This window comes from Heloderma suspectum, chromosome 4, assembly GCF_057233095.1.
Source record: "Heloderma suspectum isolate Gila_16-S chromosome 4, 16-S_ref, whole genome shotgun sequence".
NCBI lineage: Eukaryota > Metazoa > Chordata > Lepidosauria > Squamata > Helodermatidae > Heloderma > Heloderma suspectum.
Genome location: NC_139461.1, coordinates 48845570 through 49133927, shown reverse-complemented (window position 1 = coordinate 49133927; position 288358 = coordinate 48845570). Strand labels below are relative to the sequence as shown.

At 43.7% G+C, this 288358-nt stretch overlaps 3 protein-coding genes across 11 annotated transcripts in view; all 3 read left to right on the top strand.

Moving 5' to 3' along the window:
- The window catches only part of LOC146346813 (carbonic anhydrase 13-like), a 22755-nt gene extending 4990 nt beyond the window's left edge, over nt 1–17765 (top strand). For both annotated transcript variants that reach the window (XM_084849212.1, XM_084849213.1), the window contains exons 2-7: nt 2385–2582; nt 5682–5800; nt 9167–9262; nt 10975–11037; nt 14003–14158; nt 15647–17765. In XM_084849212.1, the coding sequence (XP_084705338.1) occupies nt 2385–2582; nt 5682–5800; nt 9167–9262; nt 10975–11037; nt 14003–14158; nt 15647–15760 (746 nt within the window). In that variant the 3' untranslated portion in view covers nt 15761–17765. The remainder of the gene's footprint in view (nt 1–2384; nt 2583–5681; nt 5801–9166; nt 9263–10974; nt 11038–14002; nt 14159–15646) is intronic.
- A 76600-nt stretch (nt 17766–94365) lies between these two features.
- Nucleotides 94366–128663, top strand: CA3 (carbonic anhydrase 3). Its single transcript, XM_084849211.1, has 7 exons — nt 94366–94769; nt 96501–96698; nt 113380–113498; nt 115028–115120; nt 116921–116986; nt 119037–119192; nt 126922–128663. The coding sequence occupies exons 1-7, from the start codon at nt 94733–94735 to the stop codon at nt 127039–127041; spliced, it is 789 nt and encodes a 262-aa protein (XP_084705337.1). The 5' UTR covers nt 94366–94732; the 3' UTR covers nt 127042–128663.
- Nucleotides 128664–151682: 23019 nt separating this feature from the next.
- Nucleotides 151683–272405, top strand: LOC146346811 (carbonic anhydrase 2-like). 8 transcript variants are annotated; one of them, XM_084849203.1, is made up of 9 exons: nt 151686–152116; nt 156830–157027; nt 169052–169170; nt 170694–170786; nt 172413–172475; nt 174209–174364; nt 178633–178732; nt 246329–246475; nt 270147–272405. In XM_084849203.1, exons 1-9 carry the CDS (start codon nt 152089–152091, stop codon nt 270173–270175), a joined length of 933 nt encoding a protein of 310 aa, XP_084705329.1. In that variant the 5' UTR covers nt 151686–152088; the 3' UTR covers nt 270176–272405. The 8 variants fall into 8 exon arrangements, with proteins under 8 accessions (XP_084705328.1, XP_084705329.1, XP_084705330.1 ...); XM_084849202.1 differs by lacking the exons at nt 246329–246475; nt 270147–272405 and adding an exon at nt 181865–185548 and having other exon boundaries at nt 151683–152116; XM_084849204.1 differs by lacking the exons at nt 246329–246475; nt 270147–272405 and adding an exon at nt 235957–236093 and having other exon boundaries at nt 151695–152116.
- The last annotated feature ends 15953 nt before the right edge of the window (nt 272406–288358 follow it).

Here is a 288358-nt window from a genome sequence, read left to right as displayed (position 1 = left end):
TCCTTGCTTTTATTTCAGTCTCCTACCACAAATTGAGATATGTGATGTTTTGGTAGTCAAGTGTTGTGGGGGGGGCAGGCATGGAGGGAAGGAACACTTTGGCGCTAGAACCCAAAGCAGTGATTAAGCTACAACAAAGGTCCCTTCCAATCTGTGGTGAATCAGTTATATGGAGGGATCTTGGGACTGTATTGGTGTCTTGTTTCACACACTGGTGGATCAGTTAGAAATCGACAGGCAGAGATCTCCAGAATGCTGTTTAAAATCTTTGTAAATTTCTAAGGAATGGGAAGCTAGTGCAATGGTAGCAGAGGAGATATAAACTTAGGGCAAGCCCTGAGTTTTAGCAAAAACATTTGTGAAGCAGGGGTGGACAGCTTGTGGCCCACCAGATGTTTTGGCCTACAACTCCCATCATCCCTCATGGGCTATGTTGGCTAGGGCAGATGGGCATTGTAGGTAAAAACATCTGGAGGGCCGCAAGTTACCCACTTCTGACATAAAAAGATGGAACTTCAAAGGAAAATTGTAGCCTAATGAAGAATTCTTCATACAAAAAAGGAAGAGGAGTGCCTTTTTTCTTATAAAGCTAGAATTGCTTTTAGCTAACCTTTCTTACCTTCTCAGCTGGTATTTCTGTCAGTTAGTTGTTTATTTTATGTGTTAGTGTGCATGGCTGAAAAAATATGTGCTGGTCACCAAAGCATCTAAAAATGTTGTGCTAGTGACTAAGGATATATATCTGTGGTTTCACATTTTTCCTTTCCTCCAATGAATTGTAGTTTTATGAGATAGGGTAAGGATGTTTAACATAAAGATTCTTAATACCTTCACCGAACTGCAGTTCCTAGGATTCTTTAAAGAGAACTATGACAGCTAAAATGGTATAAAATTGATATAAATTTAAAGTGTCAATATGCTGAGAATACAGATTCTTTTTTCTGTTCCTGCTCAAGGGCTGGCATCTGTAAGCGTTGATACTTGCTCCTAAAAATTAGATTCTAGCCTGGGGGATATGTTTACAGCCCTGTCATTCTACATTTGCAAACATTTAAGAGTGCAATCCTATGCATGTTCAGACAGAAAAAAAAAACTTGCTGGGAGTTGTAGGACTTTTTTCTGTCTAACATGCATGGGATTGCACCCTAAACGAATTAACACCAGCAAATGAGGGAGGGACCAAGGCCTGGTCTACACATGTCCCAGAATGAAGTGGCTCAGAGATATGAGGTAGTACAATGGACTGTGCTACTTCAGACTGCAGGTGCGGGGTGGTGGTGGTCATGTTTTTGAATATTTTCATATGTGGAAAACCTCTGCAAGTCGAAAACACACACATCAGGGAGAGAGCTGGGCTAGAACGTTTCTCTCCAATGTACCAACTTTTACTTGCGGGAAGTGTTTTACATTGAGTGTCTTCTTTTTTAATGGTATCTCACACACCTATAGTCTGAAGTGGTGCAGTCTGTTCTACCACTTCATTCCTACCTTGTTCAAATGCACGGGTAGACTAGACCTGAGTCATCTTCTGCGAAAGCCAGATATCCTTCACTTTATGTCATGACAATGCCTGTATCAAAACTGGGGCTGCTATCTGGACCCCAGATGAGGTGGATCCCATTCTGACTGAGCGCCACCATAAAACTAAACCTAGTGGCTGCTGTCAAGCAGCAGCTTGTGGGTACCCCACTGCTGGGGTCTGAATCAACACATTATTTGGTGTGTTAGAGGCATATACCTCAGCCCAGTATGGGGAAGGGTCATAGCTCAGTGGTGGAGCACATACTTTGTGTGCAGAAGGTCCCAGGTTCAATCCGGGACACATCTACAGCTGCGTTTGGGAAGGACCCCTTTCTGAAACCTTTGAGAGCAGCTGCCAATCAGTTTTGACAATACTGAGTTAGACCAATGGCCCAGCTCAGTATAAGGCAGCTTCTTATGTTCCTATGACACTGAACTAGAATGAAGCATTTTAGGTGTGTGGATTACACATTGAACAGCTGGTGGGTGAATGTTCTCTGAATCTATTGCATGTGTGTTAATTTCAGGTGCCTGCTGCATTCCTAATGACCAGAATGCCTGGAAGTAGGCAGAAAATGACCAACCCTAGTGTTCTAACCCGCATCCTTGGGTATTTAATTCATTAGAATTAAGAATTATTTATATAGAAAGCTGTCTTGTAGCTCATCAAAGACAACTGGGTGGTGTACTTTCCACCCCTTTAAATCCAAACATTTTTAATAATCTGAATAATATTTTTATAAGAAAAATAAGAAAATCCAGGTAGGTCCTTGTGATTATTTTCTCATATGATAATTCCTTCGTTTCTCTGACTGTACAGAATGTATTTTAATGAGCAACCTTTCTACTGCAATGCATTCTAGGACCTTCTCACTGGAAGGAAGTTTTCCCCATTGCTAATGGAGACCGTCAATCTCCCATTGATATCCAAACTCAAGAGACCAAATATGACCCCACTCTGCGTCCTCTCTGCCCTAACTATGATCCTGCCTCTGCTAAAGTCATCCTCAACAATGGACACTCCACCAGTGTGGAATTTGATGACACTGAAAATAAATCAGGTTTGTGGCATGACAGACTTAATTCTGCTTCACTGCACTCTTTTGTTGAGGACAATTTTCAGTCATAACCTGAGATGACATTGCATTATATGAATTGTAACACTACCAGTCTCCAGAGAAAAAGTCTTTTTAACTTGTCTTTGATATGTCACCATTTCAGCTGATATTACTCATACAGATCTCTGTTGCTGCGATTCCATCTCACCCCTTGCAAGACAGTTCAACTGTTGCCCCAACCCCTGTTTAAATGGCATTAAATTAACTTGTCAAACACAGCTTTCTCTCACTCTTCGGCATAATTGGAGTGTTTGTTTCTCATAGTAAGTCTGATTTCATGTGAATGATTCAAATTTCTTGCTTCCCTTTTGTCTGTAGCCAATAAGCTCATTTTCCCAAATTCAGACAATTAAGGGGGAAAATGAAACAGTAAGTCAAGTGATTACCTGTGAATCTTCCCGCCCACACACACACACACACACACACACAGATTCCTAATGACCAAGGTTTCATTCAGTTTCAGAGATTGTTGTGTTTAGTGGGGGAAAGTTTCCATATTTCAAAAAATCATCCTTTTCATAGCAGATGGACAAACCTGTTCATACAGAAAATTCTGCTGAAATTATTAGAGGAGAAAAGAAACACATACATACAAGCAGAAAACATAAGAACTGCCTTGCGGACTCAGACCCAAAGTTCCACATAGTCCAGCACTCATCAGCTGAGGTCAACTAGATGTCCCAGAGAAGCTCAGGCCTAAACTACATATTACTGCAGGGGTGCACAAATCCAACTCCTGCCCAAGAGTGTTTCAGAGGCCTGGCATCTATTTTGATCAGATAAAACCAACGCTCTTCCCAGAAACCTCAGTTCTCAAACCATCCAGGAATCCTGGCTTCTAGCCCATCTCGCTTGCTACTCTCTTGTTGAAGGATCCTGAGTCTGACATCCTACACTGTGACCTGGATCATTCTCAAGAAAAAAAGCGGGGGGGGGGGGTAGAAACGGGCTCTGTGGTTTCTGCCATAGAAGTCCCATTCCTAGAGTGTCCTAGGAAGCAGGGAGGAGCCCTGCAGTACAGCTGCTTAGGATGTTCCAGTGACACTGTAGGAACAAGGCTTCTGTGGCATGAATCATAGAGCCCATTCCTAGAGCATTTGTCCTGTATTCCCGGGGGGGGGCGGGTCTAGGGTCCACCAGACAGGGCCTTGGGCCACATTTTTGCCACTCCTGTGTTACAGGGATGTGGAGGCATGTGGCTGCTGCTGACCCATATTCTCCCTGGCAATGTGTAATTGAAAAAAAAAAAAGAACAAACATGTGTTGTGATGTCATTGTACTAGCATTTCCCCACCTAACGATGAAGCAGAGCGGGAAGCAGTGAAACAGAAGCTACATCTTAGCATTTCTTTCCAGCTATGAGTTACTGAGGGGACACAAGTTGGTAGTGCTTGTATATCTCCCTGTAATACTTAGCTTGGGCCTCACAAGCAGGGCATGATGGTGATTTGCCATCCCACAACATTTGCAGTCTTCAACATTTGGCAGTCAGAGAGATACAGCTGTAAACACTGACGCTTTAGTCTTAGCTGCCATGGCTAGTAGATACTGCAGGCAGGGCCCTCCACAAAATGTTGTAGTGTTGAGTGCTTCTGTTTAGGGTTCCAGCCAGCCACTTGCTTTTCCAGGATACTCCATACCATTGCCCCTCCCCTCCCCCAGCATTCTACTCCTCCCTCACCCCTTCATTGGGTTGTTTAGGGTCCTTCCCCTTAGGGTTTTTCCTCTTTGGCGGGGGGGGGGGTACTTCTGCATATCTTGGGTTCCCAGGAATGCTGACACCTGCCTTTGTGTGGATGATACTGTTTGATTACATAAGGATTCAGATAACAAGTTCACTCTTAGTATATAGAATTGATATATCTTCCATGCATTTCTCATCCTTTTGAAAAGCCAGCTTTGATAGGGACCATCACAACATCCTCTGAAAATAAATTTTATGATGTATGATGAAATACTTTGGTATGTCTAGATTTTAGTACCAATAATTTTCCCTGGGTGTATCTGATTGTTAGTGTGTTAAGAGATAAATGATTTCTCTCTGTTCACACACTCTCTTTTCACGATTTATAATTTTCTAAGCATCAAATATGTCCTTCCCCACCCTGATCCATCCACCATGCAGTAGCGATTCAGCCTGCTTGCTGCCTTTTAGGTCTTGCAGCAGTGACATAATACTCCTGCAGTGTAAGCAAAACACCATTGAATTATTGTTGCACCATGGCCTATACTTAACAGCTGTTGCAGTTGTATCTTACCCTCAGGCAGCCTCCCATCCAGACACTGGATGTGTGAGGAATAAGACAAGCTTTTCCAGTCTTCTTAATGCTTTGTTTTCATGCAGTAAAGTCATTTGTGTTTTGGGGCCCAAAACAGATGTGAAACCAGAGGATCTGAGATCTGAATATCCCAACTTTTTTTAAGCCTTTAAAGCAGGAGCTAGGTTTCCAGTTTTCATTGGAGGAGTGGCCCTGGGGAAGGGCAGGTTAAACTGTTCCCCCTGCAACATTTTCCAGATCTAAATTGCTCTCCCCACTCATGTTGTCTGTATATTTTTTCCCCTTCAGTGGAGCTAATAGCAGCTTCAGAAGTAGGGATTTAGGAACAGAAAGCTGCCTTATACTGAATCGGACCATTGGTCCATCTAGCCTAGTGTTGTTGACACTGGCTGGCAGCAGCTGTCCAGGGTTTCAGGCAAGAGCTTTTCCAGCCCTACCTGGAGATGCCAGGGATTGAACCAAGGACATTCTGCATGAAAAGCATGTGCTCTACCACTGAGATACAGCCCCTCCCAAAGGTGCCGTTTGCTGGATTTAGATCCAGAAAACTGTGAGGAAAGGGTTAAACCACTCCAGTGCCACTGCTCTGGTCAAAATCGGAGCTCCCAGCAACTGCCATAAAGTTGGGTGATCCCATCACGATTCTCCCACATCCTGTTTGTTTAGGCCCTCAGGTAGTACAAGGAAATGGTCAAATCAATGTTGATTTTTCCAATTGTTCACAGCAACCTAATAATGCTACTCTACGTTTGTCTATTTATAGTGCTGAGTGGGGGCCCACTCACTGGAAATTATAGGCTGCGGCAAATTCACTTCCATTGGGGGCCCAGTGATGACATTGGCTCTGAGCATGCAGTGGATGGAACGAAATTCGCAGCAGAGGTAAAGCACTCCACTGAACTGTAGAGAAGCAGTTGTGATCGACTTTGGCTCCATCCCTAACGCCATCGTTTGACAAACAGACCTGTTTTTAAATAGACCTGTGATTACAGCAACAAAACTATTACTCATTTACAGTTGCTAATCTCATTATGATTCACTAGCATTGGGGGGGGAAAAGTGCTAGTTGGATTAATTTGGTGATGTGTGATCTTGTGCCAACGCAGAATTTATTTGGTCAGGATCAGACAGGAGGAATGTAACCGTCTATGATGAGCTTGAATATTCAGAATGATTGAGTGGTTTGAATTTGTCTTTCTATATGGTAGGTTTAGAACTTAAAACTAACTTGGCCTGGACATTTCCATTTTGTCTTACACCCTGATTGTAGGCATACTTGCTTGGTAGTAAGTCCTGTGGGTTTCAGTGGGCTCACTTCCAATTAAATGTGCTTAGAATTGCAGCATTGGTTTTCCTGCTATCTCTGCCTTCAGCTGTTTCTGGCAACTGTGGTAGGTTCTGTGGTACACTCAACTATGTTTACCAACTGCCTTTGATTTCTGTGTACTGCACATTTAAGTTTCTAGCAATTATGCTGCCTGAAGAGGCCTGCATCGCACATTACACAGCAGATATATTTCCACTGTTTGCCACATGTTGGTGAGTACTGTGATGTTTGAAGGAAGATACATTTCAGCAAGCACACAAGGACTTACCTGGGGAGCTGCACTATGCCCTGGCTTCCGAGTCCATGTCCGGTGCATGTCTGTGGATGCTCATCTTCCTTTAAAATGTCCTAGTGGTCATTGGCTGGACATGCAGCAAAACACAGGAAATATCTGCTGCCTAAAGTGTGGCAGCCCTGAGATGGTTAGCTGTTTTGTATGTTTATTGCCGAATGCCACAGAATACAAAAGCACACAATGTTACATGTATTATTTCTTCCTTGGGAATTAATTTTGTTTGAAAATGATAGTCACTTAGATTTCTGTACACAAGCAGGGGAAATCCAACTAATATTCTAACGGAGAGGAAGGGCTATAAAACAACAGGGCATGATCCAATCCACTGTAGATGCAGCATTTGAGTCCGGAAGATTCCCTTTGGCTCAGCAGATTCCTCCTTTTGCTGCTTACGCAGATGCATTCAATAGAAAGGACTGTTGGGGTGAATGGAAGATTTGTGTATGCCATCCATACCCCTATCTATATGTACCTCCCACATCCAGAGCGGGGTATAAGAGGTACATACAGATCTCAAGTTCGCCTTACATTTCCTCAGATTACCTGTGTGCGCATGAACAGTGGGAAGAAAGTGGGGATCTATTGAGCCCAGGGGAATTCTCCACGCATAGGCACCGTGTTTTGTGCTTTACATGTTGTGCAATACATGTGATAGAGACAGAGATTTTCCTGAGTAAAAAGGGAGACAATAAAAATCTTCAGTAGATATTTCTATATTGTCCAGAATTCAGGGGGAAAAGCAATTATTTCATGTGCTTCTTGATTTATTGGTATAGATCAATATACATCACGATCCAGACAATAAGTATAATCTGATGCACATATTGTAATTTATGTGCATTGGCTGCCCTTTTATCTTGTATCTGCTTCTTTCATTGGAATGAATGAGGAAGCACATCCAGGTAAGGGAGCTTCAGGTACACATTGGAACTTTGTCACCATAAGCATACTTTTTCTATTCTCTGATCATTTGTTTCAACGTTATTTCAGTGTTGAAACGAAATGTCAAAAATTCTAGCTTAAGTTTGCAGAAGCCCCATTCACAGATTAACATTTCAGAATATTCCTTCCCCTGTCCTTAAGAAGTGTAAATGGTTTCCAGTTCACTAACAGTTAAGAGGGAATTTTTTTCAGTGTCTTATTATTTCTGAAATGGAAAAGGGTTCTGAAATTAGAAGCGATTCTGAAATGGAAGTCCGTGCTTGACAGCATTGTAATACAAGTGCTGAAGACTGACGGAAGCAATGTCCTTAGTAAAATAAAGAGAGGTGGGGAAAATGTTGAGTGGCTAAAACTAGTGGGGAAAAATCAGTTTGGGGGGAAATGACCATTTGCAGTGTTTAAAGACTTATGTTTTCCACAGGAACCAGGTGAGATGGAATATAACGAATTAATAAGAGGTGCTTAGAAAACAATATGTTCCAAAACAAATGTATAGCTGGAAAAAATATAAGTTCCATCTAAGAAACCAAATGGAAGGAGACAGACAATATCTAGGAATTTTTAGTCAGTCTAAAAAGGTTTCCCACTGCTGCTTATAAACATCTTCAAGAATCCACTAGAAAAACCCTTCAGATTTTGGAAAAAGGTCCCTAGAATTGAGAGAGAGAGAGAGAGAGAGAGAGAGAGCACCAGGCTGACCTTTTAGGTGGAGAGACATCCGAAGGATCAGTGAGTAGGTGGCAGTTTTCAGTGTTTAGTTCCACAAAGAAAAAGGCTCTTTGGCTCAAGAATGCACCTCTGCCAAACTGGCACATGCAAGAAGAAAGAGCTGCTCTGCGATCAAAGAAGACAACACGTTTCCCCTGGCAGATGATCTCAACAGGCCAATGGATCCCAGGTCCCATTAACCTGGGACAGCCTATCCTCTGGACCCAGGTGCCTCCGATTGGATGATGAAGATGATGATGCATAAAAGAAACAGGCCTTAAAAGAGTTCTCCAACAAGCTGTGGTGCAGGAGCGGTGGTAAGACAAGATACATACATCCTTTAAAAGAGAAGTCACAAGCCATTGGGATTGGGCCTCCCCCACAGTGTTTCACATTTTACTCGTGTCCTTTTCTTGTTTGTTGTTTTCCATTAATCTACAATAAAAACCATTCCTGCCGAAAGCATTTGTTTCCTTTCTGTAACACTGATAATATTCTAAAAGTCACACAGTCCAGCTTTTAAATGAAAGTATAAAGTATGAGTGTTAATAGCGAGCGATTTAGTGAACTGAGCAGTCAGAATTCATATCTCTTACTCAGAATAATGCTTTGCACTTACGTAGCGGCTTTCCTGCAAGGGCCTTTTAAGCCCGCAATCCAGCGTCTCTATCTGAGGATTCCTGTCGAGGGGAAAACGTGGGTGGGGACCTGGCCTAGTGGGAGGGGCTGGCATGCGAGCGTGCCAAAGGCGGTTTCGTTATTTTTGTAAACTGGGCCAATGCTAGGACTGGCTAGAACGGATCTTCAGAACTTTGGACCAACGAGCATGGAGCTTCCAAAGGACTACATAATCAAGATGGCTTTGGGCTACTTGTAAAACAATTAAACTAGCCCCAAATACTCCATCAGATGTTACAGAGAGTTGTCTGACTTCAGTAAAATGATGACTGATAGTACTTGTTTTCTTGCCTTTCAGCTTCACGTGGTCCATTGGAACGCAGACAAGTATGCCACCTTTGTGGAGGCTGCTCGGCAGGCAGATGGCTTAGCGGTCATGGCTGTTTTCTTAGAGGTGAGGCGGGTGTGTGTCTGTTTTCCCAATGTTTAAAACAAAGGTGGGAAGCTATGGACCAGACCGCGGGTGACGCTAAGTTATGTGAATCTTTTAAAAAATACAAAGAGGAGGTTATCGTCTGTCGGCTCCTGTCAGCTGACCGCACCTAGCGGCAATAAATCACCAGCTGATAACAGGGCTGTAAACCTGTCCAAGGCTGGGAAGCGAAAAGGCGGCTTGTAGCAAGGGATGTTTTACCTGGGCAGTGAGTCCAAAGCGTCAAGGCAAAGAGATGTCCGTTATCCGATCCGGGGTCCAGAACACACGAGGAAACAGGAGCATGGCAGTGCACAACGGCTGAGGCTGACAACTGGCGTGTAACACGACGTTGCTTCTTCAGCGGTCTCGCCCCAGCCTGCCAACCCCTTTTAATGGCCACGACTTGAGGCAGCTGTATCAAATCAGTCCTCCTGCCTCTGAGAGCCTCTCTGTCTTAAACGGACAGAGGCTCTCCTACGCTGCTTCTGGACATTCAGCTGCCTTCGTTCTGTGGGGGTCAGTGGCATTTTGCCCCCCGAATCCTCTGGGGAGACTGCAACTGGGCCTGGAGCCTCCATAGTGGGTGAGGGGGCTCGGGCCCCTTCTGTGCTGGTCCCTTCCCCTGGGTCTGGAGCCTGCTCTTCCCCTTCATTCTCAAGAGGAGTCCGAGGGAGGCATGACATATTCAGACGTAACCATACTTTATTGCAGTGAGTCTGCTCTAAGTCTGGATCTAACCCAGCAGCTGGGGCGGGAGGGGGGACGATCATTAGGATTGGAACCATGGGGAAGAGAGTTGACTTTCCTCTTGCGCTGCAGTCTGTTTGGCACTGGAAGGAAGCTTCCTTTGGCATCAATGGAAGCTTTCTCTCCTGAAGCTAATGGCAGCTTGTGGGGTCCCCACAACTACAATTAAAAAAGAAAGATTCCTACAACTTTAGTTGGCGTGTTAGCACCACTTGTAGTTTGGCCCGATATAATTTGGCCCTACGAGAAGCTTCAGGTATCAAAAAGGAACTGAAAGGTTAGCCAAAACATTAGCAAAATCATTCCTATTTTTCTTAAAACAACCCCCCGCAAAGCCCCTATGGAATGTTCTAGCACAGCCTTCCCCAACCTGGTGCCCTCCACATGTGTTGGACTACAACTCCCATCATTCCCAGCCAGTACATCATGAAGTTGGGGAAGGCTGTTTTAGCACATTCGTAGTTCATGCAGCATTTGAAAGACAAAGGATTATTTTTCTAGTGAGAGAAAAACAGCAGAGTTCAGTATACCTTAGGAAACACCTTCTCTTGCACATGCCCCTGCATTCTCCAAGAACCTCCAGGGAGACTCTTCATGACAGTTTTCCATTCTGAAGTAAAATCTGCAGGAACTCAAGAGCAGGGCCTTCTTAGTGGTGATCCTCAGTGGACAATTATGTAATAGCCTGCCCTAAAAGGCTCACTTGCTAACAATAACTTCATATACTTTCCAGAATATTTTCCTAGTCATCCTAAAATTGTAAACTCTAGTATTTTTGCCTATATCTGATTATTATTTTAAAGTTGTTATGTTTTTTAAACCTTCAACCTGCTTTGAGCATTTTGATGAGAAAGAAGTTAATACATTTCAACAATAAATGAAATAAATTTTAAAATCTGTAAGATTCCCAAGCAAAGCCAATAATTTGGCTTTTGTATTTACAGGTGGGTGAATGCAATTCACAGCTGAAGAAAATCACAGACCATTTGGATGCCATTAAAGTCAGGGTAAGGTCATTCTGTACTGAGTGTTCTCCACAACCCAGGACATTCCCATGGGTCTGTAAGTGATTTCCTGTTCTTCGTAACAGGAGGCAGACCTGGGTGTGTCCTTGGCCCCCAAAGAACTGCATCCTCCTTGAATGAATGGGACACACATGCAGGGAAGACCTGTGTGTTCAGCTGCACACCAATGGGCCTGTGAACTAGGATGCTATATCTGCGTATTGAATTCCCCCCCCCCACTGCCTTAACACTCTGTTTTGATAAACATCCAAAAATTCAAGTCCGTATTATCATGAATGCTACTATCTTGAATCTCTTGGCTGACCCCATAGAACTTTGGAGTTGCAAGGCACCCTGGAGGTCATTCAGTCCAGCCTCCTGCTCAGTGCAGGACCTGGCAACTGCAGCAATCCTGACAGATGTCCCACATTCCTTCTTTTAAACTTCCCCTTTCCAATAACATGGGACTTGGGCTGTAGACCGTGGGGTGATTGGCACTTCAGACACTTGTATGTTAACCACAATAGTTTATTGGTAAATTAAAGCAAGCAAATTACACTAAAGGTATTTATGCAATAGAGCTGAGTGATACAAAAGGCCATAAGAGAAACGAAAGCTGCAAAATGCAAGTTCCTTTACTCTAGCTGTACTTAGATTTCTCCGTCTGCTTCTTCCTGCAGGAGACTTTTCCAGGCTGCTTCTTCCTGCTCCCTCTTCAGGCTGTGGTCGGTCTCTCTCTCTCTCTCTCTCTCTCTCTCTCTCTTTCTGTGTGTGTGTGTGTGTGTGTGTGTGTGTCACTGGCTCCCTCTCCCTTTTTATCCCCTCCTTCCCCAAAACCAAAAGTACTTTTTCAGACCTGGAGAAATGAAACCTAACTCAGGAAAATGAAACTTAACTGGGGAAATGAAACTACTCTTCTCAGGGTTACCCCCTCCCAACAGAAAAACCTAGGCCTCTAGGTATGATCTTTTTATCTTTCCTTGCCTCTGTAGGCCTCAAACCTTCACAGATGGCCATCCAGCCTCTACTTAAACATCTCCTGTGAAGGAGAGTCCATCTAAGGCAGTCTGTACCACAATCAGCTTGTACCATTAGGAAGTTTCTCCTAATGCTTAGGTGAAATCTGCTTCTTTGCAATGTCTCTCCATTGTTCCAGTGCTGTCCTCTGGAGCAACCGAGAACAAGTCTGCTCTATCTTCTGCACGACAGCCCTTGAGATATTTGAATACCATTATCGTGTCTTCTTTTAATCTTCTCCTTTCTCCTGCAGTCTAAACACACTCAGCTATGTCAACTGTTCCTCATAGGTCTTTGTTTCCATGGCCCACACCATCCAGGTCACCCTTCTCTGGATGCACTCTCTGTAAGTGAATATGTGCAAAAAGGAAATTGACAAATAGTGGAGTCTGGGGAAAGGGGTGAAATAAATAGCATTATCACCTCACCAGACCCTGTGAAAAAGTAAGCAAAAGGCAATGTATCATCGGGCTCTATTGCTTTCCTCTCCAAAGCTCCCTCCTCTTGTAAGTCTATCCAAAGCGAACTCTCTGAAAGTGGTTTAGTGTTGTGATGGAAAGGCACCGTGAGACTGCGGTGCTCTCTCGCATCCCAAGGAAACTAAGCCTGGTTGCTTGGGGAAGTCGGGAGTGCATAATGCTTGTGTTAGGAGTGAGTTTGTGTTTTCTTGGAAGAAAAACTGAGCTGGGGTGCTTGAGCCAAGATGAAGCAAATGACAAAACCCTTGAAAGAAATTAGAGCAGCAGTTTACATGGGACAGTAGTATTATTGTGGATGAGGGCTTGGAAAAGATGAGAGCCTTCTTTGTTCAGCTGCTGTAAGGCTCAACACTGCCCCCACCCAAAACAGCTTCAGAGCACTCTGTCAAGGGTGGCTGGGGAGGTCCCTGAGGCAGATGAAAGGCTTCTGAGCTCGGATTACGGTGTTTTGGAGCCAGTAGCTGAGAATCAAGAGGCTTTGGAAACCTAGGGAGCCTGCCAGTGGTGGGGAGGGTGAAATGCTCTCGGAATGGGGAAGATTCCCAGGGAAGAATGGACAAGAGATGGAGCTGGAGAAAGTGCGACCCACATTGGGAGTGAGAGTGTGGAAGGGAGATGAGCTGCAGCCATTGGTGAGGAATTTACATAAGATTTCTTCAACCTGTCTGCACCCCTGGAAGAGAAAGTGGAGGAGGAGAAAAAAAGCTGGAAGTGGCAAACCTTCTTGAGGCAGGAAGCCTGTCTTGACTGGAACATCTTATAAAAAACTTATAACACCAGTTTAAAGGGATTGCACTGGCTGCCAATATGCTTCAGGTCAGAATTCAAGGTTTTGGTGCTGACATTTAAAGCCCTAAATGGCTTGGGACCTCGATATTTGAGAGAGCGCCTCTCCCTATATAAGCCTGCCTGAGAACTGAGATCTGTTGGAGGGGCCCTTCTCTGTGTCCCACCAGTGCGAGACATACACTATGGTGGGACGTGGGAGAGAGCTTTTTCTCCTGTGGCACCACAGTTGTGGAATGCCCTCCCCTTGGAGGCCCGGTTGGCACAGACATTGGTCTCATTTGGGCGCCAAGTAAAACATGGCTTTTTACTAAAGCCTTTGAGAGATAAATGCATTCCCTTAAGTAGCACACTGTTTTAACTGTTTTATTGTTTTAGATTTTAATTGGTATTAGCTTGTTTAATGGTTTAATATGTTTTAGCTGTTTAAATTATTTATTGTTTTATACTGTTTAAATTGATTTTATCTGTACGTCGCCCTGAGATCTTAATGATACAGGGCGGGATACAAATGTTTTAAATAAATAAATAAAATATCTTTATTCTGATTGAAGAAAAAGTCAACAGAAGAAATTGCTGGCATCACTAGTAGCAATAAGGTAAATGGGAGACAGAAGGTCTGGCAGTGTTTGCTAATTTTCTTTCTTTCTTTCTTTCTTTCTTTCTTCCTTTCTTTCTTTCTTTAGGGTAAACAGCGTAGGTTCACCAACTTTGATCCTTCCTGTTTGCTCCCTCATTCTCTGGACTACTGGACTTACCTTGGCTCTCTCACAGTTCCTCCTCTTCTTGAAAGTGTCATCTGGATCATACTGAGAGAGCCTATAAGTGTTTGCTCTGAACAGGTATGTTTTGCCTTTGTCTTGTCAAATAATAGAATCCTAGAGTTGAAGGGTCCTTTGGAGATCATTTAGCCCAACCCCCTTCCTGTGCTTTCACATTCTAAATCTGTTTTTAGACAGATGCCCAAAAGAATGTTTGCAATCTATTATATTCTGACACTGGGAGAATACACCTACCAGCTGTAGAGGTCCAGCAATTTGTACAGATTCAGTGCATTTTAAAGTTGCAGAGCAGGTTTAGAACAATGTATAACTTCAGGCTGATCTTTGCAAATGTTATAATATAATCAATATTTCATGCCAGCACAGTGGCCATTATTATGAGCCACAGTGCGGTGCATCCTTAGAAGCTCCAGTGCATCTCTGTGTGCTCAGCACACAGAGACTCATTGTGCGCATGCATGCACGGACACCTGACGCATGTGTGCAAACACACCAGTGAGGTCTGGGCTCCTGTATCAGGCAGAGGGCAGATCTTGCCCTGAGTGCAGTTGGGACTGTTGTCATGGTTTGCTTGTCCCAGTAGGATTGAATGGCAACCCTCATATATATGGGGGGAAAGGAAAATCCACCCTGGGAAAATGAAGGGCAGTATAAAAATACTTACTAATTTTTAAAGAAAAGGTATACTTGAGGGTACCATCATTGTGACAGCTAAACCTGCTCTCTGCCACTGATGATCCCAGCCATTGAAAATCAAACCTACACAGCACCATCCTTTAACTTTACTTGAGTTCTTCCAAGGAATTTAAGGCTGCATACATAGTTCCACCCCCACCCCATACCCATTTCATAGGTTTTTGGAAAGCAGCTCTTACATAGGCAAAATATGTTTGTAATACATTCCTTGTTTACTCCTGTTAAAAACATTAAAACAAAACAATGGGGTGATTATTATTACCTGTTCAATGAATGGGCGTGGTTGTGAGCTCTGTGTATGGGTAGAAACAGTGAATGCATCGTGCATGCAGTTCTCTTTTGCAATGTTTACGATGTATTATGTGGGGAGCGGGGGCTTCTTCACTGGAAGGAGGTGTAATGAATGTGTTCTGTTGCCCTCAAGATGTTATTGCCATTACATGCACAGTGGGATTACATATGGGATTGTCACTGTGGAGACTGTGCGAGTAGATGTGCACAGAAAGCTATTCCCTCACTGATCAGCTATTCCCTCACTGATAGAGCATCTCACCAGTACAGGTGTTCTATAGGCACATGGCAGTACACAGAAGATCCTAGATTGGGACAATGCCTTAGAGCATGGATGGGGAAGATGTTGCTGGACTTCAGTTCCCATCATCCCCATTTAACATGACCAGTGGTCAGGGATGATGGGAGTTGTAGCTCGACAACATCTGCTGTGCCACAGTTTCTCCACCACAGCCTGGAAGAAAACAAATTACCTGCATGCACATTCCCTTACAGTGGACAGTGGGTTTTGCCATTGATGTCTGGTTTCTCTGCTGAATTTCGTACCTTTCTCATCTGCAGCTGGCTAAATTTCGCAACCTCCTCTGTACTGGTGAGGGAGAAGCTGCCTTCTGCATGCTGAAGAACTTCAGACCGCCACAGCCTTTAAGGGGCCGGGAAGTGAGAAGAAATTAACAGGGAGAAAAAGGAAGCAATTCACAGCAATAGCTCACCCTATTTAGGAAGCAAAACACAATTTAATGCATTACCTTATTCTTTTAAAAATAGGATAATTCTTATTAGCAAATGATCCAGCCAATGTTAAGCATTTTGAAGTCATAAGAATTTTGATGAGAGGTTTAAGCACATGCTTAGCTCTCCCACTAGGTCTTAAAATGCTTAAGGTTTCCTGGATTGTGCCCCTGATTTTTAATAGGTAAGTTAATATTTTTGCTCAGCTATTTGCTTCAGTTATTTGAATTAATAGATACTGTTTTGTCGCTGTTTAACTATGGTAGATAAGAACTCATTACTGAATATGAAGAATAGAACTGATATGATTAGGAATGATTGTATTGTATTGTGATAGATTAGGATACAGTCAGTTATAGCAGAATAAGAGTTGTTCAGAGTTGTAGTGAATGAGCCAATGCTGTGTTTTGTGGCCTGAATAAGTTTCACACCTTACGTGAATGCACTTTAATGTGTTAGGTAGGGTGGCACTATCTTATCTAGATTGGACAGATATCAGTTAACAATGTTTTAGGTATGGGATGGCCTATCTCAGAGCAGAGGATTAGATGATCCATTTCAGTCCCTTTCAACTTGTCTAGGATTCCAACCAACTTCCTGCAAAGGATCCTGGGAACTGTAGTTCTGTAAAGAGTACTTGCTCAAAAATGACAACTCTGAGCATACTTTGGAGGAAACCATAGCACTTAACCAAATCAAGCCAATTTAAATGTGTAGTATAGATATATTGGGATACTACAGTTGGGAACCGCAAATTCCTTTTAAGCCTATCATTCCAAATGTTAACTGCAGGTCCCGCCACCCTCCCCACCACCAGTTGGAAGGAAAATAGGCAAGCTTTTTCCTAACTTCTTTGCAAAGAGGCCATATCTAGATAGTAGGTGTGATTTAAGTGTGATTTAGGTAGCAAGATAGTTAAGAATCTTCGCCTTCCCTCAAAGACTGCCTTTCCCCCAGAATTTCTGAAGACATTTCTTTTGCTTCAGCACCTTAAAGTGGAATCAGAACATTTTGGGGGGAAAGAACCTTGAAGGAGCTGTAGAAGTCATAGCTGCAGTTTACAGGTGGAAATTGTCCAGCTGTTCTGGAGAGAAAGCAAGAATTGGGTCTCATTTAAAAAAAACACAACAACCCACAAAAGAAACCCTAGAGAATTGAGGCCCAGTTACACATGGCAGGGAGATGTGCAGATGCTACTGACCAGAGTCACCCTGACAATGAGTGGGGGCGGGGGGAGTGTGACATTAGTATTAGCATTTTCTTACCCTCTGTAACCAACAGCCAGTGAAGAGGCAGTGTGTGTCGGGGGCGGGGAAGAGGTGTGTGGAGATAGATAACGTTTTCACAAGTTTTTTTTTCAGCTTATCTTTATTGGAGGAGACATGGCTTCAAAATGCCCACATGTATCCACCCTAAGGTATAGTTTGGATTGAGACTAGGCCTCACAGATAGGTATATGTACATTAAGCTAAATGGTATAAAGCAGGGATAGGCAACCTGGTATGTTCCAGATGTTTTGCACAACAATTCCCATAATTCCTGACACTGGCCATGCTGGTTTCACCGTGTGGGAGTTGTAGTCGAAAACATCTGGAGGCCTTCAGGTTGACTATCTCTGGTATAAAGGATGAGAGAGAGAGAGAGACTGACGATGTGAATGATGGTGGCATATTTCCTTTTTTTTTCTTTTTTAAACCCTGAGTTGTACCTAATACTTTTATGTTATCTGAATAGCTGCATAAAGAAGGCACTGTAAAGGGTTCTAAAGAAGTTATTTGTGTCAGGGCAGGAAGCAGTGAGGCTCAGATTATTGATTTATGTTTTCATGTTAGAATTGAAAAAAGCCCCCAAAAGATATATTCTAATTTATTAGCAATAAATTGAGTTTGTTCTGCAACTTTACATTTATGAATTACATCAAATAAAAGCAAGTGATACAAATGTTTTATATTTTCTGCATAGCCTTTTAATTTATTTTTTACATAGGAACACATAGGAAGCTGCTTTATACTAAGGTCAGACCCTTGGTCCATCTAGCCCAGTACTGTTGACACTGACTAGCAGTGGCTCTCCCAGGTTTCAGGCAGGAGGTTTTCCAGCCCTAACTGGAAATGCTGGGGATTGAACTTGGGATATTCAGCATGCAAAACGGGTGCTCTTCCACTGAGCTGTGTCCCCTCCCTACTTTGCATATGTGGGCAGACAGGCTTCTTGCCCTCCGTTTGGGCATTTTTGCTTTCCAATGGCATATTGGAATCGGGGGTTTTATTGTGCAGTAAATGGAAACAAGTTGAGATTGGGTCCAGTTATAAGAAACCAACACCGTGGTCATCCTATAACACATTTCCTTGGAAGTAAGTTCCATTAAAGCTAATGGGATTTACTACCAAGTAAATATTTAATGACTGAATTTTCACAGCACATTCATATGCATGTCCACTTGGAAGTCAGTCGCTTTGATTTCAGTTGGCCTTGCTCCCAGGTAAGTATGTGTAGATTGCAGCCTTAACTGTAGTAACTAGAGACAAGCTGGTTTTTAAGGCTGACTGTGCCAGCAAACAAGGTTGAACCACACTAACTACTATATTTACAAATCAAGAACTTGGGTCTGCACATTAGCAATACTGATCTGCTGATACAGACAGATACTCTGGTGAAAATGTTTAATGTTGGAGTGTCATATGTTGTCTGCTTAGCTGCTGAGATATATTGCAGCTGGTGTTCTTGAAGAGGACATATTGTGTGTGTGTGTATGTGCAGGCCAAGGGATCTGTGACTGTGGCACATGGGTGTATATTGGTTATGTGCTCCCCGAGCAGTGAGAATTTCCATGGGTAGTACTGACCTGGGTTTGTTTTTTGATGGAGGACAGATCACTGGACACTTATTGGCGTTTTTCCTTGCCTTTCTGGACCACTTATCTGTAATCTCCAAAACACAAGATGACACACTCAGCCACTGACCATTAAGGAACATTAAACAGTCAAACTGTGTTTTGACAAAACACTAGCATCTTGCAGCTTAAAGCTGTTACTGCCAGTAACTAGCCTTATGAGACAAGCATTTCAACCTTTTAGAATGGAGGGGGGGAGGACTGCACAAAAGCCGGGAAACCACAAAATGTTTGAGGGGAAGGGGCGTGGCCTTCTGGGAGACCCCACAGGGCCAGATAGGGTTCCAGGTAGGCTAGACTTGGCTCCTGGACCTGAGGTTCTCCACCCCTGCCTTAGGGCACAGAAGAGGAGGGAGCAATTGAAACCACTCTATTCCATCACTCCTCTTGCACAGTTTTATAATGGCACCATCCTAATGAAAGAAGTAGATGTATGCAAGCATATTAGCATCTCATGTTAAAATCATCCTTCATACCATGATCACTTCATTTTGCAAAATGGAGGATATGTATTGAGCTGCTTCACATGAGGCTAAAATCCTGCACCCTTACCAGGACTTCCGCTTCCGGATTTCTTGCAGGATTAAGATTGCCTCCTTTACATGTCGTGTTTTTCTGGGGATTTTCTTTCTGGGCAAGTTCTATATGTTTCATTATACAGCCACTAGACCACTACAATAGAGTGGGATCCTGGAAATTCACTGGAAATTTATCACACTTTAGAGCTGAATAGGATCTTTCACTGGGTTTTCTCATTGAGAATAACCCCACTATAATGGCCAGAAAGCATGGGAGGGGCCTTGGAGGTTGGTGACGTCATGTGAAGGACTCGCAAAAAACTGTGAGTGACCAATCATGAGCGTTCAATAAAAGCCTTGTGTTAGAGTAACACAACATCCTATTTCAGTGACTTTGCAGTTCTCTTCTGTATTAAGAAATCAGTAAAATAGACAACTCAAGCACATGAACTCACCCACCCTTGATTTATATTGTGTACCAGTCTCCAACAAACCTGGTGCCCTCCAGATGTGTTGGACTACAATTCCCATCATCCCCAGGCTGGCTGGCATGATAGGAGGTTGGAAAGGGCTGTTCTGTACTAATATGACATATACTCAATTCACTGCATTCAAAAAAAACTGCAGATAAACATTTGTTTTGTGACTAAGGAATCAGACATTCCTTCTCCAAGTGCTTCATGTTTGTTTCATATGATTTCACTTTGATGGCAAGAAAACTTTCTGTTTGTTTAATGCACTTAGCTTGAGGATGAATATCTCCTTGGCTATTTTGTTCACAACTTTGCAAGTGAATACATATGTAGGATAAGCCATACCAATTGCTGAACAAGACACTGACAAAAAACAAACCACCCACAATGTATCAGTAATGCAGGTAGATACCTATTTAGGAACGGGAAGCTAACTAACTAACATAGTGAAACTAACATTTCAGCGAGACACAATGACAATTAGAATTGCAGTCAAAAACCAAATACCAGCCATGATGCTGAACTCAATAGGATTAAGTATGCTTTACACTATGCTAGATTGTAGTCTTTGGCTCAGTCTGAATAGAACAAGACATCTGAATTGAGTCAAAGATTATAATCCAACGCAGAGTTGAAGCATATTGAGTTCAGCATCGTGGCTAGTCTTTGGCTCAATTCAGACATGCCAATGGGCCTGAAGACTCTTCCACTCCACCTTCCTCTTCCCGTCTCATATGCTGATTCCCACACCCATTTCTGGGTTCCCTCTAACTGGTTTGCCACAATGTCTGAATCTGGCAAAGAGTAGTTCGCACTGACCTCCAAACCACAATTTGAAACAGAACTGACTTTGCAAACCATGGCATAGAGGTTAATGTGGTTGCTTCATTTAGACATCACAGCAGATGGTGGTTAATGGGAACTCAGAAGAAGACAATAGGATTGAGCACGACAGTGTGGAAAAGGAGGAAGCATGTAAACCCATGCCACATCCTTAATCCTCCAAACTATGGTTTGGAGGATTCGAAAGTGAAATTTGAACTTAGCTGTCATGATTCCTTGATCAGTACAAATGTACACCACCAATGAATTCTTATCATTCCGTGTTTTGGTCTGTCTTTTGCATCAGGCCCCCAAACCTTATGCTAGAAGTTTGATATGTTTTCCCTTGAAAATTCAAATTCTGTATGCAGCATAAACTAAATGAAATATACAAACATTTGCTTTTTTGCATTTACACGCTCATTTTCCTGAACCAGGCACAAGAAAACATTTAATTAATGGGAAAAATAAAACAACAGATTCTGAGGCAAAAATAATATTGTAGAAAATGTGCACTCTGCTGCTGAAGCAGGCATTTCCTTTTAGCTTCCTCCAACCAGGAGGTGTCAGTACAAGCAAAGTAATGTGCAACATATATGGGTTGGGAAACTGGGAATGGGTTATCATGACGTGAAGCCATTAAGATGATTTTAAGATGATCAGTGACTTGGGACTTCAAAATGATTACAAAATAGACATGGGCAATTAAAATCTGACAACATACTTGACTCCTTTATAGAGGCAACAACAAACCTTTCTCTCCCCTGCCCCCCACCCCCCATGCTAAAGAACTATATAGGTCTCTTCTACGAGTCGTCTTTTCCAAATTGTTGAACCCAAAGCAGCTTTTGGAGTCTTAATCATAAAGAAACAATCCAATGCACACTTTTGTGGGAATAAGTCCCAATTTAACACAGTGGGACTCACTGTTCCTGAGTAAGCATACATAGGATTGTACTGTAAGACTATCTCAGTGCACTGGATAAAATAGGATGTAGAAGAGCATTTTGGAAAACCCAGCCCCATTGATGGGCATTGAGGAAACTTTCCTAATCAATCATCTGTAAGAATACATCCCTAATTTTAAGGCTAGCACCAGCCTGGGCACACAATTAATGGCACAATTCTGCACTTTAAACTCTTCACTGGATTTTTCATATTATGGACATCATTACAAAGGACAGATGGATGGGTGAGCCTCTGTTTGAACAGGTTCAACAGTCTTGGAAGGGGTACTATTGTCATGGTCTTGGTTTGTCCCTGGAATAATTTGGTCCTGAGTGCATGTTTGTTTGTTTGTTTTACAGGCATCTGGTTTGAAGTTGTTGTCATAAAGCTTTTAGAGTGCAACTCACCCACAAGATACTCTGAGCTCCTAGGGTTGGGTTAGATAAAGAGAATCAAGATATAGCTTAGGAGAGTGGTGATGGACTGAGAAATGTGGTAGGACATGTGGTTGAGGGATGGGATGGTCAAAGATATAATAGAGAAGTGGTTGATGACTGATAATCATTAACATTTGATAATAACAACTATGGGTCATATGCCTGCAGAAAAATATCTGCAGCATCGGCTCAGACCAATCAAAGTGTAGGCAATGCCAGATGGTCAAAAACAGAGATTGCAGCAACCTGCTACAGCTTCATAAGAACGTTAAGAAGAGCCATGCTGGATCAGACCAAGGGTCCATCTTCCATTAATACCACCATGTATGTGTGGGAGAGTAGCCATCCTAGTGCATGAGTGTGCAGCAGACTGAAACAATGGTTCAGATAAAGCAGTGAACTTTGCTGTTTTTCAAGCAGGAGCTACTTTAGTTCCAGGTCACCTGGGAGGCCTTTCCTTGGCTGAGGGGGACGGGACCCTCCCCCCTCCCCCCTCTCCAGTTAAGCAACAGTGCTGTAGATTAAACTCAGCTGGAGGCCTTTTCAGGCCTCTCCTCCCTACCCCCTCCACTTTGTTCAAGCAGGGTCTCATCAGTCACCAAGTCACCAGGCAGGCAAATTCAAACAGGCCCACATGGTCTTTGGACTGAGATGGATCTTTTTCTCATTACCGGGAGAGCTTTATTCAGTGCCGCAAAATCTCCCAGAACAGGACCACATTGCACTTCCTCCCAGGCTTTCCATTTCCCCTCTACCTCCAACACCTACCACTGCAGCTAGCTGATCACATTGCTCTTTGTCTCTTCCCCAACCACAGTTAATTGGCTGCTTGTTCCCACGTTCTCCTCCCCACACATGCTGATGAGCGTCAGGTCTCCTGATTCCCCACTCCTGAAGCCTCCTCCGGTAGCCCAGATCACAGGAGCCAGGCCACCACTAAGGCAAACAAAGCAAAGTTAGAGAGCCCCTGCTGACAGTGAGCAGCTAAAGAGAGAGCAAGAGTGTGGGTGTGATCAATTGAGTCAGTGAGCCACACTTGGATCATCTCTACACCAGCCTAAAATCCCACATTTAAAACGGGGCTTCTGCTTCAGTTTTAAATGCAGGATCACCACAGACTCCCTTTATATGTGCTTCCTCCCCCCGCCTTTTCCCCCTCCTTTTCCCCGTTATCTGAGTCTTCCATGTGTTTATTATACAGCCACTGTGGTCCAGCTCCTCTTATTGACGGTTTTCCTCTTTTCACAAGGGAACTCAAGCAGAACTCAAGTGCTGTAATTTGACAGCTCATTGTCTCCATTCTTCTAAAAAATGGAATACAGGTCATTTAGGGTGCAATCCTATGGCTGCTGGTCAATGGTTAGATGGCCATAGGATTGGTCAGTTCCTGGAGAACCGCCCGCCATGCCTTCCCACGCTGCATCGTAGGCAGCACGGATCAGCCCTGCACTCTGTGCTCGGAAGAGCATAGAGATGGCAGAGAATTCCACCATGGATCACGGTGAGGCCGAATGCCAGTGCATTCAGCCCCCCGAACTCTGTGGCGGGATGGCCTGCCGCCCCCCCGCGGATCTCCCCCGGGACGAGACTCACCTGGGGCGGATCTTCCGGGCGGCAGCTGCGGCGGCTGGTCTTCCGACTGGCTGCTGCCGCCGCCACCATTTCCAGTCTTGTTAAAAAAAAAAAAAAAAAAAAACATGACGTGATAGGCTACGTAAATCTTTACGTAGCCTATCATGGCTGGGTGGGTTAAAAAAACCCACAAAACCGCATATGCAAATGGCGGCGGCTACGGCCACCGCCATTTGTGTTCCTTATTTTTGCCCTCTTAATCTACATAAATATCTATGTAGACTATGACGGCGAAAATAAAGGGGAACGCAAATAGCGTAGCGGGTGCTATTTGCGTCCCTTTTTGATTCCCTGTTTTAGGCTACGTAAATCTTTATATAGATTAAGAGGGCAAAAATAAGGAACGCAAATGGCGGCGGCTGTAGCCGCCGCCATTTGCATACACGGGTTTTGTTGTTGTTTTTTACCCAGAGCCCTCCGCAGCCGGAAATCCAGCTGCGGATGGCTCTGGCCTGGCTGGGCCTGGCCGGCTGCTCCACAGAGCTGCCGCGGAGCACAGCCGGCCGCGGAGGATTCCGGGGGGGAGGAACGGAGTACCTCCCCCCCGGCGAGGATTCCAGGGGGAGGGACGGAACGCCTCCCCCCCACCATCAACATAATCCGTGAAAGGTAAGTGACTTTCGTACATCCCTAGAAGAGCAGCATGGAGCGGGGAAAATGGGGCGTTCCTGGGAGCGGGCCAGGGTGGAGACGTTGGAAGTGCTGGTATGACACTTCCTATATGTCATCCGGCCTCCCCACCCCATGCTCCGAGGCCCTGCAGCTAGATAGCCAAAATCTGCTGTCTAGCCATGACTGCAGGGCAGCTGGAGCGCAGAAGAGATGCGCTCCTCACCACTCCTCTTGCCCTGCAGTGGTCACCTCCGAGTTCGGAGGCAGACATCTTCCCCCACAGGACTGCTCTCACTGTGCAGGAGACGCCCTGGAGGTTGACGACGTCATCTAAGGGACCCGCAGACTTCCCTGAGTAACCAATCTCAATAGCAGGATAAAAGCTCCATGTGAAGAAGCCCTTGCCGTGAATGGGAGCCACCAGGGGCCCTCAGGCTTGTTGTGAAGAGCATTGGGATCTAGTGTCTGAAAGCACTTTCAAACACAACGCTTTTTCGAAAGACCATTCACTCATTTACAATGAACAGTATGAGAAAGAGAGCCAAGCCCATCTTTGAAATGTGTTGGCAGCCTAAAGCCAACAGACAACCATGTCCTTTCACCACAACTGTGATTGCTTCATTGCCATATATTCTAGCAGCAACATCCAGCCGTAATGGTCCCAATGTGGAATCAGCACTTCTCCTCACGAGAGGTCAGGTGACTCCTCTTTTACCATCTGCCCAGCAGAAGCATGGCAGGCTTTTAATAGTGTTGGCCATTCTCAACTTCTCTGAGCTGTAAGAAGTTCCCTCTTTGGAGATTTGCTTCCATTGGATGAAATAGTATTAGAGACTTAAGGTATCATTGTAATATTTGCTTTATTTATAAATATAAAAGCCAAACATAAGTGGAGGCAAACAGGCACTCCTACAAGGCAGAAGATTCTCAAAGAGCTATTTGGACAGCCCCCCCTTTCCCCACAGCTGCCCCCCCCCATTAGAATCCAGCTACCTCCAACTAGAAACTCACTGGCAGCATCCTAAATGGAGCCCATGTGCTCATCTTCCCTTCCTCCTGTAATGGGAGGGGCTTAACTGATTACTTCCTGATTAAATCAGATCATTGTGCATCATTGTATCCAAACTGGCAAACTATGGTTAGAGCAGGAGTGAAGCACCTCATACCTGTGGGCCAAATCCAGCCCTCCAGGGATTCCAATTTGGCCCTCTGAGGTTCCCCAGAAGGCCACAACCCCTTTTCCCCAACCACCAATTTTTTGGTGGTTTCCCAGTTTTTGTGCAGCTTCTTCCCCATTCTAAAAAGTTGAAATCTATCTCCTAAGGCTTAGCTGCTAGCAGTAAGAGCTTTAAGCTAAAATATGCAGGTATGTTTGGTTTTTTGGCCCTTACTCTTTTGCCTTCATCCCCACCCACCACTGGAAGGTGGCTCCCAAAAGCTTTTCTGAAATGGAATTTGGCCTTCAGGCTGAAAGAAGTTCAGCTGCTCTGGATTAGAGCAATCCCTCCAAACCAGCACTACAAATCCCCATTGTAGCTTGCAAACTCTGTTTAAAGGGAGCACGCATGGTGCTTGTTCAAGATCCTCCAAACCATGGTTCGGAAGATCAGCCTCTGTCTCTCTCACTCACTGACTCTTCTGGAAACTATGAACGAATCTCTCTCTTTCTCTCTCTCTCAATCTCTCTCTCTCTCTCTCTCTCTCCCTTCATGTCAGCTAGTAGTCTATAATAATACATGTGGTATGGAGCTAGGCTGCCTGCCAGATGACATTTCCAGACAGCAGCACCCGCTGTGGTGTTGCAGTACGGAGGCCCCTGGTGTTGTATGAACATTGGCTTTCCTTGCAAAAATGATCTCACACAGTCTTTCTAAAAGATCTGAGTAAGGGCCAAACTATGTGTGATGTTGGTAGATCTGAGTTTTTAAATGCAGGTCTATGCTAATCATACGTAAGCAGGGAGGTGTGTATAGCCACCTTGTGTCCCAGTACTGGGGAAAAGGTGGGGTATAAATATAACAACAACAGCAACAACATAATTTAAAGCAAAAAAGGGGTGCATGGGCACTGGTTCCCTCACCCAGTAACAGAACCTGGATGAGAGGCAAATGATCTTGGTGGATGGATTGCTGGAAGGGGGGGAGGGTGAAGTGGTGGGTGGGGAATGGTTAACCACCCCCCACCTGCACACCTTTTTTGCACTTTCATCTCTTACCCACACACTCACCCCCACTGATTTTATGAGGGGAATATTTCTGTTCAGCTGTGTTCATTCTTGGTTTTTTGCTTTTGCCTTTTTTCTGTTGCTATGTAAGTTGATGTTTGGGGCAAACATGCAAGGAGCTCAAAATTGTTTCTGGAAAAACGGTTCTCTATGCCATATGTCAAACCACTTTTGAAAATCACTAGAATTTTAAAAAGCAAGTTTGTTACAGGGCTATGCTGTTCAGACAACAAAGTCAAATCTGAAACACACCTAATGTAGTACTTTGGAATTTGCCCATAGTGTGGAACAGACATTACCTCAGGAAAAGCTTAATAAATGTGTTATTCTTTAAGGTGCCACAAGACTTTTTGTTGTTCTCTCTCTCTCTGTGTGTGTGTGTGTGTGTGTGTAATTGAATAATACTTATCCTGTCCCCAAATAGTTTTCAGAAGTACACTATTTTCTATTGATCTACATTGCATTGGACTTGATGTCACACTAACCCAGGGAGCATGGTTAACATGCTAACCAAGGGACCCACTCACTTTGGGTCAGTGTTAGCTTAACCAACCTCACAGGGTTGTTGTGAGGAAGGATAAAATGCAAGGAGGGGAGAACCATGTATATCACCCTGAGCAACTTGGAGGAAGAGCTGAGTAACAATGTATTTGCATTAACCAATGTAAAACAATTATCTTTATCACTGCTAGGAAAAGAAACATGCTTATAAAATTGTCACACTTGTGCCTCTCAGATCAGATTCTGCAGGTTTGTTATGTGCTATGGCAGGAATTTGAAAGACTCATATGACAAGATGAGGACATGCCTGGAGATGATCAGCAAGTACAAGCTCCATTGTCATGAACTGGAGTTGCACAAGAACACATCCCCTTATTGTTTTAGTGGGGCTTGTGCAAAAAAAATTATCCTGTGGGTTACATCCATAAGCTGGAACAGATGATCCCAGTGGACTAGACAGGAAACTGAAATTTGTAAAAGCGTAGCAATTCTTTGCCATTTCTTCTCCTAAAGATAAAGGGCATCATTTTTATGCCTGCCAACCTGAGTATAGTTGACATGGGAGGTCTTTTCATTACGAAGCACCACCTGTGACAATATTTTTTCCACATGTAATAGTTGCTCTGAGAGCACACATTAAGGAATACAGTGGAGTATATGCCTTGTGTATAACTGAAGCAAGTGCCACACAGCAAACACATAATATTACAGGTGCAGGAGAATTAGGAGATGGCTTCTGTCTCTTCCTCTCAGGTAAACACATATGCACCTGCACAGCTGTTATGCAGCTGCACACCTCTGGTTCCTACGGATCCGTTCAAAATGGATCCTATAGAGATTGCCTGGTCACTTGAGCTCTGTTGTCATGTGAAAATTCTAAGTTGTTGAATCTTTCCTGAGAACACTGCAAGCATATGTGGATCTACAGATACATTATGTAGAGAGATACAGGAGCAGAACCCATAGAATCTGACAATATTGTTGGAAGAATATTATTTTCACGCATTCATTGAGAAACAGTGGAGCATCATTTGGAAATAGCTATGCACATCTGATGACTAGAGGACTGGAGACCTCAATATGATTGAAGTCTCACAGGGCAAGTCCTTTTGCACAACACATTGTCCAATGTCAGTACCACATTCACTGCTATAGACATAGATGATTTAGAAGCTAACTAAATTAAAGGGGGTCATGAGCATGTTTGGAATAGTTCAAAGGGAAGTTGGAACAAGAGGGAAATAATTTGGTTTAGAAAGAAGCTTCAGCACTAAGGGTCTTTCAGCCATTAAGGGATTGGTAACGTTACACATTGCCAATATCACAGCAACAGGAGACATGGTGGTACGTGCAAGTTCATGATGTAGCAAACTTTGAGAAATCAGCCAGGAACACTGAGTTCCAGACCCCTATTTTTCTTTTCTGCAACAGTATCCAGTATATGCAGTAAACATAGTGCAGCACTGTTCCACCTGATACTGTGAGGGGCCTCCACCCTTGTCTGTGTGCCAAAGTTGAACAGCTTTGTCACCACTGTAATGTCCTAGTCAATTTGAGGGGTTTGCAGTAAAGGGGTTGCTCTGAGCTCCATTGTCCACATGTAATGACCACATTGGTATAGGTCTCCAGTTTGGGTTTCAAAAAGCAGATGAAAAAGTACGTCATTCTTATGACAGCATAGATTTTTTTTAGCAATGAGAACAATCCCTAGACAGGATACATATTTAACTCAAATGAGTGGCCCTGTGCCTGGAAAATGTTGCACTGATTTAGTTTGATGACATGACTGATTATTAGTCAATCATATAATAATCATTCACTTCTAATGTGCAAAGTACTTTGCAATCTTTTATCTTGTTTACTGAGAACCCTGTGAAATAGGCCATGAAAACCCCAAACCTCCCTGAAATGTACAATTCTGTGCCAAGCAAATCCATCCTTACCTCTAAGATTCTAAAGCCAAGATTCTAAACTCCAAATATGCCTTTATTCAAATGAAAGTTACAATTAATGTGTTTCCATTTTTTTTTCTAATTAGGTTTGGTTATAACAGAGGGTCTCTTTAGGTGTGTGCAAAGGCTGATACTGCATGTACTGCAATTTCTCTCCCCTCTTCCTGCCAGCCTAGCTCCCTGTGTCGTGCTGGAAACTGCTTTCAAAAGTTTAAAAAGTAGCTTGCTAAGTAATGTTTAGGTGAAACGAACTCCTTTTAACCTATTGTGATCATTCCAGAACGTACCATCCTTGCAAAAATTTTGACAATATCAAATTCAGAACGTAATCACTTCACATTCATTGAAAGACAATCTTGATAACAAATAAAATGAAGTAGATTACAATTGTTGTTGTTCAGTCGTTCAGTCGTGTCCGACTCTTCGTGACCCCATGGACCATAGCACGCCAGGCCTTCCTGTCCTGCGCTCTCTCCCGGAGCGTGCTGAAGTTCATATTCATTGCATCCGTGATGCTATCTAGCCATTTCATCCTCTGCCGTCCCCTTCTCCTTTTGCCTTCAGTCTTTCCCAGCATCAGGGTCTTTTCCAGGGAGTTTTCTCTTCGCATTAGGTGGCAACAATATTGGAGCTTCAGCTTCATTATCTGTCCTTCCAATGAGCACTCAGGGTTGATTTCCTTTAGGATGGACTGATTTGACCTCCTTGCAGTCCAGGGGACTCGTAAGAGTCTTCTCCAGCACCACAGTTCGAAAGCATCAATTCTTCGGCGCTCAGCCTTCCTTATAGTCCAGCTCTCACAGCCATACATTACTACTGGGAAAACCATAGCTTTGATTAGACGGACCTTTGTCGGCAAGGTGATGTCTCTGCTTCTTACTATGCTGTCTAGGTTGGCCATAGCTTTCCTCCCAAGGAGCAAGCGTCTTTTAATTTCATGGCTACAGTCACCGTCTGCGATGATCTTGGAGCCCAAGAAAGTAAAATCTGTCACTGCTTCCATTTCTTCCCCTTCTATATGCCAGGAAGTGATGGGGCCAGATGCCATGATCTTCGTTTTTTTAATGTTGAGTTTCAAACCAGCTTTTGCACTCTCCTCTTTCACCCTCAACAAGAGGCTCTTCGCTTTCTGCCATTAGGGTGGTATCGTCTGCATATCGGAGGTTGTTGATAATTCTCCCAGCAATCTTAATTCCGACCTCTGATTCATCCAACCCAGCATTTCTCATGATGTACTCTGCATATAAGTTAAATAAGCAGGGTGACAATATGCAGCCTTGTCGTACTCCTTTCCCAATTTTGAACCAATCGGTTGTTCCATCTCTGGTTCTTACTGTTGCTTCTTGACCCTCGTACAGGTTTCTCAGGAGACAGGTAAGGTGGTCTGGTACTCCCATCACTTTAAGAATATGCCACAGTTTGTTGTGATCCACACAATCAAAGGCTTTAGCGTAGTCAATGAAGCAGAAATAGACGTTTTTCTGGAATTCTCTTGCTTTCTCCATGATGCAGCGAATGTTGGCGATTTGATCTAACAGTGTGGCCACTGTTGAGTGTTCCAGATTTGTTGGCATATTGAATGCAGCACTTTAACAGCATCATCTTTTAGGATTTTAAATAGCTCGGCTGGAATACTGTCATCTCCGCTAGCTTTGTTGTTACTAATGCTTCCTAAGGCCCACTTGACTTCACTCTCGAGGATGTCTGGCTCAAGTTCAGTGACCGCACTATCATGGCTATCAGGGACATTCAGATCTTTCCTGTATAGTTCTTCTGTGTATTCTTGCCACCTCTTCTTAATCTCATCTGCTTCTGTTAGGTCCCTGCCTTCTTTGTCCTTTATCATGCCCATCTTTGCACAAAACGTTCCCTTGAGATCTCCAATTTTCTTGAAGAGATCTCTAGTCTTTCCCATTCTGTTGTTTTCCTCGATTTCTTTGCATTGTTCATTTAAGAAGGCCTTCTTGTCTCTCCTTGCTATTCTCTGGAACTCTGCATTCAGTTGGGTATATCTTCCCCTTTCTCCCTTGCTTTTCGCTTCCCTTCTTTCCTCAGCTACTTGTAAAGCCTCATCAGACAGCCACTTGGCTTTCTTGCATTTCTTTTTCTTTGGGATGGATTTCGTTGCTGCCTCCTGAACAATGTTACGGACCTCCGTCCATAGTTCCTCAGGCACTCTGTCTATCAGGTCTAATCCCTGAAATCTATTCCTCACCTCCACTGTATATTCAGAAGGGATATGATTTAGGTCATACCTGAACGGTTTAGTGGTTTTCCCGACGTTCTTCAATTTAAGCCGAAATTTTGCAAGAAGCAGCTCATGATCTGAGCCACAGTCAGCTCCAGGTCTTGTTTTTACTGACTGTATGGAGGTTCTCCATCTTTGGCTGCAAAGGACATAATCAATCTGATTTCGATATTGACCATCTGGTGACGTCCATGTGTAGAGTCGCCTCTTGTGCTGTTGGAAAAGAGTGTTTGCTATGATGAGCATGTTCTCTTGGCAAAACTCTATTAGCTTTTGTCCTGCTTCATTTTGTACATCAAGGCCATGCCTGCCTGTTATCCCGGTGATTTCTTGACTTCCTACTTTAGCATTCCAATCCCCTATGATGAAGAGGACATCTTTTTTTGGTGTTAGTTCTAGAAGGTGTTGTAGGTCTTCATAGAACCGATCAACCTCAGCTTCTTCGGCCTCAGTGGTTGGGGCATAGACTTGAATTACTGTGATGTGGAATGGTTTGCCTTGGATTCGTACTGAGATCATTCTATCATTTTTAAGATTGTACCCCAGTACTGCTTTTCCCACCCTTTTGTTGACTATGAGTGCTACTCCATTTCTTCTAAGGGATTCTTGCCCACAATAGTAGATATGATGGTCACCTGAATTAAATTCGCCCATGCCTGTCCATTTTAGTTCGCTGATTCCCAAGATGTCGATGTTCAATCTTGCCATCTCATGTTTGACCACCTCCAGCTTACCTTGATTCATTGATCTGACATTCCAGGTTCCTAAACAATATTGTTCTTTACAGCATCGGATTTTCTTTTCACCACCAGACACATCCACAGCTGAGTGTCCTTTCGGGTTTGGCCCAGCCACTTCACTCTTTCTGGCGCTACTTGGAAATACCCTCTGCTCTTCCCCAGTAGCATATTGGACACCTTCTGACCTGAGGGGCTCATCTTCCGGCGTCATATCTTTTAGCCTTGTGATACCTTCCATGGGGTTTTCTTGGCAAGAATACTGGAGTGGGTTGCCATTTCCTTCTCCAGTGGACCACATTTTGTCAGAACTCTCTGCCATGACCTGTCCGTCTTGGGTGGCCCTGCACGGCATAGCTTATGGCTTCACTGAGTTACGCAAGCCCCTTCGCCACAACAAGGCAGTGATCCATGAAGGGGTAGATTACAATGGACATATGCTAAAAAAAATTCTAACATGGATTGATACTCAATCAATAAATATCTAATAAGCAATAAATATCAAATTTAGCTGTCATCAAATAGTTATAGTGAGTAATAAGCTGTCTAAGGCAGTCTAACAAATAAGAGTCCTTGCTGCCACTAGGACTTCAGCAAGTGAGCTTTTTGCAAGTTGTCCAAAGCGTAATAGCTATGGAGTCTGAAGTGTCTTCTTGATCCACGTTCTGCTTCTTTCCCCATGTTGCTGACAGCAATAGTCATGATTTATTAGGAGGAAAATTGTCCCAGTCTGCTCTCATATTTCCTCTGCAGCATGTTTATGTAGGCTTATTTATGTAGGCAAGTAATTAGATGATCTGCCCAGCTGTAAATATATAGGTAAAACAGCTGAGCAGCATTATCTGAGTTTATTCAAAAATAAATGCCTGTAAATGCAGGGCTTTACACAGATGTAACAGGAGATAAATCTAATAAGTCTAAAAAGGAGGTCAGGTGCAGATAGTTTAGCAATGACATGGGGTTGCTTGTTTCAAGTTACAGGCATGGAAAGTGTTGCTGCTGCTGGTCTTCAAATGTCATTAGTGCCCTATGTTCCTTCCAGGTTCTGCATTGTCTGAACATGCTTGCAATGTGAGATCCATTCATGTACATTTCATGAGTTTGGGTTTTGTTTGTTTGTTTGCTTTTTGCTCAGTTTTGAAATGCACTGAGCGCCTCTCACTCCTACTGAAACCCAAAGAAACTGAGAGCACTCAGGGTCTTGTAAGATCAGCTCTTCTACCATCAGTGGTCATGACCTCTGTAATGCTAAGTTGAAGTGGGGCGGGGTGGGTGGGTTTCTGTTGCTTTGGCAGCTTTATTGTAGTAATAGATAGCCCCTTAAGGTTTCCGTCATACCATATTGTGCTGACATTTAGTGAAGCATGCAAGTTCATTTGTTCAATGGGTCTATTCTTTTAATAGGCTTGACAGCAGATACTTTTGTAATCCACCTTGCTGTGATTTTTTTTTTTTTAACTTCACGAAAGTCATTATGGCATTATTATGCAGAGAGGGATAGGGCATTCTCCTTCTATATTCCCTAGCAAGATCAACATAGCATTTTCCACAGCAATGCAAGAGCACTGGATATGTTCAGGTTCTGTTCTGTGACAGACACGTCTCCAGAATTGTCCTAGATATTTCCACTTTCTCACCTGGTTTGAAGTGCTTGGTTAAAAAAAAAAAATTAAAAAAATCACTGTCCAGCTGCCAATCAAATGTCAATGACCCCTAACAACATATTTTATTTTCCAGACCTCCTGCTGAGTAGTTGACTCCTTTAAACTGTCCTTAGAAAAAAGGGCATTTTAGACTCCACTGCTGTAATGCGATTCTTCAGAAGGAATGCTCTCCTCTGGCTCCTCTGTTCTGGCCTGCCTCGTAGGACCATCAGCGTTGACCCTGACTCTTGAAGATGCTCGTATATCTCTCATGCCATTCTCTAAAGCAGGAACTGTCATCACTGCAGCGATCCGGGCCCCTTGAGGTGCTCTTTGGTGGCGCCCTTGACTCACTGTGCTTGACACTAAAGCAGCTTGACAGCATGTTAGTAGACAAAGTGATTTTGCCCCTGAAATAGAGTAAGAACATATCCCTTAAAGTCTAATCTCAACAATTTCAGGAATGTTTTTAAAGACTGCATTTTATACTTGTGCATGACTCTGTCGTTTATGGTTTTTCTTTAAAAGACAAAACTTGGTGGCAGAAAACCATTGCAGACCTTCTCTGTTATGCATATCTATATGGGCAGCTTTTATGCTCTGATACCTAACTTGAAGATTAGGTACATGAATTATCAACAAGCTGCACTTGTGCTTGCCTAGAATTCAGTCAGCTCCGTATTTCATTGGATTCACTGTTTCAAAGCTGAGTCTCTTTCCAGAGAATGCTAAGGCAAATGTCTACTGGGAGCTGCTACAAACCTGTAAATCTTCCATGTATTTGGGTTTTCCTATATTGTACAGAATGACAAAAACCTTTGGGTCATATTTCCAGAAGCCAGGCAAATATATTTTACCTGGGGGAAAAATGGAATAGGACCTTTTACTAGAGATCACTATAATTCTAGCTATTATAGGACAATTATGTATGCTGGACAATTATATACATTAACACTTTTGTTCATAATATATTAAGAAACATGGCATATGAATGCTTAATGCCCAACAGACCATAGATTCCAATGCATTTGAGCTATTCTTCATGACTTAGTGAACCCATCCTACTGCCCAATACTGACAATTTTTAGTTCTCACATTTATAGCATGACTGCATTTGAATCCAGAACATTGATAGAGCAGGTGTGGCTCTTTCTATAGCCTGGGAACATATTAAGAAAACTATCACTTCCATAGCTTTAGAATTATATCTTTATTAATGGGCCAGTTCATACAACCACATTGGGCTCATGGTAGCCACTTGAAATCTCTGTACTGATTACCTAGTGGTTTGGAGAGCAGCCACAGGGAAGCACACCCATGCTACTTGAACAATGAATGAAACAGGCCCCCAAAGACAAGAAAGATGGCGTATCTTTGAGGGATGCACTTTTGTGTACTACAACATATACTTAGATGCATGAAATAGACTGAGATAGTGCCAGCTCCAGGTTTTGAGGGCCCTTAGGCAACACCCCCTCAATGGGCCCCCTCCCTCAGTGAGTCTACCTTCTCACCACCATTGTCATCAGCTGCTATTGCTCCTCATCTTCTTTCTCATCATTGCTGCCACTTGCTTGCTTGACAGCCAGAGAGCCAGGGAGCTAATAGGCTGTGGTGTCTACTGCTCCTCCTTTTCACCACCACCATTGTCTGGGACAGAGGAAGAGGCAGGTGAATAAGCAGGTTGGAATGGTGAAGAGGAGGAGCAACTCCAGGGAGCTCTTGTCGGTAGGCCTTGGCAGGGACCCAACCATGCCAACCATTGATAGAAACATAGAATCATAGAATAGTAGGGTTGGAAGGTGCCTACAAGGCCATCGAGTCCAACCCCCTGCTCAGTGTAGGAATCCAAGTCAGAGCATCCCTGACAGATGGCTGTCCAGCCTCGTCTTGAATGCCTCCAGCATGGGAGAGCCCACCACCTCCCTAGGGAATTGGTTCCATTGTTGTATTGCTCTCACAGTCAGGACGTTTTTCCTGATGTTCAGCCAGAATCTGGCTTCCTGTAACTTGAGCCCATTATTCCGTGTCCTGCACTCTGGGATGATCGAGAAGAGATACTGGCCTTCCTCTCTGTGACAACTTTTCAAGTACTTGAAGAGCGCGATCATATCTTCCCTCAGTCTTCTCTTCTCAAGGCTAAACATGCCCAGCTCTTTCAGTCTCTCTTCATAGGGCTTTGTTTCCAGGCCCTCAATCCAAGGATGATGCCATCCTTGGATTGAGAACATGCATAGGCATATGTTTGAAAACCAAGTTAATAAAAAAGACCAATAGCTGGTGTCTGAATAAAAAATCCAAAGTCTACAGTTGGGCATTACCTCTATTAGGGTCAACCCAAATGCCACAAAATATTGTGCAAGTTCTTCAGTTCTTCAGAAAAAAGCAGGGGATGGGGGAAGAACAGAAATGTCCAAAAATGAGGCCAGATGTTGTGGCCATAAGGTCTGTAGGTTAGATCCAGTCTGGAGATTGCAGACTGAATTAATTTAGTAACTGGTAGGTGTTGCAGATTATAACTAGCATTGTGGAACAAAGACGCAATGGCTGATTCCCATTTCTGAAAACATAAAGGGTGGCTGTAACTCAGATCTGCCTCTTGCTCTGAGCAAAACACATGTTCCTCGGTAGAGAGAGCAGACGTAAAGAGAAACATGGCTGTATTTAGCAAAGCTGAAGATTAATTTTAGGTGGCACGCTAGGTGAAAAAAAAAAAAGAAGTCAATTGAAGCCAGATTGTGTAGGGATGGGTGAGTATTTAGTTTTAGTTTTGATAAGAATTTACTAAAATTTACTAAGTTCTCCAAAATCAGGTCAAAAAGAACTTGATATTAAAAATTCAAATGTGGGAGAAACTGAAACTGACAGATTCGTTCATCCTGGCTCAGGGCTTTAAAATGTTCCGTTCTTAAAAGTATGGTTTTGAATCCCTGTGAATTCAACCATGTTTGTGGTTCTAAATTGGGGTGGTTGTTTCTTTTTTCTTCTTCTTCTAATGGGCTCCTTGTTTTTAAAAGCTCCATGGCAAGCAGGTACTTTATGGTCCATACTGGGAATAAATGTACTGGGAATAGATTCAATAGAATTAATTTGTCTGGTGCAGATGGGTGAGAATTTTATTTCAGTTTGTTTTTTATAAGAACTTCACAACGTTCGTATTTGGGAAAGAACTCAAGATTTAAAGAATTCAAATGCATGAGAAAGTAAAACTGACAGATTCACCCATCCCTAAAATCATGCAATATTACCTAGTCCTGTAGCTGCCAAGATCTGATAGCCAGACTTTGCCCTGCTCCTCCAACCACTAGCCAAGTACAGGCGTTTCCCCCTCCCTGTGGGAGCTCTTCCTGTTCCTTATTTACTAGGACGGGAGTACAGATACAGTTCATGGGCTTTACTTCCCCTTCCCCTTACTGTCCTACCTGCCTGGTTGCGACAAATACAACAACCAATCACCCTATGTAAAACGTAACTAACAATCTCACTAACAACCTAAAAAGGTTACCCCAAAGAAGGTGAAAAGCTTGCCCATGCCCAGCCAATCTGGGCAGCATGAAAAAATTCCTTTTTGGCCCCTTGTACAAGTGACCTGCAATAAACCTGACGTGTATGTGTGTGTGTGTGCGTGTGTGCATGTGTGTGTGTCAAACGTATGACTTGCTGTCCAAAAATTGAGGTTGGGAGGCTTGGGGAGAGGCCTTTTATTACTTCATATCAAGTCTTGACTGGAAATCTTGTAATGGTCGAAATCCCAGCCAACACAAGATCTCTCCCTCCTGTTTGTCTTGTCATGACCAGGCCCCTCTGGCCATAATGAGACTGGCTCCAAAGAGGCCACAAGTGCCACAACTTGGCAGGGGAGGGGGCAGAGGGGGGCTGGTGGTATTCTGGTTCTCAAGTTAATGAAAAGACTGAATTAGAGTTATTTTCCTCTTCCTGCCTCCATCTCCTTGCTTCCCAGCAGTACTGGTTTGGCCCCTAACAGGGCCAGCCCAAGACATTTTGCCACCTGAGGTGAAGGACAAGATGGTGCCCCATCCCTGGTTCCACATCCAGAAGCTGCCTGGACTGGCTTTTGATTCTTACTTCAACACTGGTGATGGAACAGCACCCTTCACTGTACTTGAAGGCAGCCAGCAAGCTTGGGGGTACAGGGCAGGCAGAGCATAACACACACAGAGCTCTGTGCTCCACTACGTCCCTGTCATTCCCTGTTCGCTAGCATCTGCCACCTCGGATGGCTGCTTCTCTCTGCTTAATGGTAGGGCTGGTCCTGGTCCCTAGATATGTGCCACACTATGAGTGCACATGACTCTTTTCCTGTCAGGCTGTCACTGAAAACAGGAAGCAGAATTTGGACATTCTAGGCAGAGGTAGAATCTGAGCAACTGGGAGTCACCTTTGTTGTCTCTGGACAGGCAGTGAGGGTGATCAAAGGTGACCAGAATCTGTCTGAGTGGAAACAGGTGGCTGCTAACCACTGGAAGTCCTATCCAAAGCCTCTCTGGATGGATTCTGAGCAAGCAATTTTTCTTTCTTTCACTTAAAAAATAATAAATGGTTGAGTACCAGCATTCTCAAGAAGTCACACCAACAACTGTGCTAGAAAACAAGGTCCTGTTTTGCATACAGGTATTGCACAGAAACAGAAGCAGGTGCAGGCCTGTTCTTGTTATCTTTGTCTGGGGTCAGCTCTGCTTCCCTCCTGCCTTCCTTGGCTCTAAAAATGAATGCAGATTGTCACTCCTCACCTCTCCCCCACCTCCATACATTAGGTCAGCGGTGCAGAACCTCTGCCTATGAGCCTACTCCGGCCTCCCCAATCTGACCTATGGAGCCTCCCAGGGTTTTTCTAGGGGGTGGAGCTTTGCCTCCAAGCCCTGCCCCTTGGAGGAATCCCCCCACTTGAGGCATCCCCTCTGTTATCTCCAATCTGAGATTGGAGATAACAGTGGGATTCCCCTGCACGCCTACAATTCAGGTGAATCATTTGCTTAGTTTTGTTTTTCTAAGTGCCTGCATGATGATCAGCACAAATTTTTCATCTGTGCTTAAAAATATGCCTCAAGAAGGAGGAAAGTGGCATAATGAATGACATGTAGGCCAACTAATCAGTACTGTGCACAGCCCTGTTCTGAGAAGAAGGAAGTGAAATTACATGAGGACTGGCCAATCAGTGCTGTGCAAAGCTGGCTTCTGTTGTAAATGTAAACCATAACAGAGGTTTCCTCTGAGCTCCTTCTAGAAGAGAAGATGGTATATGTCTCTAAAAGAGGTGGATGAACTTCCACTGTGGGCTCACCGCTGAAACTATGTTCCACAGTATGTACTGTAGCTGACTCTTAACTTAGGGTTAGCCCAACACAGGGCCAAACTAGATGCTATATGTTAAATGCCTCTGATTTTAATGGCCTTTTAAAAAATAGTATCATCTGGGGTGGGGAGAGAGAGTTATCTTATGAAACCTCTATTTGCATTGGGAGGAAATTCCCCCATTGGTGCCAATAGGGGATTTCCTCCCAATGTGTATATCAGTTCCAGAGGAAGGATTTTCTTTGGAACTGAAGCAGGGGAGGAAAGGGTTTAATTCACCCTCCATGCCAATAATTATCACATACACCCACCTGATGGTATTTGATTTTTTTTAAAACCCCTCTAGTGGTTAAGACGCTGAACTGCAGACTGGAAGGTCGGCAGGTCAGCAGTTTGAGACCCGAGTGCTGCGTGACGGAGTGAGCTCCCATCTTCAGTCCCAGCTTCTGCCAACCTAGCAGTTTGAAAGCAAGAAATTGCAAATAGATGAATAGGTACCGCCTTGGCAGGAAAGGTAACAGCATTCCGTGCACCTCGGTGTTCAGTCATGCCGGCCACATGACCACGGAAGTGTCTTCGGACAGTGCTGGCTCTTCGGCTTAGAAACGGGGATGAGCACCGTACCCTAGAGTCGGACACGACTGGTTGGGGACACCTTTACCTTCTTTTTTTATGTTAAAAGCACAGTGTGTTTAACTCTACATCTAGTTTGGTCCTAATTAACACTCACTGCCAGGTCCCATTCATTTCAGTGGGATTTGCATGGAAAAACTTCCCAGCCCTTATATAGGCCAAGCCTATCTGTCTCCCACTCTGCCTCCATTAATGGCACCCAAAATCTAGTTAGACCCCTCACCTGCCTCATGTTTGGAGGTCGAGGACACCTCTGCTTCAACTTCTAGTAGAGAGTTTTAGGGCACTGTATTGTGGTGGAACATGGCTGACAAAAACTTTGTACATAATGTTAGGAGAGAGTCTCATACTTTAGACTATGCTGTACAAATGTGATCACAAATCCAGCATGGGGCAATGATGCAAATGAAATGTCTGTGGCGGTATCTACAGTTGGTGACATCCAGAGACATCTGCACAGAACTGATACAACATGCAGTTTAGCCAGCTGGAGCAACAAGTAGTAATAACAAGATAGTATGTCCCAGGTTGTGTTTTTGCAAGTCAAGATGACAGAGAGATCTTAAGTGTAACCCCCCCCCTTTTTTTTTACAAGTACAAGCAAGTGTTTGCACTATATCTGCAATATCTGGTTTTCAGAGAAAGTTAGGGCAATGAAACACTTAGGCCAGGAATAGGCAAACTTGTGTCCTACAGATGTTTTGAACTTTAATCAGCCCCAGCCAGCATGGCCAATGGTCAGGGATTTTATGAGTTGTAGGCCAAGCCATCTGGAGGGCCACACCTTGCCCAATGCTGTTATACAATGTTATACAACAGTGGTCACAACAAGTTCTTCACCTGCAGTTCTTCACCCATTCCCAGCTTCACACATTATCTTGAACTAATACAGGCCAAATGTTGAATCCACTGTCAGTCTTGTCATCTTCCCCTCCTCTGATTCAGGTGGGCAGTCTGCTTTAAATAATAACAATGATGATAATAATAAACTAATAATACTAATTCTGCAGAACATGTACATATATTTCTTTATGTATTCAAACATCACCGTGATTTCTTTTTTAAAAATGAGCAGCAAACATTTTAAAAGTAATTACATGACTACTCAGGTGAGTGGCAACATCAGAGGTGCTAGCCAATCAACATTCTCTACAGCCAGTTTTTCAGAGCTCTTCTCAGGAAAGGAAAAGGTACATTTTTAATGTGGTGAGGGTGTTTGCAACATAGTGCCAATGCTCTGAAGATCCTATGTCTGTTTTCATCCTCTTCACCCTTGTTTGCTATTTTTCTCTTTTTCAGATAAACTCTGTATTAACTGTACACTTTAAAATGATGCACGTTGGGGCAAAAAAATCCCAGATTCAAGTATAACCTGATGAGATCTGAGCTAGTGGTGACCAATCAAGAAATAGATCTTGGGGTTGTGGTGGAGAGCTTGATGTCAACCCTGTGTGCAGCTGCTGTAAAAACAGGCAAACTCATAGAAAAGGAATTGAGAATAAAACTGCCAACGTCGTACTGCCTTTATACAAGTTTATGGTGAGACCACACTTGGAATACTCTGTACAGTTCTGGTCACCACACCTAAAAAAATATATTGTAGAGCTGGAAAAAGTGCAGAAAAGGGCAACTGAAATTATCAAGGGGCTGGAGCATCTCACCTATGAGAGAAGGTTACAACAGCTGGGATTGTTTAGCCTGGAAAAAAAGGAGAGTAAAGGGAGACATGATAGAGGTCTACAAAATTATGTATGGTGTGGAGAAGGTGGATAGGGAGACATTTTTCTCCCTCTCTCAAAATACTAGAACCCAATGTGGTCATTCCATGAAGCTGATTGCTGGGAGATTCAGGACAGATAAAAAGAAAGCACTTCTTCACATAGGGCATAGTTAAACTATGGAATTCGCTACCACAAGATGTAGTGATGGCCACCAATTTGGATAGCTTTAAAAGGGGGTTAGACAAATTCCTGGAGGAAAAGGCTATCAATGGCTACTAGTCCAGATGGCTATGTGCTATCTCCAGTACCAGAGACAGTGAGCCTACATACACCAGTTGCTGGGGAATGTGGGTGGGAGGGTGCTGTTGCTCTTGTGTCCTGCTTATGGGTTTCCTGTCGACAGCTTGTTGGCCACTGTGTGAACAGAATGTTGGACTGCATTGAGCAGGGGGTTGGACGCGATGGCCTTGTAGACCCCTTCCACCCCTACTATTCTATGATTGGATGGGTCCTTGGTCTGATCCAGCAGGGCTCTTCTTATGTTCTTAACAAAGTTAAGAGCTTTTCATACAGGCTAGGATTAAAGAAGGGAAGGTAGACCAGCTACTGCAAATACAAGATAACCATGATGGCCTGATAGGCTCAAAAAATGCTTGCTAAGAAACATTTCTGCTCTAATAGGATTTAGATCAACATAATATTAAGAAATTACATAATTAAGAGCAAAATAATTTGAGCTAGATCACTTGTAATTCTTTAATAAACAAATACAAATACATGTTTAGGAATAATAGCCAAGAGAAACATAAATCTTATCCTAACAGACAGATGCAAAGGGGATATAATTTATGTCTCCATGAGTGATTTCCTCCGAGCTGGCTGCGTTTGGAGGTCATTAGGGATACATGATGTTGTGGCCATCCAGCAGCAACCCTGGAGTTTATCAGGGAAAACTGGATTTCTTGAAACTGCTTAAAGTACAATTCCTTTCCTTAAGTAGGGTTCTCCATGGTATAGTTGCTGTGTGCCCTAACCCCCACAGTTACCTTGGGTATGCTAGCTCTGCCCAAGGGTGTGCCTTTCACTGTGACCCCAGTCAAGGGGTGTTTCCTGTCCCTGTGTTTCCCAGCACAAACCAAGTAGTGCCTACTCAGAAGTAACTCCCATTGTGGTCAATGAGGCTTGTCCCCTGAATGCACACTTCAGAATTTACAGAAATCCCCCTCAATTGAAATAGCACATTTTAAAGCACTAATTCCCTAAAGGCTGTAAAGCACTTTCCCCAAGCTGCAATTCTCCGTTGTTTGGTTTATTGCTGTTAGGAAGTAACTAATCTTCACCTTCGACCCTGCACTGCATCAGGTAAGAAAGGGGGCTGGTTTCCCATCCCTTTGTTTCTCAGCACAAACTTTCTATGCAGAAGTAACTCCCATTGTGGCCAATGAGGCTTGTTCCCAAAATGCACACTGAGATTCCCATGAATTGAAATAACACATTTAGAGAGCCTTGATGTCAACGCGTCGATGGATCACAGCGGGGCAGCTAGAACACGGTGTTTTGGAAAGGATTGTTTATTTAAAGAAGTAAGCGGGGCAGGGGGAGAGAGAGAAGGAGATTGTTCCTGTCCCCCCTGTGTTTCCCAACACAAACCAATTAGTGTCTACTCAAAAGTAACTCCCATTGTGGTCAATGAGGCTTGTCCCCTGAATGCAGGGGAGCCTGTCTTATTCTCAAAGGAGAAAGCAGGGAGAGCCTGGACAGGGGTGGGTGGGGAACCTCTCTTATTGCTTGAGCAGCCCCTGCCAGTCAGATGATGTTCACTCCAACCCCCCCCCCCCACTACCTGGAAGTATGTTCTGTGAAGCAACTTTTACTGGTCTGATACAGTTGCTCGTAGAGCCCTGCGTGGAGCAAAGCCGGCTGCTTGAAAAATCCAGGTAAGCCACCATTGGCTTCTCCTTTTGTCTCCTTCCGTTGTCGTGGAGACACTGAAAAGCATGTTACAGTATCTTTTGCTGTATCAGATAACTGATGGCAATTCTCTGGCTATGAAAAATATTTGCTCAGTGTGAGTGAGCATGGCACTGGCTCAGTAAAAAGATCTTGGTGGTACAACCAGCCTTAAGAGAAATGACCTTTCACTGTTTTGTCTGTCAGCCTTCTAAGTAATCCTAGAACCCCCCCCTTAATGCCATGAACTAACTATGACCGACGGGACAACTGGCCCATCTGCTCAGATGTAAAATGACTGCTTCATATTCTCCTTTGAGGCATCCTTTGCATGCTTTGCACTCGGAGATATTTTTGTTTGAATCCTGATCCAGACATCTGAGAAAACAGTAGCATCCATAGATCTTCCCTTCCTCCCCAAGAAGAGGGTGATGATCAGCAAACAGGGGAAGGGTTGTCTGCATTGACTCTCTGGATCAGGCCCCAAACATTCCATTCTTGGCTGGGGGGGGCTGGATGGGGAGCATTTTCTGCACCAGCAGTAACATTCTGTACGTGTGGTAAATGAAATTTGTATGCGGAACATAGGAAGCTGCCTTATACAAAGTCAGACTGTTTGTCCATAGGGTGGCCACACGCATGGCCAGAAAGAGGAAATTCATCTCCAAAAAAGAAGGGGATAAAAGAGGACACAAAGTTGCATAAAATGTGCACATGCTAATGTATATGTATAGATGCAGATTACAAATAATTACTATAATTTAAATAGAAATACAACGCATCCTACCATAGTGACCAGGTGTCCTGTATGTCTGCTCAGTTAACTCTCCAGCTGCTAACTGTGGATCAGCAACTTCAAGGCCTGTGCTGTTCCTTCTTATGGTTTTTAAAACGAAACTGGACTTGCACCGGACAGTCCTTCAAATAGGGGATGCTTTTAACTACAGGACTGTCCTCTCATGGCTCTTCAAATGGAGGACTGGCTACTTTAAAGTAGGACACATGGCCACCCTGGTTGTCCAACTGGTCCAGAGTTATCTACTCTGACGGACAGTAGCTGTCCAGGATCTCAGGGAAGAATCTTTCCCAGACTTGCTGCTTCATTCTTCTCATTAGTGATAATAGGCATTGAACCTAGGAGCATCTGTATACAAAGCATGTGTTTTGCCATTAAACTATGCTCCCTCCCCATGGGAACTGCTTTCTGTGTGCAAATCACCATGTGCTGGATGTCCATACAATCAAATTCCATTTTTGTACTGTAGAGGAACAAAACTTTATATGTTGGTGCCGGTGGTTCCAAAAAGCCATCTTTTATCCTGGCCTTCATACATACTAGATAAAAGAGCTGGTCTCAACTTACCACCATTGCCCCCTGCATGATCAGGGTGCTAAATCACAGGAGGTGTCTACGCATGTAGAGCAGGTTTCCTTCTACAGATGTGGCCCCTCAATCATGGATGCCAAGGAGGGGTGGGACCAGTGGGGGTGGGATCCAGTGCAGTGTAGCAGCTAGAGTGTTGGACTGGGACTCAGAAGACCTGGGTTCAAGTCCCCACTCAGCCACGAAGCTTGCTGGGTGACTTTGAGCCAGTCACTGACTCTCAGTATAACCTACCCCACAGGGTTGCTGTGAGAATAAAATGGAGAGGAGGGGGACCATGTAAGCCACCTTAGGTTCCTTGCAAGAGGGAAAAAGGTGCAATTTAAATGTAAAACATCATCATAAATAAATGCGACAACAGGCTTGAGGGGTCCCCCTCATACAATTGTTCCCTTCATACAATTTAATTATGTGAGGGAGAACACCCAAAGAAAAAAGCCACACTTTTTTCTGACTTTTCTAATGGCAGTTGTGAGGTAAACATCACCTCAAACACAATGACTTTCAGTTGACTTAATTCACACATTCAGCCACCAGTCATCAAGTGTACAGTAAGTTGCTCTAGAGTAAACTCCTGATGTACATATATGTGTGAACTGGCCTATTGTTTGCCTGATTACTATGTTTGTTGTTGGAAAAGCTCTCACACCTCACACTTGCTGTGTAAACCCATATTTTCCCATTTAGGGATTATCATAGTGTCAGATCGGATATTTCCTTAACGATAGTGTAGGTGAATGGAGTGTCCATCAAATAAAGATGGCTTAGATGGGGTAGTTCAGCTGCTGCTCCAATTCAGTATGTGTTAAACCATGGTATTAAGAGTACAAGCACTGCCAGCATAACTCTGCTGGCACAAGTGTTTGAGGTATTTAATAACTGTCAAATTGCTCACAAGTAAAGACAATTTAAAGAAAAATGGTCTCCCAGTGGACCTACACTACTGAAATTTTCTGATTTCCTCAGTAGTATCATCTCCTCATGGTGAGGGAAATGTGGCAGGAGTGGAAAAATGAAGATGGGCCCTACCATTCGGCAGAGTGAGGCAGCAGATACTAAGGACATAGGAACAGTGTCAAGGTGCTGGAGGGCAGAGCTGTGTGCGCCATGCAACTTGCTTTGTATGCCTGAACTAGCCTGCTGCCCTCAGGCATGGTGCTGGACACTGTTTGTCTCCAGGGTTGAAGTAATATTCAATTGCCAGCCCGACCAGCTTTTGTACATGGGATAGGGAGAGGAGCCATCTTGTCCTTTGCCTCAGGCAGCAAAATGTCTTGGCCAGCCCTGCTCCTAATCCTGCCTCCACCAGTAGAATCTCAGGAACAAAGTATCATGTGAACATACCTAATGTGTACCCTTGCAAGAGGAAAAAAGGTGGGATATAAATGTAAATCATCATCATCAAAAATAAATGCAACAACACGCTTGAAGGGTCCCCCTCATACAATTGTTCCCTTCATACAATTTAATCATGTGAGGGAGAACACCCAAAGAGAGCTATAAGTCACATTTTTCTGACTTTTCTAATGGCAGTTGTGAGGTAAACATCACCTCAGACACAATGACTCTCAGTTGACTCAGTTCACACATTCAGCTGCCAGTCATCAAGTGCACAGTAATATGCTGTCGAGTAATCTCCTGATGTGCATATATGTGTGAACAGGCCTATTGTTTGCCACTATATGCTTCGTTGTTGTTGTTCAGTCGTTCAGTCGTGTCCGACTCTTCGTGACCCCATGGACCACAGCACGCCAGGCCTTCCTGTCCTGCGCTCTCTCCCGGAGCGTGCTCAAGTTCATATCCATTGCATCGGTGATGCTATCTAGCCATCTCATCCTCTGCCGTCCCCTTCTCCTTTTGCCTTCAGTCTTTCCCAGCATCAGGGTCTTTTCCAAAGAGTTTCTCTTCGCATTAGGTGGCCAAAATATTTGAGCATCAGCTTCAATATGCATCATTACCCTGAAGGCTTGATTATTAATAATAACTAATTATTAATAATTACTAATAATGGCTTGATTATTGACAATACAGAAGTAACATTGATTTGTTTCATTTATCACATCTTTATTCTGCTCTTCCTTCAAGAAGCTCAAAAAGCATACTTGGAAGTATCCTATTTTATCCACATATCAACCCTGTGAGGTAGTTTAGGGTGAGACTTTATGACTGGTTCAAGGACAGCCAGGAAGCTTCGTGGCTGACTGGCAATTTGAACCCGACTCTCTGGTCCAAATGCAACATTCTATCCACTACTCCAGTCAAATTTGGATTGGTTAAGAATCCAAATGCTGCAAAATACAATGAGAAGCTTTTCTGGTGTAACCTAGTGGTGAAGAAAAGACTGAACAGGAAAGAACTGAATCTTGCTTTTACTACGAACCTACTAGGTAGCTTTAGGCAAGCCACTCTCTCTCAGTCTCAAACCCCCAGATGCAACATGTGGGTAATATTACTGATCTACCGTACTGTTGTAAGGATTACAACAAGATAATATATATGAAGCACTTTGAATATCAAAAGTGCTGTAAACATGGTAAATATTAAAATGTATTGGTCAGGATAACAAAGAATCAGTTTTAATTATTCTCAGCTGTTAGCTTTTGATTAAAGGTAGATTCAGACAGAATAGCAAACTATCACATTTGATAGAAATATATGAACAGCCATGATAAGCAAAGGCTCTCCCAAGAACTTTAAAACAAAGCACTAAATTAAATAAGAAGTGGGTTCCTTCCTGGCACAATTTCAGTAGTAGGTACTGCCCTCTGCTGCCTACTGGGAGAAATGAAATCTAGCTGAAATTGAAACATTTCTTTCATCTCAAGTTCCTCAGACATATATTAAAGACAAGCCATTCAGATAATTAAGAAATACATAAGCAGAGTTTTAAAAGGTTTTTATTAGTGTGCCTGCCCAAATTGTATAGCTGACCATGTATGTTATGTCTTTTCTTAATTGCAGCATTTTGTTGTTGTTGTTGTTCAGTCGTTCAGTTGTGTCAGTTGTAATTTAGGGGGCATTTGCAACAGTACTAGCCACTGCAGGATTTATGGTAGGAAGCACCACTATTCAAGGTTTGTTTCAATGTGTCCCATGTAAATTGTTTCCTAGACCATTGTAAATGAGCCGTTTAAACTTTAAAGAGCTGCAAAGAGTAGTTTACACCTGGTCCTGCACCCGCCTGGCACCCATTTTGGTAGCATACTCAAGCTTTGTGCAAAAAGTGGTGTCAATCCTAATTCCTTCTGTGATAGCCTGATGTTCCTGGTTTGGCTGCTGATTCTGGTGAGGGTGCAGTTGATTGCTATGTGGCTTGGCAGGTCATGCAGCCTGTTCCTATGCATGTTTACTACAGCATGTTCCACCTAGTTCAGTGGGACTTACAGGTAAGTGGGCAAAGGATTGCAGCATAGGCTGGTGTAAAGATGCCAGTGTCTTCAATTATATTTCATTGATCTCGCTCCTCTTCTTGCCGCTTTTAGTCTTTTCATGGAGGAAACTGAAGCAGAACACAACGGGGTAATTTGATAGCTCATGATCTGCGATCTATTTAAAAATGGAACAAAGGGCATTTAGTGCAGGAGATGCCTTGGAACACGATTGTTGAATTACCTACCCAATCTGGGTCTTTTAAAAGGAGAGATAATCAATTAAACTATGTGAATTGAGGAACTGGGTAGGTAATACAGCCATACAGCAGCACGGTGATCCAGAGCCATGTATCCATTCATGCATGTGCACACATCACACATTCTGCATTCACACACATGGCTTCAGAGAAGGACTGCTTAATTGCTTTTTATTTTAAGTGGGATGTTTTGGCAGCCTACTAGAAACTGTATGAATAGCAGGTCCAAGCTGCTGCAAAGTGAAACTATCCCATCCAAATCAAGGCATCTGGTACCTTTATGCATAGTTGCTGGATGTTCTGTGGATCATCTCTGTGTGTGAGTGTATATGCATGCATGTGTGTGAGAGAGGATGTGACCAGATTTGTTCATTCCAATTCATTGTTGATTCTAGTAGTATTTATTTATTGTCTCAAATTTATCTATTCCTGAACCCAGGAATATTGTGACTAAGGGCTAAATTCTATGCATGTTTAGGCAGAAAAAAGTCCTACAGTTCCCAGCATGCCCCAGCCAGCATGGCTGCCTGGACAGATGTTGGGAGTTGTAGGATGTTTTTTCTGTCTGAAGGTGCATAGGATTGCACTTTGAAGGAGTGAATTTTTCTGGCAGTGAGGTAATACTGAAGCATGGGTAGCCCCCACTGTTTTCTTTGTCACTGGGTCTCACTTAAAATGAAATAGCTTTCCACTTGGCAGCAATAATCCAGGAAACACCATTTGGCAACAAACAAAAATAGCTGCTTGGATTGTAGGTAGTCGGTGGAAACCCTGTTGCCATTTATTAAATCAGTGCTGCCAATTGTAGCAGACAATCAAACTCCCAGTCTGCTTATAGCCAAATTGAAATACTTTTGCATTCTCTTTACCCTTTTCGCAAAGGTAGCTATGACACAAAGAATAACAGCCTTCATACCAGGATGATGGAATTCATGGATTACAAAAGAAACAGAGTTAGGGACGTATGAAGCTGCCTTCTATTGAGACAGACCATCAGTCCGCCTAGCCCAGTATGGCTTATGCTGACTGGTGGCAGCGGCTCTTCAGGGTTTCAGGCAGGAGTTTTTTGATCCTTACCTGCAGATGCTGGGGATTGAACCTGGCCTTCTGCACGCAAAGCAGCTGCTCTACCACTGAGCTCTGGCCCCTCCCACATTTGAGCTTTCTGCTAAGAGTGTCTGTGACAGAATATGGTTTCAGAAATATTTTTACATTCCTCCCTTTTAAAAAGACATTCTTTCCCATTTCTCTAACCTAGAGCTTTGATGTGAATCAAAGATGATCTATGCCTGGGAGAAGTGCAAGCTAACTTCCTTTATTCCCCTCCTCCCGCTCCTCACCAGCCTGCATCCTGTTGCTGCGCAGGAGGAAGCAATGCAGGGCTCTCCGGGGTCCTGAAACCAGTTCGTGGTCACAAGACCCACCTGGTTTGGGTGCCCCATACACAGCAAAGTGGATTGCCTTCTGCTCTTTCCTGACCACTGGCATGAGTCCTGGTAAATACAAAACTTCTGGTAGGTTCTGCAGAATAACTGGGAAGGTTTCTGGGATTTCCCCAGAACTGACTGACATATTTCCCTGCACTGTGAGATTTGGGCTGTCTTTACATGAGGCATTTGTAGTGCATTTGTGAGTGGCCACCCATGGAAGTTTGCAAGTCATTTACATGACACTGTCAACCTCCAGGGCACGTCCAGCGGTTTTTGAACTTTATCTCGCAAAAAAAACAACCACCCTGAGATAATGAACTATTTAAATGTAAATCTGCTTTAATGGCTGTGTGTAAATGTGTGGTTCCCCTATAACCACAGCCTGGGAAGAAGAAGCCATTGGGTGAAGCAAGAAAATCACAATTGCCCTCTGCCCTGACTTCCACCAGCATGTCTGCCTGTTGACCTGAGCTGGTAGGAGAGTTTTCTTGGCTGGCCTAGAAGAGGCTCAAAGCGAGCACAGAGCTGGCCAGGGGAGGGAGAAGAAGACAGTGACACCCCCCCCCGTAAATAGCTGACAGCAACAAAGCTCCCCTGTGCACTGCTTTGCAGAGAGGAAGTACAAGCAAGGGAGAGATACTTGAATCCCTTGGGAGACCCACTGATTCACCACTCGCTCCCCGCCCCAAGGCTGCAGAGAACTCGCATGTGTAAAGAGCTGATCTTTAACTCACTTAGAATGCAGGAACAAAAGCCCCGGTAAATTGTGTAAAAAGTCTCATGTGGTGAACCTCTAGGTCTTATTTCCTCTAGATGAGTGCATTCAGTTATCAGTGCTGTGTTGAATGTGGTTGCAGTGCTGTGTTGTTGAATGTGGCTGTGTGTGCATTACAGGAACCTATTTGATATTCCCTGTGAATGAAGTGATCTAAGAAATGACACATCTTCCCCACCATGCTCACTCACACCATTTTTCAGAAGGTTGTTGCCGTAACTTTATTGCAGGAAATAGTTGCTTCCAATGTGCACTTATACATGTGACTGGGAGCATCAGATTCATGGGCTATCAATTGTTATTAGCTGTGACAGCTAAATAGAATTAAGTGTTTTGAGACACAGGCCTCAGAGTAACTGATGCTATGGACAGGGCCAGCCCTTCCATTAGACAGAGTGAGGCAACTGCCTCAGGTGGCAGATGCTGTGGGGGCAGCAGTGGCAGCCATTTTGTGACAGCATCCATGATACCTCCTCAAAATGTCAAATGTGCCCAGTGGCCCAAAAGATTTGGAGACCCATTGCCTAACTTGATGTAAGGCAATTTTCTGTGTTCCTATGAGCTTCCAGAAACATCTGCCTGGCTGACATTGGAAGCAGAAATGGTTGACTGCTAGAGAGAGGGTGCTCTGATCCCACCTATTTCATATACTCACTATGCATAACAAAACCTGTGGAGAGTTCAAAGTCACTTTTAGTTCTCTTTTCTCCTTTTCTGACAAGACTGCACGGATTTCTGACATCCAGTGTTCTTCTGCCACAAGGGGGTGCTAATAATTCAATATTCAAATGTCTCATGCCATTTGTAAAACCATTAGTGCAACTATGACATTGAAATGGGGATGTTGTTTGTATTCATTTAACTCAGAGTACGTGAACCAGATCTGGCGCTTGCCTGCTACATAACTGAAAGCCAGTAGTGCTCTTCATTCGATGACAGTGAATGTGCAGATGGGAGAGCAGGATCGCAAGCCCCACCTCCCAACCTTCACACATTCACTACCAGACAGCCTGCACGCTCCCTACTTGAGTACAAGCTATATGCAGCCTGGGACTTTACAGGGTCTATGGAACATGTGGAGGGAGGCCGTGCTAGGTTCCATGATCCTGCTTCCCTGACATATCCATTATACCAGTCTTATCTAACCCAGTGCCCTCCAGATGTCTTGAACTACGACTCACGTCATTCCTAGCCAGCGTGGCCAATGCTGGGATAACAACAGGGATCATCTTCATCTTTACAACCACCTTGTGGAGCTTGGAAGAGGGACCATAGATCAGTGGTAGAGCTTATTTGTCAGAAGAACTGATGCATTTAGTTATTTATTCTTTTGGATTTACTCTGGATCAACTGCTGTGGTGGAAGTGGACTTGCCCACCCTCTCCTTCCCACGGCAGCCCCTCCAGCCCCCTGAAAATGCTACACAGAGAATCAGGAGACCCTGTTGAATGGTTTCCTATGGTGGGGTAGGGTGGGGGAATCCCCCAAAATCAGATGGAAGGCATATCTACACTAGTTAATCTGCCACTTTACTGAGGCTTCTGTTTGCAGATTCTTTGCAAGATTAAGATCAGCAACTCTACACATGCTTTTTTCCAGGGTTTTTCTTCCTCTTCCTTTCCTTATGTTCCATTACACAAGCACTAGGTGGCACTGTGGTATAGCAGAATTGCACAATTACACTAGGCTTTATCCTGCCATTCACAAATAATACCAGATTTTCCTTGTTAGGAAAAAATCCACTAAAATGGTTGCAAAGTTTGGGAGAGGCCCTGGAGGATAACGATGACCTGTAAAGGACCCTGCAAACTACTATAAGTGAGGAATCATGAGTACACAATAAATGCCTTGTGTAGAAAAGCTCAGAGAGATTTTCTGCAAGCAGAGCCCTTCCTCTCAGGAAAGGTCACTTCCTCTCACAGATGGCAGATCTTGGATCCAAACCTTTAGTTCTCAGGGCGACATAAAATCAAACCACAAATAAAATCCAAGATCCACATAAAAACAGCAACAGCATAATAAACAGCATAACAGCAATTCAATTCAACAATTACAAGCAGCAGAGCCTAAAACAGACAGTTGAAGAAGAACTAAATCAAAGAGAAAACTACTTAAAAACACAACAGGAGGCAGCCACCTTGCTGAAGCTAAGCAGGTCTGGGTCTGGTCAGTGCTTGGAGGGGAGACTACCTGGGAACCACATGTAGCCACCTTGAGTTCCACAATGGAAGAAAGGTAGGATATAAATGTAATAAATAAATAAAATAAAAGGCCTGAGAAATAAAAAGGTCTTTGCCTGGTGCCAAAAGGGGCCAGGCAGAATTCGGGGGGGGGGTGGATTCCATAATTGGGGGCTACTACTGAAAAGGCCTGCTCCTGAAGAGTGACCTACCATACCATGACATGAAAGGGGACTCTGAGCAGGTTCTCTTGTGATGACCTCACAGCTTTATTTATTAAATGTATTTATTAAATATCTTAATCGCCCATCTGGCCGGCCACTCGGCCACTCTGGGCGATGTACATTAAGACAACAGTTTAAAACAATAAAATTCCACATTAAAACATCATATTTCTAAAAATACCCTAACCCACCCCAAATGCCTGCCTGAACAACCACGTTTTTAATGTGTGGCGGAATAGGAATATAGTTTACGTATTTAAAGAGCGCTTTGAAATAACGTGTGTGTTTAAGGAGATTCCCAAAATGGTGTGGGCATGGTGGAGGAGCTCTTTCACTTGTCACTAATAACATCACATCACATCACAGGGAATACAATACAGGCCAATTCCTCCCATTTAAACAGGGAAGCAAAAAGCGTGTGAAAGAAAACAAAGGGCTCCAGATTTAAGCTGGATCAATTGCAATGAGAGAAATGGACTTCCTTGCCCCCTCCTTCCCATGGCAGCCTCAGAGTTACACAGTGCCCTGACAATAGGCCCTTCCAACTTTGGGAAGTCATTCAGTTCCAGAGCATGACCAGCATTTTCATCATCTGGGCTCTTGCTTGGAGTTCTGTGTGCTGAGGAAGGAAATGGAGAACAGAGCACGTAGCTAAGAAAAATTTCCTCCCTAATCATGTGTCTAGTTAATTCCCTCTCCCCTTGTTAGCATGTAGGATGGACTTAGAAAAGCTCAAGGAGATGAAGAATCAATTCCTCACTTGTGCCCACACTTCACTCACTTTCGCTTTGGCATCCTGGCAGGGACTGACAAACTGACAGCCACGCAACTAGTCACAGAAGAAGCTCCATATGTCTTCCAATTGTGATTAACAGCAACCATGTTCATAACAATTGTGTCAGTTACATGCGCTTAAACACATTCAGACTGAAATCCTAAGCACATGAATTTCACGTGTGCATGTAAAGGTAATACATTAATCGAAGAAATGCATGCTTGAATGGATGTGTGACTTTCACAGGAGCATTGGCTCTGGCTCCCCGTCACAGTGGGATTCATGTATTTCCATGCAACGTGTGAAACACTCTTTGGTAATAGTGCATCTTCTTACATGATGGCATATTCACACAAAAAGTTCACTATAATTGAAAAGGATGGGAGGAAAATTGCCTGGTGATGCTTTTGTCCCATAAAGATAAATGTAACATTTGGCATGTCATTTCTCTTGAAGTCAGCAAAACCTATTCACCAGTAAATAGACAGAAATTATAAATGTTATAATTTATAGTTATCAATCAAAATAAGAAATGCTTATAAATCAAGCCACTCTGCAGGTATCAGTTACATGGATTGACAATATTAGCAAAATAGTTGTTGGCTGGAGTTTTTAAATGTGCCAGAGCTTTAAGATTGGTGATACTTTTATGTATCACAGCAGAAGTGTTTTCTCTCACATTTAATTCTGTGAGTTCTTTTGGTACATATATTCCTTCATTTGTTGTGTGCTCAAGATGTGATAATCCAGTTTGGAATCTCATAAAATTTACTGGGATGTCCTTTAGGAAATTTGAGACAATCATAAGCCCATTTGCCTTGAGTAAAGGCAAATATGTAAAGGCACTCTGTTTTTAAAAATAATATTTTTAATATAGTTTTTTATTTCTTTAATCTTTTAATCATTTTATCTTTAATTGTTCACTGCTCCGGAATCTGTTTAGATATGGAGTGGTATATAAATGCTGCAAACAAACAAATAAATAAACAAATAATATAAATAACATGAAGGTGGTTCCAAGATGGTTCTCTTTAAACATGGTGTTAAAGGGTCTTAAAACTCACTGGAGCTTCATGTATTTATAGAATTACTTACTAAAATGTAGAAAATGATATTTCAAACCCAAAAGAGAACACTGAATACAAAACAATATGAAAATGTGCCAAACTGTATGGGCCAGTTCGCACAACACGGCTGATTCATCAAGGGTTACTTAACCCATGATGAACTGTAGCCATGTGCCGTGTATGTGTGGGCACCATTTTGAATATGGAACACACAATCGGGGGACTGGGGGTTGTGCTGTGTCGTGCAAACCTGGCCATCATGTGTTATTCGAGGGTTACACAACCCACACAGAATCCTACTGCCAATAGACCTGGCTGTGTCATGCAAACAAAGTCTGTTTGAATTCAAATATTTCTGAAATAACTGTCCAATCAGTTGCAGTTATAGGATTGCATTAGCATTCCAATTACATTCATGCAAGTGTAATATTTTAAGATTAATGTCTGACATCCATCCACATGTTCTCAATGGATTGCTATGTTTTTTCATAGTGTTACTTATTAAGAAGCTTATGAGTATTAGGATTCACATATTACTAGTGAAAGATCCATTTTGCTGGCACTGAAAATAATCCATGAATAAAAGGCATGGTGGCTTTCTCATTGTTTGCAGTATGGGTGATTAACACTTCTTTTTATTATCTGTAAAATAGTCAGGATTTAAGTTATGGGGGCTTCACACATGCCAAATCCCTATGCAGAAGTCACTTTCATGCAGGAATTTGCACTAATCTTCCCACGTAGGTTGTCAGGCATACTTCAGTGTGTGTGTGTGACCAAGAGAGAGAAAGAGAGATGTACATCTGTTCAACTTTACATTGCCAGCACATATAGACAAAGCAAAATGTTTCCCTTCTCCCATATCTGCTGTTTAATTTCTATTTATAAAAACTACCATAAATAATACTAGAGAGGAAGGAGAAGATTATTTATTTATTTATTCATGACATTTAGATGCCACCCCACAACCCAAGTTCTCTGGACAGCTTTCCATTAAAAATGCTAAAATACAACGTAAGCACAAAAATATAAAAACAGAATAACATCAAGGATGAGAAAATAAATCAATAACATCAGTCACAGGAGACGTTCACAAGCAGGTCTTGGAAATTTCATAAGTAAAATTAGAACAAATAGTTATACTTTGGGATCTGGATATCTCATCCCTTTGAGTGATAGAAAACTATTGGGAAGAAAAGAGGCTTCTCATAATTAAATTACCCCTGTTGTTAGTGTCTCATGTCTCTGTGATATTATAGAAATTACAGCCTTCTATTTTAGTCAGATAAGTAGGGCGATAAGGAACAAGATGGAAGAAAATAAAAGGGAAATGAAGGTGGGATCCAAGAAGGGGTAAGTTTTTTGTGTGTTGATTGGGCAAGGAATCAGAGAATTGCTATTTTGGTTCAATATTTTTGCAATTAAAGCACACCAAAAATGCAATGCAAGGTACACCTTTATGTTCAGATCAAAGTACATATGTGCAGAACTTGCTTAACTAAGCAATTAAGCAACATGTGAGAGTCATGATAACGTCTGTGGAGGTTTCTGAAACTAGGAAAGCCTCAGTATTTAGGTCAGTGCCAGCTCCAGGTTTTTGAGGGCCCTTGGGCAAGGCACCTTCAATGGGCACCCTTTCTGAGTAAGTCTACCTTCTCACCAGCTACTGTTGCTCCTTATCCTCTTTCTCATCATTGCTACCAGTTGCTTGCTTGACAGGCAGAGAGGCAGTGAGCAAGTAGACAGTGGCATCTGCTGCTCCTCCTCACCACCACCATTGTCTGGGCGAGAGTGAGAGGCAGTTGAACAAGCAGGTTGCAATGGTGAAGAAGTGAAGCAACTCCAGAGGTTTCTTGTCAGTGGGCCTTTGCTGTGGTATGGGCCCTTGGCAAGTGCCCAACCATGCCTACTTTGATGCCAGCCCTGATTTAGGTGCAGATATACATATAATCCTTGGTGAAAAGAATTTGAAAGGGGTCTGGAGGTAAGTGCTTAAACTGTAGACTTGAGTAATCTAGGTACATGTTAACTGATGCTAGGTGATCTTGTGGGTGGACAGTTAGGAGAATTAGTGCAGATCAAGGAAAGGTAATGTGGAATATGGGGGTATTACCATCCAGGTTTCTTTCTCTCATTGCCTCCCATTGTTATGATCATATACACTCTCTCTCAAGCCTTTGGCTCTGCTGAGTTTCACATTTACCATTTCATAAATACTTAAATGAAATGCACCATATAATTAATTTCCCTTCTGGCTTGTAAGGAGAATCGAGGTCGGTACCACCAAAGAATGCAAATCCAAATCTATTTTCAAAGGGGCCATGGAGCCTTTCTAGCAGGGTTACCAGTTCTGTCCTACTGAGGAGAGAAAAGTTCTCCTCTGGGCACTCTCGTTTTGCAGGAGAGAAGAGGAAGTCCAAGTTCTTCATTCTCCAGTGCTTTCAGAACCCAAGAACTGTGTGCCATTTGCTCTTGGGACCTCTAGTTTGCCAACTTTTCTTCTGTGGGAATTTAATTTCTCTTTTTAAAAAAGATCTACTTTGAGAAAAGGGCATCAGCAAAGCATAGTTTTTTTTAGGAGAACAGAACTGTGTGGGTGGCTATCAGCAGCTACAGCACCTCTGAATTTATGGCTGAACAAATGCCACTGGTCCAGGGATAGAGGCATGCAAGTTGTTGACTGGTTGCCCAACAATGTGCGTAAGTTCTATAATTGAAACAATGAGTTCATGCAGTTGTAGGAAAAGGTACAAGGCTATAAGTTCAGACAGAATACCTTCCATGCTTGAGGTCTTAGAGAACTCCAAAGCTTTTGCTGAATAGATAGTTAAAAGCCATGAAGGGTTTGAGAGCACGGCAGCCTTCTTGTGGGTACGGCTCCTCTGTATTCTGGGTTCTCGTTAGATGCGGAATTTTATGGGTTCTATCACATTGCAGCAAGCTCCCAGAATTTCCTTTTAAAAATTCCAGTATATAACATGGTTTCCTGTCCACGCATGTGGGCAGAGGAGGTTGTGGTGCAGCAAACTTGCCTTTTAGTTCCTCCCGCCGCCACCTCTTTCCCTCACCCTCCACCACCATTTCCCTCCTCCCTCTTATGTCTTCCTCTGTGGACAGGCAGACAGGTGACTCTATCCACCTACACAAACGTCTTTTTAAAAAAAAGTGGGGGGAGAAAGTCCATAAGGATGTTATTGTGGATGTTTGCAATTACATTTTGTTGCGGGTGTGCTTTGTCACTGCTGGTAAATAGAGATCAAAGAGAATGCCCATCAAATGTTAGGCTTTAAAACTAGATAAACTGGACAGCCAGCAAGAACAGACATAGAGGCTGACCAATAAAAGACTATCAGCATGGATTGAAGGTGACTGCCGGTAAAATAAATGTACTTGCACAGTCTGGCAATTGAGATGAATGTACAGTTAGGCGCTGCATGTACAGAGCAGCTATTTCATGCATGCAGATCTACACAGTATTTTAATGCATATTGAAGGGGAGGCAGGGAGGGACCTCACTGAGCTAGGAGCATATTAACAGGCAGGGAGGGACCTCACTGAGCTAGGAGCATATTAACTGGTGCTGGATGTAACTATAAAGTCAAGGAAATTAGTGGTGATCAAGAGAGAGATGGATCACTATCTGCCTTTACAAATGGCCACAAATCCACAACCTCTGGATTCAGATGCAAAGGAGAACCCTCCTCCTTTCTTCTATTAAAATGCTTAAGTTTATGTACACTCTAGTAATGGAAAACAACTTAGCTACTGGCCAATGCTCATGCTGACTGGGGATAATGGGAGTTGTAGACCAACACATCTGGAGGGCACCATGATGGGGAAGGCTGGACTAGATGGAAAGGAAAGCATCTGCCACCTATGGCACTGAGAAAATGTGGGAACTTTAAATTAGGGACAAGATTTTAGCCCAACTTAAGGGGGCATGTAACTTCCATAATGTGCAGCAGACCATCACCCAGTTTGCATGTCACAACTAACTATGAGTTAAACAAGTTAGGGCCATGCTGGAGCAAGTGAGTGCACTATCTCCTGTGCATGTGTCATTCCTCTTTTACATCTGACTTTATAAACACTCAGCCATGGTTTGTTGTTGGGTTAAAACTCTGGGTTGTTTAACCCTAAACAACTTGGAGCATCTCTACACCAGCCTAAAATCCTGCATTTAAAATGGGCTTTCTGCTTCCGTTTTAAATGCAGGATCACAACAGACTCCCTTTACTTCCTCCCCACCCTTTCCCCACTCCTTTCCCCCCTTATCTGAGTCTTCCATATGATTCATTATACAGCTGCTAGATGGCGCTGTGGTCTAGCTCCTCTTAGGGCATCTCTTCTCTACACCAGCCTAAAATCCTGCATTTAAAACGGGGCTTTCTGCTTCCATTTTAAATGCAGGATCATGATGACTCCCTTTTTCACGTGCTTCCTTTCCCCACCCCCTTCCCCCTCCTTCTCCCTGTATCTGAGTCTTCCATTATCTTTCACTGATCTCGCTCCTCTTCTTGCCGCTTCTACTCTTTTCACAGAGGAAACTGAAGTGGAACATAACGGGGTAATTTCATAGCTTATTATCTGGAATCTATTTAAAAACAGAACAAAGGGCATTTAGTGCAGGTGACGCCTGGAATGATCACAGCGTCATGTAAAGAGCCCACAAACTTCCATGAAGGAGCAATCTCAATAAAGATAAAAGATCATAGAATCATAGAATAGTAGGGTTGGAAGGGGCCTACAAGGCCATCGAGTCCAACCCCCTGCTCAATGCAGAAATCCAAGTCAGAGCATCCCTGACAGATGGCTGTCCAGCCTCGTCTTGAAGGCCTCCAGTGTGGGAGAGCCCACCACCTCCCCAGGTAATTGGTTCCATTGTCGTATTGTGAAGGAGCTCTTATTGCGGCTTTTCCTTTTCCATGGAGGGAACTCAAATGGAACTCAAACATTGTAATTTGATAGGTCATTATCTCCGATCTTTAAAAAAATGGATTAAAGGTCATTTAGTGCAGGAGACACCCTGGAGGTTGACAATGTCATCTAAAGGACCTGCAAACTTCCCTGAGTAACCAATCTCAATAGCAGGATAAAAGCTCCATGTGAAGAAGCCCTCAGAGCTGGGTTCAGATGTCACGACAACAACCCAGGAACTGGGCATTCCTGAGTTGTTTACAAAGCTGGATGTAAAGCAGAAGCGACCGACATGTGGGAGGCAGCTCACTCACCCCTGCTGTACCCTAACCCTGGCCATGGGCAGAACAATTCATGAATTGCCATTGCATATGAACACAGGTCAGTATGGTGTTACAGCACTGTTATCAAGTTATTCATATGTAGTTCCCTTGTTGCAGTAAGTTCTCCAAAATATGCCTGGAAATAAGTTTTCCGCCCGCACTGCCTTGTTTTGTTTTTTGTAATTATCATTGTTCTCTTTGCATTCCATCTCCTTTGAACCACACTCCTTTCCAACCCTCACCTCAACCCTTGCACAACCATGTGTGTGTATGCCTGCCCATTTTAGGATAACACTTCAAGCATCTGATGAGGTGGACTCTGGTCCGCAAAAGCTTATGCCATATTTGTTTTCATTAGGTGCCACAAGACTCAGCTCCAGGGCAAGCTCTCCTGCCGCCTGAGGCAAAACAGCACATGTGCCATCACTGTGCCATGCCCCCCACCTCCTTCCCCTTCCCACCACTGTATCCCCCTTCCTTTTACCATACCGAACCCTCCATCCCTTCCCCTTCCAGTGTTGTTCTCCTTCCCCTTATCACTGCTGCATCCCACCTCCTTCCCCTTCCCTTTGCAGCATTGGACCCCCTACTCCTTCCCCCTGCCACATTGCACCCCCACTCCTTCCCCTTACCACATCACGCCCCCTCTTCAGCGAGCTGGCCAGGCCATAATGCCTATCTCTGAGGGGGGTCCTTCCTCAGAGCCAGGCATGGGAGGCAAGCACACGGGAGGGCTCTACAGACGATTTCCTTGGACACCCCTCCCACAATGCTTGTCTCTGAGGAATGACCCCCTTTGGCCAGCTTTCTGATGAGTCATGCCCACTGGTTCCTCAGCTGACATGGCTCTCCAGAGTGTGGCTGCTCCAGAGAGCCCTGCCAGCCGCTCTCTTGCTGTGGCGCCTGCTGGAAGCAGCAGCAGACTGTCTTAGTGAGGTGGTGGTGGTGGTGCAATTCACCCCACCTCATGGGAGGGCAGCCCTGACAAGACTCTTTGTTGTTTTTGACATAACAGACCGACATGGTTACCCCTCTGAAAACAAGGGATCACTACTACCTTACCTAGACATCTAGGCAATGAGGATGAACTTATTTCTCCGACCATTCAAAATGAGGACACATGAAGTCCTTGCATTGCTCTCTGTCTGAATCGTAGACAGAGGAGGAGAAATAGCTCCATTGCCAAGGCAGCTGGGCAGATGCTCCCTATCACACTCATTGTTCTGGCAAGCCATAAAGCTACCAGGACAGCATGGCAGAACTGGAAGCATCTCCCCAGTTGTCTCAGCAATAGGTTGAAGTGTTTCCTCCCCTCCCTTTCACACCTTATAAGAAGGTCTCTTTTTTATGGGGTTTTTCACAGAGCTTAGCTCTATATTTCAGCTGTGCTCTAATTTTTTTTTTTTACCATTATTCATTTTAAGTCAGCCTTTTATTTCTTTTATCTTGAAGCTAATGTGCATAAGAGCCTCGTGTGGCGCAGAGTGGTAGGTGGCAGTATTGCAACTGAAACTCTCCCCACGACCTGAGTTCGATCCCAGCAGAAGCCGGGTCTCAGGTAGCCGGCTCAGGTCGATCCTTCCAAGGTCAGTAAAATGAGTACCCAGCTTGCTGGGGGAAAGGTAGTCACGACTGGGGAAGGCAATGGCAAACCACTCCGCTACAGTCTGCCAGGAAAACGACAGCGCAAGCAGCGTCCCTCTAGGGGTCAGTAATGACCCGGTGCTTGCACAGGAGGAACCATTCCTTTTCTAATGTGCATATATTTAAACTATACTTTTGGATATAGATATAGAGATAGAGATAGAGATATAGACATATATTCCAGTGATTTAACTTAATGGTTCACAGATCCATGTGAAACTCCATACAGCAGTTTCTGTGAAGAAACTCTTTTGTATTGCAGAGGGTTCTGGGGAGTGTTCTAAAGGCCAAAACAGACATTATTTTAGGCACTTTTTTTTTTTTGCTGTATCAATAAATATTTGGTGAATTAAGAGATTTCCCTTTATTTCTGCATAGATGCCACCATCAGTGCTATTGTATCCAACTCTTTATCAATGGACTTCGTTTCCTTCTGATCTGACCTCACCTAACTGTTTTGGTTGTGAGGTGGCAAATGTTCCAGAAAAGCAAATATTCCGGTCAGAACGTAGCGTTCAAGGTCAACATGAGACAAAAAAGCTGTACCTTGGTAGAGAAGAGATGCCATGCCAGTCTTCTGGAATGTCAAAGCAGACACGTCTAGGGTTATAAAAGCAAACAGCTTAGGTCAGTTTGTCATTCTTGGATTATTTTGAGCCAGACTGTGCCAGAGTGTATAAAAGCAGATAGCTCATCTCAGATTTTCATTCTTGAATTGAGATTTGGATTTCAATACACATGTCATGCAAATGAATACCTATGACAAGTCACCTACTTACGGGGATTAGTTACTTTCAGTATATCAGATCTGGAAGCTGTGCCTTAAATAGATGAAAGATTTGTGTTGTATAAACCCTTCATGTATTAACTGATTGCCTAAGTCCATGACCACGGATGGATAGCTGCTCTTTTGTAATGGTATTTTCTACAAGATCTCAGTGTGAAAAATAACCTTGTTTTGTGTCCTTGCAGTCTGTGCTCAACAAACTCTGCAAGGTTTTCATTCAAATGTTCATAATTGTAATCCCAGCTGTACAGCTCTGCACATGGCTGAAGGACGGTAATTGTATAATGTGACTGAGAAATGATTTTACAAGCAAGCTGTTGTGTACTGTACTGATGAGAGCCTATTGCTATATACCATATGTCTGCCAAATGAGGGGATGCTCCTGGTGGTTCTGCATGGACCTATGGCCTGACTGGAGTCCACCTTTAGAAGAGTCTTCAGTGTGGTGGCCCCCTTTCTATGGAACTCCCTTCCTCTGGAGGTCAGGCAGGCACCAACACTGTATTGTTCCTGTTGCCTCCTGAAAATGTTTTTAGCTCAGGAGGCTTCCTTGACTGACCAGCCATGGCTTTTATTGGAATTCTGTTTTTAAAAAACATTTTAACATGGGGTTTTATTCTTTTATCTTATCTTTGTATCTTTTATTGTTCACTGCTTCGGAATCTGTCTAGATGTGGAGTGGTATATACATGTTGTTAAATAAATAAATAAATAAATAAATGTAGCAGCTTCGTAAAACATTTCTGTTGTGCTAAATTTAAAACAAGAAAATGGCAGGTAAGTGGTCAGATCTCTGCATTAAAAAGACAACAATATTTGCTTCCCCATTTTGCTATTTTAGCTTTGGCAGCTCTTCCAACAGATCTGGCTCTTGGGGGCGGGGGAAAGGTTCCATCCGTACCTCTCATGCTTTCCATATCATGGCATGCATCACAGTGAAGTGAAAGGCATATGACAGTCTGGCTTGTTGGCTGTAACATACCACCAAGACTTTGGCATCCCTCAATCAAAACCCCAGTGTGACATGCCTTCGAATGTACCGAGAGGCATGTTACATGTCAAATGCCATCAAATGTTGGACTCCTTCTCGTATTTATGGAATCAGCTCCTACTGTTAACACCCTCATGTCTTGAAGGGTCATGAAAATCACAAGTTCTTTCATATTTATGTGACTACCATTTCTTATTTCTGCAGAGGCAACAGGCAAGAATTTGCAGCCATGGCCTGTGCAGCCATGTTCATAAAACAATGCTTAATTGATTAATCCATTCAATTAATTAATTAAAATGTTTTGAGTAAAGAAAACATGCCTCTAATCAGGCAACAGATTTTGTAAAAAAAAATGCTTATGTTATTTTAGTACAGGAATATACAAAAACAGTGGGTGGCAGGCACCTGTCTTAGAAGAGGTGTGCTCTGTTCCAGCTATCCCCAAACTGGTGCCCTCAAGATGTGTTGGAGTGCAGCTCCCATGCATCCCAGCAAGCTGTCTAACACATCTGGAGGCCACCAGCATGGAGAAGGCTGCATTCTCATAGAGCTTCCTTACATGAAGCAAAAGTCCCACACCCTTACTGGGGCTTCATCTTCTGGAGTCTTCACAGGATTATGATCAGCACAATACACAAGCTTCCCTGCCTTTTTGAGGGGCCCGTTTCCTGTGTGGGCAACTTCCATACGTTTCATTTATACTGCCAGTAGATGGTGCTGTGATATTCTGGAAATACAGCCCCTCTTTGATTTTATTTATTTATTTATTTATTACATTTCTATACTGCCCCATAGCCGAAGCTCTCTGGGTGATTTACAGACGTTAAAACATTAAATACAATCTAAAAAGTTTAAAAGCCATTTACTTAAAAAGCACACAGACAATATACACAAACAACATATAACTAAAAACAACTTTGATCTGTCAGTCATAACTAAAGACACATCCAGGACCAATTAAAACTCATCCTGTGCCGCCAAATGCCTGGGGAAAGAGATAGGTCTTAACCTGGCACTGAAAAGATAATAATGTTGCCGCCAGGTGGACCTTATCAGGGAGCTTGTTCCACAGATGGGGGGCCACCACTGAGAAGACCCTCTCCCTCATTTCTGCCTTCTGAGCTTCACTTGGAGGAGGCACTCGGAGCAGGACCTTAGATGCTGGACATAGTATACGGGTAGGTTCATTTTGGGAGAGGTGTGCCATCAGGTATTGTGGTCCCAAGCCATGTAGGGCTTTACAGTTTAAAATTACCACCTTGAATTGAGCTTGGAAGCATATAGGCAGCCAGTGCAAGCAGGCCAGAGTCAGTCTTATATGTTCAGACCTTCTGGTCCCCATTATCAACCTGGCCGCTGCGTTTTGCACGAGCTGCAGCTTCCGAACCATCTTCAGAGGTGGTTCATTGAACCGTCATCAGTGCCCCACATAGAGTGCATTTCAGTAATCTAACCTGGAGGTGAGATTGATGGTGGTTTATATATATATATTACTGCATTTTCAGTGAGCTAAAAAATGGTGGAATAAAGCTGAAAAACAATGGGAGAGGCACCGGAGGTTGACAACATCACGAAAAGGATCCACAAACCTCAGTGAATGACCCACCATGAGCGCATGATAAAAGCCTGGTGTGAAGAGACCTTTGCACACAGGATGGAATGCCTCTTCTAAGAGGGTGGCTGCTACGGCAGATGTGCGTGCATCACCCCCAAAACAAGTACGTTTTTGTCTTCAGGAGTCTTGTTTTATTCACACGCAAATTTATGCAAGTCAATCAATTAATTATTTGGCTGAATTATGATTACATTATTAAGATTTCTTTAATCAGATGATAATGCTAAAAATTACAAGTTTTTCAAGTTGAACTAAAATGGACATAATCTTATACTGCATCAGACCATTGGTCCATCTAGCTCTGCATTGCCTCTAGACTGAATGGCAATGGCTCTCCAAGGTTTCAGGCAGGGAATTTTCTGGAGGTGTCAGGGATTCAACCTGGGACCTTCTACATGGAAAGCATGCACTCTACCACTGAGCTGTGGCCCTTAGCCTTGCCTTGCCATAAGGGGCTTCTTCACTGGTATACAACATACTGCTAGCCAATGAAAAAACTCCTGCCTTCTTTAGTGGAAGTGCCCTGTGCCCATGCTCCATATTTCATTGGCTGAGTCACTCAACGGCAGGGGTGCACTATCTATGGGCAGCATGTGCGCTCCCAAGCCCTTAAGTGCACCCCTCCCACATGGAGCTAGCATCCTCTCCACCCCTTCCCCCATCAAGGAAAGAACTATCTGTGGGGTGTGTGTGTGTGTGTGCGTGTGTGCGCGCGCACGTGTGTGCGCGCATGGGTGTGCATCCTGCAAGCCCTGAGCCAGCATCACTTGCAGTCCTCGGGGCCAAGTCGTGTACTCTTGCTCAAAGGCTACTTTATCTACTCATACTTTATGTCCAGCAGGGCAATGCATTTTATTCCAGCCATACTCAACTGCTGTGATATCTCTCTTGAACTTTTTACAATGGGTGTTTATTTCCTCCTGGATTAAAACGTGCTACTCTAATTTACTCTAGGGGACTGACCCAGTATAGTACCATTTCATGATCAGGAGGGACAGCGATAAGGGTACTATGTGCTGAATGCGTTTGTTTTGCTCTTCTGACTAGTCCCACATACTTAAATATGGCAAGGTGCAAATTTAAGTGAGGTTAAAGCGTTCTCTCGCTTCCCCTACACACATCTCTCCAGGAAAGCCTTTCACCTGGCTTTAAACCCACTAGAAAGCATTTTTCATCTATGCAATGATAATTAGAGCTGGCTCTTGTACTTGCATCTTTCATTGAAATGACAGCTGTACAAAATCCCTTTTTGGATGAGCAGTTGAGGCCACATTTAGATGTTGTGCTACAGTTTTGCAATTTGTTTCTGATAGACTAATTCCATGGTTTTCAGACTGTGTTCCAGGGATGTCTGGGGTTCCTTGGAAGCTAATCAGGGGTTCTCCAATGAGGTGGACAAGATTCCCCAGCAAATTGCTTTTCCACCGTTACTCATCTCCCCCTATAATGCACAGCCACGGAATGGTGTTGGTTGTGTTCTAGGATGCACTTGCAGTGGGGAATGTACACCCCTGCAAGTGGCCAGCATGCAGTTTACATTCCCCTAGGAATTCATTCTACAGCCTAGAACATGCCCCAGGATATTTTAATTTATAGCATACAGGACTTCCTCAGCAGACATACAGGGGAAACTACTATGAATTTAATACAAAATCATGCTGATTGCAAGAACTGATATATCAAATATAGTATAATGCCTCTTTGGATGACTGTCAACAGAGGAGCAATATATCAACAAGACTGCTCTGTTACCAAGCCAGGTTCAGTTGAAAATGGTGCATGAAGTGGTGAGTGATGCTATCCTGCTTCTTCTCAGGTGGACATATGGAGCCTGGCCTAACCATCCCATTTCCATTTTTCTCCCACTTCAGGCAGTGACTGAAACAAATCACCATTCCACTCTCACCACACAAATGTCCATGTTTGGACAATCATATCTTGACTTAATAAACCGAGATATGAACATACATCTCTGCCCATGTATGCAGGCCCTTCTCTCCTCCCTTCACAGTGCACCTGAAGGAAATGCAGAAGACTCCAATTAACCATGGTTTCTCCATTTAAATGAAGCAGGAAACAACTATTACCAGTGTTGGAACAAGCTGGGATTTTAAAACATGGTTTGAAGTTGGTTTAAGATCCTGGCTTATTCTGATGCTGCTTCCAGGTTCAGGCAAAATGAGAAACCAGGGTAAACTGGATATTTCTGCATTTCATTCAGGCATGTCACAAAGGGAGAAGAAGCTGCAAATGTGGGCAAGAGGCTCATTCATATCTCAGTTTATGAAGCTGAGATATGGTCCAAACCATCCAAGGAAAGGTTCCTAGAGAGGTTTGGTTGGCTCCCTTCTATTTAAGCTTCATACAATATATTGAGACCCTTTTATTTCATCTGGCTTTTAATGAGGATTGAGTTTTCTTTTGTCTCTTTCTGCTGTTGAATAGTTTTATGGTGTATTGGTTTTACTATGGACTGAATCCAGGCTTGCTTGCTTGCTTGTTTATTTATTTATTTTAATTGCCCATCTGGCTGGTCATATTTAGAGTAGACTTATTGCAATCAATGGAAACTTAACTTAGCCATGACTAGAGATGTGAAGACCCAGAAAAGAACCCCAGAAAAATTTGGGGGAAAAACTTTTTTTCTGTGTGTTTTTTTCAAGAACTGTTTTTGTTTTTTCCCAAAAAAATAATGGAAAAATGGAACAGTTTTGGATTATGAAATATTTTCTTTTAGAATTGAAGACAAAGTATTTATATATTGTTACCCAGCCTTTACTCCCCCCAGAAAGGTTTCTAAAAACTATGTAATAAGAACACTTTGATAGAAAGACTAGAGATGTAAAATGTCTGGAAATAATGAAGCCATGGGGAAAAATATTTTTTAAATCCTCTCTGTAAGATTCCCAGCATAGTTTGTTCTTTCATTACTTATTAAAATTATTGATCTAAATATTTTACTGATAGACATTTACGCCCAGTTTCCCAACATGAGTAGAGTCACCACTGTGCAATCTTGACAGTAAATGCACATTCTTGACAGCTTGGGTTTTGTTCTATAGAGTCCTGTGTTTCTGATGCTCTAGTAGTCATTTAATGGAGTTGTAATCTATTCAGACAATAATTACAAATTTACTGAGTTTACTTTTAAAAGTCTATATATATAACGATAATGTTATGAGCAAACTAAAACAAAATAACTTTAGGAACAGAAAGGCTGCTTTATGCTAAGGCAGCCCTCCCCAACCTGGAGCCCTCCAGATGTTTTGGACCACAGTGCCCAGCATTTCTGACCATTAGCCATGCTGCTTGAGGCTGATGGGAGCTGAAGTCCAAAATATCTGGAGGGCACCAGGTTGGCAAAGGCAGTCTTAAAGCAACAACATGACTTTAGATCTGTAAAGAGAGCAAAATATATATATATATATATTGCATATTTTTCTATTTTTCCAAAATTTCTCATTTTTCCACCCCACTCCCCCTGGAAAAAATGGCTTTTTCTCCATGGCTTCCAAATTTCTGGAAATGTTACATCTCTAGCCATGACTAAGTTCAGTCCCATTGATTTCAATGAGTCTACTCTAAGTATGACTAAGTCTGGATCTAACTATAGATATAGGCAGATTAGAAATAGATACTGATTTTAATGTATATTTATGGTTTGTTGTAAGCTGCTTTGAAGGCCCCCTTTTAGACCAGAAAATGGTATGGGTATGTATAATCAGATAAGACTCTTCTCCTGCCCCTTGCCGGGTGTCAGTCGGGCTGCAGTGTACTGTAACGCTTCCCACTCTGGGCCAAAACAGACCTTATTTTAAATCTGTATCTAGCAGCTACATCTCCCCCACCCTTTTTACTCTAGAGCAGAAGCTGGGGTCTGATCCAGATCAGGCCCATAGCAGGGAGGGAAAGGGTTAATGCCCCCACATACTAGAGCCTCAATCTGGATTGAGGACCCTGCACCTACTCTAGAGTAAAAATGGGGTGGGAGGAGACGTAGCTGCTAGATACGGATCTAAAGTAATGTCTGCTTTCATCCTCTGATGGGCCCTGGACTAGGTGTACCTCTGCTGTACTAGACATGTTGCGATGTGTCTGGCTATTCCTGCTAAACCAAGACTGTTCTGTACCTACAAGCATTTAGTGTTCCACTGTGTCCCAAGCCCCCACATATGCGCTGCTGATCCTGCTGAAAACAGTATGCCAGGTGGAGGAAAGGATTCATTAAGCAACATTTGCAGTGACTGTATGTTGATCTAAAGAACATGAATAGAATGAAAATGTATGCTAGCACCATTCTGCAAAGTGTGAGGGACTTTTTATGGTGGGACATTTCATTCATTAATGTATTTAACATCTCACCTTTCTGCCCCAATTGGCACTCGAGGAGGCTAATGAGAATAAAATACAGGTTAAAAACAGAACCTTAATTGAAACATACCATAAAAACATATGAATAAAAATGCAATTAAAAGCACAACGACAAGCTCAACTTTCTGGCCTTTTGAGCGTAGTTACAAAAATGTGTTAGGGAGGGGGTCACTAGGGACGAATGCCATCAGCCTTGGAGCTACTTTGGGTGTGTGAAGGGGCTCATGCTGCCTTTGGCATTATACCCTTTATAGAATCATAGAATAGTAGGGTTGGAAGGGGCCTACAAGGCCATCGAGTCCAACCCCCTGCTCAATGCAGGAATCCAAGTCAGAGCATCCCTGACAGATGGCTGTCCAGCCTGGTCTTGAAGGCCTCCAGTGTGGGAGAGCCCACCACCTCCCCAGGTAATTTAATAAAGACATCTGCCCAGGGGAAGGGCTTTCCATTTGCCTCTCTTGGTGCTGTGCTGCCAAGAGGCAGAGTGGCCACGAGGATGAGGATGAGGGTGCTCTTTCTTGGCTCAGGGCGTGAGACCCTGGTGAAAGGAGGGTCTCCCTCTGGCTTGGATCCAACAGTGTCCTTCCACCAGTGGAACAGAAACTGCTGATGGAAAGGATTTCCCCTTCCCCTCCCAATCCTCCAAATTCTTTGGAGGATTGGGAGACTCTCCAGAGCAGATGGGGCGGGGGTAGGCAGCTGCGGCAGGGAGGAGAGAACGGGGATGCCCCATCCTGTGAGCCGAAGTTCGCTCACAGGCCTCTGTGGCTGTAGGATAGGCTGCCTGAAGTCATTTTGTTTTAACTTTTCCTCATTTTCTACTAGTTTGATGTGGGTGAGGTATTTTATTATTAAGTCTCTTAGTACAAACTGTTGAATGAAATGCTTCACATGAGTCTATTGTTGATATTTTTAGCTATTGTTAGATATCTATTGGTATGTTTTATGCCCATTTAAATTTTCGGTATATTTTAAATGAAGTGTAATGGCTGAATTGTTAATGTCATATCATAATGTATTATAATTATGGATAATGTATTGTCTTTTCTGTGAACTTGCTTTGAGCACAATGCCTTTGTGGAAAATGTGGTATACAAATAAATTGACTATGACCATGACTATGCAAATACTTGCACAAGAGCGTTCTCAAGTGTTCACAAATTAATAAGTGCTGTGTGAACTCTTGCACAACTATAGAAGGTTGCACAACTTCTACAGAGGTTACACAAGCTCTATAGAAGCTCTTGCACAAGTGAAAGAACCGCTTTGGATTACGTTTAATTGTTCTCGTGCAACACTCTACCGCAACATGCAAAAACAGCTCCTCTGCAAGTAGAAAGGCACTTTTGGATCCAACCCTATGAGAACTGTGAACAAATCATAACAGGTTGGATGTAGACTTCGACACACTTACAGTAGGCCTATTGAAATCAATGGGACTTACATCAGTCATGTTGATTTCAATGGGATTCCTCTAAGCATGGATAAGTCTGGATCCAATGCAGCATAATCTAATTATTTCAAATGATGCTGACTCTTCCTACAGAGGAAGGGGCCATATCTGAAGGATTAACATGAGTGATAAAAATGTCTTTAAACTGGAATAAGTGTCAGTCTAATCCGCATGGATGCTCTAATACACAGACACACTACTGGTGAACATATAATAAAGTACAGTAACATATTCTTTGTCTGAGGTCAGTGCTTTTCTCAACCAAGAAGAGATGTTTTGTCCTTACTAATTTTTATATGACATCACTTGATTATTGTCTCATTTAGACACAAAAAGGTTTATAAAGCATTGACAGAAGCACATACTTCTAGCTGACCAACCTTAGGTTACCTTTCTAGCCATTTCTTTGTTGAGCACACACCTCTCTTTGGAACTCTCATTAGTAATATGAGAAGCATATCTAATTTCAATGCTTAGATTTAAGCACCATGTCCCTTATATGTGTCCAAAGGCAATGCAGGCTTCCAGCTTTGATGTGCTGGCCAACAACATTCTTCTCTCTTATTCTGTTGCTATTGTTCATAAATAGGAATTTGTACAAAGTTGATGTAAGCTTCTTCAGACACCTTGTCTTTTGAACATCAGGAAAATTGGCTATGCATTTATGGTGTGGTAATTTTAACCAAAGAGAAGACATAAATAAATGACATGCATTTGATAAGCTGACTTTTATGCTGACTTGGCTGAAGTAGGTTTTAACTGATGGGTGCTGCTTATTTCTTTTTTATTGGCGTGTTTTTAATTATTTTAATTTTTTTTTCTTTTATGTTATTAGAATTGTGTGTTTTATCTTGGATTTTACTGTTGGTCACCTTCAGCACTATTTGTAGTGGAAAGGTGGGATATAAATTTAAGAAATAAATAGAATGATAATAAATAATTGGTTTGTTCAGTGTAATGGAAATTGGAAAAGAAACTGCCCCTTGGAATCAGTATCCCAGTGGAACATGTATCTAAAATATTTATTTTAAGCTGCAGTTCTCTAACCACAGACATTGGTGAGACTACTCCAGATTTCATTCATTTATATTTGAAATGTAAAATCCATTTTCTAATTTAAAACATGTTGACAGCAATTCAAAGGAGCTGGGGATACAAACATATACCATTGTCCCCCTAGCCCCTGTCAGCACTTAAAATAATAAGTGAAAAGCGTGAAAAGTGACAAGAAGAGGAGAGAGATCAATGAAAGATATGGGAGACTCAGATACCTAGAGAAGGAGGGCAGAAAGGAAGCGCATGTAAAAGGAGTCTGTGGTAATCCTGCATTTAAAATGGAAGCAGAATGCCCAGTTTTAAATGCAGGATTTTAGGCTGGTATAGAGATGCCCTAAATCAGGGTCTGAATCTTCCCTGCTAGTATGTCTTCTAGTAAAGTGCTCACTAGGACAGGCCATAGCTCAGTGGTAGAGCACATGTTTTGCATGCGGAAGGTCCCAGGTTCGATCCCCAGTATCTCTAGGTAGAGCTGGAAAACGTCCTGCCTGAAACCCTGGACAGCTGCTGCCAGCCAGTGTCAACAACACTAGGCTAGATGCGGAAGGTCCCAGGTTCGATCCCCAGTATCTCTAGGTAGAGCTGGAAAATGTCCTGCCTGAAACCCTGGACAGCTGCTGCCAGCCAGTGTCAACAACACTAGGCTAGATGCGGAAGGTCCCAGGTTCGATCCCCAGTATCTCTAGGTAGAGCTGGAAAACGTCCTGCCTGAAACCCTGGAGAGCCGCTGCCAGTCAGTGTCGACAATACTAGGCTAGATGAACCAATGGTCTGACTAACTATAAGGCAGCTTCCTGTGTTCCTCTGCACCTAAGCCTAAGGCTCAGAGGAAGCACTGTACCTGTTATTCCAGTGCTGGGACCTGGCTCCATCACAGTAGCAAAGAAGCAGTAGCCATCAGCCTTGTTGCTTCAGTAAGGGGATTTTCCAGAGTGGGTAGAAGGGAACAGGGTCACTGCAGACCCTTTGTGTCCTGTCCAAATGGCACTACACTGATGCCAACTACCTGTTCCTGGACTCCTAGTGCAATCTTGCAACTGCAACTGCTGGGAGCTACGGCAAAATGAAAGAAGGAGAGAGACTATGAGCGCGTGTGCGCGCGCATGTGTGTGTGTGTGTGTGTGTGTGTGAGAGAGAGAGAGAGAGAAACCGACTGTAGGGTAGCACTGGCCCTGCCCACTTTTGGCTCCAGCCTCACCTACTGCTGGCATGGTCTCCCATGAGGGAATGCAGCCCTTGGGTTGAAAAAGCTTCCACACTCCTGCTTTAGAACACAGAGTGTAGGGAAGCTGCGTTATCCCAAATCAGTCCATCTAGCTCAGTACTGACTACACACGGACTGGGGGGGCTCTCTGCAGTTTCAGATGAGACTCTTTCCAAGCCTTACCTGGAAATGCCAAGGAGTGAACCTGGGACCTTTTGCATCCAAAGCATGTGCACTGCCAGTGCACTGTAGCTCTTCCCCTTTTCCAACCTAAGTGTCATAGCCCCAGCCTCAAGGCGTAGCCAAGGCTCAGAGATGGAGGAGAATGAGCTGGCTGGGTCCAGTCTCTACACTGCTGGCTGAGGAACAGAACCAGGTTCCGGATACTGAATCTGAGGCTGATAGTTGTGATTCTGCAGACCACAAGCCGCAGATGCCTTCCCCTGAGCCTGATTTGCCGAAGGAGCCAAGCACATCCCACTGCCCAGTGCCGGTCCAACTGTGCAGGGAGAACATCAGGTGAGAAGACACAGAGAGGAGGAGAGTCTACCTTTCTCAGCGGTTAGAGAGGTAGAGTCTAGGAGGGATAGAGAAGTGATCTGGACCAGTGGTGCAGGCCTGTGGGCCTAATCCAGCCAAGGCCCAAATCAAGCATACCTGGGGTCCCAATCTGGACCTCCATGGTTCCCCAGAGGCCACACCAATTTCTCCTGACTGCCATTGGTTTGGTGGTTTCCCGGCTTGTGTGTATGCGTTTCCCCCATTCTAAAAGATTGAAATGCCTCTCTTAAGATGTAATTACTGGCAGTAAGCTTTATAACAACAACAACAACAACTTTTCTATACCACCCCATAGCCAAAGCTCTCTGGGCGGCTGACAGAAGTTAAAACATTAAATACAATATAAAAAGTTTAAAAGCCATTTACATAAAAGCACACAGACAATATACACAAACAACATATAACTAAAAACAATTTTTAACTGTCAGTCATAACTAAAGACACATCCAGGACTGATTAAAACTCATCATGTGTTGCCAAATGCCTGGGAAAAGAGATTGGCCTTAACCCAGTGCCAAAAAGATAATAATGTTGGCGCCAGGCAGACCTCATCAGGGAGCTCATTCCACAAATGGGGAGCCACCACTGAGAAGGCCGTCTCCCTCATTGTTGCCTTCTGAGCTTCTCTTGGAGGAGGCACTCAGAGGAGAACCTTAGATGCTGAACGTAGCATACAGGTAGGTTCATTTCGGGACCTAAAGCTAACACGTGCTGGAATTTCCAGTACATTGGGCCTATCCCCTTGGCCTTTCCCCCTGTTTTGCCTTCAGCCCCACCCACCACTGGAATACAGACCCTGAGAAACTGAATTCAGCCTGCAGGCTGAAAGAGGTTCGACACCCCTGATCTGGATGGAGGGACATTTAAGGCTTCAGTCAACCTCCAGCTCCTATTGGAGCAAGCCCTGCACCTGGAGCTATCTGAGGTGCTGAAACAGCCTGTCTTGTTGGCTTGATTTAGTGGGTTCTTGCCAAGGACAGATCACAACAGTATTCAGTGTACACCATTTGGCATGTTACAAAATGCCAAAGAAAACTGGGCTGGGCAAATATGTTTTGGCATGTTCGGGGAAGCATGCAGTGGCGCTCCTCCTGACCCTCCACCTCCAATGGGTCTGGCAAATTTAATCCTTCCATTCCACATGCCCTGTAAACCACACTGCTTCCTTCTGAAGTCACGAGCTCATCCCCTCCTTTGCATGTCTGTCCGAGAGTTCCACGTCTGTTTGGGTTGCTGCTGCTTCCCCACTGATGCCACAACGAATTTCTGGAGCATAGCTTCCCTCCCTTGTGCTCTGTAACTGGTTTCTTACACATTACTGGCTCCTTCCTTGCCTGCCTACAACACTGGGTTTTGAATAATTTTTTCATCTGCAATAGGAAGAACACAGGCCAAGTCAGGCCTCTGCTCCATCTGGCTCAGTACTGTCTACACCAGTGATCTCTACTGTTTTTCCAGCAGGAGCCACTTTGGCTCCAGGCCTTGCCACGGAGGCCTTTCCTGGACAGTGGGGACCCTCTCATCTCCCCCCACCTGGGCAAGTGGTGATCCTGTGCCCTTCACCTGGCTGAAGGCCTTTTCGGGGCCCTCCTCCCCATTCCCCTCCATGTCATCCAAGCAAGGCCTCATTAGTCAGTCACCAAGCAGGCAAATTCTGGAAGGCTCATTCTTGGCCTTTGGATTGGGATGGATGTTGGTCTCATCACTGAGAGAGGGCCCCGCCCTATTCAGTGCTACCTAATCTCCAACACAAGTCCACACTGCTCTCTCTCTCTTGCCTGTACGTTCGAGTTCCTCTCCACCTTCGGTACATACATAGTGCGCCATTGCAGCCAGCCAATCACATTGCTCTTTGCCTCTTGGGCTCCTCCACGCTTAATTGCCTGATTGCTCCTCTGTTCTCCTCTCCCAACCCTCAAGATACCTTAAGCTGAGTAGCAGGTCTCCTGACTCTCCACCCTGAAGCTTCCTCTGGTAGCCCAGATCACAGCAGTCAGCCCACCACTAAAGGAAACCAGGTAAAGGTAGAGAGCCCATGCTGAGAGTGAGCAGCTACTGCGAAGAGAGAGCGAGAGAGAGAGAGAGTGAGCGAGAGAGAGAGAGAGAGAGAATTGGACTTGGGGTGACTGGGAGCCATCAGTGGCCCTTGGGCCTTGCAGTGAAGAACCCTGGCCCACACTTCCTGGCAGCAGCTATCCGGGGTTTCAGACAGCAGCCTTTCCCTGGGAATGCCAGGGATTGAACCTGGGTCCTTTTTGTGCAAAACATGTGCTCTGCCACTGAGCTATGACCCTTCCCATACTAGAAAGATGGCAAAATTAGTAAGGAAACTGTTTGCCATCTACCTCTGCAGCACAACAGCTTCTCTCTGCAACGTGGTACTTTAGGCTGCCGCCAAAGGTCTTCTACATCTTCTCTGGTGGTCTTATCTGATCCTCATTCTCTGATAATTCATCTTAGACTATACAGTTCAAGGTCAGCAGAGGCAGAAGGTTGTATGATGGCAGGAATGATTGCCAATCTTCTGGAATTTCAGAGCAGACACGCCTTGAGTTTATAAAAGCAAACAGCTTAGGTCAGATTTTCATTCCTGGATTATTCTGAGCCAGACTGTGCCAGAGTTCATAAAAGCAGATCGTTCAGCTCAGACTCTTGTTCTTGAAACAGGTTTTAGACTTATCTGTGCCTGCTGTGCAACTGAACGTTGATGACAAAAGCCATGTAGTGGGTGAAATAATTGTGTCTTGTGGGTACATTGATTTCACTGAATTCTGAAGTACAATGTAATGTTATGTACATTATTCAATGTAATGAAGTGCAGAAATGCATTTTTAATTCCTTGGTAACAAGTGCCTTGCTTTTTAAACATTGATTCCTGGGACTGGGGCTTCTGCACATGTTACTTTTTCCCCCTAAGGTGTACTCCTTCAATTTGTATAAAAATGAAAAGAACAAAAGTGATGAGTACACGTTTGAAAATGCCTATATCATATAGGTACACCTGTGATGAGAGCTGGGATTGGCTGTGTATTCCTGTTGAATGTATACTCGGTGATAAGTGTGGTGTAGTGGAAGCTCACTGGGTGACTTTGGGCCAGTCACAGACTCTCAGCCCAACCCACCTCACAGGGTTGTTGTTATGAGGATAAAATGGAGAGGAGGAGGATAATGTAAGCTGCCTTGGGTTCCTTGCAAGAGGAAAAAAGTCGGGATATAAATGCAATAATAAATAAATAATCCTTTGTGTGTTTTTGTTGTGATGTTGTGATATGGCCCTGAGATGTGCTGGCTGAAAGGCACCAGACAGAAGTTTTACACAGCAGTCACTGTTTCAGATTTTACTGCTGCTGGCAATCCTGCTCGTTTGAAATCTGCTTGTTTGTACCAGCACATATTATCATAGAGTTTGGTACAGTTCCTACAGGTTGCATCCAATATTAGTCCTACTTTGAGGAGACCCACTGAGTTGATTGGGACTTAAGTTTGACTAACATTGGATACAACCCAAACTATCTTATCGGTGTCAAGTGTGCTGAATCAGCCTGCCTGGAACACCAAAACCCCCGTGTTCACTAGCTGTCCTTGGGATGCATCCAATATTAGCCCTACTCAAAGTAGACCCATTGAATTGAATGGGACTTAAGTTGGACTAACATTGGATACAACCCAAATTATCTTGTGCATGTCACGTGTGCTGGATCAGCCTGCCTGGAACGCCTAAACCCCTGTGTTCACTAGCAGTCTTTTAATGTACATGCTTCTAAATCTAGAAATACAACCTGTTTGTACAAGTGCCCATGTACCAATGTGTGTAGTATTATACAGCATCTCCCTGCAACATCCCACGAACATGTATCTGCTGCTGCAAAATGTGTGAATGGCCTCATTATCCAACCTGGTCTCTTGTGTTCCTCTCCTGCTGCCATTAAGGTTGTAACCCTAAACATACCTACCTGGCAATAAGCCTCATTGCACATAAGAGGATGCACTCCCTCAAGTAAATATATATAGGACTGGGCTGTTAATCACATTTCCCTGCATGTGGCTCAGCTGAGCATTCTTGCCGTCCCACGCTCCTTGCATTAGCATAAAGGCATTTCGGGTGACTGGCAGTGCCATGTTTCAAGCTACCTCCCCATTGTCTGCCTCCATCTGTCTCCTGCAACCACAAGACAAATGGAAAGGACAGCTGTCCCCAAGTATGGGACAATACCAGGAGTGGCCCCTGCTGCTCGATGAGCGATGCAGAGAAGTCGTTAACAAGCAGCTGCCACTCTGCGGACGTCAAGTAGTCCAGAGAGCAGGCGGGGGGCACGATGTGTCAGTGGCTCTTGACGATGGCCCAAGCCATGTTGCAGCCAGATCAAAGAACTCTTGCCACTCTGCAGCCGTGACATTAGACGTCATTAGAGGTCATAACACTGCTATAGATGCTGATCCTTTGATTTGACTTTGGAAATGAATGATCAAGTGATGCTTCCTCCCATACTCAAATAAAACAAATAAACATCCTTTCACTGTCATCAGAAAGACTTGCAGATCACTTGCCTATAAAATACCTTAGCTTTTATCCAGGAGTTCTGAGGAGCGTGTTCTTCCACCCTGACTGAATTTCTTAACCATGTACGGTCAGGAAAGTGAGCACAGGAGAAGGTTCCATCTCAAATTCTTCTCAACACTTTCCCCAAAGTCACTGCAAGTGCCAAGTTTAGTTCCACCTGACGTAGATTCACACACCGGTCTATTTTAAAGTCACAGGTTTCAGCCTGATCCACATACTACAATAGGACTAGATGGCTTCGCTCCATCGAAATATTCTGCCTAAACTAATTTGCAGATACAAAACAAGCCATAATTTGAATTTGTATTTAAAAAAAGGGTTATTTGCTTATTCATTAAGAGTATTTATAGGCCACCCCATAACAAAGTCCTCAGGTCAGGTCACAAGAAGGAATAAAACAACTTAAAACTCAATAACCATAAAAAGGACAATGACAGTATAATGCAGCACAAAAACACAACTCACAGAGAGTAAAAACAGGTTAAAGCTAAAAGGCCTGAGAAAATAAAAAGGTATTTGTCTGGTGTCAAAATTATACCAAGTGCCTGGCAAGCCTCTCTGGGAAGGGCATTTCACAGCCAGGGCACCACCACTGAAAAGGTCCTCTCTTCCATTGCCATCTGTCACACCTCACTGGGCAGGGGCCTGACAGAAGAGCTTCCAAAGAACTCAAAATCTCCATGGTTTTATATAATAACCAATTTTGAATTGTTTCCTATGGCCAACATGGCTGTTTTTGTATGACAAAGATCTCAAGGTCAAGAAGATCACTATGCTCAGTGGTAGAGCACATGTTTTGCATGCAGAAGGTCCCAGGTTCAACCCCTGATATCTCAAGGTAATTGGGTGGCCATGTGTCCTTTTTGAGAGAACAGTCCTCTATTTGAAGGCTGCCAGAGGACTATCCTCTATTTGTGGGGTGCCACAGGGTTCCATCCTCTCCCGATGCTATTTAACATCTATGTGAAGCTGCTAGGGGCTATCATCAGGAGGTTTGGGGTGCGGTGTCATCAATATGCGGATGACACACAGCTCTGCCTCTCATTCAAATCTTCACCAAGGTTGGCTGTAGAATCCCTGTCCAAATGTCTGGAGACGGTGAGTGGCTGGATGGGGAGGAATAAGCTGAAGCTGAACCCTGACAAGACCGAAGTACTTTTGGTGGGAGACAAGAGGAGGCTGGGAGATGTTGACCTGGTGTTGAATGGGGTATGGCTACCCTTGAAAGACCAGGTCTGCAGCCTGGGGGTCATTTTGGACTCCCAGCTGTCCATGGAGGCTCAGGTGTCAGCCATGAGCCGGACAGCGCTGTATCAACTCCATCTGATACGGCGGCTGCACCCCTTCGTTCCTGACCATCTGCTCCCATTGGTAGTACATGCCTTGGTCTCCTCTCGTTTAGACTACTGTAATGCGCTCTACGTGGGGTTACCCTTGAAGATGGTTCAGAAGCTGCAGCTGATACAGAACACGGCAGCTCGCCTGATTAAAGCCAGCCGCCGGCAAGATCACATCACTCCAGTGCTGAAGGAGTTGCACTGGTTACCAGTTGTTTTCTGGGCCAAATTCAAGGTGTTGGTTTTGACCTTTAAAACCCTATATGGTTCCGTCCCAGCCTATCTTAAGGAGCGCCTGCAGCAACACCAGACAGGCCGCTTAACAAAATCAGCCTCGGATGGCCTTCTCTCTGTCTCATCAGCCAGGACAGCTAGACTGGTGGGGACGAGGGAGAGGGCCTTTTCTGTGGTGGCCCCCACTCTGTGGAACTCCCTCCTAAGGAACTCCGTCATGCCCCCTCTTTAATGGGCTTCCGCCGTGCATTAAAAACGTGGTTGTTCAGGCAGGCATTTGGGGTGGGTTAGGGTATTTTAGAAAATGCTTTTATTGTAGAATTTTATTGTTTTAAACTGTTTTATTATATGTTGTACATCGCCCAGAGTGGCTGGGTGACCAGCCAGATGGGCGATTAATAAATTTAATTAATTAATTAATTAATTAATTTGATGGTGTCCTCTATTTGAAAGGCTGTCCTGTTCAATTCCAGTTTAAAGATAAAGAACCATAAGAACTGTTGCTCATCAACAGTGAGTACCTGGGCAGCCAACTGAACAGGCAAGCACACAGGTCACCTGGTTGCAGTCTTCCGCACTATAGTGGGATGTACTGTATTTCTGTTTAAATTATAATTGTAACCCGAGTCTTACCACTTAACCCCAGGCAGTCAGCTTTACTCACACACCCAGACAAGGGCAAATCAATTAACAAAGGATTTATTAATACATAATAGACAAATACCACATTCCCAACAGAACATCAAAGCCCATCCCAATAAGCCCTTAGCAGGAGGGCAAAATGCATCTGTGAAGCATAGCCCAAGTCTTTCTATCTCCATAGGCAGATTAATCCCAATGTCACAAGCTCAGAGTCTTGTAGCAACCCCACAAAGGGGCGGGGGGAGAGAGAGTCAGAGACAGAGACACTCTCTGACTTGGCTCTGGGGGAGAACAGGCAGGGCCTCCAGATACCAACACTGTAGTATCCACCAGATCCCAGTTTGCAACAATTGAGTCGTCACTCCTTGAAGGAATCTCTCTTGGCTTCCAGTTTCAGACAGCCTCTCGTCTCAGCAGAAACAGCACAGGAGTCGTTCTTCTCCTGAAAGCACGAAAATTTACAACAGTGGTCCTAGACTCCTTATCGAAGCCCCTACTCCATCTGTGCATCTCTTCTTCTTTCCACACCCTTGTTGAACAAGAACTAGTGACAGGCCTTCTCCCCCACTCCCTTTTCTGCCTCAGGGCTTTAACTTAAATGCACACCCCTCAAGATGAGCACACCCACATTAACTCCCAATTAACTCCTGTGATCTCTTTCCAAACGTATAGAACTCCATCTGTTACATAATAATTATTTCTAAATTTGAATCTATACATATAAATTAGCAGACGCAAGTGTTACGCAAACCAGTGTCCTCTTGTATCCTCTTTTTTGGCGATTCATAAGTGGCACCCCTACCAGGTAGGGCAAGGAAAGAATCCTGCCTGAAGCCCTGGAGAGCCTCTGCCAGTCAGCATTGACAGTACTGAGCTAGGTGGTCTGACTCGGTATAAGGCAGCTTCCTATGTTCCTATCTCAATTTTAACCATCATCAGTTGAAATTTGCTTTATATTTAATCAGTACTTCTCAAATAGAAGACTGTCAACTTTGAATACTTTTCAATTGGTTTATTGTTCACCTTTTAACCACGTATTCAATTAATAAATAAATCAACTTGAAATATAGATGCATATTACTAAAAACTCAATATATATTTTTAAGATACAGAGAAGTGTAAAGTAAATGTAATATATGTGCAGTGCAATCCTAAACACACTTATTTGGGAGTTAGACCATCAGATTTCAATGGTACCTTCAGTGGGACTTCGCAGAGGTAGTATGCCTCTTGGACCAGTTGCTGGAGAACATGAGCAGGAAGGTGTTAACGTGCTCATATCCTGCTTGCCGGCTTTCCATAGGCACCTGTTTGACCACTGTGGATCAGAATGGTAGACTAAAAAGGCCTTTTGGTGTGGTTGTTCTCATGGTCTTGCTCCCATCTAAGTGTATTAAGGATTGCAGCCAAAAGTTATTCCTCATTATAAGAAGCAAAGGCCATCCTTAATCATTTCCTCTTTCAGTCCCTGTTATATTAACATACTGAAACCAAAACAGTCTTTAAAATAAAATAAAATAAATGCCCGGGTGCACTAATTAAAATTTGGCCTCCCTAGGTAAAATCATACCCCACCAGTTTATTAAAGGGTGCATGTTTACACAGAACAATGGCTGGCTGAGGATTGCTGGGAGTTGTAGGGCTTTTTTCCTGTCTAAACATGCATAGGATTGTGCCCTTAGATGCGTAATCTGTCAATTAAGCAAATTAAAGCTTGCAGGTTGAATAGGACCACAAATAGAGTTTATGAGATCATAACAAATTTCTTGGTTTGTAGGTAGGTAGGTAGATACGTACAATCACATGCACTCTTGGGGGGAAGCCACCTTAATTATCATGAGACTTACTCCTGAGTAAATATGCATTGGCTTGGGCTGTATGTTTGTCTGTCCAGGACAGGCTTCCCAAATCTGGTTCCCTCCAGATGTTTTCTTTTTACTAAAGTTTCCATCATCCTTGACAACTGACCATGCTGGTGGGGGCTGATGGGATTTGTAATCCCACACCTCTGGAGGGCACCAGGTTGGGGAAGGCTGGTTTAGTGTTACTGGCAAAGCAGCATCTAAAGTCATATTACAGAGAACACAATGAACACAAGTTTATTCTGACGATCATCTGGAGGTAGCTTATCATAGAACTTTGATGGAGACAGACAGTAGCTGTCAACAAGTGGCTAGTACCTTGGATCTAGCCAGAGGAAACTCAGCTTTAAAGCTCTGCTCAGCTTTGAAGCCTCCTTGGTGGCCTGAGGCAGCCTTTCCGATTTCCTGCCCTTCAGATGAGTTGGATTTCAGTAGCCACGCTGGCTTGGAATGATGGGAGTTTCCATCCAATGCATCTGGAGGATACCAGGTTTGGGAAGGCTTGTCTAGGGCAAATTACTATGGGCACAATCCAGCTAAAGTTAATAACATTTAAGGCTACAATCCTAAATCACACTTAGTAGAGAGTAAGCCCCGTTGAACTCAGTAAGATCAACTTCAGATTAAACCTGTTTAGAACTGCATGGCATATTGCACTAATCTCAACAACAGAAAGCACAGTGCCAACATATATATGCTTATTCAGAAGTAAGTCCCATTGTGTTCATTGGGCTGTTACAATATATGCTCTAATTTACATGGATGCATACATATTACATACATGTAACCCAGACACACGTATGAGGGATCTTTTGGCATTGAACTTTGTTGTTGTTGTTGTTCAGTCATTCAGTCGTGTCCGACTCTTTGTGACCCCATGGACCATAGCACGCCAGGCCTTCCTGTCCTGCGCTCTCTCCCGGAGCGTGCTCAAGTTCATATTCATTGCATCAGTGATGCTATCTAGCCATCTCATCCTCTGCCGTCCCCTTCTCCTTTTGCCTTCAGTCTTTCCCAGCATCAGGGTCTTTTCCAGGGAGTTTTCTCTTCGCATTAGGTGGCCAAAATATTGGAGCTTCAGCTTCAGTATCTGTCCTTCCAATGAGCAGTCAGGGTTGATTTCCTTTAGCATGGATTGATTTGACCTCCTCGCAGTCCAGGGGACTCGTAAGAGTCTTCTCCAGCACCACAGTTCGAAAGCATCAATTCTTCGGCACTCAGCCTTCCTTATAGTCCAGCTCTCACAGCCATACATTGCTACTGGGAAAACCATAGCTTTGATTAGACAGACCTTTGTCGGCAAGGTGATGTCTCTGCTTCTTACTACGCTGTCTAGGTTTGCCATAGCTTTCCTCCCAAGGAGCAAGCGTCTTTTAATTTCATGGCTACAGTCACCATCTGCGGTGATCTTGGAGCCCAAGAAAGTAAAATCTGTCACTGCTTCCATTTCTTCCCCTTCTATATGCCAGGAAGTGATAGGGCCAGATGCCATGATCTTAGTTTTTTTAATGTTGAGTTTCAAACCAGCTTTTGCACTCTCCTCTTTCACCCTCAACAAGAGGCTCTTGAGATCCTCTTCGCTTTCTGCCATTAGGGTGGTATTGTCTGCATATCGGAGGTTGTTGATAATTCTCCCAGCAATCTTAATTCTGACCTCTGATTCATCCAACCTGGCATTTCTCATGATGTACTCTGCATATAAGTTAAATAAGGAGGGTGACAATATGCAGCCTTGTCGTACTCCTTTCCCAATTTTGAACCAATCGATTGTTCCATCTCTGGTTCTTACTGTTGCTTCTTGACCCTCGTACAGGTTTCTCAGCAGACAGGTAAGGTGGTCTGGTACTCCCATCACTTTCAGAATTTGCCACAGTTTGTTGTGATCCACACAATCAAAGGCTTTAGCGTAGCCAATGAAGCAGAAATAGACGTTTTTCTGGAATTCTCTTGCTTTCTCCATGATGCAGCGAATGTTGGCGATTTGATCTCTAGTTCCTCTGCCTCTTCTAAACCCAGCTTGTACTTCCGGTAGTTCTCGGTTCGCATACCACTGAAGCCTAGCTTGTAGGATTTTGAGCATCACCTTGCTGGCATGTGAAATGAGCGCAATGGTGCGGTAGTTTGAACACTCTTTGGCGTTGCCCTTCTTTGGAATTGGAATGTAAACTGACCTTTTCCAGTCTTGTGGCCACTGTTGAGTGTTCCAGATTTGTTGGCATATTGAATGCAGCACTTTAACAGCATCATCTTTTAGGATTTTAAATAGCTCAGCTGGAATACTGTCATCTCTGCTAGCTTTGTTGTTACTAATGCTTCCTAAGGCCCACTTGACTTCACTCTCTAGGATGTCTAGCTCAAGTTCAGTGACCGCACTATCATGGCTATCAGGGACATTCAGATCTTTCCTGTATAGTTCTTCTGTGTATTCTTGCCACCTCTTCTTAATCTCATCTGCTTCTGTTAGGTCCCTGCCTTCTTTGTCCTTTATCATGCCCATCTTTGCACAAAACGTTCCCTTGAGATCTCCAATTTTCTTGAAGAGATCTCTAGTCTTTCCCATTCTGTTGTTTTTCTCAATTTCTTTGCATTGTTCATTTAAGAAGGCCTTCTTGTCTCTCCTTGCTATTCCCTGGAACTCTGCATTCAGTTGGGTATATCTTCCCCTTTCTCCCTTGCTTTTCGCTGCCCTTCTTTCGTGAGCTACTTGTAAAGCCTCATCAGACAGCCACTTTGCTTTCTTGCATTTCTTTTTCTTTGGGATGGATTTCGTTGCTGCCTCCTGAACAATGTTACGGACCTCCGTCCATAGTTCCTCAGGCACTCTGTCTATCAGGTCTAATCCCTTAAATCTATTCCTCACCTCCACTGTATATTCATAAGGGATATGATTTAGGTCATACCTGAACGGTTTGTAGAAAAATCTGATACCCCCAAAGCTGACAGAATCAGAGACCAGTGACAAGGTCTTTGAAAACAATTATTTGTTTAAATATAAATCACACATCACAGGAATTAGAATCCCACATTCAAAAGTCATTAACATCAAGAAGTTAAAAGTTAAAAATATATAGAATGGGGGGGGGGTGCATGTGTGCACGCGTGTGACTAATTATGGAGAAGGGGGTGGGGCAAAAAGTAGTGGAAGGAAAGAGGTTTCAGCCTGGAATTATTTGAATGGGGAAGAAACCATTTTGGGGGGATTGTGAGAGCATTTTCCAGGAGAGTAAAACAAATGCAGGGGTTTAAGAAGAAGGTAGATGGAGAGACTTAAAAGAGCGAAGGGTGCTCCAAAGCCAAGGGTTTTTGGAGGTGGTTATGAGGTAGAATATTAGGAAAAACAGGGAGAAAAATAGCTAATAGGGTTATGGACCAATTAAAAGGAAAATAGGAGTTAGTGCAAAGATGTATTTCTCCTTATCTGCTGAATTTCTGAGTGTTGGAAGCTCTGTTGAGAGAGAAGAAAAAATTAAATGGCTTTTCTTTCTTCCTGATGTGTGTGTGTGTGTGTGTGGGAGGGGGGTAGATGGGTCTTTTGCATTCACATTTGGGGTCATCACAGATCCAGGACAAGAGAGGAAGATCTAGGTGATTGCCTTAAACAAAGGGCCTCATTGAGGTGACAAAATCAGTCAGGTAAGCTTTGGCATGACAGACATTTTCCTTTGTCTCTCTTTTGAGACAAAGGTTGCCCTTTTTCCTTCCTTCCATTCATATTGGGAGTTTCAAAGCTTTAAAAGGTGTTAGTTATTTACAGATTTTACCCCACTCTTCAGCCAAAAAAGACTCCCAAAGGGGTTTACAAAGATTAATAATAAGATAGTCCTTGCCCTCAGTTAAAAGGTTAAACACATTAAAACTGACTAATAATGTTTCCTCCCACCTGGCTTAAATAGGAAAGCTAAAATCATCATAAAATATTTCTTGTGGCTGTCACCTAGAAGCAAGCCCTGCAATTTGCAAGTGTTAACAGCAATAGTAGGGGGACCATGTGTCCTTTACAGAGGACACTCCTCTATTTGAAGGGCTGCGAGATAGGGGTGGACGAAAGTCACTTACCTGTCGTCGAAGGCCGTTCGCGGTGGGGGGGAGGCGCTTCGCTGCTCCCCCCGCGAAGTTCAGGCCGGGGGGGGGGAGGCTTCCCGCCTCGCCCGGCCGAAATTCAGGCCGGGGAGGAGGCGCCTCGCCTCGCCCGGCCGCGAATGCGAAAGTAAACAAAAAACAAAAAAAACGCCCCCTGATAGGCTACGTGACGATTCACGTAGCCTATCACGGCTAGATCTGCAAAGTCAGCCGTGATAGGCTACGTCAATCGTCACGTAGCCTATCACATGTGACTTAAAAAAAAAAAAAGCGCGTACACGAATGGCGGCCCCCATAGGGAGCCGCCATTCACGTTCCTTATTTAGTCGCAAATAGCGTTGCCCTTATTTTTGCCGTAGTCTACGTAAACGTTTACGTAGACTACAGCGACCAAATAAGGAACGGGAATGGCGGCTCCCTATGGGGGCCGCCATTATCCGTACGCGCTTTTTTTTTTTTTAAGTCACCCGTGATAGGCTACGTGACGATTCACGTAGCCTATCACGGCTGACTTTGCAAATCTAGCCGTGATAGGCTACGTGAATCGTCACGTAGCCTATCAGGGGAAGTTTTTTTTTTTTTTCTTTCATTGTAATGGCGGCGGTGGCAGCCGGTCGAAAGACCGGCTGCCGCTCCCGCCTCGCTCGAACACCCACCGAACCAGCCACCGGGAGGGATATTCGGTGAAGGTAAGTCCCGTCCCGGGGGGGGGGTGCGGAGGATTTCTCCCCAAAACTTGTTCGGGGGGCCGAACACGTTGGCGCTTGGCCCCCCGAAGTTCCGGGGAGAAATTCTCCGCCATCCCTACTGCCAGAGGGCTGTCCTCTATTAGGAAGGCATCCTCTATTTGAAGGGCTCTCCAGTCTAAGTCTGGTTTAAAAATAAAGAACCATTCAAAGGAAGAGCTGTGCCTTGAAATTGCCCATCGATATCACCTGGACAGCAGACTGAGCAAGGCACACAGGTCAGCTGGTCACAATCACTCAAACTATGATAAGATGTACTGTATTTCTATTTAAATTATAATAATGATATCTAAATTTGCATTTGTTGTTGTTGTTGTTCAGTCGTGTCCGACTCTTCGTGACCCCATGGACCATAGCACGCCAGGCCTTCCTCTCCTGCGCTCTCTCCCGGAGTGTGCTCAAATTTGCATATATGTATGTAAATTAGCACATGCAATTTTTATGCAAATTGGTGTCCTCTTTTGTGCTCTTTTTTGGCGAAGATTTCCTGTTTTTTGGTGATTCATAAGTGACCACCCTAGGACTCAATGGACTTACCAGAAAGGCATTTGCAAAGTGTTTTGTATGCATTTCTGCTTGGGTCATTTGTTGTTCAGTCGTGTCCGACTCTTCGTGACCCCATGGACCATAGCATACCAGGCCTTCCTGTCCTCCGCTCTCTCCCGGAGTGTGCTCAAGTTCATATTCATTGCATCGGTGATGCTATCTAGCCATCTCATCCTCTGCCGTCCCCTTCTCCTTTTGCTTTCAATCTTTCCCAGCATCAGGGTCTTTTCCAGGGAGTTTTCTCTTCACATTAGGTGGCCAAAATATTGGAGCTTCAGCTTCAGTATCTGTCCTTCCAATGAGCAGTCAGGGTTGATTTCCTTTAGGATTGACTGATTTGACCTCCTTGCAGTCCAGGGGACTCGTAAGAGTCTTCTCCAGCACCACAGTTAGGGAAGCCAGAGAATTTCTCCCCGAATCTTCGGGGGGCCGAGCGCCAAAGCATTTGGCCCCCCGAAATCGGTGGTGAAATTCTCCGCCACCCCCCCGGGATGGGACTTACCTTTGGCGAATGTCCCTCCTGGCGGCGGGTCCCGGCGGCGGTTCGTCGCGGGCGGGGACAGCGGCCGGTCTCCCGACCGGCTGCCGCCATTGCAAAAAAAAAAAAAAACTAAAGTAAAAAAGAACACACACCCGTGATAGGCTACGTAACGATTTACGTAGCCTATCGCGGCTAGATTTCCAAAGACAGCCGTGATAGGCTATGTAAATCGTCACGTAGCCTATCACAGGTGACTTTGAAAAAAAAAAAGCGCATACGCAAATGGCGGCAGCCCATGGGCGCCGCCATTTGCGTTCCTTATTTTAGTACGTCTAGTCTACGTAAAGATTTACGTAGACTGCGGCGAAAATAATGGCACGCTATTTGCGTTGCCCTTATTTTCGCCGTAGTCTATGTAAATCTTTATGTAGACTAGACGTGCCAAAATAAGGAACACAAATGGCGGCGCCCATGGGCCGCCGCCATTTGCGTATGCGCTTTTTTTTTCCCCCCAAAGTCACCCGTGATAGGCTACGTGACGATTTACGTAGCCTATCATGGCTGACTTTGGAAATCTAGCCGTGATAGGCTACATAAATCGTTACGTAACCTATCACGGGGCCTTTTTTTCTTTTTTTTTACTTTTTGTTTCGTGGCCGGGGAGATGGGGCGCTTCTCCCCAGCCTGAATTTCAGCCGGGCGAGGCGGGAAGCCTCCCCCCCGCCTGAATTTCATCCGGGCGAGGCAGGAAGCCTCCCCCACTTCGCCTGAACTTCGGGGGGAAAAGTGAAGTGCTTCCCCCCCACCGCGAAGCCAAGCTGCGAAAAGGTAAGTGACTTTCGTACATCCCTAACCACAGTTCGAAAGCATCAATTCGTTGGCGCTCAGCCTTCCTTATAGTCCAGCTCTCACAGCCATACATTGCTACTGGGAAAACCATAGCTTTGATTATATGAACCTTTGTCGGCAAGGTGATGTCTCTGCTTCTTACTATGCTGTCTAAGTTTGCCATAGCTTTCCTCCCAAGGAGCAAGCGTCTTTTAATTTCATGGCTACAGTCACCGTCTGCGGTGATCTTGGAGCCCAAGAAAGTAAAATCTGTCACTGCTTCCATTTCTTCCCCTTCTATATGCCAGGAAGTGATGGGGCCAGATGCCATGATCTTAGTTTTTTTAATGTTGAGTTTCAAACCAGCTTTTGCACTCTCCACTTTCATCCTCATGATGTACTCTCCATATAAATTTAATAAGCAGGGCGACAATATACAGCCTTGTCGTACTCCTTTCCCAATTTTGAACCAATCGGTTGTTCCATGTCTGGTTCTTACTGTTGCTTCTTGTCTCCTGATAAACCTGTATGAGGGTCATGTAAGGTGGTCTGGTGCTGCCATTTCTTTAAGAATTTGCCACAGTTTGTTGTGATCGATCCACACAATCAAAGGCTTTAGCGTAGTCAATGAAGCAGAAATAGATGTTTTTCTGGAATTCTCTTGCTTTCTCCATGATCCAGCGAATGTTGGCAATTTGATCTCTAGTTCCTTGCCTCTTCGAAACCCAGCTTGTGCTTCTGGTAGTTCTCGGTTCACATGCTGCTGAAGCCTAGCTTGTAGGATTTTGAGCATCACCTTGCTGGCATGTGAAATGAGCGCAATTGTGCGGTAGTTTGAACACTCTTTGGCGTTGCCCTTCTTTGGAATTGGAATGTAAACTGACCTTTACCAGTCTTGTGGCCATTGTTGAGTGTTCCAAATTTGTTGGCATATTGAGTGCAGCACTTTAACAGCATCATCTTTTAGGATTTTAAATAGCTCAGCTGAAATACTGTCATCGCCACTAGCTTTGTTGTTAGTAATGCTTCCTAAGGCCCACTTGACTTCACTGTCTCAGATGTCCAGCTCAAGTTCAGTGACCGCACTATCATGGCTATCAGGGACATTAAGATCTTTCCTGTATAGTTCTTCTGCGTATTCTTGCCACCTGTTCTTAATCTCATCTGCTTCTGTTAGGTCCCTGCCTTCTTTGTCCTCTATCATGCCCATCTTTGCACAAAACATTCCCTTGATATCTCCGATTTTCTTGAAGAGATCTCTAGTCTTTCCCATTCTATTGTTTTCCTCCATTTCTTTGCATTGTTCATTTAAGAAGGCCTTCTTATCTCTCCTTCCTGTTCTCTGGAACTCTGCATTCAGTTGGATATATCTTCCCCTTTCTCCCTTCCTTTTCGCTTCCCTTCTTTCCTCAGCTACTTGTAAAGCCTCATCAGACAGCCACTTGGCTTTCTTGCATTTCTTTTTCTTTGGGATGGATTTCGTTGCTGCCTCCTGAACAATGTTACGGACCTCCGTCCATAGTTCCTCAGGCACTCTGTCTATCAGGTCTAATCCCTTAAATCTATTCCTCACCTCCACTGTATATTCATAAGGGATATGATTGAGGTCATACCTGAATGGTTTAGTGGTTTTCCCTACGTTCTTCAATTTAAGCCGAAATTTTGCAAGAAGCAGCTCATGATCTGAGCCACAGTCAGCTCCAGGTCTTGTTTTGACTGACTGTATAGAGCTTCTCCAAGGACATAATCAATCTGATTTCGATATTGACCATCTGGTGATGTCCATGTGTAGAGTCGTCTCTTGTGCTGTTGGAAAAGAGTGTTTGCTATGATCAGCGTGTTCTCTTGGCAAAACTCTATTCGCCTTTGTCCTGCTTCATTTTGTACACCAAGGCCATGCTTGCCTGTTATCCTGGTGATTTCTTGACTTTCTACTTTAGCATTCCAATCCCCTATGATGAAGAGGTCATCTTTTGGGGGTGTTAGTTCTAGAAGGTGTTGTAGGTCTTCATAGAACCGATCAACCTCAGCTTCTTCGGCCTCAGTGGTTGGGGCATAGACTTGAATTACTGTGATGTTGAATGGCTTGCCCTGGATTCATACTGATACCATTCTATTGTTTTTGAGATTGTACCCCAGTACTGCTTTTCCCACCCTTTTGTTGACTATGAGTGCTACTCCATTTCTTCTAAGGGATTCTTGCCCACAGTAGTAGATATAGTGGTCACCTGAATTAAATTCACCCATGCCTATCCATTTGAGTTTGCTGATTCCCAAGATGTCGATGTTCAATCTTGCCATCTCGTGTTTAACCGCCTCCAGCTTACCTTGATTCATTGATCTGACATTCCAGGTTCCTAAACAATATTGTTCTTTACAACATCGGACTTTCTTTTCACCACCAGACACATCCACAGCTGAGCGTCCTTTCGGCTTTGGCCCAGCCGCTTCACTCTTTCTGGCGCTACTTGGAAATTTCCTCTGCTCTTCCCCAGTAGTATATTGGACACCTTCTGACCTGAGGGGCTCATCTTCCGGCGTCATATCTTTTAGCCTTGTGGTACTTTCCATGGGGTTTTCTTGGCAAGAATACTGGAGTGGGTTGCCATTTCCTTCTCCAGTGGACCACATTTTGTCAGAACTCTCCACCATGACCTGTCCGTCTTGGGTGGCCCTGCACGGCATAATTTATGGCTTCACTGAGTTACGCAAGCCCCTTCGCCACAACAAGGCAGGACCAGAATTGTCTTAATAGAGGCCATTCTTCATCTCTTTCCAGAGTCTACTAACTTTTTTCCAAAATAGCAGAATGTAGGGGTAATTAGTAAAAGGGCTTGTTCAATAGTATTTTGTTTAGGATTTCAGTCTTAATCACATGGTATCACTGAAATCTATGGGACCCAGTAGTATTTAACTTCAGCTGTACTGTATATGATCACTTAGCCTAACCTATCTAACAGGTTGTTGTGAACACCTATGTATGTCACCTTCCTTGAAGGAAAGCTGGGATACACACATGACAAGTAAATTCCTAATGTCAGATGAATTATGGATGCTGATGTCCATATATATGAGATTATGTGCAATAGGTATTTTTAGGGAGCAATCCTATGGCCACCAGACACTGTCTAGAGGGCCATAGGATATGCTGATATCCGGGAACCAATCTTGAAGCCTGCACTCCGAGGTCGGTTCCCGGAAAACTGACCTCTCCCCTCGTCTGCGCTGCCTCTGAGGCAGTGCGGAGCTACCCCATCCTCCGCGCTTGGAAGAGGACACAAAGCAACTGAAAAGGGGCATTCTGGGGGTGTTCCAGGGCAGGGACAGCAGAGCTGCATGAACAACACATCCAATGTGTTGTACGGCAGCTTCTTCTCCCAGTCGGCCCCCCGCCTCTAGACAGCCGAAAACAGCTGTCTAGCAAAAAATAGCAAGGCAGGAGAGGCGTGGAGGGAACGATTCCCCCTGTGCCTCTCCTGCCGTGCTTAGGATAGGCGGCTGCTTCTGAGTTCGGAGGCGGCCGCCTATCCTGATAGGATTGCGCCCTTAATTGCCCTATGAAAATGTATAGAAATGAGTGGCATGCAGAAGTGTGGGAATTAGTTTTTGCGTTCTCCTGCTGATTTTTGTTGAATTCTTCTGTGCCCAGATTTATTTATTTTTTTACCTCTTCCTTCCTTCAAAGAAACTTTCTCCAGTGTGATCCAGACTCTTGTTTTCACATCTACAGTTAGGCTGGTGATTCATAGCACATTGCACATCAGGCATTTCTTTGGATACAAATTCATACAGGAAGAAAGCTAATTGGGGCTGATTTGCTCCCAGTGGCCCAACCTTCAGGCTCCACATGCTCAAGTGTGCCACATATGCACAGAAAGTTCAATGCACCCAAATGTGCATATTCTTGTGTAAGCATGCCCAGGACTCTCCATTTACTAGTGCCCCAGAATCCATGTAGAGGAGCCTATGTGTGTTTGATGGTATGTGGGTAGGTTTCATGCAAATGGCACACTTGGACACATAGAGGTCACGGGAATGGCCAGCCAACATGACCATAATCAGGTATCTCCAAAAATGTATGCATACCCAAATGAATGCCTGAGCAGGCCTCCTTTACCCAAGAAAAGTGTTGAGATCAGCTGTCACCACCTGACTTTCCCACACATGTCATCTCACCTTTTAAAAATGAGATTGCATCATTGGCCCCTGCAGTACATAACTGACTCGAAGCAAACATTCTTGGCAGGGGGATTATATGCTTTTAACCCACAGAGTAACCAGAGTCACTTACGTGATCATAGAAATCCATATATATTGTTAACAGGGACTGGTCTAGACAATTAGATTATGCCAGTGTTTTGTAATCTGCACTGCTTCCAGTCTGTTTCCAAGCCCAATTCAAAGCACTAGTATTAACCTTCAAATGCCCTAAATGGCTTGGGCCCGGGCTAGCTGAAGGATTGTCTCCTCCCATATATATTTGCCTAGACCCTAAGATAATCTTCAGAGGCTCTCCTCCAGGGGGCCCTGCCAAATGAGATGAGGTGGCGGCCACAAAGGAGAGGGCCTTTTCAGTGGTGCCACCCTGGTTACAGAATGCCCTCCCAAGAGAGGCTCGCTTGGCACCTTACATTGTGGTCTTTTTGGTATTGGGTGAAGACCTTTTTCTTTTTAGTGGTCCATTAAAAACACCACCACACCGCACTGTTAATGGTTTTTAGTTCTTGCACTGCTGCTGGTTTCTACTTTGGTTTTATTCTGTGGTTTTAAACTTTTAAAGGTTTTTACATTATGCTTTATTATGTTTTCATATTGTGTGGTTTTAAGCTTTATTTTGTGAATGGCCCAGAGAGCTCTGGCTAGTGGGTGATAAATATAATAAATAAATTGGATTAATTGTAAAGGTGATGAAAATTGTCATCATCTCATATTAATCCAGTAAATCAACTGTGAGATCCTTGATTGGTTCCTTTAACTTGCCAAGTTGAATAACATTAGATCTCTGTATATTGACAGTTATGTTGATCACACAATGCAGTACAATACGCTTGCAATAAAAAATGTTCAATCTTTTGCCTTATACAATCCACTCTGTTTCACACTTTAGCGGTCCCAGGGCATTCGCAAAGCAAATGTTTGCTACACAGAGTTTCATGGTGGTATAATTTCAGATTCTAAAGTTGGACTAAAGCGAGGAAACCACAGAGTTCAAGCGACAGTATCAGCGCCAGCTGTTTTCACAGGTCTCGGTCTTAATCCCCCTTCTCTTTCTTTCTTTCTTTCCTTTGCACACCCCACATTTGTAATTATAACGTAAAACCTGCTTCGATTTGAACGCAAGCTCGATTTCAAACAGCTTCAGTCTGGCTGGATAGCCCATATCTAAAACGCGCACAAGTGACAACACAAAGGCATCGAAGTGCCTTAGTTGAAAATGGGAAAGGAAGAAAACCATTCCGTTCCCTTCCAGTGTCCAAATAATCCCAACTATTTCTGAATCGAGGCAGGTAACGACGAGAGAAAACGGGACTGAAAGGCAGCCGGTCCTCTCGCTACCGAGAACTTGGCAAACGTTTGCCAGGCACACGCAGAACGATGCCGGCGGGGATCCGCGCGTTTGCTCCGGGGATCCGCGAGAGAGCGGCCCGTGCGCGCGCGAGCTGCGGCGGGGCTGCCGCCCCGCGGAGGAGCGGCGGAGGGGGGAGCGGCGCCCAAGCCCCGCGGAGGCCCAAGCCCGCCTCGCTCCCCCGCTGCCGTGCGCGCGCCCCCTCCCCCGCCTGCGGAGGTCCTCGCCCCGCCGCCTCCCGCCGCCAGGCTCTCCCCCCGCCGCCGCCCCGGGCGGGGGTCCGCCGAGCCCTATAAATGGCCCTGGCATGGCAGGAGCGCGGCCAGCCCGGTGCCGAGCCTGGCAGGAGAGCCCGAGCGCCGCCCGCGCCCGCCCACCCCAGCGGAGACCATGAGCCAGGCCCAGTGGGGCTACTCCAAGGACAACGGTGAGTCCTCTGCGGGGCGCCCGGCGGCGTCGCGTTTCCCGCCCCTGCGCGCTGCGCGGGGATCAGCGGCCTGAGGCCGGGCCGTGGTGCCCGCCAGAGCCCCTCGCCCCCGAAGCGGCGCCAAGACAGCCGAGAGCCCGGCGGAAGGCCCCGGTCCTGGCAGAAGCGGAAGCCCTCCCGGGCCAGAGCGCGCCTCGCGCCCTCTGGGGGCAGGGACAGGAGCATCTCTCGTCAGCTGCAGGAGACGCGCCGGGGCCGGGGCCGGCCCACGTCGCTCCCCGGGCAGCCCGCCCTGCTCCGCGGCCTGCCTTTGCGTTCCCTTTGGGGGCCCGGGGCAGAGCTGGGCAGGCCCGTCTTCCGGACCCGCCTCCCCCAATCTGGCGCCCTCCGGATGTTTAGCTCCTTGCCAGGTTTTGCACCTGGGTTTGCACCAGGCCGGGGAAGGCTGATTTAGCCGTTACAACGGCCCCCTTAAAGGCTAACACGTTTTCACTCAGACAATACGCGGGAAGCGGAATTAAGCCAGCACAGGCCGTTTCCTGCCAGAGCCTTGCCCAACCTGGCGCCCTCCAAATTTGTTGGACTACAAGTCCCACTGGCCACAGCTATTGCCGCTGAGGATGATGGGAGTTGCACGCCCCAGCTGGGTTGGGGGAGTCTCCAGCTGGCCTTGGCTGTTCTGCGTCTCAGGCAGAGGCTTTCCACAACATCGGCTACCAAATGATTTAGGTGGTCCAAAACATCTGGCAGGGACCAGGTTGTCACCCTGTGCTACCTGAGCCTTCCTTTTAACTGGAGACACCAAGGACTAGAGCCGGGACCTGCTGTGTGCCAAGTATGTGCGTTACTACAGATCTTTCGTCGGTTGCATCTATACTTTTCTGGCTAATTTTGTAATTTTGTGGTGATAGCACATCAACAGCTTTCTCTTTTAAAACATCTGTTGACATTTTTATCCCACCTTCCTTCCACAGCCATCAGGGTAGGATACAGAGGTGGTACAGAGGCTGGCTGGGGAATGCTGGGAGTTGTAGGATGTTTTTCTGTCCAAATGTGCATAGGATTGTGCCCTAAACTACACTGAACTTAATGGGATCTCCTCCTTAGTAGACATGCATAGGATTGCACTGTAAGGACTTTCCTGGGACATGGTGGGATAAACATGTACAGAATATCTTTTATTAAGCTAACTTTTCCACTTCCATTCTCCTTAAACCATAGGACTTCCATAAGTCTTCACAAGTTTCCTTTAAACAAATGAAGTTGTGGAAATGCTTGATGGCTTGTGTATATGAGCCCTACATCCTTTTCTAGTGATTGAAAGTTTATGCAGAATAACCTCATGCGTAACCTTTACCCAAGTCCATTATGACAATGGGGAAAAACATCCATTCTCATTTTCTGCTTGCACAATAACTGTGCATATTTATTCAAAAATATATCCTACTGAGCTCAATAGGACTTACTGCTAGGTAAGTGTAACACCATACAGTTGTATTGGATTGCAGCCTTTGACTTTTAAAGTCCTCTTCATTCCTAATAAGGAATAGTAATGCTGTGCAGCTGAACAAGATACTAATTTGTGAGCACAACTCTTAACTGCCAAGTTTGTACTGTCTGACAGTCCAAGCTTAAACAAACCTGAAAGCAGGTATCGTGCAAGCCCTGTAAACCTTGTGACTCTCTTCAGAATGTGACACAGCCTTGTCCTTGATTCCCCCCCCCCCCCAGGGCCTGATTGCTGGCATGAATCATACCCATTCGCCAAAGGGAATAATCAATCACCTGTTGCAGTCCTTACCAAGGATGTCTACAAAGACCCTGTTCTACTGCCTTGGTTTACTGGTTATGATCCCGGTGCGGCTAAGAACTTGAAGAATACTGGGAAAACTTGCCGGATTGCATTTGATGATACATTTGATCGCTCTGGTAAATTTGAGTTTGATGTTTTGTAAATGTTTGTAGTTTGGCCCATACAAAATTTGTGGGGTGAGATGAACTGCCAAGTGGAGAAAGGATAGCTTCACTCCCCCTCCAAAGCAACTATTGGGGGAGGTGGGATTTGTCCTCAGCCAACACTACTAAACCTAACCTCCCTGTTTAAGATGAATATTTGCATGCTTTTCTCTGCCACCATCGATTTTCTCTCCCACACTGGAGGCCTTCAAGACGAGGCTGGACAGCCATCTGTCAGGGATGCTCTGACTTGGATTCCTGCATTGAGCAGGGGGTTGGACTCGATGGCCTTGTAGGCCCCTTCCAACCCTACTATTCTATGATTCTATGATATCAGGAGCCAGGTTTGCGATGTTTTCCTGCAGGGATAGGGGGATGGCAGAGACCCTCTCCTACTCAGTTCTTCCTTTATTGCAACCTCCCCCAGCCTGTTGCCTTCCAGAGGTGGTGGACTCCAACTCCCATCAGCCCCAGCCATCATGGCCAATGGAAATGAATGGTGGGAGTTGTAGTCCAAAACATCTTGAGGGCACCACATTGGGGAAGGTTGCTTTACTGCATGCTGGGGCCTGACTCTAGTATTTATTTATTTATTTGTTTGTTTGTTTGTTTGTTTATTTTATTTAATTACAGTATTCATAGGCCAACTCATAACCAAGTTCTCAGTGTGGCTCACAATAAGAAATTACACAATTTAAAATTCAATGATAATTAAAAACAACTACAATACAATTACAAATACAACATAAATGAGTTGAAGACAGCACAAATAGCTTGAAGCTAAAACCGATTGAAAGGTACAGGAAAATAACAAGACATTTGATTGGTGCCAAAATGACAGGGATAGCCCTGTCATTTTGGCACCAATCAAATGTCTTGTTATTTTCCTGTACCTTTCTACCGGTTCCCCTTCTCTCTTTTTTCTTAGAGGAAGAGAGCTGTTTAGGGACACACACACACAAACATTATCTGAGGAAGAATTGCTTAGCTCAAACTGGATGTTCACAAATACCGTTTATACCTGTGGCATCATTGTCCAAGCCAAGGGCTATTGTTTGTTCACTGTACTTCAGTACAAGTTTGTTGTAGCAGTCAGCCATTTTTGGTGCAGTATGTGTAAGACAGGGGCCCATTCACTTAGGAGAAATCACAACCTATATTGTTTCAGTGTATATTGTGCATATTATTTCAGTGTATATTGTTTTAATCACGACCTATATTGTTTCAGTGCTGCAGCAGCAGCGGCATGCAATTGTGTGTGTCTCTTATCTGCTTAAAAATGATACATAAGGCCAAAGGCCTTGGATATGGCTACATTTTAATAATATAGCATAGGGATAACATTACTTTGAAAGAAATAACATGATTGTTAGTGGGAAAATGCAAATGTTTTGATACGCATGCTGTATTTTTTCTGCAAATCACCGAAAAGAATTTCAGCAATGTGAATTTATTTTGGTGTCGATCAAATTACCATTTGAATTAACTCCTGTAGTAAAGCCTGGATATTTAGAGAAAATGATTTTCTAGGTGCTATAAATTCAGTTATATTTTCAGTGTGTAAGAGCACAATCTTATTGTTAGTCTAAGATTCTGTCTTTGGCTAGATCAGTATTAGCATGTGATGGATGGATGATGATAATAACAATGATGACGATGCACATTTTAAAATTATGATTAAGGTTTTAATCCAGTTTTGCTCACACTAACTTCCATTGACTTCAACATGTAATTTACCATTGTGGAGGATAAATTATATTGGATAGGATAGGATAAATCTCGGGTGGCCTTTTGGCCACATCTAGCCATTGGCCTAATTTCATGCACCCCTCAGCATCATCTGGCTCTCTGGACACTGGGGGCCCATTCTCCAGATTGCCCCTCTTTTCTATTTCATGAGTGTGATGAATGCAGAGAAGCAGTGGGATGGCGCAGAGGTAGAAAGAACTATGCAGTCCTGCAGCACCGCAAACGCTGCCACCTCTGGTTCCACTCACCATCAGGTGCAGCCTTTACAGTGGTGGTGGGGGGGGACATGTAGCTCCTGCAGCCCCTAGTGCAGTCTCTGCTGCCCACAACATTTTTGGGACTCCCCCCAAATCTAAAAAAATAAAAACTTTCAAACAAAATAGCATCCGCAGTTGCTACAGAGTCCCCAAAAAGTGAAAGATAGCTTGCAAAATCCCTTTGGCTCTCTGTAGCAGCTCTAGGTACTATGATGTTTTTATTTTTTTAATCTTCCCCATTTCCGGTACTCAAAGGGGTGTATGCAGCCTTCAGGGGCCCAAAAATTAACCCCGGACATACCAAAGTTATGCACCCCTGCCTTATAAGAAAACAGTTCCACACCCCTGTGATAAATATTAACGACATAACCAGTGAAATATCAATTATGATTTTAAGATGTCGACAATGATCATGTTTTCCTCCTCCTTCCTCTGTTGTCCCACCAGTATTGAATAATTTATTAGTTATTCATACAGAAATTTCTGTCCTGCATTTCCACTCCAAAGGAGATGTGCAAAGCAGCTAGTGAAGTGTAGAAACAAATACACAAAAATAAAATTAACAATAATCCCATCGTTAAAACAACTACATGAAAACCAACACAATCCAAGACTATTGCATTAAGAAGAAGGGGCCCAGAGAGCTAGGACTAACAATTTATAAAATCAAAAGCAACAGAATCAAAGGCTTGTTGAAAAAGAATTATAGATTTTATTATTGTATTGTATTGCATTGCATTAAAGATTGTAAGCACACTTGGAATACTGTGTCCAGTTCTGGTCACCACGCCTAAAAAGGGATATTGTAGAGCTGGAAAAAGTGCAGAAAGAGGCAACTAAAATGATCAAGGGGCTGGAGCATCTCCCTTATGAGGGAAGGTTACAAAAGCTAGGATTGTTCAGCTTGGAAAAAAGGTGGGTAAGGGGAGACGTGATAGAGGTCTACAAAATTATGCATGGTATGGAGAATATGGATAGGGAGACATTTTTCTCCCTATTCTCAAAATACTAGAACCCAATGGGGTCATCCTATGAAGCTGATTGGTGGGAGATTCAGGATAGATAAAAGGAAGGACTTCTTCACACAGCACATAAACTATGGAATTTGCTACCACAGGATGTAGTGATGGCCACCAGTTTGGATGGCTTTAAAAGGGGGTTGGACAAATTCCTGGAGGAAAAGGCTATCAATGGCTACTAGTCCTGATGGCTATGTGCTACCTCCAGTACCTGGTTGGCCACTGTGTGAGTGGAATCCTGGACTAGATGGACCCTTAGTCTGATCCAGCATGGCTCTTCTTATGTAAGCCCCTGAGCCAGGGACCTGAACTTTGTATCCTGTATAACACCATGCAAATGAATGGTTAATAACAACAACAGCAGGAGCAGGAGCAGTAACAGAAATGGTGGTGTTTTCCTCCCAGGAATGTTATAACAGTTTGGATGAGAAATGAACCCAAATGCAGTTAGGTTTTTCTAATTTTCCAACAAATACAGCAAGAAATAAATAACTGTAATCTTTATAGCTGTGGCCCAAACTATAATAATTACGTGGTTTGCTCTTGAGTGTAGGATTTTTTATCTCAGAAATTGCCAGCATGGTGGGTGGGTGGTCCAATCTAGATTGGGTCCCTAACATGGTGGGTTGGGGTGCTTTGGCCTTTTGCCCCTCCCACCATCCCCATATGGACCCAGTCTGAATTAGTTGCCTGCACTTGCAAGTTGCATAGGGAAAGACAGTGATGGGGCAATGCATTGCTCATCATTATGCTTTCTGCTCTAAGTGTGCAGTTCACAAACCAATTCAGATGATATCTTGCCCATCAGTTCTGGTATACTAACATGGTCTGGGACTATAATTCTGAAAATAAATATTGAATGTAATTGGAATTTTCCTTCTAGCTGATTTTCTCCATGTGGGGGAAAAGATATGGGGAGAGGCCCAGTATCTTTCCTCCCTATAAATGGGAAGTAGCAATGAGGGTGGAATTTTGAGCAGACAAATTCTTGCGAGGCTTTCCATTTAAAAAAAAAGGTGGGGGGAAGACTGATAGGTATCTAGTTTTGGCCTTTAGAGCCACAGCCTAAAGTAAATCAAGTGGTTGGTTGGTTTTAGTCAAAGGATGCTTTGGGTAATAGCTTTCAGTGGGCCTTCTTGAACCTACTTCAGATGTTTAAGGATTAAAACCTCACATGCTGATCTTAAAAACTTGTAAGATCATATCTGCCTGCAATGTTTTCGTGATGTTGCTTCAGCACTGATATAACGGTCATATTTTGTGACGTGGTCTGACTGCAGCAGTTGTTATGCCCTACCCTTGCCACAGATGCTGGAGCAGCAAATCCTAGGAGCCTGGCTGTTAGGATACAACGCTCACCCTAGTGGGAACTCTGTGATTGATTTCATTGTGCAGCCAGGTCTTGCGCCTTTTGTCTTGCTGTTCTCATTTGTCATATGGCCATGATCGAATTGATCCAGTCTTCAGATTGGTCTGTCTCCGAGATCTTTACATAACTGCATTTTGTGGGTGGCGATTTATTTTTATATGGGTGCATGTGAAATACCAACCAGAATGAGAAGAATTACACAGCTGAAAGGAAGGGAGACAGCCCATTGCGCAAGCAGGAAGCCCCGTGCCAACGAAAGAAAGTCAACGCTAAGCCTATCGCCTTGTGCTTAATACATCTTTTATCCTTGGGTATTCCAGCGCATAGGATATCAATCACTGACATGAGACCAGCAGTGCTCTGACACAAAAGGATTTAATCTGTGGTAGCATTAACTTTGAAATTCCATGCTCTTGCTGGAGGTCAAAGAACTTGAATGTTGTTCAAACAAGGGCCTTCCGGGATTGCCACAGTACTTTGGGTTATCAGCTTTCTGTCCCAGGAGACATGGGTTCCTTTCCCTTTTTAGGCTGCAAATAAAGACAAGTTCAATATCTCACGAGGCTTAGGGTTAGAATAGTGGGACGGCGGCATTATAGGTCAGGAACGAGGTCTACTTGCAGAGCGCCTGACCAAAACGTTTCCCAGCACCTCCAGCTCTCTTTGTTGACGCTGTTAGGTCTGCATGTCAGACTCTCATACTAGTAAATCCTTACTTCTAGTGTCACTTGTTTTCACCGATGAAAAGGAGCATTGCTTTCGATGGAAAATTTCCTTTTCCTTGAAATGGAAGTCAATATAATTACATATTGACACATGCACATAGCTGGCTTGATTGACCATAATGACAAAGAACGTGCCAAAACTGTCTGCCAAGCAAATGTTTATTTAATTCTGGACCCGTTAATGCATTGTTATTGACACAGCCAACTGTGCTATACTGTTACTTTGTTTTTATCCTAAAACAACACTGCAAAGCCGTTGTTTATATCCTGGGGAAGAGCGACCCTCATTATTTTCGCTAGTGGATTGTCACCTGTTACTGTAAATCTGGCAATAGGTGAGGCATCACGTCAATAGGACTCAGTCTCCCCATGACTATATATAAACAGGGCAAACATTCCTTGCTGGATAAATTTTGTTTTTACCTGACTCTCAATGGCATCAGTCCTAAGCAAGAATCAATTGTCCTTATAGTTGCAGCTTCCTGGGTAGCATAGCCAAGCAGGCACTTTCTGGAGAGGAGGCTCTTTCATTGATTTTACTGGATATTGCAAGCCTCCAATTGCAGAGCCTGGTTTTCTGGTTTTTTACATTCACACTGGAGGAGTATTCATTCTGGAAGAGCTACCATCTGTCTCCAGTATTATTTCAACATCAACAGATTCTTCCACACATACAAAAACTGGTTTGCATGAAGTTGACAAAAGGGAGTTATTGGCTCCCCAGCCCCTGCGACATCATGGTTCCATTTATTTATTTATTTATTTATTTATTATTGCATTTATATCCCACCTTTTTTCCTCTTGCAAGGAACCCAAGGCGGCTTACGTTATCCTCCTCCTCTCCATTGTATCCTCACAACAACAACCCTGTGAGGTAGGTTGGGCTGAGAGTCTGTGACTGGCCCAAAGTCACCCAGTGAGCTTCCATGGCCAAGTGGGGACTAGAACCCGGATCTCCCGGCTCCCAGTCTGTCACTCTCACCACTACACTATTACTGCTGGGGTTACTGCGTTTCAGCAAATTTGCACAAATCTCCCTGACAGGTGTTTGTGGTTTTTTTTAACCTTTTTTTAAAGCCTGGTTGTGCAGGATGGAGCTAATAAGGCCCCATTGGAGCGGGTGGGTGTAAGTACTGCTTGTGCCTCATTCTCTCTGTCCCATGTAATAAAAAAAAAAAACTGTTGGGGACATTTGTGCAAATTTCATGGTAGGGCAGTGAAATGGAGCACCACCCCTCTGCACTAGCAGTAGCTACACCTGCCCGCCCCATTGTGGGGAACCAATAACTCCCATTTGTCGACTTCATCTGGACTTGGGGAAGTGTTGAAAGCGGGGAGGACAGTGACAAGAGCCAGTTTGAAGTGTAATAGCAAGAGGATGACATTGCCAAGTGGGGCTTATTGTCTCCCCCACCCATACTTTCTGCATAGCAATTAATTCAGTTGCATTTTTTTCTTTCTCTCAGTGCGTCTGAATTGTGCAAATGGGGTTGGACTTTCTCTTAGTATTCTTTTTTACCTGGCCGTTGGCAAGTGTGTGCAGATTAGCCTACGTGCAGTCTCTTCTTGTTGATTTCCTATTATATTACCTACTCCGCTTGGCATTTCCCTTGACAACTGAAACATACGTGAAAATTGACAAGGTGAGCCTACACATAGCGGACAGGCAAATCTGGGTGTTTGTGCACTTGTGAAGGACTGGGGAAATAATAATAATAATAATAATAATAATAATATCCAGATGGATTTTGTTGTTTAAACTGAAGCTTGAGTAGTGTAGACATGCAGAAAAATCTGCAACTTCAAAAAAGTTCAAAGCGTGAGCTTTAATAGCAAAACAGTATGTCTATTTGCTCTGTGTCAGTCTCCTATTGCTCTATGGTTCAGTACCGGTTTGTTTGCTCTATAATTATATCATTATATTGATATAATGTGTTTTCAACCTGAAACTTAAAGAAATGCTAAATGATCTTTTAAAAAAGAATGCACTAAGCAGTGCCTGATCTAACATCGTGTGGCTTCGACCCCTGTTACATGCATCCTCCCGCTTTCCTTTTTTCTGTTTCTGTTTGGGTTTGTTTTTATTTGTTCTCCTTCACAGGCAGGCTTCACAGGGTGCTGCTAGGCCTCAGGGCAGTTGCTACAGGCAGTGGCCATGCTCCCTCCCCACATTGTGTTGTTTCAAACAGGATGAATCAGAGAGCGAGGTCCTCCTCCTCTCATGATGCCCTGCATGTTGGTGGGGTGTGTGTATTTGCATGTGTGTGTGAGAGAGAGAAAGGGAGGGAGGGAGTAGTGAACGGGGCGATGCAGCAGGAGTGGGCAGGATGCAAGACTGGTGCCATATTGGATGGCTCGGGGTCAGGGCAGGTGAGAGAAGGGTGGTGTTTTTTCTTCTCTCCCCTTCCCATCTCAGCATTTGTTTTTCAGGCCCAAGTGAAGGTGGGGGTGGGGCTTCTTGGATGAGGGCTTAGAACACCCTTTCCCTGCAACAGAGGAGGGGTGGGTCTGTCTGTTCTTTCATGTAGGAGAGGGTTCTTATTGGAAGGAAGGACTCTAATTGTGTGGGTGAATGAGAAGAAAGGAGGTGTGTTGGAACACCCTGTTTGCTATGGTGGAAGGAGGCTTGCTTTAGTGTAATGGGAGGAGGTTGTATTATTGGGGTGCTCATTGAAGGGAAGCTGATGTGGGACATAATTGGAAAGTTGAGAGAGGAAGAGGGAGAGAGAGAAGGAAATGCGTCTGAAAGTTTTTCCACTCCTAAGGCAAATGGCCAAACATATTTTCATTCAATCATTCTCAGCCTACTAACGCCCATGGCGATACGGGCTTTACATTAATAATAACAATAATAAGATGATCCCATTTGTGTACTTCATTGTTGTTGTTGTTGTTATTATTATTATTAATAATATTTTGCAAATAATAACAGAACACTTTTTTATCAGCTTAGGCTGGTATACCAACTACGCCCTTATCTGGACAGAGATAGCCTAGCTTCAGTTATCCATGCTCTGATAACTTCTCGTCTGGATTACTGCAATGCGTTATATGTGGGGCTGCCTTTGAAAACGGTCCAGAAACTTCAGCTGGTCCAAAATAGGGCAGCAAGATTGTTAACAGGGACTGGCCAGCGAGCTCATATTACGCCGGTACTTTTCCAGCTGCACTGGCTGCCAGTCCATTTCTGGGCCCGATTCAAAGTGCTGGTATTAACATTCAGAGCCCTTAACAGCTTGGGGCCAGGTTATCTGAAGGATTGCCTCCTCCCATATGCACCTGCCTGGACCTTAAGATCATCCTCAGAAGCCCTTTTCTATGAGCCCCTGCCAAAGGAAGTGAGGTGGGTGGCTACTAGGAGGAGGGCCTTTTCTGTTGTGGCACCCCAGCTGTGGAATGAGCTCCCTAGTGAGGTTCGCCTGGCACCTACATTGTATTCCTTCCGGCGCCAGGTGAAGACCTTTTTATTTTCCCAGGCATTTTAGCATTTTAGCTTTCTAGTCTTTTAGTTCTGCTGTTTTAAATCTGTATTTTAAATCTCTGCATTGCTGCTAGATTTTATTCTGGTTCTATTGTTCTATCGTGGTTTTAATGCTTTTATATTTTATATTGTTTTACTGTGTGCTTTTTGGTTTTAATTTTTGAGAACCGCCCAGAGAGCTTCAGCTATTAGGCGGTATAGAAATGAAATAATAAAATAAACAAATAAATAAATAAACAATAATAATAAAAAGGTGGCAGACAAAGTAAGTGCTCTGGAAAGGGTAGCAGTCGCAGTGGGGAGGGAGCTGGAAAAGTTTCCTGCCGTAGGGATGAGGATGCAAGAGGGGTTGTCATGCAAAGGACACTGGGATATGTGCAGGGAGTTGGCCGGAGGACTGAGGGGGAAAAAAACCATCCCAAGCTGCCATGTGCCCAGTTGTCTATTGGGATTAATGTAGGTTGTTCAGCAGCTTATTCTCAGGGTGGCTTAGCATGATGTGTGAACTGGCCCATGGACCCGGTTTGCTTGACTGCAGTGTGGTTAACAAGCCACGGTGGTTGCGTGCTGGCTGGATTTCCCTAATTACCCTTGCTGGCGTGGCTTGCTGTGTCATCTGAACCTGGGCAGCATGGCTTGTTTGAGGGGGCAGCAACTCTCATATAACCCATTAGCTGTTGATGGGTTATTTGAGGGTTGCTGCTGCAGGGATTTGGATGACATGGCAAGCTGGACCAGCAAAGGGAATTAGGGAAATCCGACTGGCACATGTGGCAGGGGAAATAAGCCACTGTGGCTTATTTCCTTCACCATAATCATGCAAACCAGCCAAGAGGCTAGTTCTTTGAGAGAGCCGAAGGTGGTATAATAAAGGCATTGTTGCTCATGGTGTGCATGCTAATTACTTTGATTTTACTATGATCTCTGGTGAAACAGCTTAAACTCTTGGAAGCTGTTGTAGTAGGGTAGCCATATATCCTACTTTATAGAGGACAGTCCTCTGTTTGAAGGGCTGTCAGAGGCCAGTCCTCTACTTGAGGCTGCCCTCTTTTTGAAAGACTGTCTAGTCCAAGTCCATTTTAAAGATAAACAATCATACAAAGGGAGAGCAGCAGGGACCTTGAAGTTGCCCATCAACAGTTTAGCACCTGGGCAGCGGATTGAACAAATAGCCAGGTCCCCTTGTCACATTGTGTTGAGTTATATTGGGCAGGTTCACATGATCAGGGAGAGAAAATAAGCCACCATGGCTTATTTTCCCACCCTGAGCATGCCGGTTGCATACCACGTAGTGTCCATAATCACCCTCGCCAGGCGTAGCTTGTGGTGACATCTGAACCTGGCAAGGCCATGGATTAAAGCCATGGTTCTGAGATGGTTTGTAAAGAGCCAGTGAGCAAGTAGGCAGTGGCATGTAGTGCTCCTCCTTCTCACCACGACAGTTGTCTGGGCCAGAGCAAGAGGCAGGTGAATAAGCAGGATGCAATGGTGAAGAGGAGGAGCGAGTCCAGGGAGCTCTTGTCAGTGGGCCCCTGCTGGGTGTGGGTCCTCCGCAGGTGCCCAGCCATGCCTACTTTTGATGCCGGGCCTGTTGAGGAGGAGCTTTCACTCTGCACTGGGTCATCCCATGCCACACCACACCACACCACGCCTTGCACCTCTTCTTCACTTGTATTTGAAGCACAGAATACTTCACTGCACTTCCTGATGTGTTTGAGAATCAACGGCTTTTTTCCTCATTGATTTACATTAATTTGCAAAGGGGAACATCGCCATAGTGAATCTGATTAGAGAAAGGAGTAGTTTATAATGATTAGAGAAAGGAGTAGTAGTTGGCACTGTTGTGATGTAGTAAGAATCTTCAAAAAAGAACAGCAACAACTTCAAAACAGTTCCCTGTGTAATCAGTATATATATATATAGAACTATAAAAAGGCAAAGGTTAGATCACAAATATTGCAACAGAAGAGAGAGCAAGAGGAGGACTTTCAGTCCCTAATATTATATACTATAACCAAGCAGCTATATTAGTGGTTATGGCACAGTGGACCAAACTATTTCAAGGTACCTCATCCTGGATTGGGGAACAAGGAGGGATAGATACACCCCTAGGAGACTGGATATGGTGTACATGACAGGAGAAAGGGAGGAGACAGACACATCTAATTAGAGATGCAATTCTCAAAATCTGGGGAGCGGGGGAAAGAGATATATTTTGCATCAGGTATTCCCCCTGCTACAATACTTAATAGTTTTGGGATCCAGACAGCAAGAGAACTGAGGGATTACTCTGTGTGGTTTGTGAGGGGCTCAGCAAAATTTAAAGATGGTATCTCCCAGGGAGTTATTGTTTCATACACCCAACTGGTAGACAGAAATGTGAACTTGCACCTTTCCCTTTTTCAGTACTTGCACATTAGCAGTTATATTGAAGAAGCAACTAGGGGAATAGACATGGCTAGGTCTTACACTTCTTTTGGGAAGTTATTGAGCTTGAACATACAGAAAGGATTATTGTCCAAAGCATATAATATAGAGGGGTGGAGAGGGGAGGGGTTGGTGTAAAGCGGCGCAACAGTGAAGCAACAAGGAGGCTCTGGGTCCACAGTGGATGCCATCGGTCTTAAGGTAAAACATATAAGAAAGACAGAAAGACTAACAACAGAGTATTAAAAATATTTTAAGCTAAACGCTTCAGCTTCCACCCTTATCAGTAGTTGTGCTGTTAAATGGGCAACAGGAATGGAGGTTTGGAATGCCTGGAGATGAAAGTTCCTTAGAAAAAACAGAGGTATGATTGGTATAATTGGTGCTTACTAATTGACCTCCAGATAAAGGCCATTTGGACTATAGACCATTTGGAGTCTATAGATCCAGAAATTTTCCCTGTTGTCAAGCGTGTTGACTTGTCAGGGTCTTTCATTTGTTCTATTGGAACCAACTGTAAACCCGAGGGACTATGTGCAGGAGAGTTGAAATGTCTTGCAAGGGGCTGCTTCAGGGTTTTTTTGGTAAGAATCGTAGATTTCTGGTTACGGAATCTTGTTCTTAGGTCCGTTCTAGTTTTCCCTACCTATTGCATATGACATCCTTTTCTTTTTTACATTCAGTTTTAATAAACCACATAAGTAGGAGTGCTTGTTAATGATTGTCTAATGCAATAATATACAACAGCTGGGATGTCTAGGATGTTTCCAGCAGTAACAGACATGTGCTGGAGGTGTAATGGTAGGGGGACTTTTGCCCATATATGGTGGCATTGTAATCTGGTTAAGGAATATTGAAAGAAGATAATAAATGGCATCAGAGAAATTACAGGCTATGAGCTTCACTTAACCCCAACAACTATACTCCTGGGTGATATTAAAGATCAGATCCCTAGAGATTTAATGGTGATGGTGAGTTATATGTTAATAGCTGCAAGGATCCTCCTAGCAAAAGTTTGGCAAACAACATATATACCTTCTCTGGTACAGTGGAAAAAGAAGATTTGGACTACAATGGTGATAAATCAAATAACATAATAAAATAAATAAAATAACAAGTTTAATGTTGTTATGGGAGGGAAGAATAAACTCCATCCAGACTTCAAAAAAAGTTGGATGCTTTTTATTAACTATTGGAATAGGTTCCGACCAGTTGATCTAGCAACTTTAGATATACTATATATGTGTTAATTTGAAGTATTGTAATTGCTTCACTGCAATGTGAAAGATCTATGTAAGTTTTGCAGATGCCGTTCTTGTCATTATATCTGGTGCTTCATTATGTTAGAAGGCAGACTCTATTTATAGATAGGAAGAGGGTGAATGTTGGGCAAAGGCCCAGCTTCACTTGATGCCCACAAAGTGACATGTAATTAATTCACAAGTGACAAGTCTAAGCTATTATTGTTCACAAACAAGACTGTCTCTTCTTGACTGTCATTCTGCAGTGCTACTCTTAGGGTATCAATGGCTGCTAGTCATGATGGCTATATGCTGCCTCCAGGAGCGGATGCAACATGCTTCTGAATGCCAGTTGCTGGGGAATGGTGATGGGAGAGGGTTCTTGTGCTTGTGTTTTGGTTGTTGACTTCCAATAGGCATTTGGTTGGCCGCTGTGGGAATGGAATGGTGGACTAGATATGCCTCTGGTCTGATCCAGCTTGGCTCTTCTTACATTTTTAGTTCCTAAAACTGGCAAGTTACCATGATTGAACCCTTTGGAGGCCCAGTTTGAAAGCCAACTTACATATTAAGAAAAAGCACATGGTACAACACTTGGGACTACCATTTTTGAATAGAGATGGGAATCACATTATTGTACTTCCATATTAAAAATTGCTGCCATTGTAAAGCTAGTATGTCAGAGAGAAGGGTGCAAGTTTAACCCAGTGTTCTTCCTGATGTGATAGTTTTCCATGTGCAGGGAGTTTTTTGTTGTCTTTTATTTTGGATTTATATATTTATTTATTGGCATGGAGAAGCATTCCGGAGTGTATTCTTCAGTGGCATAGTCCAGGAAGCCCCCAAAATATGTAGGTTGGCTTTGAATTTTGGAAAGGGAGAGAGGCATACATTCCTTTTGCATATGATTTCCCAATCATCCCTGAAGCTTTATGTATTCTGCTTATGTATGCTTAAGGGCTGTTTTAAAATAGCCTGTAGTTAATCTTTATATATGGGTAAGGAACACATCAAGGCAAGTGCTGTAGATCTGATTGCGTTCCTTTCATTCTTTTTTGATGCTGTATTTTCCATACAACTCAAGTTATGGGAAGGGAATTGTCCACAGTGTTCATAATGGTGGATTATAAATTAGCCGTCTTGAATTATGGAAAGAAATAAAAAAAACATGCCTGTGAAGGAAGTTGCTCCACAAACTGATGGCCGCCAACTTGGACAGCTTTAAAAAGGGATTAGACAAATTCATGGAGGATAAGGCTATTAATAGCTACTAGTCACTATGCCTATATATTTCCTCCTGTAACACGAGTGTGTGTGTACTATTGCCTTTATGTCCTGCTTCTGGTCTTCCCTAGTTGGCCACTGTGGCACCAGCACGCTGGACTACATAGGTTTTTGGTTTGATCCGCCAGAAAAGCCAAGGGCAGAGTGATAGAAGAAAGAATGTTTATTGCCATAAAAGAACTTGGACACATTTCAGACCCTCAGGTTCTTCTTCAGGGTACTCTAAAAAGACAATATATAATGTTTATACATTCAAATATTCACCATTGTATAACACATAAATCATATAAATGTACATCATTGTATAGAATTATAAATTTAAAAAAGGTTAACACATAAAGAATGGGAGGCTCAAAACATGCAAGCTATATACAAACATTCACATATCTGAAAGATAAACAGATTCACTTGTTAGAATGTAACATAATAAAGTATAATTTTTTTAAAAGATAACATAAAGAATTAAAGGCTTCAAACACACGAACTATTTACAAACATTCACATATCAGGACAAATGTGAACATTTGAATATATAAACATTAGATATTGTCTTTTTAGAGTACCCTGAAGAAGGACCTGAGGGTCTGAAATACATCAGAGTTCTTTTATTGCGTGAAACATCGTTTTTTCCTACTATTTTGCTCTTGGACTTTCCGGCAGTTCCTATGGGGTTTCCCCTTTTTGCTAGCTTTTGGTTTGATCCAGCAGGACTCCTCTTATGTTCTTACTGATCCTGCAGTGTGAGCAGGCTGGAAGCAGGTCCTTCAATGATTTCTGAATAACTGCCATCACTCCCTCTTTATTTATTTTATTTATTTATTAAATTTCTTAATTGCCCATCTGGCCAGTCACCCAGCCACTCTGGGCAATGTACAATAATACAAACAGTTTAAAAACAATAAAATTACACATTAAAACATCATTTTCTAAAATTCCCTGGCCCACCTGGGTCTGTTTCAACCTGGGTCTCAGCAAGGAAGGATCTCATGACAGAAATGCCTCTTATCTAGGGATGTCAGAGAAATCTGCAATGGAACCAAATGAGTTTGGCTTTTCATGAATCTGACCTGTGGATTCTGCAGGGACTGGCTTTTCCCCTGTTGGGTGCTTTCAGTGCACTTGCGGACCGTTTTCCTAACCTTTGCAAGTTTTGCACAGATTTCATCCTAGAAAAATATGCACACACACACACACACACAAAATCCGTCTGAAAATGCACACTTCCCCCATAGGCTAAAGCATGATTTGCGCATTTTGTGGTAATGTATGCATTTTTGCAGATGCAAATTTGTGCAAATGCACATTTGCACAAATCTGGAAACTAAAATAAATAAATCCAATTCCACTGATGGGTGGACGACAGAACAAAAAGCACCTGACAACCCACAAAACACAGATGGAATGGGTTTTACACAATCTGTATGTCCCTACTCAAAGCAATCTCTTCTGCTCATCCCCAGCAGAGCCCAATCAGTTATTCCCACATGACATCCCCTTTAGTTATGCAGATAGCCTGAATGACCAAGCAATCTGGCACGTGGGAGAATTATCCTTATGCAGTCATGTCCCAGATTCTAATTAAGGAACTTTTATTAAAGAATTAAAGATAAGGGTTGTGAGAGAAACAGCAGGTAGTGTTGAAAAGAATTAATAAAACAAGTATTTTCTACATCACCTACATTTGATACAATCAAGACAGATTTGGAAACTTATGTATAGAGCATCAGCAGCTTACTTGCATGGAGCAAGGATCCCTTGCTTGTTTGATGAAAGACCATCTTCAGAAAAAAACAAACTCATTTTATCTCCTTCAGGTCAGGAAGGGAAGATCAACAGGTGTTGTTGGGGTCCTCCAATCAGGTTGGATTGGCTAGGTCTGACATTTATGCAAGAGAACAGCTAGTAGCACACTTTTCATAGCATCACAGAATAGTAGGGTTGGAAGGGCCTATAAGACAATCTCCAACCCCCTGCTCAATGCAGGAATCCAAGTCAAAGCATCCCTGACGGATGGCTGTCCAGCTTCATCTTGAATGCCTCCAGTGTGGGAGAGCCCACCACCTCCCTAGGTAATTGGTTTCACTGTTGTATTGCTCTAACAGTCAGGAAGTTTTTTCTGATGTTCTGCTGGAATCTGGTTTCTTGTAATTTGAGCCCATTATTCTGTGTCCTACACTCTGGGATGATTGAGAAGAGATCCTGGCCTTCCTGTCTGTGACAACCTTTCTCTTTTAACCCAGGGAAGTGAAATTGGGGATATTTCTCTCCCTTCTTGCTAGACAGAACTTGTATATTTTGAGATAAGCTTAGGATGTGATGGGGGAACTCATTGCCTGGAGTTGCTCATCATTGGAGCCAGGTAGAGCGATTCCTAAAGGGACAGACACTATATGATCAGTGTGTCTTCACAATATGGCCAACAATTTCTTCAGCTGCCATTAATTTCTATCAGTGATATAGCAATACAGCCATCTCAAACCCGGAGTCCACCAAATGCTTTTGGACAACAATTTCCAGCATTCCTGACCATTGGCCATGCTAGCTGTGGCTAATGGGAGTTGAAGTCCAGGACATCTGTAGAGCAGCCGCTTCAGGAAGGCTCAGGAAGGCTGTTGTAATAACTTTGCTGTGGACACCAAGCTTATCTCCTGGTTTGAGGGCCTCCTGGGCAAAGTGCCCTCTGGTGGGGCCCTTCAAATATCAGTGGTTCCTATTTAATAGTGACTCAGTCCGGCCACCATTTTACAATTTCGCAATGCCCCCGATACAGCATTGCTCCAGGGCATTATAGGAGATATAATGGAGGCTAAGCACTGCTTAGAGTGCTGGGCTGAAGGAAAAAATAAAGGGGAACCAAAGTAGGTGTCAGCAGTATAACCTGCCAGGCAGCATATCCTGGCAGCTGTCCAAGTATTCCAGGGGTGGCCGCCAGTCCTGGTGGATGCTTCGTTTAGAAAGGCAGTGGAAGATGCCTTCTCTGACATCAGCCATATCTGCAAGAGATGCTTATCGCCCTTAGACAAAAGTCCTTCACACTGCATGGCTGTACCTTTTGTTTTCGGCACAGCAAAGCCGCCTGTTAATCTAGACTGTTCTTTGCAGTACTGAGGGGAGGACCACTTCAGGGAATTTACAGGCTGCGTCAGCTGCACTTCCACTGGGGTTCTTCAGATGACAAAGGCTCAGAGCATGTTGTGGATGCCACAAGGCACGCAGGAGAGGTGAGTATATTTGTACAGATAAGGTAAAATCCCCACCCCAGCAGTGGGGGTCAGAAGCCAGGCTGGGATGCAGTGGAAACTGGTGGCTCTGCTGTCAGTGAGGGGGTGAATCTGCTCCGGGTTTCAGTCAGAACCAGTCAGAACTCTAAAGGAGCTATCTAAAGTGCTGAACCCTATCCCCCAAATGGATTCAGCACCTTGGATAGCTCCTTTAGAGTTCTGACTGAAACCCGGAGCAGATTAACTGCCCCACTGACAATGGAGCCACAGGCCTCCACTGCTTAGACGTTCTGTTTCAGCCATTTCCACTCTCCCTGTCAGTTCTGAAACTATTGCAAGGAGGTGGATGGTTTCATATGCTAGGACTATCGACAAGCGAGTTCTCACTGATAACTTCCTATTATGGGATGGCAAGGCTACTACTTGGGAACAAAGCTTCATGGTGGCTTTTTTATCACCTCCTCACTGTAAAAGGGAGATCCAATTGAACACACAAAAACAACAGCCCTACACCCTATTGCTGTGGCTATTATTGCTTTTGTTGGATTCCAGATCCCATCACTCCAGCCAGCATGGCCTATGGTTGGGGATTCTAGGAGTTGTACTCCAACATCTGGAGGGCCACACTTGCTTTAAGTTGGACAACATGTGTTCCAACTGTCCCTGTTTACTGATGACACTCCTGCTTTCTGGTACTGCCCCTAGCAGATCGCTGTCCATATTTTTGTCTTCTAGGAAGACTTTGTTCAAAAGTTTAGTGTGAGTTGCTGGAGTTTTCTTGTATGAATGAACAGATGAAATACTGTTCATTTTTCTGGGTGAAAGTAGTTTATTCAGAATTTGAACCAAGCCTCAACTCTATGCAAAGATGTAGGACAAAATTTGAGAAATTAAACTTCGAACTTTCTGAAGTTTCCCCGTTGTCCTTGGAAAACTTCAGAAGTGGGAGAGTGGGAAGGCACAGAGACCTGGAAAGCTGCATGGCACTTTTTCCAAAGTAGAATCCTGCATTTCTATATGCTGCCCGCCCAACCTTCCTCGTCCTCAAAAGCTCTGGAACAGGGATGAGTAGGATGCATCAAAACTTCAGAGGGCCCAAGATAACCTGTAACAATTGACATATGTGTGCATATGTGATGTGTGCATGAATGTAGAATGCACAGTTAAATAGGATCCTTGCTCCCTTTTTCTTTTTATCCTGAAAACACAGTGTGGTGCATGGGGTTTCAGTGCATATTTTATGCATAATCCATTTCAAATAAATTTGTCACCTCCTTGAAATCCATACCTTTGAATTTTGTTGTACTTTTTAAATAAACAGAAGGCCTATAATGTTAATGTTTCTTTTCTATTCCTATCCTTTCTTCTCCCAATTTTCATGTAGATTCTCACTTGTCACTTGGTGATAAGAGCCATATGGACATTATTGCGTAATGAGAAGAATCATGAATCCTCCAGTGAATGCAGAAAGATTGGATTTGCGCGTTCCTTTCATATGATGGCATTTACAATGTTTTCTTTGTTTTCAGATTCACTTGGTGCATTGGTACTCAAAGTACAGTAATTATGCTGATGCTCTGAGAAAACCTGATGGTGTGGCTATTTTGGCCATCCTTCTACAAGTAAGCTCTGATCTATCTTTTCTTACACATATTATCATACTTAGTTTACTTTCTTCTTTCGGCCTAATTCATTTAAAAGACCCTGTTGTATTATTAATACTTTCCGTGTATTACATTAATGTGATCAGGGTGTGAGGTTTGAATTACACCAACAAAACACAAAGCTGCAATCCTACATCCATCTATCTGGGCATAATTTCCATTGAACTCAATGGAACTTATTGCTGAGTAGATATGTATAGGATTGCATTTCAGTGAACACATAAAACTGCAGATCTGTCAAACAAATCCCAGAAATCCTACCCAGTGTGTTATTCTTTTTACCATATAAGACTTAAAAAACTGTTTTGACATTACTGGAAGTAATTAAATATGCAATCAATAAAATGGAAGAAACTTAATTGCTATGTTAATCACCCCCTCTCTCATTATACTAGAATCAGGGTCATCCTATGAAACTGAATGGTAGGAGTTTCAGGACAAATAAAAGGAAGTACTTCCTCGTGCAGCACATAGTTAAACTAAAAGGACCTTTTAAAAACATTACAAAAGCTTCCTTTATTGATTGCTGGTAGGCAATGTTTACGCAAGCAATGAGGCAAGTAGGAATTCTCATACTTGGTACAACTGGGTAGTACTTTACTACCTCAAGATATAGTGATAGCCACCAACTTGGGCCCTCTATGATTGGAAGCTCCGGAACTTGGAGGCTTCTGATTATCTACTGCAAGGTGGGAGGAGTGGTGGAGGCGATCTTTGCCTCCCCATCTTCTCGCCTTGCATTTTTCATTAGATGATCTTTTTTGCCCATCTTTTGATGGTGCTTCAGAGGAGAAGGGAAGCAGGCAGGAAGAAGCTCAGGATAGTTCATGCCCTGGCCTCTTGGGTCTCCTCTCTTCCCCACCCACCAAAATGCCCCCTTTTCCCCCTCTCTGAGGTTGCTTTTCTGACCTTGGAGGGCAGCTGACGTACCAGCTGCAAGGGGGAAGGGGAGGGGGGATGGATCTCCAACTCCCCCTTCCAAGGTTGGAGTGCTGTCTCTAACCTTGGAGGGGGGAATCCCCAGTATCCTATGGCCCCTCAGACAATGTCTAGGGGCCATAGGATTGCTCCCTTGGAGGGTTTCAAAAGGAATTAGACAAATTCATGGAGGATAAGGCTATCAGTGGCTACTAGTCATTGCATTAGACATAGTATGGTTCTGTATACCAGTTGCTGGGGAACACAAACAGGAGGGCGCTGTTGCATTTATGTCCTACTTGTGGGCTTCCCAGCACAACTCTGTGCATCTGTACTCAGAAGAAAGTCCCACTGAGTTATGCCCAAGTAAGTGCATATAGCAATCTTCCCCAGCCTAGTGTCCTCCAGATGTTTTGGGCCACAACTCCCATCATTCCTGACCATTGGCCAGGGGCTGATGAGAGTTGTAGTCCAAAACATGTGCAGGGGGAGGGAGCCAGGTTGGGGGAATCTGGTGTATAGGACTGCAGCCTAAAACTTTTGAAGGGCTGCCTACATGTTAACTGGAGCATAATTATAATCATTAAGTGACAGCAAACCACGTAAAATGAACAATCAGGCAAATACTGAATTCTAAATGTAATTCTCTTTAGTTGTTTTTAAACCCGGCAGGCATTATTTTTGTTGCTGTTTTTCTGTGCAAGATGTTCTCAAAATGCTGTTAATTGAATGGACAGATGGGGTGCTTAAAGAGCAGTTCTGCGATGCTGTCATGATTTATAACCTGGTGAAAGAAAACCTGCTTCCACCGCTACTCATCTTCTGTTTTCTGCCTGACAGATAGGGAAAACTCCCAAGCCAGAGATGAAAAGAATTCTTGAAGAAATAGATGCTATTAAGACAAAGGTAACTAGAAGAATTTTAGGCCAACAACAAGATTTCTAACATGCCAATAGGCTTAGATCGTGCATGGAATTTATGACAAGCCAGACAAGAATTGGGATCTCAGAGCCAACAACAGATGGGCAGAAAAGATGAGCGCCAGGAACGTGCATAGATCTCTACAAAAGAACACTTGCCAGCCCATCAGTAGCTGGAGGCTATGGGAGGCTCACTAAGAGTGGCGCTTCAGTGGGATTATTTTGGTTACTTTTATTTCAGGCGCAGCAGCATGGATAAAGGAGTGAACCTTGGTACACTTAGTTTTGGCTCAATGAATGAGCAACTCAATCTTTTCCCCCTTTGGAACTTTTAAGGCACAATCCTATGCATGTTTAGACAGAGAAAAAGCCTACAACTCCCAGCATTCCCCAGCCAGCATCCTAAACATGCATAGGATTGTGCCCTTAGATTCTCTAAAAGCCTGATCTAAACCTTCAGAGCAATGAGAATTACCCCTAGTGGCTTCACCTGGAATTTGTAGGATCATAGATTTGAACAGTAGGGGCTTCTCCACATGGGGCTTTAATCCTGCAATTGAGATTGGTCACTCATGGAAGTTGGTGAGTTCTTTACATTATGTTGTCAACCTCCAGCGCCTGTCCTGTAGTTTCTGACCTTTTCCGTGGCGTAATTTGAAACAGAAATAATGAGCTAATAAAAAAGAGCTGTGAATCGGGTTGAATTTGTCCATGTAAAGAGGAAGTGGTGTTATAACAATAGCGCCATCTAGTGGCTGTATAATGAAACCTATAGAACTTGCAGATAAAGGGGAAAAAGGGGAAGGGAAGCACATGTGAAGGGCCGATCCTAATCCCTCAAAGAATCCGGAAGCAGAAGCTCCAGTAAAATCACAGGATAAAAAGCCTCTGTGAGGAGAAGCCCGAGTTGTTGGCTTTCTCTTAAAGGCATAGAGCTTTTGTCAAATCCCTATTAAAGTGTAGGGTAAACACATGAGAAGGGGGAGGGTGCCCCTCTTTCTGATTTTCTGGTGCCCAAATCAGTATTCCAGATCATGTGGAGAGCCTCTACACATGGAGGAGCCTCTCCTATTCAGAACATCACCCTTCATATGTAGAGGGCAGCAGAAATGGGCAAGGAGGGAGTGGGGTAGCACTCTCCCCCTCTTCATGTGTTTACCCTACGCGTTTAATGAGTGCCTGAATAAGGCTCTTGAGAATAATGGCATCTGTAACACGTTCCAAGCTGTTGCAAATAATATAGAAGAAGCCTCTCAGAAGAAGCTGTAAGTAGCTGTTTTATGTTGCAAGGAAATTTTATTTTCCTAACATTCAAACCACAATATGCCACTGCTGAAAAAGTGTAAATTACAGTCATCATAGATAATATTTCAGTAGTGGCAATGACATCATTAGTGATGAGTGACATAACTTCCTACCCCATGAGTTTCATTTTAGGTATCATTGTAAACTAGGTACCATTTGTCATTCCTTCCTGTTTAACCCTTAGAACAGTGGTGGGGAACCATATTGGGCCTGGGACCTGTTGTAGGGTCATTTGTAGGCCCCTCAAACAAACTATGCTGCCTGGGTTTGGATGACACAACAAGCCGCGTCTGGGTGGGTAATTAGGGAAATTAAGCCTGGCATGCGCCAGGGCTCAAAACAAGCCACTGTGGCTTATTTAAGCCACGATGGCTTGTTTTGATCATGCAAACTGGGTCACTGTGACTATGCCAGGAATTGGGAACAGCATAGTGGAAGACATGGAGAAGACAAAGGAAGCCAATATTAGATGAGTCTGAGCATTTTTAAATTGGGTGGGTGGAGAATGTATTCCCCCCAGATTTAAAACTGGAAGGGAGAATATGGTTAACTTTGTACCCTCCACTCCATCTTTTGTTGAAAACTATAGTCACAAAAACTATGGATTTGTGTGTGAAACGTCTGGCTTAAAATGGCTGCCAGAGGTAATAAAAGCATTCGTTGTGTCCATCAACTAGATCTTCTCTCTTCAGCTGGATTTAATGGTGGCATTTCTCTTTTATTTATTTAAGGGAAAAGAGGTTCCTTTTCCAAATTTTGATCCATCCATTCTTTTCCCTCAAAATCGGAGCTACTTTACCTACCAAGGCTCCTTCACTACACCTCCTTGTGAAGAATGTGTTACCTGGATTCTTCTAAAAGAGCCTATTGTTGTCAATACGGACCAGGTAAACCTTAGCAATGAACACAGTTATCTTTGTTTCTTTATATATGTACTTTGTGTGAACTACGTGGTATACATACAGTTTGCTGCAGGCCTTGTTCCGTTAATCAGAAACTATATGCGTGATCCAGTGCTGATACATGTGTGAGAAATGCAGAGATGTTTTAGGAGATGGCTTGAGTGCAGATGGAGGAAAACTCCTAGCGGATGTAATCAAACCCTGGTGTGTGCCTATAGACAGGTATATTCGGGGCAGTGAAGGCGGCAAATAAACAATATCTTTCTGCCTCTATTGAATCTTCTATGTGCTGCCCAGCAGAGCTTTTCAGGGTTGTCTGGGCTTATTACATGCTGGCTGTAACGGCACTGTGGATCCATCAGAACCTAGACTCAAGCGTTATTGCAGGTAAATCATGTAAGGTATCTTGAGCACAGTTTTATCCAGTTTCGTTGGATGAGTTTCAGTTGGTACAGCTTGAGGATGTTGATAAAGTGGTCAAACAGGTTCGTGCAACCATTTTCGCATGGGATCCTTGCTCCTCTTGGCTCATAAAAACTGGCAGCAAAGGAACAGCTGAGTGGGCCAGGGAGGTGATTAATGCTTCTTTGAAAGAGGGGATTGTTCTGGGCTGCCTGAAAGAGAACACTCCTGAAGAAATCCTTCCTGGACACAGAAAATGTCAACAACTTTAGGCCAATGACAAATGTTTGTTTCCTGGGCAAGGTCCTTGAGTGGATGGTTGCTAACCCACTTTTGGATGGGACCAATTATCTGGATCCATTTGTTGGGTTTCAAGCCGGATTTTGGCATGAAACAGCCTTAGTTCCCTGTATGATGACCTATGTTGGGAGAGGGACAGGGAGAGTGTGGCTCTGTTGATTCTCCTTGATCTCTTGGCGGCTTTCAGTACCATCGACCATGGGATCCTCTGGGGCAACTGCCAGAGTTGGGAGTGGGAGGTACTGCATTGGGGTGGTTTCGCTCCTATTTGGATGGGTGGCTCCACAAGGTGGTGCTTGGGGGATATTCCTCTGCCATGTGGATTCTCCAGTATGGAGTTTCACACAGGCCAGTTCTATTCCCCATGCTCTTTAACATCTACTTGAAACCATTGAGTGGGGTCATCAGGAGTTTAGGAGTGTGTTGTCATTAGTATGCTGTGACATGCACCTCCATTTCTCCTTTCCATTATCATCAGGTGAGGCTGTGGATGTGCTGGATCAGTGTCTGGCTGCGAGAATTGACTGGATTAGGGCTAATAGACTGAAGTACAATCTAGATTAGACCAAGATGCTGTTAGTGGGTAGTTCTTCTGACCAGATGGAGGGTGTTCAACCTGTTTTGGATGGGGTTGCGCTCCCCGTGAAGGAACAGGTTAGTAGCTTGTGGTTTTTCCTGGAGTTATCTTTGTCTCTGGATATTCAGATGGCCTCGGGCACAGAATGCCTTCTACCAGCTTCGATTGGTGGCCCAACTATGCTTCTATCTAGACAGGAATAACCTGCCCTCAGTGGGCCATTCTCTGGTAACCTCCGAGTTAGGTTATTGCAATGCACTCTACGTGGGGCTGCCCTTGAAGACAGTTCAGAAGCTGTAGCTTGTGCAAAATGCTTGTGCAGAATTGATACCATGGGCCAGAAGGTCTTCAGATATAACACCAATTCTGCCCGTTTGCACTGGCTGCCTGTACATTTCTGAGCCCAATTCAAGGTGCTGATTTTGACTTATAAAGCCTTACATGGTTTGGGACCAAAATTCCAGATAGAGCACCTCTCCCGGTATGAACCTACCTGCACACTACAATTGTTATATGAGGCCCTCCTCCAGGTGCCTCCTCCAAGGGAGGTTCAGAGAGTGGCAACAAAGGACAGGGCCTTTTTGGTGGTGTCCCTCCCTCCGTTATGGAAGACTGTCCCTAGTGCGGTACATCTGGCACCAACACTATCATCCTTTCAGTGCCAGGTAAGACTTTCCTCTACTCCAAGGCATTTGACAGCATATGATAAGGTTATAACTGGTCCTGGGATTTCTATTGTGGATTGTTTTAAATTGTTTTATATGTACAGTGTTTTTTATATTATGTTCTTAAGGTTTTAATCTTTTTGTAAAGTACCCAGAGAGCTGGGTATTGGGCAGTATAGAAATGTAATATAGAAAGAAAGAAAGAAAGAAAGAAAGAAAGAAAGAAGCAGAAGAATCAGAACCACAAGCAAGGACTTAAGAGCACCTCAGTTTTCAATTCAGTCACTGTATTGATTCATGCAACCAGAGAATCAAACCCAGTTTTCTGAATGCATCTCAAAGAACTTCTTGCAAGGGGTTGGATCTACATTTAAGCTGGATCAACTACACTAGTGGAAGTGGACTTCCCCACCCCCTCTTTCCCACAGCAGCCCCTCCAGCCCCCTGAAAATGTTACAAAGAGAATCAGGAGACCCTGTTGAATGGGGTGAGCTGTGGTGTGGTGGGAAGGGGGGATCCCCAAAAATCAGGCAGAGGGACCTTCTGTGAACACAGCCCTTACTCATAGGGCTTCTACACATGGGACTTTTATCCTGCGACTGAGATTATTTACTCACGGAAGTTTGCAGATCCTTTACATGACGTTGTTGACATCTAGCACCTCTCCCATGGGTTTCTACCATTTCCTCAGCTTAGTTTGAAATGGAAATAATCAAGCTAATAAAAATAATTGGCTTGAATTTGTCCATGTAAAGAGGAAGTGGCACTATAGCAATAGCACCATCTAGTGGCTGTATAATGAAACATACAGAACTCGCAGATAAAGAGAAAAACGGGGGGAAGGGAAGCGCATGTAAAGAGCCAATTTTAATTCCGCAAAGAATCCAGAAGCAGAAGCCTCAGTAAAATCACAGGATGAAAAGCCTCTGTGTGGAAAAGCCCTTAGGAAAGGCAGATTGTGGATCCAACCCAGGATAACGGAAGTGGGGGATTGACGCTAGAATAAGTGGTCTGCAGCCTTCCCCAGCAGATGGAGCAAACTAGTTTCATCTTAACATTGTAACTGTCTTTGGTCTGACTTGCCTCAGTTGAATTGGATAAAAGAAAGCACCCAGGAAAAAGAATAATGGAACTACATCTTATCTCCACCCCCATTTTCCTAGTTTATGTCTGAGTTAAAAGTTTCCTTAGAATGTAAAATACTGATTAGCGTTATTAGGGTTCCCTGACTAACAAATCTTCATGAAGCCTCCCACCCCAGCCCCTTGCCCATTTAAATGTAAGTATGTTTTACTGGCTTTGATTAAATCCACTTCCAAGAAGGCTACAATACAGAGAAATTGTTGAATTCATAAAGACCTATCAGCACAAAACCTGTGATCTTTCACATATGCAAAATCCATGTTAGACTGGAAAATTTGCAGTCGAGGATGCTTCAAAATTTTCAGCAACCTAGCACAAAGTTGGACAGAATATACTTGTTTGCTTCTTTTCAGCAAACACAGAATGCTGTGTTGTGTGCATGCTTTATTTAGAACTGAGCTGAAGCTGTTGATGTTAGCAAACTAAAATGGAAATGCATCAGCTGTCAAATTTCCCCAGTCTCCTCACTATCTAATGTATTTATAATGGTGAGAAAGTGTTTAGAATGCAGCAGCTAAGTGCAGATTTGTTGATCAGTTGCAATAATCAGACATCTGCTCACATTCTTCTGAACCCCAGCAATCAGTAGACTTTGACAAGGACATGAAAAGTTTGTCCAATAGTAAGAAGCAAAAAGAGGGAATGTTCAGAAGAGCACTGAGAAATCCATAAAAAAAGAGCCATATGTGTAATCAAGACAACATTATGTAAGGTTGCTATTTCCAAATGTACTATGACTTATTCGGAAACACATTTCACTAAATTCAGTAGGATGTATTCCTACCAAATATACTTAGAGCTGCATCCTGATAAAGCAGTGAATATGGGTGCCTCAACTGACAAGAGAACCAAGGCCAGATCTACACCTTGTGTCATATCATCACGATCCCATCATGGTAACGCTATATCCCTCTTGCACATTTATTCCTTGTAGGACACATAATGACATTTGTTATGGTATTTTGGATAATGTGGAATAAAAAGCAGGAAATAACACTGGGGGCCGATCTACATTGCGCCCAACATCGCAATGAATTTGGTGTCCCGTCGGGTTAAATGCTCTCGCATTAAAACGTGATTATTCACACTCACCCATTTTCCCCGTTGCGGTGCTTCATCGAATGCGCGAGCTCGGTTCACACTCGAGCGCTGTGCTGTCTTCCTGCTGTTTTCCTGCATGTGCTTGTCTGATCTCGGATGCTAAGTGGGGTTGGCCCCGGTCAGTAGTTGGATGGGCGACCATCTGGGAATCAGGCTTCCTGCCCTGAGCAGGGGGTTGTTGTATCCCTTCAAATGAGACTAAGTTTTACCCCCTCCTATCCCCTGCTCTGGACGTGAAGCTTCACAACTTCAAAGCTTGGAAGATCATGCCTGAATTAGGAAAAAAAACATCGCGGAGAAGCCCCGATTTTGCAAGGATAATGCCTGAATTTTTAAAAAAAACACATCGAGAGCAGGGGATAGGAGGGGGTAAAACTTAGTCTCATTTGAAGGGATACAACAACCCTCTGCTCAGGGCAGGAAGCCTGATTCCCAGGCAGTCGCCCATATGAGCACTGACCAGGACCGACCCCACTTAGCTTCCGAGATCAGACAAGTGCGCGCACATCCAGCTCTTTGCTTGTTGCTGAGAAAACAGGGGCTGCTGAGGAAGCTATGCGATCAGTAGCCGGAAGAAGGCATGGGGCTGTTGAGAGCTGTGATTGGACAGGAGGGAAATACAAACACCGCCGCATATGGACAGGTGGGGGAGGGGACTACAACTGGATATGGTAGCGAAGGCGGAAAATCAGAGCACATTAAGGGGAAATACCGGGATATTAGGGTATTGAAAGCAGGAGCACGGAAGTGGGAAATTCCAGTTCCAATTTGAGGTGGCTACTGCGTAGTGTGAAAGGCGGGCAGTGAAACCTCATTGGAAGCAAAAAAAGGCGGTAAGTGTAGATCCAGCCTGAGATACCAGTATACTGACCGCAGTGTGCCCCAACAGTTATCAGTGCACTTCAATACCGCAATAAAGCAGTAGTGTAGATTTAGCCCAAGGGTCTACGTTGGCATGTTAAACCTCTTTCAGCTCAAGGGCCAATTTCAATTTTGGAGAAGCTCTCAGGTACCACAATCCAGTGGTGGGTGGGGCTGAAGGCAAAATATCCAAAATGTCAGCCTGTATTGGCTTAATACTTTTGCTGCCAGTAACTAAGCCTTAGGAGGGCATTTCAGCCTTTTAGAGTGGGGAAAAAACTGCAAACGCTGGGAAAGGACCAAACAATCAGCAGTTGGTGGAAAGGCAGTGGGACCAGGGGAAGGAAACCCCATATGGGACACCCCATATGGGACGCCCCAGGGGCTGGATTAAGAAGTGAAGTGGGCCAGTTTTGGCCTGCAAGCCTGGGGTTCAACACCCCTGCTCTATGTAGTCCAGCATTCTGTTTCCAACAGTAGTCACATAGATACCTCCCAAGAAGCTCTAAAATGGCCTTTTGGTCTTTGCATGATAGCTCTAATGTGATAGTGGCGGGGGGAGTCTAGATGTGGGAATTACTAGGGCTAGATCTACACTATTGTTTTATAGCGATATTGAAGTGTACTGTTAACTGTTGGGGCACATTACACATTCTATATACCGCTATCGTAGTGTGATTCCTGCTTTTATTCCACGTTATCCGAAATACCACAACAATTGTCATTGTGTTCCTAATAGGTAAAAATACACAAGAGACATATAGCGTTACCATGGTGGGATCGTAATGATATGGCACAAGATGTAGATCTGGCCTAGGCCAGGATTTATGGCACAACCATACACTGCTCAGATTTTCATGACAAGCAAATCTTGTTCGTCGTCATTGTGTATATGGTGCCTTTCATAGGCAGTGTGGACTGGTCACTAGTTGTCAGTGCTGAGCCATATTCAGCTGTGAGAGCAGTGGTGCCATCAGGGCAGGAATTTGGGGGGGAAGTCTAGGACCCACTAGAACATGAGGGCCCCAAAATGCAGCAGGGTCAGCTTTCCACATTTTGAAATAAGTGAAGTAATACACATTACTATCTAAAGAGGGGGCAGGTGGATAATACAATTTCAGAGGTTACAGTTACCTAGCTGCATCACTGCATCAGAGGTGAGCTGGGATATGGGGACCAAAAGTTAGGAGTTAAGCCAGGGAGCTGGAGCCAAGGGGATACACCAGGGGTGCCCCACCTTTTTGGAACTGTGGGCACATTTGGAATTTTGAGAGAGTGTTGTGTGCACTCTCACAAAATGGCTGTCATGGGGGGTCGCCCATTCATAAAATGGCTACCATGCATGGCCTGTCACAAAACAATCATTTCCCAGAAGGCGAAGTGGTGAGACTAAAAGAAAAGTAACTTCTGCAAAAACCTAAGTAGAAGGCAGAAGTGGGGACTGATCTCCCAAACACTAAAAGCATTGTTTTGAACCCAAAATAAAGATGTTTCTGGAGGGCAGCCCTTCATTTTGCAGCATGCCAGCCTCCCTGTTAAACAACTGCAAAAAATTAAGAATCAAAAGAAAAATCAGGAAGGGCAGGGAGCCTGGCGGGCACCAAGAGAAGTGTCCATGGGCACGTTGAAGCCCGCGGGCACCATGTTGGAGACTGCAGGGATACTTAGAAACACACCTGAGCCAGGAAGACCTTGTCGCTCAGGCAAGGTTCCAACCCAAATAGGAAGCCTTTTATAGCATGCCCTGTCCAGGAAAGCCCAGTGGCTGGCCTCAGAAGTCAGAACCTCAGAACTCTTCACTGCTAGGAAGATGATCCAAAGCACAGTTCAGCGTGGAGACAGCTGCACAGAGACCCACAGATTCCCCACTCCAGCCCTGACAGCACCCAAGGGGATTGTAATCTGAAATAGATACTTGGGAAACAAAAGAAGATGGGAGAGAGGCAAGGGTGGCATGCATTTTTTTCTGTGTCTGCAAAGTAAATTTCATTGACATCTTCCTACATGTGGATCAAAGAGGTGAGAAATCATTCCTATGAGGGTGAGAGGGCTTCTAGCAAATCAGCCCAATGGATGGGTGGCCACTTCTGAATCGCCAAAAAAGAGGAAATGCATCACCCAAAGAGGATGGTGATTTGCATAACATGTGCATATGTTCTTTTATATGTATAGATGCAAAATTAGAAATAGTTATTATAATTTAAATAGAAGTACACTACAGCTAACCATACTGTGGAAGGCTGTGACCAGGTGACCTGTGTACTGCCTCTTCAGTCTGCTGTTCAAGTGCAAACTGTGGATGGGCAACAGTTCTTATGGTTCTTTATCTTTAAACTTAGAATTGGACAGGAGAACTCTTCAATTAGAGGACACCTTCAAATCGACGATGGTCCTCTGGCAGCCCTTTAAATAGAGGACTGTCCTCTGTAAAAGAGGATACCTGGCCAGCCTAAAAATGGGATGTGATCTTTCAGTAGGATATATTTTGCAAGAAAGAACTCTAAGAGCCTATCTTTCCTATTGGGCTGCAGGGTCCCCCCCCCCCCCCCATGGATAGACTCCGGCACCTGAAGAAATTGCTATTCCTCTGTCTGCTCAGGACTTCATACTGGTCCAGTTTTGCTGGGGTGGTCCTAACCAAGATATTTATTTTGCTTCTTTGCAGATGTTAAAGCTTCGTAGCCTTTCAAGCAATGCTGCAGAGCAACCCCACTGCCCTTTGGTGGACAACTGGCGGCCTCTTCAGCCTCTCAATAACAGGATGATACGATCCCCATGCCAATAGAATTTTTGCTGAAGTTGGCCATGAAGTTGGGAAGACCACACTCATGTCACATACCATCTGCTGATCTTCCTCTGGATCTGCTGAGCTAGAAATTCTGAGCAATCAAGCAGATCAAGGTTACGAAATGAATCTAACCTCTAGAGGACAACCAAAAATCACTCTGGGAAAATTCTAACCTCTATATTAAAATATTAGATCTCTGTATGTAATCTTTGTTAGTGCAAGTATTTTAGAAATAATTATATGAAGCAAAAAAGTCACCCATCATTTAGTTCTTCAAAGATTTCCCTCTTTCTTTCTTTCTTTCTTTCTTTTTCTTTCTCCCTCCTTCCCTCCCACACACAACATCACACACACACACAACACACACAACACACCCATTGGTTTCTACTATCTTTTATACCCCTGTAAGTGAGGGATGCTAGAGAAGAAGTGAAATGTGTTTCTCTGTAATATTCATGTTCAAACATAACTTCTGTAGGAATCACAAAATGTACCATCTGGGCTCTAATCTTATACCCAGTTTCCTGGGGTTAAGCCCCACTGATGTCAGCATGACTTACTTTTGAGCAATAGGTATAGGATTGTGCTACTGACTATCCAAAATGTGAATTTAAAAAAATCATCCCAGAAGACTAACACTGAATCTGTTTCCCCTCCCCAAAATTGAAATTAAGGCCTCCAAACAATATAGAATGGGATAAAGAATTCTTCTATTGTACAATTGTATCTTAATTTCATGCTATATTATTTGAAATTATTATGAATCCAAAACAACCAGGATTTTGTTTAATACATAGGTAATCTTGGTCAATCTGGGAGGAGAAGGAAATGTTATGACTTGTTTAATTTTCAGTTTTATTGTATCATTCTCTGACACGTTAAAAATCATGTTCTGATCTTATCCTGATTTTATTATTTTGCAATTCATTTTGTGTGAGTGAGGTTAGTGTGCATTTTATTCAAGGCTGCTAAAAGAAATGGGATAAAATTTCATAACATAATGAAATTTGATTAGAAACCCATTTCAGTTTTGAAACACTCAGATGAATTTTGAAATGGGAAGAAATTTCATAAATTCAAACTCTTAAATGCCAACATTAAGATTTTTGGAATAGACTTTTGTATCTCCTGTTTCAGTAGATCTTCCCATGTTAGACATGGTATTAATGTGGGGTATTAAATTTTAAAAAATAATAACACTTCAAGAACTGGTGTCTATTCAGCATTTAAATTTTAGCCCATACATTTGTAAACATACTTTTTAATTTCAAATTTGAAAAGCATTTCCAAAAATTTTAATGAAAATATCAGTTGGCTTTTTAAAACCATCTTAAGGTTGCAATCCTATACACGCTTACTTGGGAGAAAGTCCCATTAAGCTCATGGGACTTACTTCTGAGTAGACATGCATAGGATTGCACTGTAAGTTGTTAATAAGTTATTTGCTGGGAGTTATTTTTCTTCTTGCTTTGGGCTTCTGCTTTGTAGTAAGAGCAATTCAAATAGTATTGTATGGTGGTAACATATCTGCTTTTGTAAAAGAACAAAAATAAATTTATTTATCTCTGAAGCAAAGTTTTTAGAACTCTTTCTGATGAACAGTAACTTCTGGTGAACATAAAAAGATTAAATGAAAGCTCTGTCTGTACTTGAATAATTTTGATATGGAAAAAGACTTTAAATGTCCACCATAAATTACAGATGAACAGCCATTTAGTCTAGTGTATTAAAATCAAAAAGAGCCATTTAGGACTAGCAAATATATTGACACATGAGCTTTTGGGGTCCAGACCAAAATTTGTCAGATACATCGACTCCTAAGTAGGTACGTACATGGGTACACTACACACAGAAAGAAAGAAAAAGTTTACCACGGGAAGTAAAAGGCCAAGAGACACCAATATATATCTGAGTCATTAATAACCATCTCTTCTGTTTGCATTTTGCCCTGCAAGATACTTTCATGTTTTTCTGTTAGCATCTTAGACATTTCCTTAGGCCGCCTTGAGTCCCAGTATTGGGAAAAGGGCGGGATATAAATAAATATAATATAATAATAATTCCTTCCAGGTAGAAAACTGAACACCGCCTAAGGACCTGTCAACTCCACAGACAAGAAGGGGAGCTCATTTTAAAATTTTCATGATTTTTATATGCCACATACAGTTTATTCCGTTGATAGTCTCCCCCTCACCAAGGAAGCTGGAACTTCACTGCAGCTAGTGCTGTACAGGAGAAAAGTGAACAGGAGATAAGTGGCCTTGTTGGCTTGGGCTTTGTACCATTTTCACTTTGCGTATGAGTTTCAGGAATGGAGCACATCCTCTAGCTCCTATGCCCCGATACAGAGGTAGGCAACCTGCCTTCCAGATGGTTTAGACTACAACTCCTAGAATTCCTGTCCATTGGCCATGTTTGCTGGGGCTTATAGGAGTTGTACTCCAAAACCTCTAGAGATCACTGGTGTGTATGTGTGTGTCCACCAGCAATTTACTCTGAGCCGGCTGTGTTTGGAGGTCATTAGGAATACATGACGTTGTGGCCATCCAGCAGGCACCCCGGAACTTATCAGGGAAAAACTGGATTTCCTGAGACTGCTTAAAGTCCAATTCTTGTCCTTAAGTCAGGTTCTCCCTGCTATAGTTGCTGTGTGCCCCAACCCCCGCATTGACCTTGGGTATGCTAGCCCTGCCCGGGGGTGTGCCTTTCACCCTGACCCCGGTCAAGGGGTGTTTCCTGTCTCCTGCCCCTGTGTTTCCCAGTACAAACCAAGTAGTGTCTACTCAGAAGTAACTCCCATTCAGCTCAATGAGGCTGGTCCTCTGAATGTGCACTTCAGAATTTACAGAGATCCCCCTCAATTGAAATAGCACATTTTAAAGCACTAATTCCCTAAAGGCTGTAAAGCACTTTACCAAGCTGTGATTCTCCATGGCTTGGTTTATTGCCTTCAGAACTAATTCACACCTTGGTTACATCGATCCTACACACCATTGGGTTAGAAAGGGGGCTGCTTCCCCCTGTGTGTCTTTACCAGCACAAACATAAGTGTGTCTACTCAGAAGTAACTCCCATTGTGCTCAATTAGGCTTGTAATTAAGAAGAAAGTGGGGGAGAGCCTGCGGGGGGGGGGGAAGCATCTCTTACTGGTTGAGCAGCCCCTGCCAGTCAAATGACGTTCACTCCAACCCCCCCCCCCCCATACCCGGAAGTATGTTCTGTAAAGCGACTTAGAATTGTGCCATGCACTTGCTCATGGAGCTCTGCCTGGACCAAAACTGGCTCCTTGAAAAATGTGGGTAAGCCACTCCTTCCTTCTCCTTCCGTTGTTGTGGAGACACCCTCCAGGTTGCCCATCAATGCCCTCAATAGGTTCTGTTCTCAGCACTCTGCAAACACAAGTAGGATGATAAACAGCTTCCTCTTTATCAAGAACAACCGTTCTTGTAGGAAAGCAAAGCAGCTTAACAAGACTTCTTTAAACAGTATTTTTATTGAGTTTTTATCACATATTTTCAATGTAATCAGTAAGCACATAAAAATATTCTAACAAAACACAACTATTACATAGGAAATTCAATTACAGCCAGCTGGGATCACAGAAGTTTAAATGTATTAATAACCTGATATTTATCCATACAAGTTTTTCAGGGGTTTAAGATTCAGTTGTAATTATCAAAATGCATCTCTCCATATCTGTCCATGACATGATGGTGGCTTTTTTCTGGGAACCTTGTTTGTTGATAAAGTCTATGAATTTATACCAGATTGGAAGTTGTCAGATTCTTTCTGTTGTCTTTATGCCTTTATCTATTTAGTTAGTTTTTCAGCCAATACAATATTCCAAAGGTACTTATACCACACAATTATTGATAGATCTGCAGAGTCTTTCCAATTCTTAGCTATTAACTGATGAGACCCTACCATCATAAAGGTCAGCACTGTTTGTCTGGTAAATGTTAATCAGGACCACTAAAGATAGATAGTAGTGCCAATTTAGGACCCATGTGAACCTTCACTCCTGTTATATTACAGGAAAGGCCTCCCTCCGGAAGCTATGCATTTGTCCACATCCCCACCACATATGATGGTACGTACCTAATGTATTACACCCCCTCCAACAGTTCAGTGACTTCCACATGCTCCAATATATATTCAGAGATACAGAATAAAATAAGAGCCGCACTTGGTGACACTGAACCACACCAGGCAAGTATCAGAGGAGGAACCAGCCTGTTCCATTATAGGTTCCTTACAAGTACATTCAGTACACCACTAGTTTTTATTATTTAATTGTTCACAAGCTAGTTGCCAGGAAAATGAAGCGTAAATATATTTTCCCCTCCTCAAACTTCTTTTTTAAAGCTGTATGCCTTTTTCTATTATGCTCTGCCTCTGACTCGCCAAAAACCACAAAGCTCCAGTGAATTGCAATGTGCTTTATAGGTGTCCTCCAATCTCTCAAGAAAATGCAACTTTATAGCTGGATCATTTGTTATTCCTTACAATAAAACAAACTACAAACATACGTTAGCCATTTTGACAAAAATGCCAACAAACTACCATCACCTTTAACCCCCTGTGCTTGAAAATCACTAGAAGGCAAAGATATATTTGCTTCATCTTTATGAAGTTATTGGAAAAGACCATTTAACATACATTTAATTACAAACCTGAACATATTTTTCTTTAGAAATTAACCATTGATCATATGCCAATTAATATGTGCTCGAGGGTGGCCAGATGCAAAAGATGGCAGGGCTCCTGCACCTTTAACAGTTATGTAGAATAGGGAATTTCAGGCTTTTCAGCACTGCTCAGTACTAAGAGAGGGAAAGGGGCTTATCTCTAATGTGCTGCAGATCAGAGATAAGCCTTTTCCCTTCTCTAGGGGCTGGGCCTGGGACACAGGAAAAAGATGGCCTGGGAAAGAAGCTTGGTGGGCCAGATTGGGGTGGGGGGACTCCTCACAGGCCATAGTCACCCTGCAGGCCATAGGTTCCCCATGCCTGTAATAATGCATAACCTTGACACTCTTAGAAAGGAGAAATAATGGATCAGTTCAATATGATATATTTTTATGCCATTGTTCTGTAAAGGATTCTCAAATGTATTAAATGGCAGCCACAATTTTTCATTAATGTTTGGAAGCAAGCCAACTTGCATTTGTTTAGAAATACTTCCATATTTACACAGTGGTGCAAATTTGTCATCTTGCTGGCAACCATTTGTCTTGGATGGAGTCACAAAAATCCTCCAGAGTACAACATTAATTATACAAATGCCAATACTATTTGCCACATGCAAAAGGAAAAACATGGCTTCACCCATTGTGACCTTTCCATATTATACTCCCACTATCTTCGGGAGCAGCCTGTCTACGGCAGCACAATGCCTTCTGGGTTTGGTTGATGATATCAGTAAATCTGAATGAACAGTGCAAAGCGCAATCACATTTGTTGAATGCCCTCAGGACAACTGAAAAGCTGGAATAATCATGTCTGGTCCAACAAGTGTGCTGTTTGTAAAAGCTTCCACACACAAAACGGAGCAATATGAGAGATGTACAGTGAGTTCAAAACCAGAATTCAGGTCATGCATGGCACTCAGACAATGCCCCATTGAAGACCACATGCTATTTCATGCTATTGCAGAATAGAAAACAATAAATAAAAAACTCATTGTCAGATATAACAGGTCGTTTCCTCAAGACAAGACAAAGAAACAAAAAGAATTCAGGCTGTATCCTCTCTTAATCCAATTGAAAAAAAATGACCTTCAAGCAACCTTCCTCAACCTGGTGCCCTCCATATATTTTAGACCACAACTCCCAGGATTCCTGACCACTGGCCAAGTGGCTGGAGCTCATGGGAGTTGAAGTCCAAAATATCTGGAGGGCACCAGGTTGGGGAAGGCTGCCTTAAAGAGATCATGTTTGATATTTGTGTTCTTGGTTTGTTTCAGTACATACAATGCAATTCTAATCATATTTACTCAGGAGTAAGTCATGCTGAGTGCAGTGGAATTTACTCCCTCAGGACATGTGCTTAGCATTGCAACCATAGCCCATTAAACACAGTGGAACTTACCTCTGGGTAAGCATTTATAGGATTGCACTGCAAATGTGTGAGAAAATGCCTCTTTTAGAACAATGAAACATTCCCCACTATTACTGTGATCAGGCAGCGGAGGCTGGTGGCTCCGGTGTCAGCGGGGAAGCAACTTGGATAGCTCCTTTAGAATTCTGACTGATCCTGACTGCGGCCTGGAGCGTATTGCCCGCCCCACTGACATTGGAGCCACCAGCGTCCGCTGCAATCAGGATGCTTCCAGCTCCTAGCGCCACGAATCAGCAAGCTTTGTGCAACCCTTCCGTCTGCCGGGAGATGAAGTCCAAAACATCTGGAATGCACGAGGCTGGGGAAGGCTGCCTTGGGTGGGTCCTGTGTGTTTCGCTCTGTGGCCTGTAGATGGAAGCAAAGCTACAAGGACCTGAACTGAACGATACCTGCCAGTGAGTTTAAATGAAGAGCAAAGTCTCCCTCTTGACGTCAGTGGTGGGCAATTATGGCAGCGCTTTCTGTACGAGATAAAAGTCCTACACTGTACAAGGCTGTGCGTTTTTGTATGCTTTTCACTGACGTCGTGCTCTCTTTAATACATATATATCTTTTTAAAAGGATATCAATGGTATTTTATGACAAAGGATGTGAAGCATCTCCCCGTAGACTCAACAGCTAGAGGGAGCTGGAGGTCGTCTTATCAGCAAGTGAATCCGAATCGTTGGACGGGGGGTGGACTTTGCAAGGATCAGCCAGAACAGAAAGGACAAGACCAAAGGGTAGTGCAAGGAGGCCCAGCTTGCAAGTGAGAAGCAGGCCGCCAAGGAGAGATTATTCACTGGAAGCCCAAAGAGTGAAAGATCTTGGTGTTCCCTTTAAAGGTGGAAGTTTACATGAATAACTCTGGGATGAATGGAGGAAAAATAGCAGATGCCTATGGTAACAAAATGTCTGAAGCTCACCCAGCACGGATTTCAAATAATATAACTTGCCTGGGCTGTTGCAGATTAGTTTTCATTTTATGAAAAGGGGTTAAATGGGAATAAACTACAGTTAACCTATGCATCTGTCTGCACATTCAAGAGCACCACAAACAAACAAAAAGCTGTGGACTTTGGCACAAGTATACCTACCGCAAAGTAAGAATGTACAGTAAGAATCACTTTACTGGATCAGAACAAGGCCCATCTCGTCCTCCATTCTGTTTCTAAGAGTGGCCAGATACGTGCTTCTGGAAGCCCATAAGTAGGACACGCCCCTTGGCGTTCATAATCATGGCCGCTCCTTGTTCTGTTGACTAGACCAGAACTCTATGAAGGGCAGCATTGCCTCAGAGGTCATCTGTCCGGGGCCTCATGCTGGTGCTGGGTGAGGCTAGAGCCCAAAGTGGGTGGAACCACCCCATTTCTCTCTTTCTTCCACCTTTTCTTCTAATGTGGCCACTTACCCAAAGAACAGGAAATTCACCACCAAAAAGGAGGACAAAAGAGGGCACAGAATTGCATAAAATTTGCATATGCTAATTTACACATAATGATGGAAATTTAGGGGGGAAATGATTCTAATGTTAATAGAAATACAATACATCTCATAGTGGGTTAGAGCATGACCAAGTGGCCTGTCTGCGTGTTCAGTCTGCGGTCCAGGTGCTGTTGATGGGGCAGCTTCAAAGCCCCATGTTAATAGAAATACAATACATCTCATAGTGGGTTAGAGCATGACCAAGTGGCCTGTCTGCCTGTTCAGTCTGCAGTCCAGGTGCTGTTGATGGGGCAGCTTCAAAGCCCCATGTTTCTCTTCTTCTGGTTCTTTAGCTTTAAACTAGACTTGGACTGGACAGCCCTTCAAATAGAGGATTACTTCAACCAGGGGACAGTCCTCTGACAGCCTTTCCAACAGAGGACTGTCTACTGTAAAGCAGGACACATGGCTACCCTACTGCTCTCTCTCTCTCTCTCTCTTTCCTCCTCACACAGTGGGCTACCTGGAACAGATTGCTCTCACCAGAGACCTGACCTGTGGTCTAGAGACCTTTTCCTGTGGTGCTCCAAGATATGCTGCTTCTGAACATAGAGGTTCTGTATGGCTAGGTATCATAGCTAATAGTCCTTGATAGACTGGTCCTCTATAGATGTTGGGCTCCTTCACACGGAGCTTTTACATGGCTATTGAGATCGCTCAATCACGGAAGTTTGTGGGCTCTTTAGATGACGCTGTGAACCTCCAGGGCATCTCCTGCACTAAATGACCTTTGTTCCATTTTTAAGTAGATCACAGATAATGAGCTATCAAATTACCCCGTTGGGTTCTGCTTGAGTTCCCTCCATGAAAAGAGGAAAAGGAGCAAGAGGAGTGAGATCAGTGAAAGATAATGGAAGACTCAGATATGGGCAGAAGCAGGGGGGAAAGGAAGCGCGTGAAAAAGGGAGTTGTGATCCTGCATTTAGAACGGAAGCAGAAAGCCCAGTTTTAAATGCAGGGTTTTATGCTGGTGTAGAGATGCCCATAGTCTAACTGGGTCTTTCAAGTCTGGCAGATCTACTCCTGAAGAGACAAGACCCATAATCAAAGCAGAAGGCCTGGTTGTAGAGGCAAAGAATGCTAGCATGGGCACAGGTAGGATGGATGGTATTGTAATAAGAATGCTGTTTGCGTGTCCAGTGGAGAAAGAAGCATCCCTAGGGTTTTTATTTCGCCAATAGTGAAAGATGTCTTTTGAAGGTGAGAAAATGCTTTCTTAAATGAGCTTTGGCTGCTTAGTGCCTATTAGCTACCACACACACACCTGTTTGGGTGGAAGCTAAAGAGAAACAGTAGGCTGTTTCAAAATACTCCTTAAAGGAGACAGAAGTTAGCAGTTTTTGCAGTTGGGTCGTAGGAGGACCCAAGGGTGTGCTGTTTGTATCTGGAAGGAGAAACAATGCTGCTTTCGAGTCTAGCACTGTCTGTGTTTGTCTGCTCCTCCTTGCTCAGTTTGTATAATCATAAATATGCAAATATCACACACATTGCCAGAAGTCTCTAGTTCTCTCTCCTTACAGGAGAAATTGATTAAGTAAAAAGCTGTGACTTGGAACTTTCCACACTTGGAGAAGTGTGGAGTGTGAAACAGTATATTCTGTAAAGTATGAAACTTCCTTTTTTGAGAGGTGAGTTACTGCAAAACTGTGATAACTGTTAATGAAACTGGGTAAAGCGAGAGCAAAACAAGTGCAAACTAAAACAAAGCATTAGTAGTATTAATATTCCCTTTGTAAAATAACTACAATAAATCCATCTGGGCCCAAAGCATCAGAAGCCATTTTTCACAGATATGTACTGGGAAGATGTATTGACAGAGAGATATTGTGTCAGGCTGGCTGTGATCCATCAAACAATATCAAACCACAGCCCCATGATAATTGAACAAAACGTTTAGTTTGTTTTTGAGCTTAATCCGACTTAGCTGTTATTTATAGAAGGATTAAGAATAAATTATTGTCTGCCTCCCTGTATTTGCCTCTTGATTTGATCTTGCTTACCCATCTCCATTTGAATATTGAAATCATGGACTGGCTGTGAAAAATAAATGACATTTATTGCCAAAGGGAAAGCTGAGTTAGTCTGTTGAAGCAAATCCAAAGTGTCTTGTAGCACTTTAAAGACTAGCAGATTTATTGTGGCAGAAGCCTTTGTGGACTACGGGCCACTTCATTGGATGCATGAAGTTTCATCCTCGCTTGGCAGGCATATATATGCACACATGGGTATAGAGCAAGGGTGGGCAACTGTATTGGCCCCAGGAGCGTAGCCAAGTCATTTGCAGTGTTAGAGGGGCCTAGAGATCCATAATGCTTGCTTAAGTTCATTATTGGTGCAATTCCCTTGCTAGTAAGCCTCTGAGCATGTGAAGATGAGTCAAAGGGCCGATAATAGCCTTCTCAGCACATTCCTTGCTAATGAGGAGAATGCCATATCAGGCCATGCCTGAGAAGTGAAGCTATGCGTTATGCTGAGCTGCAGGTGGCTGTGCTTGAGAACCAAGTGCTGTTAGTTTAGGCTGGGAATGGACGCTAGGAGGCGCTTGCTGCTGTTATGCTGCCTCGTGGCTGACATGTATTGTATAAAACCCATTGTGCGCAATGGCTCGTGGTTCAGAGAAGCTGCCTGATCCAACCATTGGTTACGCCCGTGTGCTGTAAGTTACTCAATAAAGTACTCCTTTATCAGTAAACCTGGATGTGATTTATCACTATCTTGGCACCTCTAACCTAAGAGTTCAACGCCCACTGCCGTGGCGATACAGCAACACGTAGCTGCAGGCTGCATGTGTCCCCCCCTCCCCGCCCCATGGCTGTTTTTGTGGCCCCTGCTGTGTTTCCCTGCTGCTATTTTTGGGAACTGCCCAGGCAGCTTTGGCTATCATAGAAATAAAAAAAATGAATGAATGAATGAATGCTGCAGCTGGTGAACTTGCTGCTGCAATAGCACAGCAGCAAAAATTGGAGCAATTTTGCAGGAAAGACGGCATGCAGGGAGCGCTCATCTTGTTTGCAAGCAGAAGCACGCTTCTGGAAGCCGCCCAGAAGCTCCCCACTCTCCTTGTTTTCCTGCAAGATTGCTGCAAGTTTAGCTGTTGAAGCAGCAACAATGACAAGCACAGCGAGGGCAGTGGTGGTGGAGGGGGGATGAGGCCCCCAGTGGACTCGAGAAGCAATGTGGCTCCTTGACCCTGGAAGTTGCCCATCCCTGTTATAAAGAGAAAAAATGGGCCAAATGGCAATGAAATGCAAAATGTACCATCTGTGGCAATTCTATGTAAATTCTATGCTTTACACAGAATTGTGGCAGACTGTACTTTTTGCATTTCACTGTCTGCCAACTGAGGATGACACTTCATGCATCTGATGAAGTGGCTGCTAGTTCATGAAAGCTTCTGCCATAACAAATCTGTTCATCTTTAAGGTGCAGGACTCTTTTGTTATTGATGTTTATTTCAAGACTGTTAACTGTATTTGTGTGGAACTGACACGGATGGCTAAGTGCAGCAGGAAGCACGTTAGGTCATGTAGAGGCTGATGATGTTAATTCCCTCAGAGTGCCCTCCTTTAGCCCTGACCGTTATAATGTTGCAATGGTGATGTGGAGCTTGTATGAGCGAGGACTGAAAGCAGGAGCTGATCCTTTCCTTGTGTATGATTTTGTATTGGGGAATAGTGCCAGAGACGGAAGTTTCTACAGGAGCCCTTCCCCAGCCTGGTGCCCTCAAATCTGTTTGACTGCAATGCCCATCATTCCCAGACAGCATGGCCATAACTGTGCATGTGGAGAGAGGAATGTCTGCACATGTGGAGAGAAGTGGTGGGAGGGAGGGCTCACAGGAGAGCAGGAAGCAGGAGAGAAGCAAATGGTGCTCATTCGCATGAGGAGAAATGAAAGGTAACCGTCATCTCAATGTAGAGAGCATTAGTTGCCTTTTAGTCCAGTTAAAATCAACAGGATTGAAGATGGTGATGGCGGAAAGCATGACTAATGCTCTCTGAATCCTGGCCATTTTCTTTTGACTTACCTTTTTTGTTATGTCTGAAAAGCTGGTTTTATGTTTTATTGATTGATTAATTGATTGCATTTATATCCTGCCTTTTTTCTTCTTGCAAGGAACCCAAGGCGGCTTACATTATCCTCCTCCTCTCCATTTTATCCTCACAACAACCACCCTGTGAGGTGGGTTGGGCTGAGAGTCTGTGACTGGCCCAAAGTCACCCAGTGAGCTTCCATGACCGAGCGGGGACTAGAATTCGGATCTCCCAGCTCCCAGTCCAACACTCTCACCACTACACCACTACACTAAACTGGTTTTAGTGAGAATGTTTACTATATTTAAAGCCCAACTCTTCTTCTTTCCAAAAATACAGCACGTTTTCTGGTGGAAATCTTCCTGACTGCAGTTTTACAGCTGCTAGGCCTCAGTAAACAGGTTTGGGAGAATTTGTGTAGAGATCATGAAATGGTAGCAAAGTGCATTAAATACAAACCTGGGCAAATCTTGGCACTTTGCATATGAAAGGCTATATTATTGCACTGTTTAATCCAGTTGCTTCAACTCCTGCCAGGATACAACCGTATAACTTCAACTATTACAGTGCAGGGAGATGAAAAATGCTTCGGGACATTTGCCTATACATTGGACAGCGAATATATTAAGCACAGATTTTTTAAAGCATATTTAACCCACAGGGAAACCAAGGTTATCTATTTCATTTCTTCAACAATATTTCAACAAACCCAGTATCTATATGGAGATTTTTGAAATTCAGTGGGACACACAAAAATGTATTTCCATTTGAATTGGCTGTATTTATAATAAGCTGATCTCAATATGCAAAAGATCACTGTAAGACAGCTTAGCTCCTACAAAAACATCAAGCAAATTATGTAATACATATACACGGTAGAGGCTGGTGGCTCGGATTTTGGTGAGGCTTTGAATCCATTCTGGGTTTTAGTCAGAACCAGCCAGAACTCTAAAGGTGCTATCCAAGGTGCTGAAACTAATTTGGGGAAGGGGTTTCAGAACTTTGGCTAGCTCCTTTGGTGTGCTGGCTGGTTACGACTAAAACCCAGAATGGATCCACAGCCCCACCGAAATTGGAGCCACCAGCCTCCACTGCATATTCCGTATTATGAAATGCATGAACATAAGAACCAAAGAAGAGCCATCCTGAGTCAGGCTAAAGACCTATTTAGCCCAGCATTCTGTTCCCACAGTGGCCAAGCAGGTGGGCATGAATGCAACAACGCTCTCCTGCTTGTGTTCCTCACAAGTGGTATACACAGCCATACTGCCTCTGAAACTGGAGATAATAAACAGCCTTCATGATTAGTAGCCATGGATAACCTTATCTTCCATGAATTTGTCTAATCTCCTTTAAAAGACATCTGAGTTGGTGGCCATTGCTACATCTCGCGATAGTAAAGTACTACCTGGTTGTACCAGGTTTGTGAATTCCCACATGCCATATTGTTTGTGTTAACATTTGCCTACAAGGCAAGCAATGAAGGAAGCTTTTGTAAATCTGAAGAAAGTTGTTTCTGCCGCCCCCACACGTTATGCCACTGATGTGACACAATGATTTATGTGCGTGTGGTTTGGCAGGCTTGTAATTTTGTGTTTGTGGACTAGTATTGTAAACATGCTTCCTTGCTTACCCAGGCCCTATTTGCCCTCAAGAGGGCTTACTTTCAAACAAGTTTGTTTAGGAATGAAACTTATTTTGTCTTGTGTAAGCAGAGCCTAAGCTGAGCTACAAATTATTGCTGCTTCATTCTGGAACTCTTAACAGACTTGACAATGGGATCTCCTGACACTTTTTAAACTTAAAAGCAGCTGGGGGGGGGAGGTGACTCCACTTTTGATTGCAGCAGTGGTCTTGCCACCCTGCATGCCAGTTCCTTGATCGAAAGGGCCTGCCCCCTGAGCTGCTATTAGCTCTGCTGGAGTTAAAATACAACCACCCATACTATGACTGCCTTTTTTCTTCAGATGGGCTAATATTATTTATTGCATTTACATTTATATCCCACCTTTAATTTCAAGGAGCCCAAAGGGGGGTACATGTTCCTCCTCTTCTCCGTTTTACCCTCACAACAACCCTGTGAGGTAGGTGAGGCTAAGAATCAGTGACTGGCCCAAAGTCACCCAGTGAGCTTCATGGTCAAGTGGGGACTAGAACCTGGGTCTAGCACTCTTACGACTACACCAAAGTGGTGCTCCAGAGTGGTGTAGTGGTTAATAGCAGCTGTACCACGGCATCAATCACAATTGGATACACATACCCCAGTGGATGTTTCAAAGTTGTTATTTTAAAGATGGAGGATCTGGTCACAGAACTCCTGTGTTATGTCTGTTTTGGCCCAAGAGGAACTTCAGACCCGCTCCTGCTTTCCCTGCCAGAGCGGAGTCCTGGAAGTAATAACACATGAGTGCCGTCAAGCAATGCAGACTGCTTTCTCCCTTCACTGAGCCCTCTCAACCATAGTCCACTGTCACAGAGTAGGCACTAGGGGGCAGGAAAGCTGCAATTTCCAGCAGGCACACCTTTCCCTTCAAAGACATTCCACTGTATGCAAGAGGAGTATGGCACACAGCAGTGTCACTATAGGCTAAAAGCCCATGAAAGCACCCATCAGAGCTGTTGCACCAGGAAGAACCCCCTCTGGGCCACTAGTGCTGCACAGCACTGACGCAGGACCAGAAATAAGTCCACGGCATGGGATCTAGTGAGCCTGGATGGATTGGGAGCTGCTAGCGCAACCCTGCTCAGTTGGTGGAAATGGAAGCAAGAATGCTTGGCAAAACTGGATGCGTCTCTGCACCACTTACCAGATGCAGCCATTAGCTGTGGCGACATGCCATGTTTTGCACTGTAGCTGCTGTTGAACAGAATCAGGGTGTCATTGCCAGACGTTGCCAACTGTGGTGTACAGTGGCGGGTGCTTCCCCCCTCTCAGCGTAAGCAGCCCTCTGTGCTGAACATGCAGTTAAGTACTGATTGAGTGTTCATTGCTGTGCAAGGCAGAATGATTCACCATGGACTGGAGCAGCACACAGTGTCAACAGCTGACTCGATGTGGCTTTGAAATGTTTTGATTGTACAGTGCGCTCTCACAACCAACTAATTCCAATAGATAGTGCAGAGCATCCAGTTGTCTAAACTGTTCTCCACTGTGCTGCTCCTGTCTTTTCAGTGCAGTCCTTACCCTCATATGCCTGCTTCTGTATGGGCCCTCATATTTTTGCAGGTTAGGCACATGCTATTATATCTATTGAAGGAAGGCCATTATAATATCTGACTACTTTTCCCTCTGCCGGCCATAAATCTTCTCAAACATTTCTCATTGGGTGGGAGAACATCCATGGGCAAGTATCTAATGTTAGTCCTACTTAGAGTAAACTCATTGAAATTTCAGTGGGTCTACTCTAAGTAGGACTAACATTGGATACTACCCTATGCTTCCTCCCCAGCCCCACACGTATGTGGTGTTTAAACTTGTTATCCTGTTTTATCTTTTGTCTTCACTGCTCTGAAATCTGCTCTAGATGTGGAGTGGTATATAAATATTGTGGATAAATAAACAAGCAAGCAAGCAAGCAAACAAACAAATAAATGTATTTGACTCCAAATTTATATTTCCTGGCTACATCATCTCTGCTGCAAATGTTCATGGAATGCTGGGACAGACTTCACCATGTTGTTCTTGTTACATTTCTGAAACATGGAAGCTAAGCAGGGTCAGCCCTGGTTAGTACTTGGGTGGGAGACCTCCTGGGAATCAGGCTTCCTGCACTGAGCAGGGGGTTGGACTCGATGGTCTTGTAGGCCCCTTCCAGCCTCATGATTCTAAGGATTATGATTCTATGGAAGTAACACAATTCTTACATTGTCACATGTCTAAGCTACTCTTAAAACATGAAGTGAAAATATTTAAAATACATTTACTTTGAAGGGATGTGGGTTTAAGGTAATTTTCCCTAACCTGGTGCCCTCCAAATGTGTTGGACTGCAATTCCCGTCATTCCTAGACATGCCTGGGAAAGGGCCATAGCTCAGCGGTAGAGCACATGCTTTGCATGGAGAGGGTCCTAGGGTTGATTCCCAGCATCTCCAGACAGAGCAGGGAAAACCCGGGCCTGAAGTCATGGAGAGCCGCTGCCAGTCAGTGTCAACAACAGGAGGACCAATGGCCTGACACGGCATACAGCAGCTCCCTGTGTCCCCAAATCCTCACTTCTGAAACTGCTGTCAGCTTTGCTGAAGGGGAAAAATATACATATACAGACAACATGAGAGGGCACAAGGCTGGGGAAGTCTGGCTGAGGAATGCGTCTGTTGTTCTGAGGCCGCTTGGCGATATACCTGCAGCTTCGTTAGAAGTAGATGCACATCAAAACGTTAGGCATAGGAGAGGCATTGAGGAGCGCTCCCATGTCACAAAAGTATAATGTGGGGAAAGACCTCATTTTGAAGGCTTCCGGCACGCATTTTAGTGACCTGGGTCTACAAGGGAATCATCACTCCCGTGTTTCCTCATTGAGTTCTGATCGATCGAGAAGCTATTTTCATAACCATCTCCGATTATGATAGCTAAACGGAAAAGTTTAGCCTGTGCCCAGGGAGACACAGTCACAAGGATCCTTCTTATTTATTTTAGCGTATCTGTATCTCACCTTTGGACAAGCAGCATACACAGGGGTTCCAAGATGGCCACCTGTCCAGAGCCTGACAAGAAGACCCAGTCCTGCTTAGCTTCAGCAAGGTAGCTGCACAATGTGCCCTCAGGCCATACTTCAGGAATAGGGGTATTGTTCTTGTTATTACTGGTATCAGTAGCAGCAGTAATTAATAGTTATCCTGTTTCCTACTTGGGCTGTTGTGTTGGAAAATAAGTGGTAAAGATAAATAGCACAAGGTCCACTGTGTTAAGTGTTACGAACAGAGACTCAGGATGCTACACTATTGCGTCAGTGGAGAGGGCTGCTAGACTGAAAGCAGCCACCACTGTCAGATTTAGTCATGCAAAACTGGCATACAATATTAGCTAGATCATCATCATTTAATTTATATGCCACTCTACTTGGTTTACTCACGTTATACTGGGATAGACTTGACAGTATTGTTCCTTAAAGAGAGCACAGGGTTACGACAGGGCATGGGGATGAACACGGAGCATAGGAAGCTGCCTCATACTGAGTCAGGCCATTGGCCCATCTAGCCCAATATTGTCAGCACTAACCAGCAGCAGCTCTCCAGGCCGGTGTTTCAGGCAGGAATTTTTGTAGCCCTACATGGGGATGTCAAGGATTTAATTTGGGACCTTCTGCATGCTAAACATGTGCTCAACCACTGAGCCACAGCCCCACCCATGCATCATCTTAAAGGCACTGAGAATGGGAATGTACGACAGTCATACATATTGCCATTAATACACATCTAATATTTGGCCACTGTATATGGAATGGGATTACAACTGATTTACACCAGTATAGGACAGATTGTTCTACAAGGACATCCTTGCATGTGATGCTGCTGTAGCTTTTTAGCTAAGGCTGAAGTGCGGTTCACTTGGAATGATATGCCAGATAACAAAATAGAGAAAATTCTGCAATATGTGCGTGGGCACTGAAAACATTGAAGGCCAGAGACCTTAAAACATAATCTTTTGTATCTGTAAATTACCTAACACAATACTGCCTCTGGATGAGTAATAACAATAATGGATTACCTGATAGGATGAGAGATTGATAAAGATAAATGGGACCCTAAAGAACGAGGATTGCAGTATTTATTATTATGGGCTGTGTCTACATGGTTTTGCTTATGATGCAAAGCTCTTGACTTATTGCTTGAGTATGAAAAAGCTGTCAAGGAACCAAAGGAAATACTGAAATAAAATGAATCTCAGCTTGTCCAAGGTCAATATTTGTGCTGTGTGTATAGGAAGATAAACAGTCAAATCAATAAGGATATTATACAGAAGGAGACTATACTGGTTATTGGAAGGGGATGAATTAACTTGAAAGGGGCATGTGGTGGCCAGCCAATGTGAAATCTTAACTAATGCATGTGTAACCCAAGCAATATGCAATTGAGTATAGTATACAGTCAGGGCCAGAAATATCGGAACAAGGATAACTGTTTTGGCAGTTGGCCTCTGTACACCACCACATTGAAGTCGAAAGGAAACACACCCAGATGGGAGCAAAGTCAGGACTTTCAGCTGTAATTCAAGGGGTGTGACAAAAGTGGGGCATTAACCATTCAGGAAGTACAGCTAGTGGCATACATACACACCCATCAGTTGGTGGCTCATAAGTAATGGAACGAATGGCTGACAAGCAGCTGCATGGCCAGGTGTGGCCTGTTTCCTGGGTACCCCATGACCAATCAAGCAGATAAAAGGCCTGGAGATGGTTCTGAGTATTAGATTTGCATTTGGTAGCTGTTCACTGGAACTCCCAACATGAGGTCCAAAGAGGTGTCCATGCAAGTGAAGGAGGACATCATTAGGCTGAGGAAACAAAAAAACCCATCAGAGAGATAGCAAAAACATTGGAAGTGGCCAATACAACACTTTGGAACATCTTGAAAAAGAAGGAATTAACTGGCAAGCTCAGAAACAGCAAAAGGCCTGGAAGACCACGGAAGACTACTAAAGTGGATGACCGCAGAATGCTGCTCATGGTGAAGAGGAACCCTTTCACAACATCTAGCCAGGTCAAGAACGCTCTTGAGGAGGTAGGCATGTCGTCAACATCTACAGTCAAGAGACGGCTTTATGAATATAAATACAGAGGCTTCACAACAAGGCACAAACCACTGGCAACGCTCAAGCGCAGAAAGGCCAGATTAGCCTTTGCCAGCAAACACCTAAAAAAGCCTGCCCAGTTTTGGAATAAGATTCTTTGATGAAACCAAGATTAACTTGTACCAGAATGACGGAAAGAGAAAAGTATGGAGAAGCATACTACATCATCTGTCAACCATGGTGCAGGCAGTGTTATGGCATGGGCAAGTATGGCTGCCAATGGAACCGGGTCACTGGTGTTTCTTGATGACCTGACTGCTGATAAAAGCAGCAGGATGAATTCTGAAGTGTATAGGGCTATACTTTCTGCTCAGATTCAGCCAAATGCTGCCAAACTGATAGGACACCGCTTCATATTGCAGATGGACCCAAAACATACAGCAAAAGCTACCCGAGAGTTTCTCAAGGCAAAGAAGTGGGATGTTCTTCAATGGCCAAGTCAGTCACCTGATCTCAACCCAATAGAGCATGCTTTTCACTTACTGAAGATAAGACTGAAGGCAGAAAGACCCACAAACAAGCAGCAGCTGAAGGCAGTGTAGTAAAGGCCTGGCAAAGCATCTTGAGGGAGGAAACTCAGCATTTGGTCATGTCCATGGGTTCCAGACGTCAGGCAGTCATTGACTGCAAAGGATTTTCATCCAGGTATTAAAGGCGATCTTTAATTTTGAAATGATGTTGGGTTGTTCCATTACTTATGGGCCACCAACTATGGGGGGGGGGTGTATGCCACTGGCTGTCCTTCCTGAATGGTTATTGACCCACTTTTGTCAAACCCCTTGAATTACAGCTGAAAGTCTTGACTTCGCTCCCGTCTGGGTGTGTTTCCTTTCAATTTCAACGTACAGAGGCCAACTGCCAAAAACAGTTATCTTTGTTCCGATATTTCTGGCCCTGACTGTATATATACTATGTATACACTGTGAAACTCAGAACTATCCATAAGATTGTTAATGTTCATTCATTTCTCCTCACTACAGCTGAAACAAAGTTTAGCTTATAGCACTTTTGCTTTTACTAAAGCTATGCAGAAAGCACCATGGACCCTCTGGCTGTGTTTGTGTTCATGAATATTTATTAGATAACTCAAAGATGCTATCAAACCCAAGAATGTTCATTGGCAAAGGCAAAACCTTTAGATCTGCTATGCAAGAAGGTGCTGGGAAAGACAAGCACAAAGCAAACCCTTCTGGCTATTCACGCTCCTAAAAACATGTTTGAATGAAAACATTGCCCCAGAGCAACTATTTCCTGTCCTCAGGTAATTTCCTGAGTGCAATGTGCATTATTCAGTATTTTCAGCCAAGGCATCCACCTTCTCCATTGGAGGGACATAAGATGTAACCAACAAACCTATCTACTGCTCAACCTCTGGTTCATTCATTTAAATGGATCTTGATAGGGTTCTTCATGCAAATTGCATTGAAATGAGATTATGCCACTGCAGGGCCTGTTGGTGATTTGCCCTTGAGTTTGCAATCCATAGATCTGGGTTGGTTTCTCTGGAGTTTGCAGATTACAGTCAGTTCCCTATCAAGTGCAAAGCGTCTGTATCTCAGAGTAATTTATCCCAGTGATGTTGACATGGTCCGCAACATACTTTATAATAAAATCTATTTTAATATAGAAAAGGATGTGAATATTACAATAATATATAACTATATAACATGTGTGAGATATATAAAAAATGAAATACTATGCCCAGGAAATAGTATATGAGACACAAACACTTAACAGTTTGCTCAGCTCAGCCCTCCAATCCAATCCTAAACATACTTCGTCGGAGGTAAATCTGCTGAAAACTATGACTGATATGTTAAGACTTACCTGAGTATGACTTTATGCTGAGCACAGTCAGTGATGTAGGTAGGTAATTTTGAACACTGGATATAATGACCTTTTGGGGAGCCCCCTTTTAAACAGTTATGTGTATTACTTCAGTTGTGAAGCACACAATTAATGTTGCTCTCCCCCCCCCCCATCCCATGCTTTACAACTGCTTTTATGTTCCTGGTATGTTACAGTAAAAAAACAAAACTGTTTTGTCAACCCTGATAAAAAGAAATACTCTTGAGGATGTTCAGTTTCACACTTTAAATTCACTTAAATCTTAGCACCACAATGACCACCAGAATAAAATGGAGTCTGCTGCTTGGAGATAAGCACTATTTTGTTGTAGAAAAGAATATATAGTAAAAGTAAAAATAATAAAATGAGCATCGGTAACTATGTATATGCTCAGCTGGCCACTCTGACTATAAAACGTTTTTAAACATAAAAAGAAATCATCCTGCAGCAAGCACCAGCAGCCCTGGTGGGCCCCAACATGCCCATGCCAACTCAGGTGCTGGCACTGGGGTTGTTTACCATTGACCCATCAGGCTTGTCACCCCCCTGCCCCCCTCCCCAGCTGTGGGGAACCCTTTAGAACAAATTTGGAGAGTGTGTGTGCAGGGTAGAGGACAGGGCAGCCCCATTGTGCAAACGGACATCTGCTCATGTCACATTGGATTTAAGCCATTACGTAAAAAACCAAAAAGCCATCCAAGATTAAAACCAGGCAAGGGCTTCAGTGAATAAAACAGTATTTTCAGCTGACAACTAAAAAATATTAAAGAAAGCAGCAGGCGAACATTTCTGAGGAGGGCACTGCACAGTCAGAAACCTATGACAGCAATTGCCCTGTCCCTAGCCACACCTACCTGGTCTCCCAAAGATGGTGGCACCTGGAACAAGTCCTCAGCTATGATTTTAACATTAGGCAGGTTCATATGGGTTAAACATACTTTAGCCAATTCTTAAGTTTGCTGCTGCATATTTTTGTTATCCTGTCTTCCTAGTTGTACATTAAGGTCACTGCTGCACCATGGGAGTGTGAGAGACCATGGCAATTTGGTTAATCAGTAATAATCTTTGAAGCATTTTCTGGTAATCTGCACAGAACTCTTGAGAAATGCCTTTGATTCTTCCACGTAATTTTCAGTTGGCTCATTTTTTGCTATTAGAAATGATAAATAATATAATCACACTTTTCTTTTCACAGGTAAAGCACTATTAGCCCTTCATTTCTTTCTGCAGCACGCGTCTAAAACCATGAGGTTATGCCAAAGTTCTTCCAGTTTTACAATTATGTAACTCACTTGGCCCTATTCCAACAAAGACTATTAGCTACATATGCGTTTGTACATTACTGTACCTATGAAAGGATAATGCTGTTTGGTGTAGAAATACCCTTCCAAAAGCGGAAATAACCAAGTGAGAATATTTGAAAATTGCTGACACATTTATTTATAAGATTTTAAGCCTGCCTTTCAGGGTCCACTGCCCTCACAAGGTGGCGTACAATATTACAAAAACATGATCATAGAAATTACAATTTTACACACACACACAGCATCAACAGCAGCTAATGCTTTTAAAGCATCAAATGCAGACTGGAATAAATGTGTCTTCAGGTTGTTGCTGTTGTTTTTTAAGCCAGCAGTGATGAGGCCACACTTATCTCTCTAGGAAGGAAGTTCCAAAGGTGCGGGGCCACCACTAAGAAAACACTATCCTTAGTACCCACCAATCTGATGGCTCTTGCTGATCTTAATGCTTGGGCAGGCTCATACAGGTGTCGGTAGATGATACCAGGTAGTCATGAAAATCCACACACCCATGACTTGTTTAAGTTAGTCACAGTCAGCCACGCACTTTGTTACAATTCATACTAGCCCCACTGAGTAAATTTTCTTCCATAAAGAGTTTGCACAACCTGTTATTCACTTATCTTTATTATTTGCAACAATGTGGTACAAAGGTGAACGCAGGGTGCCTGTATTCTTTTAAGAACATAAGAAGAGCCCTACAGGTCCATGTAGTCCAGCATTCACACAGTGGCCAACCAGCTGCCCATGGGAAATCCTACTGGACTTTTATTTTCATCTCCACACTGGACTTTTCAACATTGGAAGTTGTACAAGGTATCCACTTGGAATAAAATAGTTACTCTATTAAGGGTGCAATCCTATGCATGTTTAGACAGGGTTTTTTTTTTCTGTCTAAACACACATAGGATGGTGCCCTAAGGAAACTATATGATACATGGAAGTCCATAAAAGGGTTTAACTCAGGGGTGGGGAACTTGTGGACTTCCAGATGTTGCTGGACTGCAACTCCCATCTGCCCTCATGCTGCAACTTCACCAGCATAGCCAATGGTGAAGGATTATAGGAGTTGCAGTCTAGCAAGATTTGGAGGGCCAAAGTTGTCCACCCCTCCTTTAACTGTAAAGCAGCTTCAGGAGGACATGAATAAAGTGTTAAAGAGTGTGCGTGTGTGCGCGCGTGCGTGCGCATGCTTCCCACTAAACTCCTGTCCAAAGCTGCTTTTTAGATTTTTTAAAAATGGACCCATGTGGCAAGTCATGGTCACCACACAGAAGCAGCCTCCTATGGGGACAAACAGCCATTGAGATAAACTTTTAAATAACACAGAAATAGGATAGGAGGCTAGGGAATAATGCTGAAAGTTTGTCTTGTCAATTTACTGCTGAAATAGTTCCTAAACCACTTTGCAGTGTTGGCATCTCTCCGATACCTGAACTAACAGAGCACCTTTTTGTCTGTCTCTGTTCTTTAAGGGCTAAACTACATGTTATAAGGGAACTGCATGTTAACTTATCCCAGGTAGCCTACAGCATCCTTAGGAGTCCGGTGTTCTGTCCTCGCAGTGGCCAACCAAGCTGCCTGTTGGAAGCCCATAAGAAAGATATGAGTGCAACAGCTCCCTCCCACTCATGTTCCACAACAACTGGCATACTGCTTCCAATACTGGAGATAATATATAGCTTTCATGACTACTAGCCGTTAATAGCCTTATCCTCCATGAAACAATAAACTTGTAATTGAAGTTGCCAGGGCCCTTTGCCGAACTGTTTTGTAGGAGAGGGAGAGGCTGCAGCTCAGTGGTAGAGCATATGCATTAATGCATAAGATCACAGGTTTAGTTCCCTGGCATCTCCCTGCCTGAAACCCTGGAGAGCGACTGGCAGTCAGTGTCAATGATACTGGGCCAGATGGACTAAGGGTCTGACTCTGTATAAGGCAGCTTGCTTACTATGTTCCTAGATGTTACAGGAGGATCTCCAGCATGGGGGAAGGGCAATGCTAGTTAATGGAGAACTACATTAAGTGCTGCTTGGAACTTCTGTTTCAATTCCACTTCCAGCTAATGGCGGAAAAGCAATGCCTCTGCAGAAGCAAAGCGCTCTTGTTTGGCAGCACCCTTGGCAAACTCCATTAAACGCATATGGGATTAGGCTGTCGGAAAATAGCTTTAGGGTGCAATCCTATACCCACATGATCATGGAGGCAATATATACATTGCGCCCAGCGGCCAGCCTATTCTTATTCTACATATCCTGTTCCCAAAAAGAAGCACTCCGTCTTTAAATGGACATGCGACACATTTTTAAAGCCTTTAAAAATAAACATTTAAAGCCCCTATGTGAGGCGGTACAGCCACGGGCTTCACTCTCTAACTACCCCCCCCCCTCGCCCGGTCCAAACACGCACTTCTATACTAGCGATCAAGATGTGAAGACGCCAAGTTTTCACGCGTAAGCATGCAGTCAAAGGATGAGGAGTGAAGCGCGGGGGGACGGGGGCGGCCGGAATCAACGCACCCCGGCGTCGAGTACCTCACCCAGGGTCGTCGAAGAGCATGGCTGAAGAGATAACCAAGCGGCGCACTCGCACGCCCTCCAAGGCAACTCCGGGGCGCACGTTCTTCACGAGTGTCCCTTGCTGAACCCGTGGGCCGCCTACCGTGATGGCGGCCCCTGGGCACGACCCGGGCGACCGCTCAGCCCTCTCGCAGCAGCGGCACCCCGCACAAGCCAGGCCGCCCCGCCGCCGCGCTCCCCCACCCCCTCCTCGCCCGGCCGGGCCCCGGCGCACGAGGAAACGTCCCAAGGTCACTCCTGCGAGGGCTTTTCCCGCCTCCGGGAAGAAGCAGGCTCCGGCGCGTGGGACGAGGACTGCGTGGCAGAGATTCACGGCAGCGGCTGTGAGTCAGGCGGAAGGCCTCGGAGGAGAAGAGGCGAAGCCCGAGCAGTGGCCTCCCTCCGCTCCCCTCACTCTCTTTCCCACCCCCCCCCCATGAGTTGGTGACTGATCCGTCTCCTCAGCGGGCCTGAGCCAATCCCTCTCCTCGCGCGGCGCCTCCGAAGCGGCGGCAGCCCACGCTGGGCTCCTGCTCTCGCCTGTGCCAGGCTCCGGGTCGGAGTGACGCGGCAGCAGCTGTTGCAGCTACAGTGACGGAACAGGAGCCCCGGCGACGAAAACGGCGGCTCCCGGGAGCGCGTTAGGAGACCGCGCGCACCGCCCGCCCGCCTGGCTGGCTGCCTGCCTGCCTGCCTCTCCCCCTCTCCCCGCCCCCTTGGCCGCGCTGCGCCGGGAGCCGCCGCCGCCGCCTCCCTCCTCCCCCCTCGGCGATGTCCGCGCGGGGCATGGAGTTGGCCGGAGCCTATAAAAGCCCCTGAGAAGAACCCGAGCGCCACCACCTCGGGCAAACCGGAGCCGAGCGCGGGCGGGCGGAGCGCGCAACAGCGAGAGCAGCCGCCGCAGAGCCCGGGCACAGACGAGCCATCACCATGTCCTGGGGCTACGGCAAGGACAACGGTGAGTCCCTCTCGCGGCAGGAGGGTCGCCCTCCGCCGGCGCCCGCCGTCTCCCCTGACCCTCAGGCGAGTCCCCCCTGAGCTGACGCCACCACGCGCTGCTGCCTGCTTGACAGCCCGGGAGAGTCACCCGGCGCCAGACGAGGCACTGGAAAGCTCCGCGCGCGGCACCTGCTGCCGCCGCTGCTGGCATCCCGCCCCGGGAGCGCATCCCGCCGCCGCTTGCGCTAATAGCGCCGCCGCTCCGCGCTCGAAGAGTCAGAGAAGGGGCGAAACGCGCCTTTCAGAGGAGGCGTTTTGAGAGAAACGCTCTCCGGCTCGGAGAGGCGCACAACCGGGGGCGGGGCGGGAAGGGAGAGATGCAACCCACTCCGGATTAATTGTTGTTGTTCAGTCGTTCAGTCGTGTCCGACTCTTCGTGACCCCATGGACCATAGCACGCCAGGCCTTCCTGTCCTGCGCTCTCTCCCGGAGCGTGCTCAAGTTCATATTCATTGCATCCGTGATGCTATCTAGCCATCTCATCCTCTGCCGTCCCCTTCTCCTTTGGCCTTCAGTCTTTCCCAGCATCAGGGTCTTTTCCAGAGAGTTTTCTCTTCGCATTAGGTGGCCAAAATATTGGAGCTTCAGCTTCAGTATCTGTCCTTCCAATGAGCACTCAGGGTTGATTTCCTTTAGGATGGACTGATTTGACCTCCTTGCAGTCCAGGGGACTCGTAAGAGTCTTCTCCAGCACCACAGTTCGAAAGCATCAATTCTTCGGCGCTCAGCCTTCCTTATAGTCCAGCTCTCACAGCCATACATTACTACTGGGAAAACCATAGCTTTGATTAGACGGACCTTTGTCGGCAAGGTGATGTCTCTGCTTCTTACTATGCTGTCTAGGTTTGCCATAGCTTTCCTCCCAAGGAGCAAGCGTCTTTTAATTTCAGGGCTACAGTCACCATCTGCGGTGATCTTGGAGCCCAAGAAAGTAAAATCTGTCACTGCTTCCATTTCTTCCCCTTCTATATGCCAGGAAGTGATGGGGCCAGATGCCATGATCTTCGTTTTTTTAATGTTGAGTTTCAAACCAGCTTTTGCACTCTCCTCTTTCACCCTCAACAAGAGGCTCTTGAGATCCTCTTCGCTTTCTGCCATTAGGGTGGTATCGTCTGCATATCGGAGGTTGTTGATAATTCTCCCGGCAATCTTAATTCCGACCTCTGATTCATCCAACCCGGCATTTCTCATGATGTACTCTGCATATAAGTTAAATAAGCAGGGTGACAATATGCAGCCTTGTCGTACTCCTTTCCCAATTTTGAACCAATCGGTTGTTCCATGTCTGGTTCTTACTGTTGCTTCTTGACCCTCGTACAGGTTTCTCAGCAGACAGGTAAGGTGGTCTGGTACTCCCATCACTTTAAGAATTTGCCACAGTTTGTTGTGATCCACACAATCAAAGGCTTTAGCGTAGTCAATGAAGCAGAAATAGACATTTTTCTGGAATTCTCTTGCTTTCTCCATGATGCAGCGAATGTTGGCGATTTGATCTCTAGTTCCTCTGCCTCTTCGAAACCCAGCTTGTACTTCCGGTAGTTCTCGGTTTGCATACTGCTGAAGCCTAGCTTGTAGGATTTTGAGCATCACCTTGCTGGCATGTGAAATGAGCGCAATTGTGCGGTAGTTTGAACACTCTTTGGCGTTGCCCTTCTTTGGAATTGGAATGTAAACTGACCTTTTCCAGTCTTGTGGCCACTGTTGAGTGTTCCAGATTTGTTGGCATATTGAATGCAGCACTTTAACAGCATCATCTTTTAGGATTTTAAATAGCTCGGCTGGAATACTGTCATCTCCGCTAGCTTTGTTGTTACTAATGCTTCCTAAGGCCCACTTGACTTCACTCTCGAGGATGTCCGGCTCAAGTTCAGTGACCGCACTATCATGGCTATCAGGGACATTCAGATCTTTCCTGTATAGTTCTTCTGTGTATTCTTGCCACCTCTTCTTAATCTCATCTGCTTCTGTTAGGTCCCTGCCTTCTTTGTCCTTTATCATGCCCGTCTTTGCACAAAACGTTCCCTTGAGATCTCCAATTTTCTTGAAGAGATCTCTAGTCTTTCCCATTCTGTTGTTTTCCTCGATTTCTTTGCATTGTTCATTTAAGAAGGCCTTCTTGTCTCTCCTTGCTATTCTCTGGAACTCTGCATTCAGTTGGGTATATCTTCCCCTTTCTCCCTTGCTTTTCGCTTCCCTTCTTTCCTCAGCTACTTGTAAAGCCTCATCAGACAGCCACTTTGCTTTCTTGCATTTCCTTTTCTTTGGGATGGATTTCGTTGCTGCCTCCTGAACAATGTTACGGACCTCCGTCCATAGTTCCTCAGGCACTCTGTCTATCAGGTCTAATCCCTGAAATCTATTCCTCACCTCCACTGTATATTCATCAGGGATATGATTTAGGTCATACCTGAACGGTTTAGTGGTTTTCCCGACGTTCTTCAATTTAAGCCGAAATTTTGCAAGAAGCAGCTCATGATCTGAGCCACAGTCAGCTCCAGGTCTTGTTTTTGCTGACTGTATGGAGCTTCTCCATCTTTGGCTGCAAAGGACATAATCAATCTGATTTCGATATTGACCATCTGGTGACGTCCATGTGTAGAGTCGCCTCTTATGCTGTTGGAAAAGAGTGTTTGCTATGATCAGCGTGTTCTCTTGGCAAAACTCTATTAGCTTTTGTCCTGCTTCATTTTGTACACCAAGGCCATGCCTGCCTGTTATCCCGGTGATTTCTTGACTTCCTACTTTAGCATTCCAATCCCCTATGATGAAGAGGACATCTTTTTTTGGTGTTAGTTCTAGAAGGTGTTGTAGGTCTTCATAGAACCGATCAACCTCAGCTTCTTCGGCATCAGTGGTTGGGGCATAGACTTGAATTACTGTGATGTTGAATGGTTTGCCTTGGATTCGTACTGAGATCATTCTATCATTTTTAAGATTGTACCCCAGTACTGCTTTTCCCACCCTTTTGTTGACTATGAGTGCTACTCCATTTCTTCTAAGGGATTCTTGCCCACAATAGTAGATATGATGGTCACCTGAATTAAATTCGCCCATGCCTGTCCATTTTAGTTCGCTGATTCCCAAGATGTCGATGTTCAATCTTGCCATCTCATGTTTGACCACCTCCAGCTTACCTTGATTCATTGATCTGACATTCCAGGTTCCTAAACAATATTGTTCTTTGCAGCATCGGATTTTCTTTTCACCACCAGACACATCCACAGCTGAGTGTCCTTTCGGGTTTGGCCCAGCCGCTTCACTCTTTCTGGCGCTACTTGGAAATACCCTCTGCTCTTCCCCAGTAGCATATTGGACACCTTCTGACCTGAGGGGCTCATCTTCCGGCGTCATCTCTTTTAGCCTTGTGATACGTTCCATGGGGTTTTCTTGGCAAGAATACTGGAGTGGGTTGCCATTTCCTTCTCCAGTGGACCACATTTTGTCAGAACTCTCTGCCATGACCTGTCCGTCTTGGGTGGCCCTGCACGGCATAGCTTATGGCTTCACTGAGTTACGCAAGCCCCTTCGCCACAACAAGGCAGTGATCCATGAAGGGGATTAATTACTCCGCTGTAAATTACTCCCGGATTAATTACTCCGCTGTAAAGATGCGATCTTGGGCGGGTTTCCTGGGGCTTGGTCCTGATGCTTGAGCCGGACTGGGACATCCAAAGAAGGAGGGTTTCCTGCAGGAGGCGTCGCTACATCCAGGCCAGAGGTGACTGAGATGCAAGTGATGGGGAGACTCTCCTTACCTGGACTTTCATGGCCACCTGGCTCTCCCATACTACTGTTATCCCCAGATGTCCCTTCCTGGCCGACTAATATTTACTGTTAGTCTTCCAAGCAGGGATCCTGACTTGAGTCCTGGAAGCACCTTAGACATACACTTGGCATAATATGTATGCGGGATCACTGGGATGCCTGAGATGGAGATGTGCTGGTGTGGAATTTGTGGGCCACCCCTAGGGAGATCCCAGCGGGACATTTCCCCGTGTCCCACGGGGGAAGTTGGGTTTCCCGGCAATTAGGGGAGGAGGAAATCTGCACATGGAGCATGGGGGAGTGGTAGGTGGCCCCTTCTCCTGCATATTTTCAAAATTGGCGTGTGAGATGGACATCCAAGAAGAGGTGGGAATCTCCTATCCTGTTCATTGCTTTGCAAAAGCAGTGGAGATGCCGCTGGTGTTTGTCATGAGCGTGGATATGTGTGAGCCCTGGTTACATGTTCTATCCACAGACTGTGCTCCTTGAATGATTCATTGAGACGGGCTCCCCATCTGTCATTGTGAAACCCTTTTTGGGCATCCTTATCTTGGGCCCTTCCCCACCTCACTTAGTGGGGAAAGGCCAGAGGCTGATGTGTTCCTCTCAGATATCTCTCCAGGCCTCACCCCCGAATTTCTAGATCCCTGCAAGTCTAGATCCAAGCTTACAGATCCTCTTGTTCCTCTCCCAGCCCACCGCGTGCTTCGCATCACGATCTGTCTCTGCCCAGTAGTGCAGGCTCCTAATTCCAGCTGGCCAAGATCGCTTCATACTCGCATTCAATATTGATGAGGCAAAAATATGAAAGCTTCCCAGCTGCACTTAAGGCATTAAGGCCTCCGTTGAGTTTGTTATCAGCACTTCACTCCCACTTTTTCTTCTCTCTCCCTGGCTTTCGCTATAGGACCTGCTCACTGGCATGAGAGCTGCCCCATTGCCAACGGAGAACGGCAGTCACCGATTGACATCCAACATAAGGCCACCAAGCATGACCCCTCACTGAAGTCCCTGAGTATCACTTATGACCCATCTGCAACCAAAAGAATAGTTAACAATGGCCACTCCTTCAATGTGGAGTTTGATGACTCTGGAGACAAATGTGGTTAGTACTTGGTCACTTTGGGGGCTCCTTCCTTAGACAGGAAGCTTTGGGGAAGAGGTAGTAGGAAGCGAAGAGAACGGGGAGAGACCTCCTAGAAAAAGTTAGTCAATGTATTGCAAATGGGTATTCTACTACTGTTGTGTTGCCTTGTGGTACCAGAAATGAGTGCAACCTGAAAATTTGTATTTATTTTATTTATTACATTTCTGTACTGTCCAATAGCTAAAACTCTCTGGGAGGTTCACAAAATGATAAAAGTTCATCTTTATTTCTTCGGATATTTTCCCATACCTGTATCGAAGGCTCTGGATAGGTTACAACAGCCTTCCACTAACCAGATGATTTGGACTTCAACTTCCATAATCCTCAGCCAGCATGGCCAATGGCTGGCTGGTGGTGATGGAGGTTATAGTCCAACACATATGGAGAGCACCAGATTGGGGAATGCTGGCTTACAACATATGGGATGCACGTGAATTTCCTGACAGTGCACTCCTAAGTCCCACTATGTTCAATGGTACTTACCCACAGGTAAATCTGTATGGGGATCGTAGCCTAAAATATCAGAATGAAACCTCACATAATCTAAAGAGAGTAATGGCCACCTAACCCTTTGCCCCTTTCAGTAGTAGCTATGGTCTGTTTAACATCCATTTTCAAAACACCTTTTCTTTTTATCTTTTCCTTTTTTCTTCCTCATAGCCACATATAAGTTAATTTGACAGATGTGATTTTCAGGATAGGGATAAGTGTTACTTGCTTGTGACACATACAGTACAATCCTATGCAGATCTACTCAGAAGTAAGCCCCATTTTCAATGAGGCATATTCCCAGTGAAATGTGCATAGAATTGCAGCAATAGTAATTTAGATGATGCAGGTTAATTTCTGTTTGAGCAGTAGATGATCTTGCCATTAAGCTGTGGGGTTAGAATTTGTGAGTTTCAAATATTCTCTGAGTCTACATTCCTATATTCTTTTTCTTGAAAAGTATGCTAAGTTATCTAATATGTGCAAAATCATCAGACTAGGTGTGGTTGAGGGTCTGGGTGTGAATAGAGCAAGGCAAAAGGGAGAAATGCATTCAATTATACCATTGCATTTTATATGCTGGATTCCCAGATGAAACAAACAAAATTGAAACATGACGAGCTTTTGCAGTGCTGGAGTACCTGTCAGCGGAGTTCTGGGGAGTGAAATATGCTGCATGTGCAATATTCTGCATGTGCAATGTTCTTTTGAACCAGAATAAGAAGCAGTTCTTTGAGACAAGGGGATCTGATGCTCTAGAGCATGTGGCATGCCAAGGGTATCCTAGGGGAGGTGGCTATGAACAGGCATCAGGTTGAAATTCTCTCCTTTTAGCAATCTTTTGAGTTTTTCAATAAAGGCAGCAACACATTCTTCCCACATTCCCACACAGTTCACCAAAGGCTATTTAGTCATCCTTTTCATCAGCACATTCTGTGCACAGTAACGCCAAATTAAAACCCCCTTCATTTTGTAAGACCTTGTTCCATATGAGGATCTGTGATCACAAGAATAATGTTGAAGTTCGAGGCGACTCTTGTGAGTAAGAGTTTGAAGCCTTGCTTTTTAATCATTGTAATTTCTCAGTCGGATGCCTGTGCAGCAATTTTGACCCAGCCACAATGATCGTGAGTGAGCTTTTAAATGTAGGAAATGGTGCCATTGTAGAAACAGAAGCTGTGGCTTTCTCTAGACAGTGCCCGATTTGACTTGCTTGAGCAAGTGTCCTATTTTTCCCCGTGTTGGCAGTGTCATTGAGAGGACGCATTCAAAAAGCCTAGGAGAGCTTTAACTTGTGAGCTTTCCAAATAGTATTGCAAGCAACTGTGTGAAAGGCTGCAATCCAAAGCCCACTTCTTTTGATTTTTAATATGCATACTCTACAGGTAAAATAGTTTGTGGACTGCAGCCAAAGCATGTATTTAAACTGCAATACCCTGTTTTACTGCCGGCATTTGCTAGAAAAACAGTGCCGTGGTAAATGTAGAGCTAAATGCAGACTATCTTTTCTAGCTGGAATAGGTTTTAGTTCTGTCACACACTGTTTCCTTGGTGTCTGGTTGCCTGCACTACACCAGAGCTCTAGCCAAAAGAAGTTGAAGGCACCCCGCACAATGCACCTTTAGTAAAGCTCAGCACTATAAATATGATACAGAAAATTACATTAATAATATACCTGCAATTCTGTGCAAATTGCATATATTCTTTGTATACTTTGCTCTGGTTGCAAAATTAGAAATTTTCCACAATACTTACTCTTTTGTTTCAGTTGTTTTGGACAGGGAGAGAAAGGGAAGATAAGAGGGGCAATGGGCACATAGGATTGGGGTCATGCCCTTGAGACCTTTGCTCCATACAGCTACAATATCCAGAACTGCTCTGGTTTCTAAGGTTTCTAAGAGAAACATTTTTCCTCTTAACAATCATGTGGACAGGAAACTTGTTCTTACAAATGTAGAGGCATTGACATGTTTAGAATTCTGTAGGGACTATCAGATTCTGCATTAGCAAGCATAGTTGGTGATTCACAGTGTGACTGTAGCCATGCCATAGTTTCAGTTCTGTTCTGTTTTTCCTTATTTAAGAGCACTTTGTTGGGCAGTTGTCTTGCTCTTTATTTCGGAGTGCTGAGTTCCTCTCCCTTCAGTCGGAGGAAGGCAATGGGGGCTGTGAATATGCACAGCACCTCTGAAAATCCAGATCAACATATCTAGCTGCTGAAAGGCTGTTGAGTAACTTTCTTTTATACACAATCATTCTGAGACAGCGGAGTTGAAGGGACGTATAGAGGTTTTCAGGTAGGTCCTTTGGATCAGTGGCTCAGCCAGAAAATACAGCATAGACATTGATAATTTTAATTCTGCAGCAGTGAGCTAGTCCCAGGCAGCTACAGCTTGTGGAGAGTGGGAGGAGGAAACAGAGGAGGACAGAACTAGAGTGGAAGTGATCAGAGTAGCTCAGGAGCTCCTCTGTGCTCTGAAAACAAAAGCCCTGGCTATATGGATTCAGCTGCAGGTGCTGCCGTTTTTATAGGGTTTAAAAACCACAATGCATTAAATTTACTTGCATGCACACTCAACTGTATCAATTATATAATTTCAACCTATTGATCAATAGGAAATCCTTTGTTTTGAGCAGTTCCAGGTTCAGTCCCTGCCATATCCAGTTAAAGAACGTCAGGTAGCAGGGTTGGGAATGACCTCAGTATAAAACCTTGGAGAGCTGCTGCTAATTGGCTGACTCAGTATAAGGCAGCTTCATAAATTAATAACTTGTGAAATGAATTAGCAATCCTATTTATATGACATTATCCCAACTGGATTTTCTGGGATACCTATTTACATACAATGCTGCATATATCATACATTTCATTACCTTCCTGTTAAAAGTAGAAATGTTGTCATATCCATGTTCATGTAAAAGTATGCTGTTCTGTTTTGTCTATGTACATTTTCATAGCAAAGGGGAAGTCTAAATCATGAACTATCTGTGGCTGCAGATACTGACATGTAAACTATATATTATTATTCTTACAACCTGCTAAAAATAAGTTGCTAACATCCAGTGTTATGATATAATGAGAACAGAGGGATTCCTATTACTCATCAGACTGAGCCTGTGTACATTTTAGGGTATGTTAGTAGGAAATAATAATATTGTAACAAAATATAGTTTTCAAATATAATGTAAAGATCTGTCCTACTGTTCATCTGTAGCCAAATGAACACACTTTGTGTTTTCTATAGATGTGAATTATTCACTCAGAGAATTAATAACAACTTTAAGGTGTGCATGTGTGTGTGTGTAATATCCATATCAATCTTTGCTGTAGGGTGTGTGCATCCTACATATGGAATGGTCCATATACATTTGGGGAATTGGGCTGCTGAACTCTCAAAATCAATCATTTAAACATCCAGTTATTTCCTTATTGAAACATCCACGTGCTGCACAGCATAATAAAATTAAAGACAATAACACATCTCTTTGACAGCAAGGAAATTCTGTGGCTATTTTATGACTACCTTATTATCCTAGAGAATATTTTGACATTGCTGTGTTTATCAGCTGCATTATTATAGTATCCTCTAAGCATGTATTATGTCTATAATAAAGCCACTATTATGCACATTATAGTCAACACTGAACCTAATAGGAAAAGAAAGTTTAGGACTGCTTTAAGGGCCAGACTCTATTTTGCTGCAGTAAGAGAATGCCAAACAGGTGAAACTTAATGGAATGAAATTTAGAAATTAAAGTGTTATAACAGCAGTCTTGTTCCATGTATTCATCTGTGCAGATCTGTAACACTTAGCACTGTGAAGGGCAGGATCTGACACTTGACATTTAAAGCACACCCTTAACATTTAATGATCTCTAGTACAGCATCAGACATGCCATAAATCCCCAAATGGTAGAAAATCAATACAGCATATTAATTTGTCAAAGGGCTTTCATATATAGTGCTGAAAGGGTCTATTGTTTCCCTTGAATTGGCAGTTGGTATTATTTTGGTCTGTGTGCTATTTTTATTAAACGTGTTTTGCAAGCTCTCCTTGTAATCATTTGTAGGGTTTTTATCCATCCTCCTCCCATTACTGCACTTTCTTTGGTTGTATCTGATAGTTTCACTTCTGCTGAGCTACCAAATGTATTGCAAGTGCAAACAATCCCTTGGAATAGATTTCAGATTGTTTGTGGCATGGGATTTAAATTTAACAGTGAGGTCTACAGCCAAATTCACAACCTAATTGCACTGAAGTACTAGGATTTTAGAACTCTAATGCAAGTATATTAGTTTAACTGGGATGCATAACTGGCTGTCCATTCTTTATGTTCCTGTTTCATATGGACTTCAGTAGCAAGCAGTACACTTGGGAGAAAATGTCTGCAGGATTACCCCTTGATATTAGGGTAATGCACCTATCCTCTTTGTTCAGAATAGGTGATACTGTAATAGGTTTCACTGAAATCAATGGGAGTTAATTGCACATTTCCAACAAAAGGCAATATGTGAGCAGAAGCAGGAGACAGCTGGGTGAGAAAATTCCCTACATCAAGCAGCCTGGCTGGCATGCATAGTTCTGCTCCCAGTTAGAGTTTTGTGAGTGCTGCAGCAGCCTATATGCCTGCTGCATTACTGGAATTCCCCATTTCTCCCCTGTTGGGAGGGATTTGGTGCAGGCATTTCTTCTGTTCCATTGCCCCCCGCCCCCCAGCTAACAATCATCTTGTTCAGTAGGAGAAAGGTGGGGCTTGCTGATAGATCATCTGTAATCCATACTTTCATAGGGTAGTCTCACAGATGTTTCACTTAGGCTGCAATCCTATGCACACATATGGGAGTAAACCCTAATGAGAGTTATTTCTGTGTAAACTTGCATGGGATTGCTCTGTAAGGCTGCAACCCTGAACCATTTCCCGTGGGAGTAAGTCTCATTGAACACACTAGGACTTACTTCTGAATAAACATACATAGGATTGCCCTGAATGTCTGCTGGAATATTCCAGTGTAGTTTGTAGATTACAACCAAATCTGTTTATTAGGACATTGTGTTTGGTAGCAGCCTGGAAATTAGTTCCTTTGATGGTCTTAAATAAAGGCATTTCCCCACCTATTAAAAATTTCTGGAGTGTTAAAACCTTTTATTACAAAGACACAGCAGAGTGTAATGACCATCCGAGTGCAACTATAGAAAAGGATGTTAGAAAACAATGATTTAAAGAGAGAATTTATAACCAGTTTGCAACCTAGCAAGTTACTAAGCTGTGTATTTCACAGTAACTCGCAAATTACATTCTCACTGAGCCTGCTTCTGGAAACAAAGAACTGATCACTTGTGAATTTGTTTTGTGATAGCAGCATAAACAGATCAAGAGTTTTTGGCCCAGTTTGCACATAACGAGAAGCCACTGTGGGTTAATTTTCCAGTAGGGCTTCTTGTTGCGGAGGTATCCACAAATTTGAATACTCAAGCCATGGTGGGGGAGGAGGCGTGCCATACCTTGTTATTATTATGTGTGAACCCAGTGAGGGTGTGTTGTTGGGGTGGCTGACAAGCCACCCAAAACTTATGGGCTGTTTTAGGGTTGAATCCAGACTTAGGGTTTGCACAAGCAGCGGGGGAAACCATGCACTATGGGTTGTTTCCCCCAACCCCATGCTTGCCCGCCATGTGCTTAATTACCCACGCTGCATCGCAGGTTGCCGTGTCATTCGATTCCAGTGCACAGAATGGATTCTAATCCACCCCACAACCCATAGCTTACAGTAGGAGTTGTAGGGTGGGCTAGAAGCCACCCCTATGGCGCGCTGGGTTCTGATGGCATGGCAAACTATAATGTGGTATGGGTAATTGAACAAATTCTGAGCAGCACGTGCAGAGGCAGGATAAACAACCCGTAGTGCACAGTCATATGAATCCAGCCTTAGTCATACCTTGAGTAGACCTATTGAGATCAATGGGATTTAAGTTAGTCATAACTAACTCAAGTCCCATTAATTTAAATGGGTCTACTCAAAGCATAAGTCTGGATTCAACCCACAGTTGATTGCATTTTATAAAGAACTGGTTAAAGGTTTTTAACTATTAAGTACATTTGAAAATTGGCTTTCTCTTAGCATGCTTTTTTCTTTCGTTTTTTTAGAAAGTCAGTTTTTTTACAGGCAGAGAAAATATGGAAAACTCTAATGACGGTTTCATGGACATAAGTAGTCTTTCATGGAAGATGAGTAATACAGTATGGGTTTTGCTGCAAATTTTTTGAAACTGACATACGTGTAATATAATATAGTACTTTGAGCAGAGTATTATAATTCATCTTAACAGCAAATTTGTGAGCTAGAAAACAGTATTTTGTTGTTTAACCCGAAGTTATTACAGTCTATAAAACAACTACTACAATTATTTGCTACAAGATGGGGATACAAATACGTAGATTGAACTGCAGTTATTGGCCAGCATCATCTATGCTATAACTAGAGCAGAGAGCAGGTTATTGCCTCCAAATGGTGAGTCAGTTCTTATAAGCTATCAGTTGACTTGAGGGGGAAAGTTGTTTGTGGAAGTGATGTACTTGCATGAGTAGTCAACGTGGGAGCCGCACGCTCACACAAGTGCGTAGCTCCCCTTCTGTGAAATGTACAACCACTAGTTAATAGCTTTAATTTTCACAGAAGGGAAGCTGCAACTTCATGTGAGTTTGCATCCACCACGTTACCAGGGCCAGCCCTACCATGAAGCAGCCTGATCCGGGTGCGTCAGGCGGCAGAACATGGGAAGAGCAGTGAATTATGGCCAGCAGGACCAAGAAGCGGCTGCTCGCTTGCTTGCATGCCTCCTGCCGACCAGACCTGCTTGGGCACCCAGCTGGCTGCGCCCACCAGCATGCCTACTTTTTTGGGGTGTGCGTATGTGAACCTGCTTCGCTGCCACTCCCACCCGTCAGCTGCTTCCACCTTGTGTAGCAGCTGCAGGGCGCCTGAGAGAGGTCAGCTGAAGTATTGCGAGAGGTCCCGAAGGCCAAAAAACATAAGTGGGCCAGTGGGCAAGGGGGCATGGCCAGCTGGGTTACCTGGCTGCCAAGCAGATCAGGTGGGAAGGGGGAAGGGGAGGGACAGTGGTGGCACAGCTGCCACCACCAGAAGACAAAGAAGCCGGGCAGGGCATGGGTGTTTGCTTCAGCCTGCACATTACATTGCTCAAACAGGTACACCACTCAGAAGGGCAGCTTTCAGAATGTAAGTCAGCTGCCTACATATAATAAGAACCAACTCTGTCTTGGCCTACAATATATTTTGCTATCTAACTCAATGGCTGCTGTTGAGACCTACATTTCCCTCTGTGTACATAGACACAACTTGGGTTCCATTTTTTCCTGTTTTTCTAAACTGGCTCATCCACATATATTATTTTCTTAAAATTAGTCAGTAATTCTATATTGCTACAGCCAACAGTTGACCTAGTTACCATGGGATGGTTTTAAGATAAATTTGACATCAAACCATAATACACTTATATCAGAATAATGATCCTGAAATCGGTGAAATTGTTCAAGACCATATGGGTTGCAGAGCACAGATCATATAGAATGAAAATGCACAACATGTTCTGAAAAGCCTACATAGGTCTGTAGGGAGCACCTAAAACTCATTTAAATGTATTATGCAGGTTGAACTATTACTTTTATGGACTAATGTATGTAAACATTTATTCATTTACTGCACTAGGTAAATTCTACTCAGAGTAAATGAATATTTCTTGAAGCATTTTCTTCTCTTATTCTAATAATGAATGCATTATGCTCGTAGTTCTATGAATGATTCTCTTTGGATTTTTATTTAAAAATTATGTTTAATATACATAAACTGAGCATTGAAGGATGCAGAAAATAATTAACTCTTACCAAAAGACACCTCTGTAGGCAGTTCGAAACCTTGATAAGGCAGAAGAAGGTTTGGTGTGATAACTCAAAAATTATTAAACAACTCCCCAAACATCCTATGAAAGCACACATTGATAATTTGACAGCAGTTAAGCCTCACCCTGACTGAACCTTTTGATATAGCCTATGGGTGTCAACCAAGGGGAGACTACCCTTCTATAAGGACACTTTTTTCAGGGTGTTTTTGAAATTTCTCCTCATGCCATAAATAATGTGAGTATGTATATGTAGGCTTCTATGAATATGAGTGATGCCTTACCAAGTGGAAGAGGGAGCATAGGGAGAAATGACCCTACCTTTAAAAAGCAAGATTTGCCGCAGACTTTTTTTCTTAGTCTGTTTTCCTTAGAATGAACAGTTAGCTTTTATATTTTCATTGTTTGGATTTTCTAATTGTTGCATTGAATATAATAATAATATCCTGCTTTTCTATATTAAATTATAGTCAAAAATACAAATATTTTTGTATTAAAGAAACATTGAATATTACAACATTTACAGCTGAGACTACAATTTTAGGCTAATTACTTGAAATCAATCAGACCTTCTTCTGAGTAAATGTGATTTAGAATAGGGAGGTATGATAATGACCAAATATGTTAAGTACAGAGAAAAAGTTCAACCCCCATCATACAGTTCTGTTCCCTTCCTTCTTTCTTTACCCATCCTTCTTAGGAACAGTACATATAAATAAATATTGAGTGGATGTGTGCATGTGTGTACTTATTTGCACACTGAGTTATATGTGCAAACTCTCACGGCTTATTAGGATTGCTTCACATGTGACAATGTTCTACAAAGATATTACTTTTTTGTAGGCAGACTCCATATAGATTGGATGTGTGGTGTATGTGCTATTTGTGTAGACACATCAGAAAAGTATGGCTAATTATTTCTCACCACATATATATACAGCAAAATAGACACAAAGGCTTCATCTATACATAGCAGCATGCATGCAGGTTAGCAGGGTATTTTTTTAACCGTGTTGCCACCACAGAAAATTAATGCATATGAAGTAACCCTATCACCTATGTCATATGAGGACTTAAGGTACTCGGGAATAATCATGTGTCTTTAAATAGGAACGGGCTGTCCTCAGTTCTCCGGGCTATGCCATAGAGTTCATTTAAGGCAGGTCTTAAAAGAGTATATAAGGGCCATTTCGGGGAAGCTGGGTGGTGTGGGTTTTTTTTAAACCACTATCTTCTTATGTTCAGCCGCCTGGTACTTTCAGACTCGCAACGAAACTGGCTGCTGTTTATCAGAAGAAACTGCTAAAATGTTTCTTAGGGTGACAGATATGGCGGCCTACCTCATTCTATATGATCTGAACCAGGAAGTCTGGGTAATCATTCAGAATGTGAGGTTCTGTGTGTACTCATTCAGTACCAAGTATTTCTCCAAATATAGAAAGCATGGTTGGGAGAGATAACATTTTTTTAAAAAATCTTCCCAAAATATGGCATTCTGCTCAGTATGTCAGGCTGTTGGATAGTGATTACAACTCACCCGGATTGAACTCAACAATGGCCTGTGGGTTAGCCAAGGACAACACAGCCTAATCCTTTAAACTCCTTATTAGTTTGTCTCATGTCAGTAGTAGCATAGTACATTCAGGCATGGGATATTTTGGGGAATTTTTTTTTATCTTCTTATAGTAATTTCTTGCCATGCATACTATATACATATGTGCAAGAGACCACAGCACAAAGGAGGAGGTGGAAAAGCTCTGTTACACAAGCAGAAGTCTACTTACACTTTTCTGGATCTAAGGTTATGTCTTTTCTAACTCTTACTACAATATCTACATATGTTATTAAGGTCTTTGATTCCAACTTATAGAAGAGCCAGGGTGCATTATGCTGAGGACACAAAGTTCCTTGGTCCCATGACTCCATGTTCCCTTCTATTTCAGCTATTTTCACACACATGTTCATCACTTGAGGACACGCATTTGTGAAAGAACCATCAGCGATAGTACTTGTTAATGGAAGCAAGTCATACATTCATTATGGATTAATAGAATGATAAGAGATCAAGCAGTTATGGAGATGTGTGAACCAGCCCTTAGGAGCCATATGAATATGAATTTTGCATTTAAAATGTTGCCTGGTGTTAATTTTTTTTAATCCATTGAAAACAAACTCATGTCAGGCAGTTCAGATACAGATCCTACATTCCATAGAATCTTCTGGCAAGCAGTTTGAGTTCCAAAGTTTAGCATGGGATTAATAACCTCTGGAGGTGACATAAGCAATGGGGGGGAAAGCAAGGAGAGAGAAAAAGAGTTAATGTGGTTTTCATTGTGGTTCTTCAGACATGACAGACAGCAAATCGACACCTATTAATGGTTACAAAATGAATTGTTTCTTATGCCAGATTTAGCGAAAACCTATTTCTTTGGCACTATCAAGATGTTCTAAGTCTAAGGAGTGATACTAGCTTACTTAATATAAAATAGCCAAACATGGCCTCTTGAGTAAATAAGCCTGCTGAACTTGTGTTCATCCACAACAACCAAATTGCTTTATTTGAACAATTACTCCTTTATCAAGTTAGTTCACATCAAATTTCAGAACCACAGAACCTATTTGTGTATGAATGTTGCAATCTTTAATAAATCTCCACAAGATTCCTCAAAGAAACAAAACTGTTGTTGGATTTGGGAAGATAGCTTAGTTATGCTTCCCTGCATACCTCTCTACTGATTGGCTGAGACACTTCAATATGTCACAGCAAGATCAGAGGATTAGTTTTGTTAAAGTACAAACTTGAACTGAATGAAGTAATGGGAAATCTGCTATTGACTTCAGTTGGATCAGGTTTGTCTCATTAGTTTGTCTCATGTCAGTAGTAGCATACTACTTTGCGGATCATTCTGGTAACCATGAAGAAGAAAATGAATATATTAAAAAAATTACTTTGCCATTAGAAAAGCAAATATATCTAAACATGTACATTTACAATTGTTATTTTTCATTAAAATATTGTAACATATCAGGCAGTGCTAAAAAGCACAATTGCATGTATCATTTTATTTTACAATACCTATATTGCTAGTTGCAGAAATCAGGAAACTGCTTTGGTCCCAATCCAGGCTAAATTGTGTGCTGCACTTAAATCAATGGGATTTAGTTGTGACTAATTTAGGTCTAATCCTGTGCATGGTTGCTTGGGAGTAAATATCCTTGAATTCAGTAGGATTTATTTCCAAGTAAACATGTAGGATTGGGCTGCATATCTCAATTTCAATGGGAGTTAAATGTGACTTTTCTGGATTGAGACCTATCTGTACATGTGAGTAAACCACCCATGAACCTCTGACTTGGGAAAAGACAACTGCTAAGTGGTTTGTGGTTCAGCAGGGAGAGCCCCTAAAGGGGAAAATGTGTGTTACTTTGCTTCTTCGCAGTGCTTGTATTTGCTTTCTAAATCGAGCATTGACTTAATTTATGTCTTTATTTTTTCCATGCAATTTCTTCTTCCCGTCCTTGCTTAATCACTGCAGTAGATATTAAGTTATAATATAGCTGTTTTTACTTTCAGTTCTGAAAGGTGGTCCAGTTGAGGGAACTTACAAGCTTATCCAGTTCCACATTCATTGGGGATCCTGTGAAGGCCAAGGTTCTGAACACACTGTGGAAGGGGTGAAATATGATGCAGAGGTAAGACCTCTTTTTAATCTTCTGACAGCTTCCTTCTGGCCTAGATATTCAAAAAGATCCTAAAGCAGGTGGTAGGAAGGGTAAGCATAAGCAACCTGGCGTCCTTCAGATGTTTTGGAGTACAACTCCCATAAGGCCCAGCCAGCAAATATTTCTTTAGCACATGAACTCCCGCCCATTAACATGAGCCACATGAGGATTGGGTGGTCCTCCCCCATGAAGCAACGAGGGGGCAAGGAGCAGAGCCTTTACATGGTGGCTCCAGTCCTTTTATGGCAGGTTTTTTTTAATGACATTTTAATCCAGGCCTTCCTCCAAGGATCTCAAGGCAGCATTCTTACTCCCTGCTCCCATTTTACCCTTACTACAGCACTGTGAGGTAGTTTAGGGTGGGACATAATGACTGTCTCAAAGCCGGTGAGTTGAACTTCATGACTGAGCGGGGACTTAAATCCGGTTCTCCCTTGCTTTAGTCTAGCACTCTAAGCCCTCCACAAACTGACTCTCAGTGGCAGTAATATGGAACTAACCCACTTCCTAGAGAACGTTGCCATTATCTTTCTTTGCTTTTTGAACACAAGCTACATTTTTTTTACATACACTTTTAGTCTATTGGTCTGAGTAAACATTTTTGGTCTGGGTAAAAAAAAACATTAAATAAATAATAAATAATAAGTAACTTCAGAGATCAGTCTTGCTGCTGCATTTTGCACCACCTGAAGTCCTCCCCCGCCCCATGGAATGCTCTCCCCAGGGAAATTAGCCTGGCACTGACATTGTTTCCTTTCCATCACCACCAGATTAAGATATTTTTGTTCTCCCACACCTTTTACTTTGCAATTTTAATCCCTGCTGTATGTCCATACTTTTTAACTCTTCTTTATTTCTTGGCTGGCTTTATCTCCTTAGTTTTACTGTATTTTATCAGTTTGGTTTTATAGTGTATTTTTTATCATGCCAGCTTTTGTATGTTTATTGTGCTGATTTTACATTGTATTGTGCTTTTAAAAGTTTTGTATTTTTTGTATTGTATTCTATTTTAAAATTGCACAACACCTAGAGAATTTGTTGTATAGGCATCTTATAATAAATTTCAATCCTCCCTCTTTCAATCTGCTTGACCCATGCCTTCTGAAATAAAGAACTATATAAAATATACCCAGATCTATTCTCATCAGGCCAAGCCCCAAAGTTCATATTCAGGCAAACTTACTGCTAAAGGCTGCCAGAGGTTTTCACAATATACTCTGCAGGACATGGGAAAACGTTTGCATTTCAACACTTGTTTGAATGGGCATGAAAAGCCAGTGTGACAGCATAGCACAAATATCTATATTTGCAGTCCTCACTGCATGGCAAAGGAAATCAGTGCTCAAACAAGTTCTTAACAATTTTTTCTTTTAATGTCCCTGCAGGAAAGGGACTATTTCTTGTTAATGTTTAATATACAAATTATCTAGCTCTTCAGTTTGAGAGAAGGTGTTTTTAATAGGCATATTCTTTCTGCATTTCTCTTGTTCCAGCTTCATTTGGTTCACTGGAACACAAAGTATGGTAGTTTTGGTGAAGCTCTGAAGCATCCTGATGGCCTGGCAGTTGTGGGCGTGTTTTTGAAGGTTAGTACCTTTATATCCTCTTTCGCTATCGTTGCTGGCTTTGCTTTCGCCCAAGGTGACATACGTCACTAGAAGGTGAATTTACTGATCACAGTTGCTCAAGGTGGCGTTGTGATACTGTGTTCCCTTTATTTTAGTCCTTCGACTTCCTGTGAGAATTGAATAAGTCAAGTTTGTTTTTTTTTAAATCACAGAATCGTAGAGTTGGAAGATCCCAAAACGCCACATAGATCAACCTCCTGTTATGATAAAGGACCATTGTCTGTTAGCAAGCATCTCAAATCAGTCGACCCAACCCATACATTGTACACCTCAAGATAAGATATAGTGCAGAAAGATGTTTGCAGAGTAAATAAGTCCAGATGACTCACAGTAGTGAGCCAATCCACATGCTGTGGGAGCGTCAGATAACTTCAATTTTGACCGATAATCTTTCATAAATGCAGATGATTGAGGCCCTAATCTTGAGCACACTGAGCAACCATGGCACAATGGTTTGCTGGCAGGTATACGCACACATATATATATAGGGGCCGTGGTGGCTTAGTGGTTAAGACGCTGAACTGCAAACTGGAAGGTCGGCAGGACAGCAGTTCGAGACCCGAGTGCTGCGTGACTGAGTGAGCTCCCGTCTTCAGTCCCAGCTCCTGCCAACCTAGCAGTTCGAAAGCAAGAAATTGCAAGTAGATAAATAGGTACCGCTTCAGCGGGAAAGGTAACAGTGTCTGTGCACCTCGGTGTTCAGTCATGCTGGCCACATGACCACGGAAGCGTCTTCGGACAGCGCTGGCTCTTCGGCTTAGAAATGGAGATGAGCACCACCCCCAGAGTCGGACACGACTGGTTGGGGACATCTTTACCTTTTTTATACACATATATACACAATGGGCAATATCCTATACTGCCCCCACACTAGCAGAATCGACCACTAGCGAAACAGGAACTAGCGGTTCCTTATAAAACCAGAAACAAGCAGCAATGCTAGTTTCTGGAACAGGGCAGGTGCATGGAGCTCATAGAAAGGAGCTCCACCGACCTGTCCCATCCTGGAAATGAGTGTTGCAGCTCATTTCCATGCTTACTTTAGGAACTGCTAGTTCCTGTTGCACTTGCAGTCCATTGCACATGTGAAACAGAACTAGAGGAAGTGCAATGGCAGTGTAAGATACTGCCCTTTGTCAGTTGTGTAGGGAGTACGTATGCTTGATTTTCTGCTTTCCTTTTTAAAGTGATGGCCAGGAAAGCGTTTGTCCATTTACAAGGACAAGTGGCAAACAAATCATTGAATTATGCCACTAAGAACAGAAGGACATAAGAAGAGCTGTACTAGATCAAGGGTCCATCTAGTCCAGCATTCTGTTCACACAGTGGCCAACCAGCTGTTGACCAGGAAACCACTCTTCCTTGGTGCTGTGTTCCACTGAAATCAATGAGATTTCCTTCCATGTAAATATATTTAGGGCTTGGATGAGAGGTGGTAAAATACTCGGCTTTTAAAACAATGCTTCCATTATTTTCCATCTTGAATTAACATAAATGTCTATGAAATGGCTCAATGGGATGTGTTTAAAATGCTTCTTCACTCAGTCAGTGTAAGTACATACATATCTGCCTTTTATATCACAGGTAGGAAGTGCCTGTCCTGGAATACAGAAAGTTGTTGATGCACTGGGCACCATTAAATACAAGGTAATGCATCTGTCTCCTTGGCAGCTAAGAATTATTGCACTGTGGGTTTCTGTATTCTGCTTTCAAAGAACATAATTGTAAGGGTATTACAAGGGAATTGCTTTTAGCTTCTCACTCCACATGTTTCAGCTGGATAGTGATTCTTCAACCATCTTTTGTCAGTAAGAAACCTATATTCAAACAACATAAACTTGGAACAGTGCTTTCAACTGCATTTTGGTTTCTTAAGTGTTTTGAAGGAAATTGCTCACTTGGTACCCTTGAGAAGTGTGGGAGGAAGAATAAATACTCCCTGCCCTTGTTCAGTTGATTTGCATCATGCCACAACTTCTACAAGGAAGATACATTTATCCTCATTAGATTTTTCCTCCTTTGAAATGTCACCATCCCATATTGTAGTCCAGGTTATGAGGCAGCCAACTATTCATGACTGGCTGTGATTCCAAGGTGCATGTATGCAGTTGGGACGTCTACAAGCTCGGCAGGTGCAGATTTTGTTGTGACACACAGTGCCAAGAGAATCTGCACTTAACTAAGGGCTTCATCACAGGGAGCCAGATTGCTCCTTCACAGACGTTTGTACGCTCTTTACATGATGCTGTGATCATCCAAGGCGTCTCCTGCACTAAATGCCCTTTGTCCCGTTTTTAAATAGATCGCTGATCATGGGCTATCAAATTACCCCATTGTGTTCCGCTTCAGTTTCCTCTGTGAAAAGAGGAAAAGCGGCAAGAAGAGGAGAGAGATCAATGAAAGATAATGGAAGACTCAGATATGGGGAGAAGGGGGTGGGGGAAAGGAAGTGCATGTAAAGGGAGTTGGTGGTGATCCTGTATTTAAAACGGAAGCAGAATGCCCCCTTTTAAATGCAGGATTTTAGGCTGGTGTAGAAATGCCCTAAACCACGCATAACTATGGAGCCCTTGAATGCAACAGGAGCTTGTTTCAAGCACCAACAGCCCTTCCTCCATTCCCACCCCCCTCTCTAATTGTTGTTCAGTCGTTCAGTCGTGTCCGACTCTTCGTGACCCCATGGACCATAGCACGCCAGGCCTTCCTGTCCTCCGCTCTCTCCCGGAGTGTGCTCAAGTCCATATTCATTGCATCGGTGATGCTATCTAGCCATCTCATCCTTTGCTGTCCCCTTCTCCTTTTGCCTTTAATCTTTCCCAGCATCAGGGTCTTTTCCAGGGAGTTTTCTCTTCGCATTAGGTGGCCAAAATATTTGAGCTTCACCTCCAGTATCTGTCCTTCCAATGAGCACTCAGGGTTGATTTCCTTTAGGATTGACTTGCATGCTTTTTTAAAAAAAATAGGGTGCTTTCCTAAACACATTTAGCCAAGAGTAAATCCCACTGAACTTAATGGGACTCGCTTATGAGTAGATATAGAAACATAGGCATTTCTGCCTTATACTGAGCCAGACTATTGGTTCATCTCACCCTGTATTGTTGACACTGATTGGCTGCGCCTTTCCAGGGTTTCAGGCAGGATTCTTTTCTAGCCCTGCTTGGGGAAGCCAGGCATTGAACCTGGGACTTTCTGCATGCAAAGCAGGGGCTCTACCACTGAGCTACAGCCCCTCCCTATGCATAGTATCGTGCTGTTAAAGTTACTTTTGGCATGAAGTATGAAACCTCCCTTACAAACTGCATAATCACTTCCAAAGTGTGTGTACACACCATGAACTTTCACGTCAGGTTGTTTTATCAGACTTTTAAAATGTGTTCTAGGGCAAAGAGGCGCCCTTCACAAACTTTGATCCCACTGGTCTGCTTCCTGGTTCCCGTGATTTCTGGACCTATCCAGGATCACTGACCACTCCTCCCTTGCTGGAATGTGTCACCTGGATTGTTCTGAAGGAGCCCGTAACTGTCAGCAAAGAACAGGTAAAACCTTTTGCTGCAAAAACTGTGTTTATCAGAAAACATTCTAACCTTTCTGTTTGTTGGTTTCAAGAATGGTAAGTTGTCTACACTGGAACTGCAGTTTACTATAAGAAAATATAAGCACACTCATGCTCCAGGGGGATCTGTTGGTATGTGACAAATAAGGGCAAAACCAGAATGATTAGGATATACCCTGGTTTTGTTCTGCTAATTAGCAGCCTCATGGAAATGCTTTGCAGATTGGGGAACTGATGCTCTGGAAAAGGTGTTTGTCCTTTTCCTTGTATACCCTTTCTCCAATATAAATGCTCCCCCACCAGCTGTAATTAGCTTGATTGCAGGGGGGGGGGAATAGTGGGAATATATTTTTATCTGTATGCTGCCCCAAGATCTTAATGGCATAGGGCAGGATACAAATGTTTGAAATAAATAAAATAAACTAACATTCTCAAAAATCTACACCCATCAAGAAGTCTCATAGGCTTGTAGGAAACTCAAACCAACATAATACATTATTTTTAAAGTACACAGTCAATACGTCCTCAGCCATCTGCCCAGTTGAATGCTCACAGACAGACACAAAGGGATGAGAGACGCAGAGGGAAAGGTGTGTGGCTTTCTGAGCTAAGCAAGAGAGTTGCATCCTTTACAAGTAAATGAGAGATGTGCTATCAGATGATATAGCCATTCTTGCACTTGTGTAAGCAGTTATCATTCATTTGTGTCAATTCATAGACACAATACCCTCAGTCAGTTAAATGAAATGGAGTGTATGTCTAAGCATAACTCACATTTAATTATATATGCATTAATTGTACATGAGAGAGCTTCATGTATGGTTGGGTGGCCATAATAAAATGGCCTGGAATTTGGAGTTAGATCTGAACAAGTGCAAAAATCACACACACATGCCACATGCACACGTGAAGACTAAATCTGAAGGGGTTCCTACAGATAACTGTAGTAGTACAACTGAATAAATGCCATACACATTGAGGTTTAGGGAAAAAAACCCTTTTGAAAAGTGTATATTACCAGGTATAGTTATTAGTCACTTCAGGCACACACAGCAGTATTATACTACAGCTGTTTTACAAATATAATCTTTATAAACCTCCCAGAGAGCTTTGGCTATTGGACAGTATAGAAATGTAATAAGTGAATGAATAAAACACACCTTAAGGGCACAGTCCTATGGCCATTAGACAGTGGCTGGATGGCCATAGGATTTTTCGGTTAATGGGAACTGACCTCGAAGCCAGCACTCTGAGGTCAGTTCCCAGAAAACTGCCTCCCCGCCCCCACCGCTTCGTAAGACACTCAGTTCTTCCCAGCTGCACGCTTGTAAGAGCAGTGTGGAGCAGGGGAAGGAGGGCATTCCTGGGGACGGGGAGGGGATGGAAGCATTGTTACAATGCTTCCTATGCGCTGTCCGGCCTCTCCCCCCACTCCCAGCCACCCTGGCTAAACAGCCGAAATCAGGTGTCTAGCTGCTAATGCAGGGCGGCTGGAGCACGGAGGAGAAGATCCCCTCCGAGCTCCACCCGTCCAGCATCGGATAGTCTGTCACCTCTGAGTTCGGAGGCGGCCAACTACCACTATTGGATCACGCCCTAACACACAAAACTGTTATGACAAAACTATTTTTCGGATTATGTGTAAATAACATAGACAGCTCTAGTTCATTTTTAACAAATTTTCTCTAACCCATGAATCTGTGAAGCTGCCTTATATTAGATCAGTCCATTGATACGTGTAACTCGTTATTGTCTAATCTAACCAGCAGTAGCTCTTCAGGATCACACATGGGCAGAGGTCTTTCCCAGTCCTAATGCTTTAGATACTAGAGACTGAGCCTGGGATTTTGAAATTCTCGGAATTGAGTTTGGGACCTTCTACACAAAAAGCATGACCTGTGCTCCTTTTAGGCCACTGTTACGGACTGGTCTCCATTTTTTTCATGTGTGAAAAATTCATGATGGGAAGAATGATAGAATTGTACTTAAAAACTAAACTGGCCCTTCAAATATATACCAGTGACAAAAATCAGAGAATGGTTATGTACACACAGATATTTACACTCCTTTTTTGCTATGCACAGAAAGAGACTCTCCAGCAATATACATAGTTTCACTGGAAGCAAATGAATACTGATCCCATTTCTTTCCCCCCTCCAGATTAACAAACTCCGTTGTCTTTGCTTTAATGATGAGAATGAGCCTCAATGCACCATGGTTGACAACTGGCGCCCTTGTCAGCCCCTGAAGAGCAGAGAAGTTAGAGCCTCATTCCAATAAGCTGTGTCAATTAAATGTTGCTGTGTCCTTGAAGGTTTAGTTCTTTCTGCTAAGCACAAATCAAACTAATGCCATATGTGCACTGGTGACATTTCTTCTTTTTCCTCCTAGCACTCTCTTTTCTTCCTATCATCTTCTGAAGTTATTAATAATGAAATGCAAAAGGCCATAAACCAAGAGGAAAGCTTATTGATTGCAGGGTGTGTGTGTGTGTGTGTGCAGTGTGTATGCCAGGAAGAGGGCAGGGGAGCAGAATCATGGTGTGATGTTTGATGAGAATTGCTGTGATTTTGGTGCTGATGTTGTATAGGATATTTTCCTTTGGCAGTTTGTCAAGGGATAGGATGATAAGCCACATAAAAATAAGCCATCTGATTTAGGATAATACATTGTATCAACATAGGCATTAAAATGCAACATTAGTATTGAAGATTAAATGTCTTAGCTTTTAAAAAGTTTGAAGTGTACATATTTTAATTGTTTTACATTTTTAGCCATAAATACGAATCATGTCTTAATGTTAGTGTATTTTATTTTTAACTACCAAATGTCAACTGACCTAAATTAAGTACTATTATATGTAAAAATTGTTGATACCATAGATATAATACAGAGCACTGTACCATTTAAAAATAATGACATAATTTAAATAAGAAATTAATAATTGTATTTTAGATACATTCTATAATAAATATATATATATATATATATATTTATGTTTCCGTTTCTAGTCTCTTATTGCACTGTAAGAAAATAGAGTGGGGACAAGCGAATTATACATTAATATGTGTCCAATTTACTGCACATATAAATAATAAAAATTCTTGAAATTTTTTTCAGGCTGGGAAGTAATTACAAATTTTAGTTTGAAACAACCAACAGGGAGCTCATTAGCATCTTAAAAACTAACAAAATAATGCCATAATAAATGTGCTAGCCTTTAAGATGCTACAGGGGTCTTCATTAGTTTCACTGCAACAGATTAACATGGCTACCCCTCCGAAACAATTGGTTTGAAAAGTCAGTACATCTACTGAATTGAAATGGGTAGGACTTAACATGTTTGCAGTAGCATATAATTGCAGAGAGTAGCCCTGTTCCAGCGAGGCTTTTTCATACAACAAACTGTATGAAAGTATTTCTCCTGCTGAATAGACGTTGGTACCAATCAGTTATTGGAGTCGTATCGTCTTACATCTCTCTCTGTCCTTTCATTTTTTTCCCCTCCCCAATCCTGCTGTTCTCATCTAATCCCACCACGTGCCGCCTGGACCTCATCCTGTTCCCGGTTGCTATTTCTCCCCCGCCCCCACATAAACCTTCCTCTTCACCACATAATCATACTCTTTATCTTGCCTGGCTCTTTCCCTATTGTGTTCAAACTTGCCAGTCTCCCCTGTTTTCAAAAACCCATCTGTTGACCTATCTTCTCTGTGCTGCATGCTGGTTGCTCCTGCTGTCTCAATGTTCTCTCTTCCAGTTGTACTCAAATCAAGTTTATTAGGCAACCAATTACAGGAGGGATCCCCCATCTTTTTGAACCCATGGGCACTTTTGGGAATTTGAGAAATTGCTGTGGGTGCCACTACAAAAGAGGATGTGGCTAATCACACAATGGCTGTCACGGGGGCCTGGCTAGTCAAAAGAGATGTGCATGGGGGAGAAATAGCAAGACTAGAGGTTGGGAGGGAGAGGGGAATAGCAAGGCAAAGGGGTAGAGGGGTGAGAAAGAATGAAGCTAGAGGCTAGAAGCAGGAAAAATAGCAAGGCTAAATGCTGGGAGTGGAGAGGAACAGCAAGATAAAGGGGCAAGTGGGAGAGAAAGAGTAAGGGCTCCTTCACATTGAGCTTTTATCCTGCGATTGAGATTGCTCCTTCATGGAAATTTGCGGGCTCTTCACGGCAATGATCCTGCCGTGATCCTACAGGGTGTCTCCTGCACTAAATGCCCTTTGTTCCATTTTTAAATAGATCGCAGATAATGAGCTATCAAATTACCTCCTTGCATTCAGCTTCAGTTTCCTCCGTGAAAAGAGTAAAGCAGCAAGAAGAGGAGCGAGATCAATGAAAGGTAATGGAAGACTCAAATACAGGGAGAAAGAGGGGGGGGGGAGAGGGGAAATGAAGCGCATGTAAAGGTAGTCAGTTGTGATCCTGCATTTAAAACGGAAGCAGAAAGCCCCGTTTTAAATGCAAGATTTTAGGCTGGTGTAGAGATGCCCTATGCCTAGGGGCTAAGATGGAAAGAAAGACTAAGGCTACGGATGGGGAAGAGAGAGAAATAGTGAGAAAAGGGGTTGGGAGAAATAACAAAGCTAGAGGCTGGGAGTGGAGAGATGGGGAGAGAGCAAAGGGGAAAAGTCTGTGGGGCCAGGAAGCCCCTCTTTCCTTCTCTTCCTGCCTGGTGAGCAGCAGATCAGTGGCAGATTCAGGAACAGGAAGCAGAACCTGGTGTAATAACATTTCTCAAGTTTTTTTTTTTTAAATAAAAACATTAATTTTTGAAGGTGGCAGGGAGTCCTACAACTCCCAGAATTCCCCAGCCAACTGTGCTGGCTGCTGGGAGTTGTAGGACTTTTTTCTGTCTAAGCCTGCATAGGATTGTGCGCTCAAAGTCACTCAATCTTATGATCTCAATTTTGAGTTGCTATTGTTCTGTTGTTTTTATTGTTTTGAGCCACCTTGGGAAATGTTTCATTTTTCAAGCCATGGTGCAAGCAACTGAAATAAAATATGGAAAGTAAACTGAAAAAGTTGCAGGTCTCAGGTTTGTTTTTATCGCTGACTTTTAATATTAGAAAACAGCACACAAGAATTTAGAAAGATAATATAACATTTTAGGCTGCAGTCGTAAACACTATAGACCCATTGGTCACAGTGGGACTTACTTCCGAGTAAACATACATAGGATTGTGATGTCCATTGACAAAAATGATGTCTTTTGCAGACTTAATTAAAAGTGCACTGATAGGAATATTTTCTGTTTCTTGTTCAACGTATGTAAACTTGGCTGATACATGGATGGTTATCAATAAGAACAAAACCCACAGGTTTTTGTAGTCAGGATGGATATTATAGATGAGCATTGCCTAGCATTGGTAAAGGCTGATTCTTGTGCATTGTGCCATGATGGTGTAAAGAAGGGGGCATATCCCTAATACTGGAAGTTTTAGGGATCTGCTTGTTTTAGCAGGGATTAGATTGTCCCATTGTGCTAGCAGATGTCTAGCATGATATCGGAATTTTGACCATCCTGTTGATGGGGGAAAGAAGCTAGAATCAATTTTCCCGGCTCCTTCACACTTTTATCCTGTGATTGAGATTGCTCCTTCACGGAAGTTTGCGGGCTCTTTACATGACGCCATGATCATTCAAGGCTTCTCCTGCACTAAATGCCCTTTGTTCCGTTTTTAAATAGATCGCAGATAAGGAGCTCTCAAATTACCCCGTTGTGTTCCGCTTCAGTTTCCGCCCTGAAAAGAGTAAAAGCGGCAAGAAGAGGAGAGAGATCAATGAAAGATAATGGAAGACTCAGATACAGGGAGAAAGAGGGGGGAAACGAAGCACACGTAAAGGTAGTCAGTTGTGATCCCACATTTAAAATGGAAGCAGAAAGCCCCGTTTCAAACACAGGATTTTAGGCTGGTGTAGAGATGCTCTCCATCTCTCAAATAGGTGGTTGGTGTTCTCAGATCTGACAAGCACCAAGCATGCATTCATCGAGATGGAGCAGCAACACTCCACTTCCAGAAGGGTAAGCAGTGCTCTGCAGTTATTTCTGCATGGAGATCACCCTTGTTGGACTGAGATGGGGTTTACGATGCTCCTTAACTATCTTGATTAACAAAAGTGCTGATCGCCCTTAATTGATATTTACAGGAGCTAAGCATTTGGATTCTATAGCAACAGGCTAACTGAGAACAATTCTGTTCAGTGATGGATGAAATGACTGGGCTAATGAAAGAACAAGAAAGGGCCTACTTAATAATGTTTAATAATGACCCAGGCAGAGCATAAGTAATTAAGCACCAAGGTTACCTCTATTTTTACCAAGGTGTAAAAATAGCAGAGTAAGGAAGTGACCAGTCCATTATAGGAAGACTTTGATTATGTAGAAAAGAAATGCACACAGCTAGAGCAGGTCAGTTGAATGAACTATGCAATGAAGAAAGGATACTACAGCGCTTGTTTGCGTTGCTAGAATACCCTGCACCTATTCAGTGGATTACAGGCCGAGACATTCTTTAGGATTGCATATTCAGAAAAGACATTTAATTGGAATTATTGAGGCACCTTCTTTAGGATTGCATATTCAGAAAAGACATTTCATTGGAATTATTGAGGCACATGGATTCTTATACTGCCTCAACAGAATGCCATCTGCCTCCCTGACAACCAGCCCTCTACCAGAGCTTGACTCACCATTTCCTCAGGGCTTAGTTGCAAAGGAAGTTGTGCCTGACAGGCCCAATGTAAGGAACAGACTTTATTGTTAAGTTCCTCACTTTTAAAGAAGGCAGAAAAGCTACTCAATTTTTGTAGGCCCCAAACCAAAAGCCTGTTACTGAGGAACAAGAAAACAGAACTGAATAGAAAAATAAAAGTAAAACCCCAGAACAGCCTGAGGGTGGAGTCTTTAGCTAGAACCCAAAATAGCAAAGACTTAACACTTAACCCTATAGTTCCTCATTACTACACTAGTTGTCTGTTCCTCTGTAATTGCAAGGCTGCTCCAACAATGGGCAAGAAAATGCCAATAGTATTAGCAATATATTTGTGGAAATTTTGTGGGCCTCTGGTAAAGCTTGTTTGCTCAGGGGATTTCTACACCAGCCTAAAATCCTGCATTTAAAACGGGGCTTTCCACTTCCATTTTAAATGCAGGATCACAACTGATTCCCTTTACACGCACTTCCTTCTCTGTAGATGGCCATTCCTGTAGCCTTATGTTTCCATGAAGAGGCATTACACACGCTTCAGGTTCAGCGATACTTGCTCCTGGGTCCCTGTCCCTTTACCCTCCCCTTCCACATTACTGGTGGATGGGGACTGACACATGGACAGCCCCCCACCCATCTCCCTGGGCCCCGCCTCCGCTTCCATGCTTTTGGCCAGTCCCTGCCGTTCAGCCCTTCTGCTGCTCCTCCGCTTTGCCGCCCCCCCCCCCCGCTGCTGCTCTGCCATTCTGCTGCTCTGTTTTTAGCAGGCAGGCTGAAAATGGCAAGGAGCCAAAATGGCACAGGATCAGGAAGGCTGAACACCCACCAGACCTTCGTCACCACCTTCGACATCATGACCACGCCCCCAACAACCACACCCAGCGCGTCATTCACGCTAGGGGAGAAATACACGGGGAGGTCATGGTGCTCCATTTGCGCATATCTGGAAAAATACCCAATTTTTTCCGTTTGAGGAAAACACAGGATAGGTGGGAAGAAACAGTGGAATTATGACTGGACAACGACGATGTCATGTAACAAACCTGCACAATTCTGTGAGTGAGCAACCATAAATGCGCAATAAACTTGAGGTGTAGAGATCCCCTCACTGGTCTTTCTTGCCTTCCTAAAACCAGTTTCAGCCTCTGCAGCTTTCTCTACATTAGTGCACTGCACACAAACCAATTACACAGCACACAAAGTTGGTGCGATCAGGAAACAAACAGAGTCCTAACTATTCTCTCCATATTAATGGGTCATTCTTCATTGCCAATTTTGTCCAAAAAGGAACGTGTTTGGAACTGCAGGGTTCTTCTTCCTGAATTATTTTCTCCCTCCCTGTTTATTTATACTGAGAGGTCACAATTGTGCCTCATATTTATTTCACAGCAGAGTGTGGAAAAACACCTCTATGGAGCATCACAGCATGGCAGCTTTTGGGCAGGACAAATGCTTTGAAGTGTACAATAGACAGGAAAAGATCCCAGGCTCCTTTTGGTGATGATAGAAAATCAAGGTTTTGGCATGCGGTGCAGAACGTGTGAAAGTCAATTACTAAAATGGCAAAAATGAATGGCGAGTTTGTTAATTTAAGGACACTAAATTAAAGCAATTAGTAGATAATTTATGATGGATGAATAAAACTGAGTGACTGACTGAGTGACTTTGTTCTGTGTTTAGTTCTGTGATTAAAGGTGGAATCCTATGCATATTTAGGCAGAAAAAAGTCCTACAACTCCCTGCAACCCCCAGTCAGCATGCTTGCTGGGGGATGCTGGGAGTTGTAGGATTTTTTGCTGTCTAAACATGCCTAGGATTGCAGCCTGAGAATACTATTGGTTGAATCCACACCAAGTCATACTTAGAACAGGTTCATTTAAAACAATGGGACTTAATGACATAACGGCAAAAACGGCAGCAAGAACATCTACTCCTGGGGGGAGGTACTACCATCTAACCTCCTCCAGTGTGTCAATCTATAATACGGGAGAGCGCCATCAGTTAACCATAACTTGGAAAGTGGTTTTAGTGGGCCTGAAATGTGTTTTCTGGTGGAGGAAGTTGGGGCCACTATAGATGTGGTGCTGAGCAGAGGGTGTTATGGGGGTGGGAGGCAATGACATCGGGAGAGCGGAAGGCAATTGAGACACCTATGTGCTGTATCCCTTTCCAGTCCACCTTCCAACCTCAGTGATTTTGGTGGCTTGCCTGCAGTCCCCTCTAGCCTGGTGCTGGTTTTAATCTATATAAAGCCTTACACGGCTTGGGACCACAATACCTGACAAAGCACCTCTCCTGACACAAACCTACCCATACCCTATGCTCAACATCTAAGGCCCTCCTCCGGCTGCCTACACCGAGGGAAGCTTGGAAGACAACGACAGGGGAGACGGCCTTCTCGGTGGTGGCCCCCAAATTATGGAATGATTTCCCTGATGAGGCCCACCTTTCACCAACATTGTTATCTTTTCGGCACCAGATTAAGACCTTTCTCTTCCCCCAGGCATTTGGCCGTGTATAAGTTTTAATCAATCCTGGAATGCCTTAGGGTTATGGTTGTCTGTTTTTGAGATTGTTTGTTTCAAGTTGTTTTAGATATATGTTTCTTTTGTGTATGTTGTCGGTTCATGTGTTTTTTATGTAAATTGTTTTTAATCTCTGTACACTGTATTTTTAATCGTTGTGAACTGCCCAGAGAGCTTTGACTATTGGGTGGTATAGAAATGTAAATAATAATAATTATGATGATGATGAAAAAATAATAATCATGATAAGAAAATAGGAAAGCGTGGCCATTAACTAATGAAGAGCCTTAGAACATCTTGCCATTTCAAATGGAAACTATTTGAAACGGCATAGTTTCAAATGGAAACTATTTGAAACTATTTGAGATATTCCTACCAGGAATATCAGTGCTCCAAAGGCACAAAAATGGTCATCTCCCCAGGTGGGTTCTTCTTACAAAACACCTTCATTTCAATTTATGAATATGAAGAGCACTTTCTCCCAGCACAGCAATCTCCCCAATTATATAATTGCCTCATTATGTGGAAAATAATTAAATGTTTTTATTTGAATCCAAAGTGCATTAACAGGGCTATGAAGATCTAGTAACACAATACAACTAATTAATTAACTGTAACAAATTGTTGGTCAAATGTGATCCTCAATACAAACACACCCAAAGCCCCTCTTTTCAAATTGTTTTTGCTCTTCTCCTTCTAACCAAATCTATATCTCGAGAAATGCCAAATGTTTTGCCAAAAGAAGGGGAAGAAATAGGAATACCAGCTCTTCCAAATACATTCACGTACACACTACAAACATAAAGGCATGTTCAGATGTGGGAAGAGGCTGTAGCTTAGTGGAACAGCACATGCTTTGCATGTACAACATCCCAGGTTCAGTCCCTGGTATCCCCAGGTAGGGCAGCGAAAGACTCCTTGGTGAAACACTGGAGAGCTGCTGGCAGTCAGTGTTGACAATACTGGTCTAAATGGACCGATCAGTACTGTCAGCTTTAAGAAAAGTGATCACCTCAGGAAAGGGAGGAAGAAGGTGTGTTTGGACTTTGGACATAGGAGCAGTACAATTGCTAAGATAATTGGAGGAGGTCTTGCTGGTTTACCATCTGGCAGCAACCTGGAAGCGGGCCTTCTTCGTAGTGGCACCCACACTGTGGAGTGTCCTGCCCCCTGGTATTCAAGAGGCACCATCTCTGGTGTGTTTTAGGTGCCTGTTGAAGACCCATCTTGTTACCCAAGCCTTCCCTGAGTGATTGTGCTGCCCAGTTAGTTTGTTTAATACTCATTGTGTAATTGGTTTCGGTTTTAAAGATTTTAAACATTTAAATTGATTAGTTTTTGTATTTATTATGATATATTTTAATTGTTTGATTTTGTAAACCACTTAGATATATCTATATCATCTATGTTGTTGTTGTTCAGTCGTTAAGTCGTGTCCGACTCTTCGTGACCCCATGGACCATAGTGTCAGGATGGACACTGAGCCTATAGAATCCCAGAGTAGTTCTGATTCTGAGGAAGAGCAGTCGCTCCTGGGAGGGAGCGCGCTCCTCTTTCCCAGGGCCAACAGCTGATGGAGATTCCTCCCACCAACATTCCTAGCTTAGATAGCAGTCCAGGGAGTAACAGAGTGCGGATAGCAGACTTGGTGGACACGCGACGCAGACGCAGAGAGCGGCGCCAGATGGAGGGTGCGGAAAGGAGGCGTAGTGCCCGGTTGGCGCGCAAACAACGGCTGCGCCCAGAGGATCCAAGGGAAAAGGGGAAGGACTCTCCCTAGTCCTTAAGTTCAGGGGTCTGCCAGTAATTCCCTTTCAAACGGGGACCAACTGTTCCAACTTAGGGCATAGGTACTGTGCTGCTCAGATCTAGTTGCAAACGGTATAGTTAAGTTGTAAAAGAAGAATAAAGCTTTGAAAGGAATCCCTTTGTCTGTGTGTGGACTTGGCTACTGGATTAGACTGAGAGAGGCCTCCAAGGAGCCCTTGACACATAGCACGTCAGGCCTTCCTGTCCTCCGCTCTCTCCCGGAGTGTGCTCAAGTTCATATATCATCTATATCTATATCTAATCTCTATCTATCTATCTATCTATCTATCTATCTATCTATCTATCTATCTATCGTGGCACATACATTAATTTTAAAAAGCCCTCCCCCTATTTTATCTATATTCCCCAACAGAATGGAAAAAATATTGGTGATTATGTATGTGGGATGGGCTGAGATCCAAAGCTAGTGCGCATGCAGTGTTGCAGGGAATCTTCCCCTCTCACTGTCTTCAACAGAGTCTTGCTGCTGTCAAAGGCGTGTTCCATGTCTTTTGCATGCAGATCAGCCCTCACTTGATGGAGGTCCCTGGTTTTTTAAATGTGACCTAAAGGTCAATAGAAAGTTTGACAATATTATCTAGCAGTTGGAGAACTGGACATCAGCGCCTCAAAATTACCAGCAGCTGCTTGGTTCCATTTTCCGTAGAATTCACTCTGTGCTTTTGAAAGCCTTATGTCAGCAAACATCAGGGAGAGTAAATTATGAAATAATGAGTCAGAAATAAAGTAATACATTGTGTTGCGTAGCTAAACACCTAGAAATGTAAACTAAATAATGATTCACTAGATATCTGTATATTAAACGTATCAGCTTGCAATAATATGTCTGGATTTTGACAGCTGTCAGCCTCAAATCCAGGAATTTTACTAGGCCTCTTCCTTTCTATCTGACTTCCTTTCCACAGTAACTCATATATTTTATATATTTATTATTACATTTATATCCTGCCTTTTAAACTCTTGCAAGGAACCTAAGGTGGCTCACATGGTCTTCCTCCTTTGCGTTTTGTCTTCACAACTCTGTGAGGTAGGTTAGGCTGAGAGTCAGTGACTGGCCCAAGGTCACCTAGTGAGCTTCACGGCTGAGTGAGAACTAGAACCCAGAACTCCTGAGTCCCAAGGGAGTAGTCTGCATTAATAATAATGATAGCAACAAAAATAATGCTCTTCGTGTCCATAGCCATAGCAGATGAAGGGCTAATTTTGGCAGTTTTGGTGTGTTTACCATGCCAGCTTGTCAACTATATAATTTACTAAACGAATTAATGGATACAATCCACCAGGAAATCCCCCTGCACCCATTCCATTGAAATGTTAAGTGCATTTCCTGGTGCATTGTGTCCCAAAGCAATTATTGGCCAATCTTCCAAAGCTAGTGAAATATTAACATAATTTTCAGTAGTGTTTTTTCCCTTTTAATCAAATACAATACGTTCCTTCGAAAAGTGATAGTTTTCCTCTCTCTCCCTAAATCTCTATATAATTTATAGCAGGGGTCCCCAACCTTTTTGGGTTGGTGGGCACATTAGGACTTTTGAGAGAGTGTTGTGAGCGCTCTCACAAAATGGCTGCCATGGACGGGTTTGTATATTCATAAAATAGCTGCCACAGAGGGAACAGCTGGTCACAAATCATTTATTTCTTAGAAGGCAAACTGGTGAGGCTAAAAGAAAAGTAACTTCCCCAAGAACCTAAGTACTAGGCAATACTAGGGGTTTGAGCTCTAATACACAGAACCACTCTTTGGAATAAAGATGGCATTGGACAGCAGCATTTTGCTCTATAGCATGCAAACCTCCCAGTTAAATAAATAAGTAAATAAATAAACATCTTAATAACATAAAAATCAGGAGTGGCATGGAGCCTGCTCAGCATGAAGAGAAGTGTCACGGGCACCACACTGGGGACCCCAGATTTACTGCATGACAATAAGCTGGGGTTCTGTGGGATTCAGAACCAACATACATTTGTCCTTTTGTCTTCTTAGGCAAGGGTTGGACCCAAAGATCCTGGTGTGCAAGTAGAAGGCTCTTCTGTTTGTATGTGTTTATGACTCATGAATTATCTGCTCCACCCACAAACAACAGGCAGCTCCTAGACCCTTCTAAAGATGGCTCCCATAGGTCAGTGAATCTTCCAGAGCAGCTTGAGGTGTGCGTGCATGGAGAGAAAATTGGCACGCTTCCCAGCACAAGCGGAAGTGCTTTTCACCAGCACAGTCGGATCTTTCAGTCCAAGCCATAGACTCCCACTGTGGAAAATGCATGCCATTGTTAACAGGTGATTTAAGGATTCAAATGATACAGCAGGCCAAAACACTACAGGAGGCTCTATCAACGGTATCATGAGGCTCCCTGCGGGAAAGTCTCGCTCACTACAGTTAAAATACAAATACACAATAATTATACAAAATAATTAAACGGTTAACAACTTACAGCAAAGAACAACAAGAAGGACAGCAATATTGCTGTCCTTCTGCCGGCAAGCAAAGATTACTTTATTTAAGGAGTCCTTTAGCCTGTAAGTGGGTCTGTTGGGTTGGCTGCTGTTTTTAATAACATTTTTTCTGTAATGTTTTTAAATAACAACAGGTCATGGGTTATTTGAGGGCTGTTATCCGCCTCAAACAAACCATGCCGCCCAGGCTCAAGTGGGTAATTAGGCAAACGGTGCCCAAGCCCATTCAGACAATCACATGTCTCTAGAATGAGGTTTCTCATGTTGGGGTTGCTTGTTCCTCCACAGCATCCTGCCACGTGATAAGGAGGCATGTATCATGCGCCAGGTGACTAAAATGGTGAAGCATTGTAGCTCAGTGGTAGAGCCCCTGCTTTGCATGCAGAAGGTCCCAGGTTCAATCCCTGGCATCTCCAGGAAGAGCCTGAGAGATTCCTGCCTGAAACCCTGGAGAGCTGCTGCCAATCAGTGTTGATAATATTGGGCTAGATGTGGTCTGACTCAGTATAAGGCAGTTTCCTATGTTTCCATGTTTTCTAACCACTCTCAGACTCAGGCATAATCTACATAGAAACAGATTATTCTTATTATTAACAGAATAAGAAGCGCTTTCTGGTTATATCCAGATTTTCATGAAATCGCTTTGGTCCATCAGGGGCACATGAGGCAAGAAAAGCGGAGTATACACTAACTAAAAAACTGCTTTCATGGGTCAAACAGCACTTGAAATGCCTATACTTCAGGGTTGGATGGGCAGAGTAGAGCTGAATGCCATCAACCCTGTAGGGGCTGCTCAGTGAATGAGAAAGGCTTGTTCCCCGCCCCTGTCCATGCTTCCCTGCTCAGGGAAGTTTATTGGAAGTGCTGAATTAAGCCCCTATAGTTTATCCCACACCTCTCCCCTCTCATCCACCATTGGTATATTGTGAAAGATTAAAAGATACTGCGCTATTGTGAATGGGAAAAACAGGCTACATAATCTGAACGGGTAAAGCAGCTACTGTGGTATTGTGAATGCCTGAAACTGTGCTATTATGATTGGGGAGAACAGGCTGCGTTGTGTGAATGGGTAAAGCAGCTACTGCACTAGGCTACATATTGTGAATGGGTAAGCAGCACTACTTTTATATAGTGAAAGGATGAAACAGCACAAGCCTGTGTCCAAAAGTGCCCTACTGAAAATGGGGGAAAAAGAGGGAATGAGGGGTGGGAAGGGCAGCCCCACCCCTTGGCCATGTCACTGCCAGGTCACAGAGGCACGCCCAGGATTTAATGCAGGGGGACAGGGCATACTGCAGTGGAACTGTGCGGGAACCACGTTTAAGGGAAAAACATGCACTAAAATGACTTTCCAAAAATGCGCCTTTTCCAGAGGGAAGCTGTGGAGTTGCTGTGGATTGGTGACAACGTCATCTGTCACAACCGACCCTAATGTGCTCTCGCTCTGCACCAAATCAGCTGTGTAAATTGGGCCTCAGTAGGGGTGTACGAAACTCTGCTTACCTGGCTCCGCTGGGTTCCGCTGGTGGGGGGAGGCGATCCGTTCCTCCCCCCCGGAATCCTGCCTGGCTGGCTCCGCTCCACAGCCAGGCTGCAGAGCCGCCAGCCGGGCCAACCCTCAGCGGGGCCTCCAGCTGCTGCCGGGCTGCTGCGGACGCAAATGGCGTCCTGTGTAGGGGACGCCATTTGCATCCCTATGCCAGCCCGTGATAAGCTATGTAAATATTTACGTAGCCTATCACAGCTAAAGCAGGGACGCAAATGGCGTTCCCTATGCCATTTGCGTTCCCGCTTTAGCCGTGATAGGCTACATAAATATTTATGTAGCCTATCACGGCAAAAAAAAAGGGAATGCAAATGGCGGCGGCTACGGCAGCCGCCATTTGCGTTCCTTTTTTTAGCTGTGATAGGCTACGTAAATATTTACGTAGCTTATCACTGTGAAAAAGGGAACGCAAATGGTGGTCACTGTAGCCGTGGCCATTTGCGTTCCCTTTTTTTTGCCGTGATAGGCTACATAAATATTTACGTAGCCTATCACAGCCTCCGCAGGGACGCAAATGGCGTCCCTGCGTTAGGCATGATAGGCTACGTAAGTATTTACGTAGCCTATCACGGCCATTCTAAAGACGCGAATGGCGGCTGCAGACGCGGCCGCCATTCGAGGAGCACTGAAATGGCCGACCAACGTAGGCTCCGTTCTGGGCCCATTTCGCGGGGGAGGGGGCTTCTTTCCGCCACAGATTTCGGGGGAGTACATTCGGCCTCACTGAGATCTGTGGCAGAATTCTCCGCCATGCCTAGGCCCCAGTTCTTTTAATACACATATACAGGAGTAAAAAAATAATAATGACAGAATTATCTCAATTCGAATTCAGGGTAAGCCATTTAACATCACAGTGATCCAAATATACGCCCCAACCACAGATGCTGAAGAAAGCGAAGCGGCGACTGCATCATCTGTTGCAAAGATCTTCCCTTTGAAGCGGCACGGGGGCAAATGGCTCATGTAGATGGGGCCCTGGTCACTGAATGCCCAGGAAAATCCAGCACATTCTATCCTGTCATTTGAAGCTCCTTAAAGTAGGGATGTTGGAGAATTCTGCCACAGACTCCAGTGAAGCCGGATTCTTTAGAATTTTAGGATTGCCCCTGGAGTCTGTGGCGGAAACGGGGCAATCCCCCCCGCCACCCCGCGGAATCCCCCCGGGACAGAGCTTACCTGGCGGCGGCTCTGGCGGCAGCAGCGGCGGCTCTGGCGGCGGCTCCGGCAGTGGCGGTCACTCTGGGTGGTGTTCTGGCTGCTGCCAGGCTGTGGCCGCAAATGGCGGCTGCTACGCCGGCCGCCATTTGCGTCCCTGCCAAGCCGTGATCGGCTACGTAAGTATCTACGTAGCCTGTCATGGCTAACACAGGGACGCCATTCGTGTCCCTGTCTTTTGCCATGATAGGTTACGTAAATATATACATAGCCTATTTCGGCTACAGCAGGGATGCAAATGGCGGCCGCAGCCCAGCAGCGGACAGAGGTCTGGCTGTGGACGGCCCCAGCCGGCGGTTCTGCGGAGTCGCCGCAGAGTGGAGCCGGCCGGGGAGGATTCCGGGGGGGGGGGACAGAGCGCCTCCCCCACCACCATGGATGGCCCCAGCAGAACAAGGTAAGTGTTTCATACACCCCTACATTAAAGTGGGCACTAGGTGAATAACATTAAGGAGGGTGCTCAAAAACTGAGGTGCCACCTCATGGAAAAAAACAGGAGAAGGCTCTCTGAAGATTAGCTTAGCACACAGCCAGGTGTGCTAAGTGCAGACAGTCTCTTAGCAGACAGTCCTTTATTATGTCTTGAACAGATGTGACACCTAAACAACATGCATATGGAGAACAAAGCTGTAGCTCAACGGTAGAGCACACATTTTAATCTCCAGGTAGAACTGGGCAAGACCTTTGTCTGAAATCCTGAAGAGCTGCTGCTGAACAGTGTAGATCATATTGAGCTAGATGTAACAACAGTCTGACCCAGTATTAAGGCAGCTTCCCATGTTCCTACAGAGTGAAGAATACAACTGGCAGGAAGTGGAGATCTGGCATTTTTCCATGCAAACCTAGTGTTGGGTGCAGAGGCACGGCTGCACTGAATTTAGATGAATTTCAAATGTATACCCAGAGCAAATGTCCATTTTTCTGCAGTGGCCCAGGAACTATTCTCATCTCGTGACCTGACTAATTAAGTAGAATGACTGAGAAGATGACACCATATTTTTCCCTTGTTGTAGTATTCCAGATTTGCTGTTTCTGCTCTGACAAGTGTGGAAAAAACACAAGACCTTGTGAAAATCAAGGTGATGATCACGCCAAAATTCTGAAGTGATGACTGGAAACAGATTAGGAATAAAATTAGATTTGAGGGCTGATTCACAGAATCATTTTCTGCATAATGATGATAAGGTGAAATCCCCATGACTTGATATTTTGACAAAGTGAACGAATGAGTCTTGTAAATACATACATTTGCAACCCGACATATCTTGGAAATTGGGCAATCCCTCCCAAAAAACAATATTATTAATAATATTTTTATCCTGCCCTTCTTCTGAGGAGCTGAAGGAAGCATACATGGGACTGGGGGCTGGGGGTCCCGATTTTGGTGGGGCTGTATTACAAGTCCATTCTGGGTTTCAGTCAGAACAAGCCAGAACTCCAAAGGAGCTAGCCAAGGTGCTGAACCTATTTTGGGGGTAGGATTCAGCACCTTGGATAGCTCCTTTAGAGTTCTGGCTCATTCTGACTGAAACCCAGAATGGATTTATAGTCCCACTGAAATCGGAGCCACCAGCCTCCACTGCTCTCCCCTCTCTCAAGACAGCTCTCCCCTCATATCCTGACAATCACCCCATGAGGTAGGTTAGCCTGACATCCAGAGCCAAAACACACGTTGCTTTAAATACATATCTAACAACTATGCTTTTTTCTTTTCTATTTTTTATGCTAGAGTAAGTGCAGGGGACTGATCTGGATCATAAAAGCCCCTCTAGCCCCCTGCTGTCTGTGCCCACTCTAAAGTAAAAATGTAAAAAAAGAAAGACATCACTGCTAGATACAGATTTAAAGCAATGTCTGTTCGGCCCATCAGTGAGCTTTCTGGCTGAGTAGGGATTTGTCCATACAAAAGATAAAGGAAGGAACCAAATAGTTATAAAGTAGGTATAATTGTGATAGTACAATATAAATATAGTGTGTTTGTTATAAGACAATAATTACAGTTGTTGTCGGTGGAACAGTTATTATTTGTTGACGAGATCTGCGGATTATATCCCGTTTCATTACTCCGTCAAAACCAACTTAAAACCAAAGTGTCCTCCATTAAACCTACATTTCTTACTCATGGAGGGCAGCTGAATTCTTCCTCTGGCCTATAATATACCTCATAGTAGGGATCTGAACATATCTCTCTCCATTTCTGAGTCCAACACTCTAGCCATCCCACATCTTATAATGATTTTACTACAAAACCACTATGTAAATAATTGTGCAATTGATTCCCTTGGCAGGCAATCCAAGGCACTGCTTAAGCTGCCGCAGTACCTTGAAGTCAGCAAGCTAATATGCTGCCTTCTTTGAATTCCTTCTTTAGCAGGCTGTTGAGCTGGTGCCAAATTCTTTTAACCTATGTGAGCACTCACGGCATGAGTACAGGCGGGCACTTCTGCTTCTGGCCCAGCCTTTATCTTGGATAATTATTTTCTCTTGTTACTACATGGCCTGCTCTGCACTTCTGTAAAAACTGTCTTGAGATGGTGACTCAGACATTATGGAACTTAAAGTCTCCACTTTTTAGTTATGGCAAAGCATGATTGAAGCAAAACCAAATGTATCAACCAGAGCCAGAGGGAAGCTAGAGAGAAGAACCACAGTGGTATAGTTAGATAGAATTAATCTCTTGACTATATTTCCATTATAAACCCTTAATTCTGAGGCTTTGTAACCCCTTGCAAAGTATTTCCTTCTGAGTTGAACAACAAATAATATACAGTCTTTGGGTTGGTTTTTTTTTTTAAGAATTATTTAAAAAACAATGGCAGATGCAGATCATAAGTATGTGAACTATCTAAAGTATTTGTAACTTTTTCCATGTTAAAATATAAATATTATCAAATAAAAGCTAGTAAAAGCACAGAGAGGCTCTCAGAGTTTGAATGGTGCACCTAGAATAAGTCAGGTTCCTCATGGCACCATTCCTACAATTTTTTCTCTGTGGGAGTAATATATTTACACAGATAGCAGACTCAGTGAGCCAGGAAGTGCCTACACCTTAGAAAATATGATGCACAGATTTCCACGAGTTCTCTGATAATCCCTCCTTCCATTTAATTTTTGCATCTGTATTTCACACAATTTCGCAAAGTTTCAGTGTGGGTTAAAAATGCATTTGAAACATATAGGAACACTAACTAGTTAAAATGAAATCATATTAAATCTAACCACTATTTAAATACTAGTCCCATATACGTTTAAGAGTGCTCATTGAGAAGCAAGCCCAAATAAAATGGTCTTACAGGGCTTCTAGAAGATGCTTGGGGTGAGTTCATACATACAGGTTCTTCACATGGGACTCCCTCCCCTTCCTCTCCTCCCCTTTGCAATCTCCCAAATATGCTCTGGAGAATCCCCTAACTGCCTCCATTTGCTCTGAAGCTGTTTGGGATGCACGCAGGGGGGAAGGGGACTCCATTCTGCCAATGGTGTCCATTCCACTGGTGGACAGACATCACTGGATACAGCCCAGTAAGCCTGCAATATCAAGTCATAATTTGCATGTGGGAATTAGCCATTACTGATGAAACATCACAAACATGACTTTCAGATCTTCACAACAGCTGAAACACTGCGCTTTTCAAATGAGACAATTCACACATTCAGCTGTGAAGCAGAGTGTAGGTTCCAATTTCTCAGTTATCTAGTATTGTACATCATGTGTGATATCAGGCCTCAAATACAGGATTTCTCAAGACTTTGAGGAAGGGAATTCCACGGCTCAGGTTCAGACACCAAAAATACTTATGCACATGATGACTCTGCTATTCTAACTTGGCTCACAGATCAGATGGCAAATGCCAGAGGTCTCTTTTTGGTTGATCTTAAAGATCAAGACGCAACCCAGGAAAGGCGGTTGCTTCTGGAATGTGGGGGCAGTGTGTGTGTGTGTGTGGGGGGGGGGTTGTTGGCTGGCTGGAATACTGAACAGGAGCATTCCATGTGACAACATTTTGTGTCTGGTCCCATTTTGTACCATTCAGGGTCCCTATACCTTCATTTCATTATCTATTCTAGAAGGTAGCCATGTTACTCTACTGCAGCATTATTCCATCTAGCCACCAGAGCATTGACTATAAACTGAGAGAATAGTATTAAATGTATACAAACAAAGAAATAATGATATGGAGATCAAAGATACCCATGAAGGCTCATACATGTATGTCAAATGTCCCTTATTTCAAGGAGCAGTTCCTTATTTAATATTACAAGTTAATATTACTAAACAAGGAGATGTTCCTTGAAATAAGGAACAGGTGGCAACTCTACTCATAGACGTGAAGACACAAGAAAAGACAGCCACAAGAAAGAAGACCCAATTGCCTAAGTGCTCTTCTTTTGTTTATAAGAAAACACTTTGTCTTAGATTAATTTTGGTTGAATATTAAAGACTAAGGGCAGCCCCATCTGAGAGAGAGTGGTAAGCATTCATGAGATTAATTTACCCTCACACACTGGGACAGGGTGGCATTCATTCAAGAATTTTAAAGGAACTCAAAAAATCAAAAGTCTTATTCAGCCAGTGGGCCAGTGCACATAATCATATAGCCCACCATGGTTTATTTAAGCCACGGTGGGCTGCGATGTGTTCTGGCAGCCATTTTGAATATTTAATGCATGGCCATGGCTTGTCATGCTGTGTGAACCTGGGGATCATGAGTTATGCAAGAGTTAAACAACCCTCACATTATCTATTTATTTATTTATTACATTTCTATACTGCCCAAGAGCAGAAGCATAACTCATGGTCTGTTGTTTAGCCCTCATGTAACCCACAGTCCCCGGGTTTGCAAGATACAACAAGCTGTGGCCAGGTATTGAATATTCACAATGGCCACTGGCATACACCCCAGCCCACCGTGGCTTAAAGAAGCTACAGTGGGCTGTTCTGTCATGAGAACCAGGTCAGTATCAGTTCAGAACTGCTCTCTGTCTTTCTCAACTGACAATGCATCTTACAAAACAGACGTCAGCATAAGTGCTGAGTGCTAACAAAATATACAATTTGTTATTTTAAGCACTCAGTATTCCAGAGCATAGAGGGCTGCCAATTCTATGTGTCATATCTTATTTTTATTATGGCATACAGAGGACTGGTAACAGGTTGGTGAGGGCAGTGAATGAAATCATTTGCCACTTGGTGACTTTCTCATATCTCAGAGGAGATTCACAATCCAATCAAAGGGCACACAGCCTGATATGTAAACTTTAACATGGTTTAGCTTGACTGAAGCTGTGGGATGTTTTGCCCAGTCCAAATGAATCTGCTGATGTCTTAAATGATGGTTTGCGTCATTGTAGCAAAAGCAGAATCTGAAATATATTAACTTTATTCCTTTTTCAAAGTATATAACCCAGTTTTCATGGCAAAAAAAAAGCCAAAGCAGCTAATAATGTAATAATAAAATTGGTGAACACAATCTGAAGAATAATGACAGAGCCACAAACATCAAATCAACAAATAAAATATGTTAGCCACAATAAATGAACAAATGAACAAAATAAATAAAAACAACCAACTACCTCAAACTATCAGCACAGCAGCAGAAAAACAAACTAAAGCAGACTTTAGCAAAAGCCAATCTAAAAAGGTTTTGTTCTGTCAACAAAATGAGCTTAAGGTCTGGGCAAGACAGATTTCTTAGGGCAGTGCATTCCACAGTGAAGGTGCCACAACTGAGAAGGCTCTGCTCCTCGAATTCACCCAGCGTACTTCTGATGGCATAGGAATCCAGAGGAGGGCCTCTGAAGTTGACTGGAATATCAACTGATTGGATGGGGAGAACACAGTGGCAGGAATACAGGAAGAGGCAGTCCTTGAGGCACCAGGTTCCCTGCCATTTTGGGCTTTCAAAGCCAGGACCTTGAATTGAGCCCCAAAGCAAAAAAGTAACAAATGAAGATTGAAAAAGGCTGGATATATGCTCCATTTTGCCAATTCCATACAGTAGTCTGGAGCCAGCATTTTTTGACCAGCTGAAGTTTTGGGATACTTATCAAGGGCAGCCTCACAGAGCACATAAAGTAAGGGCTCTGCTTGGCAATTATTGTAATAATTTCAATACAATCTAATCCATAATCCTGGTAAGAAAAGCATGCCTGTCAGCCCCTGAGTGGGAGGGGATGTTAGACAGAACTAGTTTGGTGAGGGACTGATAGTGAAAACTCCAAGGCAAGAGACAAAGAACATACTTCAACAGACAATCGAGTATACTTATTCCAGCGCCAGGTGAAGACCATTTTATTCTCTCAGCATTTTCACTTCCTAGTCTTTTAGCTCTGGTGTTTTAAATCTGTATTTTAAACCTCTGCATTGCTGCTAGGTTTTATTCTGGTTGTACTGTTATATTGTGGTTTTAAGCTTTCATATTTTATATTGTTTTATGCTGCACCTTGTGGCTTTAATTTTTGTGAACTTCCCGGAGCGCTTCGGCTATTGGGCAGTATAGAAATGAAATAAATAAAATAAAATAAAAAAGTTTTGCCCACTGAAAGAGGTGGGATTTATGCAGGTTTTACTCTGTTGAGTGGATTGTGGAAGAAGCCACATGGCCAACCCCTGAAGGGGAGAGCTTAAGAGATTTGGGTATAAAGACTAAGGCTTTACACTAGTCATAGTCTGAGTTTAATTATTTGTGATAAAGATGCATCTGTGAGTAGTGTATATTTCTTTTTATATTTATTATCATTATTTATATCCCACTTTTAAGGATAGAAAACCCTTCCAAAGCAGCTTAACAAGTAAAATCAAAATACATTAATAATATAATAAAACAGTATCAAAACACCAAGGGTTGGATCCAGATTTACGCTGGATCAACTGTGCTGGCAGATGTGGATTTCCTCACCCCCTCCTTCCCACAGCTGCCCCTCCAACATCCCCCGTCCCAAAAGACTACACAGAAAGTCAGGAGACCCTGCTGAATGGGATGGGTTGTGGTGTGGTGGGGAGGAGGGATCTTCAAAACTTGGCAGAGGGACCTTCCTTGAGCAGATCCTTCCCCCTTGCGGAAGGCAGATCCCAAGTCATGAGTATCATTCTCACACATCAGTAACGTTGGTGGCCCTGTGAGGGGTGGAAGGATAGTCCAGCTGGAACAGGTTCTGGGGTCTTCTTCGCCTGCCTCCTCCACTCTCCTGTTTCTTCCCAGGGGGCATTTGTTGGTGGTTCATCCAATGGGAAGGGGTTGGAATGACAATCCAGCTGCAGCAAGCTCTGTGGTCTTCTTTGCCTTCCTTCCTCCTGAGCCACCTCCTTTCCCTTCCTCCTGAGCCACCACCCATGAACCAGCATGCTGAGAAGTAACTTCCATTTCGTGCAGGTTAGAGACTCGCTGTTTTACTATTTTGTTAAAGTAAATGACATTGCCATTTTGGGATCCCATGAGTTTTTGAAGGCCGCTTGTTGGTTCTAATTAGCTGAGCAGGTTTCAGAGCCTTTCAATGAGCAAGAAGGGTGAGACTTGCTACTTATTCATTCAGATTTGCCAGACGCACGTGATACAGTCTGTGTATAGCACTGACATTTCCTTGGTGACATTTCCTTTATTATTTTTTGGCCCAGTGTACACATAGTAATGAACAAAACTCCCAATGACATCTGAAGGGTGCTGTCCTAATCTGATGCATGACTGCATCAGAACAAACAATTTTTTTTTGCCAATCCTAGGAGTGAGAAAGTTCTCCCTCCATCTCTCTTTGTCTCTTTCTAAATGTACCTTTGTTATTTTCTAGAGAACACTACCACTTACAGTATTGTAGAAGTTTATATGCCAAAGCTGACAAATTAAGAGACTTCAATATTCCCCACTATTTGAGCCTCTGTTGTAAGCTGTCAGCGCAATGAATCTGAGAGTCGGTACATAATTCAAAGCTCTTCACATACCCACTCTGCCTACCGTGCCTTGATATATAATTAGAGGCACCAAGGAAATCAGTAGCTATTATGCGGTCCTAAAATATGAAGCAATCTGAAATAAAACACTACAGCTTTCAGACTGGGGTTGGGAGGTAGGTATAGTGATCAATGTATTTAGTGATATAAAACTGGAAACCTGTAACATTTTTGAGAATGTGAGGGACAGTGGGGAAAGAGATGAACCCCTTCCTCAGTACTGGAGAGTCACAAGGATGGTGGTTCACTAGAGAGAGAGTTCAAGTGATGTAGTGATGGTCACCAACTTGGACAGCTTTAACAGGCATTAGACAAATTCATGGAAGACAAGACTATCAATGGCCATTACACATGATGGCTATATATTGCCTCCAGTATCAGGGGCAGTGTGCCTCTAGATGTTGTTGGAAACATGGGCGGTGGGGGTGCTGTTGCACTCATGTGCTACTTGTGGGCTTCCCCTGGACATCTGGTTGGCCACTGTGTGAACAGAATGCTGGACTAGATGGACCACTCGTCTGATCCAGCAGGGCTTTTCTTATGTTCCTAAGTGTAACCCATTGTCTTAAGTGTAACCCATTGTCCTTCGCCTCAGGCAGCAAAATGTTATGGGCTGGGCCTTCTTCACTGCATTCCTTTCCCTTTCCTCTCATTGCTTTGGCAATCAGAAGTCATTTACTTGCAAGCCAAAGGCCATAATAAAACCAATTCAAAATTACTAAATATATAACAGAACTAGAACTTGGGAGTAATTAAACAAATAAAAAAGAGCTCAGTGAATCTGAACTAAAATACATCTAGGCCTTTAAACTAAGGAATCATATTTGTTAACTGTGACAGCAGTTACGGCTTTAGTACAAGTTTTTGAAGCTGCTAAGGCAAAAAGTGCAACCTGCTGGGCCACTTTACTATTTTGATCAGGCGGCTGGTACCATCTTTCTTTTTTTTTTTAAGGCACATTCAGGTTGCAACCCTGATATAATATTCCCAAGAAATTTTGAACATGGTAATGCTTATAAAGGACACATCCATACATAGTGTATCAGATCTTCAATTTCTGGGGATCCACAAATACATAGCTCTTGGTCATAAGGCATCTGATGGTATCTGCCATCGAATATTCCTGTTAGCTTTGTTTGAATTCATAGAGCTGTAAAAGTTTAAGGGCACAATCCTATCCAGATGCCCATCAGCCTCCTATCCAGATGCCCATCAGCCTCATGGGCATCCTTTGCAGAGCAGGAGTAGCACAGAGGCAATTGTTGCCTCCTTACTTCTCCCGCTCTGCATTTTTACTAGATGGGCATTCCCCCTCCCCCCACTGATCCCTTTCCCTCCTCTCCAAGGTCGTTTTTGCAAGTTTGGAGAGGCAGCCAGCGCGGTTCTCTCCGCACCAGCTGCGAGGGGAAGGGGAGTGAGCGGGGAGCTCAGATTCCTGGGTCCAAGGTCAGAGTGCTGTCTCCAACCTCGGATCCAGGAATCCGAACTATCCAATTGCCCCCAAATGCTGTTTAGGGGCCATAAGATTGCTCTCTGAGTCTGGAAAAGGTCAGATCTACCAAGTATGAGGCTCTCAAATGGTTAAATTTATAAAATCCATAAAAACTCAAAACTTGTTGAAGATAAAATGGCCTGCTGATCCAAAATAATGTTTTGATCAAAACTCCATTTCCACAGCTCTCTCTCAGAAAGTGAAACAAAGAGGTCCTCAGAAATGGAGTATGATAGAAGAAAATAATTAAATCTTGAGACCCATTGCATGTGAGACTGAAAGCTGATAAAGCATAATTTAGATAAAAATTCATCAGATTATTTTTTCAACTTTCTCAAGCAATTAAGAACATTATAGTGCACTCAAGTTCTAATTGAGAGGAAATCCACTTCCACTTGGACCAATGCCGCTGGGGTGCCTGAAGGTAATGCCAATATGTTCTGAAGGAGAGAATTTAGGGCATCTCTACACCAGCTTAAAATCCTGCATTAAAACGGGGCTTTCTGCTTCCATTTATTTATTTATTTATTTATTTATTATTATTGCATTTATATCCCGCCTTTATTCCTCTTGCAAGGAACCCAAGGCGGCTTACATTATCCTCCTCCTCTCCATTTTATCCTCACAACAACAACCCTGTGAGGTAGGTTGGGCTGAGAGTGTGTGACTGGCCCAAAGTCACCCAGTGAGCTTCCATGACCGAGTGGGGACTAGAACCCGGATCTCCCAGCTCCCAGTCCAACACTCTTGCCACTACACCATACTGGCTCTCTTCCATTTTAAATGCAGGATCACAACGACTCCCTTTTCCATGTGCTTCCTTCTCCCTCTCCCCTTCCCCCTCTTTCTCCCTGTATCTGAGTCTTCCATTATCTTTCATTGATCTCTCTCCTCTTCTTGCCGCTTTACTCTTTTCACGGAAGAAACTGAAGTGGAACACAACAGGGTAATTCGATAGCTTATTATCTACGATCTATTTAAAAATGGAACAAAGGGCATTTAGTGCAGGAGACGCCTTGAATGATTATGGTGTCATGTAAAGAGCTGGCAAACTTCCGTGAAGGAGCAATCTCAATCTCAAGATAAAAGCTCAGTGTGAAGAAGCCTTAGAACTGTGTCCAACTTGGCAACTTAAAAATCACCCCAGCCCCATACTAAAACACCATTATAAGATTTGGGCAATAGCTTTGCCTTGAAAGAGTTCTAACACTGGATCAATCAGAAAGCCCCCTTTTGTATAACAGAACTTCAAAATGGCACCCACTGTTCATAGAGCCATAGATCTAACAACACCTACTTGAGTATTCCAAGAGAGTGTCTCCCTAAATGTACTCCAAGACATTTACATCCTTTACATTGTTCTATCTGATGCCCACTAACTGACCATCAACATTGCAGAGGTCTCTTCCCCAAAACCATAACTATGGTTTTAGCTTTGGCAATCAAAACTGATACGTAGCCCCTGCTGCTGGAAGAAACCCTACCTGTGCAGTTTCAAGATGATGGTCACCAAGCAGTTGTTCTGCAGGATGCTAGCTCCCCATTTGGTTTTAAAACACATTTGAGGTGCTCTCTCCACTCCATGGATAGAAAGGATTTCTTTAAAGTCAGCCATCTGGCAGCTCTTTAAAGCCAACCATCCATATGGTCATCTATTGTCTCATTCATGTATTCTCTTACTCATATATATTCTTACTAACAAAAGGAAACTTGGAGACACTTTCCTGAAGGTTCAGCCTCAGGAAGCAATGTTTCTGCAGAGTAAAGCTCTTTCACCCAAATGAAATTCATTATGAATTGTAAACCGCAAATTGCCTAAATGAGAAAATGGATATTGCATTACACTGTATTGAGCGTATGCTAAGGTGAGCATTAGAATTCAAGACAGGAGTGCCATTTACTTGATGTGCTAGCTGTTTCTGTAATGCCCCTTATTCGAGAGGCAAAGCAGCAGCTTGCCTATTTCTGTAGCTATGCAGAATACTGATTCAAAGCTTCCTTTATATCTTTTTTTATTGTGCCATCCATAGAGCAGTACATAATGTAGATCTTAAATGACAGACTGACCTTGAATACTTATGGAGATGGCAGTAATGGCACTGCAAGAAAGGAGAACAACTTAAAGGTAGGAGCTGTTCAAAGACAATATGTCTTTCATTCAGAAAATGTGATGCTCAGATAGAAAGAAAGAAGTCCGTGCGAAAAAGACACAGATAAAAAACCAGGAGCCTCATGAAATAGCCACAAAAGGAAAACTTTAGGTTTGTTAGCCTAGATTCCATTAGAATTCCTGTGAGATGTGTTCTGGAATGTGACTTCTGCTGGACAATCTGCTCACATGCTGCTGAACTTCCTTGTGAAAACTCAAGTGTCAGCCAGAATAAATGGATTGGGGAGGAATTGTTGCTGTCTCGTTCTTCTGGGGTTATTTTTTTTCTGGATTGATTATACATATAAAAAGGACCCCATAGATCTGTTGCATTTTTTCAGTGCTTCTCTTATCTAGACTCCTGACCCCTACCCTGTTTTGCCATAGAATTGCATTGACTTAGATGTGCATAATTAATCACACAGGTAAAAGAAAGATCAGACCCTTATTAGCACCACCATACACCATACTGCATTTTCAGTATGACAAAATGTAGCATTGATATCACACTTCAAGAGCAACGTTACCCAACCTGGTACCTTCCAGATGTTTTGGACTACAACTCCTAGCATTCATGACTATTGACCATCCTGACTGGGGCTGATGGGTGTTTAAGTCCAAAACATCTGGAAGGCACCAGGTTGGGGGAGACTGCTTCCACGTATTCCAAGCACGTCGCATCTATTAATCCAATGTGCTTTATAACAACCTGCTATGGTAGGCCAGTATTTATCCATATACTGTAGGGTGAGGGTGGGCTGAGAGTGATTTAAATACAGGACTTTAGGCTGGTGGAGAGATGCCCATAGACAGAACTTTGCTAAATGCCACCTAATCGGTCAAATGGCTGAAGCAAGATCAGAACCAGTGACTTTGTGGTTGAGAGCATGCTAAGTAGATCTCACACTGCTAGCACTTTCCGTTGTGTTTTCTGATAAGAAACACATATCATATATACAATATCATTTGTATATTATATTAAACAACGAGTATATAAAGTTCATGCTTTCCCATGGTAATTCTGCTAAGTCTGATCTACCATGAATAAAAAGTTATGTCTCTAGCTTTAAGACTGGGAGAAGCTGGGAGTTGTAGTCCAACACATCTGGAGAACACCAGGTTGGGGAAGGTGCTTTAAGAATTCCACAGGGAACAAAACAACAATTGGATCAAAATTGCAGAGACATGGTGTGCCCTTAGTGCTCTGTATCTCATAAAATTTTAGTTGAGAAAGCACATACAATTTTCCTGCAGAATAATGTTACTTAGGAACCAGTGGAGTTCTGGGGTAGGGAAGGAGGTGAGCAGGGAATAAATTCCTCTTTTGTACAACAGGTAGTGGAGTCTCCCCGCCCCCAATTCATAATATGAAGAAATACTGCTTTATTTACATCACTTCCAGTACAACTCTATATTTTGATCATCTGTCCCTGTTGTTATGACTTACTGAGGGCATTCAGGCAAGCCTAAAAAATATGGAGGGGGGGCTGTGGAAATGGGACTTCTGCTGTACCATTTGGGAGGAATCTCAGCATAGCCTCTGTTTTTGGAATGTATAGATCTTTATGACTGGAGAAAAAGGAGGAACCATCAATTCTGTGGCTGCAAGGGGGATGCATGTAAAGAACTGCCATTTTTATTGAAGCGGACGGGGGACTCACCTCTGGGTGTGTACCGTAGCACACACAAGTTCCTGACTGGAGTGGCTGACTTTCTAGTCCTTGCTTGTGAATCAGTCAGAAATCACTAATATTTCTGGCCAGGGCTGGTGTCAAGGGTAGCCATGGTTGGGCACCTGCTGAGGGCCCACACTCCAGCAGGGGCTCACTGACAACAGCCCCCTGGCCTTGTTTCTCCACTTCATCACAGCAACCTGCTTGTTCACCTGCCTCTTACACTAGCCCAGACAATGGTGGTGTTGAGAAGAAGGAGCAGTAGATGTATTTATTTCATTGCTCCTGGTGGTTCCACATGGAACTATGGCCTGGTTGGAGTCCACCAGGAAAAGAGCCTTCAGCATGGTGGCCCCCTTCCTTTGGAATTCCCTGCCTTTGGAGTCAGGCAGGTGCCAACGTTGTGTTGCTTTCAGTGCCTCCTGAAAACATTATTATTTCAAGAGGCCTTCCCTGAGTGACCAGCCGCGGTTTATTAAGTTCCGAATCTGTTCTTTTAAAATGTTTTGATTGTTTTAATTATGGGGTTTTATTCTTTTATCTTGTTGTTCACCACTCCGAAATCTTTGAAATGGAGCAGTATATAAATGTTGTAAATAAATTTCTGTACCACCCCTTAGATGAAGCTCTCTGGCTGCTTCACAACAATGGATAAAGAACAGGATTATGCAACAATACCACATTCTGATGAAGACATGGTCCATTTTTTTTTTTTAGCATACAAAATAAAAAAAACAAGTTAAACAACTAAAAACAACATCAGTAAACAACTGTTAATAGACCTGTTCAAACCGCAGACATACATGCCCCATCATATGCCATTAAATGCCTGGGCGAAGAGGGCAGTCTTAACCTGACACTGAAAAGATGACGCCAGGCTACGTGCTCACTGCTGACTTGCTCCCTGGCTCTCAACCTGCCAAGCAAGCAAGTGGAAGCGATGATGGGAAAGAGGAAGAGGGGCAGGAGCACCTGGTGACGATGGTGGTGAGAAGGCAGACTCACTGAGGGAGGGGGCCCATTGAGGGTGTCTTGCCCAAGGGCCCTCCAAAGCCAGCACTGGAGCCAGCAATGTCATTCTGGGTTTCCCTAAAACTCATTCAGGCTCAATAGAGGTGCCTGTGTTGTTTTCCAACAGCAGTTAATAGCAGCTTCTGAAGCATGTGTTCGGTGGTAGAGGCCAGTGGGGAGCGGAGGCTCCTATTTCAGTGGGTTCAGCACATTGGGCAGCTTCTTTAGAGTTCTGGCTGGTTCTGACTGAAACCCAGAGCAGATTCACTGCCCCACTGAAAGAGGAGCCTCCAGCCTCCACTGGCAGCATCTCAGCATACGCTTGGTCCCTAGTTCAATCCCTGGCATCTCCACAAAGAGGCTCAGGTAGCAAGTGATGTAAAAAAAGTTATATAGATAGATAAAACACCTCTGCCTGAGGCCCCAGAGAGCTGCTGCCAGTCAGAGCACTTTGACCTGGGATAAAGGCAGCCTCCTGTGCATTTGTGATTGCAGTCAGGAAAGAACAGGGTACCACACACACACTCACACACATCCATATCACTGCTTCTGAGCCAGTTTTGGTACCCCTGTGGTTTTAAGCTTAAAAAAAAAAAAAAAAGATTCTGGGATATTCCCAGACTGTGTGTAATTTGTCCCTGTGTCAGGGGTCTTGCTAGGCATGGGCCCATACAGCCCAGGCCCCAAATCTATTTCCCAGGGCCCCAGGTCTATGACGCAGACCCTTGAGCATCCACTGATGACAATAGAATTTTTTCTCTCTCTCTGCTTAATTGCCAGATTACAGTGGGAGAGGGAAGGGTTAATTCTCCGCTCTCCACAGGCTGTTTTTCACCTTGCTGAATTCCGTCTCCTGTCCCTTTGCACACGTGGGCAGAATAAGAGGAAATAGCAGACTCCGGAAAGCTGTTTTACTACCTGCAATATTGGCACAGATTGTGAAAGGATAAGTGTAACCATTGACCTCTTTTTTGGGAACACAGACAAACCAGTTTACAATCTGGTTGTACAGAAAGAGGGATGGGGAAACCATCCACTTCCTACACATAAATTATGGATCCTAGTTAGTAAGTGGCTTTGACCTGACCTGTGATTAACATCACTTTATGATCATGTCTTTTTAGGTAACGTTTCAAAATAATAATAATAATAATACGCAGATGAAGAAGATATCTTAGAAAATAAATATAATAGAAAGTGGTGGAACAGTTATTTACCATGTCCCATTAGGAATGGGACATGCAGCAATGGTTTTTATAGATTTAGGTTAGAAGTTAGAAAAAATATTCTAAATATCAGAACAGATTAGGAAAGGAACAAGTTATTTAGGGAGGTTGTGGAATCCTTGGAGGTTGATGCATTTCACAGATGCATATCTATCTCTCACTGACCTGTTAAGTGGTGACTTCTATGTATGAATGAGTGATCGCTCATTAATAATCACAGACAGAATTTTCCCATCATTCAGTGAAAACTCAAAACAGAATACTTTTTCAGTGGAGGCAGTTCACCAATTTACCTGCAATTCAACAAGTGCTGATCAGTCATGTGATGAGAGATCAAGCAATGAATATGCATGTGTGAAACACTGCAAAGAAAACAATGGGAACAGCATTAGACCAGAATGCCTAGCTTCACCTATAGAAAGTCTTGCATCATACCCAAAGATAAGGAACTTCTTCACATGGAGCTTTATCCTACTATTGAGATTGCTCACTCATGGAAGTTTGTGGGCCCTTTAGATGATGCCGTTAATCTCCAGGGCGTCTCCCACACTAAATGACCTTTATTCCATGTTTTAAAAGATCAGAGATAATGAGCTATCAAATTACGGTGCTTGAGTTCTGCTTGAATTCCCTCCATGAAAAAATGAAAACCCCTAAGAGCAGCTAGACCACAGTGCCATCTAGCAGTTGTATAATGAAACATACGGAAGACTTAGATAAGAGGGAAAAGGAGGAGGGAAAGGAAGCACGTGTCAAGGGAGTCCGTCATGATCCTGCATTTAAAACTGAAGCAGAAAGCCCTGTTTTAAAAGCAGGATTTTAGGCTGGTGTAGGGAATTCCTACTCAAGGGTAGGAATATTTCTTCCCGTGGGGCAGTGCTGTAACTTCCATACTTTTAGAGTGGGAATAAAGTGTAAGTTAAAGACTCAGAGTTTTCATATTTTTTGAAGAGGGAATGACCTTGCCACTTGGGGATGCCATCAGCTTTTGAGGGACACCTGGGCTGGATCTACACATCGCCTTTTTTCTCTTCCAATGAGGTTTCACCGCCTACCTTTCACACTATGCAGTAGCCTACTCAAATTGGAACTGGAATTTCCTACTTCCGTGCTCCCGCTTTCAATACCCTAATATCCCGGTATTTCCCCTTAATGTGCTCTGATTTTCCGCCTTCGCTACCATAGCCGGTCATAGTCCCCTCCTCTGCCTGTCCATATGCGGCGGTGTTTGTATTTCCCTCCTGTCCAATCACAGCTCTCGATGGCCCCATGTCTTCTTCGATCGCATAGCTTCCTCAGCAGCCCCTGTTTCCTCAGCAACAAGCAAAGGGCTGGATGTGCGCGCGCTTGTCTGATCTCGGAAACTAAGCAGGGTCGGTCTCAGTCAGTGCTTGGATGGAAGACCACCTGGGAATCAGGCTTCCTGCCCTGAGCAGGGGGTTGTTATATCCCTTCAAATGAGATTAAGTTTTACCCCCTCCTATCCCCCGCTCTGGATGTGAAGCTTCACAACTTCGAAGCTTCGAAGATCATGCATCAATTAGAAAAAAAAAAAATCAGAGAAGCCCCGATTCTGCGGGGATAATGCCTGAATTTTAAAAAAAAACATCCGAAGCGGGGGATAGGAGGGTCAGACGAGCGCGTGCAGGAAAACAGCACAGCGCTCGAGTGCGAACCGAGCTCGGGCATTCGATGAAGCACTGCAATGGGGAAAATGGGTGAGTGTGAATAATCACATTTTAATGTGAGAGCGTTTAACCTGACGGGACACCGAATTCATTGCGATGGTGGGCGCAATGTACATCGGCCCCAGTTGGTTCCAATAAGTTGGAAAGGATGGAAATGAGGGAGAGGCCAATTCTATGATCCCAGCAAACTGGGAGGCTGCTACTCCAGGGCTAATGCTGGTGTCATTAGTCACAATCTGATGCACTCACAGCAGCAAAGCGAAATAATGTCAGTAGAAACGAAAGGCAACAGCAGCATCGACAACCCTTACCACAGTATCCCTAGAAACTCCATTGTGACTTACCAGTTGCAGTGCTGTGCAAGGACATGGCCTCACAACAGCCATGCAGAAAAGGCACCAGTCACCGTATGGCAATAGCTGCAATGCCACTTCATCCCACATAATACAAGCTAATTGAGGGAGTCTACAGCACCACCCTACCATTATACCAGTGTTTTTCCACACCGCCCTGATACCATAGCATTGTGCTTCATGGAAATAAGAGAATTCCATAGCAGTCCCATCGAAACAAGCAGGTGTAACTCAAGGTTAACATTGCTCTGTTGGTCTTAAATGATTTAGTTTCCTTCAAAACCTTCTCCATTCCATATTCTACAGATATTCTACCTATTCTTTTCCATTCTATATTCTACAGATAAATATTCTTGGTAAAATTATTATTATTATTATTATTATTATTATTCCCTTTAAATATTTGCTATAGTTATAGCATTAATATTGAAGTTAAATGTTATTTTGTCTTAGATTTTATTCCTGCATATTTGCCTCTAGATTTATTCTGAGCAAAACACAGAACTAAACAAAATATTCTTCCAACTTTATAAAATAAGTCTAAAAGTTCTCATGTTTGAAGCTCTGTGTTTAGCTCTCAGTTTCATTCAGAATAAAATCTAGAAACACAGAAAATCAGAGGAATAAAATCTAGAGTTATAGCTACATTGAAGAGCTCACACTATATAAAGGTAAAAAAAAAGGTAAAGGTGTCCCCAACCAGTTGTGTCCGACTCTAGGGTGTCGTGCTCATCTCCATTTCTAAGCCGAAGAGCCAGCGCTGTCCGAAGACGCTTCCGTGGTCATGTGGCCGGCATGACTGAACACCGAGGTGCACGGAACGCTGTTACCTTTCCCGCCAAAGCGGTACCTATTTATCTACTTGCAATTTCTTGCTTTTGAACTGCTAGGTTGGCAGGAGCTGGGACTGAAGACGGGAGCTCACTCCGTCACGCAGCACTCAGGTCTCGAACTGCTGTCCTGCCAACCTTCCAGTCTGCAGTTCAGCATCTTAACCACTAAGCCACTGCGGCCCCTCACACTATATAGGCATCACTAAATGAAATGTTCCATAAATGGGGTACGCATGCAGTGCATGACTCATTGCAGTGTAAGTAATAAGTGTACTTTAAGATACACTCCACTAGATGAGTAACTGGGTTTTTTTTGTGGAGGGGAGCTGATAATCATTCTGAGAGATCTGTTTGCTGACAGCATTATGGTATTTGGTGTACTAATTTAAGAGCCTTACGGATGTTTAACAACACACTGAGTAATACAGTAACACAGGCCTGGTTCGAGTGTTCGGTGGCTGTATCTTGGAGTATGTTGGGGTGCTGGTGGACTCACCACCCAGCCAGGATCACATGGTGATTTTGATGGTAGCCCTTCTTTTAAACTGCCACAAACGCACAAATCAAGGCAGCTTATGGACCATGGGGTCACAGGTTCATATAATTGTCTGTGTGATATGAGCCTGACTGGGTTCTGTGAGTTTGCTGGTTAACCCTATGTGCTTCCAGAGGTGCTCATGTGCGGAGCTTTTGAACTGTAGGTTTCCAGCAAGACATTGGTTGTGACCTAAAATATAGAGCTTGTTGTTGTTGTTGTTGTTCAGTCGTTCAGTCGTGTCCGACTCTTCGTGACCCCATGGACCATAGCACGCCAGGCCTTCCTGTCCTGCGCTCTCTCCCGGAGCGTGCTCAAGTTCATATTCATTGCATCCGTGATGCTATCCAGCCATCTCATCCTCTGCCGTCCCCTTCTCCTTTTGCCTTCAGTCTTTCCCAGCATCAGGGTCTTTTCCAGGGAGTTTTCTCTTCGCATTAGGTGGCCAAAATATTGGAGCTTCAGCTTCATTATCTGTCCTTCCAAAGAGCAGTCAGGGTTGATTTCCTTTAGGATGGACTGATTTGACCTCCTTGCAGTCCAGGGGACTCGTAAGAGTCTTCTCCAGCACCACAGTTCGAAAGCATCAATTCTTCGGCGCTCAGCCTTCCTTATAGTCCAGCTCTCACAGCCATACATTACTACTGGGAAAACCATAGCTTTGATTAGACGGACCTTTGTTGGCAAGGTGATGTCTCTGCTTCTTACTATGCTGTCTAGGTTTGCCATAGCTTTCCTCCCAAGGAGCAAGCGTCTTTTAATTTCATGGCTACAGTCACCGTCTGCGGTGATCTTGGAGCCCAAGGAAGTAAAATCTGTCACTGCTTCCATTTCTTCCCCTTCTATATGCCAGGAAGTGATAGGGCCAGATGCCATGATCTTAGTTTTTTTAATGTTGAGTTTCAAACCAGCTTTTGCACTCTCCTCTTTCACCCTCAACAAGAGGCTCTTGAGATCCTCTTCGCTTTCTGCCATTAGGGTGGTATCGTCTGCATATCGGAGGTTGTTGATAATTCTCCCGGCAATCTTAATTCCGATCTCTGATTCATCCAACCCGGCATTTCTCATGATGTACTCTGCATATAAGTTAAATAAGCAGGGTGACAATATGCAGCCTTGTCGTACTCCTTTCCCAATTTTGAACCAATCGGTTGTTCCATCTCTGGTTCTTACTGTTGCTTCTTGACCCTCGTACAGGTTTCTCAGGAGACAGGTAAGGTGGTCTGGTACTCCCATCACTTTAAGAATTTGCCACAGTTTGTTGTGATCCACACAATCAAAGGCTTTAGCGTAGCCAATGAAGCAGAAATAGACGTTTTTCTGGAATTCTCTTGCTTTCTCCATGATGCAGCGAATGTTGGCGATTTGATCTCTAGTTCCTCTGCCTCTTCTAAACCCAGCTTGTACTTCCGGTAGTTCTCGGTTCGCATACTGCTGAAGCCTAGCTTGTAGGATTTTGAGCATCACCTTGCTGGCATGTGAAATGAGCGCAATTGTGCGGTAGTTTGAACACTCTTTGGCGTTGCCCTTCTTTGGAAGTGGAATGTAAACTGACCTTTTCCAGTCTTGTGGCCACTGTTGAGTGTTCCAGATTTGTTGGCATATTGAATGCAGCACTTTAACAGCATCATCTTTTAGGATTTTAAATAGCTCGGCTGGAATACTGTCATCTCCGCTAGCTTTGTTGTTACTAATGCTTCCTAAGGCCCACTTGACTTCACTCTCGAGGATGTCCGGCTCAAGTTCAGTGACCGCACTATCATGGCTATCAGGGACATTCAAATCTTTCCTGTATAGTTCTTCTGTGTATTCTTGCCACCTCTTCTTAATCTCATCTGCTTCTGTTAGGTCCCTGCCTTCTTTGTCCTTCATCATGCCCATCTTTGCACAAAACATTCCCTTGAGATCTCCAATTTTCTTGAAGAGATCTCTAGTCTTTCCCATTCTGTTGTTTTCCTCGATTTCTTTGCATTGTTCATTTAAGAAGGCCTTCTTGTCTCTCCTTGCTATTCTCTGGAACTCTGCATTCAGTTGGGTATATCTTCCCCTTTCTCCCTTGCTTTTCGCTTCCCTTCTTTCGTGAGCTACTTGTAAAGCCTCATCAGACAGCCACTTGGCTTTCTTGCATTTCTTTTTCTTTGGGACGGATTTCGTTGCTGCCTCCTGAACAATGTTACGGACCTCCGTCCATAGTTCCTCAGGCACTCTGTCTATCAGGTCTAATCGCTGAAATCTATTCCTCACCTCCACTGTATATTCATCAGGGATATGATTTAGGTCATACCTGAAAGGTTTAGTGGCTTTCCCTACGTTCTTCAATTTAAGCTGAAATTTTGCAAGAAGCAGCTCATGATCTGAGCCACAGTCAGCTCCAGGTCTTGTTTTTACTGACTGTATGGAGCTTCTCCATCTTTGGCTGCAAAGGACATAATCAATCTGATTTCGATATTGACCATCTGGTGACGTCCATGTGTAGAGTCGCCTCTTGTGCTGTTGGAAAAGAGTGTTTGCTATGATCAGCATGTTCTCTTGGCAAAACTCTATTAGCTTTTGTCCTGCTTCATTTTGTACACCAAGGCCATGCCTGCCTGTTATCCCGGTGATTTCTTGACTTCCTACTTTAGCATTCCAATCCCCTATGATGAAGAGGACATCTTTTTTTGGTGTTAGTTCTAGAAGGTGTTGTAGGTCTTCATAGAACCGATCAACCTCAGCTTCTTCGGCCTCAGTGGTTGGGGCATAGACTTGAATTACTGTGATGTTGAATGGTTTGCCTTGGATTCGTACTGAGATCATTCTATCGTTTTTAAGATTGTACCCCAGTACTGCTTTTCCCACCCTTTTGTTGACTATGAGTGCTACTCCATTTCTTCTAAGGGATTCTTGCCCACAATAGTAGATATGATGGTCACCTGAATTAAATTCGCCCATGCCTGTCCATTTGAGTTCGCTGACTCCCAAGATGTCGATGTTCAATCTTGCCATCTCATGTTTGACCACCTCCAGCTTACCTTGATTCATTGATCTGACATTCCAGGTTCCTAAACAATATTGTTCTTTACAGCATCGGATTTTCTTTTCACCGCCAGACACATCCACAGCTGAGTGTCCTTTCGGCTTTGGCCCAGCCGCTTCACTCTTTCTGGCGCTACTTGGAAATACCCTCTGCTCTTCCCCAGTAGCATATTGGACACCTTCCGACCTGAGGGGCTCATCTTCCGGCGTCATCTCTTTTAGCCTTGTGATACGTTCCATGGGGTTTTCTTGGCAAGAATACTGGAGTGGGTTGCCATTTCCTTCTCCAGTGGACCACATTTTGTCAGAACTCTCTGCCATGACCTGTCCGTCTTGGGTGGCCCTGCAGGGCATAGCTTATGGCTTCACTGAGTTACGCAAGCCCCTTCGCCACAACAAGGCAGTGATCCATGAAGGGGAAAATATAGAGCTAAGCTGAAATAATTGAACAGTTTTAGTCCTGTTGACATTAATTGCAAAAGGGATATGGTTTACTCAGTGCGGGCTCCAGGGTTTTGAGGGCCTTTGGCCAAGACGTCCTCAGTGGACCCCTCCCTCAGTGAGTCACCTTCTCACTGCCCTTTGTCACCAGCTGCTATTGCTCCTCCTCCTCTTTCTCGACATTACTACCACTTGCTTGCTTGGCAGGCAGAGAGCCAGGGAGCAAGTAGGCAGGGGCATCTGCTGCTCCTCCTTCTCACCACCTCTGTTGTCTGGGCCAGATTGGAAGGCAGGTGAACAACCGGGTTGCTATAGTGAAGAGGAGGACTAAGTCCAGGGGGTTCTTGTTGGTGGGCCCCTGCTGGGGTGTGGAGCCTTGGCACGTGCCCAACCATAGTTTTACTCTAGGAGGCACTTCACATGCTACATTTTCAGTATGTGTAGACATATCAGGGAGTTGTGATTGATTTTTAAAAACACACATTGGCCTCCTTTGCTGCACAAGGTAGATTATTCAACCCTTATTTGTGGTCATGTAGGCATTTGTAGACATAGCAAAATCATTTCTTATACTGGCAGGGGCTCATTCTGAAATTACTAGGGCCTACTTTGGAAAAAGCGGTTGCAGCATTGCACTTCAATTTTGCTCAAGTACCAATTTCATGGCTCTTCCTGGCTTTGGAAAATACACAGGGTAGAGAAATTATATATTATTTGGACTAGGTCAACTTTACCCCTCTACACTGAAGAGAAGGGCTAGCAGACAACGGCTGCAATCTTGTGTCCACCTACCTGGGAATAAGCACCATTGAAATCAGCAAGGCTGACTTCTGAGTAAACATGCATAGGATTGTGCTATTAATGTATCACTAAACCACCTCTGGACAACAATGTGGTGCCATAACTAATCTAATTTCTACATTTAAATATTCCATCTTTCATCTTTAAACAAGAATTCAAGACTGGTTGCCACAAATCCAAGTTACAGGTAGGTTGAGTTGAACGCAAACACATGCCCACTCTGCTATGTGTTGAACTTTGCACTCCCACTCTCAACATGCTAGTGCACTACACATCCTATGCATGTTTACTCAGAAACAAATATCAGGGATTCAGTGAGCTTACTCTCAAGTAAATGTGCCTAGGATTGCAGCCATACATAGTCATGTGAACTAGCCCTGAGGATGAGAAGAATAGCAGTGCATAGCTCCGCCTCTCCAGTTTCCAAAATTCAGAGCTGTCAGATATGCAGTATGCACATCACAAAGGAATCGTATGTTGGGGTGCAGTACTTTTGGGTATGCCTGCAAAATGCTGAGGCAAAAATGCTGGGGGAGACATACTCCTGTGATACCTAGAGCAGAAATCCTCCTTGATAAAAACAACAAAGATTCTTGTGGCACCTAAAAGACTAACACATGTAGTCTGACAAAGATTTTTGTACATAGCGTCTACTTCATCAGATGAATGGTTAACCTCAAACTGGCAGATCTATATACACATGCTGGGTGGGGGGAAGGTGTAAACTATGTTGTCAGATGGAATTAAAATGCAAAAAGTATGGACAGTAATGATCACCTTAATACTTGCCACTCACAAAAGGTTGTTGGGTGATAACACACACGTTATTGCAATGGTGAGCTGATTAACCTATGTAGTGTGATTAAAAAACAACTTATAATCATATTCAAACTACAGGAAATAGAGCTGAATCCCCTGATGAACTGTACTTCAGCAATTTGGCATTGATATCTGTCTTTGAAATTCCTTTGTTCAAGAATGGCTGCCTTAAAGTGATTGACAGTGGGCCAGTTCGCACCAACACAGCTGGGCCATCATGGGTTATTTAACCCACGATGAGCTGCAGCATGTGCAGGGCATGTGTGGCTGCCATTTTGAATACACAACCCCCAACTGTGTGAACCTGGCCACCATGGGTTATTGGAGGATTAAACAACCCCTGCATAACCCTTGATTAGCAGTAGGGCAACCCCCAACCTGGGGCTGAATATTCAAAATGGCAGTTGAATGTTCCTAGCACACACCACAGTTCATCATGGGTTATTTAACCCATGATAACCTGTTGTCATGATAACCCTCTGTGTTTAGCAAACCAAGTCAGAGGGGCTGTTCACACAACATGCTAAACCACACTCAGTGGTTGAGGGTGGGTTGTTGTTGAATCGTGGGTTGTTTGTTGAATCATGGGTTAGGATGTTATCTGAACCCAGGACAGTTTCCACAAGATGGCTTGTTAACCATGCAGTGTGGCTTATTTTTCTCGAACAAGCCACCTTGAGAACCCATGATTTGTTGTTGGGTTACTCAGGTTGGTTAACAAGCCACACTGCATGGTTAACAAGCCACTCTGCAGAACCTATCCTGGGTTCAGCTAACTCATGGTTCAACAAACAACCCACAGTTCAACAACAAGCCACATTCAACCATTGAGTGTGGGTTAGCATGTTGTGTGAACAGCCCCAGTGTGTCCTGGGAGGTTGAAATGATCCCCCACTGGTTTCTGAACACTGCCATTCCTGATGTTAGGTTTGTGTCCACTTATTCTTTTACATAGAGTCTGGCGTCTGGCCTGATTGCCCTTTGTAGAATGCAGTGAGGCAGTGTTGGCAAAGGATGGCATATGTCACATTGGAAGATGATCAGGTTTAAAAGCCTCTGATGAACCCCTATGAAGCCCTCCTTGTCGATAATATTAAACTACAGAGGATACTAAGCATGTTTACTTGGAAACAAGACCTCTAAGTTCAATGGGACCTACTCCCAAACAAGCATGCTTCAATAGGATGCAGCCTTATTGCAGCTCTTGGGCAATAATGCACCCACACATTGTTACATGCAAAACTACTTATCTCATCTTTGACTATGCCTTAAATCGCCCACACCATTTGTTCATATTCCAGCTCACTTGCTTAAGACTTCCTGTAAAACGCAGAAAGCCAATCTCTACCAAGCATTCAAACAGCAAAATCCTAGTATGCAGATACAAATGGCCTGAGAATGCCTCCATTTAAAACATAACAAAAGTGCCAGCAACTTGCAAACCAACATTTAAAAATTCAGAGTTTAATTTTGAAAGTTGGGATTTATAGACATGAATGTAAGTAAGCCAACTGGACCTACCTATTGTTACCAATTTTCTATTGGATTTCCCAAAGCTTTTGTTACTGGGGGAGAAAAAAACAAGGCTCTCACGCAATCCTGTAATTGCCAAGTTATTTTTGGTTGTCTGACATATTTGTACCATTAAATTGCCACTTTTAAATATCAAGGACTATTTAAACAGCTTTGCAGTAATCACAACTCTCCCTCTCCAGCTCCCTGCAACCTGCAAACATTTGGGGCATGTTCTGCTTGGGCGGCTGTTCCATTTCCATATCGTGTGCTACAAAGGCCTTTTCTGCCATGTCTGCTCTCCCCTCTGCCTGGAATTGTGGCATGTTCCTGAGGCAAAAGTGGCATGAGATATGAGAAGTAGTCTAGAGCAGGGGTCCCCAACCCCCGGGCCACAGACCGGTCCCGGTCCGTGGCCTATTAGCAACTGGGCCGCAGGGGTGTGTGAAACCCCCTCACCTTGGGTCCACGGGGGTCTGCAGGGGGGGAGGCGATCCATCCCTCCCCCTCCGGAATCCTCGCTGGCCCCGGCCAGCTCCGCTCCGCAGCAAGTCCGCGGAGCTGCTGGCTGGCTCTTGCCACTAGCAGACTTCCGGCCACTGGGATGCAAATGGCGTCCGCTATGCGGACGCCATTTGCGTCCCTGTTCTTCAAGTAATAGGCTACGTAAATCTTTACGTAGCCGATTACTGCAAAGAATAGGGATGCAAATGGCGTCTGCATAGCGTCCCAGCAGCTGGACGTCCGCCAGGGCCCGGAGCCGGCTGGCAGCTCCGCGGACTTGCCACGGAGCGGAGCTGGCCAAAGTCTGGCTGCTGGTCTACAGCATGGCTAGCTGGCAAGGCAGGTTCCCTGGTGGGTTGCAAGAAATGGTTCAACTGGGAACATAAAGAATTCTTGTATGTTTCCTTGTTTATTCTAGCAGCTTGAATTCCCTGGCCCTGAAGCAGAGGGACATGATCCTGGCATGTTGTTTTTCCATCTAGTCTACTTTTTTCCCTATTCACAGCCCAGTCATATAAACTGCCACCCTGAAATGGTAGCTTGTATGATCTGGAGTAAGGCTCCTGCTGCCCATATGAAGGCACCACTTGTCTCTTTGTGCAAGGAAGATCCCAGACTCAGTACTGGTGTGCTGGTGTCTCTATTCCCCAGCTCCTTTGACAGTCATTTTATAAGGTGCTGTAGGCTGCCAGCAGTAGTGTAATGGTACATTTTGAAGTGCAGGCACCCATCATGACCATCCCCATAGCCATGCCTCCAAGGAGAAACAATATAAATCCGTTTCTCCCCCAGCTACTGTGAGGATTGCTAAGCTCAGATGAAACAGAGACGTCTGAGGAGGGTGGCAGAGAACATCAGCATCCCTGCTAATCAAAGGGCATGATCACACAATCATGGGGGCGGGTAGCGGAAGCATGCTGCGGGGAGGGGAAGGGAAACCACAACAAGTGTCCCCCACAGGATTGCAGAACCACGTCGGGCAGTGTGGTTCCCTTACCTCTCCTCTACCCACGGTCCCTCCACTATAGTCCCACCACAGCAGTCATGCATCTGTAATGGCCCCAGGCCTGTAACCAAGTCACCTGTAGTTTTAGAGGGGCCTAGAGATCCATAATGCTTTGCTTTGGTTCATTATTAAGTGCAATCCCTTGTTAGTGGGCCTCTGAGCTTGTGAGATGAGTCAAAGGTTGATATCGCCGCCTCAGCACATTCCATGCTAACGAGCTACTGTTTATCTTATCAGGGCCTAGGATGCACCTGAGAAGTCAGGCTCTGTTTATGCCGAGCTACAGGTGCCTGTGCTGGGAAAGTTCTGATTGTTTCCCCTCTGATGTGGGGCTGTTAGCCTATGCTGGGAAAGTTGCAGATGAATGCTAATTAATGCTTGCTTCTGTCATGCTGCCTCACTGCTAACATGTGTGGTATAAGACCCCTTGTACCCCTTGGCTCTGGGTTCGGAGAAGCTGTCTGATCCAACCACTGGGTACACCTGTGTGCTGTAAGTACTCAATAAAGTCTCCTTGTAAGCAAACCTGGATCTAGCTTATCATCATCTCAGCACCTCCAAACCTTAGCAGCCCATGGCTGGGGCAATACAGCATCCCAGCAGCCACTGCAGTGGGAAAGGAGTCATGCCAGCTACTCCAGCCACCGCTCGACGATAGCAACAATAGAGATCGGCTGTGTCACCGGCACTTCTCTAGGTGGACATCTCTATGGTCACCTGGGTTTCTATGCAGAAAGTCCAACAGATGACATAGTAAGCCAGCCCAGGGCCCCGAACCCACTCTGCAGAGTGTGGGTTCTGAGGGTGGGTACTTTACCAATCGTGGGTGGGGAAAACGCTCCCCACACGACATGCTATCCCCCGTGGGTCGCACTCAGGAGCGACCCACAGTGGGTTAGCGTGTTGCCTGAACCCAGCCAAACAGTCCCAGTGGTTTGACCCTGTGAGCCCTGGCTCCACTATGTCACTGGCTGCCAGAGTGAGTGGCCACAGAGGCTTTCTGCCCCGATGCAACTCTGCAGCTTAACTTTGTGGCTTTTATATGTAAGGCTTATCAATGGCGTGTGTGAAAGAGCTGCATGGTTTTAGCTACAGACATGCAAAATAGGGTCGCCACCATTTTCTTTTTGTTTACAGGCACTGCTCCTGTGCCTTCAGCAACAGCCTGACACAGAAAAAAAAACAGCAAGTGAGTGTTTTCTTGGCACAGAGATTGGCTGTGGAAAAAGATTCCTTTGCTAAATTTCTGTGTGTCATGCTGCCCTTAAAATAACAGCTGGTAAAGTAAACTGTAGAGAAAGAATACAGGAGCAAAGAGTAAAAGTGGAATCGCCCTAATAAAGGGTAGAGCTCAAATGTGACAGTTCTGACTATACAAAGAAACAGAGAACACAGTGTGGCAGCTTTTTTCATATCCAACGATTGTGCCAAATAGCTGATGGTTAGTTAAACATATAAGAATTCATAGCTGGTATGAAGCTGGCATGAGGTCATCATAGTTGTCTCTAAATCATTCCCACAGATCTCCCATGTTAGCATATTTTGAGGGAAGATCCAATGAACAATATGTGCTCGTGTGCACCTCATGGATATAATGGCCCATAGTTAGAAGGGAGCTATGAAGTGAAGTATCAGGAACTTTTTATTACCACATGCACATAAAAATGTTCTACACGAGAAATCAGGGACAAAAGGAGTACTTAAAATGAGGTGCATCAGACCTCCTATAAAGTTTATTTATTGCTATAAACAATGGGTGTTTCCAGACTGTGGGTTCCTAGTGCAAACAATCCAAAGGCATTCTGTACTGTAGCTCTTCTGACTTTTCTTCCTTAATGGATTTTTTTCTGGTAAATAAATGACAGAAGCAGCGGTGGGCAAACATGGGAGGGCTACAAATGGAAGATACTGGTGTCTGGACCCTGTACAATTCTGTTAACAAGGCAGTGCAATTGTACAATAAAAATCTCACCCAACGATGAAATTATACTAGTTTATGGTTGTGCAAGAAAGGAATCGCTGAAGGAGGAAGAGGAATCAGCAGCTGGGTGTTTAGTTTTAACTAGCTTGTGTCCTGCTGATTTCAGAGTTTCTCCTCTTTTTCCTCATCTTACATTTAACAAGATAAGGTCAAAGCTCCAGACATAGAGCCTGTAATTAGGCTTAAGCATGCACAGTAGAAACCAACACATATTGCTTTCCTATTTATCCCCACCTCTATTTCTCTGCCCTTCCTCTGTTGTTTCCCCTGTGTTGAATTTTAGACTGTAAGTTCTGCGGGGCAGGGACCTGCCCTCTTGTATTCTGTAAAGCACCATGCACATTGGTGGTGCTATATGTGTGTGTGTGTGTGTAAATATGGATGGCGGTATTATTATTGTTCTCTGGGATTGATACTTGCCTAGGGTTAGGTGCCTATTGTTTAGATTTGCTGCTGTACGATTTTAAAAAGGAAGGGGTATAGAAATAGTGTTACACTGATCTCCGCACAGCAAGACTACTCCATTCCCCTAAGCCCTGCCTTTCATGTATAATCAATGCTGGCTCCTGGTTTTTAGGAGTCCTTGGACAATACACCCTGAATGGGCCCCCTCTCTCAGTAAATCTACCTTCTCATCACCATTGTCACGAGCTGCCATTGCTCCTAATCCTGTTTTCCATTATTGCTACCATTTGTTTGCTTGACAGGCAGAGAGTCAGTGAGCAAGCAGAAAATGGCATCTCCTGTTTCCCCTTCTCACTACCACCACCACCTCCTTTGTCTGGGTCAGAGTGAGAGGCAGGTGAACAAACAGGTTGCAACACTGAAGAGGAGGAGCAAACGCAGGGGGCTCTTGTCTGTGGGCCCGTGCTGGAATGTGAGCCCTCAGGGCCTACCCATGATGCCAGCCCTGAGAATAACAACATGAAAAGGGAACATTATGATCCAGAAATATATTCACTGATCATCTGGATAAGCTTTTAAATTTCTGCACTACCTACATATCCCTAAGGTCTAGCTATAATTATCAGTTCTTATTTTAAGGGCGGGGGGGGGGGGCACACAACAGAATAAATTATGAGCTGCAGATGTGATGTTCCTTAATTTAGCTAAAATGTCTGACAGGGCTAGGAATACTGGTTGCTTTTGAATGAAATCCCAAGAGTGAGGTTTTATGTCCGATTGCCAAGCTGAGCCATAAGTAGTACAAGTGATTCACCTCACTAAAGCTGAATAACTCAAATACTTTGAGGACAAGTTAAGTAGGGAAAGTTAAGTAAATGTAATTGTAGAGTAACACTGTCACCTGGTCTTACACAGTTTAAAAACTGTACATTAAATATTACTCATTTTAAGGATGGGATGGTTGTCTGGCTGTTAGGGTGGCCAGATGCAAAAGAGAACAGAGTGCCTCCACCTTTAACAGCTGTATAGAAGAGGAAATTTTACATAGAGAAGTCAGTCATGAAGTAAGCCTGTCTCCTACCTAGATTTCCAAATAAGAACATGGCAATGGTTATAGACAATATCCTCTGCATGAGGTTTGTGCTACTCTGTAGTAAGGCATAAGTGGCTACAAAATAGTAGTAATCTAAGCTTGTGCCATAATAAATTTGTTAGTTATAGGATACCAGAAGACTCTTTGTTGATTTTGTGGCAACACACCAACACAGCTATTCATCTGGAAATTGAATCTATCCTATATATCATAACATAATATGCAGTTGCCATAGCTAAGTCTACATGTGAGAGAGGAGTAAATATAATGGAACACCCCCCAATGCAGTGGTGTTCAGTAGTCCCACAGGTTAAAATCAAACCAATTATTCGGTAACACTCTTGGACGAAACCAATTTTCTGGATCCATTTCAGTTGGGGTTCAGACTGGGTTTTGGCATGGAAACAAGCCTTGGTCACCCTGTATGATGACCTATGTTGGGAGAAAGACAGGGGAGTGTGACCTTGTTGATTTTCGTTGATCTCTCTGCAGCTTTCAAATCCATGGTATCCTATAACCATGGTATCCTTCTGGGCTGACTGTCTGAGTTGGGAGTGGGAGGTACTGTATCGCAGTGGTTTTGCTCCTGCTTGGAGGGTCAGCTCCAGAAGGTTGTGCTTGGGGAACACTGCTTGGCCCTGTGGATTCTCCAGTATGGGGTTCCACAGGGATCAGTTCTGTCCCCTATGCTGTTTAACATCTACATGACACTGCTGAGTGCAGTCATCCGGAGTTTTGGGACGCATTGTCATCAGTATGCTGATGACATACAGTTCTACTCCTCATTTTCATCATCATCAGGTGAGGCTGTGGATGTGTTAGATTGGTGCCTGGCTGCGACAATGGACTGGATGAGGGCTAATAAACTAAAACTCAATTCAGACAAGACTGAGATGCTGTTGGTGGGTGGTTCTTCTGACTGGATGGAGGGTGCTCAACCTGTTCTGGATGGGGTTGCACTCCCCCTGAAGGAGTAGGTTCGTAGCTTGCGGGTTCTTCTGGAGCCATCTTTGTCACTTGAGGCTCAGGTGGCCTCAGTGGCATGGACTACCTTCTACCAACTTCAGTAGGTGGCCCAGCTATGCCTCAATCTGGACAGGGATAACCTGGCTTCAGATGCCTATGCTCTGGTAACCACCAAGTTAGATTTCTGCAATGTGCTCTACATGGGGCCTTTGAAGACAATTCAGAAGCTGCAGCTCATGCAAAATATGGCGGCTAGATTGATAACAGGGACAAGGTCAGAACATATTAAAGCGACTCTGGCCCGTTTTCACTGGCTGCCTATATGCTTCCAAGCTCCATTCAAGGTGCTGACTTTAACCTATAAAGCTCTACACAGCTTGGGACCACAATACCTGATGGCACGCTTCTCCCGAAATGAACCTATCAGTACTCTACACTCAGCATCTAAGGTCTTCCTCCAGGTGCCTCCTCCGAGGGAGGTTCAGATGGTGGCACCAAGGGAGAGGGCCTCCTCAACGGTGGCCCTCCAACTGTGGAATGATCTCCCCAACGAGGCCCGCTTGGGGCTAACATTGTTATCTTATCAGCACCAGGTTAAGACCTATCTCTTTTCCCAGGCATTTGGCAGCATATGATGAGTTTTTAATTGGCCCTGGATCCATCTTATGGACGGTTATGGTTGATTGCTCAAAGTCATTTTTAGATATATGTTGTCTCCATGGATATTATTTGTGTGTTTTATGTAAATAGTTTTTACATTTTGTATACATATTTTAATGTTTTTAATCTTTGTAAACTGCCCAGAGAGCTTTGGCTATGGGATGATGTAGAAGTGCAAAATAATAATAATAATAATAATAATAATAATAATAATAATAATCCTGATGGATAAGATTTATCAGGAGTCCAGCCATAAACTAAATGGTCATTTTTTAAACATTGACTAAGATGGTTAACTACTTTAACAAACCTCTTTCAACTCAGAGATCGTTTTCTTGAATTAGGGAAGCTTGTTGTAAAATAGTTTGAGACTCCGAAGCGCCCCCCCCCCCCCCAGGAATGGTTTAGGAGAGTTATAAAGGCCAGAGTGATTAAAGTAGAAGGCACAAAAGGAATACATATATTTTTAGACCCACCTAAGGGTGTGATCCTAAATTCCTCACTCTAGAGTGCTATAGTTCTCTATGGGATTTGTAACTCAGAGAAAGTTTAGGCTGCATACTGAACATTTGTTCCAGAAGATGGAGCAGTGGAAAAATTATTTGTACAGGAAGGCAGTTCAAGGAGTCTCTTCATACCCACGAAATTGTAAACAAGACATTTATACACCAAGGACTAAGTGTATACATTAAGACATGTTACTGACATAAATCCAGCTGGTTACAAATCCACTGGCACATAAAGTACTGAACAGAGCCATACATACCAGCCAATAGATGCTTGTTCATTCATCTCCACAAACAGCCTAGAATTAAACTGTCAGCCACTGAGCTATGTTCTACCACCTTACATTTCAGAGAGTGTGCTTAACCTAAATAGCATCTGTGGATGGCGTTAAATGGCAATTACAAAACAGATGAGCAGCAATATATCTAATAGCTACTAAATAAGAACTTTGCATCAATATCTGAAAAGCCAGATCAATAAATAAGAGATAACTCCAGAGTAAAACATGCATGTTGAGCGGGTTGCAAACATCATGGAGTTCTGACAAAATGAGAAAAACTGGAGAGCAGATATCCACTGAGCTCTTTGACACACTCTTGGTGTATCACACACACACACACACACACACACACACACACGTATGGCTGTGAGAGCTGGACTATAAGGAAGGCTGAGCGCCGAAGAATTGATGCTTTCGAACTGTGGTGCTGGAGAAGACTCCTACATGTCCCCTGGACTGCAAGGAGGCCAAATCAGTCCATCCTAAAGGAAATCAACCCTGAGTGCTCCTTGGAAGGACAGATACTGAAGTTGAAGCTCAAATATTTTGGCCACCTAATGCGAAGAGAAAACTCCCTGGAAAAGACCCTGATGCTGGGAAAGACTGAAGGCAAAAGTAGAAGGGGACGGCAGAGGATGAGATTGCTAGATAGCATCACCGATGCAATGAATATGGACTTGAGCACGCTCCGGGAGAGAGCGCAGGACAGGAAGGCCTGGCGTGCTATGGTCCATGGGGTCACAAAGAGTTGGAGACGACTGAACAACAACAACAACTACAACATTTCCATGTTAAGATGTCTTTGAAGCAAAACCACAATATTTCACAATCCAGCCAAAGTTAAGCACTTTTACAGTGCAATCCTGTTCAGAAGTAAGACCCTATGAGTTCAGTGGGGCTTACTCCCAGATAGGACGTCAACCTTAATACCTCAATTGTTTTAATGGCAAAATTTAAGCATACACTTAACTTTTTATCCATTTAAATCAGTGGACTAAAAATGTTGCTAAATTTAAATCAGTTAAATTTTAACAGTTGCCTACTGTTGCTGGACTATGACTATAGAAGTTTTTCAAAAAGCTTTCTGCAAAGGCTAAGTTTTTAGTCCTTCCCGTAGGCGTTGGCTGTGACAGTACTCTTTGAAAAACATATCCCATCATTTATTAAAGGCACGGATGGCCTTCCTTTGCTCAGAACTAGTTTCCAGAAGTTCTGAGAAACAGCAGCAGTTCCTACTTAGATAGCAATCACTAAGATATCAGTTTACACGAGACAGTTTATGTTAAGAATTCATGAAGGCTCCAGTTCAGAAAAAGCACAAATATCAACCCCCACTCCAGAACCTGAAAGGAGAATGAGTAGTTACTAAGCAAACACAATGAACGCTAGTAAATAAAAATTAACCAAGAGCATTAATTTTAAAAAAGGATTAATAACACAAAAGAGGGAAAAGAAGAGCGAAACAATAGACAGCATTTTAGAATATCCACACACTTCCCCCCACCCCCAGAAAGATTTGTTTCGAAGGAATAAAAGTAGCTTTGTTCATCATAATTGTAACAGACCCTGGGAGTTTTCTCTCAAACTGAAGGGTGGATTACTGATAGCCCATTATCTAGCCCTGTTGCCACCCTTCCATACTGCCAAGCCTGGTGGGCATACACCACACCATGCCCTGTTCCAATCCCTCTTTGTGTAGATGATTTAAGCCACAGTGGGCTGTGGGTGACTTTTGCATATTCAGAGACAGCCCTTGGATTATGTGTGGTTTGTTAACCAACAACCGTGGTTCGCATGCCACGATAAGCTGTGGTCACGGCTTGAATATGCAAAACGGCTGCCCATACATGCAGTAAATTAACCCACCATGGCTTACTATGATGTGCAAACAGGTCCTATGAGTGCCTGAACTTCAAAATTTACCATTACACCACTGCTCATTGAGGCATGATTTTTTGGTGAGGGTTTTCAGCATTGGGGAGGGGATGATTAGACTTTCCCTCCCCAGTAATGTCCCCCCAATGCTACAATAAGGCCTTTAAAAGCCTCGTTGCAGCATGGGAGGGAGGAGGAGAATTCCCTTATCTGTCAGTCACATAGAATCTTCAGACACATTAGTACTGCTTCACAGGTCATAGCAAATAAATGTTCCTATCTATGTGAAATACTGGAAAAGAAGTCATAAACACACACCTTGAAGCCACAATAGCTAGAGCATTGTAGGCTCATATTTACCACATATTTTGAGATGCAGGGCTCTCATCCATATGTTACTTTCAGCCATGTGTGACCCACCAGGACAAACATTGGCAGCTGGCCTTGTATGGGGGCCTGCAGAGGCTCCTGTTTTTGCTGCCTGCCCAGGACTGCAGTGTGTGTGTGTGTGTGTGTGTGCGCGCGCGCACGTGCGCGTGTGCAGTGCCGGCTCCAGGTTTTTGAAGGTCCATGCACAAAGCAGGCTCAATGGACCTCCCCCCCCACTTCCCAGGTGAGTCTACCCTCTCACCGCCCTTGTCACCAGCAGCTATTGCACCTTTTCCTTTTTTTCATCATTGCTACTGCTTGCTTGCTTGAGAGCCAAGGAGCAAATTGCCAGTGGCATCTGCTGCTCCTCCTTCTAACCTCAGTCCTTGTCTGGGCCAGAAAGACAGGCAAGTGAACAAGCAGGTTGCAAGGGTGAGGAGGAGCTACACATCTGGCGACTCTTGTCAGTGGGCCCCTGTTGGGGTGTGGCCCCTCGGCCATGCCTACCCTCAAGGCCAGCCCTGAGGGTATGTGTGTGTCAGATGCGGCAGGCTGCAATGGAGGCTGGGCTGCATCACAAAGAATCACAGAATCATAGAACAGTAGGATTGGAAGAGGCCTATAAGACCATAGAGTCCTGCTGGATGAGACCAGAGGTCTATTCAGTTCAGCATCTTGTTTCCCACAATAGCCAATAGGCCTCTTCTGCTGTTGTTCCCCAAGAACTTATATTCAGAGGCATGCTGCCTCTAATCCTGGAGGTAACATATAGATCTCACAACCAGTAGCAATTCAACTTCAATTTCAAGTAGCAAAGAGTTACAAGCTGTTCCCTAAAGAAATTTACTGCGATTTCCTATACTACGAATAGCTTCTTCGATAACCCTGAAAAGAAAATGCCATGAGGAAGCAGCTTCTTTTTGCCATCACTTGTGTTCTCCCCCACCCCTCCCATTTAAACTAATCAGAACTGATAAGTTCTGATTAAAATCATTTATCGATTAGCATTAAAATGTATTTTTCAAGGAAATTAGCTTTGGCATATCTTCAAATCCAGATGGATCCCTCAGGAGGCTCTTGTTTCGCTACACACTTAAGATCCCCCACCCTCTTTCTAAAGTCATAGGCAAATAATAAATTTTCCTTTTGGCTGATTTCTGCTTGATTTGTTCTGATTTCTTGTGATGTCAGTTTCTGGGAAATTGAGTTTACCTTGGGGGCTCTCTGAGCTCATCTGACCCTTTTCTTGTCCTGCGTGTAAAAAATACTGATGACAGCAAGAAGTCAACTCCTATAATTTACACGGAGGCAGACCCCCTATTGTAATTCAATGCAGCAAGGTATAGCCAGATGGAGGAGTGACTGCCTGGATACTTAGTGTGGGGGATAATGTTCTTAAGGCAGTGTTAAGTTAACAGAGGGGAAAGCAAACAAAGTAAAGAGCGGTGGAGGCTGGTGGCTCCAATTTCAGTAGGGCTGAATACATTCTGGGTTTCAGTCAGAACCAGCCAGAACTCTAATGGAGCTATCCAAGGTGTGAACCCTATTTGAGGGATAGGGTTCAGCACCTTGGATAGCCCTTTTAGAGTTCTGACTGGTTCTGACTAAAACCCAGGATGGATGTACAGCCCCACCAAAATCAGAGACACCAGCCTCCACTGGTAAACAGTGAGCTCAGAATTATGCCTCCCAAAGGAGCCGTAACCAAATTCACCGAATAGCATTGCCAGACATGCTGTGTAGTCAGGAGCAAGTCTTCCAGTGCTTGATGCCTGCGTAGAAGTTAGGGCGTAATCCTATGCACATTTAGACAGAGAGAAGTGCATAGCATGAATACGGTTGCACTCTTAAAGAATTAAGTCCATTGTTATGTATGTTCTGTTCCTTACTAGCTTTTATAAAAGTCTATCTGTGATTCATTTCCACTTGTTTTAAGACATTCAATTACAATGCAAGGCATTAGCAAAAAATGTGCCCAACAAAAATGAGAAGTGCATTACGATCTTGTAAAATTCATTTAAAATAAGCTTGAACATAGTTCTTCCAGCACCATGAGTACGATCCGATGTCGTGCGAACAACAGGCAGCTCATGCAATGAATCTTTCCAGTATCCTCACCTGACACTGCAGCCCCTTGTAAAAGAGCCGCTCTGGAGGGTCAGTGGCACCTACAGGACATTGTGAAATGTGTCTTACCAGACTGCAGTGGGAGGGGGGAATTGCTGAAATTGGGCAGATGGATCTTGCATTGCTCATGCCAGGTCCCTGATTTCGGTGATTGCCCTAATGAATACATAGTAGCAGATGCTGAAAGGCACAGGCAACGCACTGCTTCTGATTAGGGATGGCAGAGAATTCCGCCATGGATTCCAGCGAGGCCGGATTCTTTAGAATCTGGCCCCCCGGAATCCATGGCGGAACAGCCTCCTGCCCCCCCCCTCCCCACCCTGCGGAATTCCCCGGAATGGAACTTACCCGGGGCGGATGCGGCAGATTCGGCGGCGGCGGATGCGGTGGCGGCGGTGGCGGCTGGTCTCCTGGCTGGCCGTGGCCGGGCTGCTGTGGCCGCCATTGCCGTCCTTCCAGGCTGCCGTGATAGGCTATGTAAGAATTTACATAGGCTATCACAGCTAACCCCCACCCCAAAAACGGCGTACGCAAATGGTGGTGGCTATGGCGGCCGCCATTTATGTTCCCTATTTTTCGCCATTCTAGCCTACGTAAATATTTACATAGGCAATTACGGTGAAAAAAAAGGGAACCGCAAATAGCGTAGTGGGCACTATTTGTGGTTCCCTTATTTTTGCCGTAATTGCCCACATAAATATTTACATAGGCTAGAACAGCAAAAAATAGGGAACGCAAATGGTGGCCGCCATAGCCACCGCCATTTGCGTATGCTGTTTTTTTTTTGGGGGGGGGGTTAGCTGTGATAGGCTACGTAAATTCTTATGTAGCCTATCACGGCAGCCTGGAAGGATGCAAATGGCGGCCGCTATGGCGGCGGCCATTTGCTTCCACAGCAGCCTGTCCGTGGCCAGAAGTCCGGCTGCGGACGGACCTGGCCGGCTGCTCCGCAGAGCCGCCGCAGAGCAGAGCCGGCCGGGCAGGATTCCGGGGGGGGGGGAGGACCGGATCGCCTCCCCCCCCCATCGAAGATTACAGGGGGAGGGACAGAGCGCCTCCCCCCTCCCCCAGTGGATACCCCGACTGGAACAGGTAAGGGATTTGTACATCCCTACTTCTGATGTCAGGGAAAAGAAGACCAAAGATACATGTGCATGGCCCAACCTATGTTTCTTTCATGGTTTCCCTTTCGTCTTCCTGAAAGGTAGTGTGAGGATGTTGTCTAGGGTTGAAAGACTCCTTTAATAGGTAGGCCACAGGGAAGCACTGGGCCAACTGGCAGCCATTCGAGGGTCTCCATTGCCTTCATGGTGTTGTATACCATTAACACTGAACATATATACGAAACTGTTCTGGTTCCCCACCCACCCCTGTCCCCAGACACACACCACTTGTCACATTTGAGGGACTGTAATTCACCAATCTCTGTATTTCCTTCAGTGTTACAACAAACAGGAAATTAAATACCAACCTGGCAGGATTCCTGTGCCTGCCCTTATCAACTACATGATAGAAATATATCATTTTTCCACTAGAAAGACAATGAAGGAACCATTATTAAGCCAATTTCATATTAAGTTCCAGATTTCAAACTTGCCTATGCATGACTTGAGCATTTAAGACAGACTTAGGAACAGTAGTAGCAACCCACCACAACAAAGCATAATGGTTATTTCTTGTTTCTTTATTATATACTCAAGGAGGTGACAGGGAAATCATGGTTGAAGGGAGGGGCAGGACTCCTACCAAGTCCTGGAACGTCACATCAGTGACTCATTGGCGAAGTTTCTGGAGTGCCCTTCCCTCTGTCTGTGGCAGCAGTCATAACTTATATGTACCTTCCCCTTGGCAAGCAGCAAATACAAGCTCTGAGGTGCAGAGATGTTTCACAATTACCCCAATTTTCGGCATGGGAGGCACCAAGCAGCTGTTTGTCAAGGCATGGACAACCTATATTTATACCTACGCCAAGAGCCCTTGAACAGCAAGAGTGCCCATTACGGTGTGCATGTGTCTTACTGTGGCAAGTAGGGGTGTTCATGAATTTGCCCAGAGCAAGTAGTTAAGTTTTGTTTTTGTTTTTGTTTTTTAAGGTGGGGCTAAACCAGAAATCTCCATCAGTACATTATTTAATAGGTCCTTGAGCCTAAACTATCCCCAGATTTATTTTTGGTTTTGCACAAAGCCAGTATCAACTCTGCTTTTTGCTGATTTTTCATTACTTTCCCTCAAACCATTCCCCACATAAATAGCACTGAAAAGTGACAAGCTTTTCTGAGTGAGGCCATTCTGGGCTAAGCTGGGGGTCCCAACCTTTTTGGGATGGTGGGCATATTTGGAATGTTGAGAGAATGTTGTGGGTGCTCACACGAAATGGGTGTCATTTTACAAAATGGCTACCATGTTGGGTGTGGCCAGTCACAGAGTATCCATTTCCTGGAAGGCAAACCGATGAGGCTAAAAGAAAAATAACTTGCCCAAGAACCTAAGTAAAAGGTAGAGGTGGGGTTAGAGGTACAAAACATAAAACCACTCTTTTGAACCCACACTTTTCTGTTCCAACAACCATTTCACAGAAGGCATGTTGATGCAGCTCAGAGATATGTAACTTGGCCATGAAACTGAGTACAAAGCAGAAGTGGGGTCTGAGCCTCAAATGTCAAATTACATATTTTCCCCCTCAAAGCACAACGTAATACTTGTTTCACAGAAGGCAAACAGGTGATGCTCAGAGAAACACACACACTAGATCAGGGGTCCCCAATCTTTTTGGGCCCATGGGCACATATGGGTATTTCAGAAACTGTTGTGGCACCACCACAAAATGGCTCCCATGGAGGATATGGCTAGTCACATAATGCCTGTTGTGAGGGGGCTAGCTAGTCAAAAAGGAGCTAAGAGTGGTGGAGAGAAATAGTGAGGCTAGAGGGTGGGAGGAGGAAACAGCAAGGCAAAGGCGTAGAGGGGAGAAAAAGAGGCTAGCAAGGGAGAAAAAGCTAGAGACTAGCAAGGGAGAAAAAGAAAAATGGGGAAGGGAGAGAACTAGTGAGGAAAGGGGTTGTGGGGAGAGAAATAGCAAGGCTAGAGACTGGGGAAAGAGAGAGCAAAGGGGAAAAGTCTGTGTGGATGGAAAACTGGGGCTAGATCTACACTAGTGCTTTTTTAAAAGAACTGACATGCCCTAATAACTGTTGGGGCACATTACATAGCCTGTATACCACTTTTTTAAGCATTATTTCTTGCTTTTTATTCCATATTAGCCAAAATACTGTAACGGATGGTACTGTGTGTGCTGTGAGGTATAAATGTGCAAGAGGGATGTGACGTCACCATGATGGCATCATATTGATATGACACGAGGTGTACCTCTGGTGGGGCAAGGAAGCAACTATTTCCTTCTCTGCCTGCCACCAACAGCTGCTATGAAGCAGGTTCAGGAACAAGAAGGAGTCCCCGGTGCCCTTACATTTTCAAGCTTTTTAATTATTTTAAGGTGGGAGGGAGTGGAGAGTGTAATGGGCACCACTGGTTGTCTCCATAAGCACCATGGCGCCCATGGGCATTGTGTTGGGGACCCCTGCACTGGATTCTAGGAATTACAAAAGAAGTAGTGTAGGAATCTGCAGCTGGAGGCTCTGAGGTCAAATCCAGCCCTTGTGAAGAGCAACAAGCAATGGAGGCTGGTGGCTCCTATTTCCATGGGGCAGTGAATCCACTCCGGGTTTCAGTGCGAACCAGTCAGAGCTCTAGAGGAGCTATCCAAGGAGCTGAACCCAGTTTGGTGGGAGGGTTCGGAACTCTGGGTAGCTCCTTTAGGCTTCTGACTAGTTCAGACTGAAACCCAGAGCGAATTCGCTGGCCAATGAAAACAGGAGCCACCAGCTTCCACTGGCAACAACGGCCCTCCCATTGCCAGACCAGACCCAAGCAAGTGGGTCAAGTACATGCTGACCTTCCTGGAGTGAGAACAGAGATGATCTGGAGTGGCCGGTCCTTCTGGAGCACGCTTCCTATATATTCCTACTTGTGTATCTAGCTGAGAACATCTAGCTGTTGTCTTGTAGGTGTGTAGAGAGTATGATTGCTGACGATCAGGATCTGCTGATGTTCTCCTTTGGGGAGATGCCCTGCCACACTCCTTTGCTCCTCAAAAGTGGCCGTCATGTAAAAGGAATTGATGTAACTACTTGCTTAATTAGGGTTTCAGAAGCACAAGGGATCCATAAGTCTTGCTTGATCCCACACCGAATTAATCAGAAGCCAGTCCCACTGAGTTCGATGGGGTGCGTGCATAGAATTGGAGTATTATAAAATTGAGTTTTAGTGTAAAGTTATCACCACCCACCAGCTAAAAAGGCTTCATAGTTATGGAACACACAGTTGGGGTGTTACTTTCAAACCCCAGAGACGTGCAATATTAACATGTGGGGGGGAATCTCTCACCCCCCCCAAATTTTAAAAAACAACTCTCAAACAAAGCTACGGATAAATTGTTTTGCCACAGATTGATTCAAATTTCATAGCATTGTGCTGAGTCCCAGGTAAAATCAAGCTGTTACTTGCCTGGTTGTTCCTAGTCAAGACAACAGCTAGATGTTCTCAGCTAGATACTCAAGTAGGAATATATACGAAGCGTGCTCTGGAAGGACTGGCCACTCCAGATCATCTCTGTTCTTGCTCCAGGAAGGTCAGCGTGTACTTGATCCACTTGAGTCCCTAGAGTACTCTACAGGCCGGGAACAGAGAGAAATCAAAAGTTGTGGAGGGTGGTGGCTTTGATTTGGGTGGGCCTGTGCATCCATTCTGGGTTTCAATCAGAACTAGCCAGAACTGTAAAGGACCTCTCCAAAGTGCAGCCCCACTCAAATTGAAGCCACCAGCTTCCACCGCTCAAAAGCATTAGAGCAGTATTGACTGTCCCTGCAGTTAGAGCTATTAAGAAATACCGCAAGGGTCTGTAGGACAACAGTTATGAACAAGCAGCAAACTTCAAATCAAAAGGAAAGTTGGTATGAAGTATTGCACACTCGTGCTGCGTGTTTTGCAGTTACCACATCTGTGCAACATTCAGCTGAGTAACATACTGGGTGGTGGTGTGACACTGCTCCCCCTTTGCGTACAAAGAAGAAATTAGGCTCCCGTTGCACTCTGGCTTAGAAGGAGGTGCTGTAAATGTGTGTGCTGCAGAGCTGACACACTGGCATTCTTTCTACTGATGTCATCGTGTTTGATTTACACGAGGTGAGGATAAGATGACTCAGAAATCACTGAGATAGGAAAGCAAGCCTCCAAAATGCAGGGAAAGAAGAAAATATACCATATGGGGGTAATTCAAAGCATAGAGAATCATAGTGTTGGATCTGGACATTATAAGAAGAATCTGTATGGGAGTGCATATTTAAATATGTATTTTAATATATCCCCCTCACAAAATCTGCATTTATAAGCATATTTGATCTCAAAGTGTGCCTTTCTAAATATGCATTTTTAAATCCCTTTTGGTATGTTTTTTGAGCTGAGAACTGCATTGCAAATACGGAGCAGGGTGAAATCTGAAAGATAATTACATTCTGACCTGCATATTAGTCTGGGAGGGGCACATAAGGTCACTTCACATTGGAATTTGCAAAGATTGAATTCCTCTCTCTCTCCCTACCTCCACAAAAACAAACACCCCAAACAAAACAAAAACAAACCACCACTGAGTGTAAAGACAAACAGCCAGTGCAGTGTAATGGTTAGAGTGTTGGACTGGGACTCGGGAGTTCCGGGTGCTAGTCCCCACGCGACCAAGAAGCTTACTTGGTGACTTTGGGCCAGTCACTGACTCTCAGCCTCTCCTACCTCACAGGGTTGTGGTGAGGGTTAAATGGAGAGGAGGAGGACTATGTACGCTGCCTTGGGTTCCTTGCAAGAGGAAAAAAGGTGGGATATAAATGTAATAACAAATAAATAAATCAACTCAAGACCCTAAGTGCACAGTGGAACTGCTTTGAATACACACTGGTTGCACTCTGAAGTATTTTGTGTTCAAGACAGATAAACTGCCTTCACCCACTTCTACCACACTTAGGGTAGATCCAGATTTACGTTGGATCAACTGCACTGGCGGAAGTGGACTTCCCTACCCCCTTCCTATGGCAGCCTTTTGGACCCCTGAAAATGCTACGCAGAGAGCTGAATGGGATGAGCTGTGGTGTGTGTGTGGGGGGGGAGGGGGTCCCCCGAAATCAGGCACAGGGACCTTTCACAACAAGAGTCTTTCTCCTTACAGAAGGCCAATCCTGGATCCACACCTTAGAACAGGGGTAGGGAGCCTATTTCAGTCTGTAGGCCAAATTTAATTTTGCAGAAGCTTTCAGACCACATTCCAGTGGTGGGCAGGACCACAGTAAAACTACAATCCCCCCCCCCGCATACTGTAGCTGGAAGCTTTTTTGTTGTTGTTGTTGTTGTTGTTGTTGTTGTTCAGTCGTTCAGTCGTGTCTGACTCTTCGTGACCCCATGGACCATAGCACGCCAGGCCTTCCTGGCCTGCGCTCTCTCCCGGAGTGTGCTCAAGTCCATATTCATTGCATCCGTGATGCTATCTAGCCATCTCATCCTCTGCCGTCCCCTGCTCCTTTTGCTTTCAATCTTTCCCAGCATCAGGGTCTTTTCCAAAGAGTTTTCTCTTCGCATTAGGTGGCCACAATATTTGAGCTTCAGTTTCAGTATCTGTCCTTCCAATGAGCAGTCAGGGTTGATTTCCTTTAGGATGGACTGATTTGACCTCCTTGCAGTCCAGGGGACTTGTAAGAGTCTTCTCCAGCACCACAGCTCGAAGGCGTCAATTCTTCGGCGCTCAGCCTTCCTTATAGTCCAGCTCTCACGTATAGTCCAGCCATACGTTGCTACTGGGAAAACCATAGCTTTGATGATACGGACCTTTGTCGGCAAGGTGATGTCTCTGCTTCTTACTATGCTGTCTAGGTTTACCATAGCTTTCCTCCCAAGGAGCAAGCACATGAGCTGGATGTGGAAATACAAAGCTGAGCTGGGAGCAAGTGGGGTGCTGACATGTGTAGGAGTAAGTTGCACTGAACTCAGTAAGACTTACTTCTGAGTAGATGTGCACAGAGTTGGTTCTGCTCAGCTTTGTATTTCCACATCCAGTTCATTATCAGACTTTCTGTTAGTTATCTCAGAAGACACTTGGGTGAAGGGGGGGGGCTTCCAGGGAACAGCTGGATTGAGGGAGATTCCCCACACACACACACATATAATGGAAGAATATAGTTCTTCATATTCCCTGGTATGTTTATTCCTCATTTTGTCCATTCCCTGAGCATGTGCAGAGTGTGCTTTTTGTTCAAACAAAGAGAAGGTTGCTGATCTTTCCCTTCATGCTGCATTTGTACAAGTGAAGTGTGACTGCCTCAGAAAGAACTTTCCATTACACTGTCTCTTTTTCTTCATGAGTTTCATAACAGAAGTGTGGGGTAGTGGTTAGAGTCCAGCCCAAAGTCACCCAGTGAGATAACTAACAGGAGGTTTGCTAATGAGCTGGATGTGGAAATACAAAGCTGAGCTGGGGGCAAGTAGGGTGCTGACATGTGTAGGAGTAAGTTGCATTGAACTCAGAAAGACTTACTTCTGAGTAGACATGCACAGAGTTACTTCTCCTCTCCATTTTAGCCTCACAATGTCACCAACAAGGCTGGATGTGGAAAAAGAAAGCCTAGCAGGGGGAATAATACCTCGTGCAGGGCTCCAGACCGGCATGGTCATTTTAAAAGGTTCTTTCTTTCTTTCTTTCAAAAAGCGATGCTTTAAACAAAGAGTGCATCGCTCAGGCACACCTGGGGCAGCCTTGTTTTGGGAAGCCAGAGGAGGAGGAAGTGTTTCGGCTGAAAGTAATTACTGCACGTTTCAGGGCAGGGGAAAAAATACATAAATATCTACGAAAAATAGCCTTTCTTATGGAAGTTATGCAGAATTACGGCTGTTGGTACGGATTTATCTTCATAATTTTCAGAGCGGAAAAAAAAGAGGAGAATTCCGGGGGCTTGCAAACGATGGTACGGAGCACTGGCCACAAACTGCGGAAGTCAAGCGGCACGGAAGGTACACAATTCATACATCCCTAACTTCCGGTAGTTCTCGGTTCACATACGGCTGAAGCCTAGCTTGTAGGATTTTGAGCATAACCTTGCTGGCATGTGAAATGAGCTCAATTGTATGGTAGTTTGAACACTCTTTGGCATTGCCCTTCTTTGGAATTGGAATGTAAACTGACCTTTTCCAGTCTTGTGGCCTGTTGAGTGTTCCAAATTTGTTGGCATATTGAGTGCAACACTTTAACAGCATCATCTTTTAGGATCTTAAATAGCTCAGCTGGAATACGGTCATCTCCGCTAGCTTTGTTGTTAGTAATGCTTCCTAAGGCCCACTTGACTTCACTCTCGAGGATGTCCGGCTCAAGTTCAGTGACCGCACTATCATGGCTATCAGGGACATTCAGATCTTCCCTGTATAGTTCTTCTGTGTATTCTTGCCACCTCTTCTTAATCTCATCTGCCTTCTTTGTCCTTTATCATGCCCGTCTTTGCACAAAACGTTCCCTTGATATCTCCGATTTTCTTGAAGCGATCTCTAGTCTTTCCCATTCTATGGTTTTCTTCGATTTCTTTGCATTGTTCATTTAAGAACGCCTTCTTGTCTCTCCTTGCTATTCTCTGGAACTCTCCATTCAGTTGGGTATATCTTCCACTTTCTCCCTTGCTTTTCGCTTCCCTTCTTTCCTCAGCTACTTGTAAAGCCTCATCAGACAGCCACTTTGCTTTCTTGCATTTCTTTTTCTTTGGGATGGATTGAGTTGTTGCCTCCTGAACAATGTTATGGACCTCCATCCATAGTTCCTCCAGCACTCTGTCTATCAGATCTAACCCCTTAAATCTATTCCTCACCTCCACTGTATATTCATAAGGGATATGATTTAGGTCATACCTGAATGTTTTAGTGGTTTTCCCTACATTCTTCAATTTAAGCCAAAATTTTGCAATAAGAAGTTCATGATCTGAGCCACAGTCAGCTCCAGGTCTTGTTTTGACTGACTGTATAGAGCTTCTCCATCTTTGGCTGCAAAGGACATAATCAATCTGATTTCGATATTGACCATCTGGTGATGTCCATGTGTAGAGTCGCCTCTTGTGCTGTTGGAAAAGAGTGTTTGCTATGATCAGCGTGTTCTCTTGGCAAAACCCTATTAGCCTTTGTCCTGCTTCATTTTGTACACCAAGGCCATGCCTGCCTGTTATCCCGGTGATTTCTTGACTTCCTACTTTAGCATTCCAATCCCCTATGATGAAGAGGACATCTTTTTTTGGTGTTAGTTCTAGAAGGTGTTGTAGGTCTTCATAGAACCGATCAACCTCAGCTTCTTTGACCTCAGTGGTAGGGGCATAAACATGAATTACTGTGATGTTGAATGGTTTGCCCTGGATTCGTTCTGAGATCATTCTGTCGTTTTTGAGATTGTACCCCAGTACTGCTTTTCCCACCCTTTTGTTGACTATGAATGCTACTCCATTTCTTCTAAGGGATTCTTGCCCACAGTAGTAGATATGATGGTCACCTGAATTAAATTCACCCATGCTTGTCCATTTTAATTCGCTGATTCCCAAGATGTCGATGTTCAATCTTGCCATCTCATGTTTGACCACCTCCAGCTTACCTTGATTCATTGATCTTCCATTCCAGGTTCCTAAACAATATTGTTCTTTACAGCATCGGACTTTCTTTTCACCACCAGACACATCCACAGCTGAGTGTCCTTTCGGCTTTGGCCCAGCCGCTTCACTCTTTCTGGCTCTACTTGGAAATACCTTCTGCTCTTCCCCAGTAGTACATTGGACACCTTCCGACCTGAGGGGCTCATCTTCCGGCATCGTATTTTTTAGCCTTGTGATATGTTCCATGGGGTTTTCTTGGCAGGAATACTGGAGTGGGTTGCCATTTCCTTCTCCAGTGGACATTTTGTCAGAACTCTCTGCCATGACCTGTCCGTCTTGGGTGGCCCTGCAGGGCATAGCTTATGGCTTCACTGAGTTACGCAAGCCCCTTCGCCACAACAAGGCAGTGTTCCATGAAGGGGCTGGAAGCTTTTACTTAGCCAGTAACTAACCCTTAGGAAGGGCATTTGGACTTTCTAGAAGTTTAGGGGGGAAACTGCACTAAAGCCAGGAACCACGGAACACTTGGTGGTTGGTGGAAAGGGGGTGGCCAGAGGAATGGGGCGGGGCCACCTGGAGAACCCAGAGGGCCAAAGTGGGACCCACAGGAGGCTCTCGGGCCTGAAGTTCCCCCACTCCTGCCTTAGAATATTTATCTGTCTTCACCCTGAGATATAGGGTTGCCAGGGAGGAGAGGTGTCTTGGTTTCTATAACACCAAAGACGTTTCAAATGGACATCTAACAATGTAAAAGTGTGAATGTGACTAACAGTTTTAAATGTGAGTTTCATTACATCTGCAGTTGTTATTGAGTCAGGATTGGCTACAGGTGCCTGTCAAGTGTACACTCAGTAGCAAACCCAGCTTTAGCTCATATGTGAAATATCTCCTCTTACAAATGGTCATGAAATGAAGAACACAGAACTATTTCTCAGAATAGGATCGTTCTTCTCTGGTCTCTTCTAAGCTTCATAGCCCACAAGTAGTAACTGCAGCGGCGTTATCATTTGATCTAGTGATATTTTGCCAGCTGTCCATCTCCTGACATAAAGCAGCTCTTTGAATTGCAGATATAGGCTGACACAGGAGGAAGAAAAATAGGAAAGTGTACAGTAGCATGTGTCTCACCCAGGGCATTAGGAATCAGGGAAATAATTCATTGAACCATTTTTGCAAAACTATTTCAGTAAAGGCAAATAAAGTGGCAACTGCACGTGCTGCAGAAAGAAAGAAAAATCCAGAACTTTACTTCATTTTTCAGATAAATTAGTTTTTATAAGCTGACTACAAAATATGGACTTGCTGTTGCACCACTTACATTAGATTAGCTGGGTTGCCATTTCAGTAGGTGGGAAGGATGTGCTATTACTTTGTTCTGCTGAAATACATCTGCTGTGTACCTAGAGCTGGGCAAAAACCCTACTCTGCCAACAGTGCTACTGTTTTGCTTTGCACAGCACCCCTGGGAAGGCCAGGGAGAGAAACAGGTGGGACAGAAATAGGTACAGAACAGATACAAATAATATATTTCAAAATAATATATTTCTATGAAGGAGACTTCATAGACAGCTCCCAATGGCCATATTAGCATGTTAAATTTGCCCTTAGCTGATCTCGACAGTTTGCCCTTAATTTGCCCTTAGTTGCCGTTATTTGGGTTCACACTCGGCCAGTTAGAAAGCAAGACCACCTCATAGTTGACCTGTGTTGAGTGTTATCTAAGTAAACAGCAAATTGACCTTACTGATATTGGATAAACCTTGTGTGAACAGCCCAAGAGGAGTTTAGCAAGGGGGAATCTGCCCCCATTATAGTATTTCAACAACAAACATTTATTTTTTAAAATGTCTGCTTACCTAATAACCAGATATTAACTTCATCTTAACGAATTAGGAAAGTATGAGAAGTGAAACTGTTCCAAAAATATTAAGCGTCCTATAGGCACAGCAAAATTGGGTGGTGTTTCATACAGCAGGTCTTCAAACAGGCTGCGTGGCGTTAAGGGTGTTATCAAACCAACCAAATGTCTGCTCCCCCTTGTTTACCACAACTGATAAGACAGAAGAAAGAACAGACTGTTATGCAGTTGTGCTGAGTTTCTCGGGAACACACATTGCTGCTCTTATGTAAATCTGGGTGTTTGGAGACATCCCACCTACACAAGGCCTGTATCAGAACAGCTCTTTGTCATGGACATTAAAGAAAGGTCAGGCAAGCAGCAATACATGGGCCGTATTTGCACATGACTCTTAGCCATGGTTTATGTTAACCATGGTTTGTTGCTTTACCTATGAAATGTCTTGCAGATGAGCAAACAAACCGCAGATTGCTTTCCCTGTTTCTAATTTCTTTCTCTTTTGCTCATTTTACCAGTCTTCTGAGTGGTTTCATTTTCAGGCTACTCTTGCAGGACACCTCTGTTTCTGGCCAGACAGCAGCACAAACTAGAAAGAGCTAAGGCAAGGTTCTGGATTCAGACATCATAACAAACCATAGTTTAAACAAGCCAGACTTGGTAAACCAACAACAAACCATGGGTTCCATTTGTGGTTTATAGCTGGTTAAGAAACCATGGTTTGATTGCAGGGATAGGTTCAGACACACAATAAGCCAGATTTCAACAAAACACACCATGACTAGCATTATGTGTGAAGCAGGCCACTGTGTATCTGCACTAACACCTGTTGTTTTTTGGGGGGTAACTTCATTCCAATGTGTCACCTTTCATATCTCATTGTCCCAGGACTAACCTTGGCACATCCCACAAGTACTCCTCTCAGAATGGTAGATTCAGACATTAGTTTGATGGAGTTGGGCTTAAAATAATGTATAATTTGTGCAGTTTGTACATACACAAATTCCCATAACGTAAATGAAAGATACCCCACCCCCTAAGTAAAAAAGGTAAAGGTAAAGGTGTCCCCAACCAGTCGTGTCCGACTCTAGGGCGTGGTGCTCATCTCCATTTCTAAGCCGAAGAGCCAGCGCTGTCCGAAGACGCTTCCGTGGTCATGTGGCCGGCATGACTGAACACCGAGGTGCACGGAACGCTGTTACCTTTCCCGCCGAAGCGGTACCTATTTATCTACTTGCAATTTCTTGCTTTCGAACTGCTAGGTTGGCAGAAACCCCCTAAGTAACTATGGGCAAAAAACTCACAATGCAATTGTGAAGTAGTCAGAACTGTGCAAAGTCAGAACAACTTCCTCCTACCCCCAAATTTTCACACACACTAGTGGAAGAAAATGAATATGCTGCTTGGAGGGCACTGCTGGGAAGTGGAGCAAAAGTCACATTAATAATAACAATATCAGTTATAAATGCAGGGGTGGGTAGGGGACAGAGGGTTTTAAAAAAAATAATAGTGAAAAGGCTCTAAATAGTGAAGGAAGACAATGGCTGAGAAGAGAGGGATTGCAAGACATTTGTCTAGACTAATCTTAGGGAGTGTACATCTTCCCATGCTGGACTTCTCATGTTGTAGCCTTGCTAGAAACTTGCATTTCTTGAAGTGTTAAGATCATAAGTATCAGATTCCACCACTAACTTGGAAGTGAAAGGAAATAATATGTCAGCAAGACCTCTTAAGAGGTCTTGAGATTATTAATTAGGAACACTGTAACCTTATGTGAGTAGGATGTCATATTTCTTAAAATGCCATTGTGTTCTGTAATTAAGCAGTTGCTAGGCAATTGAAGCTGTTCTAAAGCTGTATATTTGAAGTACAGGCAGTACACCAAGATACATGGACTGCACACTTCAACCCGCTTGCAAAAACATGCTACCTTTTCTTGGCAATTTGTTACGTATATTCTATAACAATTTCCTACACGTTTGTGAGTCTGTTTAAGAAGGCTGGTACCATGTGTGAGGAATGTGCAATGTCTAGCTAGGGGAGAGAAGTCAAATGCCCCTTCCCTCAAGGAACTGAATATGGGGACAGCACTGCTGTCTCTCGCCTAAGAAATCCATCAATGCCTTTTGTGGAAGTGAGGAATCAGCAGTCGTAATGTAAGGCTAGGCCCGCCAAAAGTTGTTTTAAAAGAACTTTTGGACAAAATATGTAGGTTCGGGGGGGGGGAGTGTGAAAGGTTTCTCCCCACAGCTAGGGTGGCCAGGTGTCCTATAAGACCATCCTCCATTTGAAAGGTCGTCCCCACAATGTCCCATAGTTATGCCACATCAGAGTCATGGTGGAAAATGAAAAGGGCAGTTAGCCCCAGCTATCACATGCTTCTGGCCAGGTGTCCTACCTTACCGAGGACAGTCATCTATTTGAAAAGCTGTCAGAGGGCAGTCCTCTATGTGAAGGTGTCCCCTACTTGAAGGGCTGTCCAGTCCCGGTCTGGCTTAAAGATAAAGAATGATAAAGGAGAGCAGGGAGGGGCCTTGAAGTTGGCCATCAACAGTTAGCACCTGGACAGCAGACTAACCAGTCATATATAGGTCACCTGTTCAAAGTCTTCCCAGCTACAGTCAGATGTATTATATTTCTGTTTGAATTATAGTAATATTTCTAAATGTGCATCTATACATCAGCATACACAAACGTTATGCAAATTGATGTCCTCTTTTGTCTCCTTTTTGGTGATGTATTTCGTCTCTGGAGGGAATGCACAGGTGGCCACCCTACCAACAGCTTACCTTTTCCACTTCCACCACCATCTCTTTTCAGGTCCTGGCATTGGTTTTTGTCTTCCTCCCAGTATTTCTTTATTCTCCAATGTTTTAATGGGTGATCAGTTGTTGCTGGTTTTATTGTCTGTTTCATATGGTTTAATATAGATTCATACTTCTGCTATTGTAGGGTTTGTTTTGTTTTTTTAAAAAAGAAATGTTTTATTGAGTTTGTGTTATTATATTATGATTTATGATGAATTTTGTTAAGTCACTTTGGATATGGTTTTATAGTAGAAAATCTGTATATAAATATATATTTAAAAATAAATAAAATTAAAAAGGGGAAGGCAAAGCAAAACCAGCTGGGAACTAGGGAAGTTGTGGGTGAGTCTTGCCCATACACTCATCTATTGCTCAGCTGCATGGCTATATTTTCATACAGAGTTTCAGCCTTTGTTCAGAATCCACTAAGTGTACAATATTAGTATCCTAGTACTTACTGAGAACATCTGTCCTACTCACACTTGTCATGGCTCAGTGCTGTCTCATGCTAAGACGTTAACTTCTCATCCCTTAATTAATAGCAGTTTGCCCATATTGAAGCTTGCAAAGCAAAAGGCAAACCACAAAATGGAATTAACTTGGCTTTTAGTTCAGGCAGCACCAAGGAACTGATGAACTCTATAGGCTACATCTAGTTTAAAGGAAAACATCCACATTCAACATGAAGCACCAGGCCTATATGAGTTAAAAAGGCTCTGGGCAAAGTCTGAATGACAGAAATTCTGAAAGCCTGTACATAGCAGTGAAGGGAATTTCACTCAGCACATTCTGCAGTTTATTGCTGATTTTGATAAATATAGCCATTTTTTTTAAAGCACTGTGCTTATATTTATTAAAGTATCAACAACAAGAACAACAAATCCTTTGGGATTTACCTTTCCCATCATTTTGTCCTCAGCAAAAGACAAAATGAAAACGAAAAAAAGAATGAAAGCAGCATTAGGCTTGGGGGAGGAAAAATAGCAACACAGTTAATCTTTTAGTTAACAAAAGGGCCATAAAGGTCCCCAGCTTATTTTTTGGTTGCAGAGGGTGATCCTTTGGGAAAGCAGTCATTTGCAAACAAATTAAATTAAATTAAAATGATGGCTTGCCTCTAGGGGCTAAATGAAGTAGATTTATTGTTGTTGTTGTTGTTGTTATATTTACATTTCTATACCACTCCATAGCCAAAGCTCTCTGGGTGGTTTACAAAGGTTAAACCGTTAAAAGTACAATATACAAAATATAAAATATAAAAAACTAACAGACAGAATACACAAAGACAACATATATCTAACAACAACTTTGAGCAAATCAGCCAAACCATACAACAAATCCAGGATCATTTAAAACTCATGACATGCCGCCAAATGCTTGGGAAAAGAGAAAAGTCTTGACCTGGTGCCAAAAAGATAACAATGTTGGCACCAGGTGGGCCTCAACAGGGAGATCATTCCACAATTGGGGGGCCACCACCAAGAAGGCCCTCTCCCTTGTTGCTGTCTTCCGAGCCTCGCTTGGAGCAGGCATCCAGAGGAGGACTTTAGATGTTGAGTGTCATTGCATTTAACATATCTATTGTTGTTGATGACAAGACTTATCAGTGAGGAGGCCTTATCAGGTTCCTGGCTATGGTGCAGGGCAGTTTAATACTTCCGCACTCCTAAAGTTTGGTCCCAATGAAAATTGCCCTGGGAGGTAAAACTCTATTGGCACCAATGGCACCTTCTGACGAGGGATAGCAGCTTCAGGGTCAATTTTCCTTGGGTCAAGGAGTATCTATTCCTTGATGCTTTGTGTAGTTCCAGTTCTGATCATCACCCTCACCCATCCCAGTGGTTGCTATTTTTTTAATGACCCATTAAATACACTTACTCATTTAACTTATAATCTATTTTGGTTCCAGGATTCCAGCTTTTTTTGTGGCTCAGCTTCTGTGCTTTTGACGCCTGTGTGACTGTCAAGAGACGTAGAAGCATATAGCCTCCTGTACTGTGCCAAAATGATTACTCATTTATTACTGGTGGAAAGGTGCCAATAGTTTACTACTGGAAATAAGCTATAGCTCCTCCTGTTTAGGGATATATTTAAGTTTCTGGGACATTGGTATAACTATTAAATTAACATATTATATTTGTGCATGGGAGAAGTCTGTAAGTTGATTTATTAAGAAATTGTTGTTGTTCAGTCGTTAAGTCGTGTCCGACTCTTCATGACCCCATGGACCATAGCACGCCAGGCCTTCCTGGCCTCCGCTCTTTCCCGGAGTATGCTCAAGTCCATATTCATTGCATCGGTGATGCTATCTAGCCATCTCATCCTCTGCCGTCCCCTTCTCCTTTTGCCTTCAATCTTTCCCAGCATCAGGGTCTTTTCCAGGGAGTTTTCTCTTCACATTAGGCGACCAAAATATTTGAGCTTCAGCTTCAGTATCTGTCCTTCCAATGAGCACTCAGGATTGATTTCCTTTAGGATGGGCTGATTTGACCTCCTTGCAGTCCAGGGGACATGCAAGAGTCTTCTCCAGCACCACAGTTCGAAAGCATCGATTCTTCGGCGCTCAGCCTTCCTTATAGCCCAGCTCTCACAGCCATATGTTGCTACTGGGAAAACCATAGCTTTGATTATATGAACCTTTGTCGGCAATTATACGAACTTTTGTCGTATAATTTTATAACTTTCATGGCCCTGCACGGCATAATTTATGGCTTCACTGAGTTACGCAAGCCCCTTCGCCACAACAAGGCAGTGATCCATGAAGGGGTTGTTAAGAAATATTCCCCATTAATTTCTAGAATGATAAATCTGGTGATGATATCTGCCCTTATTCATTGTTTACTGTAGTTTGATAATTATGTTTCCTCCTGTACAGTGGAGGCTGGTGGCTCCGATTTCGGTGGGGCTGTGAATACATTCTGGGTTTCAATCAGAACCAGCCAGAACTCTAAATGAACTATCCAAAGTGCAGAACGTGACCCTCCAAATGTCTAGGCTTGGCACCCAGTAAAGGAAAGCACCACATTGGCCAGTCCAGGTTGCAGCTGTGGGCCATTTTCATCACAGTATTTTCCTTCGTGTGTGAGGCAGTGAGCTGAACCAATCAGCCCTCTAACTTTGAGGAGTGCACAGCCAATGAGGGCATTGGAGGCCCCATGGACCCATTTCATGCTGTTCAGGGACTAACAGTGGTAGCATGGGGGGGGGATGCCAAAATTGTACCTCACTTGGGGCACCAAAATACGTTCAGACAGGTCTCTATGTATTGATATTATTACATTATATTTAGGGAATTGTATGTATTTCTGATTAATTTATTGTATCTTGTAACCAAATTGTATGTGTGTGCTTTAATACTTATAAATAAGTAAATAAATAAAAGTAATTTAGTGCAAAACACTGATTTAGGCTGGATACTCTTACCATCTTATCCATGGGATTGTGAGTTCATATACCTCAATTCTTTTGCTTCAGTTTGACTGTTCCTTATCACAGATTGACTATGAATATGAGAATTCGTTTCTGAATCGCTTTTGTCTTTTTTGCTACTATATACTAAGGGTAGTCTTGCATGCAAAGAGGCAAAGTGACAAAGCAGTATTTCACTGCTTTTTAAGCACTAACACCTGTCCATTTATAGCCCTAGTGAAAAATAGCCATGGGCCTGCTTTTTTGTTGGCAATGCAAATAGAAGAACCACAAGTGAAAATTTTGTTTTTGTTTTGTGTTTCAATGTTTGTGTGGTATGTGTTTGATGTATTGCAAACCACCCAGGGAACTTCAGTTATTATGCGGTTTAAAAGAACAGTAAATGCATAAACAAACAAACATTTATATATTATTTTATTTATTACATTTATTTATGAGAAAAGGAAAGCCAAAAGTGAATGTACAAAGCTTCCTCCCTTAATGATGATTTGAACAAAATAAGATTAGCCTTGAGTACACAGCAGATCCAGTGTGTGTTATAGCTGGTGCTTGGCAAAGCAGTTGTTTAATCACTCTGTTATGTAGATAATTTTCAGCTCAATATCAAGGTGAATGGAGGAGAAAAACAGGCAGCCCACACTGAAAATTGGGCTGATCATGTGGTGAAGCATGCAGCTGTTGTGACATATAGCGGATCTGCTATTTACTCAGGAGTGTGTTGTGATTTACAAGGTAGGAAAAAGTAGGTAAGTGACTTCCCGACAATTCTGTTAGTAATTTCTGTTTAGTAATTTCTGCTGGTTATTTCTGTTTTTATTTGTTTATGGGCAATCTCTGTTTTTATGGATTTTTTACTGAATATGTACATACTGATTTTTATTTGTATTAATATTGCACACCACCTTGAGAGGGCTCCACCAATTAAAAGCAGTCTAAAAATAATATTAAAATAAAAAAGATCTTACAACCTATACTTGGATCATTAGAAGCCAAATGGAAATCTCTGGCACAGGCAGAGCACATATTCTCCTGGTTCCTTAAAAATTCACCATAGTTCACAATGATGATGATATGCATAATCATGTCATAGAAAGCCTCTGTAGCCCTAACGTTTCAAGAGTTAAACCTTGGTCTATATTGAACTTTAAACTGTTTTCATCATAAAACAAAACCAGTATTAAACTCTGCAAACTGTTCTAAATATTATTTCTGCCAGACTTAAGCACACTGAATGAATTGAGAGCAACCATGAAGAATTTTAGGCATTTTTCCTATCCATTACAAATTTAAGAAGCATCTCTCAGGGTACCTGTGTATTTTTGCCTGTGGGGCAAATAGCAGCTTCGGGGTGCTGATTTAGATTGGGAAAGGAGCATTGGGAGAAGGGTTAAGGACCCCCTTCTCCATGGCCGCTCCTGATCTGATTTGGGGATGTAGCTTAGCCACTGTTGCTGCTTCAAACTAAAACACACACACAAAACCATGAGAGCTCTGATCACAGGTTCCCTAGCACCTCATTTCCTTTGGCCCTTAACTCACAATGCACAGGATGTTACTGCAAATGTGAAAACATTGCTTGAGAAAAACATAACGCTGCTTGCAAAATATATGAAGAGCAAAGCGTGAAGCCCAGTGCTCTTAAACAAAAAAGAGCAGTATGCCAGTATTAAGTATTCTTACTCCCAATGAATGAACTCTTGACAATCTGGGAAGGAAAGAGAAAAAAGATACACTGAATGATATAAACAGTGCTGCTGAGTAGGTCAGGAAATGTGCACTTGATTTAGTCTGGTCAAAGGATTCTGACTCATATCCATATTCTTAGTGTGAACCTATGACCTGCTTCTGGCTCAGCTGTACACAGTTGACCTCCTTCCTGCCCTCTTGACCCAATAAGCACTGCAATCAAAACAATTGCATAGAACATTTAATAGCAATCTTGCTGTATGTTTTATAATTGCAAGAGTGTGAGGGTGTAGTGTTTATCTTTTTTGCTTCTGGTCTTTCATTGGCTAAGTAATGATGTTCTTTTTTTTTTTTTGAAGACCCATATATTAGGCTGGCTCAGAATAATTAGCTCCCCCTCATAATGACAACATAAGAACATAAGAAGAGCTCTGCTGGATCAGACCAAGGGTCCATCTAGTTCAGCATTCTGTTCATGCAGTGGCCAACCAACTGCCCACGGGAAACCCACAAGCAGGCATGATTGCAACAGCACCCTCCTGCCCATGTTCCCCAGCAACTAGTGTACATCGGCATATTGTCTCTGATACTGGAGGTGGCACATAGCCATCAGGACTAGTAGCCGTTGATAGCCTTCTCCTCCAGGAATGTGTGTAATCCCTCTTTAAAGCCATCCAAATTGGTGGTCTTCACTAGTTTTGGATGAGGTGGACTGTACAGATTTGACCCCTTAAAGGGCAAAAACAAAAATAAATTAACAAAAAATATCCACAGTGACTTCACTGGCTGCGTTCGGATGTAATGCTAAAGCATAGTTTAGAGCTACATGAACAAGCCTTGGGCGTATGTGCATCCCCCTCTGCTCTTCTCTGGCACGGCTTCAAGGAGGAAATGAGAAGCATCTGATTCCATTTACAACTACTGCTGTGTCGAAAATTTCTCCCACATTTTGTTCAACCATTCTCATTCTATTTGATAGAAAATAAATTGCTTTTGAAAAGAAATTCAAAAGAGGAGAAATTTCAGATAAATTCTCATGGGTTGGGTTTGGGATTCTTGTGCTTACCGTACTTGTGAGGTGCCTGACGAGTGTGCATGAATGCCCTGTCTGTTACTGTACAGTAACCTCTGTGGCAGCCTGTAGCCTCCTCGGCTTCCTGCACTTCAGTTAAAGCCATCATGAGGAAGATGTCATGAGGAAATTCCTCCCATGGGGCTTTTTCAGTTCACAAAGTGCAAGTGGCCTGGGAGGCTGCAGAACAATGTAAAGATGTGTAACAGAGACAGAAAACACACACAGCCCCCTCGGCCACATCACACTGATTAGGTAAGCTCAAAAATACCACCAAAAGAAATTCAAAATTCTACCTCAAAAAAATGGAAGCCTCAGCACAGTTGATACTGTTGCCCCCTACAGAAGCAGTGCAGTAAGCCAAAAACCTGGGAAAAAAGAAAGGGCCTGTGCCACAGCCCCTACCAATAGTGAGCCCTATCTGTAAGAAACTGTTCAAGAACGCCTCCTCCCCTAGGAGAATTTCAGTGAAATTGTCCCCCCAATTTCTGTGCCCACAAATATGCTGAAGAATTTCGAGGAACCATTTTCGCGCAGCTCTATTTACAATTAATCACAGTTTGTTGTTTAATCTAAACTGGGATGAACAGTGGCTAGTTTTAAAGATTTGTCTAAACAAGCCACCTTCAAACCATGCTTTATGATCTTGTCTTGGTAAATCATAGTTAAAACTAATCACAGTTTCTAGTTCAGATGAAATGACAAACTCAGTTTAGTTGAAAAAAGTAGATATTTCCAACCTTCCAGCTACAGCAGAGGAAGAGAGGAGAGGGAAGAGAGGCCAGATTCCAGCTGAACATCAGGAAAAACTTCCTGACTGTTAGAGCAATACGGCAATGGAACCAATTACCTAGGGAAGTAGTGGGCTCTCACTGGAGGCAAGATGAAGGATGAGACTGGACAGACATCTGTCAGGGATTCCTGCATTGAGCAGGGGGTTGGAATCAATGGCCTTGTAGGCCCCTTCCAACCCGACTATTCTATGATTCTATGAGGCTCATGAGAGGCTCGTAAACTCTAAACCAAGGGTGGGCAACATGCGGCCCCCCAGTGGGAGTTTTGCAGTCCCCATCAGGTTCCCTGCCTGCACCGCATAGCCCCTACCACTGTGCATCATGCATTTCCCAGTAGAATCAGCCTCCCCTCCCAGTCTGCTAAACAGGGAGCACAGTTCTGCTGGGAAACAAGGTGCACACTCCCCGTGCATCTTGTTTCCCAGCAGAATCACTGGAAATGCAGCAGTGAGGCCACTTCCCGTTGCAGCGCAGCCATTTCCGGTTGAGGCTGTGGAGGGGCGAGGGGGAGGAGTGTGGCCCCTGGAGAGTTCCAGAGGGTCCAGTGTGGCCCCCACAAGCCTCCAAAGTTTCCCACCCCTGTTCTAAATTATTGCTTAGTGTTATTTCTGCACTAGGCATTGTAGGGTGGTGTGGGCTGCCTATTCACTTCAATGCAAGGATAATGCCCATGCATGGGGCTCTTTGTTCAGAGGGGCATACTTGTTAACTTGCTTTCTCCAATGAAATTAAGGGAACCCTTTTGTGCAGGGGACTTCACAGTACACATCAGTATATGTTGGCCTGCAGAAAACCACCAGCTTGTGTGTAATGGTGGTTTGCTTAAATGTTTGTGCCATCTCTTTAATGTAAGAGTCTGAGTGCCACACTGTCCCTGTATAATTGCATCCTTGAATGCTTTGAGGTATGTAATAAAGAGGATTGCACCACACATTTAAGCACCAGAAGAGACAGGTTTATTGCATATACTAGTTGCTATTGCTTCCAATAAAGTGTAATCCATGTTTAACCCTTTATTTTGGCCTCACAAAAATAAATCTGGAGCCCAGGTCTTGGAGGAAATGATTCACCCGGTAACATTTTGACCAGCCTGCCTTCAGGGCCTTGTAGAAATAAGAACTGTTCCAGACACTCCTTGGTGTAAAACTTAAGATCGCAACCTCTATCTGTGTTAAAATGTTATAACTGTAGAAAAAAAATGTTGCTTTATTCTGTTTTGTGAGCTAGTGGGGTATTAAATAAACTACCTAACCTTCAGTGGGAGTTAATAAGTCCCATTGCACTGAATAGGACTTATTTCTGAGTAGACACAGGATTGCACTGCAATAAAATAAACCTTGCGAACTTTGTTAAACTCACTAGGATGACTAACACTTCCCATGCCATTCACAGAATCACTACTGAAGACGCCAACCCCAGCTTTATCCATATGAAATGGGTGTGGAACTGCACCTCCTTACCACTCTTTAATCATCCAGATTGTGAATATGGCACACCAGTTAAAGTATAAAAATTGGGGGTAACTGATACAGATTAATGGATCTTGAGTACTCCCACAGGATTATTTGGAGCCAGGCCCAGAATACTTGGGAAGCTGCCAGGGCCCCTGCTTTGCTTGGACCATCTTTGCCATCCCCCAACACTCATCCCACAGTGCAGGACACGGAATAATGAGGTCAAGTAACAGGAAGCCACATTCTGGCTGAACATCAGGAAAAACCTCCTGACTGTTAGAGCAATACAACGATGGAACCAATTCCCTAGGGAGGTGGTGGATTCAATACGAGGCTGGACAGCCATCTGTCAGGGATGCTTTGACTTGGATTCCTGCACTGAGCAGGGGGTTGGACTCGATGGTCTTGTAGGCCCCTTCCAACCCTACTATTCTGAGTCTATGATTCTACCTCCATATTCCACTTCAGCTTGGCCGCCCTGGCTCTACAGGTCTTGGTCTTCTCAGCACTGCAGTCACACCATTCCCTCGATGGGCTTACTAGGCAGTGGGTACACTGGAATGGAAAAGGAGCAAAGTGGCCGATCAGTTACAATCCATGCTGGGCGGCCGCTGTGTTTTCTCTCCCACAGTGCAATGCCTGACATCCATCAGCTACTCAGCTTCCATCTCATTACAGCGCTGCCCCCACTGGGTAAACTGGGAGGCTCATGGCTGCAGCAGCATTGGTAGGGGCCGACGTGACCAGGAGTGCTGGTAGCAATGCCAGGGGGCAGGGTGTGAGGGTGATCAGTGCTCAAGGGGCCTGTCGGTGGAACTATGCAGATAGCCCTCTCGAGTCTGGTACCAGATTTGTGTGTAGTGACCTGCCAAGACATTTAGTAAAGTTCTCCTCACAGTTTGGCAGGATTAGGGCACAATCCTATATAGGTTTAGACAGAAAAAAGTCCTACGATTCCCAGCACTCCCAAGCCAGCACAGCTATTTTCTGTCTAAACCTGCATAGGATTGCTCCCTTATTTGTTTTGTTTATTTCTTTATTTAGACATTGTCCATAGAATAGAATAGAATAGAATAGAATAGAATAGAATAGAATAGTTGGGTTGGAAGGGGCCTACAAGGCCATCGAGTTCAACCCCCTGCTCAGTGCAGGAATCCAAGTCAGAGCATCCCTGACAGATGGCTGTCCAGCCTCGTCTTGAAGGCCTCCAGTGTGGGAGAGCCCACCACCTCCCTAGGGAATTGGTTCCATTGTCATATTGCTCTAACACTAACAGTCAGGAAGTTTTTCCTGATGTTCAGCCGGAATCTGGTTTCCTGTCACTTGAGCCCATTATTCCATGTCCAGCACTCTGGCATGATCGAGAAAAGATCCTGGCCTTCCTCTCTGTGACAACCTTTCAAGTACTTGAAGAGCGCTATCATATCTCCCCTCAGTCTTCTCTTCTCAAGGCTAAACATGCCCAGTTCTTTCAGTCTCTCCTCACAGGGCTTTGTTTCCAGTCCCCTGATCATCTTTGTTGCCCTCCTCTGAACCCTCTCCAGCTTGTCTGCATCCTTCTTAAAGTGCGATGCCCAGAACTGGACACAGTACTCCAGATGAGGCCTAACCCGTGCTGAGTAGAGGGGAACTAGTACTTCCTGGGATTTGGAAGCTATGCTTCCATTAATGCAGCCCAAAATAGCATTTGCCTTTTTTGCAGCCACATCACATTCTTGGCTCATATTCAGCTTGTGATCGACAACAATTCCAAGAATCTTCTCGCTTGTAGTTTTGTTGAGCCACGTATCCCCCATCTTGTAACTGTGCATTTGGTTTCTTTTTCCTAGGTGCAGGTCCAAAATCACTAGGTGCTGTACAAAAATGAAAACAGGTCATTCAGTGCCCATATGCTTACAGTCATCTAAAAGTAGAGACAAGACACAGTAGGGAGGAAAGGAAAGGAAAAGTGAACAAGGCGTCACTTGGGAATTGATGCGTCCTAAGGAGGTGCTTAAAATGCTAATGGCGCCGCATGTTACATATTAACAGCTTATCAAGTTCTTACATGCACGTAATGCCGAGTAGAATTTCGCCAGGCATCTGCACCTGGTCTTAACCAGAGTCATTATAAAAAAAATCCATCAATTTTTTTTCTCACCGTTTGGCAAGTGTTGTATAGAACAAATAGATACATGCATAGCCAATGGTAAGTTGCCAATTGGGAAATGGTTGACTAAATTCACCCTTTTCAGTGTCTTCCCATGCTCATTTTGTCATACCTTCTTTACCGAGTTGTGCAATAAAATTCTCCTTAGGATTTGACCAGGGCCACCCAAGATGGACAGGTCGCGGTGGAGAGTTCTGACAAAATGTCCACTGGAGAAGGAAATGGCAACCCACTCCAGTATTCCTGCCAAGAAAGTGACATCCTAGAAAGTGAAGTCAAGTGGGCCTTAGGAAGCATTACTAACAACAAAGCTAGCAGAGATGACAGTATTCCAGCTGAGCTATTTAAAATCCTAAAAGATGATGCTGTTAAAGTGCTGCACTCAATATGCCAACACATTTGGAACACTCAGCAGTGGCCACAAGACTGGAAAAGGTCAGTTTACATTTCAGTTCCAAAGAAGGGCAACACCAAAGAGTGTTCAAACTACCGCACAATTGCGCTCATTTCACATGCCAGCAAGGTGATGCTCAAAATCCTACAAGCTAGGCTTCAGCAGCATGTCAACCGAGAACTACCGGAAGTACAAGTGGGGTTTCGAAGAGGCAGAGGAACTAGAGATTAAATTGCTAACTTTCGCTGGATCATGAGAGAAAGCAAGAGAATTCCAGAAAAACGTCTATTTCTGCTTCATTGGCTACGCTAAAGCCTTTGATTGTGTGGATCACAACAAACTGTGGCAAATTCTGAAAGTGATGGGAGTGCCAGACCACCTTACCTGTCTCCTGAGAAACCTGTACGAGGGTCAAGAAGCAACATGGAACAACTGATTGGTTCAAAATTGGGAAAGGAGTACGACAGGGCTGTATATTGTCGCCTTGCTTATTTAACTTATATGCAGAGTACATCATGAGAAACGCCAGGCTGGATGAATCACAGGTCGGGATTAAGATTGCCGGGAGAATTATCAACAACCTCAGATATGCAGATGATATCACCCTAATGGCAGAAAGCGAAGAGGATCTAAAGGGCCTCTTGTTGAGGTTGAAAGTGGAGAGTGCAAAAGCTGGTTTGAAACTCAACATTAAAAAAACTAAGATCATGGCATCTGGCCCCATCACTTCCTGGCATATAGAAGGGGAAGAAATGGAAACAGTGACAGATTTTACTTTCTTGGGCTCCCAGATCACCACAGACGGTGACTGTAGCCATGAAATTAAAAGACGCTTGCTCCTTGGGAGGAAAGCTATAGCAAACCTAGACAGCATAGTAAGAAGCAGAGACATCACCTTGCCGACAAAGGTCCGTCTAATCAAAGTTATGGTTTTCCCAGTAGTAATGTATGGCTGTGAGAGCTGGACCCTGATGCTGGGAAAGATTGAAGGCAAAAGGAGAAGGGGACGGCAGAGGATGAGATGGGTAGATAGCATCACCGATGCAATGAATATGAACTTGAGCACACTCCAGGAGAGAGCGGAGGACAGGAAGGCCTGGCGTGCTATGGTCCATGGGGTCATGAAGAGTCGGACACGACTTAATGACTGAACAAAAACAAAATGGTTAACCAGCCTAAATAAATACATAAATGTACACTGTGCTAAGTAATCTAGGTAGAGGTCATTACCTGTTTATTATCACAATCATTTTGCATATCAGGACTATTTACTTATTTATTTAATTAATAGATTTCTATCTCAACTTTTAGGGCATTTACTCTCCCAAGGCGGCTTACTAACAAACTGATGAAACAATATAATAAAATTGTTGTTGTTGCTGTTCAATCGTGTCCGACTTACAAACCATTAAAACAAGAAACAACATTAAGGCTGCAATTCTATACATGCTTACCTGGGAGTAAGCCCCACTGAACTCAGTAGGACTTACTTCTGAGCAGAGATGCCTAGGATTGGGCTGTAAGTAGTATTAAAATAACAGCAGCAGGTAAAACCATTATTAAAACATAGTGCAATATAATAACCCCAAAGCAGACTGGAATAGAAATGTTTTTAGGGATGTTCTAAAAGTCAGCAAAAAGAAGGCCAAACATATCTCTTGGAGGGGACATTTCACAGATTTGGGGGCCACCCCACAGAAGGCCCTGTCCCTGGGACTCTTACCAGTTTAATGACTTTCACTAGTAGACCAGACAGCAGGGTCTTCAATGTCTACCAGGGGTAGAGAACTATTTTTTGGTGGGGGCTGAATTGCCCCACCTGGGCTCCCTATGAGTCAGATGATGTCAGTGGGAGTGTCCTCACCCATTGGCCATTGCCCCACCCCCACCTATTTTGTGTGTCTCTGTGCCTCTCTCAGCATGGAGAAAGGGACTCATGGCACCTACCAGCACTGGCTGAGTTCCTGGCATTGTGCCGGCTGAGTACCTGGTTTTGCACAGAGCATGCCATCTCCATGGGGCCAGCATGTACCACATGAAAGGGCTCGGCTGGTTCTGGGAAGCATGGCTGCTCTTCCCAGTGCTGGCCAAGTCTCCAGCTTCACACAGCGTATGCAGTCCTCATGGGGGCATTGCCAGAAGAGGCTGGTGGCTCTGATGTCAGTGGGGCAGTGAATCTGTTTTGAGTTTCATTCAGAACCAGTCAGAACTCTAAAGGAGCCTTTAGAGTTCTGATTGGTTCTAACTGAAACCCAGAGCGTATTCACTGCCCCACTGACATTGGAGCCACCAGCCTCCACTGGGTATTGCACCCTGCAAAAAGGGACTCAGCTGGTCTGGAGGAACCCAAAGAGGCTACATGGGATGGGTGTGGAACTGCTGAGGGTTGGATTAGGCCCACAGGCTAGAGATTCTGCTTCCCTGATCTTAAAGCTGAGGCAAGTACATGGGTGGTCATTTAGAAAACTTGTTTTCTAACTGTTTAGGGCTTTGACTGCTAATACCGGCACTATTTTAACATGCACTTATTTCCCTTACTTAAAAAACACACACTGAGGTATTCAAGGAATTGTTCTGCCTCAAGGAAACACTTTGTTTAGAAACAGCTTGCTCCACATGTCAGCTATTTCCTGTATTTCCATTTTCTCCTGATTTTCCTGCTCGTGCCTCTTGCATATAAACAGGATTTTTAACAGTTCATATCATCTTGACAGCAGCTTATTGTAGATATTATCATCTCCTGGTTTTGGCTGAGCTCTGTTGAGGCTGTAATCCCTAAGGAGAGAACTAGCCAGAAAGAGGAGCCATAGCTCATGCACTGACGCTGAGTGGTGGGAGATTCAGGAGGACAGGCTAAAGGAAGTACTGCTTCACAGTTAAGCAGTGGAATTTGCTTTTGGTGGCCGCCAACTTGCATGGCATTAAAACGGGGTTAGGCAAATGCCTGGAGGACAAGGCTGTCAAAGGCTACTACCCTGATTCAAGGTGCTGGTTTTAACCTATAAAGCCTTACAAAACTCCAGGCTGCAATACCTGATGGAGTGCCTCTCCTGACCTGAACCTACCCGGACACTATGATCAACATCTGAGGCCTTCCTCCAATTGCCACCTCCAAGGGAGGCTTGGAAGGTGGCAACAAGGGAGGCTTGGAAGTTGGCAACAAGGGAGAGCACCTTCTCAGTGGTAGCTCTGCGATTATGGAATGATCTCCCCACTGAGGCCTGCCTGGCTCCAATGCTGTCATCTTTTCTGTGCCAGGTTAAGGTTGTCCTCTGCCCCCAGGCATATGATGGGGCAGGTATGTCAGCTGCCTTTAACAGGTCAAGTATTTTATTTAAATTATTTTTAGCTGCTTAAATTGTTTTAAATTTTGTACATTGAAATTTTATGTTGTATGTTATCCTATATCTGTAGTTTGTGATTTTGTGAATTGCTTTACACCACCCAGAAAGCTTCAGTTACTGGGAGGTACAGAAATGGAATTAATAATAATAGTAACAACAACAACAACAAGAACACCTCCAGCATCCAAAACCATATGCCTCTGAATATCTGTCAACAGGGAACAAAAGCAGAAGGGTGCTATTGCGTTAATTTATTTTTATTTATTATTACATTTATATTCTCCCTTTTTTCTCTTTTGCAAGAAACCCAAGGCGGCTTACATGATCCTCCTCCTCTCCATTTTATCCTCACAACAACCCTGTGTAGGTAGGTCAGGCTGAGAATCAGTGACTGGCACAAAGTCACCCAGTGGGCTTCATGGCTGAGTGTGGACTAGAACTTGGGTCTCCAGAGTCCCAGTCCAACACTCTAACCACTACACCATACTGGCTCTCCTAGCTTCCTGCTTCTGGGCTTCCTCTTAGAAACAAAACAGACATTACTTTAAAACTGTATCTAGCAGCTACATCTTTTTTTAATTTTTACTCTAGAGTAGGTGCATAGGCCCCAATTCCTATCTGTACCTTAGCATGGGGCAGGGGTGGAGGGAGTAGGGGGCTTTTAAGATCCGGATTTTATCCTAGACACAGATTTAAAGTAATGTCTGATCTGGCCCTTAGGCAAGTCCTTGGGTGCTTTGGGAACAGAATTCTGGAGTAGATAGGCCTTTGTTCTGATTCAGCACAGAACACATATGTTCTTATGCTCAAGCATTGCACGCAAAAAGTCCCAGGATCAATCCCTGGCATCAGGCAGGGTATAATGGGAAAAACTTTGGCTGCAGACCCTGGAGAGCTACAGCCAGGGCAATACTAATCTAAATGGGACAATGATCTGACTAGATACACAACCATTCTTATGTTCAAGATACAGGGCTTTTCTACACGAGACATTTATCGTGTGCTCATCATTCCCTACTCACGGTTGTTTACAGGTTCTTTAGACACTACCATAACCCTCCAGTTTCACTTCTGTGTCTAACCAGCACTTTGAGCGAGGTTTTTTAGAGTAGGAAAATGCAGCATTAAATTGTGAAAGCGAAAGAAAACACAATTTCTTCTTGTGTATTTGCACTATTCTACTATACCACAGTGCCACCTAGAGGTTTATTATTTATTTATTTATTTATTTATTGCATTTATACCCCACCTTTTTTCCTCTTGCAAGGAACCCAAGGCGGCTTACATTATCCTTCTCCTCTCCATTTTATCCTCAGGTTGTGTAGTGTAAATGCTTGGATCTCAATTCTGCCAACGAAACTGAAAGTATACAGCAGATTAAATGTCAATTAACAGCCTAGTGTAGAAAAGCTCACAGTGTGTGGTGTAATGGATGGAATATTAGATGTAGAGCAGACCAAGCACACAAAATTCCTGCCTAGCAATAAAAACTTGTTTCCAGTGCAATCCTGTGCATGTCTACTCAGAGGTAAGCACCACTGAGTTCAAAAGGGCATACTCTCAGGAAAGTGGCTATAGGATTGCAGGCTAAGGATGCAATCCTATATATGTTTATATATAGATAAAAAAAAGTCCTACAACTCCCAGCATTCCTCACCAAGCAGAGCTGGCTGGGGCATGTTGGGAGTTGTAGACTTTTTCTGTCTCAACATGCATGGGATTGCAGGCTTAATTGCCTTGAAGAAGGCACTGCCTAATCACAGAGTTTTAGTGAGGGATCATGGGATAAGAAGCCTCTTTATGCTGCGGCAAGTTTCTTAAATGAAGAAAAGAATGCTAATGTGATCAGTAAATAATACTTTTCTGATTGTAGCAAGCAAAGTCATCTTTTCTTTCACTGATTATTTTTACAGTATGGAAAGGAAGAGCAGCAGGAGGTATTAAACAGGTAATCCGCTGTTTCATATGCATGTGTGCTTATGTAAACATTATGGTACGTAGAGCAGACATTTCTGTCCACCTTCCTATTGATGTCCTGATTTCTTTTGTGTGAAAAGGAACAAACAGCTGCAGGCCCATTTCCTACTTCTCTCCCCCGCCCGCCCCCCTGCTCTATGTGGCATAATTAAAAAGAAAACTGAAGGAATATAGATCTAAGGCCAACATGTGGTTGAAGAGCACTTTGGTAATGTGGGAAAGTGCTCATGCATGCACTGTGACTCCTGCTTGTTCTTTCATTGGATCAAATAATCATGTTACAGAGCAAAATGGAACAGACTGCACAAGGTGGGTAGATGTACTAGCCGGCCAATAAGGCAAAGGTGAGTTCAGACGATGAGAAAACAATACCACCAATCAACTTGAACACATAATTTTATGTCAGTATTTTTCAGGTTTCAGAGGGGGATGATATAAGAGTCCTGCAGAAGAAACAGAATTTATCTGGCCTCGTTATGTCAAGACCTGTTACCACCCTTGCTCTCCGGTGACACCGTTGCGTTGCCATCTTTTTCATCTCACTCGAAGAACCTGCTCCAAATAACATATTCAGCCCCTGTATTTCAGCAAAAGCAGTATTTTCAGCAGCAGAACCTGAGCATAGGCTTTCTGTTATCCTTTAAAGATATCTATAAATAATGTATATATTTTTGCATTATCTGCAACATAGTCCCTCATACACAAAACATGCCACATCCATCCAAATTTTAAGATAGACAAGTTTCACCACTGAACCGTTTCCATCCCATAATGATGCAATGCCTGGTGCATGATCATGTGTGCATAACTTGCTTTCCAAAGCAACAATACATCTTTATAGAGTGCTGTATGAAGAAACAACAACAACAACGAGTCTTGTGGCCCCTTAACAATCATAATACAATGATTATGGCATAGGCTTTTGTGGTCCAGAGTCCACTTCAACGGATGGATGAATTATTATCCTAAGTTGGCAGGTATTTATATATATGGATATATACAGAGAGAAAATGTATCCAATGAAGTCAGAGGGAAATTAAATGTAAAAAATACATATTGTGATCATTTTCTTAAAACGTACATGTATGTAAAATAATTCCAGTGAAAATCTATCATTCATGAATACAGAACATAAGAAGACCTATGCTGGATCTGACCAAAGGTCCATCTAGTCCAGCATCCTGTTCACACAGTGACCAACCAGCTGTCGACCAGGAACCCACAAGCAGGACACAAGTGCAACAGCACCCTCCCACCCATGTTCCCCAGCAACCGGTGTACCTAGGCATACCACCATCAGGACTAGTACCCATTGATAGTCTTCTCCTCCAGGAATTTATCTAAGCCCCCTTTTAAAGCCATCCAAATCGGTGGCCATCATCACTACATCCTCTGGTAGCAAATTCCATAGTTTGACTATGCACTGTGTGAAGAAGTACTTCCTTTTATCTGTCCTGAATCTCCCACCAGTCGGCTTCATGGGCAGACCCTAAATTCTAGTATTGTGAGAGAGGGAGAACAATGTCTCCCCATCCACATTCTCCACATCATGCATAATTTCGTACACCTCTATCATGTCTTCCCTGTGCATTGAAGGATTGGCATATGGAGCATTACAACCCTGTTACACCTCCCCACTCAGCACACATACTGCATGATGGACCATTACTGGGAAGGGACTTGAGTAATTTGCAGAAGACTAGAGGATGGGATGAATGGGGATCTAGCACCCAGGCTCCTAGTACAGTTCCTCATGCATTGGCATGGGTGGGCGTGGGGTGTGTGTGTGTGTTCAGGAGTTCATACACCGATGCATCTCCATCCATACAGGGATAGATCATGCCCTATTCTTTAAACCTAATATCTCATCTAGATACTTTTCACCTAGTTAAACTTTAAGCAATTTATCAGTACTAGAACAACACATTCTCAAGCACCAGAAACTCGGATGCTAAGAGAGAGAGATCAGCAGGTTACAGAGAGTCAATTTAAAGCCTACTTCTGACAGCTGATAACAGCTTCCATTGTGAGAACATGGATCCTATCTGGAAGCAAAAGCTAATATAAATCAATCAGTGCCTACAAGATTCAGTTCAGTTCATTTATCTGTATCAGCCGCAGGTCATCCGTCACACAAGGAAACCAAAGAAACTAACAGTGTGTAGCAAATCCCAGACCCAGGATTCCATTCCTCTGCAAGCAAAGTTCACAAACACACCCAGATTTTCTCTTTGGTTTTCCCCCAGGCAGTATCTCACAGCATGATCACATAGAACCCTTTTATACTTGGGGGAGATGAGAGTTTAATAAGCAGTTTGGCAGCTTGTTCAAGTGAGCCATTCTATAAGCTCCTGCTATGGAAAACTGAGAAGACACCCCTAATGCACAGGAGGTGACACCTTGTCTGGATCTACACTTACCGCCTTTTTTCACTTCCAATGAGGTTTCACCGCCTGCCTTGAAACTTCGAAGATCATGCCTCAGTTAGAAAAAAAAATCCCAGAGAAGCCCCGATTCTGCAAGGATAATGCCTTAATTTAAAAAAACACCATCCAGAGTGGGGGATAGGAGGGGGTAAAACTTAATCTCATTTGAAGGGATACAACAACCCCCTGCTCAGTGCAGGAAGCCTGATTCCCAGGCGGTCTCCCATCCACGCACTGATCCCGCTTAGCTTCCAAGATCAGACAAGCGCATGCACATCCAGCCCTTTGCTTGTTGCTGAGCAAATGGGGGCTGCTGAGGAAGCTATGCGATCAGTAGCCGGAAGGAGACATGGGGCTATCGAGAGCTGTGATTGGACAGGAGGGAAATACAAACACCGCCGCATATGGACAGGCGGGGGAGGGGACTACGACCAGATATGCTAGCGAAGGCAGAAAATCAGAGCACATTAAGGGGAAATACCGGGATATTAGGGTATTGAAAGCAGGAGCATGGAAGTGGGAAATTCCGCTTCCAATTCGAAGCAGGTACTGCATAGTGTGAAAGGCGGGTGGTGAAACCTCATTGGAAGCGAAAAAAGGTGGTAAGTGTAGATCCAGCCTGAGTCTCATTTGAAGGGATACAACAACCCCCTGCTCAGTGCAGGAAGCTTGATTCCCAGGCGGTCGCCCATCCAACTACTGACCGGGGCCGACCTGCTTAGCATCCGAGATCAGACGAGCGCGCGCAGGAAAACAGCACAGCACTCGAGTGTGAACCGAGCTTGTGCATTCGATGAAGCATTGCAACGGGGAAAATGGGTGAGTGTGAATACTCACGTTTTAATGCGAGAGTGTTGAACCCAACGGGACACCGAATTCATTGTGATGGCGGGTGCAATGTAGATCGGCCCCTGGTTTGCATTTCGTAAACACTGGTTGAAAATGCAGTGGATGTGAGGGTGCATGCTGGTTCCCATGTGCCCGCCTGCTCCCACTGGAATAAATAACCCAGGGATGCTCACTCCTGCTCCTTCTGTGATAAGCAACCTAGAGATGCACTGTCCCTGGGTTGCTTACCATGATGTCTGAACCCAGAACTCTTGGTTGTTGATGGAAGAACATGGGCTCAAACTCTGGGTTGTTCATCCCCCAGTTGTTCTGGGTTCAGACGTCACAGAAGCAACTCAGGGATGAAATGTCCCTGGGTTATTTATCGCAACAGAAGCAGACGGGTGCATGGGAACAGGGAAGCATGCATGTTTGCTCCTGCTCATCTTCTGAACAGTGCACAGTCCATGGTTTGTTAATGACATGCTAACCCAAGCAGTTGCTGTTAGGATGGTGTGTGTGTGTATGGTCCAAATAGCATTTGGATCCACAATTAATATCAACCTGCCACCGTGGCATTCCTCCATCAACTAAATTCTTAAAACTAAAAATGGCAAAAAAAATTGCTCGTTGGCTTTACTTGTGATGAAAAAAAGCCTCAGCTTAATAATTGTGCCCTATATTGAGGGACATCAGCAGGGGGACTGGGCATACCCAATTTACGCTCATGCTTTGAAGCATTTCAGATCAAAGAAATGCTGCATATTATCTCTAATGAGGCCAACAAAACTTGGTTCATAGGGAAGTACCTCTGAATAAGAAAGAGGAATTAAGCAACATACCATTCCATAAAACAGGGGAAATTAATATAGCTTTACCTCTGGGTAATCTTTTCTTGACTGCTACATTGGAGGCATGGAAAAAATGGGGGCTGAAATTAATACCATATCCTTCACCCTTGATGCCTTTCTTGAGTCACTTTTTTTTTTTAATGCTGATGAATTTACACAGCTTTTGGACTGGGAGACACAGGGCTTGCGCACAGTGAAAGATCTGTTCAGTGACATAGAACCAAAAGAACAGTTACAGGAAATTAAAACCAACTGGTTCCAGTTGGCTCAAATTACACATTTTACCTCGATTCCTGAAGTGACAGTGCAGGTGGTATGATCTCTAACTGAGTTTGAATTAATCCCAATTCAAAAGGTCTGCTTTCACAAATATACAAAATGCTGATAGAAATACCAATGGGAGACGCTAGTGGTGTAAGGCAGGTATGGGAAAAAGATTTAAGTATCACCACTGAAGGTGGTCAGTGGAATTAATTGTGGGCCCTACCCCCGTACAAATTGATTTCATCTAAACTAAGGGAAAATGTAATTAAAACAATATATAGGTGGCATCTCACACTAGTAAAAGTCAGCCCCCAACTGGAGCAGCCCCCAATGCTGGAGAGGCTGTGCTCAGAGAGGGACCTTTAAACACATGCGGTGGGCTTGCAAAGTCATAGAGAAATTCTTGGTAGAGGTATTTCATTTGGCAAGAAAAGTTACAGATCAGGACATATGTAAAACAACACAACTGGGTTTACTGTCCTTCTTTGTGGGAGACAACAAGCTTCTACTGCATAAGGACTTACTAACATTATTCTGGACTGCAAGAATGGAAATCTCGTCAGTCTGGAAATTTACAAGCTGACCATCATCTAATAAGAGCTGAGAAGAGAGACTTTGGGATACTGCCTTACTAGAAAAATTAACCAAATTGCTAAGGGCCATGGGCAATAATGCAATTGACAATGACTTTGACACATGCTAGCAATCCTGGATTTCTTTAGCCAATCAGAACGATGGGGGGGGTGGGGTTGAAACCTCCATAATCATATGTAACCAACTGAAAAGACTTAATTAATACTCCCTAGCAAAATTTAGATCAGTAAACACTCAAGAGGAAGTTTAGCTCTACAGTTTTATATATCTGTATTGCTATATGCAGCTCATTGTTGGTAAGTTATTTATTTTATGCTTGATGTCAGTTGTGTTTTCATGTTGTATTGTCTGCTGAATAATAATAATGATGATGATGAATCCTAAGTGGATCTGGATTGTATTAAACACATAATGATATGGATTGTCCTCTAAGTTAATTTCCCATTACTCTCTCTATATCTCCATCTTGGAAAAAGCAAGTTTCTTTTAATGTATTGATTAATGTAGTTCTAGTGATGTAGCCCCACTAGAATATCCATCATACGTAACTGGGAAAAAATAATGGAGTTCAGTTTTACAGCTGCTGTTTGATATAAAGCCTTTAACTTTGCGATATATAACAAAGGAAAAGGAGGAAGTATTTAATATATAACACTTCCTTTTAAACAAGGATTATTTGCCTGAAGGCAGATTTCTTGTCTGGCATGGGAACTGTTTGAATTCTGACTTTGAATATTAACCCACAAATATTGGCATTTTTTTACCGCTTTAGAAATCCCATCTATCTAGAAAGCCTAATCTCCTTTTCTATTCTGTGTTTCAAAGCAAGTTAGTCTGTAGCTTTCTAACATCTATCTTAGTTAAATAAGATTGTGATGAGAATGTTTATGAAGCATATTTTGTTATTCTTATTCAGGCCTCCCAATTTCAGCCTTTTAGAATGCATGCCCAAAAATATTTTCTTGAAGCTATTTATTTAGGTTATTTTTAGATCTAGGTAGCTTTCAATGTAGCACAAAAAATTAAAAATCACATTTACAATAACAAATACCATTGAACTAATGAATAAAACATAGTGATAGATTAAAACACATTACCTATAAAAATACACACCACTAAACCCAATTAAAATAGAGAGCAGAGAAATAAAATTCACTGAGCTAAAACAATATTAAACAATATAAAACTGCAACATAATTTAAAAGGCCTAAGCGTACAATCCTATACCTGTTTAAACAGAAAAAACAGAAAACAGTCCTACATCATCCAGCATTCCCCAGCTAGCCATGGTGGCTGGGGAAAGCTGGGAGTTGTAGGACATGAGTGGGGTGGGGGGTCTAAACATTCATAGGATTGGACCCTAAGAAAATAAATAGGTCTTTGTCTGGTATTGGAGTGATATTAAGATAGGCACCAAATAGGCCTCTGGGGAGGGCACTCCAAAACTAGGGGGCCACTACTGAGGAGGCCCGTTCACTTCTTATCACTGGACATACCTTAATTTAGCATTAGCTAGGGACCCACTGTGTGTGTTTTGTAGAGGAGAATTAGATGATGATGGTGATCACTGTGGAAGGTTGAAGTTGCCTTCCTGTGTAACATGGAGCATTTGTCTGGGGCATTTGGAACTCCCTCACACCCCAGTGATGTGCAGCTGTTATTCATGTGTTGGCAGGGCATTTTGATACTGGGAAAGATGTGCTTTTTTCTCAACAGCAAATGTGTCAGTTGGAATTATGGGGAATGTACCTGCAAATACATCAGGCGCATACTGCCTGTGCCATCATGGATACTGCCTGTGCCATCATGAATGAGTATCACAACTTCCTGTTCTGAAATGCCCATGCCATGGTGTGATCTGTGCCATTATTTCAACGGATAAATGTCCCTTCACTGTATCATTCAAACACCAGAGCGTTCATGCAGCCCTTTCAAAACAACAACAACAACAACAACACTGGCAAATGCCTTGCCATTTCGTGTCAGGAATTCCTGAGATGGCACTGCTGTATCATTTTTCATGGTTCCATCCCCATCATGCTCTTATCCTACGCCTGCTCTTCTGAACTACTTGCCAGGCTATTCAGCTGGCAACCCAGTCTACAACCCCCTTTTCTCGCAGAAGAAGTGTTAATTTCTTCCTCAGCCTTTTTATATCCCTCCTCCCCAAGCACACTTCATGTGGCTAATGCAGCTTCTGCGTAGAAACAGCCTGAGGCATCGGGTCCCCACCCTAGGGTCCTGATGCTTGTATCAGGTTCTACTTTTCACTCCGCTCAGCTCCAATTTCTCAACCATCTACATGACTTTATCTTTTGCGTATCTCCCATTACTGTGTTTGTTTGTTTGTTTGTTTTTAAATTAGCAAACACCATCTCTTTCCCCCTTCCATCCAAACCCTGCATGGTACTTTGCCAATAACTGTGCCCCTTACCTCAGGAGTGTTGAAGCTCTTTCAGCCCTGGGGACAATTTCCATTTCAGAGAAGCTCTCGGGGGCCGCATCCCAGTGGTGGGTGGAGCCAAAGGCAAAAGGGGCAGGACCAGCATATCAAAGATGCTGACATGTTGTGGCTTAAAGCACTTACCGTCAGTAACTAGTCCTCAGGAGAGGCATGTCACCCTTTTGGAATGAGGAAAAAACTGCACAAAAGCCAGGAAACAGCCAAACAACAGGTGGTCAGTGGAAGTGGGTGGGGCCAGCCACCTGCCTTACATGGAGATGAGATATAGATAAAAGGACAGATAAAAGGAAGTACTTCTTCACACAGCACATAGTTAAACTATGAAACTCGCTACCACAGGATGTAGTGATGGCCACCGATTTGGGTGGCTTTAAAAGGGGGTTGGAAAAATTCCTGGAGGAAAAGGCTATCAGTGGCTACTAGTCTTGATAGCTGTGTGCTACCTCCAGTACCAGAGGCAGTGAGCCTCTATACACCAGTTGCTGGGGAACATGGGTGGGAGGGTGCTGTTGCACTTATGCCCTGCTTGTGGGTTCCTGGTCGACAGCTGGTTGGTCAATTGTGTGAACAGAATGCTGGACTATATGGACCCTTTGTCTGATCCAGCATGGCTCTTCTTATGTTCTTATAGATATACTCAAGAGACTTGTGATTGCATGCTAGCAAAGTATGATGACCCAGGTGGCACTATGCTTCATGCAGCCATTGTATGTTATGTATAAGGTGCACTGCACAGGGTTCTTAAATAGGATGCTAAGTGACCAGGAGAATATGACTGGCTTTTCATGTCTTTAACAGCAGCTTCATCTGCAGAAATCAGCAGCTGATCCTTTTCATGGTATGGAGAATAAGAGTGATCATCTGCTAATGTCTGCAGATCAAACTGCCATTAAAGGCATAATAACAGGAAATGGGAAACAAGTTGGCACCTTGCTGACTTTGCCTTCTGGCACGTCTGGGAAGATACTCAAGGTGGTGATATGTTGATGAATAGACTTTTGGTAAGGTAGGTTTCTTTTTTCTTTTCCTTTTTTATTTACAGATGTCTAAATTTAGGTCTAAATGCATGGTACTATCTCCACCTCTCCCCCCAGTAACAAAGCTTTAGAGCTTTTATAGATGAGGCTTTTATTGTGTGTTCATCATTCCTCAGTCATTATTGTTTATGGGTCCTTTACATGACAACGTGACCCTCCAGTTTTGCTTCTGGTTTTTAAGAGCACTTTTGGGGTTCTTTTTGAGTGGGGACAATCTGGTATTTTTTGGCAGTGCGCAACAAAGTGCAAGTCCCCATCAGTGTAGTTGCGTTATTGTGCTATACCACAGCACCACCTAGAGGTTACATAGTGGAAAGTATGGAAAGGTAGGAAAGGAAAATAACTTCATGTAGAACTCTGATCTTCATTTTGCAGTGAAACAGAAAGTAGAAACAGCAGGTTAAAAAGCCTCATCTAGAAAAGCTCATAGTCACAGGATATTGAGCTCTGTTGCAAGCTAGGACTTCTTTCAAGAATAGCCCTAAACCTACAAATTGATATGGAAAGAGTAATAAAAGTGCAGGGTTCCTTGTTAAGATCTCATTGTCTATTTTCCTTTATGGTTTTCCTTAGACTGCATCCCGCCCGCCCCGCCACTTTTTCCTGGTGTACGTGAAATACTTGATTAATTAAAGTCTATTGCAGAAAAACCTGGCTGTCCAATCCTATGGCCTCTCTCTGCTGGCAGCCACTGTGCCATGCCATGCCACTGTGCCATGCTATGGTGGTGTCATGCTGGCATAACATGGTGGTGATCCTATTCATTCCTAGGAGCAAAAAAAAGCAAAACCATCCAAATAGAAACAAGAGTTAAGGTAGCGACAGTGGCAGCTATTCATGCAGCAGCCTTAGCAACTGTGCCATGAGACACCAATGACAATATTGCACACCAACTATGTCCCCAGAGTAGCCATACAGGGAACGTACCAATCAACTTGTAGAAGCAGTGGGAATGCCACAGTGATGCCACCCTATGCAACACACATCACTCAACAATCTAGAAGCATGCTCCTCGGAGTACGCAACAACACCTTGCTCATCAGAACCCCCATGTCAGAGGGCTCATGTGGAGAACCCAGGGGATTCCGAAAACAAGGATTCAAGTCTCCCTGGGGTGCGACTGATTCCACACTGCCATTACTAGTACCACTGCACAAATCTGTAATACTGTTGGTGCAAAGGGAAAACGCGTTTTGAAAGGAAGAGAGATGAGGCCTGCATAGATAAGGAAAGATGAATGCTTCAGCAGAAAACTCAAACGAGGCAAAAGTATGAGGCTTTCTGGTAGCTCAAGAGAAAAGAGGAATTCAATGGGAAGCATGGAAAGAAGAGCAAGGTTCTTCTTCTGTTCCTTCTGCGCTCCACTCATTCCCAACTCCATGCTTCTTCTGTTCCTTCTGCGCTCCACTCATTCCCAACTCCATGCTTCTTCTGTTCCTTCTGCGCTCCACTCATTCCCAACTCCATGCTTCTTCTGTTCCTTCTGCGCTCCACTCATTCCCAACTCCATGCTTCTTCTGTTCCTTCTGCGCTCCACTCATTCCCAACTCCATGCTTTTTTTTACCTTCTGTGCCAGTGCTGTGTTTTCAGTGCAGCGGTTATGCCTGCACCGTGTATCGCGGGAGCAATCGTAACATTCTGCTGGTGTAATCCTGCTATGCCAACATAACATTGTATTCCACTAATGCAGCAGAATTTCGTATCCCCACTCCAGCAAACGTAACTCAAGGATAATATTGTACAGTGAGTCACACAGCATTTGCCAGTTCTATAGCTTCCATCAGCTGCCAGAGAATAATTGCTTCCTCACTAAAGCCACCTTTTAAAAACAAAAAATAGAGAAAAGAAAAGTCTTCAGAAAGAATTATCAAGATCAGGAGGCTTAAAATTAGCTTTTATTCACAATCCTATTACCTTTTATGTTCCCAGGCATTGTGCAGGAGCAATTTCATATTCATGCAGCAGGAAGAGAAATGTTCCAATGCCCAAAGGGCTGGATGGAGCAAGCATCCAAGTTGGGGTGTAAATAAGAGAGAATTAAAGAATACTGTGGGAGAAACAAAATGAAAGAAAATCAGAGGAAGGATATTGATTGCTTAATTGCCAGTGTGCTGTAATTTAGTTTCTATATCTCAGGAATGTATTATATATGCATTTTAAAGGAGAGATCATGAGGCACAACACTAAACCATGGTGATTTCCAATTTTGTTTTGCTGACAAACCATGGTTTGTGCAAACCATCTCTTGCTGCGTTGAGACAAAACAGAAAACTATGGTTTGCCACAAACCAGGAATTGATGCCTCTAATCCCTGGCTGTGCGGGGGAGGAGGGAGGAGCACACAGGCCCAAGGTTTCAGATGGCTCACGTTCATGGGGCTAAACTATGGTGTCACAAAGAGCTGGAGTGCCTTGGGTTAAAAGTTGGGAATGTTCGATCATTTTAAAGTCTGTTTTGATCTTTGGTAACATCTGGGCCCCAATATTTTGTATTGCCTTCCTGTTATCCTTCCTCTCTGGGTGGACAATGGGGATTTCACTCCTGCCAACATCCTGAAGCAGATTGGCATCCATTTGCATCTATTTCTCATGCTTAACCAAGTCTGGTGCTGGGGTGTGTGTGTGTGTCTTCAGATGGAGTTAGCTGTGAGGCTCCATGAAGTCCATGCTGTTCATCTTCCAGGAAAGAGAGGCTGCCGATGATTCCACATTCAGCTACTGCTGCCAAAAGGAGGATCATCGGCAGCACCTAAGAGAAGCATCCGCCTATGTTTGCAGTTAGGATAAGCATAGAAGTTAGAACAAACTTTTCTTGTTTATTTAAACTGACTGCAATACTGTCTTCTCTATATCTTGTTAAGAAATCCTACTGTTTGGTTGAAGTACAGCTGGTGTGGTTTGATCCAAGGAGATTCTAGATAACCCCCCCGTATCTCATCCCACCATTTTGATCCTCTTAGCCAAATGATTGTAGAGTCCTGCTGCTCTGACTTCAGTAGGAGGTGGCAGCTAGCAATCCATTGGGCTGTTTTATCGTTGGCTTAATCATTTTCCTTTTGACTCCCACAGGGTGGCAGGATACAGAAAGGACTCTCTGAAGACCTCAGCATACATTACAAACTATTTAAGTGTTACTTCAGAACTTGTAAGCAATCTGTATGCAGAAAAAACGCCATCCAAAAGTGAAACACACAATGTTTGCTGCAGTCCTAAGCTCACCTATTGGGAAGAGTTTATCTGAAATCAATAGGATTTAATTTCTATGTAAACATACTTAAGGCCAGGGTGTAATTCAGGGTTATCAAACCTCCGGCTTACCTGGGGTCCCAATCCAGCCCTCTAGGGTTCTCCAGATGGCAATGCCCCCTTTCCCCTGACTGCCAATCATTTGGTGGTTTCCTAGTTTTTGTGCAGTCTCCCTCCCCCTGCCATTCTAAAAGGTTGGAATGCCTTTCCTAAGGCTTAGTTAGCATTCCTGGCAATAAGACCTCTAAGCTAAAGTCAGCTGCTACTTTTGGCCTAGGAACAGTCTACCCCATATGCCATTGTCATACTAATTAACAAAAAACAACAAAAGCATGGAGGGGGATAATGGGAAATTAATCTCTTACTCCCCCCAAGTTTGAATACTCCCCTTCCACAAAAACACTGCACCTATCCTTCTGAAAGTTTGCAGATTTCTTAAGCAGGGCAGCCCCTGTGCTGAATGTCATTCTCATAACAATTGCCCAGAAATACTGTAGGGGGATAAGTGCATCCTTTTTTGGAACCCCCCCAAACTGTAAAGGCTGCTCTTGCACAAAGTTCATCTGAAACTTGGCAGGCTTGATCCCTTTAGAAGAGGCAACTATCTCTGCAAATTTTACCCAATTCTGCTAAGAAATAAAAAGTTATCAGTTCCCTTTTAAAAAATAAACTATCAGATTTAAAGGTGTGTAGCATAAAAACCACTGCACCTAATTGTCAAGAATTTGGCAGCTTTAGTCCCCTCATAAGGGACTACCATGCCTGAAAATGTCATCTAATTCTAATGAACAGGAAAAAAAAGTTAAAGCCATTTGTTGATTTCCACTGATAGTCAATGGGAGGTATGAACATTTGGATTTCCGAACTGAGATTCAGATTTGGAACGGAGTGGAAGCAGCCAGTCTCCAAATCAGTCTGAGCTGAATCTCATAGTTTTCTGAGTCACCAAATCGGGGTCCAAACTGAATCTTGTGATCAGTGCACACCTCTAGTGAGCAGCACAGTTCTGATCATGTACAAAATGCATTCACCAAGACTCTCCAAAGGGAAATTCTATTGGAAAAGAAGAAAACACTATCCAACATGCTTGAAGGTCCAGAGACTGCAAGCTGAGCATAAACGAAGAGGCACACCAACTGCAATATATTGCACCAATTTGCACTCCTGTCCCAACAGACAAGGTGATTGAACATGATCACTACTTGGATGGGAGATTTCTAAGATGCATCTATGTGCTGTCAGCAAGCTGCTCCTGACTCAGGCAAAGGTGTTCATCCTGACCTGGCTCCAAATGTATGCCATGTTAGGTACTGCGATTTCTGAAGAGATACAATAATGAAGCTTTTAACAGTTTTTGCCAAGAAAAAGATTTACTAGAAAGGACTTATTTGCTTACTCTTCACACAAACTTTCCAGTGGAGTTTTTCTCCCCACCAGAAGCTGAGTATAGGGAAAGATTTCGCAATTGTGTTGTATGGCAGTGCCACAAAGCATTGTGAGTTTTAGTTTGCAATGAGTAGGCAGGAAGGAATGTGAGATGAATCTTTCAGGTGGCTTTCAAGTCTTCATGTGAACATCATGTGGATATATATCACAGCTATGGAATGTTGTGCCACGGCAGTGTCATAAGATGTTTTCATTATGACAAAGCCAATGCACAAAGATGTAAGCTATGCTTAGATGGTAGATTTTGAGGTTCTGTGCAGTGGATGTAGGATTGATAGTCAAGCAGTGCTTAAATGGTGGATTCCTTTGGTCTACATGTAAAAAATCATGAACATCCACAAGTCATATCATAAATGCAGTGCCATGAGATAATCACAGACTAGTGTCTAAGGGCTCCTTCGGACTGAGCTTTTATCCTGAGATTGAGATTCCTCCTTCACGGAAGTTTGCGGGCTCTTCACATGACGCCGTGATCATGCAAGGTGTCTCCTGCACTAAACACCCTTTGTTCCATTTTTAAATAGATCATGAGCTATCAAATTATCCTGTTCCACTTGAGTTTTCTCCATGAAAAGAGTAAAGCGACAAGAAGAGGAGCGAGATCAAGGAAAGATAATGGAAGACTCAGATACGGGGAGAAGGAGGGGGAAGGGGTGGGGGGAAAGGAAGCATGTGAAAAAGGGAGTCATGATCCTGCATTTAAAACGGAAACAGAAAGCTCCATTTTAAATGCAGGATTTTAGCCTGGTGTAGAGATGCTCTAAGATGCAGGACATGGATATGATGGACTGCTTGGGCCTGCATGGAAAAATCACAATACATGCCTTAGATTTAGTTTCATGAGCTACAGCTGTGCCATGAGGCACTAGGCCTATGGTTTTTATTATTCAGTCTGTGGACACAGATGTGAGCTGTAATCAGACACCACATTTCTGGGGGCTGCATGTAAAATTCATGAGATTCACATCTCAGTTCTAGGTTGTGCAACACTGTGAATTTTATAGTGCAATGCATAAACCTAGGCGAAAGCTCTAATGTGATTAGATGGTGGATTTTCAGGATGTCTGTGGAACAATCATGAGGATCTGTCATGAGGATCTAGCCAGTCATACTGGCAGGGGAATGCTGGGAGTTCCAGGGATTTTTTCTGTCTAAACATGCATAGGATCACACCCTTATTGTTAGATTTTTAATTGTGTTTTTATGGACCTGTTCTTATGTTATGTTTTAATTAAGGTTTTGTTTTTAACCTTATTGTTAGCTGCCTTGAGCTCCATTTTTGGCAGAAAGGCAGGATATAAATTTAAATAAAATGTATTTAATTTTTTGTTCCTACTCTGCCGTGAAGCTCACTGGGTGACTTTAAGCCAGTCACTGACTCTCAGCCTAATCTACCTCACAGAGTTGTTGTGAGGATGAAATGGAGAGGAGGGGAGTCATGTAAGCTGCCTTGGGTTGCTTGGAGGAAAAAAGTTGGGATATAAATGTAGAAGTAATAGAATAATAATAATAATAATAATTCTTTATCTGTTGTTGTTGTTCAGTCGTTCAGTCATGTCCGACTCTTCATGACCCCATGGACCATAGCACGCCAGGCCTTCCTGTCCTGCGCTCTCTCCCAGAGCGTGCTCAAGTTCATATTCATTGCATCGGTGATGCTATCTAGCCATCTCATCCTCTGCCGTCCCCTTCTCCTTTTGCCTTCAGTCTTTCCCAGCATTTGAATGCTGTTTCCTTGTTTGTTGACTCCAGAAAATGGGGCCAGGGGGACGGGGAAGCAAGGCAAAGAATGGCTACATGGATAAATGTAAAAATATGTCTCCTAGTAATGAGGGTGACATTAAGTAGCAAAGCTTATGTATTGGGAGGGGGGGTGGTTTGGGTAAAATTGTGGCTAAATTCAGGTTCAAGCATGTCTGAGAAACTCTACATCCTTTGATCTGGAAACCCAGTTGTCTAATTCTTGCTGTGGGTGGGTAGGTTGTGGTTACTTGGTAAGGGAAAGGTAATCTGCACAAGTCAGAGCACATCTTTCATTACCTTTGTGATGGAAGGTGGAGGGCATCAATTATTTTATTGAGTCTGGACCTCAATCTTGAGTGAGCCTATTTCTCGGCTCTGTGTTTTGGTAAAAGGCTGTGCTAGAAAGCTTTGCTTAGAATTGTGCCGATGCTAATTCTTACTGCAAGTTTGTGGTCAAGATATTTCCTATGCAACTGGAAAGCACTGTCTTGTTGATTCTCATAGAGTTGCACTGCATTGTCTAAAGGTCACAGGAAAATGGGAGGGGGAGCCATGGAAGGAGCAGCCTGTGATGAATGTCAGGTATAAAGAGTGCAAAGCACCATGTGAAAGGGTTCGTCTTCATACCTGCATGTATGAAGATAGATCCGCTGCAGCTATCTGTTTTTCTGACCGAATAATAAATAAGGCATTTACAAGTGTGGTAAGAATTCTTTAATTCCCATCTACTACTCAAAACTCGACACCTTGCATGTCTGGTTAATTCCACATGTTCTATGGCTATCCTGGCATTCACTACAGGTCTAGGGTTGAATCCTTGTGATCCCAGACTCACATTATGTTCTGCTTTGGTCCTAACTTTTGGCAGCTTTGCTGTTTCAAGTTGCTAGTTCTGTTAACTCCAGTTTGATTTTCAAAAAATAATTGGTTGAGGTCAGCACACTAAAAGTAAAGTTTCTTGTGAAGGAACACTGATCATCCGCTGTGGCAAACATTATATTTATTTCACTGTGTTTGTTAAGGTGTTCTAATTTTCTATCAGAAATGCACATTTCAGTACCTGTGGAAGACAAATTTAACATTTCATTTCTGTGAGCATTCACTCCCCAGACTTGGTTATCAAAACATAATGCATGCAATTATTTTCTGAAATAAGCCAATGCATCTGGGGTATTTACTTGCCTGTTGAAATAAGTATTCCACAATCTGAACCAATTACACAGTAAACCATATCTTAAGTCATTAAGCAAATGATAAAAGAGGGTTTCTTTTACTTACTGTTACTTTATTGGATTTTTTTCTGTTGTAAAACCTTAGTTTCCCTTCAACTATGTAATATCCCTTGTTCTGTGTAGACTGATTGGTACTGCTATCTTTGTTTCCTGGCACTGAATTTCTATGGAGGAAAAGCTTTGCCATTTGAATTTCTGCCTATCGTGCAGCTGTCAGAGAAGTCCAGTCAAGAAAAAAAAAAGTAGCAATCCTAAGACTGGTGTACAAAGGGTGCAGTTCTAGTCCCTGGGAGGGCATTTCAGGTGGCCATAGGATTTTTTGATCTCTCCGAGAGCAGAGAGAGTGGTCCGCTCTTGGCGATGGAGATCTGGCTTTGTACAATCCCCTACCTGCAGCTGTGGAAAGGTCTGCAGCTGGTGCTTCTCTGACAGTGGAACTATGACATGGGAGAGGACAAGAAGGAGGTGTGCCACAAACCACAGAGAGACTGTAGATCTGCAGGATCCAAAATCCTCCCATTCCCCTGACATGCCCTCAGAACAAAGGAAAAACGATTTTAGCCCTGTAGCTGGTGTAGTTATCTTGCTCCCACTAGGAGAAATAGGAGGCTGAAAAAAGAAACTGCCATAAAAGGCCAAATAAAAAAGTAAAAAAGCTGTGTGTGTGTGTGTGTGTGTCGCCCTGGACCTTCTTCTAAGAGCATAGGAAAAGGTGGTTCCTCAGCCTTGGTTTCTTTCCCTTATAGCAGGGGTACGTAACTTATGGCCCTCCAGATTTTTGTCCTACAACTCTCATCAGCTTTAGTCTGCATAGCCAATGGCAAGGGATCATGGGAGTTGTAGGCCTAAACATCTGGATGGTCACAAGTCTCTCACCCCAGCCCTATAGGATTGCTCTGCAAATCAAAAAACACTGTCTGTCTGTCTGTCTGTCTATTATAGGCTAGCAAGGTAGGCAAGACTTCTACATTTATTTAAAAAAATGAATGTCTGAATTTGCCAAGCCATAGACTAGGGAGGCGCTGCAGCTAAGCATAAGAAAGCCTCCTGCCGTTCTTCTTTGGAACAGCAGACCCTGGAAAGGAACTCTGTGTTCAGACTTCCATTTTGAAGCTTTAGAGTATATATACTTGTGTTACTGTAACAGAGTTGTATTGGGAGGGGGGAGAGAAATCTCCTTGAAATTGCATCCACCCATGATCCTAGAACATATTGCCATGCCCCCTCTTTGATGAGCTTCCACCAGGCTTTAAAACCTGGCTGTTCAGGCAGACATTTGGGGTGGGTTAGGGTTTTTTAGAGCAGTGTTGTTTTGTTATGTTGTTTTGTTCAGTTGATTATGTAAATTTGTAATTAGTATTGTACGTCGCCTAGAGTGGCTGGGTAGCTGGCCAGATGGGCAGCTAATGAATCTAATAAGTAAGTAAGTAAGTAAGTAAGTAAATAAATAGCTGCATCCAGCAGAATTCTTGTCTGTCTACTCTGGCTGACTGAATTTAGTGGGGTTTACTCCTAGGTAAGTGTGCATAGGGTTGCAGCTTTAAATTCACACATAGCCCTGTCACTTCCTCAGTATTTACCTGGGAAACAAAACTATTGTACTTTACTAAATTACAAGGTTGGTTAAGTTCCCACAACATAGCACTTCTTTCCCAGCATTTATCCTGCTCTGAGACTATATTACACCTAATAAATAAAACACGGAAGGCATTTTTGGTCTGTCATCTCTGGAGGTATTCAGATAGATGTGTGAAGTATTTTTCTGTTGCTGCACAAACATATCGCACATTGTATAGACACAGAAAGCCACACACACACACACACACACACATCACAGTCTTTAATATGAACAACAGTATTCTGTATGAGTACTGGCACTGTATGCATATTGGCAATGTTACAAATTTCACACGATGGAAGAACAATTTAACCAGGAAGTGGATTTTGTCTAGGGTACCAAAATAAACAATAATGTGAGCCCCTAAGTTGAGAAAAAGAACTGGGGGAACCAGCATACTTTCCAGGTTTAAGGCAAAACAGAGATATGCAAGTCCTGCTTTTAATTATAATTTAATTACATAATTAATTATCTTTAAATAAATATGTATTTAATATGTAATATATATTTATTTAATTAATATATACTAATATTTAATGCTTATGATTAAAGAAATAAATAGCATGTTTATTTGATTCAGAGCCTGGCCTATTCTAAGGACTCCACGTATATTCTGGCTGAAGTTTTTGTTTTCCTCAGATCCTCTCCTCAGAGACACCATGGCCTCAATCCATGCATTTCTGGAAGCCAGTGGGGCGAACTGCTTCCATCTCCATCTCCATGTGCTGCTGCTTCACCAGTTGGGACTTGACCCCTCCTCACCTCACAGATGCCATGACAGCCAACCAGTCTATGAGCTAGGGACAAAGACGATGCGAACTCCCATCATTACCACCTCTTTCAATAGCCTATTTTTACCTTTTTTATGTGATACATTATTGTTCTTATTGATCTTAAGTGAGCCATTCTGGAAGCCTTGACTTTTGGAGCAACTTCTTGACAGTTTTTGTAACTTGTTCCTGCTAAAGAGGACACAGTATGCAACTTGTGGGGTATCCGCATGCCCTGCTTTATGGAGGAGAGCCTTCCTTTTGAAGGTGTCCTCTATTTGAAGGACTATCCAGGCAAAATCTGGTTCTAAGATAAAGATCCATCTAAGGGAGATAGGGGGCCATGAAGGGAGATAGGGTGCCTTTCCTCTCCTCCCTTCATTCTCCTTCCTTCCTATTCCTTCTTCCCTCCCCTCTTTCTTTCTGCCAGGGTCCTCCAAAGATCAACTTCTGAAAAACAATCTGGGAAGAGATTGCAAGGGCACAAAAGCAGTGCAGGGGAAACAGCTGGCAGAGAGCACCAGAAAGTCTGCTCCAGAGTTTCCTTGAATGGGACTCCAGCCAATAATGCCCTTAATGATACCACTATCCATTGGATCTTATCTTTCTTGAATTTCTCCATAAATGTCATCAATATATCATTCGTGCATTGGCCGACATCTACAGTTCTGTTATCTCCTTTTTTATAGGTTCAGTGTCAAGGTTATTTTGCACAGTGCCTATAATTTAAAGGAAGTATATGCATTCTCCATGTTTACCTCTCAGAGTTATGAAATATAAATTATGCTGAATTTTGGAAGAGCTTACTAACTTCCCAGTCTTCTCTACTCTTCCTAAGCCCATAAATTCATTGGTCAGCTATCTTCATTTGTTTCACATTGTTACAGTTGGCCTTATAGTTCTATTTTAAAGCTGACAGCTGCTGCCTAACCTTTATTCTGTAAGCAATCCTTTTCTGAGGAAAATTACCTGCTTGCAAACAGCAGCTTGTGAATGTTGCATCATTTTTATGCAAGGGGAAGAACTGTCTGGTGACTGCATAATTACATAGTGTACAGGATGTAGCAAAACAGACCTGGTTTTTGGAATATGGACAATTCCTCCTGCTCCGTGTATAAACCTGCCAGAGCCTTGAAACCATTTTGTTGCCATGCCACAAACACGAGACCGTCCTTGTGGTGATAAGCAATTATAGTACAGACCACAATGGTCTTTGAGATTGAAGATACCAATGAGTAGGCGTCAGCTGAACTATTATGTTGAGTATGAGTAGGGTTGCCAATTTTACTGGCCTCTTGTCCTTTGTTTTCAGTGGCAGCTCACAGGGCCGACTCCAGGTTTGAAGGGGCCCTGGACAAAGTGCCCTCTGGGTGGGCCCTCCTGTGTTGGTGAGCCTGGGAGTGCTGGCAGGCAAAAGCAACATTGCAAGCAGCGCCAGTTGGCTGTGGGACACAATTTAAATTTCCCACAATGCCCCAGAGTTATGTCACATCAGACTCAGGGTGGAAATGGCAGTTAGACCCAGCTATTACATAATTCCTAAAGTGCCAGACTGGAATTATTTTTTTTAAGGGCCCAAGGAAGGTGTAAGCATTGGGCCCCAGCAAGGCCATGGGGCCCCAACAACTGCCCATGGGTGCCAGGCGTTGACACTGGCCCTGGCAGCTCAATCAGAACACATTAGCAGGTGACCAACATGGGGCAGTATCCTATTGTGCCTGTGCACTCACAGGAGTGATTGCTTTCACGCTCTGGAACCTGGTGGAGCAGCCTGTTGGATACTGCCTAGGATCTTTATGTCATGACAATATCACCCACTGATGTCTGGAAATCAAGCGGCCACAGAAAGAGTTCAGGTGCAATTTTTTGGGGTCATTTGGCAACCTTAATTATCGGAGCCTTAACTATTGGACCTTAATTATTGGACCCAACAAAAAGTCAAATTAAAAAGGATTCAAATAATAAGAGTTCAGAAAATTTGACACATGAGGAAAGACTGGAGGAAGTGTTTGAATTTTGCTTTGCTTAGTTAGAAGAGAGAAGGCTGACATTGACAAGGCAGAAGCACTTCAAAATAATATTCTCATTAATCCTCTCACTAACATTAATCCTCCCAGCATTCCTTAGGTCAACCAGCCAATGTTAACATAATTATTCCTGTTCTATGCATGGGGAACTCAGGATAAAGATGATTTACCTGAGGCAACCCTGCAGGGCTGAAGCTGAGAGTGGGTCGCATTTCCATTTTCTATCTATCTGATGGACAATGCTGAATCCCTAGTAGTAAACATACTTAGCCTGGAAAAGAGAACTTTAGCAGAGGATGGATGGTAGGATGGTAGGAATGAAGTATGTCAACACAAGATTTAAGGGAACAACTGCTCACTTAGCTAGGTTACAACTCGGAGCGTGTATATTCACATTGCTTAAGACAGGGGTGTGGACCCTATGTCCCTACAGATGTTGTTGAACTCACTCCCATCATCCCTGACCATTACTCATGCTGGCTGGGGCTCATGGGAGTTGGTGTCCAACAACATCTGGAAAGTCACAGGTTTCCAACCCCTGACTTAAGAGGAAGCAGTTCTTAAACTACAATAATTGTTAGACCATGAGAGAACTTTCCTGGAGAAACTGTAAAATATCCGTCTGTGAAGCATGTTAAGGCTGGCCAGGAAGTTGTCAGATAACATTTAAATTGTAGATCCAGGGAACTCAACTTGCTGATGCAATGGAATTATTCTCTATATACTGTGGGTTTTGTGACAGAACAATTGAAAAAATATGGGGCTCTGAGGAAAAGAAATGATTCACTTTGTACTGATGTACACAGCAGGATTTCTCAGCAGTACTCATATCCCTTCTGCTCTTAAATTTCTATTGCATACTTCTGTGGATAATAGACTGAGTATGAATCTAACAGTGAAGCTGATTGAAATGCCTTTGTATTCAGTGCAGTTTGGGATGATGCACTTGATTATGCCTGACCTCACTTTGTAGGAATCCTTAAAATTTGTTGTAGTCAAGCTCTCTCTCCTTCAAGAAAATGGCAGCTCAGAGGGGCAAGAGAATGTTTTCATATGTGGTAGCTATACGCTACAACTGGGACATCCTACCACTACAACATTGTAAGGGACATATTTTTTTCCTGCCTCCCTTCATCTGGTGTGCCAAAAGGAGAGGGTTAAAGCGCTACTGACTGGGGATAAGTAACATGGCTGTGCAGAGACCCCGCGATCTGACCCGGAAGCCACTTCATGGCTTCGGAGATGGGCCCGATTTGGCTCGGGCTGATTCGGGGGGCCACCCGACTCAGCCCCAAACCCAAAGTGGGATTCGGATGGCCGAACCCCGCTTTGGAGGCCCCCCAACGCCCCCGCGCAAACTCCCAGCTCCTTACCTTGCTGCCGCCTCCTCCTCCACCATTGCCTCTACCTTTTACTCCTTCACTGCTGCCACCTCCTTCTCCTCCACCGCCATCTTCTCCTCATCCTCCGCCGCCACCGCCGCCACCGCTGCCATCAGCTCCTGAGGCCTGACACTCACCGGCTCTTATTGCAGGGAGTCGCCATGGTGACTCCCTGCAATAAGAGCCAGTGGGCGTCCAGGCTTCAGGAGCTGGCGGCGGCGATGGCGGCGGAGGACGAGGAGAAGGCGGTGGTGGAAAAGGAGAAGGAGGAGGAGGAGGCAGCAGCAGTGATGGAGTAAAAGGAGGAGGCGGAGGCGGTGGTGGTGAAGGCGGCAGAGAAGGTGGCGGCAGCGGAGAAGGCGGCAATGGAGGTGGTGGTGACGGAGGTGGGCAGCTCATGTAAGGACCTAGAGGCGCCAGCATGGCTTGGCCGGGGGTGCCGAAGCTCTAAAGCGCACCAAGCACTTTGAAGAGCCCTGACCCACTTGGAGTCGCTTCATGCTCCCTCCGCTTCACCTCAGAAGGTGCTCAAAGTGACCAGAAGCAGCCCGCTTTGACTCGGGCTTCAGGCCTCAGGCCGAAGCGGTGCACAGCCCTAATAAGTAATGAGTCAAAGGAAGAGGAAAGGAAAACAATGCAATGCACTTCCTGGCTGTTACCACTGAGTAGTGATGGGGGGGGGTACAGTTACCAGCTGCTACCACTGAAGCAGGAACTGGTGGGGGGGAGGGTTTGATTTGCTTACATGTGCAGGTAAACGTGACAGAGAGTTAACATGCCTATCTGTGGAGGCTGGAAATCAGAGCCACCAGGCCCCATGATTCCGATCTCCTTGCCTAGACAGAGCACACACACACAAAAACCTCACTAGCAGACCTCCCGACTGTTCTATTTTGTACAGGAGATTTTAGATCCTCCATTTAGCCTCAATGTACAGCACTTTAATGTTTTTCCTATAAGCCCATCTGAGGAGTATGAATTAAATTGAAGTATTATATGCACCATGAATTTCCTTGGTGTAATTCCATCAAGGTTCAAATAGTGAAGACAGGGTTGGAGACTTCAGAGTCAGAAGATGGAACCTACATCACATTCTTTTGGATTTTCAGCAGTTGGCAGGTACCTGCACTCAGCAAAGTGAAGCTGCAGAGTTAGAAGAGGGGAACATAAGAAGCTGCCTTATATCAGGTCAGACTGTTTGTCCATCTAGCCTGCTATTGTCTACCCTGACTGGCATCGGTTCTCCAGGGCATTCAACAGAACCCTTTGCCATCACATGCTACTTGATCCTTTTAAGTGGAAAAGCTAAGGGTTGAACCTGGGATCTTCTGCATGCAAGTCAGGTGCTCCATCCACTGAGTTATGGTCCCTCCCACTGATTGTGGCCATTGACTGTGTTGGCTGGGGCTGATGGGAGTTGTAGTCCAAACCATCTGGAGGATACCAGGTTGCCTATCCCTGAGTAAAAGGGCTATTGTACATGGGGCATTTATTGTGCGCTTGTCATTCTCCACTCCTGGTTGTTTATGGGTTCTTTAGATGACGTTATGACCCTCCAGTTTTGCTTCTGTGTCTAACCAGCACTTCTGGTGAGTTTTTTTTAGAGCAAAGAAAATGTGGCATTTAACTGTGAAAGTGAACGAAAGTGCAATTTTTCTCTTGTGTATTTGTACTATTCTGCTATGCCACCGTGTCACTTGGAGGTTATGGAGCAGAAACGCAGGAAAGGAAATGGTCCTCATGACGCGTTTGGATCTCAATTCTGCAACAAAACTGAAAGTAGATACAGCCGATTATCAGCCAGTTAGCAGCTTCATGTAGAAAAGCTCAAAGGATCTCTAGTAGAAGGTGAGGGGAAAGATGGCTGCTGAGACCCTGGCAAGTCCTGTAGGTTAGAATTTAGATGACGTTATGACCCTCCAGTTTTGCTTCTGTGTCTAACCAGCACTTCTGGTGAGTTTTTTTTAGAGCAAAGAAAATGTGGCATTTAACTGTGAAAGTGAACGAAAGTGCAATTTTCTCTTGTGTACTTGCACTATTCTGCTATGCCACTGTGTCACTTGGAGGTTATGGAGCAGAAACGCAGGAAAGGAAATGGTCCTCATGACGTGTTTGGATCTCAATTCTGCAACAAAACTGAAAGTAGATACAGCCAATTATCAGCCAGTTAGCAGCTTCATGTAGAAAAGTTCAAAGGATCTCAAGTAGAAGGTGAGGGGAAAGATGGCTGCTGAGACCTTGGCGAGTCCTGTAGGTTAGAATTTCCAGAGTGTAGCCGTGTTAGTCTATTGCAACAAAAACAAGAAAGGGTCTTGTGGCACAACAAAAAGCTTATGCCAGATGTCCATGAATGCTTATGCCAGAATAAATTTGTTAGTCTTTAAGGTCTCACAAGACTCTTTGTTGCTGTAGGCTAGTAGACAATACTGGGCTGAATAAACCTATGACCTGATTCTGTGGAAGGCAGCATTGTAGTTGTTCACGCCTATCTTTGTGACTGCTCGCACTTCCACAAGGAGCCCTGCCTCTCATTTTGAAAACGATGGTTTCAGTCTGTCAAAGAGATTCCCCCGTCCCCTAATACAAACTCCAGAAAAATTGATGATGCTTTCTTGTTCTGTTCCCAGAGTGCCACCTTTTAAAAATAGTCTTACAACGTCCATTTTAAATCCGTATCCAAGAAGTAAAAAACTGGGTTGTATTCAGACATGGTAAGTAGAACAGTGTGGCTCCGGCATGCACAGACACTGTCACCATCTTGGATAAGTGGTTGTTCCAAATAATTGTTAGTCCATCATCTCTCTGGCTGGGAGGCTGAAAAATGTTATGTAAGCCTTGTTATTATGATGATTAACTAAGAAGGACACTTGCCTGGTAATTGAATAGCTTAAACACATAAAACACTGTACACATGAAGTGCTATCTCCTACTACCTATTAGTGAGTGATTATTTATTTATTTATTTATTTATTTAAGAGCAGCTATATGACCTTCTAGTCTCTAAATTAAGGAGTAACTTTTCAATCTCAAAGCTTTGCCTTTTGTTTTCTATCATTGATTGCCTTTAGCTGCTTGCAGAAATCCCTCCATAGTCAGCATACAGTCTGGGCAACTACACTCATTCCTATTGCTGTAAAACATTACTGTTTCCCGCAGCAAACATACACACATAACAACAACCCAGGGTTGTTTTTTGAAAAAATGCTGGGTTGTCATGAATTAGCTAGGAGAAGTGGCTAAACAACCCAGGGATGCTCCATCCCTGGGTTCTTTAGTTTGACATCGGAACCCAGAACTCTGGCTTGTCTCTCCCCAACAGGCCAGAGCTGGAATCTAGGGTTTAACCCAGGGTTCCTCCCAGTGCTGGCTGAGTCCCCAGCTTTGCGTGGCATGCATTGTTTCCATGGGAGTGGTGTGTACCACATGAAAGGACTCAGCCGTTGCTGGGAGGAGTGGCTGTTCCTCCCAGCATCAGCTGAGTCCCTGGCTGCCTTGCTGTTATCTCCGATCTGAGATCAGAGATAACCATGGGGATTCCCCTGCATGCTGCTCCCTCTCCCATGCGATAAACCAGGGGAGCACTCGCAAAAAAATCAATGAAAAGAATATAAACCTCGAAAGAAAAACAACAACTAAGCATTGGCATGGGCATTCTTGAGGGAATTGTGTCTTGACATCAGCAATGTCTTGGCATTATTAATTCAAGAAGAGTCAATAATGGACATGCAACCATGCTATACAGCAGTCTCAACGTCAGTTCAGGCAGTAGTTCAGGAGTGAGGGACTAAGCAACAGGAAATTGTGGTTTGCTGTTCAAATGAAAATTTCCCCCAGCAGAGCCATGGCCTTCCTTGGAAATGCCAATAAGTATCCCCCACAACAAAAGATTAAAAATTGGCTGGCACGTCTTGAAAAATAGGAGTGTCCTGCACAAGTCTCTAGTTTCATTTAAATAGGGGAATGTTACTACATTAAAAAATTATATAAGACCACCTCTGGTTTAGCCATCTTTGTGATAAAAAGGTAAAGGTGTCCCCAGCCAGTCGTGTCCGACTCTACGGTGCGGTGCTCATCCCCGTTTCTAAGCCGAAGAGCCAGCGCTGTCCGAAGACGCTTCCGTGGTCATGTGGCCGGCGTGACTGAACACCGAGGTGCACGGAACGCTGTCACCTTTCCCGCCAAGGCGGTACCTATTTATCTACTTGCAATTTCTTGCTTTCAAACTGCTAGGTTGGCAGGAGCTGGGACTGAAGATGGGAACTCACTCCGTCATGCGGCACTCGGGTCTCGAACTGCTGTCCTGCCGACCTTCCGGTCTGCAGTTCAGCATCTTAACCACTAAGCCACCGTGGTCCCATCTTTGTGATACTACTTCATAATTTAAAAGTGGAAGAATAGCTTATAAAGTATGCAGAGTGATGAAACGGGTTGATTAAGCACAGAACCAACAACCTCAATATTGCTTGCTGGAGCAAAACATTCAGGGGAGGAGAAGAAAGCAAATGGCATTAACCTCTACAACTGCAGCTGGCTAGAACCAGAACCAGGGTATGCAGGGCATCAGCGGAGAGGAGTGAAACAAAAGCAGAGTTACCAACAGGATAGTACAGGAAGTGAAACCTCTTGTCTTTACTCAAAACATTTTTAATCGCAGGTAGGATGTACTAATGCCTCCTAATTTATGACAGCGGTGCAGAGCAATTGTTCATGGCAGTGTTTATATTTAGGAGGTGCTGATGGACACCCTGTAATTTCGTGTTAGTCAAAGTGTTTGACTTACAGTTGTTGTTTTCTTTACACAGATGGACTTTTTGAGGTTCACCGCTGTTGTTTCTCCTTCGTCTTCTCACAGAACTGCCACAGAATACTTTTTATGAGCTGCTCAATATTATTAAACTGTATATCACTCCGGGGGGCGGGGGGAGGGCTCAACACTTTTATTAGTACTGAAAATATTAGATTAGACTTTAGCTTAGCTTAGATTAGAATAGAGAAATTATGTGCAAAATGGCTCACAATTTACAAAATGAAATCAATAGCAGCAATGACAAACCACATGTTACTTTTGAAGAAGTAGCTAGCTGCTGTGGCTTTTGTGTTTTGTTTTTACTCTAAGGTAAGTGCAGAGGGCCTGATCCAGATTGGGACCACAGCAGCGTAGGGGGGAGTTAAAGCCCCCCGCTTCACCAGGATTCCAGTCCAGGTCAGGCTCCCTACCCTTACTTTAGAGTAAGTAAGAATCACAGTATTTGTCAAGGAGGTTGTAGAACAGGAGGGGACTCCACAGTGTATGGACAGGGGAAAGGGTCATAGCTCAGTGGTACCCCTTTGTATACAGTAGGCCCCAGGTTCAGTTGTTGGTACCTCCCAGTAGGGCTGGAAAAGATTCCTGTTTGAAACCGGGCAGAGGCACTGCCACTCAGCGTAGACCAGCCTTCTCCAACCTGGTACTCTCCAGGAGGCCATCCACATGGATGGTTTTTGAGGTGATTCTGTTTAAATCCGGATTTTCATGAAATTGGGTTAACTCCTCCCGGGGCAAGTGGTGGCCAGTAAAGCAGTGTGCGCATTTTTTAAAAAAAACCCTGTTTGCATGGGGCAAATGGCACCTGAAACTGCATTAGTTCGGAGTTGGGTGGGTAGAGTCCCATGAGTAGAAGTGAACTTCATCAACTGTGTAGGTGCGGGGCAGCGAATGAGTGAAGGCTTGCTCCCTGACCCTCTCCTCGCTTCTGTGCTCAATGAAGTGCAATGGAGGAGTTACTTCCGAGTAGACATGTTTCGCAAACGTCCGCCCTTGCGTCCACCCTTTCTCAGCACGAGTGGCCCGCGCAACTCTCTAGTTCCATTTAAACAGGGGGAAGTTACTCCATTTTTAAAAAGTATATAAGACCACTTCTGGTTTAGCTCCTTTGGGGACAATGGGCTGTTAATATCATTAGTCTCCTTCGTAGCTATGCTTGATCATAAAAGCACAGCTTTGAAACAACAGGCTCCCCCCCCCTCACTCCTGTGCTCAATGAAATGCATTGGAGGTGTTACTTCCAGGTAGACGTGTTCAGCAAACATCACCCCTTGTGTCCACCCTTTCTCAGCAGAAGGAAGAAGGATCCTTTGGGGGCAATGGGCTATTACAATCATTACTCTCCTTCATAGCTATGCTTGTTCAGGTCCACCCTTTCATGATGCCACTTCCCCTTCTGCCAGTCAGCGCTGCTCCTCCTCAGCCCACACTGAAGGCAGTTCAGGTCACATGGACTCCCGAACCACGCTGAAGCCGCCACGATGGGAAAATCCATCACAAAACAAGTTTGCAATAACGCAGTTTTCAAAGCATGAAAAACCATGCTTGCTATGGAGAGGGGTGTGCATCATCTGCCACGATTGTCTTGGGGGCACAGTAGAACTGGAGTAAATGCCCTGTGCAGATGTCCCCCAGGCAGTGCTGGCTCTTGGTTTCTGTGGGCCAGGAGCCACCCTTGATGGGCTGCCTCCCTCAGTGAGCCTACCTTCTCACCACCATTGTCACCAGCTGCTATTGCTCCTCATCCTCTTTCTCATCACCGCTACCACTTGCTTGTTTGACAGGCAGGGAGCCAGGGAGCAAGGAGGCAGTGGCATCTCCTGCTCCTCCTCCTCGCCACCGCTATTGTCTAGGGCAGAGTGAGAGGCAGGTGACATGCAGGTTGCAGTGGTGAAGAGGACCACCTCTAGAGGGCTCTTGTCAGTGGGCCTCTGGCATTTTGGCATGTGCCCAACCATGCCTACCCTTGACACTGGCCCTGGCTCCAAGTGTTTTGGATTTGGACTCCCAACAGTCCCAGCCAGTATGGCCAATGGTCAGTAATGCTGGGAGTTGTAGTCCAAAACATCTGGAGGGCACCATTTTGAAAAAAGCTGGTGTGGACAATACTGATCTAGATGGACCGATGGTCTGGCTCATTGTAAGGCGGCTCTTGATGTTCCAGAGCTCTTTCAAAGGCTTCTGTTTAAAGTTCAGGGCTAACATTTGTTCTGATCATCAGACCATGACAGAACTCTTGATCTGCCTGTTTGCAAATGTCAGCCCTGCCATCAAGGCAGGCAAATTGAACAAAACCTTTTATCCTTGTTTGTTACAGGAGCCCGTGGATTTCTAAATATAGTTAATCTAAACAACAAAGCATGTTCCTGCAATCTTAGTTCCCTAAGGCTCAAAGGCTGTAATGCTAAAGCTACAGTTTTAAGTACCGCAATTATATTTTCATGCACGACTTATCCATGTCTCCACAGTTTTCCTGCCCAGATAAATCTTTACTGATCTTTAAGGTTGGATGTAATACTAAAATGATCACTTGTCAAGATAGTTCAGAAAGAATCTGTTAGGTTTATTCTTCTGAAGTGGTGAGATGGGAAGTGGTAAGAGGGAAATAATACAAAAGCTTTTAAAAGTATCTGGTGTTTCCAAAGTTACTTCTGTGAGCATCTTTAAAGGCATACCTATTATACTTAACAGGCAAATCTAAATAATTTCCAAGTGCCATCGACTAATGACATCCACTTTCCTCCCAGTTTCTGAGATATACCAGGAAAAGCCAGCATATACTAGGACAACTGGACAAAGGTACAGAGTTATGAATTTATCATTTCAGAATTTTATGTTGTCTAATTATTTTATTTAAAAAGAATTAAAATAATCCACAGTTGTCTTGAAGGCTATTGTACATGTATATGCAATAGTTTGACTTGGTGGTTTTTTTGTTTTTTGTTTAAACAATAACAACAACACAACTCCCATTAATTTTAGTTTCTCTTTATCTCTGATCTCTGGTATTATT

Coding starts and splice junctions, on each gene's coding strand:
- CA3 (XM_084849211.1), top strand. CDS start 94,733: ATGAGCCAGGCCCAGTGGGGCTACTCCAAGGACAACG. Junction 94,770..96,500: donor GGGCTACTCCAAGGACAACG/GTGAGTCCTCTG, acceptor CCCCCCCCCCAG/GGCCTGATTGCTGGCATGAA. Junction 96,699..113,379: donor TGATACATTTGATCGCTCTG/GTAAATTTGAGT, acceptor TGTTCTTTGCAG/TACTGAGGGGAGGACCACTT.
- LOC146346811 (XM_084849202.1), top strand. CDS start 152,089: ATGTCCTGGGGCTACGGCAAGGACAACG. Junction 157,028..169,051: donor TGACTCTGGAGACAAATGTG/GTTAGTACTTGG, acceptor TTTTACTTTCAG/TTCTGAAAGGTGGTCCAGTT. Junction 178,733..181,864: donor AGGAGCGAGATCAATGAAAG/GTAATGGAAGAC, acceptor CTCTGTTTTTAG/CAGGCAGGCTGAAAATGGCA.